This window comes from Triturus cristatus, chromosome 8 (genome assembly GCF_964204655.1).
Source record: "Triturus cristatus chromosome 8, aTriCri1.1, whole genome shotgun sequence".
Taxonomy (NCBI): Eukaryota; Metazoa; Chordata; class Amphibia; order Caudata; family Salamandridae; genus Triturus; species Triturus cristatus.
The window spans coordinates 1,227,540,487-1,227,828,844 of record NC_140591.1 but is presented as its reverse complement, the minus strand read 5'-3'; the positions used below and the strand labels follow the sequence as shown (position 1 = coordinate 1,227,828,844).

General features: G+C 44.4%; 1 long non-coding RNA gene across 1 annotated transcript; it reads left to right on the top strand.

The window, feature by feature from the left end:
• The first annotated feature begins 139,705 nt into the window (after nt 1–139,705).
• Nucleotides 139,706–240,497, top strand: LOC146805635 (uncharacterized). Its single transcript, XR_014967485.1, has 3 exons — nt 139,706–139,860; nt 204,552–204,591; nt 239,935–240,497. It is a non-coding gene; the product is annotated as an uncharacterized LOC146805635 (long non-coding RNA).
• The last annotated feature ends 47,861 nt before the right edge of the window (nt 240,498–288,358 follow it).

The following is a 288,358-nucleotide window of genomic DNA, read 5'->3' as shown; positions in this document are numbered from 1 at the left end:
AAAATGATGAGGCATAGTCTTGCCCTTGCAATGAAATTACAGTAGAAATTAGTGCTTAGTGCAAATAAACAAGCTGCACGTTAATTTTTACACATCTTTTAAAGGCACATTTTCTTACATGTCCAGATCTGCAAAGTAGTTTCACGATAAGGACTAGCTAGCGTTCAGCTTTATTTTTAGGTTTATTTGAGCCAAATTTTCCTGCTCTATCAAACCTCTCAACTGATGGTTATCTTTAACCACCACACAAATTCATTCTGCATGTGAGTTCATGTCAGAGTGCACCTTCATCATCAGTTGTGTCTTGTCATTTCCGTTTTGAATTCTAAATCTAAGTGATTTCCTGTAATCATCATTCATAATGCCATTCAATCCTAAATCTTTCATATAACTTTCTCTGCTTTGTTTCTTCCCTTTTTCATAAAATATATCTACAGCTCATAAACAAGGCATGAAGAAAAATCAAGCAAAGCACCAATATTATTATTGGCATAAGCATCGCCTTCAATATACCCTTTCCTCCTGTTGAAAACCAATTTCCAATTTTATAAACTCCTTTTCCAAAAGTTCCAAAATCACTAGGTGCTTCCAGCTTGTGTAACTCAGGTACCAAGTCTGAAATGTAACTTGCAAATCCTTCTATTTCCTTACTTTCATCAAGTATACGCGATGAGCAGTGAGTTAATTTAAGCACTTTGCAGACTCTGCCTTTATCTGTGAGTAAAATGTCTAGTGAAAGTAGGTCTTGAAGAACCATGGACTGTATAGCAACTAACTCAGTATTAACTACAAGCAAAGCTCAAGATGTGCTCTTTGCCATTTTGTCAGCAACGGTAGCTGACATTTGCATGATCTGCACTGGCTCCTCGTGGCCCAACGAGTCAAATTCAAAGCCGTTCCTCTGGCCCGTGCAGCCCTCCACGGATCTGGCCTGCTCTACCTTAGGAAACGTTTCAGCTTTTACGTGCCACGAAGACAACTGTGGTCAGCTACGCAGTGTCTGGCAATGAGCCCCCGCTTTCGTCTTACAAGAATGGGGGGCAGCTCCCTATCCTTTAAGGCAGCAGAAGCTTGGAATTCCCTTCCATACGAGCTGCATAACACTCAAGACCCTAGGCTGTTTAGGAAATGTCTAAAAACTCTGCTGTTCATCTAATCTGCAGTTTAGTTTATCTCCTTATCATTTGGCTTGCGTGCCGGGACTCTCTTGAGTAGCCATGCACGGTATAAATGTTAATAACCTAAAATAACATAACTTTCTAATATTTTCGTCATTTTATGATGACTCCTATGGGTGGAATGATTGTACCAAATATGTCTCCCACTAATCCATTTCTAGTTTTTGTATTTCGTTTATTTTTATGTGCTGGTGCCATAGTTAATGCAATTAAGCTTTGTACATGGTACATTTTACGAATTAGTACACCTAAATAACAAATTCCTTCCCAGTTAGCAGACAACAAGAAATAAGCATTCTGTCCACAAAAAATGTAATAAACACAAGGAATCATGTTTTCTTCTCCTTGTAAAATTTGCCACATCCCTCCCATCAGTTCAAATGAGTTTTCACAACTACTAATCCCTACATGTCTGTCTCGTTTAGGTGTGCTTCTTCTGTAAACGTAAACCTTCCCTTTGTGTTGGCTGTCTAGTCTTAACTTTGGGTAAACCATTTTATTTCTAAACTCGTCTTCCGTTCTACAAATGTTCTTTGAAATATTACTATCTTTATCCTTGGCTCATGTTATGTTATTGTATCTTTCCTCTAAAGCCATTATGAATACTTTGTCCATTGGTCGCATTAAGCATGTTAAATTGTTCATGTAAGCCTTAACACTATCTATGGGTTTATGTGAAAAGAAGTAGTACCAAGTTATATCCATACCCTATGCTTGCGGATGTAAATTAATATTTTCTACTAAAGGCACTCTTGAAAGTATTAGGTCATAGTTAAAATAGAAAAAATAAAAAATTCCTAATCTGTAAACTAATAAAAGTAAGAAGCTGAATGAAATAGCATATGATAGAAGCATGTTGTGTATGTTACTTCTTCGGAGGCAGACGCTTGTAGATGGGTGCAAATTTAACAGTCTTTTACATCCATAGCATTAGTGTATCCTTGTACTAACCTAGAGTAAACATTAGTAGAAAAATCATCTGTCTTGTAACTAATAAAAGAGTATTTCACTTGATCTTCCTCACTAATGTATGTTTATGGTTTAGGAGAGTTCTTTGTATTCAGTTCTGACTCTGGAGTTAAGTAACACCTTATCAGTACAATGGTAATCATTATTACTGTTATTACAAAATTGAACACATAATATATTTACACGTATTTCTAATGCAACACATTTCTTCTTGAGTCAGACCCAATGCAGCTTGAATCCAACAGTTTGATGACTAGTTTTTGTAGATTGCTTCCTGTAGTGCTAGTCTTTCCTACTAGTTAGAACATCCTTAACCCTATTCTGTGTTCTTCTAAAATGTTATTCCCACACTTCTACAGCTCACTCTGGCCTAGGTTGATCTTCTGTGAGCAAATAACGAAAACAACAAATGTCAAACAGGCTCAGTTCAGATATTTTCTTTCAGTCAGTTCACTTCTTTGGTCAGATTCTTTTAGCTTTTGGATTTTCCAAATTGTTCTCAAGGAGTTTCAAACAGTTCAGGTTTCACATTATACAGATCTTCCAACGTAACATTAGGAGTGCTATTTATGTAGTATGATCATTCAAGTGCTGAGTTTCTTCGGCACGGTACTTTTGCTCTTTTCGATCTTCTCGGAGAGTGCTTTCATCACTGGACTCCGTTTCTTCAGGTATAGTCTCTGGTATGCAAGCTACTTAAAGCTTCTTCTCAAGTTTCTTTGTTCATTACTTTGTGGCCATTCAGCTCTGCGATTTATTCTTCTTGACCCAGTGCTCATTCTTTCCCCTGGATATTCAAGTCACACTAGTACTTTTTTGTCTGAGGATCAGTATCTGCTTCTTTTTTGTTAGAGACTTTGATACCGCTTTGTGTAACTTCAGGCACTTGAATTTGTCTCTCAACTTGCTGATCTTCACCTCTCTCTTCTTGCTGTTGTACTGACAATGGTGCTACTGGTCTCAGTGGTATTTCAGGTGGTGATGCAGTCACCAGTGTTTTTCTTTCTGGATCATAGACTACAATTGCTTCCTCTGCATTTCTCACACTCTATGTAAGATGCATGAATCCAATTCAGATCCCAGCACACTTGACAGCAGTCAGAAGTATATAGAAGGGACCTTTCCACCTTAGTTCTAGACAAGTCTTCTGAACATACTTCTTGATCACGACCCGGTCCCCTGGATTGAGGTCTTGGCACTGTTCTTGATGCAGATATTGTGTTGCAGCTGAAACCTAATGAGAGAGAGAGAACAAACCACATCAGCCAATTATTTGCAGTAATCCAAAATAATGTCATCAGTGATGTTTAAAAGAGCGTTTGCAGGAATAGCAGGCAATCTCATGGCCAGCACAACAGAATTTCATGCGATGATAAACCAGGCTTTGTCTGGAATACTCCGTATGCTCATTAACACCAAAAGTAGTGAATCTGACCATTTCAAGGACTTTGAAGCCCAAACCTTTGCCAATCAGGAGTTTATGGTTCCATTAACCTGTTCTACTATTCATGATGCTTCAGGTCTATATCTGCAATGTAGGTTTTGTTCAATTTGTAGTGCTGTGCAGATCATTTTCAGTACTTTATTGTTGAAATGGGTTCCTGTGTCTGACTCAACTGTAATCAGCTTCCGTACATGGGTATCAACTCTCGCAATAACAGTTTTGCTACAGTGAAACTGGCATTTCTTCTGGTTAGGTGGGCTTCGTCCTTTCTCGAGAAGGCGCACACTATGACCAGGACTTATCTCAAAACCCTTGTAAGCAGGCATCTTGATAAAGTCCATCTACATTCTGTTGAAAGTAACACCTGATCTCCCTATGTGGTGTTAGTGTAGTGTGTGTTCCTTTTCCTGCATTCATTTGTTGACAAGCCACGCATCTATGCCAAATTTCTTCAGCAAGCGTTCAGAATCTGGAATTATACCAACTTTGCCTAAACAGTCTCACCATGGAATCTCTACCTAAGTGTGTGTATCCATGTTAATATCGTGTCATTGGAAACCCAGGTCTCCCATCAGCTGACATCCAAATGTCATTCAAATTTTTCTCACAACCTGCCTTTATCCAACTGTTTGGTTCTGCCCCTGAAACATTCTCTTGCACTCTCTTTAATTCATCCCAAGTGTCTGTGACTTTCATCAACATGGTAAATGAAGTTTTCTCTTTGGACTCAAATGTGAAATTTCCATTAAATGTGCAGGCCAACAAAGCACAATACCGTGAAACTGAATCCACATATCTATTTCCCATGACAATATATCCATTACTACTTCGATTAGCCCCACATTTAACCACTGCAATTTCTGCGGGCATCTGTAAAGCTTCCAGTAAATCTTTGACATACATTCCATTTCTGATTGGAGTACCTGATGAGGTCAAGAACCCTCTTTGTGCCCACAATTACCCATAATCTTGGACAACAAACCGATATTGAGGATCTGTGAAGATGGTGACTTTCATGTATGCAGTTAAACTGCAGACTCTGGTAAGAGTAATCAGTTCGGCAACTTGTGCTGAGACAACTTTTTGAAGCCATGAAGCTTCAACAACATAATTTGTAGTGCACACAACATATGCTGCTCTTAATGTGCCATCATTGCCTCTTAAACATGAGCCATCTACAAAAAGAACATGGTTGGGCTCAATCAGGGGTTCATCCTTAATGTCGGGTCTTGGCTTAGTGCATAAATCTGTAATATCTAAGCAATCATGTTCAATTTCATCACAAATTACAATTTAAAAGCAACAATGTTGAAGGGGGCGTAACCTAACCGTCAATGGTGTAGGACGTGGACTCGAAGCAGGGCTGTGGTCTAACCGTCCATGGTTTAGGCCAGTGTAGGACGTGTGACTCAGAGCTTGCGCCCCCCCTGGAGGCTCTGGAGCCGACTTATCCTGCCATAACTTGCCTGTGGACCTTGTCCTGGAGAGGAGTATGCTCTTGAGCCATTGTTGGGGATGAATGTGGCAAAATACCCCAGTGAGCGGGAGAATGCAGATATCTATAGCCCCGATCCTTGCAACAATGGCTTTCTCAAGAAGGCTCCTGCAGTGTGGCTGATTGAGGCCCACGCATGAACTTGGGTCATTGCTAGGGACCTGCATCTGTCAGCCGGTGGTAGCACTGGAGTGGTGCTGATTTGATCCCGGCTCCCTACTCCCTCCTGGATTGAGGTTGGTGTCTGGCAGGGTCTGCGGCGATGAACTGTCAGCAACAGAGTGGAGGTGAGGAGCTGTGTGTGGAACTGCTGTACCTGGGACCTAATTGTCAGTGGTCAAGCGACAGAGGTAGCGCTTGGCTCATGGCCACTACTGCTAAGAGAGTTCCCCTTCAAGGACTCCACCGCAAACTGCTGTACTGAAGTGGGCCAGCCTTGGGGAATTTAGCCTGCCGGAAGGAGGCTGCTATCAGGTATCGGAATGGCAGAAGTATATTGGACTGGAGACTCCTGAGACTGCTTTTGGACTGGTGACTGCATGCAGGAAATGGCGGGCTTGTTTCATTTCCCTTGTGGGGGAAGACCCCGAGCGATTGAAGAGCTGTGGCTGCCCAGGTACTTTGGAACCCCTACCCCACTTAGGTAGAAAATAGTGCTGGATGGGCCCGGGCGGGCACCGGTGACCTGAGGTGCGGAGGGCCCTGCAGCGTGGTGCGCTTTCAGGACTTCATGGTTCACCACTGTCAGGAGCTGGGGTGACCCCGGGGGCAGAGTGCCTGGTGGAAGTGGTGGATCAGGGCCCATCTCTATCGTCGAGAGGAGACAGAGGGGGCTGCTTGAACTTCCGGGCTGCGAGCAGTGAACAGGTGGGCCCCTGCGGCGGTTTGGGCAGTGATAGTGTCTGGTGGGAATTAGGCACTGCATCCCGCTGTTTGGCCACACACGCATAGGTGATACAGGGGCTGTGCGGATTAGCCCAACGGGATAATGATTCACCAGTGAAATGCAAAGGGGAGTACCCTGGACAAGGAGGTGGTTGTCGCCGAGGCTGATACACCCGAGAAAGGTGAGGACAATACCTCACTGACTCGGCACACTGTGGCTATTCTGCAAGACCCAAAGATCTCGTTGGAAATCCAAATGGCTGTAGTGGCGGGCGAGGTGGGGCTGCTGAGAGGCGATCGGAACTAACTGATATGGTCAAAGAATCAGAGGATAAACTGGGCGTTGCACTGCCACAGATAAAATCCTTACTAGGAGATGCTTGGCCATGGAGAAGGAGGTGAGACAGTTGGCCAGCAGGCAGGAAGACACGGAGGGAAAGTCCCGTCGCCACAATTTTTGGATTGTAGGAGTGCCGGAGAAAGTGGAGGGGATGCACATGGATCTCTTTGTAGAAGAGTGGTTTGCTAGAACTGTTCTGCAGGGTAACCCGTCAAGGTTCTTTTCAGTGGAGCGGGCGCATAGAATTCCATCTTACCTGCTGCAACCTGGGGTGAGTCCGATCATCGCGTGGCTGAGGAACAGAGATGTCATTCTCCAGGCAGCAAGGAAACATGGTCCATGGGCGATTGTAGGCCATGTGGTGCATTTATACCCATATTACACTAATTTGGTTCAGCAACAGAGAGGGGTATTGGTGCCTGTTATGAGGTGTTATGCCAGCTGGAAATCCAGTATGCCCTCCTCTACCCAGCAAAACTGCGGGAGGTACATGAGTGGCGGACTTACTTCTTGGCCACAGTGCTGTAGGCTTGGTCGTGGCTTGAGCAGCGGGGTCTCTGGTCAGGCCCACCACCGGAGACAGAGAATGAGAAAGGTTGGAAGAGGGTGCCGTCAAGACGAAGGAACAATAGGAGTCCCGGTGTGGATGCAATAACCAAAGAACAGGTGAAGGCGGAGCAAGAGCAAACTGTCAAAAAAGTCCAGTGTTGAAGGGATGTTCTCAGCAATAATAGGTGGATACCTCTTGTCTCGGAGATGAAGGGTAGCGGCTCAGAACAACTGAGACTGAACTAGAGACAGATGATGACCACCTGCCCCTGGTGACACCAATGACGTCTGAACACACGTGTTTAGAGTGGCTCTGATCGGTGACAAGGTCTGGTTAGAACAACTACGGCTCTTGGGTGGGGCAGCTTTGGTGGGCGTGGTGGGCTTTTTGCTATAGACTAGAGACTGCCTACAGTGGGACATTGAACAATGGATGGAGCTGCACGAGAGACCTGGAGCTATGCCTCCAAGACAGTAGCATCCGTTTTGATTTAATATAATTTTTGTTTGAGGTTTAAACTTACTGTGAATTGAAGGTGGCGGTTAGTTTTACAATCACTACACGGGGAGGGGGTAGGTCTAGGGTTACTCCACAACACTTTGACGCAGGATGTGTCGGAGGAGGTCTCAGATCAGTCACCTACTGGGGCATTGTCTCTTATGGGGAGGGAAACATGTGCCCACCATGACTCAGATTCAAGCACTGGGAGTGCTGACCTGGAATGTTAATGGGCTGGGTAACAAGGTCAAAAGGAGTTTGACACTCAGGGCTCTTCATAGATATAAACCTGACATTGTGTCTCTGCAGAAGACACACCTTATTGGTGAACAGCGTTGTAGCATGGGGAGGGGGAGGTATAAGCAGATAGGACATGTACAGTTCTCCCTGTGCTCGAGGGGTGTCGATTCTGATTATGAAGAAACTCCAGTTTCATGTGATGGACCCACCAGGGTGTTACACTGTAGTCCTGGCAGAATACAAGGGCGAAGCACTGTTATTGATCAATGTCTATGCCCCCCCGGCCTTCATTCAGCAATATTTCAGCATGTGGGTGCTGTTCTATTAGAAGCTCCCTTGGCACTGGCGGTGGTAGGTAGAGACTTCAGTTTGGTATTTAATATACATTTGGACACGATGAGCTCCAGGGTAGAAGGGGAAGCCACCAAGGGGAAATTAGGATTCACGTGGGACCAGGAATTATGCAATGTTTGGGTGACTCTCCACACTGACAAGAGGAGATATTTGTTTTACTCCGGAACACACAACATGTTCTCGAGACTTGATTATTTTTTCACTGCAAGTGACTCACTCCTTAGATTTAGCGATGCTACATATCTAGCTCCAGGGCCGGACTGGTCATTCCGGGCACTGGTCAATCCCCCGGTAGGCTGGATGGGGTGGGGGCCGGTTTTGCGCCAGGGGGCCGGTTCTGTTGTTGGGGCCAATTTGGACCACAGTGGTCCAAATCGGCCCCAAAAACAGAACACAGTGAGTGACCACGATTGCTGACTTACATTATTTATGCTGTACAAATCAGGCCGCCTGGCTGTCTGACTGGACCTGGTGGTGATGACTGTCAGTGTGAGCACAAAAATGCTTGCTGGTGCTCCGACGTGTGTCCGCCGATTTTCATTGCAGCACAGGCAGGCAGGCTCTATGATCAGGCGGCAGGCCGTCCCCCACCCTACTCATTATAATTTATGAAACGAACAACACCACCTGACCATGATAATCACCCCCCCGCACCACTAACGCGCCCCCGAAGCATGAAAATGAATGCTGCCGATAACCCAGATCAGGGCCCGCGACACAGGGAGCCGCCTTCAAGCTCTCGGCACAGAGGTAAACATGCCAGTGCGCATCAGACGCCTCGGGGCAGAGCTGTAGAAGGACTTCCGGCCGTCCCAGCAGAGCCCCGCTTCCCAGTCTAGAATGTACGACCGAAGCGGTGGGAACGGCAGCGGACACCGAGTCGATGCCCATTGTGTTTACCTAGTCTTTGAAGCTCAATTGTGTAAAGCGCGTGCTGTTTACTTCTGAGGGCAGCGTTCGACTGCAGCTCAAATCTGAATGATCGTGTAATAATATGAACCCCGCTGGTTCCCGCATTTCAAACGCCTACCATATTAAGTGGATGCCTGCAATAAGTTAATGGACTTACTGTGCATTATAGATGTTTACATATAAAAGTTCCTTGCTCGGTGTTCACGTGGCTGTGCTTCCTGCTCCTCGTTTTAACTAACCCGCTATGTTTTCCTGAGATGCGTACCCTACTGTGAGCCCCCTGGCAGATGTTCTACATGATTTTGCCCGTTCTAACCTACTTGCTTAATTTGAGCCAGTGGTTTCAGGTGGGTCCACCGGAACTTACTTTTGGACAGACTTTGACCCGGAACAAGATAGAGAAAAACACAAAATGGGAAAAGAGGGAGGAACAGAAAGACGGAAAGAGAGTGAAAAAGCCAAAGAGAACTAACGCAGGGATGAACAAGAACGTGCAGGAGAGAGTTTGGGGGCAGAGAGTGTCTGGTTACGGATTTAAGCTGCGTGAAGGGGAATCACGACCATGCAGCCTTGGTATTGGGCACCACGGCAGTCTGCAGTGCCGGCAGCAGCCACTGAATAAAAGTTTGGACCAGCCACTTATTATTTTACAAATTAAGCACTGCTTTAGCTCACTAGAGCACCAAGTTGTAATAATGTTTAGACACAACTTTAGGGCATGTCATCAATGATCATCATGGTCAGGTGACAGGTCAGGTGGTGTTGTTTGTTTAATAAATTATAATGAGTAGGGCGCCTCCCGCCTGATCATAGAGCCTGCTTGATGAGGAGGCGCGCCGCTGTTTTTTTTAGGGTGGGGTGAGGGCCTGCTGCTGCCTGCTAGTTGTAACGGTCTAGTTGTTAGACCGAAAGAGAACGATAACCCGGAAGGGCAACCACACAATGTAACACTCTCTGGCCAGGCGTGGCCAGAGAGCTTAAATAAACAGGCGGAGGTCGCACGGGACTTCCGGCCCAACTAGTGATTGTGGTGTGTGCCTCGTAATTATTGAGCAGCTCAGCATTAACATTTATGTCCCCCTCCCCTACCATGAGGACATCGTTACACTCGCGACGAAGGGTGGGCGCCATCTGTGTTGTAATCTCGCAGTGCACCCATCGTGTGCCCCGGTCCTAGCTGCAACCCTCCACGACGTCTCCCCGTGGTGCTGTGTCTCCGGGAGCCGGCGCACTCCTGCCGAATCCTGCGGCCACCAGTCATCAGCGGCTGTAAATCACCGCGTGTGTTGGGATGCCTGAGGCCTGAGGCCTGCAGCGGGGTCATCCTGTCGGTCTTCGTGATCCGGCTGTCTGCCCCGTGAGCCTGAGCCGTCACTGCCTCACCCTTGCTGGAGACGGAGTTTCCCGGCCTGACGAGTCTTCTGTTTGCTCCGTCAGGGAGCCGAGCGACGCCACCTGCTGGGGGAAGGTCAGTACTGCATGCTCCCAACGCTGCAGCTATCGTGTATCCAGCCTTGGCCCTGCAATCTCCCGGCTTATGCACACAAGTGAGCACACATGTCCAGCTGCATTTTGGAGGGGGAGACAGCTGCATGCTAGGAGAACAGGCCCCAGTGCCCCAGCATTCAAGGCAGAAGGAGGAAGTCTGACTGCCAGGGGCAAAGCATATCCAGCCACTTCGCCATACTCAAGTTAGCCTTGCCAACAAGCACCACGTTGCTGACGCCCCTGTGACATCAAACCCGGGGAACGCAGCCGCAGCCAAACAGAATGCGGCCCCCAATCCACAAGTGGCGCAGCCCACATCACAGCACTCCCAGATTGCGGCGCTGCCCCCGTTCAGCGAACTGATTGACCCTGCCACGGCGTCACCCAGATGGACGGTGTGGATCGGCAGACTCAATAACTATTTCATTGCGACTCGCAAAATGGACGGCTAGGTCAAGAGGTCACTACTGCTCCATTTTTGCAGGGAGGAAATATACAAACTGTTTGCCCACCTCCCGAACACAGGCCCTCCCACAGATTATGACGCCGCCGTCAGGGCGCTAAATGTCCACTTCGACCCGCAACTCAACCCCGACTACGAGCGTTTCAAGCTCCGTCAAGCGCGTCAGAGGGAAGGCGAAACAATGGACCCGTTCCACGCTCACCTGTGGGAATTGGCCAGTACATGCATGGATGATGACCAGAATAAAGAGGTGAGAGCACAAGCAATCCAAGGATGCCGCAAGAAACATCTTCGGACTCTCATACTGCGACAGCCAGGAATCACTCTAGAAGATATCCTTATCCTAGCAAGATCGCACGAACTGTCCGATGGTAGAGCCACAGTCATGGATGCGGCGCTTGCCCAACAGGCAGAAAAACATGTAACAATCAAGACGGAGAGAGCAGATGCCTTACGGACATCATCCAGAGGCGCCCGAGGGCGATGGTCAACCATAAGCTCGCGAGGGCCACGCTGTGGCTACTGTGGGAATGAGGAACACCCACCAGAGGAATGCCCCGCACAAGGAAGGACATGCTCAAAATGCGGCATCCCCAATCACTATGCAAGTGTTTGTCGGGGAGGAGCCTGAAGCAGAGGAGCGCGCGGAAGACGACCTCCGTCCAAAGCGGTACGACATCTGTTGCTGGAGGAAGGAGCGAACTCTAAAGCGATGAAAGCAACAGCCAGTCGGAAGCAATATCTCGAAGACTCATCCACTGATGACGAGGCGGAAGCGTACCTGATATCATTTGCAAGTGATCTCAAGAGAAGGCGGAGACCTCAGCAGACATGTGCCATTGAGATCGCAGGGACACTAGTGACAGCGCTCTTTGACACGGGAGCGTCAGTAAACGTCATGGGCTGCCAACAATACAAACAGTTGAAGCCAAGACCAGCACTAACCCCGTCAAACGTGAAGATCCTAACATACGGAAGCCAGAAGCCGTTACTTCTCAAAGGAAAGTTGAAGGTACAGGTCAAGTCCGACACCCACAAAGTCACCACGACGTTCCACGTCATAGACCGAAAGGCAGAAATCCTAGGAAGCAGCCACACGGCCGAAGATTTAGGGCTGGTAGCATTTGCCAACGCAGTCAAGACACTGCGGAATGATGACATCATGGAGCTGTTCCCACAACTCTTGAAAGGCCTTGGGTGCATGAAGAGGCCTCCGGTGAAATTACATATTGACCAAGCCATGAAACCAATTGCCTTACGACACCGTCATATACCGTTTCACCTCCGGCCACTCGTCGAGCAAGAGCTGCTGAGTCTAGAGCAGCAAGGAGTGATTGAAAAGGTCACTGGACCAACGCCATGGATGTTGCCAATGGTCATCGCGGAGAAACCAAAGCAGCCCAGAAAGATCCGCCTCTGCATCGACATGCGCATGCCAAATCAAGCAATCAAGCGTGAACGCCATCTCACCCCAACGGTCGATGATATCCTAGCTGATCTCAACGGCTCTAGGTGGTTTTCAAAACTCAACCTCAACGCCGGCTATCACCAGCTGAAGCTGGCGGAAGAAAGTAGGTTTATCACAACTTTCTCAACTCATTTAGGACTACGACGCTATAAGAGGTTGAACTTTGGCAATTCTTCGGCAGCGGAGATATTCCAAAATGCAGTCAGAGAAATGCTATCAGGACTCCAAGGGGTCCTGAACGTCAGTGATGACATTCTCATACATTCTGCAACACTTGAAGAACATCACCAGCATCTCCAAGCCACCCTACGACGCCTAGTCGACCATGGAGTAACACTCCACCGGGACAAGTGTCAGTTATTCAGCAAGCGCCGGCTCCTACCACAGCATCGGAGGTCTGGAGTTTTATGGGTATGGCCACATACTGTGGTCGATTCATACCCAACCTTGCAACAGTAGCTGAATCGCTGAGAGCCCTGACCAAGAAAGATGTGGAGTAGAAGTGGGGACAACAGGAGGACGAAGCGTTCCAGAAAGTAAAGTCGACTCTGTTGAGCAAGACCACGATGGCTTACTTCGACACTGCGTGACGGACGGAGGTGATAGTGGACGCCAGCCCTGTAGGGTTGGGAGCGCTCCTGGCCCAGGAGACAGAACCCGGAAAATGGGCACCGCTAGCGTTTGCAAGCAAATCGCTTACACCAACTGAAGCTCGCTACTCCCAAATTGAACGGGAAGCACTCGCCATCAAGTGGGCTTGTAACCACTTTCATCTCTACATTAGCGGACACCCGTCAAAATGGTAACCGACCACCAACCATTGCTCCCTCTGTTCAGATGCACCGCTCCGCACCCGCCCCCAAGGATCGAAAGGTGGGCAATCCAACTACAGCATTACCAAATGGAAATAGAGTACCGACCCGGAGCCAAGAATCCGGCTGACTTTCTGTCACGCCACCCACTAGCAGAGTGCGCAGAAGAAAATTAACAAGAACAGTGTACCGAAGAATACGTGCGCATGTTATCACAATGGGCCTGTCCACAAGCCCTCACTGTAGAGGAAATCAAAGCAGAAACAGACAATGACGCAGTGCTACAGAAAGTACTGGAAGCTCTACGCCAGGCATCGTGGGAAGGATTCCTCCAGGGCATCACCGGATGGAATGAAGACGACCGAGCCCGGCTGGGGAGAATGTGGAGAGTCCATGACGAACTAAGCGCGGCTGATGATAATATGGTGCTACGAGGGTCATGGATTGTTATCCCTATAGGCCTCCAGGAACGAGTGACAGTTCTGGCACATGAAGGCCATCAAGGCACCGTGAGGATGAAGTCGCGTATGAGGGGGAAAAGTATGGTTCCCCGGTCTAGAAGCAGCCGTGGACACGGTTGTGAGAAACTGCCGAGCCTGTCAACTCACCAGCAGCCCTGAAGCACCAGCGCCTGTGATAACAGAGGATCCTGCACCTTCCCCATGGTCATGGGTGAGCCTAGACTTCGGGAGTTTCCCTGACGGACGAGTGACTGCTGTCTTAGTAGACAGTTACACAAAGTACCCTCTCGTGGAAGTCATAACATCCACATCCTTCAACTATTTACAGCCTGTACTGGAGAAAGCGTTCGCCCTGTTTGGCCTGCCTCAGGTAGTCAAGACCGACAACGGACCACCGTTTCAGGGAGGGGAGTTCCAGGCACTGCTATCACACCTAGGGGTCAAACATCATCGCATCAAGCCGCAATGGCCGCAAGCAAATGGTGAAGCAGAACGCTTCATGCGAACACTCAATAAAATACTTCGGATAGCAGTAGCAGAACAGTCGGACCCTGAAGTGGCCCTTCGCCGTTTTCTAAGAGAATACTGAAGTACCCCTCACTGCACCACACAACGGTCGCCGTGGGCGCTGATGATGGCCGGGCCCCGGCGAGACACTATTCCAGTAGCAGATGGCTGGGTGCCAGAGCCATACAATCCAGGGGAAGCACAAAGCCGACGGACTGTGACCAACGACAAAGCTAGCCGCCACAGGAGGGCACGATCCCGAGTCATAACACCAGGGTGCACTGTCCTAGTACGTCACCGTCGCAATGGAGGGAAATTTCGCACACTGTACGAGCCAGGCCTGTGGACCGTACGGAACATCAACGGGACGGCCGTCACGGCTACAAAAGGAGGGGAGACCATCACCCGAAATATATCCTGGTTTAAGCAAGTACAGCCAGACAATGTGGTGCCGCAGCATCCCAGTGACCCCTGTGATGACTACCCCACCAATGACAGTTCGCCATCGCGTACAGAAGGTATTCCAAACAGACTCCACAAACCTGCCACTTCATCCGCAGAATGTGGACAAGACAACAGCAGGGAAGCCGCATCAGCAGCCAGCCCAGTGACAAGTCAACGGGACACGCAACACCGATACAACCTGAGACCCAATCCCAGACCGAGTCAGAGACTGGCAGATTTCACATGTTGACATTCTGAAAGAACACTAACTTGGGATGGGATGTAACGGTCTAGTTGTTAGACCGAGAGAGAACGATAGCCCAAAAGGGCAACTACACAATGTAACACTTTCTGGCCAGGCGTGGCCAGAGAGCTTAAATAAACGGGCAGAGGTCGCATGGGACTTCCGGCCCAACTAGTGATTGTGGTGTGTGCCTCGTAATTATTGAGCAGCTCAGCATAAACATTTATGTCCCCCTCCCCTACCTTGAGGCCAACGTTACACTAGTGATGATCAGGGGGCAGGGCTCATCAGGGGCTCATGCGCTTTGGGGAAAAAGTGCGCGTGACCAGACACTGACTCTGAGCCTAGGCGAGGTCGAGGCAGGCTGAGGCATCTCAGAGGCCAGAGGGAGACAGGGACTGGAAAGACAGCGGCTCAGCGGCACCCCATAATTTAATTCCCTCTGTCTGCCAGTGCCACCCACAGGTGAGCGCTATTTGTTCCTTCCTGGCCAGATCTGTTGATTTATGGGTGGCGTGGTGGCACTGTAGTGTCTGGGCAGTGGGCCTGGGGCCGGGGGGGCGGACTCGTGACCGGGCTAGGGCGGGCCAGAAATTTCAAAAGCAAAAGGGGCTAAGGAAGGAAGGTCAAAGGGGTTTACTACTAGGCCCCGGCCCGGTCCTGCAGCGCAGTGGCACTGCACTGGCTTTTGTTTGTAGTTGCTTGCTTAATTTGAATGTGAGCAGCAGGGAGCGAGGTGGTGGCTGGCCTCAGTCTCAGGCCTGGCATGGCACTGCAGCCAGCACAGGTTTATGATTATCGCCTACTGCCTGACACTGAAAGCCGCAGGGCTGAGTGACTGTGCAGCGCTGATTGACAGTCTAGTTCACGGTGCAATGTGCGCACGTCCCCTGTCTCTTTCCTCTCCTTTCTTTTATTTGCTCCCCTGTGAAATGGATCCAAAAAAGAAAAACACTTTTTCTGGAAATGTCATATTTTTCTGTTATTTTAATTCCAAGGTGCAGCATCGGGAATAAAAGGTTAAAAATATGATAAAATAACGAAATAAAGTAAGACAGAGTGGTAGCAAACGGCCAGATTGATTTTATTTACACCCAAACACATTCGCGTCTCTTTTACAGAGTTTGCCAGTGAAGCACTATTTTTGTTTTCTTGTCTTGTGTGGATCGGAAAACAAAATGTGTGCTGCGACTCTGCGTCCAGGGATGTGGTCTTTTTTGCCATACTGCTTACATTTTGTAAGGATATAAGCACTAGACATTAAAATGGGTCCATTCAGGGCCCTGTAGTCATGTCCTCAACCTATCAGGCAAAAGCACTCACTGATTTCTGAATAGTGAGTATAAAAGCGCAAAGCTAACCATGTTGTTCCTGCTTACATTTCACATGGTTCATTAATTTTGCATTCCCTTTGAGTGTTTGGTTTTCCTGGATGTTGTTACTTTTTTTTTGTAGGCCACATATTGCTCTTGTCTAGTGCGTCATTTAAATTGAGCCGCATCCAGGTGTTTATAGCCAGCAACAATTGGGTTGTAATTGAAGGCAGTGTGAGTTTTTCTCAGTGGGGAAGTATGGTGTTCAGTGGGGGAGAGGATGTGGCACTATGGTCAGAACTGCTGAATTTGGAACTGGGGAACCAGGTTCAGCCTTAATAACCAGTCCATCAGACCACTCTCCTGAGAGAGCACAATTCCATGCTAGACCTTAGAAGGCTTTGCAAGACCTTAGAAGCCCTGGTGTGTTAGCACCAGCAGGTGGACGCTAGCAGTGGCAAGTGTGGTTTAACCTTCAAGGCTTGTCCACCACAATCCATACTGAAGTTCACCTCCAGTCTTGCGGGCAGGCCTATGAAGTAGCACACCCTAGAACAACAGTGACTCTGTCACTGAGGTCACAGGACCCTTGAGAAGGGCCAGCTCTAGGGCAGTGCAACCGGTGTGACCGCACCGGGTGCTGACTTTGGGTGGAGGCACTAGAGACTGAACTAGAGACAGATGATCACCACCTGCCCCTGGTGACACCAATGACGTCTGACCACACGTGTTTAGAGTGGCTCTGATCGGTGACAAGGTCTGGTTAGAACAACTACGGCTCTTGGGTGGGGCAGCTTTGGTGGGCGTGGTGGGCTTCTTGCTATAGACTAGAGACTGCCTACAGTGGGACATTGAACAATGGATGGAGCTGCATGAGAGACCTGGAGCTATGCCTCCAAGACAGTAGCATCAGTTTTGATTTAAAATAATTTTTGTTTGAGGTTTAAACTTACTGTGAATTGAAGGTGGCGGTTAGTTTTACAATCACTACACGGGGAGGGGGTAGGTCTAGGGTTACTCCACAACACTTTGACGCAGGATGTGTCGGAGGAGGTCTCAGATCAGTCACCTACTGGGGCATTGTCTCTTATGGGGAGGGAAACATGTGCCCACCATGACTCAGATTCAAGCACTGGGAGTGCTGACCTGGAATGTTAATGGGCTGGGTAACAAGGTCAAAAGGAGTTTGACACTCAGGGCTCTTCATAGATATAAACCTGACATTGTGTCTCTGCAGAAGACACACCTTATTGGTGAACAGCGTTGTAGCATGGGGAGGGGGAGGTATAAGCAGATAGGACATGTACAGTTCTCCCTGTGCTCGAGGGGTGTTGATTCTGATTATGAAGAAACTCCAGTTTCATGTGATGGACCCACCAGGGTGTTACACTGTAGTCCTGGCAGAATACAAGGGCGAAGCACTGTTATTGATCAATGTCTATGCCCCCCCGGCCTTCATTCAGCAATATTTCAGCATGTGGGTGCTGTTCTATTAGAAGCTCCCTTGGCACTGGTGGTGGGAGGTAGAGACTTCAGTTTGGTATTTAATATACATTTGGACACGATGAGCTCCAGGGTAGAAGGGGAAGCCACCAAGGGGAAATTAGGATTCACGTGGGACCAGGAATTATGCAATGTTTGGGTGACTCTCCACACTGACAAGAGGAGATATTTGTTTTACTCCGGAACACACAACATGTTCTCGAGACTTGATTATTTTTTCACTGCAAGTGACTCACTCCTTAGATTTAGCGATGCTACATATCTAGCTCCAGGGCCGGACTGGTCATTCCGGGCACTGGTCAATCCCCCGGTAGGCTGGATGGGGTGGGGGCCGGTTTTGCACCAGGGGGCCGGTTCTGTTGTTGGGGCCAATTTGGACCACAGTTGTCCAAATCGGCCCCAAAAACAGAACACAGTGAGTGACCACGATTGCTGACTTACATTATTTATGCTGTACAAATCAGGCCGCCTGGCTGTCTGACTGGACCTGGTGGTGATGACTGTCAGTGTGAGCACAAAAATGCTTGCTGGTGCTCCGACGTGTGTCCGCCGATTTTCATTGCAGCACAGGCAGGCAGGCTCTATGATCAGGCGGCAGGCCGTCCCCCACCCTACTCATTATAATTTATTAAACGAACAACACCACCTGACCATGATAATCACCCCCCCGCACCACTAACGCGCCCCCCGAAGCATGAAAATGAATGCTGCCGATAACCCAGATCAGGGCCCGCGACACAGGGAGCCGCCTCCAAGCTCTCGGCACAGAGGTAAACATGCCAGTGCGCATCAGACGCCTCGGGGCAGAGCTGTAGAAGGACTTCCGGCCGTCCCAGCAGAGCCCCGCTTCCCAGTCTAGAATGTACGACCGAAGCGGTGGGAACGGCAGCGGACACCGAGTCGATGCCCATTGTGTTTACCTAGTCTTTGAAGCTCAATTGTGTAAAGCGCGTGCTGTTTACTTCTGAGGGCAGCGTTCGACTGCAGCTCAAATCTGAATGATCGTGTAATAATATGAACCCCGCTGGTTCCCGCATTTCAAACGCCTACCATATTAAGTGGATGCCTGCAATAAGTTAATGGACTTACTGTGCATTATAGATGTTTACATATAAAAGTTCCTTGCTCGGTGTTCACGTGGCTGTGCTTCCTGCTCCTCGTTTTAACTAACCCGCTATGTTTTCCTGAGATGCGTACCCTACTGTGAGCCCCCTGGCAGATGTTCTACATGATTTTGCCCGTTCTAACCTACTTGCTTAATTTGAGCCAGTGGTTTCAGGTGGGTCCACCGGAACTTACTTTTGGACAGACTTTGACCCAGAACAAGATAGAGAAAAACACAAAATGGGAAAAGAGGGAGGAACAGAAAGACGGAAAGAGAGTGAAAAAGCCAAAGAGAACTAACGCAGGGATGAACAAGAACGTGCAGGAGAGAGTTTGGGGGCAGAGAGTGTCTGGTCACGGATTTAAGCTGCGTGAAGGGGAACCACGACCACGCAGCCTTGGTATTGGGCACCACGGCAGTCTGCAGTGCCGGCAGCAGCCACTGAATAAAAGTTTGGACCAGCCACTTATTATTTTACAAATTAAGCACTGCTTTAGCTCACTAGAGCACCAAGTTGTAATAATGTTTAGACACAACTTTAGGGCATGTCATCAATGATCATCATGGTCAGGTGACAGGTCAGGTGGTGTTGTTTGTTTAATAAATTATAATGAGTAGGGCGCCTCCCGCCTGATCATAGAGCCTGCTTGATGAGGAGGCGCGCCGCTGTTTTTTTTAGGGTGGGGTGAGGGCCTGCTGCTGCCTGCTAGTTGTAACGGTCTAGTTGTTAGACCGAAAGAGAATGATAACCCGGAAGGGCAACCACACAATGTAACACTCTCTGGCCAGGCGTGGCCAGAGAGCTTAAATAAACAGGCGGAGGTCGCACGGGACTTCCGGCCCAACTAGCGATTGTGGTGTGTGCCTCGTAATTATTGAGCAGCTCAGCATTAACATTTATGTCCCCCTCCCCTACCTTGAGGACATCGTTACACTGGCGACGAAGGGTGGGCGCCATCTGTGTTGTAATCTCGCAGTGCACCCATCGTGTGCCCCGGTCCTAGCTGCAACCCTCCACGACGTCTCCCCGTGGTGCTGTGTCTCCGGGAGTCGGCGCGCTCCTGCCGAATCCTGCGGCCGCCAGTCATCAGCGGCTGTAAATCACCGCGTGTGTTGGGATGCCTGAGGCCTGCAGCGGGGTCATCCTGTCGGTCTTCGTGTTCCGGCTGCCTGCCCCGTGAGCCTGACAAAGGCAAAAAAATGGTTCTGTTGGGAATCATGTAAGCTTAGTTAAGTATGCAGTAAATGCTAATGATCAATATGTCAATATTCATTCACAGAACGAAAAAATTATACACACATGAACTGAAGGATTCAGAGATTAAATTAATTTTTACTCTGTAATCAGTATCCGAAATTTTTTCTCTCAAAAAGGTATGTATTTACAGGTCTGACCAACCATGATACACATACAACATAAAACAATCAGTGATTGAACATACTTGTTGACATAAAATCACGTATAACATATATACACGAATAATAAAAATACAATAATGCAGACAAAGTCCAAACTCAAGAGCATTAACCACAATTGGACATAATTTTGCTAATTCTGATTGTGGAAGTGCGTGGACAGTTTAGACAAAGAACGTTGACGTTTCGACCCTATATAGTAGTGCTGGATTGTATGCATCTAGAGCGGGTCTTCTTCAGGACAAAAAGTTGGGCTGGCTGCCTGGAATCAGAATTTTATAGGAATTGATTTCCTGATCTCACATTAGAAGAGATGTCAGCCGACATCTGAATTAATCATGAATTCTTTACAGTGATTTATTCAACTGGAAAAGAGTGGTGCCGTCAAAACGATCGCCACTTAATAATGTTCCAGATCAAGACGTCTGTGTTCGTCTAGAGCTCCGCAACTAATGACCATGAGCCTGAGCCGTCACTGCCTCACGCTTGCTGGAGACGGAGTTTCCCGGCCTGACGAGTGTTCTGTTTGCTCCGTCAGGGAGCCGAGCGGCGCCACCTGCTGGGGGAAGGTCAGTACTGCATGCTCCCAACGCTGCAGCTATCGTGTATCCAGTCTTGGCCCTGCAATCTCCCGGCTTATGCACACAAGTGAGCACACATGTCCAGCTGCATTTTGGAGGGGGAGACAGCTGCATGCTAGGAGAACAGGCCCCAGTGCCCCAGCATTCAAGGCAGAAGGAGGAAGTCTGACTGCCAGGGGCAAAGCATATCCAGCCACTTCGCCATACTCAAGTTAGCCTTGCCAACAAGCACCACGTTGCTGACGCCCCTGTGACATCAAACCCGGGGAACGCAGCCGCAGCCAAACAGTATGCGGCCCCCAATCCACAAGTGGCGCAGCCCACATCACAGCACTCCCAGATTGCGGCGCTGCCCCCGTTCAGCGAACTGATTGACCCTGCCACGGCGTCACCCAGATGGACGGTGTGGATCGGCAGACTCAATAACTATTTCATTGCGACTCGCAAAATGGACGGCTAGGTCAAGAGGTCACTACTGCTCCATTTTTGCAGGGAGGAAATATACAAACTGTTTGCCCACCTCCCGAACACAGGCCCTCCCACAGATTATGACGCCGCCGTCAGAGCGCTAAATGTCCACTTCGACCCGCAACTCAACCCCGACTACGAGCGTTTCAAGCTCCGTCAAGCGCGTCAGAGGGAAGGCGAAACAATGGACCCGTTCCACGCTCACCTGTGGGAATTGGCCAGTACATGCACGGATGATGACCAGAATAAAGAGGTGAGAGCACAAGCAATCCAAGGATGCCGCAAGAAACATCTTCGGACTCTCATACTGCGACAGCCAGGAATCACTCTAGAAGATATCCTTATCCTAGCAAGATCGCACGAACTGTCCGATGGTAGAGCCACAGTCATGGATGCGGCGCTTGCCCAACAGGCAGAAAAACATGTAACAATCAAGACGGAGAGAGCAGATGCCTTACGGACATCATCCAGAGGCGCCCAAGGGCGATGGTCAACCATAAGCTCGCGAGGGCCACGCTGTGGCTACTGTGGGAATGAGGAACACCCACCAGAGGAATGCCCCGCACAAGGAAGGACATGCTCAAAATGCGGCATCCCCAATCACTATGCAAGTGTTTGTCGGGGAGGAGCCTGAAGCAGAGGAGCGCGCGGAAGACGACCTCCGTCCAAAGCGGTACGACATCTGTTGCTGGAGGAAGGAGCGAACTCTAAAGCGATGAAAGCAACAGCCAGTCGGAAGCAATATCTCGAAGACTCATCCACTGATGACGAGGCGGAAGCGTACCTGATATCATTTGCAAGTGATCTCAAGAGAAGGCGGAGACCTCAGCAGACATGTGCCATTGAGATCGCAGGGACACTAGTGACAGCGCTCTTTGACACGGGAGCGTCAGTAAACGTCATGGGCTGCCAACAATACAAACAGTTGAAGCCAAGACCAGCACTAACCCCGTCAAACGTGAAGATCCTAACATACGGAAGCCAGAAGCCGTTACTTCTCAAAGGAAAGTTGAAGGTACAGGTCAAGTCCGACACCCACAAAGTCACCACGACGTTCCACGTCATAGACCGAAAGGCGGAAATCCTAGGAAGCAGCCACACGGCCGAAGATTTAGGGCTGGTAGCATTTGCCAACGCAGTCAAGACACTGCGGAATGATGACATCATGGAGCTGTTCCCACAACTCTTGAAAGGCCTTGGGTGCATGAAGAGGCCTCCGGTGAAATTACATATTGACCAAGCCATGAAACCAATTGCCTTACGACACCGTCATATACCGTTTCACCTCCGGCCACTCGTCGAGCAAGAGCTGCTGAGTCTAGAGCAGCAAGGAGTGATTGAAAAGGTCACTGGACCAACGCCATGGATGTCGCCAATGGTCATCGCGGAGAAACCAAAGCAGCCCAGAAAGATCCGCCTCTGCATCGACATGCGCATGCCAAATCAAGCAATCAAGCGTGAACGCCATCTCACCCCAACGGTCGATGATATCCTAGCTGATCTCAACGCTCTAGGTGGTTTTCAAAACTCAACCTCAACGCCGGCTATCACCAGCTGAAGCTGGCGGAAGAAAGTAGGTTCATCACAACTTTCTCAACTCATTTAGGACTACGACGCTATAAGAGGTTGAACTTTGGCAATTCTTCGGCAGCGGAGATATTCCAAAATGCAGTCAGAGAAATGCTATCAGGACTCCAAGGGGTCCTCAACGTCAGTGATGACATTCTCATACATTCTGCAACACTTGAAGAACATCACCAGCATCTCCAAGCCACCCTACGACGCCTAGTCGACCATGGAGTAACACTCCACCGGGACAAGTGTCAGTTATTCAGCAAGCGCCGGCTCCTACCACAGCATCGGAGGTCTGGAGTTTTATGGGTATGGCCACATACTGTGGTCGATTCATACCCAACCTTGCAACAGTAGCTGAATCGCTGAGAGCCCTGACCAAGAAAGATGTGGAGTGGAAGTGGGGACAACAGGAGGACGAAGCGTTCCAGAAAGTAAAGTCGACTCTGTTGAGCAAGACCACGATGGCTTACTTCGACACTGCGCGACGGACGGAGGTGATAGTGGACGCCAGCCCTGTAGGGTTGGGAGCGCTCCTGGCCCAGGAGACAGAACCCGGAAAATGGGCACCGCTAGCGTTTGCAAGCAAATCGCTTACACCAACTGAAGCTCGCTACTCCCAAATTGAACGGGAAGCACTCGCCATCAAGTGGGCTTGTAACCACTTTCATCTCTACATTAGCGGACACCCGTCAAAATGGTAACCGACCACCAACCATTGCTCCCTCTGTTCAGATGCACCGCTCCGCACCCGCCCCCAAGGATCGAAAGGTGGGCAATCCAACTACAGCATTACCAAATGGAAATAGAGTACCGACCCGGAGCCAAGAATCCGGCTGACTTTCTGTCACGCCACCCACTAGCAGAGTGCGCAGAAGAAAATTAACAAGAACAGTGTACCGAAGAATACGTGCGCATGTTATCACAATGGGCCTGTCCACAAGCCCTCACTGTAGAGGAAATCAAAGCAGAAACAGACAATGACGCAGTGCTACAGAAAGTACTGGAAGCTCTACGCCAGGCATCGTGGGAAGGATTCCTCCAGGGCATCACCGGATGGAATGAAGACGACCGAGCCCGGCTGGGGAGAATGTGGAGAGTCCATGACGAACTAAGCGCGGCTGATGATAATATGGTGCTACGAGGGTCATGGATTGTTATCCCTATAGGCCTCCAGGAACGAGTGACAGTTCTGGCACATGAAGGCCATCAAGGCACCGTGAGGATGAAGTCGCGTATGAGGGGGAAAAGTATGGTTCCCCGGTCTAGAAGCAGCCGTGGACACGGTTGTGAGAAACTGCCGAGCCTGTCAACTCACCAGCAGCCCTGAAGCACCAGCGCCTGTGATAACAGAGGATCCTGCACCTTCCCCATGGTCATGGGTGAGCCTAGACTTCGGGAGTTTCCCTGACGGACGAGTGACTGCTGTCTTAGTAGACAGTTACACAAAGTACCCTCTCGTGGAAGTCATAACATCCACATCCTTCAACTATTTACAGCCTGTACTGGAGAAAGCGTTCGCCCTGTTTGGCCTGCCTCAGGTAGTCAAGACCGACAACGGACCACCGTTTCAGGGAGGGGAGTTCCAGGCACTGCTATCACACCTAGGGGTCAAACATCATCGCATCAAGCCGCAGTGGCCGCAAGCAAATGGTGAAGCAGAACGCTTCATGCGAACACTCAATAAAATACTTCGGATAGCAGTAGCAGAACAGTCGGACCCTGAAGTGGCCCTTCGCCGTTTTCTAAGAGAATACTGAAGTGCACCACACAACGGTCGCCGTGGGCGCTGATGCTGGCCGGGCCCCGGCGAGACACTATTCCAGTAGCAGATGGCTGGGTGCCAGAGCCATACAATCCAGGGGAAGCACAAAGCCGACGGACTGTGACCAACGACAAAGCTAGCCGCCACAGGAGGGCACGATCCCGAGTCATAACACCAGGGTGCACTGTCCTAGTGCGTCACCGTCGCAATGGAGGGAAATTTCGCACACTGTACGAGCCAGGCCTGTGGACCGTACGGAACATCAACGGGACGGCCGTCACGGCTACAAAAGGAGGGGAGACCATCACCCGAAATATATCCTGGTTTAAGCAAGTACAGCCAGACAATGTGGTGCCGCAGCATCCCAGTGACCCCTGTGATGACTACCCCACCAATGACAGTTCGCCATCGCGTACAGAAGGTATTCCAAACAGACTCCACAAACCTGCCACTTCATCCGCAGAATGTGGACAAGACAACAGCAGGGAAGCCGCATCAGCAGCCAGCCCAGTGACAAGTCAACGGGACACGCAACACCGATACAACCTGAGACCCAATCCCAGACCGAGTCAGAGACTGGCAGATTTCACATGTTGACATTCTGAAAGAACACTAACTTGGGATGGGATGTAACGGTCTAGTTGTTAGACCGAGAGAGAACGATAGCCCAAAAGGGCAACTACACAATGTAACACTTTCTGGCCAGGCGTGGCCAGAGAGCTTAAATAAACGGGCAGAGGTCGCATGGGACTTCCGGCCCAACTAGTGATTGTGGTGTGTGCCTCGTAATTATTGAGCAGCTCAGCATAAACATTTATGTCCCCCTCCCCTACCTTGAGGCCAACGTTACACTAGTGATGATCAGGGGGCAGGGCTCATCAGGGGCTCATGCGCTTTGGGGAAAAAGTGCGCGTGACCAGACACTGACTCTGAGCCTAGGCGAGGTCGAGGCAGGCTGAGGCATCTCAGAGGCCAGAGGGAGACAGGGACTGGAAAGACAGCGGCTCAGCGGCACCCCATAATTTAATTCCCTCTGTCTGCCAGTGCCACCCACAGGTGAGTGCTATTTGTTCCTTCCTGGCCAGATCTGTTGATTTATGGGTGGCGTGGTGGCACTGTAGTGTCTGGGCAGTGGGCCTGGGGTCGGGGGGGCGCGACTCGTGACCGGGCTAGGGCGGGCCAGAAATTTCAAAAGCAAAAGGGGCTAAGGAAGGAAGGTCAAAGGGGGCTACTACTAGGCCCCGGCCCGGTCCTGCAGCGCAGTGGCACTGCACTGGCTTTTGTTTGTTGTTGCTTGCTTAATTTGAATGTGAGCAGCAGGGAGCGAGGTGGTGGCTGGCCTCAGTCTCAGGCCTGGCATGGCACTGCAGCCAGCACGGGTTTATGATTATCGCCTACTGCCTGACACTGAAAGCCGCAGGGCTGAGTGACTGTGCAGCGCTGATTGACAGTCTAGTTCACGGTGCAATGTGCGCACGTCCCCTGTCTCTTTCCTCTCCTTTCTTTTATTTGCTCCCCTGTGAAATGGATCCAAAAAAGAAAAACACTTTTTCTGGAAATGTCATATTTTTCTGGTATTTTAATTCCAAGGTGCAGCATCGGGAATAAAAGGTTAAAAATATGATAAAATAACGAAATAAAGTAAGACAGAGTGGTAGCAAACGGCCAGATTGATTTTATTTACACCCAAACACATTCGCGTCACTTTTACAGAGTTTGCCAGTGAAGCACTATTTTTGTTTTCTTGTCTTGTGTGGATCGGAAAACAAAATGTGTGCTGCGACTCTGCGTCCAGGGATGTGGTCTTTTTTGCCATACTGCTTACATTTTGTAAGGATATAAGCACTAGACATTAAAATGGGTCCATTCAGGGCCCTGTAGTCATGTCCTCAACCTATCAGGCAAAAGCACTCACTGATTTCTGAATAGTGAGTATAAAAGCGCCAAGCTAACCATGTTGTTCCTGCTTACATTTCACATGGTTCATTAATTTTGCATTCCCTTTGAGTGTTTGGTTTTCCAGGATGTTGTTACTTTTTTTTTGTAGGCCACATATTGCTCTTGTCTAGTGCGTCATTTAAATTGAGCCGCATCCAGGTGTTTATAGCCAGCAACAATTGGGTTGTAATTGAAGGCAGTGTGAGTTTTTCTCAGTGGGGCAGTATGGTGTTCAGTGGGGGAGAGGATGTGGCACTATGGTCAGAACTGCTGAATTTGGAACTGGGGAACCAGGTTCAGCCTTAATAACCAGTCCATCAGACCACTCTCCTGAGAGAGCACAATTCCATGCTAGACCTTAGAAGGCTTTGCAAGACCTTAGAAGCCCTGGTGTGTTAGCACCAGCAGGTGGACGCTAGCAGTGGCAAGTGTGGTTTAACCTTCAAGGCTTGTCCACCACAATCCATACTGAAGTTCACCTCCAGTCTTGCGGGCAGGCCTATGAAGCAGCACACCCTAGAACAACAGTGACTCTGTCACTGAGGTCACAGGACCCTTGAGAAGGGCCAGCTCTAGGGCAGTGCAACCGGTGTGACCGCACCGGGTGCTGACTTTGGGTGGAGGCATTATGTTTGCAAGTATATTTAGGTTTTAAAAGCACTTGCTGCCTCCGTCCTGGCCTCCAGCAATTTTCGGCATCAATAAAAATGTCATGATGACTCTGGTGTTTAATGTTCTTCCTAGAGAGAGATCGGAATTTTGTCTTGTGGAAGTTTTGACTCATGGAAAGGTAGCTCAGAGGGTTAATGTGCTTGCTGCAAAGAACATGTACCATGCAGATCACAAAGTGCACATAATGTATATAGGTCAGTGGGCTACTGCTTTTGTCAGAGAGACCCTATTGTTACTTGCAGTTAATAAGTTAAAATCCTAACATAGAACAGTGAGCTATTAACTGTCATATAAGAGCTGCATATAAACTGCAAGGTATAAATTAGAGCATTATGTTTTTTCCCCCAGTCTTTGATTATCCTAAATGCATCTGAGAGAGAGTATGGTTATGGTGACTTGAGGGGCACTGTTAAAGGGTGGTAGTGGGAGAATCCATGGCGGAAGTGGTCATGGGGGGGCAAAAACAAACATTAATGCACAGGGCACCACCAGTGCTAAGGCCGGCCCGCCCTTGAAGGCAGTCTGCCTCATCCATAAGTACCTCCATTGGCCTTGTTTTCAGAAGTAGTTACTGCAACTCATCAGGGATCGGCAATGCAGGATTTGTACGCACAACAGACTAAGTTAGCAAACTTCACAGTCTCTCTGCTTCATGCAAAAGTACTTTTAACTAAGCCTGGGCAAATCACTACGCTACGCTCGTGTAGTTTGCGAAGTTTGCGCTACTTCGCACTACGCAAATTGCATGTAGCACAGTGCAAACACGTGTAGCGTAGTGCAGCGGTCCTCAACGTCAAGTTGGCGACTGCGAGCAAGCAAAATGACATCCCGTCGAGACTTTTTCCTCGTTCGCAATCAGCAACATCAAGTTGCCGATCGTGAGCGTGGAAAATAAACCTCCCGGTGAGCTTCTCAACGTGGGGAGGTCAGGTTTCTCATTGCGAGTGGTCGCGTATGCTCGCGACCGCTCGCGATGAGAAACTACCAGTCCGTGTTGAGAAAGCTGCCGCTTGAGTAGAAATCTACTCGAGCGGCAGAAAACGACTGCTTGCACTGTGCAAGATGCAGTTTGCACTGATTGCACAGTGCGGACAAGCATCCGGCACTGTGCAATCAGTGCGAACAGCATCTTGCACAGTGCACTACGCAGTTTACGAAGCTACGCGTAGCTCGCGTGGTGCGGAGTGCACTTTGCGTAGCTACGCGTAGCGCTACTTCGCAAAGTACGCCCAGGGTTACTTTTAACATGTGCTGCCTGCTTTGGGGCCACAGGAATCTTGCAGCAAAGGAGGACAAAATGATGCCGCAGTGTTGACTAAATTATGCATTAAAAAAAGGCTGCAGCGTAATGCAGTATGTTTTCTGATATTTTATTCTTTTTGACATTTGTACTCATGCTAACAGTCTCTGGAAAGATTTTGCCTCATTAGTACCAGTGGAACATACAAATGCAGCAGGGAGAAAGGTGACCAGTCAACCTTTGCAATAAGCCATCCACTCCGCAGCTACAAAAGTCACATTTTTTATTAACTTTTGATACGTTTGAGCTTTAAACAATTTATTAGTTTAAATGGTTTGATCATGCAGCAGATCTTGCATTATGAGGCAAATACGGCAGAGCCATAATTATATAGAAAACATTAGCAAACTAGGATATTTTGCCATTCATGTTTGAACTGCTGTTGTGGAAAAAGGGAGAAGTGTTGATGACAGAAACTCCATGGCTCGGCGACAAATGGCTTGTGCTTCCACATTTTATCGTATTTGGGACATTCTGTGATTAGAAGCATATCCCCCTTTGTGAATGTATTTTAATGTCAATAACTCATTATATCCTTAAATAATCATGTGTATCCATTGGTTGATTAAACTGGGCAGTGAAATGCCAAACAAATACAAAAAATTGGGATGTTTGCGCATTCTTGCCACACCTCTGGCTCTGCCCACTGATCCAATCTTTGGGTTATTCCCGCCCTCTGATTCTCCGCCCACAGTTCCCCTACTTTTTTTCCCCCACTTGGTAACCTGGTGCTCTTTAAGGTCATCATCTACTATTTACTGTGCTTTGAAAGTTGATACAATTGAATATGTAATGAAAAATGTGCTGTAAAATTCACAATTTTGGTCTGTTGTTTTCCAAAATTTTGATGGGGGGAGAACCTCCCCAAACCCCCTATTAGCGGTCGGTCTCGCTCGCTGCGCTCGCTCACTACGCGCCAGACGGGGGCTGGTCTGGGAAAATTTCCCAGGGCTGCTTTCAGTTCACGGTCCGGTCCTGTCTAGCTCATGGAGTGAATGATCACTCGCTGCTACGGGTGACGCTCTCCACTAACATTCAAAGACCCAGGGGGATATGGAGAATGGAGACATGGCGCCTATCCAATGTATAGGAGCTCAAATGTTTAGACAAGTCATCTAAACATTATTTATATATATTATTTATATTATTATAAAATAAAGCATCTGTGAGTAGCCTAGTCACGTTGTGGGAGGCTTACAAGGCCATGATCAGGGGAGTCATGCTCACCGGGTAAATAGTGGATCGGTGGGAAAGAAGGGCTAGATTGACTACCTTGGAGGGAGATGGATTATGCGGAGGCCCCATCTCCCCCGGCAAGGAGGCCATGGATCTAAAGTGAGCCGAGCTTCAGGTAGGGGCTAACTCTGAGGCCAAAACGTTATACCTCACAAACCAAAACAGGATATATGAATGGAGAACAAGGCAGGCAAATTGTTAGCAAGGATTCGAGGTAAGGAAAGGGAAAGTAATGCTGTTCGAGCGTTATGCATGGACTTCGGGGACACAGTGAGAGGCAGTAGGGAGATAGTTGATGAATTTTCTAGATATTATGAGTCCTTTTACAATACCCACTTGCGGGCCCCTGAACAGGAAGTGTTGAACTTTATTAATGACTGTCCTTTGAGACAATTGGACAGGGAGCAGGCAAGAGATCTCGAGGCAGACATTATGGTGCAGGAAGTTTCCTCTGCCATGGGCCAACTGCAGTATGGGAAAGCACCGGGACTGAACGGGTTCCCGGTTGAACTGTTTCGAAAATGGTCTTGTTGCATGCGGCCTTTGTAAAGGCGTTCCAAGAGGGAGAGCTACCAGACCAGCCACGGCCCGTATAGGGCGTGTTACCGGGGCGGTGACGTGGGGCGGAGGAGGGGCAGGGTGGGGGATTGTAAACTGCGGCATTCGGCCGATTTCAGCTAAGTTACGAAAAAAATAAAAAAACGAATTTCATTGTGCGCGCTGCATCGCTAAATTTGTGCATTACGTTGTTGACCTCTTTCAATGTACTTTTAAAATTGCACTTGGCACTTTAATGAACTTGATTGTCTAAATAAAGTATTTTTCATTCAAACTTTGCATATCTCAAGATTAAGTATAATAATCTATTCTACCAGCAGATCACGCTTTGAGTTATATGTGAACAGATCTCTGGTTTCAACCCTAAGACAAATTGTGACACAAAAATCCCCATATCCTTCTTCTCTATATATTCTCGTCCACTGTGCTGCTGAAACACCTGTAACGATCTTTCATAGTACTCATAAACTGTTTCTTTCAACTCTTGGGTAGTTCTTTTAATTTTAACCCAATCTATATCTTTCGGTGAAACTCTACCTTTCAGGAAGGTAATCACAGCCTCATATTTCTCCATGACCACAGAAGATGGTGCATTTGTTCTAACATTCCTTACTGGTTCCTTTTTCGGCCATTGAGTGGCAGTTTTATATTCAGCCCATAAATCAGCAGGTACCACAATTTCGAAAAATGTATTCAAATCTGTCCATAACACGTTTGAAATCTTTATAAACCTTTCCACTTGTGCATACCACTGCAGTGGCTTGTCTCTTAATTTTGGAAAATTATTTGTAAATGCTGCCACATCACCTCGACTCCATGTAACCTGTACATACATTCCTCCTGCAATTTCTCTGAATGGGTATGCTGACTTGTCTTTCTCATTCTCCCCATCTTCCTTTCCTGCTATAGCTGCTTCTCCCTTTTCTTTTCATGTTTCTTTCTCAATTTGATTTCTAATTTCTCAGTCTCACTCCATCTTCGAATGCATTTAACTAGCTCCATACTGTGTAAATGCATTCCTAAAATTCGCATGTTCTCTATTGCTGGATCATCTATTTGTAAGTGACATTTTTGTTAAGTTCAACTCTGTATTTGTGGGCTAATTTGGGCAATTTATCATGCACTAAGGTGTCACGTGGCTAGGCTAGGCCCGGGAAGAAATGCTGCCATTTTTACATATACACGTTTCTTAAATCGCCTTCATTTTGACACAATGGCTTTTGACACAAATTTGCTTGTGTTACAGTGCAGTATTAGTTTCTCTGAAACAACATTGCTTATAATTTCACTTCGTAAGTACACTATCACATCACCTTGAACATTTTTTACAAGACTTAGACACACATTATGCAAATGTTGTTTGCTATTCTTCCATGAAAATGTCTTCACCCTATGATATCAAAACTCTTAACTGTGCCCTTCTGAAAACTCAACAATGGTTAACTCCCAATCACCTTATGCTAAATACACTCAAGACAGAATTCTCCTGATTGCCCACCAAAATCTCCCTGCCCCCATCCAAAAATGGCTCAAACAACTAATGGCTCTCAACTGCACTCCACATGTTTTTGACTCCACTAGATCATTAGGCATAACACTTGACAAATACCTGAATATGCAAGGCCACATCAGTGCAACCACTAGAGGAGTCAATCACCAGCTCAACAAATTAAGGAAAATCAAACCGTTCCTGCCTTCCAATGATACGCAGGTAACAGTCCAATACCTAGTTATCTCCTGTTTAGATTATGGGAGTGTGACCCTGGCAGGGCTACCCAAAACTGGCCCTTTAGGGGCTACACTGAACTCTGCTGCCAAACTCATCACGGGATCAAGAAAACGTGATCACATCCCCTCAGATCTAATACAACTCAATTGGCTCTCTCTCAAAGCAAAGATTCAGTTCAAGATAGCTTGCTTGACTCAAAAAGTGCTTCATTATAACACTCCTGCTTACCTGGCAAAAAAACTCCAATTATTTGGTGTGAATCGTCCCTAAGAAGTTCTAACACTCTACTGTTAAAACCACAAAAATTAAAAAAGAAGAGTACTTCTCCGGTCTAGCCCTGAGAATATGGAACTCCCTTCCTCTGGAAACCAGATTTAATCCTTCAACCTCCTCATTCAAAAAAGAAGTCAAACGGTTACAACATCAACAATAGACTTGAAGCCACTCAAACTGACTATTTCTTGTTTACAGCCCTGGTCTCCCATTCTACTATGCAATGTTGTTACTTTATATCTACTATGTTGCTTGTTTTTCTTTTTTGCATTTTTGTATGTTTAACCTCTTATATTACAACTTTACTTGTTTAACTTATCTTCTCCTCTATACAGTGCTCAGATACCCTGATGGGTCATTTCGCGCTATATAAAAGTTCTAAAAGAAATAAACTTGCTGTTATAAAGACCATAAACAATTCTCAGCCTTGCTGAAGCTTCAACACAGACGCATGGATGATGTTATAAATAAACATGCATTTCCATGCGCAAATTAGAGGAGCACTCTGCTGTCATTGCGAAGTCGTTGCTGTGTCGGAGTCTCAGCCCAGCTGATTTCTGTTTACCCTCTGCGAGGAGGGATGTCCAACTTGTGACCAAGACAGAGACCTACATACCTTGCCTCCAGGTAATGGGAACTAAGATCATCCAGTAGGGGATTCTTGGCAGAACACCCATCCTAGGCAACTAAGTTAGCGAGCACATAGTAGGAGTACAGTATACTCAGTATTTATGTTAATATATATAAAATGTTTTCGCACGATGGTGGATTCGTTCATACTTTTCGCTGCACTTATATTGCTAATGACTTTTATCTGCTTCTGTCTATTGATTATTTCAATGCATATATGTTATACAAGAATCACATTGGTTCAATATATATTGAAAACACCCCTTTGTGTGTTTCTTATGTATCTCTCTGAGCGAGCGCGAGTGACTGAGCAAAAGGGTTCTAGATCTGTTACCACACATCCTTGGGGAGTCAGGGATGTCATGTTCTGAGGTTGCCCAAACCATTTGTCACCTTGCCAGGTTTAAGGGTACTTATGGTATCACTGTGAGCGAGCAGGTCTATATGCCAACATATCCTGAGGGGGTGCATGGAATCAGTCTGGCAGCATCCCACTGTTTATGTTGTCCAACAAACGAACATTTCCTACTGATAAAATAGAAACCATACGACAAAGGCTGATCTTTGCATAACCTCCTTACACAGGTAAATGATCTCCTTCCACTAATATTGTTCAATGTATTCAAATTCCAAACGTCCCCTTAATATTTCTTCCAACTCCACTTTTAATGTAGAAATGTTTAAAGACTTTTCTTTTTTAGTATCTGTCCTTTCTTGTACCTCTGGGCTTTCTACTTTCCTTATTTCTGCTGCTTCTTCCAACCAAGCTGGAAGATATCCTTCTTCAGTTGAGCCTATATCACTAGGGGCCATAGGGGTTGTAAAAACAAACGTTCACCCAATGCTTGCACCGTTTGCGGAGGCTTCCACACAACAATTTGAGAAGTCTACAAAGTCGGAGAAAACCCTGTGGTAGGTACACCTCTAGCGGCTATTTGAATTTCGGGCCTTAAATCCATATTTGAAGGAGCAATTGCAATGACTCTAGGCACTGCTTTGGCATTTACAGGAGTTATTTGGGCTGTGCTACGAACTGTAAATGAATTAGTCACAGTCTGGACTGTACCTTATGGCCGAGCCACAACTGGTGGAATAATTTGAAGTATCTGTACGGGTAGTTTAGTCTCGGCTACACCTGGATCTTCATGAGCAGTTGCCACTGTACCGCTTGTACTGGCACTTGATCCTCTGGTAACAGTAGGGGTAGCATATGGTGGAGGTCTCGAGGATAACATCTGCTCTAAAATCTCATCTCCTGAGTCAGTATCTGTCTCTTCCTCTTCGTTCTCCTTGAGATCCTTCTTTTGTCCTGTCTTATTTGCTTCTTTAGTAATAGCTGGATACAATCTAGCTCTCTCTATTACAGACTTTCTTCATCTATGCTGTTCTTTGGCCCATTGTGCATCTGCAGTTACACACTGCTCTCTTTGACCTTCTCTGTTATTTTTACCTTTTTTTGCCCCTTGATATTCTCTCACATACACTCAAAGCTTCATATTGGGTACGTCTAGGTGTTAGCTTCATTTCGTACAATTTTCCTTTCAGAGTGTCAAGAATTCTGGTATTAAATGTTCCATATCTAGGGAAGCTCAATGCACCTTCTTTTCTCAGCGATCTTACTCCATTTGCGACGCCAAAACAAGTGCTTAACACATGCTCAGTTGCCATAATGTAAGCAGGTGTTCCTTCAGAAGCTGCCTCTTCACCTTTTGGTACTGGAGGTGTAACATAGCCCTTTACAAAATTCTTTATTTCTTTAAAACATTTCTTTTTCTTAATTCAATGAGAACAAGGCAATTTTCAACCTAATGTTACTATTCTATTCAATATATGTCAAATTTCAATAAACCTATCCAATTACTGCTGTCAATTTCTTGAATTTTAACAAATCCAAATATGTGGTTCTTCTTTCTATTGTCCAATTCCAGTGCAAAACTTTGACATCACCAACCAATCCCAGCGTGAAAGTACACCAACAAACCAACCAATCCCAGCATGAAGTAATATGACGTATAACCTCACTCTTTACAGCGGTTCAACTTCCTTTACAATTTCCTCTCACAGTCACACAATTTCAACAATATTCTTCAATAACACAAAAAAACATATTCTTGTTTACTTTTCATTTACATTTCTTGTACTAAAGAAAGAAAAGTATTACAATCACTAAGGAATATTTCCGAAAACCTCAAGTGACATCTCGGCCACCTTGAAATCACCCGAATCATTGCAGCTTCCCCTGTTTGTGCAATTAGGTTACACTAACATCGACCAATGTTAATCAATCACAACAATGCTTAGTATCTCTATGTCAATGGTATAGGTGATAGTACCTCACACTCTGTACCTCAATTCCTGCAAACAAGTCTTCAATTTATTGTATGTATCTGAGGATATTTAGACTACAGCAAGTCTGAAATCTTCATCCTCTTTTCTTCAACGATTTAACAATACTATTTTTCATTCATTTTTCATTCATCCATTCAACCTCAAAACACTCCCATGTAAATCCAAGCACAATTACCACAAGCAACACTGTTGCAGGGATTCTGCTCATGCACAGAACTATGCGCAGGAAACCAGGACCTCAGAGAATTGTGGTGTACCAAAAACTCACCTCAGTACCCAGAACCCCTATCTGACCAGCATCAGTGTCCCATTCGTTATCCGTATTTTCTCGGAGGTCCCATGTATAGACAACCCAGAACAAGCGACTTAGAGTATCCTCAGGAATGGTGGGAATCAGAAATACCTGTTCGCTATTATTCTCATATCAGTCCACAACATGAGTGAACAGAGACACGGTAAAGTTTATTTTATAAACTACGTGTCCTAAGACGCAGTACTTTGGCTAACATAAGCAGACAAATGATTATAATTAAAACTATCAGCATTGTTACAATACCATAGAAAATGAAGGGAGAAATCATATTACGATGACAGTGGAATACAGCCACCTTCCCTTCCCTAGCAGGCTAGTATTATTTTACTAGGAGAAGGTCGCGGCGCATGGGATATTGGGGTTGTGGTTGAGGCATAGACAGCAATGGAATCTCATGTCTGGGAGACAATTTATCCCAGCCCACCTGAGTACGATACAAAGCTGGTGCAAGCACCTGAGCCCACTCTTCTGAAAACCTTTCAGCGTGCTCCCTTGGCACTGTGTGCGCAAAGGAAGGGAGGATTACCTCCTCCTCTCTAGGAGCATCTAAAATGAAAGCCGGGGCCAGTCTGCCTCTGCCAAGAGAATGTCATAGGAAGAGGTCAGATTATCCCAAAAAATCCCTTGTATTGTGCGTTGCATGTCACCTTCAATTAGGAGTACTATGTCATATAGTCTGTCAGGGGGAGCCACTCTAGTGTCAGCAGTTTCTACAGTAATGAACGTGTCAGTTGCTGTCGCCTCCAGAAATGGACGCAGTGCTTGCCGCACTACTGTACCCTCCGCTGCGCTGTCGAGCAGCGTTAGTGCCCATGTCAGGTTCCGAAGCTGTGTCCGCACTATCTGTGGCATACCTCGCTGTTAGCGCAGCAACCTTCTTCTTCTGAAACGGGGGACGTTGACGTGCAAACTCGTCTTGCTTGCCTTTACCGTCAGCCTGACGGGCTTGCTCACGTCCTTGTTGGGCACCCTGACCCTTGCCACGTTCTCCGCCACCGGATTGTGAGGCCGATGTTTCCTGTGAAGAACGAGGAGAGCATTGTTCAGTAACCTGAAATCTATCAGGTGACCTAATCCTAGTGCGATCGTGCAAATCGTATGTGCATTCACTAGTCGGCTGTACGGGAGATGCAGGACGAGACCCCTGTTTCTGTTGCTGCTTTCCCTGTTTCTCTGTTCGCCAATTTTGCTTTGGAAAATTTGGACGATCGTCTTTAACAGACGAACTCACCTTAGTGTGTTGTATTAAGTCAGGAATGACTATACTTGGTTTAACCCCTAAACTACTGCGGCCAATAGTTCTATATGCTTCCGCAATAATTTTAGGCAACTCTTTGGGCTTATCGAGCTCATCGACGCGGGCTAAGCCATTAGCCACTTGGAACTGTACGGCATCTCCCTTGAGGACGAGGGAGGCAACTACGTCGAACACCCCGACAAGCCGCATTCCCAACTCAACAGCCGCCTCCGGACCGTAGTTATCTTGAACACGTTTAATGATGGAGGGAAGCACAGCCATAGACGGAGTGCCAAAGCACTTCGAGTACACCGCGGCAAAAACCTTACCCCAGTTGTCACAATCGGACACCTCTGGGACCAAATCTTTCGGCAAACTAATGGTGAGGATCCTGTGTTTCTCAACAGGAGTAGAGTGCGGAAATACTGCTTCCAGTTGGTCAAATTTCTCGGCAAGCCAATAAGGCAAATCGTCCTTATTCTGGGGGCGCTTGCCCATCACCAAATTAACTATGACGGGGCTAATAACAACAGCAGAGTGACCAGCCGGAAGTCCTGCAACAGCAGGTGCACCCACCTGCACGTTGCGTGAAACGTATTGCACTAAAGCCCTATATACTGCAATAAGGGCTGTATGGAGTTTATGCAATTCATCCACCGCAATAGTCAAATAGCGGGGGTGAGGCGTAAATCTGGCCAGCACCGGCCATGTGGCCCCTGGAATCGAAAAAAGGGCCCATTCTAGCCGGTGCAACCGCATGGGGAAGGGCGCCATTAAACCAAATGCTATGCTGCCAGGCTGAAAGGGGAATCTCTTGCGTCCTATATGGTGTATAATTTGCTGGGACCCGCGTGTGAGTATACGAGTGAAACGTTTTATCATCCGCATTCACAGCTGGCAGCGTCTCCCAAGAGTAAAACAACTCATAGGGGTGTGACGCATCGGCACTCACCACAAAAATAACGGCCATCCCATCGTCCGGTACCCCATACTGCGTCAAATGACGCTGCAAAGGCGTATGGCTATGCGCTGCAATTTCGATCGCCATAAGGACACAGAGAAGAACAACAATGGATTTTACAGTAGCACAAGGGTTCAGAAATAAAAAACCTTTTTATTTAACAAGCTTGAGGGAACCTATCCTCCTAACAGGTAGGTTAAAACCGTCACTCCCGCTATCCGGAAACAAGAGTGAGGGTGTCGTGGACTAATATAAGCACTACTAAGGCGTTTCAAATCAAAAGACCAAACGTTAGGTGCGCCATGTTGCAGGGATTCTGCTCATGCACAGAACTATGCGCAGGAAACCAGGACCTCAGTGAATTGTGGTGTACCAAAAACTCACCTCAGTACCCAGAACCCCTATCCGACCAGCATCAGTGTCCCATTCGTTATCCGTATTTTCTCGGAGGTCCCAATGTATAGACAACCCAGAACAAGCAACTTAGAGTACTCTCAGGAATGGTGGGAATCAGAAATACCTGTTCGCTATTATTATCATATCAGTCCACAGCATGAGTAATCAGAGACACGGTAAAGTTTAAAAGGTTTATTTTATAAACTACGTGTCCTAAGATGCAGTACTTTGGCTAACATAAGCAGTCAAATGATTATAATTAAAACCATCAGCATTGTTACAATACCATAGAAAATGAAGGGAGAAATCATATTACAAATGACAGTGGAATACAGCCACCTTCCCTTCGCTAGTAGACTAGTATTATTATACTAAGAGAAGGTCTCTAGGCTTGAATGGGGAACCCCATACCGTAAAGATCAGCTTAGGTGAATCACATCACAGGATCAGCTTTGCTCTGCGCCTGGAAATGTTCTTGTCCAGAATGTGTTTCTAACGCATGCAAACTGTAATATTAAAGGCTCTCGACATTCAGGTATTTGCAGCTGTGTGCGTATTATGGCTAGAGAGTGGGCCGATCAACCTGAACTCAAAAACATACATTGTCTGGTGGCTCAGAGTGTTTTGCACACAATGTTCAGACCAAGGTCGCAGTGCACGTCTAGGGATGTGAACAACAGACAGTTCTCATGTGAAGAAAAGGCAAGCAAGCAGTTCTCAAATAATAACATGTCTCTGCAGTGTTGTGTGCAAAAGCAGCAAAAGTGGCAAGATGGCTTTTCTAACATCTAACGTGCGTATGCTAACATAGCAATGTATGTATCTAAATCGCTGCCTTCACTACAACACATCACCTTATTGATATTCACACCTTCAAACAGCAACCGCCTTCTAATATCGCCTCAACAGATCTTCAAGTTCTGGACACTGGATTCAGGAATCAGGATTATATTCTACTATGGGATTAAAATATAGCTCCAGTCTGTGTGTGAATGGTACTCTGCTACCTGAAACTGCTGGCGCGCAAGTTGATTTTAAATTTATCAGTTCAACCCATAAATTACAAGAGTGGTCTTCCACTCCGCACACTTGTTCTTCTTCAGGTGAATGGATCTTTGCCACTGTTTTAGAATGGAACATAAATCAAACACATCTCAATTTGTGTTATCATTACACTTATTTAGTTCAGTCAATGATGAAGGTTTAAGTTAGGTTTGAAAATCTTTATTATTCATTAAGAGCTTAGTAGATTGTTTTTTGTCTTTTTAATCAATCAGTAAGTCAAATAAATCCGTTTACAGAAATATCAAGAAATTAATGGTTTAAAATCAATAAAAGGCATAAAATAGACATGCGTGTTCCATAAAAGAATTAGTCCCTATTCTATATTAAATTAAAATCAGGTTGGAATTGAACCCATGAAGAGTTCTTGGAAAGAGCGAAATCAGTGGAGCATTTGAAAAGTCAAACTCATCATAAAGAGCAGTTCAGCTAAACTCAGCTGAGTCTCCCTATGTGAATAGCAGGCGAGGCAGTAGCTACACCTGAAAAATCATAAATACCACAAGAGTTATTGACTTCTATGAGTGGCTCCAAAGGAAGAGATTAAAGAGAATCACAGAAAGGACAATGGTGAAAGCTCTCTGTATGTCTCTGAGTGTTTTAACTAGGAACCACACACTAATATAAAACTCTAAAACATGTATCAATACATTTCGATGTTAGATCATCTTCAGCCAATAAGAAGCAATCGTCCGATGGTCTGCAACTTCTTTCTTCGTTCCCATGGCAAACTCATGATGTTGACAAAGCACAACTTAAAAGTATCAGTTAGTTGCTAGACATCTATGCATTTTCTACTATTGGTCTGAATTCTCATGAGAACTCCGGCACGTCTAAACTATCAGCTATTCAGTATTCCCCTGTATAACAATGAACTTCTCTACAGCATCCTGTTTACGTCATGAGATTCACGTTTCCATATAAGCATTAAACGTTTGAATATACTAGTCTCTATTCAGTATTGTATATATGGTAAATAAACACTATGAGAACATATAGCTTAAGAAAATAAGACACATTTTAATAAAGTCAGCACATTCTACAGCAATGACAAAGTTTTAGCAACTCAAGTTGAGGTTGTCAAACAAGTACATTTGTGCATAGTTCAGCATTTCTAAAAAAGCATTGAATTACTGAAGAAAAGAAAATAGGAAAAATAGAAAAAGGATAAGACCGAGTCCTGCCCTTGAAATAAAATGACGGTAGAAATTAATGCTTTGTGCAAATAAACAAGCTGCATGTTCATTTTTGCACATCTTTTAAAGGCACATTTTCTTATATGTCAGTTCTACAAAGTGGTTTCATGTTAATGACTAGCTAGCGTTCAGCTTTATTTTTAGATTTATTTAAGCCAAATTTTCCTGGTCTATCACTACTGTAACTAACCATTTTGTATTTCTTAAGGCTAGGTGCGGACTAGTCCTTCAATGTTTTTGTTTTTAATTCACTGTTAAACTATGGCAATAGATAATATGAAATGTACGTCGTCCCGCATGAATATATTTTGTTCGTCCCTCTAGAGACAGCAGTTTTTGATTTCCCATAAGTATGGGTAACAATGGATAGTTTGATGCTTGTTTGGAAGTTATGTTGTGTTCGTGTGTTTAGATGTTGAAAGTTATTTTTTGAAACTGTTATTTATTTACAAATATGTTGTTAAAATAAAGTTAAATCAATATGTTACTCAACAGCTAGACTCAAACTTTGTGTAAAATATGTCTCTATACCTGTTTTACACTTTTTCATTTGTATTCATGACTAATAATGCCATTGCGACCTCCGGTGTTGCTGTGAAGAAGGAAAATGCACTTTTGATGTAGTTATTTCGACAAATGAATACAAAGGAGAAAGTTATATTAGTATCTTACTAAATAGCTACACTGAAACTGTATGTCAAATATGTCTATATATGTGTTTTATACTTTCTCAGAAACACACGGCATTCGCTGTCTATCCTTGGCAATGGCACTCATTGAATCATACAGGCACTACCTGTGCAATCATCAAGGACATCCTTTCTTCATTACTGTGCAAGCGTGCCTCCTGGCATAGTACTAGCTGGGGAATGAAGTCCCCTTGGCTATTAAGTATCCCTCTTGTTACCTCCAGCAAGTTCTATACAGTCAGTTTGCTAAGAGGTGTCCTGAGCCACACCCCCTTTCTGCACCTTTCTGCAAACATGTCTCCTGGCACATTACTGGTTGGGCAATAAAGTTGTCTTGGATACTAAAGGACCGTGGGGACCAAGAAGCCCTCCTGGTTCTTTCTATAAGTCCTACTCAGCGGGATTCCAGAGAGCTGGTCAGATGCCCCGCCCCCTTTTCACACCATTCATCATTAACTTTATTCTGTCATTACAACCATTAAAGCGCAAATGCTTGCAATACATTGATCCAACATTACACATAAGATAAGACATCATTAAACAGTACACATATATTAAAAGGGTATTAAATCACTGCTGATGTAAGAAAACATATTTTAAAAGAATAAAATCTAATAGTATTTTAAAACATGTGCCACATTTTAAAAAGAGATCCAGAGACTGCAAAGCATAACTCTTATATGGTAATTGCAGAAAGCAGACTATCGGTCTTACGTCCAAACCTTTGAATAATCCACATTTTACCCAAAAACTTTGCAACACTACATGCTACAAAAGGCCAACAATCTGATTTAAGGATGCGTAATGCTTCCTGGTGACAATGGGTTCCTAGTAACCTTCAAACTGGGGATAGCCACTGGCGTCTTGGATAATTGTAAAGAAAACAAGCAAAAACAAAGGGATCATCCCCGAAACGCGTAGAGTGTGTCAGAGCCACCTCTGTAAATAAATCACCTTTTGCAAAGCATTTATGGTCCACAGCATGCTGTTTTTGTGACTGTATGCAAGAGCATTTCCAAAACGTTCTCACTTGCTCAAATCAGAGCACACTGTTTTCTCTGGCAGGGTGGGAGCAGTGCTCCCTCCATGCCACAGCAAATGGCAGTGTCCCGGGGGTGGGCACCCCGGGACTTTGCTGGAGTCGGCCCTGAGGGTTGGTGGTCCCCAGAGTCATCTAGGGCTCCTGGAGGAGGCAGTGCGGTCCCCCTCCTTTGCTCAGATTTGCCCCAGGGAGGTGGTGGTCCCTAGGGCTGGGGGTCCGCAACAGACCCTCTTAATTAATGCATTTGTGCCCCAGGGAGAGGTGGTGCCCGGGGCAGTGGGGGAGGCCCTATGGCCTCCCTCGCATTATTTAAAAAAAACAAAGTGTGTGCCTCGGGTCAGTGGTGGTCCCCAGAGCAGGGGGGTCTACAAGGCTCCCCATAATTGGAAATAGCCCCTGAGAGGTGGCTGTCCCCGGGGCTGAGGGCAAGTCCAGTGGGCTCACCTGCATTCACAATTAAAAGTGCCCCAGGGAGGTGGCAGTCCTTGAGTCTATGATGAGTCCTAGGAGGGGGGGGGGGCCCGGGCACCTTTTTCATAAATTTGCCATATGCCTCCAGGATCTAGCCCACCGAGGGGTTATTTTAAAACAAGCGCAGGAGTCTTCAATTGCTTTTTTTAAAATTTTGCCACAGATTTGTGGATCCGCGGCAAAATACAAATATTAAAATGCTTTCTACCCCTGGCGGGGTCCCTCAGAGATCCCTCTACCATATTTGGTGGGGTCAAGGTATTCTTACCTAGCCCCTTTTAAAGAAAAAAAACTTTAATTTGAGTCCCAAGATGGCTACCAACACTTCCTTGTTGAAGTGTTGGCAGCCAATAAAATTTTAGTAGGATTCACAAGTCCCCAGATATCTATATTTTTTAAAAATAGATATTTCAAAAACGGATTTACAGCAAATCACAAAAACCCCACTTTCTGGACCAAGATCTAGATTTCTGCCAAATTTGGTGTAATTCCATTCAGCAGTTCGGGCTGTAGTCGTGTTAAAAAAATGGCAAATCCACATAGACTTAACATGGAAAAACTCGTTTTGGGACCTCCCTTTTCTCTGAGACTCGTCAAGCGGCGCCAGAGATATTGTCAAAAACAAAAATGCTTTTCCTATGGAAATCTATGTCCTAACTATAGCTACCTACTTTATATATATATATATATTGTTAGACCTGGCACCTTGACGTTGGTCTCCCTTCCATTTTTCGCTGTTGCCTCATGTATTTTTGCTGGTGTTAGTTGCTCAGAGCACTGTGCCACTGCTGTCCAGTGCCACAGTGCAAGTGCTCCCTATTGTAAATTGATGTATGATTTGTGATTCCATGATTGGTTGGTTTGGTTTACTTGTCAGACCCTAGTACAGTGCACCAGGAGTGCCCAGGGCTTGTAAATCCAAATACTGCTGGTGGGCAGCCTGTAAACATGTGTCTAAGGTCTGCCTTTGCAGAGCCTGCGTGCAGTCTGGTACTGTCATGCTGACTGGGCAAGTGCACCCACTTGCCAGTCCCTAAACCTTCCCTTTTCTTCATATCAGACACCCCTATGGTAGGCCCAAGGGCAGGGTGCATTGTAAGGATAAGGTAGGACATTCCCTGGTGTGTGTGGCATGTTCTAATAGTGAATTACAGCCATTTTCGTTTTTCACTATTGCAAGGCTACCTGTTCTCCATAGGCCAGAATGGGCAGTTTGGTTATTACATTTTATAATCTTAACTGACTCAGAGAACATGGTAGAAACTCGAATTTAGTATGCCTGAACTCAGAATGATAAAATACACCTTTTAGTGAAGTTGGTTTTAACATTCTGTGTTTGAAAATGCCACTTTTAGAAAGTAGGCATTTTCTTGTCTAACCATTCAAACCTGCCTCTGCTAGGCTGTGTATTCCTTTGTCTGGAGTTTGAGTGACAGGGCTGGGGAATTCCAGGAGACAGGGTGAGGTGTCCCAGTGGTGAATAGAGAGATATGCATCTAGGGGGAGTTGCACCTGGGACATGAATAGGGCTGTGCCTGCCTTCCACAATGCTGGCTCCACCTCCTGGGGAGCGGCTGATGTCTTTGCCCTGCACAGTGAATGAAGAGAAGGAATCCTGTAAACAAAGTGCTTCAGGGCTGTACTTTCCCTCCACAATGCTGGCTCCACCTTCTGTGGGGCGTCTAATGTTTCTGCCCTACACTGTGAAAGGAAAGGAGAAGTCTGGTAAATAGAGTGCTCAGGAACTGGTTTGGACTGGGCAAAGGCCCCTCTGCCCTCAGAGGACAGAGGATTTGGGGGTTTAAGTATTGGGACCCTGATCCCAAAGATTTAGATCACTTTGGGAAACAAGAAGAACCTCTGCTGAGGGAGGAACCAGAAGAAGCTGAGGAGGAAAATATCCCTGAACCTGGGGGATTGGCATGCAGTGGTTGCCTTACTGCCTAAGAGGAGAGAGGAACTTTGTGTGTACTTTTGCTCAACTTGTGAAGGATCTCCAAGGGCTTGGAAGGCCTGCTGAAGTCTCAGGAACAACAGACTTCCCCTCCCAGCTCCCCAGAGTTCTTTGGAAGTGCCTGCTGCTGTTGTTGGGCCTTCTGAGGGACTGCATGTCGCAAGGAGCTGGAAGCGCGACTCAAGAAGGAGAAGCGTGCTGCTGTCGGAGCTGTTGTCGTTGCATCTCGTAAAGTGTGTCACCACTACAGCATCGCATCGAGCGGAAGCGTCTCGCATCATCCTGGAAGTGTCTCGCAACGCCGAAGAAGCGTGTTGCCATCGCAGCCATCGTAGCTGACGCATTACACCGCATCAAGAGAAGAGTCTCGCATCGAGGAAGAAGCGTGTCGCCATCGCAGCCATCGTAGTTGTCGCATTGCACCGCATCAAGAAAAGTGCCTCGCATCCACGGAGAAGTGTGCCGCCGTCGGAGCTGCTGTCGTCACATCGCATAAAGGGGTGTCGCCGCTGCAACATCGCATCGTGCGGAAGCGTCTTGCAAACGTCGGAGAAAAGTGTCGCTGCGAAGGCCGCAGTCGTCGCATCGCGTAAAGGGTGTCACCGCTACAGCTGAAGCATCGAGTCGAGTCTTCTCGCAACATCGGAGAAGCGTACCACATCTGGAAGATCTTCACGTCTTTATTTCTTTGCACCAAAAACTTAATCGCATCAACATCGTTGCAACACTTTTGTTGCCCTGCGTGTTGCATCTAAAAGGTACATTGACTTAAAGTGTTGCATTGAAGAACTTAAAAGAACTAAGCAAACTTCTACCATCTAAAGTAACAGTATTCTGTGTTTTTGTCGTTTAATGGTCTTGTGGTAAATCTATATAAAGAATACCTATTTTTGATATAAAACCTGTGTGGTGTCCATCTGTAGTGTTGTCACTTGGTTACTGTATGTGTTCACAAATGCTTTACACACTGCCTCTGAGACAAGCCTGTCTGCTCGTGCCAAGCTACCAAGGGGGTGAGCAGGGGTTATTTTAGGAGTGTACCCCCTTACCCTGACTGGAGGAGAAGGTCCCTATTTGTCACAAGTGCATACCTGTGCCATCTAGAGACCCCCAAGTATAACATATATACACACACACACATATACATACTGCCGCTGCTGGGTAATATATATTACCTACTGGCGGTCACCATATATATTACCCAGCAGTGGCAGTTGCCAATTTGTAGTTATAGTTAGGACAATGTTTCATAGGAAGAGCATTTCTGGTTTGCCTATAACTTGGGCGCCATCTGACAAAACTTCAGAAAACTTTCTAAGAAGAAAAGTGTCATCCATCTTAGCTCTATCCTGCTGAAAAGTTCTGGGGTCAGGTGGGGGGTCCTTAAATGTGTTTTCCCCATTCATTTTTCCATAGGAAAACTGAACAGTGATACTGAAAAAACTGCTGAACAGAATTACACCAAATTTGGCAGTAAGCTATGTCTTGGTCCAGAAAGTATGAAGTTTGTGATTTGGTTTAAATCACTTCAGTAGTTTTGGAGAAATTAAGGTTTAAAAAATATTGATAGTTCACTCCACAGAGGATCTATGGAGCCGACGGATCTCAAGATAACGTCTGACTTACCACGACAAATGTTCTTGTGAAGGAGAAGGAGCATATTGCAATGTTACCCTTCTGCGAGCTAAGCTTATAGAAGTTGCAAACTGTAGAAGACAGCTTTTTTATTATGCCAAAGCCTGAAGAACTGGAGGTTAAGTTACTGTTTGTGTCCTTGTTTACCTTTCTGTAGGGCGTATTGCAATTGTGGTAGGGTTAATGGTGGCGGCAGGTTTCTGGGGTCTTGCAAATATGGAAGCTGGCAGTGTTGGTGGAACCATATGCCTCTGAACAGGTTGAAAAGAGGTGATCTGTAACTCCTTTGAGCCACTCTCCACACTGATGATCACTGGCTCATCATCACCACCTTCCTCACTGGCAAGGCTTCTCTGGACCATTCCTTTTCCCTTGTCTCTTAGACTCAGCTGGGCTCTAATCCATGTCCATGGTGATCTGGACATGGATTAGAGCCTGGGACCTTGTAGAAGGAGTAGAGATTGTGAAGCTGATGGAGAGAGAGCAGTTTTACTAACAATATCTTCCTCAGAAAGAATCTCAGCCTTCTGTTCTGCTCATACATCTGGAAGATCTTTTGCCGAGTTTGGCTCCTGCTGTACACTTTGTGCAATTATTTGGTTTATGGAATAGACAATTCCATTTTAGATTCACTGCTCACCATGACTGAAGTCACTGGAGTGCTGAGAGACATGGCCTTAGGTTTTGGTGGGGGTGGTGCAGTTGATGCAGAAGTATCAGCCTATTTCTACCCAGAGGAGGGTGCAGCAGGTATGTCACGGTTCATGAAAAAAATTAAGGGCCTGATGTCAGTGGTGGCAACCAGCTTTTTTTTCCTCTCCACTGGCCACTTTCTTGGTAGGAACCTCCTCCTTTTGAACCATCTTTTTAGCACTAGTAGTTAACTCATAGCTTTAGGAGCAGAAGCACTTAGAAGTTGAGGAGTTGATCACTGTCAGCTGATTCCTTCACAGGCTTCTATCCCTATCAGTATTGGGTGTGACATCTTCTGAAGCACTTGCCAGCAAAGCAACAAAAAGGTCAGTGAAACTTGGGCAATCAGAAGAATCTAGCCACTATAACACAAGTGAAGTCATCATCATCCTCATCCCAAAAGCTTAATGAAAGTTTACCCAAAACATGCATAAACTACTTTTTGGACATGACAACATTACACAGAAAAGGTTATTTTGTGGTACTCCAGAGCCAACGGACCTGTGTAGGAGGCAGGGGTTGCAGAGAAAACATATAATAAATACATTAAATATGCTGGTGCCCATTTTGACTTTATGGGGGGCAGGGTCAACATTGAAAAAAAAATATATATTAGATAGTTTTGTGCCATGCCAGGGCCCAGGGGGCTCTATGCGAGGCAGGCAAAAATAAAACACATTAAATAATTGCTGTACCCCACCAGGGCCTACAGAGATTCTATGGGAGGCAGGCAAAAAAATTTAAAGAAAAATGTATTAAATAATTGTTGGTACCCTACCAGGGCCCTAGTGGACTCTATGGGAGACAGGCAGGCAAACATCCCAAAAAATAAACAAACACAACACTGTCCTACAAGCAGCTACAAGAACAAATATATGCAGCAGAAAAAAAGAAAAAAAGAACAAATGACACATATGACTCTTCTATCAGTGGTCCTAGAAAATGCCTTTTATAAATTGGAGTAGATGGATTGAAGCACACTGTGGCTGCATAAAATGTTGAGAGCTAGCTCATCCACTACATGGCCACTGAAGAACGAGGCATGGAAAACAAAGACAAAATGGCCATTAAACACATGTAATAACTGGCTCTATAAAATGGTGGTTGCCCGCACACACACTCACACACACTACAAAAAATGGCCACATTCCCAGCAAAAAAGAGGCATGGACAACAAAGAACACATGCCAGCCTATGGCACACACACACACCACCTACACGAATTGGACACAGGACCAGCAAAGACAAAGGCAAGGAGAACAAAGGAGACAGTTGCCATATCCTGCCCAGAGCACCTCCCCCACACAAAACATAGCTTTTAGCATTGCAAGGAAAGCATTGCAAAGATAATATTTACCCGATGTGTCTGGGCCCACAAATGCAATTGCCTTTTATCCACCAGCATGAAATCAGCAATGGCAAAAACGAAAATTATATTCATAAAAAAAAAATCCCATCCACAATATCAACAATGTCACACATACACAAACCCACACAAAATGGTGGCGTGGACAAGAAGAAGGTAGGTGCGAAAAAGGAAGATGTCTGACTACATGGACATGGACTTCAGGAGCCACCCTCACCCTAGCCAGCAACAGGAACATGCAGACAAAAAATAAAATAACCTACTTTGAGCATATAGTCAAAGCCACTCACAATCCTCTCAATGGGTTTTAAAAGATTATAGCACAGCAGCCGTGAGAATGTAAATAATACAACAAAAATACCCCTGAGGCCTACTGCAGGGAAAAGTTGGCACCAGATAGTAAAACAACATCAAAGTAAAATGGTAAACAAATCAGTATACAATTCATAAAACACACACAAGAAAATGGAGAAAAAGTATATTCAGCCCTAGCCCTCAACCATCAGAAAAGTGCAAGCATTTCCCCTTAAAAAACTCAATCTCACATTGGCCCCCTCCTCCAGCTCAAACACCAGGCCACCTACTAACAAAGTTACAAAAAATAAAATAAAAAATAAACAAAAAGGAACGAAAAATACTGGTGCATGCCCTCCCTCAAACAACAAACATTTTCCAAAGTGCTGCATTGAACTTACTTTATTTTTCACCAAAATTAAGATTCAGATTGTGTGGCTACAGCAGTGATTGTAGACAAAGAGGGAGAGTGACGCTTTCCCTCCAAAAACTGAATCCAAAGTGACCAAGCGCAGGATAAAGCAGAAGGAGAAGTCTTCAGGACAGGAAGAGAAAGTTGCTACTGTATGTATGCATGTAGCTATGCTGTAATGCAGCCTGCATGGAGAAGAGGGAAAGTGCGCATGACTGTTTTGGGCGGCCTGAGAGGGCTGACCAAACTGTCATTGCGCACTTAGGCATGTTCTACCACTCTTCCCCTGCTCTGTAGCCCCGCCCCACCCCCTCACGCACGCTGCCACAACAGGAGGACAAAATAAAATGATAATAACGTTACGTTATTATCATTGGATTTTTTCCTTTCTTTTGCTGCTTCCTGGCAGTGGGGCAACTCTCTTCCGCCACTGTCTGTTAATCCATAATAGATGTTGTAATAACTGATTTGCCCCTAAAACCTGATACATTTTTGTGAACACACACCTGAATGATGATATGCTTTGCACAGTTATGCATTTATATGTTCTTCACACTACTTCTAGGTTTCAACAGGTTTGTACATTTTTTATCAATTTATAAGATGCATGACTCATTTCTGATTGGCCACTTATACCCAACCGCTTTCGTATATTGCATTCCTTACCTTTGCATTGTTAAGCCTTTTTATGCTATTTGTCCTTCATATATAGCAAGGAAATGTACATGTTTTTACATTGTTATTGCATTTTCTCTAAAGATCTGGACTCCTTGGGTGGAAATTAGTGGTTTAACTACAAGTAGAAAATGAAATGACAGATACATAAGATTGAGACATTCAACTAACTTTGATATAAATAAAGGTCAAAAGGTAAATATTTTTTTTACCAGAGATATTGGTCTAGACCAAACGGCCATTATGTGCGGAGATTTTGGGATGTCAGAATAGGAATAACTTACAAGACTGCCTACAAGCAAGGGTGGAAAATACACGGGGATGTCTTTCAATATGATGTGTAGAAGTGGAACCAGCAACACCTTAAAAGACATTTGGGACTAGCAAAGAGGAGCAGTAGTAGTCTGATGACAAATACATATGATGTTGATGGTGGTCTGCAGACCTTGTCATGCCAATATTTGAGTAGTTTAGTGACGTTTTTGTGGGAGTTATTTAATAGGTACTATTTATTTTGTTTTTTTTTCTACACAATGCATATCATTTTTCATTAGTCTTACTTTCAACAAGTCAATCTACAACCAAAAACATTGACTACCACTGCAAATAACAACTCGGTGTGAAGGCACTCTTGTTCTAAATAGACTACTTTGGTTTCAACACGTGAGTGTGAAAACCTCAACGAATAGGGTTCATGTTTGATGGATAAACACAGTTTGCACTTAACAGACAAGTTAAAGCAAATTTAGCTTGTCTTAATTAACATTCCAAAAATGTTCTTCGTATCATGTTTTCCAAAGGTTGCAGCTAAACTCAACATAAACTGCAGAACTATGGGCTAGTAACGTAGTTTTAGCATGTGACACTGCTGTGTTTCATGGAACAAGGTGTCATTTTCAGGGTGTTGTCATTTTCTGTTTCACTTCCCTTACATACAGATTAAAGTGGTTTATGTACAAACATCCCTTGATATAATGGATTCTGGGCAATATAGTTCAGGAAATATTGTAACGATTAATGTGGATTTTTCCAGTGAAACATGCCTCCCTTTTAGTATTATGTTATGAATACAACTTTCAAATTCATATGCTTGAAACTATTCTTTCATGCTATCTTCTACTTGTTGGGCTCCTCCTTTCTCATTTATTAGGTCTGACTACATAGGGCAGCTGTGTGCTGACATAATGTTGCCTTCTCTTTAAAATATGCACAATAAAAGGCTATGACTCCCCCCATAGGAGTATAATCCTCTCAATTACTTACTGTTTGCTATTTGGGGTTTCATTTCACCTCCCGGAAAGTACTTGTAATGAAATGTATTTCAGACTATATTACATCAGAAAACTACACTTAATTATCACAGTTAATCGCCATTATTTATTTCCTATATGTATTCCATATAGAAAGTGATACCTTTTGCTACGTTTTCCTAGCATTTTGCAAAAGCCAATAGCATGACCTTTAATGTAATAAACATGCTTAGTGCATGCAACCGGTGTAAACATCATTTATGAAAGCCTGTGTTTTCAAGTTTTGGTAGCATTAAAGCCAGGCCTATTGACCTTGTTAATGCTTTTTTCCTGCCTCACTACCTAAAGGAGACCTATTGGCTATTTGAGTTATCATTCCAACCCCCAAGCAGTAATTCCATTAAAATGCATTAGAGACTATTTTACATCAGAAAATGACACTCAATCAGCACACTGTTAATCACCATTATTTATTTCCTGTATGTATTCCATATAGAAAGTAGCACTTTTTAGGTCTCGCCTACGCAGCGCGCTTGCGCTGCTTAGGCAAAAATACCTTTTGCAATCGCTTCGGCTTTTCAGCCGAAAATGTGCACGCGTTCCATTGCCTTCAATGGCAACACGTGCATGTGTGGTGATTGCCTTGCGGGAGCAAGCTTGACACCATATGTTTGTAATTAACTTACAAACACATGGTGCCCCTGGCTCGCTCCCGCAAGGGAAACGCTTTGTGTGTTGGCGCACTCCCCCCACCCCTCCCAATTTTAGCATGAGGCGCTCGCGCGCTTGTTATTATTTTATATTGCACCTCCATTTTTTAAAAACTTGACACTATTCAGAGCGGCACCAATTTCACGGGCGCCGTGCTTTGAACTTTAAAGCTCCATCTCCGTAGGGTGCCCTCCCTCCTTGTAAATGCTTATCTAGATTTGAAAACCTTATTTGGGGAATGTAATGCTAGACACCTATAAAAATGTATTGTATTTATGATTATGACGTATGACGTACCCGTAATCTATATCTGGACCTATCTACCTTTCATAAATTAGGAGCCCTTCGCACCCTTTTCAGTGTACAGTCAGAGCACATATGTTAATCATCAGGTTTGTTGTGTATTTTGTTTAGAGCGGTCACTGGGTTGTGTAACTGTTTCTACTTTGATGGGTGAATGCAGAAATTAAAATCCTTGGGATATTACATCACGTCCTGTTTGATCCAAAATGGATCGTGCAGTTGGGGGGCCCTTATCAGCTGCCCCCACACCACCAGGTGTCTCTTGTGCTCATGACAGCTTGTTCAGGTGAACGGTGGCAGAGAGGTTTGTGACCTGAGCCAGGCAGTCTTTACAGTGCGTCCAGCACAGTTAGAGACAATACCCCGAGCCCAGCCTCTGTAGGATCAAGATGATGACAGAGCAACGTGGCGGCGGGCCCCAGGGGCGTAGTTTGAAATACCGGTGACCCCCGTGGACACTATGTGAAGCAAGGTGAGGGTCAGGCTGTGTTTACAGAGTAACAAAAAGCAGAACACCAACTCGCCCTGGGCCTTTCTCTTGGAGATCCCAATCTCTCCGCATTTTAACTCATTTCCAAAAACCACATACGAGGTACATTGTTTGAGTAGCGCCTAAAACACTTAAACACACTCAAAGCACTAAGTGGCATCAGCACTCCTTTCCTACCCCATTGGACAGAAGGGAGAGTGCTCTAGCGTGACACAGATGAGCCATCGCCTTGATACATTTAGCGACACCTCGCCATTTCTTTTTAAGATCCATTTTTCGTTAACTGTCTGATAAAATGCGGAGCATTTTCTAATGTGTCACACAATATGACCCACTTCCAGCATTGAAACAACAGCTTTCAGTGACTTTAAACTCTGCATGGCTAGGAGGTGATAATTACTGCTATGCCATACAATGATGACATATAGTGCACTTCTCATGCCACTCTTAAAAGTCCTGCCATTTTCTCTGCTTCACTTTGCAGTTTATGTGTTTGTTCTTTGAAAGTGGGAGAGGAAGTCAGGTCAGCAGCTGAGGGGACTGATGTCTCTTATGTAAGATTCTGTGTTTACCTTCATAGTCACAGGCTTGAATCCTGGCGGGCCTTTCATCCCTGAAAGGTTGATAAAATGAGTACCACTGAGTTGGGTAACAACAAGCATCTTTTATTTCAGGGGCAAGAGACCCTTGGATGACTGTGTGCTTTACAAATATACGTTATATGTCTTGTGCCCACAACATATATATTTATGGTGGTCGCCAAAGTGCAGTTTGTTTTTAGGTTGAGCTTACTGGCCCCTATGTAAGGCACAGTGTAGTTAAATGTATGCTGTCACTTTCTGTTAGAAGACGTGCTGAATGTCTTTTGCTGAAGCGTGACATTCACTGTAGCAGAAACACAGGTACTCCATGACATGGCGAGTGTAGGGACACAGAGAAACAGGAGTACTGGATGTCTGGACTTCCTGGTTGACTTGCACCTGCTCCTCATCTCTTCTCTACTCTACTTAGTACGCCCTTTCATTCTGCCAGGTTTTATAGGTCCTGAAATACGACTAATGCCACATTATGTAACGTAAACACTGCTCGTGGACATGTGCAGGGAGATCCTTGTCGAGTCTCCAAGGGCTAGGATCTGTTTAGCACTGTCGCTGTGTTTGTTTCTGTCGTGGGGACTTGCTGTGCCATGTGGATCCTGCTGAGATGCGATGGTTTTCATCAGGTGTCTACTGCCTGTTATTATGTCTGTGTCCAACACAAACAACACAGGGAGCCCAGAGGTCGCATCTATCCTGGGCCCTCATCCGAGATGCAGAACACGCTACTATGGCCTTAGCTCGAGTTACTGGGCAGGCTGTGAGATGTAACAGTGAAGAGATGACTTCCTCTCAGCTGGAATGCGCATGGCAGCCTGGTGCCAGCGGGCCAAGCCTGGAAGTGCACGTGCGCGCCCGCTACACATCATGGCCCACTGTGGACGAGACCACAGACCTCAGTACTGGAGGAATCAATAGCAGCATCAGCACTGGCTCCCCCTCACAGCTCTGCCCCTTGGCCCTGCTCTGCTAGTACATCCCAATTCTGATAATGCACCTAAGCACTGACGCGCACTCCAGTGGCATCCCTGAAACAAAACACATCTCTCCCAAAACACACCACAAAACACCCTTCTCAACTAACATGGACACCTTCTCCCAGGTTGGTAGGCTGCATTAGTTTATCTCAATACTGCATCACGCTTCAGTACTCAAATTTCGGGGAAGGGAGGTGTTAGAACTGGGGGTCTCTAGTTGGCAGAGGTAGGTACCTTTGACCAAATAGGGATCCTTGCTTCTAGTCAGGGTAAGGGGGTACACTCCTAAAATAACCCCTGCTCACCCCCTTGGTAGCTTGGCACTAGCAGACAGGCTTATCTCAGAGGCAGTGTGTAAAGCATTTGTGAACACATACAGTAACCCAGTGACAACACTACAGATGGACACCACACAGGTTTTATATCAAAAATAAGTATTCTTTATATAGACTTATCACATGACCACAAATGACAAAAATCCACAATACTGCACTTAAAAAATGAAAGAAAATAGCTTAGTTCTCTTAAGATGTAAAATGCGACACTTTGAGTTCAATGTACCGTACGATGCGTAACGCTATACAAGGAAAGTGTTGCAGGGAAGTTGATGCGTCGGTTCCTTACATGCAAGAACGGTGATGCGTCGGGTCCCTACTGATGCATAGGGCATGCGTCGGTTCTTCTCTGCGAGGGAAGGTGATGCGTCGGTTTCTTACTGCGCTTTCGTGGCGATGCGATCCGCAACGCTGTGATGCGATGAAGATCCGGTGCGATGAAACAAAGATGGCATCTTCTTCTTGATGCGACACGATGCGTGCACGCCTGACGGCTGTGTGGTGACACAACGATTCTTCTGAGCCGCGACAGGCCCTGCGACACACTTCCCGGTGATGCAGCGGCATCTGATGCGACGTCGTTCCTCTTCTCCAGTGATGCGAGGTGCTTCAGGCAACGGTGCGACAACTGCAGCGGCGACACGCTTTCCCAGCGATGCGACGACAGCAGCTGCGGCTGCAACACAGTTCTCCGATGATGCAGCGGTGTCTGGTGCAACGTCGATCCTCTTCTCCGGCGATGTGATGCGCTTTTGCGTTGTGAAGCGACAGCGGTAGTTCAGCGACACGCTTCTTCTTCGTGCAACGCGCTTCCAGATCATTGCGACACGCAGTCCCTCAGAAATCCCAACACAACTGCAGGCAATTCCAAAGAACTCTTGGGGAGCCGGTGGGTGAAGTCTGTTGTCCCTGAGACTTCAGCAGGAGGCAAGCTCTATCTCAAGTTGAATAAAGTACTCACAAAGTTATTTTCTCCTCTCTTTGGCAGTCAGGCAACCACTGCAGGCCAATCCCTCATGCTTAGGGATAGTCTCTCCTCAGTCTCTCTGGTTCCTCTCCTCAGCAAAGGTTTCTTCTTGTTTCCCAAAAGTGATCTATAGTTCTGGGGTCTGGGTCCCCCCTTTTATACTCATTTTCTCTTTGTTCTCTGAAGGCAGAGAGGCCTTTGCCTAGTCCAAACCAGTTCTGGTCAGTCCTGGAGCACTTTGTTGATAAGACTCCTTCTTTCCTTTCACAGTGCAGGCCAGAGACATCAGACGCACCACAGGAGGTGGAGCCAACATTGTGGAGGGAAGGCACAGCTCTATTCAGGTCCCAGGTGCAACTCCTCCCACCCATCTACATGTAGATCTCTCTATTCATCCCTGTGCTGACTTACCCTGTTTCCTGGAATCCCTCACCCCTGTCACTCAAACTCCAGACATGGAATACACAACCTAGCAGAGGCAGGCTTGGATAGTTAGGCAAGAAAATACCTACTTTCTAAAAGTGGTATTTTCAAACACAGAATTTTAAAAACAACTTCACTAAAATATGCATTTTATCATTATGAGTTCAGGCATACTAAACTCGAATTTCTATGTAGTTCCCTGAGTTAGTTAGGATTATAAGGTGTAATAATCAAACTGCCCATTCTGGCCTATGGGGAGCATGTAGCCTTGCAATAGTGAAAAACGAAAATGGCTGTAATTCACTATTAGGACATGCCACACACATCAGTGCATGTCCTACCTTTTACCTAAAATGCACCCTGCTCTTGGGCCTACCATAGGGGTGACTAATATGCAGAACAGGGAAGGTTTAGGGACTGGCAAGTGGGTGCACTTGCCCAGTCAACATGGCAGTACCAGTCTGCACACAGGCTCTGCAATGGCAGACCTGAGACAAACTTTACAAGCTGCTTCTGTGGGTTTCACAACCAGTGCTGCAAGCCCACTAGCAGCATTTGATTTACAAGCCCTGGGCACACTCAACGCACTGTACTAGGGTCTGACAAGTAAACCAAATCAGCCATTCATGGAGCCACTAATCCATACATCCATTTACAATAGGGAGAGCATATGCACTTTAGCACTGATCAGCAGTGGTAAAGTGCGCAGAGTCATAAAACCAACAAAAACAGGTCAGAAAAAATACAGGAGGAAGGTAAAAAGTTCAGGGATGACACTGCAAAAAGAGCCACGTCCAACAGGAGCCATAGGCAAAATAGTGACAAATAGGGTCGGACAGGGACAGGAAATAGGCCCGGCGGGAACCAAAATAAAAGTGGCTCCTATCAGTGTATTATACACCTGCAAAAGTGGCCCTGTTTGGAAATTAGGGCAGTTTTGACATTGCAGAATATACGCTGTATTGGTGTTTCGCACGGTATGGAAGACTACATGAACTTGAGCTTGCTACCGGCTATGTTTGTTTTAATATAAGGGAAATCAACAGTGAAAATCGGCCCAGCAGACCTTAAAACAGGCCCACAACCAGCTAAAACAAGCATTTGCAATGCAATAGGTCTCGCATTTGCGAGAGTGTGAGCTATTGGCATTGTAAATGACAATGCCTTTTATTTATGTATTGGTTGTTAAAACATAAATAAAAGGCATTGTCATTTACAATGCCAATAGCTTAAACTCTCGCAAATGCGAGACCTATTGCATTGCAAATGCTTGTTGCTATTTGTTCCTAGCATTTGGCAAATCCCAACAGCATGCACTTTAATGTGATAAACAGCCTCTGTGCATGCAACCCATGTAGAGAGATTAAGTGAATGCCTGAATTATATGTGTTGATACATTAAAGTCAGTCCTGTTGGTTTTGTTAATGCTTTTTCCTTCCCTAGTGCCTTAAAAAGAATCAGCATGACAGCCTTAGCAGGTCATTCCAAGTACAAAGGAATACCGTTACCACATAATGTTTTTTTGCCGGTTTAATATTATCACCCATTCAGTTTTTTTCCCTCTAGGAATGCAGGATAACCTGCCGTATTAAAAACTGCGAATCCGAGTAAGGTATGTTTTCCCCATTTCTGACCAGTTTAATCCATGCTAACATCTCCAGTTCTTCCTATCAATATCTGTTGAAAAGTTCTTGTATGTGCGTTAATTTCGCACTTCACGCCTAACTATGGGGCATATTTACAAGCAGGCGATAAAAAATTATCGCCGCTTTTGCGGTCGTTTTCGTCCGAAAAGCGGCGATAATTTTATTGCCTAATTAGCAAGGCCACGCTAACGCGTGAAACCTTGCTTTAGCGTGGGGATTCTTTACGCCCAGCTTTGCATTTCTAATGAGATGCAAAGTGGGCGTTCCTGACCTAACATGACAGGAGAAATGTCGCTAAGCGACATTTCTCCTATCATCAAGCCCCACGCTATGAAGCATAGCATCAGGAAAAGTAGCGATAACCCCTGTTATCGCTACTTTCCTTACTCCTCATTCAGGACTGATTTAGCCATGATATCCTATGGAGGGTGGATATCATGGCTAAGTTTGTGAGTCCCTATCAGCAAGCTAACGCCACATTGCGTGAGATTATTGCTGGGTTTCCAGCGATAATCTCACGTTAGGCAGTTAGCGTGAGGATTTTTATCGCTGAGGAGATAAGCGTTGCTAATAGCACGCTATCTCAGCGATAAAAATCCTCATTACCCGGCGATAATTAGCCTCACGCTAAGAGCACTGAGCAATAATTATCGCCGGGTGTTTCTGATATGCCCCTAGATTAGGTGCAAACCCTATTTGAGTGCAAATCTGTATTGTCTACATCTGACAATGACCATCTAAATCTGAATACGAAACAATGACTGAAAAATATAGAAACGCTCTCTGTGAACTCATTTATTTTTTGGAAACTGTCAGCATTAGTCATTTGTAGCACATAGTTTCAAAAGGAAACAATCCATTCTTAGAGCAAACTATGACTCTCTAACAGTCTCTGTGACCCCCACACAGTCCTTCATCACAAATCAGTACCCCAGAGGAAGGCCTCAGGTCATATTAAAGTTAAAAGGTGAAGCTGAAGTGTTTATGAATATTCTGAAATTGTAACAAACAGAAAGAAAAGTCTTAACGTGTGCAGCTGGCACTTGTTAAAAGTATCCATTAATTGAGAATTCTATTTTGCTTGGGTGGACAAGTTAGGCTAATTAAACTCTGCTAAAATGCATGATCTATAAACGACCTAATGCGAGGTGCCTGAAATTGTATGGTAAGGACCTGGTCTCCATGACGTCATTAATCACAGTTTGTTCCAGGTCGCATGTCCTCAGACTGCCTTTGCAGAAGCACACTTGCTTCGCCTCTCAGTACCACATGGCCCCTGTGGTCAGGGTATGTTCACACTTTCCTTTTATAGCTTTTTTTGTTTACTTTTTGCAAAACAGCTCTAGGAGTCCTGCATCATGTAATGGCAAGCACAACAAAAATGTTCATTATACAGCCTCTCAAGCAGAGCACTGGAGACTTGGCCCATGATCCTGCAGTGGACAACTGGGGAAAATCACCCCTAATCCAATGGGATTAGGTTAGTTTTCAAATATTGCGCCAGATATGTCAACAGTTAACCTTTGCAATCAAGAACACCAAACCAAGAAAAAGTGCTGCTCTCAGTAAAGTTCTGGTTTCATAACAATTTTCCTGTAACTCTGTTCAGCGGTTTTTCTGTAGTGGAGAGACCAACGTTTGCAGTTGGAGTTAAAATGGAAAGAACACATTTGTGGCCCCATTTTTTAGTTTTCATTTGTGGCAGAATTTCACAAATCTTGAGTGCTGGAGCTCAGCCACAGAAGGTATTTGATTGGAAAGTTATTTGCAGATTCATCAAATGGTTCTAGTGATATAAGAAAATCAATAAATGGCTTTATTATGGGATCTGAGACCTGATCATACCCAGAGAGTTGCTATCACTGACTGTGGAACACATAGGGAGTTTACAAAATCAATTCTCTAGTTATTTTAACATCACACTCCCATAGGAACTACATTTATTTAACTTTTTACACCTTCTACACAAAAGTGACTAAACCATGCCTAGTTTCATTAAGCCACTTTGACCCAGCCTTGTGATTTTCACAAAGATCCGTTAAGGGTGCCAAAAGATGTAAGGAGTCTCAAAGTGATAAATCCCATGTTAATTCTCTTAAGGAACAATTGTTGCCTTACAGCAACAAGTGCAATGTGGATTTTCACAAAATGTGGATGAGGGTAAGTGGCCTGCCTCAACCAATTATTCTTTTAACTTTTGTGAAATCTATTTAGTGTTTTTGAAAAGAGACAAAATACTGTAATTCAAATGAGGCAAAAAATTAGAGACATCTTGATAGTTGGAAATAAAATCTTGGATCTGCAAAATCTTTTCATCACATTTGAAAAATAAAAAAAATCAGATTGAACAAAGAAACAATTTTAATTTTGCAGTTTGATTGGTTGGATGAAGCTTAACATTTTTATTGGAATCTCCATTCTTGGGTCCAAAAAATACCCACAAATTCCTCATTGTAGGAAAAACTGTGAGGCCCCTAAATGCCAGGTGGAGCATTCTCAGACTTCAGGAAGGATGTGGGTGGTATTCACGGTGGTTATATACTGTCTCCACCCAAAATTAAAAAAATGCTGAGGGATGTGCCATATTGTATGTACCTCATATTACATTTGGATTCCCAGAGTTTAATGAGCTGGCCACAACTGCATATCTGCTGTTTCATTTTAGATCCTCAGATTTGTTGAGCTTAAAAAAAAATCCACAGTTGCACCTGGTCCTAGCCAAATGCTATGTTATTTGAGCTCTGTGGTGATGTGAGTCATACACAAAGCCTGGCCATATGCAGAGAATCTGAGGATAATAAAAAAAATTTAAAAATACACCTGAATAGATAAGGGAGCATTTTTCTCTTTCCCAAGGTGGGATGCAAGGATCCTCGAACGAACCACAGATTTTCACAATTGTTTGCCATGAGTGAAAATGTTTATTGTGCTTACCATTACACAATGCGAGGTATCTGTTAATGCCATCGGATCCTGCCATGCAGTGAAAAATATGTGTTAGGGAGCAGGAGATGGGGGACTATCAGAAACTGTTTGGGGCCATAGTTCAAGCAGAACCCTGGGAGTTGGGCAGGTTTACCAAAGATATCCCAGGGCCTGACTTACTACAGTACTGCAACTGGCTGCCAAATGCACCCTTTCTGCCCTTGACTCTCAGGGTAGCCAAGGCGAGCAGTCTAAGGCTTCTCAGGGAGGTAGTGTGGAGTTAGAGAACCAGAACATAAACAGGTCAAACAACAGACACAAAAAGTACTGCCTAGTCCTGTGCATTTCCTTGTAAAAAGAAATGTACTTTAATAATACAACAAACCAAAATACTACCCCTAAGAAATAATAACCAGTTACATAATTATAGAAACGGTGCAATGGGCTTCTAAACACCCTGCACAGTTGTATGTTCTGTGTAATATGGTGTAAGCAACTTCCCTGGATCGGTGACCCATAAGCCAGTCCGTAAATGTCTCACTACAAAGATTGTTTATGGTGATTCAGTTCCACTAGGTAAAATTACCAGCTGGAAGATTAGCAGTGGGTGTCACTGTCTGCTCAAGTTCATGTTGCTAATCTTACCTGGTGAATCAGGCACTTATAACACACAAGAGAGGAAGAGCTGGTAGCTCTAACTTGGGTAAGGAGTCTTGCTTGCAGCTCCCAATAGTATGAGCTGATGGCCGTGCCTCCTCGGACTCTTGGCTTTGGTGCTTGAGTATGGTGGCTCTGGGTAGGAGCAGCACAAACCCGATAGCACCACAATGTCCTTCGTCGACAGAAATCCTCGCACTGGGGCAGTCTCAGTTTTTCAGTCTCAAGGATCAAAGTCATGACGGAGTCAGTACAGTTGTCCAACCCCTGCAATGTGGAAATCATTTAAGTCTCACTGCAACCCTTGGTGCTCTATTTGTAACCCCGTGGCATTTTCTTGTGACCCATGTCTCAGAGGCCACAAGAAAGTGCCATGATCACAAGGCGAACAGGGTTCCATCGGAGAGTGGCCTGCCCAAGACAAAAATTATTTTAAATGCAGGACTGAAAAGTTTTCAATTTGTGGTCTGTGTGAAAATGTGTTAAAAGAGGTTCAACAAACCTAAAAAGCTCGTTACCTTTTTTTCAAAAATTTATGTTGCCTACAATGGTTTATAATATTGCCCTAGCTGAGAGATTTCTGCTGTGATGCAGAATGACATCCATGCTGAAGTCTTAAGATTCTTACAAGCCTACACTTCTAATATGATTCATAGCAGTTTGAGTGTGGCCAGGAGGGAGTGGGGGGAATGGGTAATCGAGGGTCTCTCTACACTGTACCCAATTTATAACAGAGTAAGTTCTGGGAGCCATAGTATGTGCCAGTGCTATAGAGGGTTGGGTGCCCAATACCAAGAATGTGTGGTCTATATTCCACTTTATGTTACTTTAATTGACCACCACACCCTCACTTTTTCTTTATCTGGCTCTTGCAGGTTCCTTTTCATCCTTGCTTTCTCCCTTTGTCACTGTTTATTCTGGTTTTTCTCTTACATCTTATTCCCCATTTGTGTTTTTCTCTCTTTTGCTCTGGATCAAAATGTGTTGAGTTTTTCTCAGCTGGTCCCCCAAAATGAGTGCCGCTGGGCCCCACCTACAACCACTGGCTCAAATAAAGCCCTGTTTCTACACCTCGATTATGGCAGTACAGCACTAGCTAACCTGTGACTTGGGAGTCCATTTTTCTTGTTCTTGCTTGCATAGGATACAAGGTACCGTGGCTATGTTACTGTAACAAAGTAACCTGTTGCAGGTTATTGAGTGTAGAAAGAAATAATTCCTTTTCTAAAATATTTAAAACTATAATTTTACCTAACACTTGCACCATAATCAAATATGGACTAGGCCAATGAAATACATACACATACTCTTTTCAGACTCTACATTGAATAAACGCATTACAGATTTACCAAGGTGCTATAAAGGATAATTGAATAAAAATGTTTGTATTGAAAGAGGACAGGGGCATTGCCATGCTCAGATCTTATAATAATGTTGTGGCTGTTATGTTTTACTTCTTCCTTCTCCTACACTGTATCTCCCATATGCCTCACATGCTCTGTAGCCCCACCTGGTCGCTGGTGTAGTGAAAGCTCACCATGACCAGCAAGTCTACATCCACAAAGCGACTCTGGTTCAAGTATCGATAGGCTGTGGCACATTGCTTCCATTCCCTGCCCCCCTTTCAATAGAAGAAAGAGAAAGTTTGCAAATCAGCAGGCCATTCAGCACTGCCAGTAAATACCTGGTAAAACGACCTTATTTCCATCTACTCTCAGTAATGGAATGATCCTATTCCATTTAAATGTTGCGCTGGTTGGCAGCTTTTGTATAATTTCAGGTCTAAGGGGATGTTCTCAAGAACGTGTGATATCCATCGCAAAATTAGCTTAACGCAACTCTTCACATCGCAGTCCATCGTGAGAAATGAACACCGTGGTAACGTGGTATACACAAGCCGGCGGTACCATGCGATAGGGTCACGAGAACGCATCAAATGTCCGCGATAAAGTCAACGCGATGTCGCAAAAATGCGAAACACGAACGCAAAAAATGTTGCGATGAGGCCAAGTGCGATACAAAAATTAGCGAAAAGCAGCAAGAGGCCTGCAATTCCCACGTGTCATGCGGGAAAATGCACTATAAAAGCAGAGAAAAAATAGGGAGAAAAAAAGAAACTACGTAGCACCATGGATGCACCCAGACCGAGTGCAGAGGCCAACGCTAACCCCACAAGCCCCACAGACCACCAGCAAGGAACTTCGTGGTTGGGGAAGGCCAAGGAGAAGAGAAAGAGGCAGACGGGGTGCAGTCCGCAAGAAATCCAGATCAGCATCACGGAGGTGACAGAACACTACCACCCTCTGAACGTTAAAATGACAAACGTGAATGCAGTCGGAGTGTCGAGGAGGTCTATGGAGGAGGACAAGAGGCGCTGGCATGATGTGAAAAGCCAAACCAAGCACAAACCCGCTGCCAACAGGAAGGCAGCAATGGCAACAGGAGGTGGGAGTCCTGCGCTACAGGAGGAGCTGGATGAAACGGAGGCCACAGTCATCAGGGTGGAGACGACGCAAGGAGTTGGGAGTCCGGACACAGCTCGATAGGACCTGACACAACATCAACAGGGTGAGTAACGACCAGGGCCTGGGGGGACGGGGGAGATGGGCATAATGTCACACATACAATAAGATGTGTAGCACACTGCATACCCACAATGACCCTGGATCATGTCCCTGATCCCCGTGGCACACTGCAGCACACACACATAGCAATAACAGCACATCCGATGACAATGCGGCACAAAGTGCAACACCGACACTGCAGAACAGAGGACACAACTGGGTCCGCTCATGCGCAGAAACAGGCCAATCACATCTAACATAGCAGGAGACTGTGAGACGGAAATGGACGTGTACAACCACACATCCGTCATGTAGTCCAAATGTCCACTGTCCCGCATCAAATATACAGCACCTCCCAAACAGTCACAATGTACACAGTCATACAGTCTGCATGTAAACTAGAACAATGTGCCAACATACATTTCAACACAATGTCAACATGCATCTCCCCTTCACATTGCAGATGGACAAACAACACCTCCAGCAGAGCAGACCAGACCACTCATCAGTGATGCTGGAGAGGACCACCACACCTTCGACACCGACGCCCTACAACAGCCCATGGACATCTTAGGCAACCCACCCCCAGGAGCAGGGCAGCCAAGCCACACAGAGGAGACCCCAGCCCCTGCACAAACCAAACAGCAGGAAGCGCCCGACACCACGGCTGGCTCCCAACACTTCACCTAGGCACACATCGCATTCCCATGCCAGGTGTCAAAATGCCAAAAGGAGGTGGCCGAACAGGTGCGGGTGGGGCCAGAGCTCATGGAAGCCGAAGTAGATCACATACATGGCTGTTCAAGTCCCATCAGGGACCACCTACACCCCACAAAGAAGACCCACACCATGACAGATACACATGCATGTGCACATTTCCTTCGATGAACCATGCCCAGAGCCACGGAATCATCATTCACACTCCCACGCCGGACCTCCGTACGACAGCCCAGTCCACTCTTCTTACGCATTGAGTGGCTGATGACAAAGCTATATGTCCAAGGTCTTACCTGCTGCCAGTGGGGACATGGTTACGTCCGCTGTACACAGCACAATATGATGTTGGAGGCCCCGGGGCCCTCATGCATACATCATGACCACACAGACACACGCAGATAGTTCGTGAAACTGGCTACGGGCTTGTGCGCCCGGCCCCTTTATTGGCAGGGTCACATGTACAGTGACGCCTGTGCTGCATGGGTGTGGAGTGAGTGTAAGCCAGCCCGCACGGACTGGTTGGTGCTGGCAACAACTTGAACAGTGAACACCATTAAAACGGAAACAGAAAACACCAGCATTACAGAGACAACGGCGGAGCATCATGGTGGTAGCCGGAGCAAGTACAGCGGTCACCCAATATTCCAACAGAAGTGTCCGTGAGTTGCAGTGCACTGAGGTTGAGGCACTAGAAGTGAGCGTGCTCATGTGAAAAAACACGTTGAGGATTGTGTCCCTTCGGGTTATTCATGATGTAGCTGCTGTGGTGTGTGTTACACATGCATCATCTTCCTTATCATTGTCCCAGATCTCCCACACTGCCTGAGGTGACATTGCTTTGTGAGGTCACCACAGCACACAACTCATTCAGAAATGGTCCATGAGTCGTGGTGCACTGAGTCAGTCGCACCTGGAGTGCTGAGCAGGGTATCAGGCACATGATGGCATCCACGACAGGTGTGAGCAACTCCGTTAGTCTGCCAGTACGGCGGTTTTGACTCTGACAGTTGGCGTTTGGAGGTGGTCTTGGCAGTGGTGGCGTGTGCCTCCTGCGGGATGAGACGTCTGGGCAGGTCAGAACTCGAGTTGATGTGTGAGCCCTGGTGGACCGCATTTGAGTCTGGAGGCAGCAGACAGTGCAGGGCCACAGACACATGGCATTGAGGACCCCAAGGCCATCGTCTCAGAGGCCATCCAATATCTCACCGGAAAGGGTCCCTGACTTGAGCTGCACAGAGTTAGTGGCCCTGGATGCACTGCGCCGGCACATGCACACGGCCACGGGACGGTGACTTGCGGTGCAGTGAGATGGGCCACGCAACCTGAGCGGGTCCTCATCGATGTCCGAGGTGAATGTGGCGGAGGGTTGCAGGTGACAGTGGAAGGTGTCCTTCAGGGCATGATGCAGAGGGTAGAAGCCATCCAGAAGTGGCAAATTGAGGAGTGCAATGCTACAGCCTCGTTTACGCCAAAAAATCAGTATCACCGACATGATGATGAAGACAACCCCAAGTCCATAGACTCATTAGCCACCAAAGTTCAACCAGTAAGGGTCCATGGCTGTCAGGGAACAGACTTAGTGGCACCTGAGCAGTAGGGGGTATGCAGTCTGCGATGAGGCCAGTACAATGATATCAAAACTGACATAAATGAATCAACTCAGTTCCAACTGTGTGACCTACTCGACCACAGTGTAGGCCAAAGGGGGAACAACCTTTACAACGCAACTTTTACAACGCACTACCATTACAACGCATTTTTTACAACGCATAATCCATTACAACGCATGACATTACAACGCATGACACTACAACGCATTTTTAAAAACTACCTTTACAACGCATTCCATTACAACGCATACTACCATTACAACGCATACCATTACAACGCATAATATTACACTATACTATCCAACACTTACCCTACTGATGCACCCCCTGGAGTTAGAATAGTAATTTTTACCCCTACACTATCCAACACTTACCCTACTGTTGCACCCCCTGGAGTTAGAATAGTAATTGTTACCCCTACACTATCCAACACTTACCCTACTGTTGCACCCCCTGGAGTTAGAATAGTAATTTTTACCCCTACACTATCCAACACTTACCCTACTGTTGCACCCCCTGGAGTTAGAATAGTAATTTTTACCCCTACACTATCCAACACTTACCCTACTGTTGCACCCCCTGGAGTTAGAATAGTAATTTTTACCCCTATACTATCCAACACTTACCCTACTGATGCACCCCCTGGAGTTAGAATAGTAATTTTTACCCCTATACTATCCAACACTTACCCTACTGATGCACCCCCTGGAGTTAGAATAGTAATTTTTACCCCTATACTATCCAACACTTACCCTACTGATGCACCCCCTGGAGTTAGAATAGTAATTTTTACCCCTATACTATCCAACACTTACCCTACTGATGCACCCCCTGGAGTTAGAATAGTAATTTTTACCCCTATACTATCCAACACTTACCCTACTGATGCACCCCCTGGAGTTAGAATAGTAATTTTTACCCCTATACTATCCAACACTTACCCTACTGATGCACCCCCTGGAGTTAGAATAGTAATTTTTACCCCTACACTATCCAACACTTACCCTACTGTTGCACCCCCTGGAGTTAGAATAGTAATTTGTACCCCTACACTATCCAACACTTACCCTACTGTTGCACCCCCTGGAGTTAGAATAGTAATTTTTACCCCTACACTATCCAACACTTACCCTACTGTTGCACCCCCTGGAGTTAGAATAGTAATTTTTACCCCTATACTATCCAACACTTACCCTACTGATGCACCCCCTGGAGTTAGAATAGTAATTTTTACCCCTATACTATCCAACACTTACCCTACTGATGCACCCCCTGGAGTTAGAATAGTAATTTTTACCCCTACACTATCCAACACTTACCCTACTGTTGCACCCCCTGGAGTTAGAATAGTAATTTGTACCCCTACACTATCCAACACTTACCCTACTGTTGCACCCCCTGGAGTTAGAATAGTAATTTTTACCCCTACACTATCCAACACTTACCCTACTGTTGCACCCCCTGGAGTTAGAATAGTAATTTTTACCCCTATACTATCTAATACTTACCTTAAATGTAATTTAATATTATGCGTTGTAATGGTATGCGTTGTAAAGGTAGTATGCGTTGTAATGGTAATGCGTTGTAAAGGTATTTTTTAAAAATGCGTTGTAGTGTCCTGCGTTGTAATGTCATGCGTTGTAATGGATTATGCGTTGTAAAAAATGCGTTGTAAGTGCATGCGTTGTAAAAGTGTGCGTTGTAACGTCATACATCCAGGCCAAAGGCAGTAGTCAGAAAGGGACCACAGACAGGTGTCGTGTAGGATGCTATGCACAGAGTTGGTGGCACCACATTGAAGGGAGTATAGTGACATAAACGCAGCCATAAAGTGTGTACTCTGCCATTGCGTAATCAAGACTCAGTTCCAAATGTGTGACCGACCTGACAGCTGTGTAGGCCGGTTGAGTATGTAAACGAGAAAGGAGTACAGCGGGCCTGTGTCGTGGAGGCCGTGATGGTCTGAGGAGGCTGCTAAGCTCGCGGGCCTCGGGCTTGGGGCTTCCGCCGGCACGTGGTGGGCCCTCCTTGACACACACCGGTGTCGGCAGGTGAGCAGTGAGGCCTGTCTGCGTGGAGGCAGGCATGACGGGTCAGGGACAAGCAGGCTGGGGTGCAGCAGGCGCACAGGATTGCAGGCAACACCGCTCATGGCGACAGCATCGGCCTCATGGCGGGCTGGGAGGCGCAGCCCTGGCAGAGACGTTGGGCATTCTGGAAGAGAACCACGCCCAGAGCTGCGTGCTTTTTATTCACACCCCTACGCTGGCCTGGCGTACGTCAGGCCAGCCTACTCTGCACAAGTCTACAGGGAGGTATGTCACAAGCTACATTTCCTCGATCTTCCCCACTGGCTGGGGTGACATGGTTACGTTCACTGTCCACTACACTCCATACACCAGCAGTGCGTGTAGACATGGATATGTCTGTGGTCTGCATACTGCAGTCTGTCTAACACATCTCCGCCACACTTGGCATTGTGTACCTTCTCATTCATGGGTCACTTGCCTCCGTCACACATACCTGGTTCCCACCTCTCCCCACATTCCGCAAATTGTGTGGCTGAGGTGCCATGCCGTTGATGGCTCATGTACATGGCAAGTCCAGGTTGCCGCAGTAAGTTGTGCTGTCGTGTCTGGTGGGTGGGCATGTTGTTTGGCATGTTGAACGTGAGTCTGTGATGTGTGCATTCCCAGAGTTTGTGATTTGCATGATTGTGGAGTTGGGGGGTGTGGTGTGTTTATTTGGTACTTGCCAACGAGCAGTGCATTTCCATTGGTGCCATCCTGTTAGCGCTGGTTGATGATGGACTGTGGGTAGGGGTAGGAATCATGCACACTGCCTGGGTAGTTGGCGACGATGTTGGTGGTGATTCCCAGGTGGTCCACTGTTGCCTGCACATTAATGGAATACGTGTGCTTTAGGTTGCGGTTATTGTGTGTAGTATCACAAGGGGGCACAAGTAGGACATGTGTGCAGTCAATTGCTCCCTGACACGTGCGTGAAGCCAGCTATGAAGTAGATGCCTTGCTTGGTCTCCAGCTGTTCATGCGCAGTGTGGGAGGAGAATGGGTACTGGGGTACCAAGCTGATGATGGCATCCGAAACAGTTGTCATGAACTTGGATTGTGCTGGCTGTGAGACTCCTCCGACTCCTTCGACTCATCTGAGTTGTTGGTTTGAAGGTCCCAGAGGCCAACAGGTGCAGCACAGCCAGCAGCTTTGTCTGCGGAGGGATGTTGGTTGTCCACTGTGTTGATGCCATCAGCCTGTGGGCAATGGTGGTCAGGATGCGTAGGAAGGTTGTCCTTTTGAGCCTGTAGTGGGCAATGACATTCTCTGGTGTTGGATCTGTGAGGTTGGTGGTTTTCTGGAGGTCCGCTGTCTTGGTCTGCCCTGCGTCTGAGGTGGTCCGGGGGGAGGGCAGGGTGGGGTACGGGGGTGGGGTCTTGGTGGTGGTGAGTGTTGTGGCCCTGTTGGGGCTCCGAGCTGCATGATCAGTGGCTCCATGGCATCTGTTGGTGTTCAGGTGTGGCTGTGGGCTGGGCTCCCTTGTCAGGTGCCGGTTGTCGTCCAAGTTTCCACCAGGTCAGAGCAGTTGTTAATTTCCTGCAGCTAACTAGCCTTATCGCAAGTTTTGTGTTCTTATAGCAGATCTGGCTGGCCTTTGAGGATGTTGAGGTGTGATGTTTTCGCGGCTTTTTGCTTGGGAACGCCTACTCTGCATCTCATTAGCGATAGTTGCCAGGGACATCCGTGGCGATGTTTTTTGAGGATGCTATCGCCTGAAAACTGGTGATATCAGCTGTAAGCACCAGCTTGTGAATGGGGCCATAAATTTATCACGACTTTGGCTGCGATAAGATGCCGATAACTCTGCAATAACTCCTTGAGAATATGCCCCTAAGTTTGTTATTTAACCGTGAAAAAGCAAGGTCTGTGTGTTTGCACAGGGACCCCCCGATAATGACAGAAATGCCAGGGACCCTGGCTGTGTGCATATATTCTCGTTCATAGCTAAAAACAGATTTTGAAAGAAGAAATGAAATGATAGACTTTTTTTCACCATTTTTTTCCAGAAAGCACTTATAGTGTATAATACTTTCCATAAACGGAATTGTCCATTAGTATGATTGGAGTAAGAACGTGTCTTATATAGAAAGATGTAATGAGGAAATTTGATCCCAGATGTAGGCACTGGTGCCACCTTATATTGAAATTGACATCCACATTTTAGGCATCTTTATTTTTTGGAGATATGTTCCATAGATTGTGAGGCTACTGGGCCCGATTCACAAAAGTAATCTGACATAAACTCCTAACTTTGTGACTTTCGGTATTCACAAAAGGCATTTAGGAGTAGTAAAGTTAGGATTCCTAACTTTACTACTCCTAAACGGAGAAAAATCGTAACTTTACAACTTTCGGTATTCACAAAAGGCATTTAAGAGTAGTAAAGTTAGGCTTCCTTTTGTGAATAAGGCACGCTGGGAGCAACTGAGGCTGTAGTTGCACTTTGAGAGCGCATTAGGGGTTTTATTACATAAAGTGTCCCGGGGGCGCAATGGGCATTTGTGCCCACTTTGCGCGCCCTCAGGGCACTTTGGTATTATAGAAGGGGGCGCAGACGCCTGTGCGTCCCCTTCTATAATACCGATAGCACTTAATACGCCAGTGCTACCTTCATAGGGTATTCCCTCATTTGCATAGGGGCATGCCCTATGCAAATGAGGGAATTCCTTTGACTCTTCGCCTGACCATATTACAGACGCGGGCGCAGAGTCAAAGAAGCCCTTAGGAGTCGCACTGACAGTGCACCATTTAAAAGTTGGAGCACTGTCAGTGCGCCCCCTGAGACCAGCCATTTGCAGGGGGTAAAGGGGGTCCCATGGACCCCCAGACGTCTCCTTGCAAGCGGGTGCAGTCACTGAGTGCACCCGCCTGCAAGGGGATCTTTAATCCCCTTTGAAAGTGCAGGCGGGTGCCGCCTGCACTGTGAAAACACGGAGCAGCTGATCTGTATTTTCACACAAATGCGCTGCCTCCAGGGCAGCACGAGTTTGCGGCTTTCCCCAGGGCAGCATATTCACCATAATGGGGCGCATTGGCATTGTTTGCGCTTGGCGCACCTTATCAAAGCTGCGCTGGGCGCAAACAATGCCAATACGTAATACGGCCCCAGGTATTTCAGGCTGTTTCTGTAAACTGTGAGGCTGGCCTGGGCATTTAAGGCCATTCTTGAATACAGACACACGCCTCTGACTATTTGAGACTAAACCTCTAAATACTGTTGCATGTGCTGGTTGTGCCTAGGTATATATGGCCTCATTTACAAGCCCATTGCACCTCCAGTGCATCACTTTTTTTAACGCACCAGCAGCGCAATGGGCTTGCCCACATTTACAAGGCTGTGTGAAGTTAACCTGGTAACCTGGTGACTTTTCATGGCCTTGTAAATATGGGCCTCTTTCATGCATTACTCTTTACATCCATGGAACCTGACACATTTCCAGATTTACAACGTTTTGCAAAGCTAGGAATGCGTCAGAATCCTGCGCCTCCCCAGGGAAAGTGTAGGAGTAGCGCAATGAGGAGAAATACTTTTATTTCTCCTTATTTTTCCTGCAGCATGCAAAGAAAGAGGAAAATGCCATTAATTATTGTTTTATGCAGGAAGGTGTCCCTATGATTGGCTACAATAATTGAGATAGTGGCCTGCAAGTGACAGCAGTCCACCACCACTGTGATTGTATTCCAAAACTGAAAAGCTTCAATGAGAGCTGATAGTGGTCTCCTGGACCACTGCTTACTGTCTCTGAAGCTGCCACCTGGACTTTCAAAGGGGAGGGGTTCAAAATTGGACCCATTCCTCTATGTGAATCAGTTACCACCACAACTTGAGAATCTGTAACATATTAGTGGTTTGCAACCAGAATTACACCGACAAACTATTGACATAGGGTTCCAATTCGGTATTTGGAAGGGATACCCAAAACAAGCTCCTTCCAAATACCAATTCGGCAACCATTTTGAAACCAATTTTGTAATTTAGAAACCTTTTTTGAATTTTGAAAAGTGTTTAATATATTAGAAAAAGGTTTTTATCTGCCGCATATTCTCTGATTCATAGAATCATAGGGTTAGCTACTGTAGAATTGTTCGTGCATATTGATCTTAGAAAGTCTTTATCTGCTTTAGTTACTCTTTAAGTTGTTGCAATAATCTTGCATGGCTATGCTTTTCTTAACTTCAGGTATGACACTTTTGATATCATAGAGGTTAAAGTCAAATAACTTCCCCTAATGTCATTGAGGCTGAAGGTCATGTGATGTCACTTCCTGTTATGTCACTGTAAGGGTGCCAAATGTTTAATGATGTCACTTATACTACTTTCAACATTTTGCTGAGCTGATGTGCATGTTCTAGTAGATGACAGATATCCTGCGGTTACCCAGGGCATATTTCAGGCTGAAAGGCACGTTGTGGTGCAGTTGGTGGAGTCATCGGATGATTCATCTCACCTGGCTTATTATGGAAAATTTTAGGGTGGTTGGGAGATCCTCTCCAGACATGGATCAGTACCCATTAAACTCCCCATTTTAGTCTGTTTCTTCTGGGTTGCCCCTTACACCGGGAACAAGGGCTTGGCTTCTCCTCCTTGGTCACTTTCTTCCAGCAAGGTCACGCACACATTCCCCTCTCTTAGGAGGCCAGGCTACAGCCAGAACCACAGCTCTCCTGCAAGATATGCAAACTTTAGGCGATATTCACTCACCTCTAGGAGACTAGCTGTCATAGATACCAGCCCTGGATGTCAGTAGTCCTTCAAGTACTCTGCAGAGGACTCACTCACCTGGTCAGTTAACAACGTGGAACTTGAATCAAGTGAGATATATTGAGTCTCAGTTTTATGGATTTTTCCATACAGGGGATGTTAATCCCACTGTCAATCCTCAGAAACCATTTTGGAGTGGTTCATTTTCATTGCTCATTTTTCCTTCTTCAGAGCAGATACATTCTTTCTCAATGGTGTTGGCTGTCACAAAAGGTATTGACAAGGCTGGTCCCAACTGAAGCACTTGAGACACAAGCACATTTAAGTCTTAAGATTTCACTTGGTTGCCATCTACCTGGCTTCTGGAGTAACACCAAGGAAGGAGGACAAAAGAGAATACAGGCAAGCCTAGAAGATTACTTCTTCTTAACAGCTGACTGATGTCCACTTTGTCACTTTCACCTCAAATGGCAGTGCTTAGACAGAGATAATCATCAAACTCTTGCTAATAGGTTACATATGAATGGCTAAGGCAGACCTGTCTTCAACCTTCTACACTTCATATCTGACATTATACCCTTTAGCTCTGGAATGCAAGAAATCAAATTGCACTGTCTGGGGAGGCTGCACTTCAGCCTCCATTTAGAGCTATATTTTACCAGGGTATCAAAAATGAATTGCACCGGTCTCTGCAGCCACACAATCACAAACAATTTGGAGTCCTGCTACCAGTCACCAGTCACACAATACGCACACAACACGTGTAATACACTGGGATGTCAGTGCATTGTCTGGGCATTATATTCAAGCAGAACTTTACACATATGGGGGCCTACAGACACTACACTTATCCATGAACAGAAAAATAGGTCTGTTCGGTCTGTTCAACTTTATTAGTCAGAAAAATGGTACGCTGCCACCATCACTTATTGTATATGGAAAGTTGTTGTGAGATTCCCAAAGGGATTGGATACTGCCCCCAAAAATAAATGTGCACAGTTTTCCTCATGTGAATCATGACTACACCTCAGAATTGCGAATCCCCAAAGCTGTATTTTGTATGTATGTGGATTGTGGATCCAAGTCTGAAGGGTATGTGCTACTCTTAAAACATGAAAACTCATATTTGCCAATGCAGAATTAGTAAAGATGCATCTGGATTTGTGTACCTGTTAGAAGGTGGTTCTGACACTATGGGCCGCCCAGATTTTTTGATTTTTGAGCACCTAATTGTTGAGCTTTGCTGTGGGGGAGCCTCATAAGTTGGGACTCACCCACAGTGAACTCAGGATGTAAGAGACTGCATGGGGATTTTACTGGTGTTCCCCTGGCTTGACCAGGCCACTGCGCAGCAGCTGGAGTAAGGGACACCGGGCTGATTACATGCAGACACATGTGTACATGCGTGTGCACATGTGTACGGGCAGCTCAGGGGAGATTCCTAGCGTGTGCAGTCCAGGAGCGGCTACAAAGTGAATGGTGTGGCAGGACTTATGCAGTATTGGGTGGAATAGGCTTTATACACTGGAAACATGCCAGGGAAAGTCAGTGTGTCTTACTGTGTTTTCACTTCATTATTTCCCTAAGGGATTGTGGGGCCCATGGCTAAATTAACTTCCACAAGGCCTACAGTTTCCAGACATGCACTAAAGTCCATTGTATTGGAGGTGAAAAGAAGTATTCTGCAGAGTCCAAAGTCATATTTGTACTGCTTTTGGGTCATCCAGAACTGTCATATTTCTGTGAGCCAGCCAGGACCAGACCCAGGCTGAGGGCTGACCTCAGCTGGATGGATTGATAACCTTTCTTCCACAAGCTAGGGGCCTCCTCTCCACTAAGAGAAGATGGGAGGGGATACAGGTTCATCAATTAGCAGCTGTCACTGGGTGCCAGGCACAAAGGCTGCACCAAGGAGGGAAGGCAGCGTGGGGGATGAGGCTTCAGACATGTGGCCAGAAACCCTGGACGACACAATTTTGAACAAGCTCAGAGGCTGGACAAGAAGGAGGGAGCAGGGGCTGCGACGTGATGTGTCGCTGTTTGATAGGACCAACAGAGACTTTATGCCAGCCCCCTACTCAACTTTTAAAAAGTGCTTGCACAGGAAGAGAAGCTCTCTGGGGTGTGCTCGGCTGAGGCTGAAGGTGCTGGAGCCTGGCGCAATGGGCAGTTGGAAGGAGAGACCCCCTGACTGCCCCCAGGACCCTATCAGCACCAGAAGAAGAGCCCAGGACTGGTGCACAGAAGCAGAGGCCTCTGCGCAGGGAGAAGAAGTCCCAGAAGGAGAGCCTGGCGAGAGGCTGGCGCAGGGACCCAGTGAAGACAGCACCCTGCTGAGTCAGAGACCCTAAGGGCGGAGGAGAGTGTACCCAGTGGCGGGGGCTGGTGGAGAGGAGCATGAAGCGCCCCATGGTGCCTCGCCGGGCATTTGGAAATCTGCTGTTTTGGTGCTTTGTGGCCCCCAGAGGAGAGGGGTCACCCTCACTTGTGAAAAGGTGCTGGGGGAGCCGCTGGAGAGGCCCAGTCTTCCCCCCCACAGCACGAAGAAGTCTGCCATTTTGGTGCCCAGAGGAGGGGGTTACCCTCACGTGTGAAAAGGGGTGCAGGGGGGCTGCAGGAGCCCCGCAGTCTCCCCCAGCATAAAGAAGAACATTCCACCCCTAAGTTTCACGGGGCATCTGAAAGAATAACCCCTTCAGGACTCAGCCAGCCTTTAACACCTTCTAGGCTGGAACTTATGTTCTACAGCTGAGGGTGTATTATGAAGTGCATCACGGATTGAAGGGCTGAGTTGGGGGATGTCTGGAGAAGGGCATCCCCTGGAGGTGAAGTGGTGTAATTGCACCGAAATGCATTTACTATTGGTTATTTCTTTTTAGGTGGACTGAAAGTCACATGTGTAAAGTGAAGTACCTGTGTAAGGTGATGTTAAGCTAAATGGAGTTATGTTGCTGGACCTTCCTGCTAGGGGGTCGGGCTGTATTTACGTAATCTCATGCCTTTACCTGGGATTCCTTTTAAAGTGAAGAGGCCCACTGCAGAAGAAGTGTAGTTGCCAGGAGTACTTCTTTTGAAGGGACTGTAAGTCAAATGTGTAAGGAGATGTCATAAGCCAAGTGGGGTTATGTTGCCAGACAGTCCTGCTAGGGTGTCTGGCTGTATATGCGTAATTCTGTGATTTCATCTGTGATGCCCTTAGGGGCTGTAATTGCAATGCATTCAAATGATCAACCAAGGTGATGAGTACTGTCATTCTAAAGTGTGCGTAAACATGGATTCTTGCTGCTGCGCTTAGGTGAAGACCCCAGACTGCTAGCCCCTAAGATATAGAGGTGCATACTTTATGGTCAGTAGGAGATGCTCAGTCAGGGTCATGTGTCACCAAGGCAGGTTTACCCCTTTTTAATGCTTGTTGAGGTAATGGGGTGGGTCGCCACTGGGATGGTGCCAGTGCGCAGGGCCCTCGCTCCAGGTTATGTTCAACTAACTACATTGGGGGGCAAGTTGATGTGCATACATGGGAGTGGTGGTACTAGACCCCACCCCCCCTGCGGGAGGGGTGGAGATGTTATGCAATGTCACAAAGTAATTCCAACAGCTTATGTATATTTGTAAATTGGTGCATAGTATTGAGTGGTGTGTGTGTTTAATAAATGTACTCTTACTTTTATAAAGCAAAGTACAGACTGGACAATCAATTATTGAGTGTTATTTTTGTGCACCTGCAAATGGCGATTACTAGCCCACACCACCTCCCTTGAGTAAGCCTCAGACTGCTCTGCAACGCTACCCTCTGAGAGTCAGGCGCTACAATTGGGTGTTTGGTTCCCAGTGAAGGACAAATGTAGTCATGTTATTTGTGCAGGCCTCACAGATGCTGCCTCGTTTTCCAACATTGGTGGCAGCGGTGGGATACATAGTATCCCATTCTGGTGTGCATTTATAGCATTTGATAAGTCCAGTTTTGCCACACATTACCTATGCAGCAATGAGCAAATGGAAGAGCGCAAGGCTCTGAGAAAGGTTCAACGTTTTGGTTATGTGAACTAAAGGTATGGGAAAGGAAAGCCCCGCGCCCATATGTGTCATGTGAAGTTATTATGGTTTAAATGTAAGCTGTATTGATATGACCGCACTATGTTGATTATAATGTGCTAGCGGGATGGTGCTTTCCAGGAAATGATTGCATACAAATGTTCTGAGCCATATTGTACACCTTTGAACCCTAACACTACATACACTACACCTGCATGAGGAGGGTGTCTCCTCAAGAGATAGGGACATCAACTGATACCTACATCACAGGTGGGGGTGTAGGAGTGGATTGACCTTCAAGGGGGACAGGAGAAGTAGGGGTCCTGGGAGGTTCCCGCGCTTTTTAAGGGCAGGGAGAGTTTCCACAGGAGGGGTCCCAGATATCCTTCCCCCACTGGAAGTTTCTTGCTAATGGCGCAGGCCAAAACCACTGGAAGGGTGGGGCAGGAGGTTTCTTTACCCCAGGTAGTAGCGCCCCAGGGGTTCCCATGGTGGGGGACCCCAAGAACCTTTTCCCACTGTGGGAGGAGGGTGTGGTAGAGTTGAGTGTCCGGCAGGTCCCCCCAGGTTAACTGGTGGGGAGGTGAGCAACCCAGGGGTGGTCCCTGGTAGTGGGTGGCCCCCAAGGAGGGTAGTTCTTGAGTGATGGTGTGTAGTGGTAGCCCCTAGGTACCCTAGGTGGGCTAAGTAACTGACCCAGTGAAGATCTGAGTGGGGGCGATGTGCTCCCTAGTTCAACGTGGAGGGTTAGTGGTGGACCCTGAGGTGTCAGGGTCGGGTGGCTGGTGACCAGTCAGGTAGGCCCTGTGGGTCTTGAACCCCAGGACCAGGAGCATGGGGGTGTTCCTTAGCTCGAGGCAGGAGGTGGACTTCTGCAAGGTAGTACCACCCTGGACACAGGTGGGGCCCAGCTTAAGTGAAGGGACCCTGTGTTTCCCCAAAGGGGTGGTGCAGGCCTAGCCGGGATCTTTAGGGTCCCTGGCTGATGGAGGTAGTACCGCCCTGAAGCCAGGTGGGGCCTATCTTAAGTGAAGGGACCCTGTGTTTCGTGAAGGGGTGGTGCAGGCCTAGCCGGGATCTTTAGGGTCCCTGGCTGAGAGTGGTAGTACTACCCTGAAGGCAGGTGGGGCCTATCTTAAGTGAAGGGACCCTGCTCTTCATAAGGGTTGGTGCAGGCCATCCAGGGACCATGTAGGTCCCTGGGCGGTCTCCCAAGGCGCTGCAGGGAGACCAGGGAGAGCCATGAGAGGTGGGCCTGGGTCTAGCTAACTCGGGGCCCACAGGCTCTCTAAGGGTACTCCGGGAGGAGAGCGCACCTCTCGGAGGGAAGGGTACATAGGCCCTGTTCTCGCAGCGGAGAACAAGGAAGGGGTCTAGGTTCCCGGGGTAGTTTCCGGGTGGAGCTACTGACGGGGGGAATGAGCTATAGGATGTCTGATGAGGCACCCTCAGTGTTCCTCCCTGGCACTGCCAGTGTGGTGGTGAGGCCGGTCTGAGGTCCTATCAGGGAGCCCGGCCAGTGGCCAAAGGGTGCTTTTCTGTGTGGGGAAGTACAAGTGGCTGTGCTTTCTTTAGGGAAGACAGTCATCCCGAAAGGGTGGTGGCAGCAGAATGACCTCAGCGGCAGGCTGAGGGTGAGGGTCCAGAGAGATTGCATCTTTGGGGTGCAAGGACCAAACGGAGAGAGGGTACTGGTTGGAACAAACTCTGGAAGGGAGACCAGCTAGTGACCCAGGGGATGGGATTTAGACCTATCCCAGAAGACCGCATCGGTGCTGAGGCACTGGACCCTTGTCCAGAGAAGTGGTAGGCATAGTGTTGCATGCCCAAGGGCAAAGGTGAGCATAGTTAGGCTGAGTCCATGTAGACCATGAGTGACCTAGAGGTATCTAACCTAGAGCCCGGAGGGTTCTTAGGGTAGTCTGGGATCCCTGTCATGGGTGGAGATTTCATGGATGGGAGGAGTAGGTGGTCTAAGCGGATAACTGGTCAGTAAGGGGGGTCTGGTCAGAACCCCTTATAACTAGTTATCGCTGACTACAGGAAGTGTACCCATGTAGAGTGGCTACTTCTTCCCTGTAGGAATCAGCTGGGCGCGGCGTGTGTTAGAAGGTGGTTCTGACACTATGGGCCGCCCAGATTTTTTGATTTTTGAGCACCTAATTGTTGAGCTTTTACTGTGGGGGAGCCTCATAAGTTGGGACTCACCCACAGTGAACTCAGGATGTAAGAGACTGCATGGGGATTTTACTGGTGTTCCCCTGGCTTGACCAGGCCACTGCGCAGCAGCTGGAGTAAGGGACACCGGGCTGATTACATGCAGACACATGTGTACATGCGTGTGCACATGTGTACGGGCAGCTCAGGGGAGATTCCTAGCGTGTGCAGTCCAGGAGCGGCTACAAAGTGAATGGTGTGGCAGGACTTATGCAGTATTGGGTGGAATAGGCTTTATACACTGGAAACATGCCAGGGAAAGTCAGTGTGTCTTACTGTGTTTTCACTTCATTATTTCCCTAAGGGATTGTGGGGCCCATGGCTAAATTAACTTCCACAAGGCCTACAGTTTCCAGACATGCACTAAAGTCCATTGTATTGGAGGTGAAAAGAAGTATTCTGCAGAGTCCAAAGTCATATTTGTACTGCTTTTGGGTCATCCAGAACTGTCATATTTCTGTGAGCCAGCCAGGACCAGACCCAGGCTGAGGGCTGACCTCAGCTGGATGGATTGATAACCTTTCTTCCACAAGCTAGGGGCCTCCTCTCCACTAAGAGAAGATGGGAGGGGATACAGGTTCATCAATTAGCAGCTGTCACTGGGTGCCAGGCACAAAGGCTGCACCAAGGAGGGAAGGCAGCGTGGGGGATGAGGCTTCAGACATGTGGCCAGAAACCCTGGACGACACAATTTTGAACAAGCTCAGAGGCTGGACAAGAAGGAGGGAGCAGGGGCTGCGACGTGATGTGTCGCTGTTTGATAGGACCAACAGAGACTTTATGCCAGCCCCCTACTCAACTTTTAAAAAGTGCTTGCACAGGAAGAGAAGCTCTCTGGGGTGTGCTCGGCTGAGGCTGAAGGTGCTGGAGCCTGGCGCAATGGGCAGTTGGAAGGAGAGACCCCCTGACTGCCCCCAGGACCCTATCAGCACCAGAAGAAGAGCCCAGGACTGGTGCACAGAAGCAGAGGCCTCTGCGCAGGGAGAAGAAGTCCCAGAAGGAGAGCCTGGCGAGAGGCTGGCGCAGGGACCCAGTGAAGACAGCACCCTGCTGAGTCAGAGACCCTAAGGGCGGAGGAGAGTGTACCCAGTGGCGGGGGCTGGTGGAGAGGAGCATGAAGCGCCCCATGGTGCCTCGCCGGGCATTTGGAAATCTGCTGTTTTGGTGCTTTGTGGCCCCCAGAGGAGAGGGGTCACCCTCACTTGTGAAAAGGTGCTGGGGGAGCCGCTGGAGAGGCCCAGTCTTCCCCCCCACAGCACGAAGAAGTCTGCCATTTTGGTGCCCAGAGGAGGGGGTTACCCTCACGTGTGAAAAGGGGTGCAGGGGGGCTGCAGGAGCCCCGCAGTCTCCCCCAGCATAAAGAAGAACATTCCACCCCTAAGTTTCACGGGGCATCTGAAAGAATAACCCCTTCAGGACTCAGCCAGCCTTTAACACCTTCTAGGCTGGAACTTATGTTCTACAGCTGAGGGTGTATTATGAAGTGCATCACGGATTGAAGGGCTGAGTTGGGGGATGTCTGGAGAAGGGCATCCCCTGGAGGTGAAGTGGTGTAATTGCACCGAAATGCATTTACTATTGGTTATTTCTTTTTAGGTGGACTGAAAGTCACATGTGTAAAGTGAAGTACCTGTGTAAGGTGATGTTAAGCTAAATGGAGTTATGTTGCTGGACCTTCCTGCTAGGGGGTCGGGCTGTATTTACGTAATCTCATGCCTTTACCTGGGATTCCTTTTAAAGTGAAGAGGCCCACTGCAGAAGAAGTGTAGTTGCCAGGAGTACTTCTTTTGAAGGGACTGTAAGTCAAATGTGTAAGGAGATGTCATAAGCCAAGTGGGGTTATGTTGCCAGACAGTCCTGCTAGGGTGTCTGGCTGTATATGCGTAATTCTGTGATTTCATCTGTGATGCCCTTAGGGGCTGTAATTGCAATGCATTCAAATGATCAACCAAGGTGATGAGTACTGTCATTCTAAAGTGTGCGTAAACATGGATTCTTGCTGCTGCGCTTAGGTGAAGACCCCAGACTGCTAGCCCCTAAGATATAGAGGTGCATACTTTATGGTCAGTAGGAGATGCTCAGTCAGGGTCATGTGTCACCAAGGCAGGTTTACCCCTTTTTAATGCTTGTTGAGGTAATGGGGTGGGTCGCCACTGGGATGGTGCCAGTGCGCAGGGCCCTCGCTCCAGGTTATGTTCAACTAACTACATTGGGGGGCAAGTTGATGTGCATACATGGGAGTGGTGGTACTAGACCCCACCCCCCCTGCGGGAGGGGTGGAGATGTTATGCAATGTCACAAAGTAATTCCAACAGCTTATGTATATTTGTAAATTGGTGCATAGTATTGAGTGGTGTGTGTGTTTAATAAATGTACTCTTACTTTTATAAAGCAAAGTACAGACTGGACAATCAATTATTGAGTGTTATTTTTGTGCACCTGCAAATGGCGATTACTAGCCCACACCACCTCCCTTGAGTAAGCCTCAGACTGCTCTGCAACGCTACCCTCTGAGAGTCAGGCGCTACAATTGGGTGTTTGGTTCCCAGTGAAGGACAAATGTAGTCATGTTATTTGTGCAGGCCTCACAGATGCTGCCTCGTTTTCCAACAGTACCTTTGCAGCATCGGTTGTGTGATTATGCCCCCATCTAATCTGCCACAGATCTGCAGTATGTAGCCCTCTGTGTAGTTTTGTACTTGTGGTACGATTTCAGAAACATAGATTAAAAATAGGGTAAACCAAAGTATTTTGTCAGACCCTGCAGCCCACCTCTGCTGGGCTAGACTGACCATAGCGGGCACCGGGTGTTTCCCCGGTGGGCTGCTAGGGTGGGGGCCGGTTTTGACCCCCTGGGGGCTGTTTTTGTTACTGGGGGTCGGCAATATCGTCTCCCTGTAAAAAAATCGGCCGAAACCGGCCCTAGCAAACCGCTCAGCTGCACCCCTCCCTAGGCCCCCAGGGGGGGCTGGCCGAGCAGTTTGCCAGGGACGGTTTCAGTTCCCTGTCCGGCCCTGCACCTCTGTAGGCCTTTAACAGCAGGTTATGCCCATGCAGGGGCTTGGCAAAGAGCCTTGCAAAAGGACAGGTCCTGCACCAACCCCAAGGACATGGGGTTAGGTCTGAAGCCTCGGGAAATACTAGCCTCTCACTCAAGTCTCTGGGGTATGTCTACACAGGCCACAAGACCTGGTCAAAAGCTGGTTCGAGTGGCATAAAGTCTGAACACAGCACCAACCCAGAGGATGCAGCAAATGACCAGAGGCCCTGCACAGATGGCTTGTGTGGGACTGGGTACTACACCAGAGAAAGCTATGCATGACTGAAGACAGCTCTCATTGCACCTCCACATAGAGGCACACTGATAATCTCAATTAATACATTCTCTGCGGCAAATGTCCATACCCTGACAAAAGGAGATTCCCAATAGCGATATATTGAGACCTACAATGAGTGGGACACCCCCATTTATTCCTTAGTCCGTGCTGCAAGCATGCTCGTACTCCTCAGAGATTCCTCAGGAACGTGGTGCCTGTGAAAGATGACAGCCCTGCCAGGCGGCCCTGTGCTTCTCCAAAAGGAAGGATATCAGCATTGTGATTCTTGCACTACCATGCCGATGTCTGCCACTGTCGTCGATCCTCTAGCCAGTGTCTGGCCAGCCTTGTAATCAAGTGCAAATTCCACCGGCTGCCATGGGTGAGGTTATTGATGTGGTGGTGGTATTAAGGTCTTGGCAGTGGTTGTGCCTCCCCCATGTCTAATGAGGGTTTGTAGACCTGATTCACAAAGTTATTTGCATGTGTTCATCTAATTTACAAGTGGAAACATACTTTTTACATCCATATTTGGAATTCACAAAAGTTTGTTTCACACTACAAAATGTATTTACTTGTTATGGAGTTTCCGGATAAATAGATCTCCCCCTTTAGGGGGGAAGTGGGAGTTGCAGGGCACAATTCTATAAAAGATCGTGAACACCCACATGTTTGCTCAATTTCCACTCAGTGTCTTTCACACTCAGAAAATGTTTGGAAATGTACTCTTGTCAAAGACAAGAGTTAATCATTTTTCAGGGTGAGAGGAGGAAAATAAAACCTTCCAAAATTGGTAGCAATTTAAGGGAGATGTTTCTTCAAGGGGAAATATATTCTAAGTTCTAAAATTTCAAATGTTAGCAAGTGTGTTTGCACTTGCTCTATTTTAATTTAAACATATATACATGAATATTTTCACATGAGAAATCAATTTCCACAAATCTTGCAGGATTATGCCTGGAAAGCTGCAGGTAGCACAGATAACCAGATGTAATCAAGAAAATGTTTGAAAATTCCAAGCAGTTATAAGCCTGCACCTATATGAGAAAGTACGCCTTTGGGTACAGATTTAAGACTGTCTTTTAGAATGAGGCTCTCCCTCTATTTTAATCATTGCGTTTCAACAATCCATTATGAAATCGCTGACAGCAACACCTTTGAATGCTCATATTGTAGGCATTTTACTTTGAGAATTCCTCTCATAAGATATTCTTCAGTTAAAACATGCTGGGCAATTCATAATGTAATTCTTTTATGGCAGTCTTTCTTAAGACCTTTCAAATAACTTGGCCACCACCATGTCCATTAGAGCATTTGCATGTCTAAATGCCCAACTAAAATATGAGGAGTGCTAGGTAGGTATAGAGAATACATTCATATCCCATTAATGGTCTCTCTAGATGGAAGCTTTAGGTGAATGATCATGAAGCATGGAGACACATTTTATATCACAAGGCTATGGAGAATATTTGTTTATGCAACAAGATCAGAGATTCTGCCCACAGAGTTCCAAATACTTTCATGGTTGGGATTCTGTCATCTCTGTTAAACATTATCTCCACAGAAAGTTATAAAACATGTCTAATTGTCAAGGTCTGGCCTCGGGAACATCTCGGGTAGCTTTATGACTTCCAGTAAACACTATGTCCTTACACAAATTGAAGTGTGAAAGGATCATTCACCTCATATCATATCAAGGGTGTCAGAATTCAGGAGGGAAATGCTTCCCAGTGTAAAAAACCCTGAAGAGTCCAATCTAATCAAGAGAATGAGGGTACAGGTAGATGAAATAGGCGCAAGAATGATTTGGCACAATAGACCTGAAGCTAGCTGTGCTAATCTACAGGAACAGAATGAATCAAGGGATAAATATCCCAGAAGACGATCCTGGCAAATGCTCTCTGACTACCTTAGGGGCAGTGCAGGAATGTGCCATCTATACCCTAAAAAAAGGAAGTGAACAGTTTATTTTGAAGTAACAAATTGAGCCATGATGGGTAGGTAATAATTCACAACTTAAAGAGACCATATTGAATTGTTATAATGGAAAATAAGTAATTGCTGGTCTGGAATATAGCTCACATTAAAGACAGCCGGGAGTTCTGCAGCATAGAGCCAGAACTTGGACAGTTACTGCTTAGCACCTCCAAGAAAGCCTACCCAGAAGTGCACCATCATAAAGTATATAAAAAAGTGATTGGTGCAATGCTTGAATTAATCTAAGCCACTAGTAATTACTTGGACTGAATCCCAGTCCATCGCTTTCGTACACCATGCCAGCTCAGTTTGGACTCAGCCATATGCAACAGAACAGACCAGCCTGAACTACCAGGCCAGGATCCCTGGGACAATACTGCCATTAGGCTAAGAGGTGAGTCCCCTGCACACTGTGTCACTGGAACCAAGCTACACCTGGCTGATGAGCCCTAACTATGACAACTGGTCATGGGTTGCTTGTGCTCTGGTTCAGGGAGGACTTGGCCTGGCAGTTCAGGCTAGAATGGAGCAGGGTCAAGACTGATTTGAGTATGGCTGGCTCCAAACTGAGGTGGCATGGTGTGCAAAATAATGATGGACTGTGATGCGGCACTGAGTGATTAGTGGCTGAGATTAATTCAAGCATTCCATCCATCACTTTTTTGTATACTATTGTTTGTTGCCCTATTTGGGATGGGTATGCCCGGACATGGTTCCCCTACAAGTTGGGTCACTGGAACCAAGCTATACCTGGCTAATGAGCCCTAACTGGTCCTGGGTTGCTTGTATTGCAGTTCAGGGAGGACCTCACCTGGCAGTTCGAGCTGGGTTGCTCCCATAGGAGCAGGGTTACGACTGATTTACATATGGCAGTGTCCAAACTGAGGTAGCATGGTGTGTAACAAAATGATGGACAGGGATGCGGCCCAAGTGATTACCAGTGATTCAAGCATTCCGTCCATCACCTTTTTTGTATATAAAGAGGTGCACCACCAGCATAAGCTAGATGTGGCTACAGAGGTGACATGGCGCACCACAGTCTCACATGCTCAAGAGACCAGGCATCCAGAACAGAAAAGACAGAACAAATATACCCTAGGAATGCTAAGAGACCAGGAGCCCAAGTGGATCAGGGCTCTGCACAACAAGCAAGTTATACGTGCCCTGGCAGGTGGCATGCCAGCAATGCAGTTTTAAGTGCTTTCTTTGAGCAAGTGGTTGCAGGTGGGGCCAACTAGCACTCTTTGTTGGGAACTGGGACTTATCTTTGATCATCAACCTTTGATCCAGTACAAGAGAGAGAAAAAAGCAGCAAAAGGGAAAGAGGAAGTGAAAAATGGGGAACACAGACAAAGGGAGAAAGCACGGATGAAAAGGGATCTGCAAAAGTGAGAAACAAAGGCAGGGATTTTATGGTTGTGGATGAAAGTGGCATGAGGTGAAATCAAGTCTAGACAACCTTATTTGGGCACACCAACATTCAGCAATGGTGTGGCTTGCTTCTGAGGAACACTCTGGGTCCCGTTACTTATTATTTTACAAGGTAGGCACTGTGGATATAATATCAAGTGTGAAGATGTATGGTACAGGTTCTGTTAGTTTACAGTTATAAGCAAAAACATAGGGAAAGGCCCAGGATGGAATTGGCATTGCTCTCATTCTTCTCCCTTCAATGATTGCTGCAGTGAAAAGCCAAAATGTTATCCGCATTGGGAGCTACTTGCCTGTTTTATGGCATATGCTTTAAATATACTGAAACTGGAGGGACTGTTTCACTAGCGAAGCCAAATAAAACCTTATAATGAGGAACTTAGTTGTATTCATTGTTACGGTTGCTGTAATCCAGTTATTTGCTGTTATTATGTCATTGCACTGGTAAAAAGAGATTTGTTTTCCAGTGTGGTGATATCACTCGGAAAAGCAGATGTTTCCCTGGTCTGCCATGACCACGTGTGGGTCTTCATAGTCCCAAGCAAAGTTGTGGAGTATCTGGCAGTGATCGACCACTCAATGTGTGTTTATAGCATGTTATTGGCTTAGTATATGACAGTATGACGTGCAATGAAGGTGTTACCTAAAAACGTGGATAAACAAAAAAAAATTGCAACATACAATACATATATATTACCATAACTCACTTCTAGTCATGCAGGAACGTGCTCTAAAAGTACCTTGAAACTTCATTCAAGCCACTGAAAGAACAATAAAACCATTCTAAGAATGCTTGTTTTGTAGCTTTAATTTCCAGAGCTCAACTTTTATCTCCTTCATGGACTGCCAGTTAAAAAGCAAAGATTAATTTCCAACTACTAATCTCGAGTTCCGGAGTAGCGTGCTACTCACCAAAAGAAGCACGTCGGTGCCTCGGCGGGGTCATAAGCGCTTTATAAATGCACTTACAATTACAATTCAAGTACAAAATATTAATAATGCTTGAATCACCAGTTTTATCTAATGCCTTACACATATCAGAAATATACGAGCAAGAGAAAGGACAAAGATATGATCAATTTATCTTCAAACAAATGAACCAAGTTCAACTCTTTACAACAAAATATTTTTGCAAAAAGGTTGAATTGAGTTAACTTTAATAGCTATCCAATGTGTGCAAAATCATTTTTGTTGGATGTGTCTATGGCTCTATCTTTTTTTGATAGAGCAGGACATTCCAGTGTAGTCAATCAATACACATGGAGAAGATAGACCTAAAACAGCTGAGGTTGATATTTGTAGTAACATACACACAAAGTAAGGCTTTAGCTTCAGTAAAAGGGTAAATACAATACTTATAGTAATAATGGCATGCCAGTAAACAGTGGAAGGGGGTCTACAGCAAGGAACAATTGTAGAGCAGAGGAATGTAAGAAGGCAAAAGTGTGATTTGTAGAATGTTTAGTAGTACTATAATAGTACTACTAAAGTACTACAAAATACTATTCACAAACAACTGTAAATATCCACCATCACCTATGCTATCTTTTCTATGGGGAGATCCTGGACACGTAATTTTATTACTTAGTAGTAAATGTGGGAGAGACCAGAGGGAGTGGCTGGGAAAAAATGTCATATTTTCTATTAAATGGGAGGGGTTTAGGGAGAAGTAAGTAGGGGATGAGGGAGGGTTAATGAGAGTTTTAGAGAAAGATATACAGCTATCCACAAAGAAGAAGTCCATTGATATTCACATGCTTTACGTCTAAAGTTAATAGAGCCAAAAAGGATCCAAAATATTAGTAAATGTACTCCTGCTCAGAGCTGGAGTAAGTCCAGCATCACACAAAGCCAACAACTGGCGCTAAACAACATCCTATAGAAAATATTTGAGGTCAGTATTTAAAATACAACCCCATAGAAAATAATATTAAATGAAATAATTAAAATAGTTACTAATATAAATCCCACTTGTGCTTAAAAAGTCAGAAAATAAAACTTTTTTTATTTTATTTTAGCATATTTTAAAACCCTTTTTCAGTAAAAAAAAATCAATGTAGTATTAATTTGTTTTAAAATATAAATAAATCAACTGTAATTAAACTGATACATCACTTGTAATAATTGTTAATACATAATTAACAAATAAACAGTTTTACTTCAGGTGGATGTTTTTTTAAATGTAAACTTCAGTAAAAATAATCTTAATGTAATTTAGTATATTTAAATAATTGTATTTTAAATGTAGATGAAGGTATTAATGCAGTAGCATTTTTACCCTATGTTTACAATAAACATATAATATTGATTTGTAATATTATTGAACATAAAAATATTTTATTAATTTTTTCAAGTTTAATACACTTTTATGCTTGCTCCTATACTTTACCATATGGAGATATCCGCCACCTGGGTGCAGAATTACCTGTGATGAAGTATGGGAAACATTTAGAAAGTTTATTGGGAATCACTTTTGATTTTAGAAAAGAGGTAACCCACTGCAGCGTACTGGAGCCTTCAAGACCTTTGGGAACCCCCACTATGCGAAGATTTGATCGACGATTATAATTCTCCAAATCATCTAGTTTAGATTCTAGTAAGCGTGAGGCAAGGGAAAACTGATTTGTGTCTTTTTTTACCTTAAGCATTTGATCCTCCAGAGTAGAGATTCGGATTTCAGCTTCTTGAAGACGAGCAGGGAATGTGGAAAAGAGATCCTCCATTTTGTCCAGACGCTGATTGATCAAAACGAGTTCAGATTTTTGAAACCTCTTCAGCTCTCGAACCTCGTCGAGAATTAGGTTTAACATATCTTTAACTGACATCTGGATCTCTCCGACAGTCTCAGTATCCAAATATAACAACGGACTGAACGGACTGTCATTAGAACCAGAGGCTGCCGGAGTAGTTAAAGGCTTGTCGAGACGAAGCACAGTTGTTGCCGTATTTTCCAGAGTCAGAGCCTCTTTCTGAGTATCATCCGTGATTTTCATAGAGTGTACCAAAAAGTTATCTTTGAATGAATATATCGAAATTGTAGAAGGTACAGAGGGTGCCACGTGGTTGGGCTTATGCAAGAAATTTGGGGGTTGAATAATTGAGAGAGAGGAGGAAGAGGAGGAAGAGCAGGCTTTAGTAGAGATACTTTGGCAAAGTACAGCATTTTTCTTGTCAAAAAGAGGAGAAGGTTTTGCGCCCTTAGACACCTCCGTTAAACCATCTTGTTCGGTAGTGGAATCCCGAGGAGGTGAAGAACGTGCTACCTCTACGCTGTGAAATACCTCTAAATCCAGGGACGGAGTCTCCCCGAAAGACTCCTCTAGCTCTGCGGAACTTTCCGCGCTGTCACTTTTATCCTTCACATCACCTTTACCGCCTGAAGTATTAAGTAATTTGGCTGCGTTCCTCGCTTCTTTGACCTGAATGCGCAGAGCTTTTGCTTTGCGAGTATTTATTAATTTCCCCATACTGAGAGCAAGAATATGATAATAGTTGCCCCCTGAAATTCAGTCCCGGCACCTTTAACTCTCTATAGTCCAAAAAATACAAAGTCAAAAAAACCTACCGAAACATAGAATAGGATTGAAAGTCCAAATCCAAAATCTGAGTGGCCGGGTGCAGTTGCAGTTAATCCGAATAGCAGGACTACAGAAACTAACAGCCACTTCGGCGCCGCAGACGAGACTGAAGATAGGAAAGTATGAAGAATCACTTCACTCCGGTAAGCCAAAGCACTCCGCTCCTATGAAATTCATTTTTTTTCTTCAGTTTTCTTCAGTTGCTTAATGTAGCTTTCATAACAAAGCACTCCGCTCCGATTAAACTGAAAAGCGAGCTGCGAAACGCCCCCTGCCAGTCACCATCAATCTCCACCTCAGCTGCAGCTGCAAGCAAAAAACGGCAGAGGCATGAAATTATGGATGCCTGAAGACAAAAGATATAAGGAGCCGCTCCACTCTGATGAAAAGAACCGCTGCGGTCCGGTCGGTTTCAGGCTGCAGAGATTTACACGATCCGGAAAACGCCGCCGGCCGCCATCAGCCTCCGCACAGTCACACAACCTCGAGAGAGAAGGGAGGAGTCAGAAGCCGGGAATCCTCAGGTGTGCATGGAGGCGTGGATCTCCAGTGCACCGGCCCCACCAGTGATTCCCAATTATGAGGGTGACCTAACTATCACGCGCGCTCATCGAGTCCCCGCCCAACCCTTTCCAAATTCCTCCCTTCCTCGTACAATTTTATTAAACTTTTCTGATATACGGATTAAAGAGACTATTCTCTCGACGCCAATTCAGAAAACACAATTTTTTGTTAATGAAACGGTGAAATGTCACATTTTTTCAGACATGTCCGCTTCTGCTGCTCGGAGAAGAAAAGAGTTTGTCCAAATGCTACAGCTATTTAAAGCTAAAGGGGCCCAAGCCTCGATAGCACAACAGTCTAAACTCAAAGTTTTAGTGAAAGGCAAATTCTTTATGCTATCCGATATTGCAGCAGCAAGGGACTTGCTCAAGGAGATTTCGAATTCTTAATTAAGTCTCAACTTGGAGGAATCTGTGTATAGCTCTTTCTGTGTTCTTAAATGTCACAAGTCCTGATTTTTTTTTTTTTTTTTGGGGGGTGTGGACTGATTGGTAGGATTGGGGGAGGGGTCAGTAAAGCATAAGGGAGTGTGGAATCCAGGGGGCCCAGGGGGTGCGACAGGTCACCCCAATGCAGTGGGGTAGGTTCCGATGGTCAGCGTGGGAAGGGGGAATTGGGCCATTGGTGGGTGGGGTTCTGGGGGGTGAGGATGGGGATGGTGATGGGGGGGATGGGGGGGATGGGGGGTAATGGTGATGGGGTGATTGTGGGGCTATATCAAAAAATGAAGTTAATGGTGCAAGGTTCCCTTTTTTTTTATTATTACGTATGTGCCAACTTAAAGTATGGGCAAGATGAGGCCCGATGACGATTCTTTACAATTAGATAATTTAAGATGTTAATGCCAAATAAGGAGAGTTTGAAATTGTTTTCTCTTAATGTCAATGGTTTAAATAATATTAAGAAAAGGCGAGCGGTTGAAATCTGGATTAAGGCAAAAAATCCCTCTGTAGTCCTATTACAGGAGACTCATATTTCCTCTCTTAAGATAGATCAGTTTTCAAATGTTTAAATCATGGGCTTCGTATCGGTGTTTCGCATCATGCTATGAATCTAAAAGAGGGGTGGCGATATTTTTAAATAAGAACATACATGCGGAAATCATTCACTCAGAAGCTGGGGGCTTAGGGCATTGGTGCTGGGTTTCGTGCAGAGTCAAAAATAGACAGAGACCTTTTACTTTTCTCAGTTGTTATTGCCCATTAAATGATGATTCTAATATTTTTGAAGAGATGTTCCAATCCCTATTGACGGTGTCAGGGGATATTGTGATGGCTGGCGACTTCAATTTCTTAATGAATCCCAAACTGGATTCATCGTCTCAACCAAAAAAACAACTTAAACCAAAAATCTTCCAGACCATCTTTAACTATAAAAGACTACTGGATCTCTCTGATCATTGGCGTCTAGACAATCCCTCTAAAAAAGAATATACTTGCTGGTCGAGTAAATTTAAGGCTTCATCCCGTATTGATTTTGTTCTTGCTTCACGTAATCTCAGGTTAGGTTATTCTAATACGGTGCATAATGTATTTTCTGACCATGCTATGATTATCAGGGAATTTATTTTAGGGGATACCAGAAGGTCTTCTAAAAGATGGGTCTTTAATAAATTATATATTAACGATGAAATATGGGTCTCTGAATTTAAAGATATGATTAGAGAATTTATAATTCGCAATACTGTCACCGTCCCTCTCAGTATCATTTGGGACGCCCTAAAGGCTTTTATTCATGGAATTATAATTGGGAAAGATGCCGCCACATTCATCGCCGCTAGGGCTATAAAAAACTCTTTTGAACATCCTATACAGGTTCTCAGTGCTTTAAGACAACAAAATCCCTCTAGGAATATCAAAGATCAACTAGATGAAGCTAAACGTGAATTTAGTACTTATTTATTTGAGCAAGGAGAGGCGTTTTTTTGTAGTCAATACCAGAAAGTCTACGAAGAAAGTAATTTTACGGGTAGATTTCTGGCCTGGCAGGCCAAAGAACAAGCTGCCTCCAATCCAATTCGGGGTTTAATTTGTCCCGTCACTAATCAATATGTGACTGATTCGGATGGGATAGGTAAGATAATGCATTCTCACTACCAAAAAATATATAGCCATGCGCATGAAGTAGATCAGTTAAAATTAAACGCTTTTCTGAGAAAGGATGTGATCCCTTCCCTTTCTGAATCGGAGCAATTAAATATGGTTAGTGAATTTTCCTTTTTAGAGGTGCAATCGGTAGTGAAAGATCTTCCATCAGAAAAAGCTCCCGGCCCAGACGGATTACCCGCGGAATTTTTTGAATTTTTTTTTCCTGCTTTTTCTGAAATTTTTCTACAACTCCTCAATTCCATGCTTGCTGGAGCTTCTATCCCAGATTCGTTTCGCTAGGGCACTGTGGTCAGCTTTCTGAAGAAGGGGAAGGACGCTAAGGATCCTAATTCATATCGTCCCATTACCTTGTTAAATTCGGATTATAAGATCGTTACTAAATTACTCGCTATTCGATTTAACAATATTGCCCCGGATTTGATTCATGAAGATCAAAATGGGTTTATCGCTGGCAGACAATTGATGACTAATACCCATTATCTTTCGGAAGCCCTGGATTACTTTCAGACACAGAGGATTCCAGCTTTAATTATGTTATTTGATGCGGAAAAAGCTTTTGATTTGGTGGTCTGGGAGACTCTTTTTATTATTTTGCAATACTTTCACATCCCATTAATTATTATTAATTTTATTCGTAATCTTTACACGGGTGCCAACGCAAATATTATCATTAATTCATCGACAGTAGGATCTGTGTCAGTTAATCGGGGTACATGCCAGGGTTGTCCTTTATCACCAATTCTTTTTGCTTTTTTTATCGAACCTCTTGCCATTGCAATTTGGCAGTGTGTAGAGATTTTCCCTCCGATTCCATCAATGTCAAAAATAAAACTTTACGCTGGTGATATCATGCTTCTCATCAAATCCGATTTGCAGTCACAAGTTCGTGTATTTCAGCTCTTTGAGGAATTTGAGACTTTTGGGGGTTATCGTATTAATAAAAAAAAGACAGAAATATTGGTCTGTGGCAATCATAAACCTGAATTATATCCGGATTTAAGGGGCTGTATTAATAATAAACCCAAAAGATATCTTGGGGTTTTCTTTACAGCCTCAGTTAAAGATCTCTATAGTCTTAATTTTGAACCCCTCTTTCAGAAAGTTGGCTCAATGCTTACCCGTTGGAATAAATTACCACTATCAATTTTGGGCCGAGTCGCCTTGATTAAAATGTCAATTTTACCGTTGTTTAATTTTTTGTTTTCAACGATTCCCTGCTTTCTTCCGGGTAGTTTTTTTACTAAAATCGAATCTATATTATTGCGTTTTGTGTGGGCACACAAAACGCCTCGTATTGCGCTGAACACTCTCTATGAGGATTTAGACAACGGAGGCCTCGCATTACCGAATATTAGAGATTATTATAACGCTTACTTTGCTCAGTATTTGATTCAATTTAAATCTCCAATATCTAACTCTAACGTATTTATTAGTTTTTTCTTTGACTTAATTTTCTCGGAAAGTCAGATTTTCCCCCCCCTCCAAGTTCCTAAATCTCCCAAATTGGTCAGGTACAAAATAATTGCCTGGTTTTTTAGGAAGCGTACGGCTATGCTCAAAAGATATTCTCTTTCCCTGTTTAATTCTTCATCTTCATTGATTAATCTACTCTCATTTTATGGACAGGTGGTCGGCTCTGATTTAATGGGTCATTGGACAAATGCTGGATTTAGCAAAGTGGGTGATTTCCTGCAATATACAAGGTGGATAACTCCGCCGGAGATGCGATTACTAATTCCAAGAAGTTTTTGGTAACCGGGTCTTACACTCACATTTATCAATCCCTTCAGCAACTTGCCCCCACATCGTTTACTCAGATCTCTTCTTTAAACAATGATCTCTTTTTTAATAATAATTTGATAAAGAAACCTGGAGAGTGGAAGCGTTGTCTTGCTAAATCAAGACAAAGAGATCCGGGAGCCAAAGCTGTAAAAAAATGGTGGGAACAAGAAAACCATGTTTTGACATTGTCTACGTGGAGAACTATTAATAAGCTTAATTTTTCCACATTAAGGGGAGCTAACTGGCGCAGAATGTTATTTTTGGGAAAATGGCTTTTGTATCGTACTCCGGCGGCAATAGCTAAAATGTACAGTAATTACCTTCCGAATTGTTTTCGTTGCTTAAACTTCGCCCCGGCAAATTGGACTCATGTAATCGCTGATTGCTGCATGGTTAAAGCATTTTGGGATGACATCTTTGTTTTTCTCAGCTTTAATTGTCATATTCAGATATCTCCAAATGTAAAACTGATGCTCTACGGTTTCGATTCGTACCTTAATTTATCTGTATCATTTGCTAAATTAGTTTATATTTGTATGGCAGTTGCTAGATCGTTGTTACTTCAAAACTGGCGTACAAAACAAACTCCATCCATGCACCGATGGCTTTCCAAAATGCGAAGAGTAAAGATGAGTGAGCGAAGCTACGCTTTGAGGATTGGGGGGGGAAGGAAATTTGAAAAAACCTGGGGGACATTTTTTGATTAATTTGTACAAATATCTTGTCTGCCTGTTGAGTATGGGAAATTTGCAAATTAACTATTGGTCCATATCCGTTGTTGAAAGCGGGGTATGATTTATGAGAAAGTTTTGGGCTCCATTCTTTCTTTGTTTATATTTTGCATTTTGAATATGTATGACACCATTCAACTTCAATAAAAAACTCATAAAAAAAAAAAAAAAAGAAAGTTTATTAAACCTGAAAAATTACAAAAAATAATTATTTATGAAATATTGTTGTAAATTGTTATTACATATTTATTTTCAATGTAGAACAAAATATAAAAAATGCTGGATCATTTAGGAATCCATTAATTTTATTATAATAAATTATATTGACAATATTTTAAGATTTATTAATAAAAAATTCCCGCAGCGAGTTAAATATTTGTATTTATTCATTATCTATTAATAAATTACAAAAAGTGATGCATAGCATCAAATTAAACTAATGTATTTTTTCTAAAATTAAAGTTACATTAATTTTTGCAGAGTAAAGGCCTTATTACGAGTTTGGTGGTCCCACGGGCTGCCGTATCAGCGGTAGGGGTCCAAGCGCGATGAGCGCAGCGGTCCAACTACCATATTATGAATTGGATAGCTCAGCATTGCAAAGGCCGGTGCTGGACTGCCGAGACTGCCGAGACCACCGACCGCCAAGTTCAAGGTCGGGGAAAGGCAGCCGCCATAGGGCGGTACAGGGGAGCTGCACCGTCGTTCATATTATGAGTTGCCTGTTTCACGAGCGGAACACGGCGATCTGATCGCCTGCGATAAGGTGCAGCGACTAAGGATTTGGGGTGCATTCTCACCCCTCTCTTCTTCTTCCAGGCAGATTCTGATGTGGTCCCCTTCACAGCAGGAGTTTCACTCCGAGGATTATGACCCTGTTTGCAGCGCTCTCCAGGTGAGTCCTTTTCATGCCACATACCCATTGCCAGGACTTACTGCTTATGGGCTGAACCTCGGTAATGGGTATATGGTATCTTTTTATGTATGTCATGCATATGTGTGCATTTGACACATCTGTAGTCAAAATGCACACACAGGCATAGATATATTTGTGAAAAGTACTCACCACTGCAGCAAGATCTCCACCTCCACACTGCCAGCCACATGGTCAACTTGGAATATGGCAGTCTTTAGACCGTGGGCTGCTGGCAGGGACAGACATGGTCCAATGGCGGTCGGACCACCAAACTTGTGATAAGGCCCTAAGTTTCCACTTGTTGGTTACCTCATTAATATACGTGAGGTAGGTCAGATTGTGACCCTCTCCGAATGGGGAATTTGAAAACCAACCTAATAATACATAAGTCAGTTCGAAAAATCTCATGTATTCTCAATATTCGGTGTGCAATTTGCTACCACTTTTTATGCAAATAAAATATTAGTCCATTTGGCCCTCAGTGCTTTGCATTGTTTGGTAGATGGACATGAATGCATATATACATAAATATAAACCTGTATTGAAATCACATATACACTGCACCGCTAAATTTCATTGTAAAGTGAGAACCCCAGCTATGAGACCAAAGGAGGGCACAGTAAGGTATGATAGCTCTAAATATGATGGGCCTGAATCACAAAGGTAAACTTACCTTTTGGTGTAAGTTTACAATTGTTTGCTATTCACAAAGGTAGTTTACTAGCAGTATCGTTACAACTCCACATATAAAAAGATATGACAGTCCTGTCTTTAAATGAAGGCACCATGCTTCTATAGTACTTGTTAGTTGGTGCAATCAAAAGGAATAAACGAGTGATTTATTCCTGTAGTGTGAAGCATGCACTCACCATGGGTCTTCTTCACCCGGTATAGCATGCTGTTGGCCACGTTTCTCGTTTCACCTGGATGCAGCTATTCATATGCCCTTGTGCTCACAATCATGTTATTTATACATTTATTTATTTTTTGGGAACAATGTGAAGAACTGTACATCATGTTGATTTTCTTGTGTTTTAGTAAATCATTTTATTTCCACGTTTTGTGCCTCGAGCTGTCTTAAAGTAGAATTCTTATCTTAAGCATTGCAAATACAAGCCCCCTCCATAACAAGTTCTCCAGGACTTTTTTCTTGAGATGTTTAAAACTCATAGGGAAGAGATTATTTTCGTGAAAGATTCGAGCACATGGCAGCCTGGAGCTGCCATTATAATACCCCTAAAAGAACTTTAATTATTCACTATTTAATTATTCTCGTCGGCAATGACCATGCAAACCCTGGCAGTCTCGATAAACCAGTTGTGTAATGGAAGCAGGGTCAGTCTATCAGTGAAAGCGCCTTGAACACTCCGCACCTCTTGTTGCAACGATTTTCCGTCAAGGGATTTCATTTGTGGGCAACTGGGCATGGTTAGCGCGTTAGTGCACCGAAGGATCATTGGGGCATATTATCAAGGACGGCGTTAAAAATTATCGCCGGTTTAGCGGCAGAAAACTGCCGCTAAAGCGCCGATAATGGGCTTGATAATATGTTGCAGAGAATTCCAATAGAAGCCCATTTTCTGGTGTCAACATGGACTTCTATTGGAAATCTCTGCGGCATATTATCAAGCCCATTATCGGCGCTTTAGCGGCAGTTTTCTGCCGCTAATCAGGCGATAATTTTAACGCCCTCCTTGATAATATGCCCCATTGGACGGCAGTCTGGAGTAAAACAAAAAGAGGAGAAATGGCCGCTTCCAGCTGGCTTTTGACGCCAATATTTAAAGAAATTGTTTTTCTTTTCAGTACCGCGAAATAAGGTGACTGCTGTATGTGGATTATTAAATCGAGAAATATAATTGAGCTGGAAAAGTTTTTAAGAGATTCACATTTAATAGCAACATTTGGCCCCAGCTTTGTTCAGAGTCCCACAAATCGTGCATAGCCAATGAAAGCTGCGATCCAAAGCTTGTGTGAGAAAACAAAATAATGACCCTTTTACAAGCAATTGGATAGTGGACTCAAAGTCTCAAATAGAATTTATCATGCTAAAGTTTCCACCTATAAAGTGTAAGTTTCCAGTAATAAACTCCTGGACGCGTGCTTACAACACATTGGTTTCGAGATGACGGAAAAGTACCTGGTAGTAAAGTCGCACTAATACATAACATTGTAAAACTGTTTTTTTAAATTCCTAATGTGCAGCAGAACTCGGAATAAACAAATAAAAAAGTTTTTCTTTAGAAGGTCAGGTTTTTATTTTTTTTACCTGTACACAAAATTCATTCATTAGCCTAAGACTTCCTATAAATTATAATGAAAGTGATTTTATTTGTGATTCAAGAAGGGCTATGATTGATTACCTAGCATGTCTAATATTTAACTAACACGTATGGATGATAATTCCTGGCATACATTCCAAGAATTCGGGATTTCCATTTTAGCTAAATATCTATTGTTATATAAGAAATAAAAAATTTGTGATGGAAAATGAATTAAATATAATTTAATATTCCACTGAATCATAAGAGCCTGATAACAAAATGAGTGTAGAATGTTGCTGACGCTAAAAAGTAAACCAAAGCCCTTTCCAAAAACCTCTGGTGAGCACAAGTGAGGTAACATTGTGAGCATAACTAGGCGGGATTCCAACAGCCTGCTGATACACTATGTTACTTCCCTTCAGGAAATGAGCCAACGTTATTGTTTAAAGAACTTTCACTGCCCTGATAGAATCAGGATTCAACAATAATTCACTAAGAGGAAAAGCACAGAGTGTTATTGCTTCCGTATTGCCTGAAATGACATGCTTTTCACATGCTGCCAACAACACATGGGAATATAGAGCTAGTCAAAGCGCCAGCCTACTGGTACTTAACCCTGGGTCAGCACATTGCTGGGGTACCAGATGTCTACTCAGGGGGTCTGCAACTATTTAGTAAATTTAATAACATTAGCATATTAATTAAGTATAAAAAAGCAAAACTGAAAATTAAAAAAATGCTCTGTAAATGTGAAGCAATATGAGATTGGAGGCTACAAATTAAACTGGCATCAATAGCTCAATTTGTGGATGAAGCGCAAGTATAGCAAGTGGTATCCAGGGCCTTATTGTGAGTTTGGCGGTCCGTGAACCACCGTACACACAGTCGCAGTCCAACCACTACAAGCTCGGCGGTCTGACCGTCGTATTACAAGACGGGTGGATTGCTATTGCAAAGACTGCAGCTGAACCGCCCGTACCGCCAGTACACCACAGATTGCCGGGGTCGTGAATGGGGAAAAGCAGCTGCGTTAGGGCAGTTCTGAGGAGTTTCAACGCCGTCCGTATTACAAGTTGGTTTTCGAATGAGCGGACCGCAGCGGTGGGACTCATGGCTTCAAGTCAGTGTAAACAAAGGATTTGTGGTACATGCTCACCCCTCTCCTGTTCTACCCATCAGAGTTCAATGTGGATCTCATTCTCTAGTACCCCCTTCACAGCAGCATCTTCACCCTGAAAAATACGACCCTGCTTGCAGCAAAATACAGGTAAGTCCATTTTGTGAATGGTTGCAGCTCAGTGCTGTTGTGGGGGTTTTGTAACTGGAAGTGGAGAGAAAAACTGTTGTTGGAGCAGTGGAACCAGGAGCAGGCTAAGAGAGGAGCAATGTGAGGACTAAGAGAGGACCAGGAAATCAGGGGTATGTTTTGAACAATTGTTTTCAAGAATCAGGGCATGAAAGAAGATATTAGGGTACAAAAGCGCACAACTCTGAGTGCTCAGCTACTGTGAGCATTTTAATGGGGTTTGTGGAGATGTTCAACTTGCTCTGAATAACGGATTTTTTTTTTAGAGTTTTATACAGCGTGAACTAGATCCGAGACATCGGGTATCAGAGCACTTTACATGAGCACCAGTTTTGTTACAGATGAACACATTCATTTTTGTTAGGCATGGGGAGATTAACCCCTTCCCCGCTCATGACGGAACCACTCCGTCATGAGCCACGGCTGCCTTGTGCTCATGACGGAGTGGTTCCGTCATGCCACGGCAGTTGGCGGCTGCACCTCCCACGCGGTGCTAATTCCCCGCCTGTGCGGGCAATTAGCGCCGTGGGCGGAGTCATGACGGAACCACTCCGTCATGAGCACAGCTCAACCGTGACTCATGACGGAGTGGCTCCGTCATGAGCACAGCCCCACCGCGCTGCCCCCAAACCCCCCCCAGCACTGCGGCGGAATTCCTGCCGCAGCCAAGGATGTTGAGTGTCGTTGCCGAGACTCGAACCTGGTTCCCCAGGTCCAAGGTCGACCGCTCTAGCTGTAAGGCTACATCTTCTCCCCACATTAGGATTTCTGTGACTAAGATCTGGTGACAGTGGTCTCAAAATGTGCAGAGAGATCCATCGGTACCAGTGCAGCAGCATTGACTACATCCGATTGGTAGTTGAGTCCACCCAAAGCAGCTACAACTACTGACTCGAATGCCACTCTTTATCACAATATCATCACACTCTTGGTCATTTAAAGGCTTGAAATGCAGCAGCAGTGAAAAGGCAGAGATAACCACTCAAGGCAAGGCTAACGTGTTACTATATTAACTGTGAGGATTTATTTTCATAAAACAAAATGCACAACTAGATTACATGTTTCAGTGGATCCAAACAGTTTACTGGTTTGCTCACATAATTTTAATTGTGCTAAGGTGGAAAAATAGCCACTGGCAGATTAAGGTGAACAAATATTTTCTGTGTATAATAAGTTCTTTTGGCAGATCTTTTGCTGGGTTTATGTATTCAGTTTTGTTGTTGTCACTGTATTTTAATCGACATGTGTACCTGTGGCGGCTCCTCGAGAGAATGCTGTGGGGTGGTGGGCGGGGCGGGGGAGGGGCAGGGTGGAGGGTAGTAAACTCCAGCCTACAGCCGAACGTTAAGTAAAGAAAGAAATAAAACGAATTACATTGCGCACGCTGCAACGCCAAATCCCCGAGCTCAGAATTATCGAGACATGAGAAAGGCAGCTTTGGGACATATATTTCAGCTATTTCTGTCGAAAAAGAGTACCAACAAGCATAAACTGCTGCAAAATTGTGAAACAGCATTTGCATAAAGACAGTCAGTGTGCAACAAATACACCAATTGCATTTTTCACCATCCACAGACACAAGTGGAAGCATGTAATGGGTCCAGATACTTTCTGCTGTTAACTTCATTTCTAAAACTACACCACTCCCACAGCTTTACTCCATGGTGTGGTATTCTTCGGAAAAGGATGACCAGGAACACGAGCATGGGTGACACAGGTAGGTTTATTCACCTCATCCACCAACTGTCAACCTTCAACTGTCTAGTCATGAATTCCTCACACGCAATGTTCTCTTGTTCCAGAACAGAACGGAACATAGCAGGTAGACTATTCTGTATTCCAATTGTGAAGGGAATGGTACCAATGAAGGAAAATGTACCACATTCCACATCTTCCCCTTCAACAACAACACATAATAAGTTCACCACAAGTAAGAAAAGGGATAAATAAACATACATTATAAGTGTAATGAAGCATTATACATGGACATCACTATACAATGAAGGAAAATGTACCACATTACACATGGGTGCTATGCCACCCGGCCAAAGTATACATATAATATTTTCACAGATGCTGAAATTCCTAACATAACTGATTTCATTTTATATTTTTGTAAGTCAGTGTCTTTAAATAAATAGTGAAGAGGCAGGTTTGCAATACCTGGCATTGTTATCAGACTCATTGTGTATGATGCGCGTTTCGCAAAGATTGTCTTTGACATTCACAAACATCTCCACGTCACAATTTAATACATCCATACCATTTGAATGATTTGCAGACGTATTAGAAGTAATATTTAGCCAGATGGTAGACGATATTTTTGCAGAATGAGTTTCTTTGATGGGTTTAGTGATATAAACTTGAGGGATCAGAAGGCCTGGTGATTGACTCTAAATTTAACAGAACCTATCCAGAAAGCAAACGTTAAGTGCATCAAACTAAAGAACTCTAAACGCATTACTGCTTCAAGAGGCCTGGTACAGTTTAGCACAATGAATTAAACTTTACTCTGGCAGGCTAATGTGTCACCAATAAGTTGATGCAGCTTGAATCTCACACAGTACAGTTTGTTATTCTCCTGTATCTAAAGGTTGTTCTGGGTCAAAGAGGCAAATTGCCAGTTCAGCTGGAAATCTAACCCACTCGAAGACAAGAGCCACGATCAGCGAGGGTACGTTTGTAAAGCAGTAGGGAAACAGCTCACACACCTTGAACTGCCAAAGGGTGCAGGGCAGCAGCCCTTCTAGGCCATTGACAGATTCTCTCCATCCCCACTGTAGGGTACGTCTGAACATGCTTACCTCGGGTTAGGGTTCCCAGTGGTCTATAGCACACTCTCCTTAGACAGTGGCTGCATTACAGTGGAAGTTGACTTGGAGCCATGTTGGTTCTTGGGTAATACCCTTTGGGCCTTATGTAGGTGGGCTTGCATTTACCACTTCATAAATACCGAATCATACCGATTCGATATTTATGAAGTGGTAAATGCAATGTAGGTAATGAGTCGGTAAATATTACCGATTCGGAAAAATTCGGTAATTACCGAATCGGTATTTACCGATTCGGTAATTTTACCGATTCGGTAAATTACCGAATACAGAAATGAGCCCCCTACATGTCAAAAGCCTAAATACCGGTCGGTAACGGTATAATTACCGAAAATCGGCCGTTACCGACCGGTATTCGGCTACGTACATGAGGCCCTTAGAGGGCCTCATGTAGGTAAATTACATTTACCACTTCATAAATACCGAATCATACCGATTCGGTATTTATGAAGTGGTAAATGCAATGTAGGTAAAAAGTCGGTAAATATTACCGATTCGGAAAAATTCGGTAATTACCGAATCGGTATTTACCGATTCGGTAATGAGGCATACCTTCCCATTGATGGGAAGGTATGCCTCATTACCGAATCGGTAAATACCGATTCGGTAATGGGGGAGCACATGCAAGGGTGGCAGGGTGTCACATTGACACCCTGTTGCACCCCTGATTCGGCCATGTGTGAACATGTGGCGCACATACATGCCCTAAGGGCATGTATGTCAGCCACATTGCACACTTCTAAGCGCTATAAAATGCTTTTACACATCCATTCTTTATTTACCACCAACTATTAGTTGGTGGTAAATACCGACTCCAGACAACACCCACACACTCCCCCTACACCTCATTTCTGTATTCGGAATTTACCGAATCGGTAAAATTACCGATTCGGTAATTTTACCGATTCGGTAAATTACCGAATACAGAAATGAGCCCCCTACATGTCAAAAGCCTAAATACCGGTCGGTAACGGTATAATTACCGAAAATCGGCCGTTACCGACCGGTATTCGGCTACGTACATGAGGCCCTTAGTGCGGTAAATGATCCTATAGTGGATAGGCACATCTGATCAAGTGAAATATTTATGCTTTACAACCTGAGGGGAATAAAAGGCATAACTAAGACTAGTCAAAATACTGCTATACCTGCTCTTGATAGGTATGAGCAGAAACTCGCTTTTCATTTTAGCAGTGACCTGCTTGCTGCAGGACACATTATAATACTGTTATAATACTGGTAAACACATCAATAGTATGGGTCCTGAATGGTATTGGTTTTTGCCTGCCATACGGAGTGAAAGGATCTCTGACAAAAAGATGCACCCTAATCCCAAGGAAAAAAGACAAACTGAGTGAATAGGAAGGGCATTCTGTTGGAAGGAAACACTTATTTCAAGAACCAATATTGACTTTCAGAGCGGGTCTAAAAGGGAAAAGTCCCTTCTCCGAATCAATCGGCATCAATTGCGACTGCTAGGTCATGGTTAAGTTTCACTTATGAATCTGCATTAAAGATTGCAGAAAATTAGCAGATTCAGCTATGTTTTGGTATGCAAAGTTTCAGGCGGATTCATCAAGGTGGCAAAATGCTAAATGTGGAAAGGACGGTCAATATTAAGTTCTCCATTTTAGCTCCTAGAAGGGGTTTTGCTCTCCACCACAGTGACAGCACTGAACGGAATCCCACTAAACTTAACATGAACTAGAACATTACACCGAATTGGCCCTTTTTTTGGTTTGGTGTCAATCTGCTGAGGATTCATTATGCACTCTACATCACAGGCAGTAGCTCCGATATATTCGGTGGGTTTAAAGACCTACCACGTGCCTAAGCATGCATCCGGCAACAATAGTTGTCATGACTCCATTGCTCATGCTTCAGTTAGCACTCAGCCTTTTGTCTCATCATTTTTGTTGATCTCTTCCTTCTTGGTTCCCTCAGTCTCTAGCCCTCCAGTGAGTTTTTACACTTACCTGGTTCTGCTACTCTCATCACTTGCCAAGTCGCTGTGCTACGAGCTTGGGTTCCACTTCCAACATAAAAGACAATGGTCCCTATAAAGAGATGAGATATCCAGTCATTAAAGAAATCTTGTTTTTGACTAAATAATCCTTTATCAACACAAAAGAATATCAACAAACAATAAATAGCATGTTACAATTAGGTGAAGAGGTCGTGCTCAATGTTCAAAGGTGATACTGGTGAAATGTACAGATTCTTATGAGTATCATAGAAGTATGGTCCGCAAAACATAAATTGCCAATAATCGATCGGCCCACCATATTAGTTGATGGCATTTTGATCTCTAAGGAGACTAGGATCATCATGAGGGCTCCATTCAAACATGAGCCTGAGAAATAACTACCGAAGTGTAGGGGGCAGGGTGGCGGGTGAAAGACAGAAAGGGGCACATGAGTAAAGTATTCCAGCATGTACAACAGACACAATATATATATATAACCAATTCAGGCACTTGGCCAACACTCCTTGTTTCCTCCTCCCCTCACTTCCCTGCCCATTGCTGAAACATATTGTTGCTGATTATGCCCTGATTTCAGAGAGTCCCTGGACCTCAAACTGCTATCTCCTCATACAGCAGTCCATCCCACATTCGGTCACCATTCCCAAGTAAGTTCTCCCATTGTGTATATAATATTTCCCTGTGTATAATTTCATGCAAGAGCTGGCTTGGGTGGGATGGGGGCTAGACACAGAGCCTGCAGCCAAACACTGCACAAAGGCACAGGCTTTGCATGGCTGCTTTGGGTGAAATAAGGAATTTGCTGTGCATTTGTCAGGGCCTTGCCTAGCTAGTTCATTTGGGATAGGGGCTGAGCAGAGAACCTGAATTTAGGCAAGGCACTCTGCACAGAGATTATTGGGTTCAGTCGAGGCCTGCTGTATAAAAATGAAATAGGGGTTGGACATAGGACATAGCCGCAGGCCAGATTCTGCTCCAACAGCCAACAGTGGTGTAGCTAGGCCTCTTGCTGCCCGTGATGGTCCCTACGTTTGCCGCTTGCGTTGGACGAATGTAAGAGCGAAGGGTACTAGCGATTTCTGCGCTTGCTGCGACTTCCCCAAGTAAGAGTGGGGTGAGGCCGCCGCACCAATTCTCGTGCCGCCCGGTGTGGAATGCCCACCCTCATCTTCCCAAATGTCCTTGTCACCGAAGATCTGCTCAAACAATGTTAAACTTTCTTTTCTTTTGTAAATTTTAAATAAAATACAGCAAACAATTTTAAATCCCATTTATCAGATCACGTAATTTCAGGCAGCGTAGACCAGCTATGTGCTTTCTATAGCAACTAGTGGAGGTTCACTGCTGTCTTTATGTAGGATCTTTCCTGAGATCTGCCGTACAGTGTCGTAGCACCATGCACTTTAAGTGATCCATCAATTTCCCTTATCGCATTCTTTTTTATTTTATATATTCCACATAAATTTACTGTATCTTTATGTGAATTAACATGTTTTCATATGTACTGTGATTTGTATGATATTTTAATTATGGTTTTAATTAGAATAATGTACTTTTATTATTGGTATTTGCACCCAAATAAATTAATCTGAATTTGAATCATAACTGGACTTACAGAAAAGCAAAAGAAGAAGAGTTTGAATTCTGCATGATGGCATTCTTACCTTCTTTCCAGAAACACCAATGCTGTCACAAGGACTTAATGGACAAGAATTGGTTCTTTCATATAGAACCAGGAGACTTGTGTGAACTGGGACCTGTGTTGGATCACTGGCTCAAGAGAGTGATTGAGATTGGCTCCCACTGCAATTTTTGACCTGATATCTGGAAAACTGTACCTTGCAGTTTGCAGGCTTTAGGAATGTCCAGGATGAAGAAATTCAGCAAGATGGGATATTTAGGAGCAATTGCATGTACCAGCCTGCCAGGTAGCTGCCACTGCTCCTGCCCTCACTGCTTGTCTGAGGCAGCACTATTTGCTGTTATTTGTGTTCTTTCTCTTTATGGTGAAATACAATAATAGTCACTTTTGGTGATACATGTGGATTAATATCGACTTTTACATACTGATTGTTTCTTTTAAGCATTTTAAAACTCTTTCTTAAAAAAAATTATATCTCCTTGTACTATTTTTGTTGTTGCAGTTTCGTTGTATTCACTACATTGTATTTCATTTTAGTCATTTCGTTTCAACACTTTAATGATTAAATATTCAATTTAATGTTATTATCGGGCTGTGTTGTGCTGAGGTTTCTGGGTTATGGTCAGTTTTGAGTGGAGAAGTGTAGCTCACTGGTTAGAGGAGGCATACCCTGAAGCAGAGGTCAGACCCGGGACCAGGGTTCAATTCCCGACGCGGCAGGGTCCGCAGCCCAATTGTCCACGGACTCGATAATTCTCGCTTCGGTGCCCACTCTAAGCACGAGTTCACACTATGCAGCTCTGGGCAACAAGCTTGCTTAATCTCCACAACGGCCCCCCCGCGGCGGGATGCCTGGCTTTCACCTTGGGGATGCCCAGTATGGGTTATCTCACAGGGAAAAACCAGGACGGGTTCCCAATGCAAGCGCCAAGATGCCCAAGGGTGAGTTGAGCGCTATATAAGAACAGATAATAATAATTTTCTCTTTGAAATTGTAAATTCCTAAGTAGGCACTAGATTTCTATATGTAGGTGATTTCAGCCCTATCTCTATTCACAGTTACTCAGAAAATTACTGACGTTTTCCAGTTATGATACGCTGCACAAATCAAAAATTACATCTTCAAGATGTAGATCAGCCTATAATGCAGTCGTTACTAATAGGAAGCTTCAGCCCAAGAACGAGTTGTGGGTAGAGCTGATAGCAGGTAGCACATTAAAGGACAGCACCAAGTTTTGGGGGTTAGATTCACCCCATTTTTAAGGATGATCTGTTGGCAGATCAGGCAGCTTCTGTCCCGACTCAGGCTTGGGTAAAATATTTTTCAGCCCTCTACGACAGTGAGGGATCTGAATCTCTGCCCCACTCTATCCACAACACTAACACACTGATCAGAAGTCAAAGAGGCAATTTCATCTTTACCCCGGTGCCAACAGGGTCTCGGGCGAAATGTTAAAATTGCTAGTGGATCTCTTAGCTCCTGTTTTAAGCTTCACATAAATGCAGTCATTAGAGAGCCGCACCCAAAGGCTTGGAAGCAGTCAGTAATGGTTCCTATATTCAAAAAAGGAGACAGATCGGACCCTGCATGCTATAGGCCAATTTTCCATGATCAACGTTGAAACAAAGATTATAGGGAAAGTGATGTTGAAGAGACTTACTACCTGGGCCAACGAGAAGGGAATCTTCTCCGACCTGCAATATGGGTTTATACCCGAGCCAGATACATTCGAGCAGAACTTAAATTTGCCCCTCTTGACATCTAAATACACCAGGGACAGAGGGACTCTTTCCACTTGCCCTTTATGGACCTCAGCTCAGCTTTTGACTGTGTTAACAGAGATAAGCTCTGAACTGACCTGGGGTCCTTGGGGGTGGATCAGGCACTTGTTTCTTTTGTGAGAGACCTACATAGTGGCCTTACAGGAGTGGTTAGATATGGACCTGACAGGGAATGCTCTCAGTCCCTTGAACATAAAAAGACACCCGCCAGGGCTGCATTCTTGCCCCTGTTTTATTTATCATGCACATAAATTGCCTAGAGGAGGTGCTCATCAACATTTGTTTTGATGTCCCCTAAGTTGATAGAAGAGCTATTTCAGTACTCATATGCAGATGATGCAGTTTTAATTGCTCGTACATCTAGGAGCCTCCAATTACTTTTAGACACATTTATTGATTTTATGAATAGCTTGGACTTATTCACAAATTTTAAGAAATCACATTTTATGGTGCTGGCCCCAAGAATACAACATCTTGTAATCGCTCAGGACCGGGTCAGTGGCAAATTTCTCTTAACTAGTTCAAATCATCAAATCAAATCAAAAATAACTTTATTCGGTTCAATGGACCATAAAAGTTTGACATGCATACATAATACTTTAAAGAGAATTTTCATATCCAGTTTATACAGTAATTTGAATAAAATCACTAAAACCCCAGATTACAAAGATTTTAGGCAGTTGGCAATTTACTAATCCCACATGCTCAATACCCTGGACTACAGGCTTTATTATCAATAGTCAAATTTCATCACTATCAATTATTATTATATATAAAAATGTTAAAATTTGGGGCGTGGCTAGCAGCCAAAGAGAATGGCGGCTGGTTAGAAAGGCTCCTGCATCCCCGCCGTCTATCCTGAATAATCCTGTGCCATAAAAAGCTGCAAACCCGTTCTACGGGTGTCCTACCAGTTCTGCGATCCGCCGCTGCCAGTGCTGTGGTGAAGCGATTCCTCAGAGGCGAGGGAAAATAGAAAATCTGACAGCCGACGGAGCAGTGACCAACATGGCGGCGTGGGGTCTCCCGATCATGAAACCACGATCAGTGTAACTGCCACACGCCTAGGGCTCAATAGGTGATATACCCCTGCATGAGACGCGGCCACTAGCTGCTTCGGTTGGGGAGTCGAGTGAGGTTCGTGGAGCTATGGCGGCTGATCGGAGGTGGCGGGGCGGACGCCTCGGAGCGGAGGCCACTAATTGAGGTCCCGGCTTTGGAGGCCTGCAGGGCCCAGGCTGGGCCCGGCCTGGTGCGAACTACCTGAAAACGGAGGGACAGAGGCAAGGTGAGCTGAGAGTTGACCTGGAAGCAGGATATAACATCGGTTGCTAACGACGAGACAGTCTCATCTCGGTGTCTCCCCCTCCCAGTCCCGACATTGAAGACCCGGCCTCCGATACAAGTGCGGCCTGCACCGATAGCCTTACTGGGGCCCAGACGAGCGCACAGGACACCAGTGGTGTGTGCCCTCCCCTCCGTGTACCTGCTCGTTACCTGCGGGTGCTGGATTGGGAGGTTGTGGAGCGTGACTGGACCTGTGGTGGCTGAGCGGGACTGCTCGCTGTGGTGCTGGTGCCCAAACTGTAGACGGTGGTGGTGTCCCCCGGGGCTGGGGGAGACCCAGTGACAGACGGAGTGGGCAAGTAAGACGGACGGCCTGAGACCTGCCGGATGGAGCCCGAGACTGCGACTATCCGAGGTGATTTGTAATAAAGATAGTGCTTGTGGACCTTGCCCTACACCTGAAGTGGCAGTAGACACCAGAGCAGAGAGACGGACTCCCAGGGAATACCTCGTTCCCCGTGAAAATTGTATTAGTGCTGAGACGGAATACAACACAACTTCACCCGGCCAGAAGTCCCGTGGCAGGCCAGGCTACAGGTACGCAGTCTGTAGTGCCCTAATCAATGGGGTGTTCTCAGACTTTGTTGGAGCACTTGGTTGGAGAGGTCACTCGGACACTTTGGGCTAGCGAAGAGAGGTCCTAGGGAAACCCAACAGGCCAACGGCGAGACTGTCTTACTCGCTGGGTACGCGGCGGGGATTACCAAGGTTATTCCTGATTTCAATGCCCTCTCGCAAAACCGACGGCGCAAATATGGCGACAGGCAGAGATCCGAAGGCTAACGCACAAAACAAGCTGGCCAAATTCGCCTGGAACAAGTCGGGAGAAGACCGAGAAGGGCAACACACGGAGGCACCAGAAGCGCAAAGTGCTCCAAAATCGTTGTCGGAGCCAACGCTTCATGACGTCATGGAAGCCATAGGCAGAGTGCGCACTTCCCTCGATTCAGTCAACGTAGAGGTGTCTCTCATCAGGGCCGATTTTCACAAAATGGATGAAAGGGTGAAGGAACTCAAAATTGTTGTGACAGCGCTGCACACAGATACGTCTCAGCTTCAGATGCAGGTGGCTGAACTTCAAAGTCGACAAGAACGGATGGCGCAACAACTTGATGAGTATGAAGGATGGACCCGACGGAATAACATACGTATACTAAGTGTTCCGGAGCGGGCTGAGGGGCCGGCAGCAGACCTTTACGTGGAGGATTTAGTAATGACCCACCTGCAACCCAAGAGTCTGTCACGATACTTCTCGATTGAAAGAGCACATCGGTTACCAGGGGGCCAGCCGAAGCCCTGGGCCCCCCGAGGCCCCTCATTGCCCGTGTTTTCAACTACAGAGATAGAGACATCATATTGCAGACAGCACGGTCCAACCCTCCACTTAAGATTGACAACAGCGATGTCACGTTCTTCCCAGACTTCACGGCCAAGGTCCAGGCCCAACGACGAAGCTTTTAGTCGGTGAAAAAAGAGCCCCGAGACCGCTAAGTAAAATATGCTATGCTCTTTCCAGCGAAGCTTAGATTGGAGTCTGATGTCAAGACATGGTTCTTCACTTCTCCAGAGGAAGCATGGGAGTGGTTGGAGGGGTGGCGTAGGGTGGGGGGCCAGCGTCCAGACCGTAATGGAGGACTCAGGCCGCACAGAGAGAACAACAGGATTCCGTCTGTGGATGATTCCGCTGCTACAAAAGGGAAAGAGATGTCTCACAGATAGAACTTCTACTTGAGGACTAGATCGTATGCAGTTCGACACAACTGCAAGTACCGCAGCGGTGGTGAGACTGTTCTTAAGACCTAATTAAGCTGTGGGTTGTCGGGGGCCTCGCTTGTAAGATTGCTTGTCCTGAACACGCCATGTTGAGTGAGGTGCTCCCTAGCCATTCTACGTGTAAGACTATAGATAGACTGCTATAGGCAAGACACACAGGGAAGTCAGCGGTGATGGGGACATATGTAGCCCACACCTTTAAGTATTTTTGGGAGGGAGAGAGGCCCTCTGCCTAGTTGGGGAGTGGGTAGTTTTAAATCCATGGGCAGGGGGCCAGGGAGGGGGTTGATGGGGGGAGGAGGGATGGATGTTTGCCTTTTCAAGGTTTGGTTAATGTACAAGGTAACAATTGTATACTGACATATACCGGTTTCTATGCTAGATTCATTCATAGGGGAGACAAGCAGAGTCGAGTTTCACCAGTTAAGCATATTGCAAATGCACTCTACACACCATTATAAACCATCAGTAAAATAGTTCTTGTTAGACCTGACATCCTTGGCGTGAGTTTTTCCCCTATCTTTTGCCTCTGCTACCTCAATTTTCGATGCTGTGATGGATTTCGTTTTTGCTGGTTTAGATGCTTTGGACACTCTGCCACTGCTAATCAGTGCCAGAGTGTAAGTGCTCCCTGTGTAAAATATCATATTGATTGGATATACCTGATTGGCATATCTGTATCACCATGAAGTCCCTAGTAAAGTGCACTGTGTGTGCCAGGGCTGGTGATGACAGATGCTACTAGTGAGTCTGCAGCGCTGATTGCGCCACCCACCTGTGTAGCCCTAAAACGGTGTCTCAGGCCTGCCACCGCAGGCCTGCCTGCAGTCCCCGGACTGCCATGTCCTCCTGGCCAGTGTCCACACTGACCAGGCCTAACCCTTCCCTTTTTATACACGTCAGTCATCCCTATGGAAGGCCCAAGGTACCCCCCTGGGCAGGGTGCAGTGTATGTAAAAGGTAGAGCATGTACTAGTGCAGGTAACATGTTCTGGCAGTGAACAACGGCCATTTTGTGTGTTCACTGCTGCAAGGTTATCTTGCTCCATAGGCTAACATGGGGGAGGCTGGTGCCGATGGCTATCCGCCTATCTTCTCATAGGAACAAGATAAGACATGAGTGTTTGATATCCCTGAGCTCAGCATTTAATAACACATCTTTTAGGGGAGGTTGTTTTTAAATCCTGAGTTGGAGAATAGTACTTTTTAGAGAGTAGCTGTTCTCTTGTCTGACCCTTCTGTGTGCCTGGGCATGCTTGTGGATTGACTGTCTGGCTTGAGAGTGACAGGGGCTGGGGATCCCCCGGGAGGTTGGCTGAGTCAGCCCTCTGCTGAATGGTGACATTTGCAAGGAGAGTGGAGGGAGGAGATAGCACCTGGGAGTGAATAGGGCTGTGCCTGCCTGCCACGGTGCTGGCTCCACCTCCTGCTGGGCGGCTGACGACTCTGCCCCTCACTCTGAAAAGAAAGTAGAAGCCAGGAAAACAAAGTGCTCCAGCAACACCCAGAACTGGATCAGACCGGGCTCAGGACCCACTTGCACAAAGACTTCAAAGACTTTTAGGGGTATAAGTAAAGGACCCCTGACAACAAATTTTTAGATTCTACCATCAAGAGGAACCTCTGCTGAAAGACGGACCGCTGAAGAACTAAAAGGAAGATTGCCTTGCTGTGTGCTCTAGGGGCTGACCTGTTCTGCTGTACAACTGAAGCTGAGGAGGAGAAGGGGTCTTGCTGTGTGCTGACCTTACCCACTTGACCAAACAAGACTTTGCTGTGTGCTGTGTCTTAAACCGAATCTCCAAGGGCCTGAGAAGAGCTGGCCTCCTGTTTCGCAACCCAGGGATAGAAAGGTTGCCAAGAACTCAAGACTCTGCTGTGTCCCCCCTGCACTGCTGTGTGCTGCAGGGACCGGGGGCTGTTCTACCAAGCTTCTCAACATCTGCCTGTGAAGTGGGCTGGCTACTCTCTGTCTTGCTGGAGAGTGCCGCACTGACCCGAGCCTGACACCGGTTGCCGCATCAAGAAGACCAACGTGCTCATCGGCACGTGCCTTGCCGCGACCCGGAGGCCTGAAGCAGATCGAGAGTCGTACTTCCCTGCCCTACGAAGCCGCACTGTGAGTGGCTGACTCCGGTGACGCCGACATCGTCACTGGGGGCTCGTCGAGGGAGTTGTGGAAACCTTGCACCGAACAGCCAGAGGAGCGCTTTTACAACGAGCGCAGCGACACCGCCGGAGCAACGTTGCTGCCTAAACATCAAGAGCCTACAAACTGATTCATTCTCAGTGAGTATCGAATCACGCAAGAGACTAGAGACTATCGTCTTACCGATCCCGACCAACCAAGAGAGCGAATATAGTGGAAACCTGTGATACTTGATTTCAACTGCGGAAACTAGATAAAGATATATTATTTTTGATATAACTCACCTGTGTGGTCTAAGTTTGTGGTGTGCAGAGGGGGGATCATTGTGGTGTCTACGTGCAAATACCTTACACATTGCCTTGGGGATAAGCCTGTCTGCTCGAGCCAAGCTACCTAGAGGGTGAGCAGGGGTTATCTACCGTGTGTGTCCCTGTACCATGACTAGAAGCAAGGGTCCCTATTTGGTCTAAGGTGTATACCTCTGCCAACTAGAGACCCCCAGATCTAACATTGGTGGTCAGCGGTGCGGATTAGAACCAGTATTTGCACTTGACCTGCAGTGATTCTTCGTACATCACTAACCTAGTAAGCAGTTGCATTGCACGAAGTTTTTGCGAAGACTATTCTTGGAGGATCGACGAAGCATCATGTCTCTGAATGGAGTAGGTGAGGAGTCGGAATTGCAATTCGAAGTGAAAAAGTTGCTCGAATATAAGAAGGAGCAACTAAAGCAATTCTGCAAGCAGCTTGGATGCCCAGTGAAGGGCAGCGCCAACAAGACGGAGCTACAGAAAGCTCTAAGGGCCTGGTGGGAGGCCAAGAATGGCGCAACCGAGGAAACTACTGAAGGGGATGGCACACCGGAGCACGGATTTGGATCCGATGATCTGCCAGTGAATAGGCCAGCGTCTAGGGCTGGCAGCACCCATTCCAGTAGGAGCCTTTCTCCAGAGGAGCTGGAGGAGAATCAGAGGATTAGGGCCCATGAGATTGAACTTTTTAAGCTCAAAGCTCAAGCGGAAGAAAGGAAACTGCGCCTTGACAGCGAGAAAGAGGCGGAGGAGAGGAGGAATGCTCTCGCTTTGGAAGAGAGAAAACTCCAGTTGGCTCATGAGTTGAGCATGAGGGAGCTGGACATTAAAGCCAAACAAGTGGAGTCCAGTACAAATGGTGGCAGCGCACAGCCAGTACAGGCGGGTAAAGTATACATACCGAAAGATTTGGTGCAGAATTATCAGAGGGGTGAGGATATCTATGCATGGTTTAGATCCTATGAGCTTGCCTTGAAGATGAATGAAGTGCCTGAGAAGAGTTGGGGAGCAGGGTTGTGGAAGCATTTTGAGGCCTCTGGGAGGGATGTCTTAGCACCCTTAGAAGCAGCAGGGACCTTAACCTACCCCACGATGAAGGAGGCCTTATGCCTCAGGTATGGGCTTACACCAGAACAGTACCGCCAGAAGTTCAGGAACTTCAAGAAACTTGATTTGAGTACTTGGGTGGAGTGTGTGAGTATGTACACGCGTGCACTGGAAGGTTGGATAAAGGGCAGCAAAGTTATTGATTATGTGGGATTGTGTCACTTGATTAGTTGGGAGCACTTGAGTAGTCTATGTGTTCCAGAGCTGCGCCAGCATCTTTTAGACAGCAAGTTAACTGATCCCAGTGAGCTTGCTAAAGAGGCAGACCGCTGGACTAGCACCAGGGTCAACAAAGGGGTGGTAAGTATGCCAGCCAAGGGTGGACAGGGTCCCCAGCAGAAAGGTGGGGAGGACAAGGGTAACAGTAAGGAGTTCTCTAAAGGGCCCCAAAACGGTTCCCAGGAGAAGGAGTCCCAAGCCCCCAAGCCTAAGAGGTCTTGGCCCCCTAAGGGCAACAGACCACCGCCTACTTGCTATGCTTGTAGGGAAGTGGGCCACATAGCCCCTAACTGTCCCAAGAAACCCCCAGCACCAGCTGCTGCTCCCGTCCCAGGGTTAGCTAGTGTAGCTTTGGGAGGGGATTTGATTTCCAGTGGGGAGGAGGGATTAGCTATGATGACCCTTGTCTCTTTAGGAGACCAAGAGATGGTCCAGGATACCTTGATACCCGCTAACACTAAGAAATACGGGCAAAAGGTGACCATAAATGGGAGGGAGATAGAGGCTCTGAGAGACACCGGGGCTAGTGTGACATCTGTCAGGTGTCAGTGGGTGTCTGAAGAGCAAGTCATTCCCAATGTGCTCCGCCCAGTAGTGGCAGCTGACACTTCAGTGCGCCTCTGCAAGATGGCGCGTGTTCCCTTTACATGGGGGGGAGTCTCTGGTACCTTGGAAGTCTGTGTCAGTGATGCCTTGCCAGTAGATTGTCTGTTGGGTAACGACCTGGAGAGTTCTCCATGGAAGGACGTAGGGCACAGAACTCACTTGGAGATGTTAGGACTGCCAGCGTGGATCTGTGTATCCACACGTGCCATGACAGCCAGTAAGGGTGGATTAGTAGAACCGGAGCCTGGAACAATGGCCCAGGGACCTGTCAAGAGAGGAAGGGGCAGAGGGCGCGGAAAACCGGCCCCCACTGTTCCCACGGTCCAGGAGGAAGCAGAACCTGAGGGGGATGCCCTGGAACCTACAGGGGAACAGGTGGCCGAACTGAGGGAATTGCCTGAGCTGACCCATTGGCAGCAAGAGGGTGGTCCCTCCAGGGAGGAATTCTGCCAGGCTCAGAAGGAGTGCCCTTCTCTCCTTGGTGTTCGGCAGTAGGCTGCAGACCAGGCAGCGGGCCTAGGGTCCAAGGAACATTTGATTTACTGGGAGGATGACTTACTTTATAGTGAGCCTAAGTTTGCTGAGCCCGGTGCAGCCCGTGTGCTGGTGGTACCCGAGCGCTTCAGGAACTTCTTACTGGGTCTGGCTCATGACGTGCCTCTCGCAGGACATCTGGGGCAAGACAAGACCTATCACAGGCTTGTCACCCATTTCTACTGGCCCCAGATGAAGAAACACGTCGGTACCTTTTGTAAGTCTTGCCAAACCTGTCAAGCCAGTGGTAAGAGCGGAGGGAAGTGCGTGGCGCCCCTCCAGCCGTTTCCTGTAGTGAGCACCCCTTTAGAGCGGGTGGGCATTGATATCGTAGGGCCCCTGGATCCCCAGACCGCCTTAGGCAACAGGTTTATCCTGGTCTTGGTGGATCACGCCACTCGGTACCCGGAAGCAGTCCCTCTCAGGACAATCACAGCACCCGTGGTGGGCCGTGCATTGATGGGGATCTTTTCCCGTGTGGGGTTCCCCCGAGAGGTGGTCTCCGACCGGGGTACCAACTTCATCTCTAGGTATATGAAGTCTCTGTGGGAGGAGTGTGGGGTAACTTATAAGTTCACCACTCCTTACCACCCTCAAGGAAATGGGTTGGTTGAAAGGTTCAACCGCACCCTGAAAGGTATGATTATGGGCCTAGCGGAGCCCATGAGACGGAAGTGGGACGTCTTGTTACCATGCCTGTTGTTTGCCTACAGGGAGGTGCCTCAGAAGTCCTTAGGGTTCAGCCCCTTTGAACTGCTGTATGGCCACCCTGTTAGAGGACCTCTCACACTGGTGAAGGAGGGGTGGGAAAAGTCCCGTGGGAAAACCCCCCAGGATGTGTTCAGCTATGTGCTGGCCATCCGCAACCAAACGCAGCGCTTCAGGAAGCTCGCTCAGGAGAACCTAGAAGCCAGCCAGGAGGAGATGAAAAGATGGTACGACCAGAACACCACTCTGGTTGAATTTCATCCTGGGCAGAAAGTGTGGGTAATGGCGCCGGTGGAGCCTTGTGCGCTCCTTGACAAGTGGACCGGGCCATATGAGGTGGTAGAGCGCAAGAGTGAGGTGACCTACCTGATCAACATGAAGACTCCTAGGCAGCCCCTTAGAGTCTTACATGTGAACCGCCTCAAACCCCACTTCGAGAGGTCTGAAGTGACGATGCTCATGGCTACAGATGACGGTGGGGAGGAGGATAGTGATCCTCTCCCTGACCTCCTGGCAACCAAGGAGCAAGACGGGTCAGTGGATGGTGTGGTCCTCTCGCCCACCCTGACCCCAGAGCAGCAGAGAGACTGTCGCCAGGTGTTGGGTCAGTTTGCCTCCCTGTTCTCCCTGACACCAGGTGTCACCAATTGGTGCGTCCATGATGTGGACACTGGAGATAGCCTGCCTGTGAAACAGAAGTTTTACAGAGTAGCTGACAAGGTCAGGGCCAGCATCAAGGAAGAAGTTTCCAAGATGTTGGCGTTAGGGGTAATTGAGCCCTCTAGCAGTCCCTGGGCTAGCCCAGTGGTCCTCGTTCCCAAGAAATCTGCTACACCCGGTGGCCCGTCAGAACTTCTGTTTTGCGTGGACTACCGTGGGCTCAATGCGGTCACCAAGACTGACGCGCACCCCATCCCCAGAGCTGATGAGCTCGTGGATCGGTTGGGAGCTGGCAGGTACCTCAGCACCTTCGATTTGACTTCGGGGTACTGGCAGATTGCCTTAACTGAAGGGGCAAAGGAGAGGTCGGCATTTTCCACACCAGAGGGGCACTTCCAGTTTCGCGTCATGCCCTTTGGATTGAAAAATGCCCCTGCCACCTTCCAGAGACTGGTCAACCGGGTACTGACCGGGCTGGAGCAATTCAGCGCCGCGTACCTGGATGACATTGCTGTGTTCAGCTCCACTTGGGAGGAACACTTGCAACACCTCTGTGAAGTGTTGAGGGCGCTGCAGAAGGCAGGCCTCACTATCAAGGCCAGTAAGTGCCAGATAGGGCAGGGATCGGTGGTGTATTTGGGACACCAGGTAGGGAGCGGCCAGGTGGCGCCCCTACAGGCGAAGATTGATACCATTCTGGCTTGGGAACCCCCCAAGACGCAGACAGAGGTGAGAGCCTTTCTAGGACTCACCGGGTATTACAGACGGTTCATCAAGGGATACGGCACCATTGTTGCCCCATTGACAGAACTAACCTCTAGAAATCAGCCCAGGAAAGTGAATTGGTCCGAGGCCTGTCAAACTGCTTTTGATGCCCTGAAAACTGCAATGTGCACAGCACCGGTGCTTAAGGCGCCTGACTTTTCGAGTGAGTTCGTAGTGCAAACAGACGCTTCAGAGCAAGGTGTGGGAGCAGTACTCTCACAGATGGACGACGAGGGCGGGGACCAACCTGTAGCTTTCATTAGTAGGAGGCTACTCCCCAGGGAACAGAGGTGGAGCGCTACTGAAAGGGAAGCATTTGCTGTGGTCTGGGCCCTGAAGAAGCTGAGGCCCTACCTGTTTGGGACTCACTTCCGTGTTCAGACCGACCACAGGCCCCTCAGATGGTTAATGCAGATGAGGGGTGAGAATCCAAAACTGTTGAGGTGGTCCATCTCCCTACAGGGAATGGACTTTACGGTGGAACAACGTCCCGGTACAGAGCACGCCAATGCTGATGGTCTGTCCAGGTTTTTCCGCCTTAGCGATGAGAACTCCCAAGAGGGTGGGTAGTTCTCCCCACTTTCAGCTGGAGGGGACACGTGTTAGACCTGACATCCTTGGCGTGAGTTTTTCCCCCATCTTTTGCCTCTGCTACCTGGATTTTCGATGCTGTGATGGATTTCGTTTTTGCTGGTTTAGATGCTTTGGACACTCTGCCACTGCTAATCAGTGCCAGAGTGTAAGTGCTCCCTGTGTAAAATGTCATATTGATTGGATATACCTGATTGGCATATCTGTATCACCATGAAGTCCCTAGTAAAGTGCACTGTGTGTGCCAGGGCTGGTGATGACAGATGCTACTAGTGGGTCTGCAGCGCTGATTGCGCCACCCACCTGTGTAGCCCTAAAACGGTGTCTCAGGCCTGCCACCGCAGGCCTGCCTGCAGTCCCCGGACTGCCATGTCCTCCTGGCCAGTGTCCACACTGACCGGGCCTAAACCTTCCCTTTTTATACACGTCAGTCATCCCTATGGAAGGCCCAAGGTACCCCCCTGGGCAGGGTGCAGTGTATGCAAAAGGTAGAGCATGTACTAGTGCAGGCAACATGTTCTGGCAGTGAACAACGGCCATTTTGTGTGTTCACTGCTGCAAGGTTATCTTGCTCCATAGGCTAACATGGGGGAGGCTGGTGCCGATGGCTATCCGCCTATCTTCTCATAGGAACAAGATAAGACATGAGTGTTTGATATCCCTGAGCTCAGCATTTAATAACACATCTTTTAGGAGAGGTTGTTCTTAAATCCTGAGTTGGAGAATAGTACTTTTTAGAGAGTAGCTGTTCTCTTGTCTGACCCTTCTGTGTGCCTGGGCATGCTTGTGGATTGACTGTCTGGCTTGAGAGTGACAGGGGCTGGGGATCCCCCGGGAGGTTGGCTGAGTCAGCCCTCTGCTGAATGGTGACATTTGCAAGGAGAGTGGAGGGAGGAGATAGCACCTGGGAGTGAATAGGGCTGTGCCTGCCTGCCACGGTGCTGGCTCCACCTCCTGCTGGGCGGCTGACGACTCTGCCCCTCACTCTGAAAAGAAAGTAGAAGCCAGGAAAACAAAGTGCTCCAGCAACACCCAGAACTGGATCAGACCGGGCTCAGGACCCACTTGCACAAAGACTTCAAAGACTTTTAGGGGTATAAGTAAAGGACCCCTGACAACAGATTTTTAGATTCTACCATCAAGAGGAACCTCTGCTGAAAGACGGACCGCTGAAGAACTAAAAGGAAGATTGCCTTGCTGTGTGCTCTAAGGGCTGACCTGTTCTGCTGTACAACTGAAGCTGAGGAGGAGAAGGGGTCTTGCTGTGTGCTGACCTTACCCACTTGACCAAACAAGACTTTGCTGTGTGCTGTGTCTTAAACCGAATCTCCAAGGGCCTGAGAAGAGCTGGCCTCCTGTTTCGCAACCCAGGGATAGAAAGGTTGCCAAGAACTCAAGACTCTGCTGTGTCCCCCCTGCGCTGCTGTGTGCTGCAGGGACCGGGGGCTGTTCTACCAAGCTTCTCAACATCTGCCTGTGAAGTGGGCTGGCTACTCTCTGTCTTGCTGGAGAGTGCCGCACTGACCCGAGCCTGACACCGGTTGCCGCATCAAGAAGACCGACGTGCTCATCGGCACGTGCCTTGCCGCGACCCGGAGGCCTGAAGCAGATCGAGAGTCGTACTTCCCTGCTCTACGAAGCCGCACTGTGAGTGGCTGACTCCGGTGACGTCGACATCGTCACTGGGGGCTCGTCGAGGGAGTTGTGGAAACCTTGCACCGAACAGCCAGAGGAGCGCTTTTACAACGAGCGCAGCGACACCGCCGGAGCAACGTAGCTGCCTAAACATCAAGTGCCTACAAACTGATTCATTCTCAGTGAGTATCGAATCACGCAAGAGACTAGAGACTATCGTCTTACCGATCCCGACCAACCAAGAAAGCGAATATAGTGGAAACCTGTGATACTTGATTTCAACTGCGGAAACTAGATAAAGATATATTATTTTTGATATAACTCACCTGTGTGGTCTAAGTTTGTGGTGTGCGGAGGGGGGATCATTGTGGTGTCTACGTGCAAATACCTTACACATTGCCTTGGGGATAAGCCTGTCTGCTCGAGCCAAGCTACCTAGAGGGTGAGCAGGGGTTATCTACCGTGTGTGTCCCTGTACCCTGACTAGAAGCAAGGGTCCCTATTTGGTCGAAGGTGTATACCTCTGCCAACTAGAGACCCCCAGATCTAACAGTTCTCGTCAATCGAGATGATGGGGGATGAAATAGACTTGTCACTCTCTGTCCTTACCTGGAATGTGAACGGGATGGGGGATAAAATCAAACGTGGAATTGTTCAGCAGTATTTAAAAAGGCAGCCTCCAGACGTGGTACTACTACAGGAGACTCACCTGGTTGGGAACAAAAGTAAAGCTCTTACACGATGGGGATACAAACTCCTAGTGCACGCTGACTACACCACGGGCTCTTGGGGAACGGGTATTCTAGTTAAAAAGAACCTGACTCTTATTGTGCACCGCACCTGGGTGGACCATGGGGGAAGATTTGCTGTTTTTGAGGCCCAATGGGAGGGTAGAGTGCTTAATGTGATCTCATTGTATCTGCCGCCAGCATTAGGTAGGGAAGCTCTGGCAGACCTAGGCAAAATATTGACTGATCTTCCTGTGGGCACCCTAAACCTAGGAGGGGATTAAAATATGACTATGGATGATACTGTTGACAGGCTCCCACAGCGGCCGGGGGCGAGGCCAAATATACTAATGGCAGAATTTGCCACAGCTATGGGTCTAACAGATGTATGGCGTGCACTACGACTGACTGAAACACAATACACCTATTTCTTCAGTACACACAAGAGTTCATTCCGTATTGACTACTTCCTGACATATGCTGCCTTAATAGGTGACTTTAGGCACCCCCAGGCATTGCCGAGAGGTATTTCGGATCATTCCCCAGTTAGGGTCGAATTTGCACATTGGGAGCGGCAACCGCGTACTACTATAGTCTTCAACCCATGGTTGCTGAAAATTTCGGACATCAGAGATGAATTGTGTACGCAAACCGGCAACAACTTCAATGAAAACTTGGGATCGGTTAACTCGGCACTAACTATATGGGAGGCATTCAAAGTGGTTTTGAAGGGACAGGCCCTGTCCTTAAAAATAGGCTACATCCAGAATAAATAAACGTTGCCTACTAGTTCAGTTGGAAGATGAGCTCCAACCACTGGAACTAGACCACACAAATAGGCCATCTGAAGACACGCAACATCGCCTCGCACTTAAGCAAGAAAAATACAAAATCAAAGCTAAAGAACATATGATGGCCAAACACCTCAATACCCAACACAGAATGTATGAATTAGGTGATAGGGCCTGCAAAACTTTGGCATGGTTAGAGAGAAGAGAACAAGGGGATAGATGGGTGCCGAGGTTAACACTGCCAACTGGCGAGATGCTTACTCATCCTAAGGACATTGCAGAGGCATTCGCAGACCACTTAGAGAAGGTATACTCCCCCTCTATTACTTACACAGCGGATGACTCCCACCAACTCCTCTCCAATAGTATCTTACCAACACTCTCTGAGTCAGATAGAGACACCCTTGATGGTGACTTGACAGATGGGGAGATTCAGAAAGCCATTAGTCAAATCCGCTCAGGGAAAGCGATGGGGCCCAACGGCACCCCGTCGAATTCTTGAAAGTAACGGCCTCCCAAGTAGCCCCGCACTTACGAGCTATGTTTAATGAAAGTATGAGACGGGAAAACTGCCCAAAGACCAGCGTCTTGCCACCATAGTGGATATCCGTAAACCGGGGAAGCCTGGGGACAGCAGCGGCTCCTACAGACCGATTTTGTTAATCAACGTAGAAGCTAACATCTTGGCTAACGTTCTTGCCACTAGACTAGTCACAGTTATGTCCTCCTTAATTCACCCTGGCCAGTCTGGATTTATGCCGGGGAGTAATACAGCACCTTAATATCTGTCATCTCCATAACGTACTTGCACGCAGAGAATACATGGAGGATGACACTGTGGTTCTGTCACTAGATGCCTCTATGGCGTTCGACTCCATAGAATGGCCATATCTATTCGAAGTTCTGGCGAGGTTTGGATTTGGTCCTAAGTTTCTGGACTGGGTGAAACTACTTTAAACAGGTATACAAGGGCAAGTAAGAGTCAATTACACGTCCCGTGCATTCACATTGCGGATAGGTACCCGACGGGGCTGTCCTTTATCTCCACTGATATTTTTCCTTATGCTAGATGTCGAGATGTAATGGTTAGAGGTCTGAAATGGGCAGAAGATCAGGATGATCGAATATCCTTATACGCTGATGATATACTGTTATATCTTGCCTCCCCCTATAAATCCATACATGCTGTCTTGAACATCTTTCCGAACTTTGGAAAGTAATCAGGCTTTGCGATCAATTGGAGCAAGTCCGTATTGTTCGTGCTCCGGGGACAGGTTCCTCGTCTCCCAGTGAATTGTATGTTAGAAGTGGTTGGGGACAGCTTCCGGTACTTGGGAATCTTTGTGACATCAGATCCGGCCCTTTTTCATAACCGCAACTTAGCCCCTCTACTAGCCCTGTTGCGAGCGGATGTAAAGCACTGGAGGTCCCTGCCTCTGTCCCTCGTGGGCCGCGCTGCCCTCTTTAAGATGCTGGCTCTTCCGCGCTTTTTATACATTCTCCAGAACTGTTCGAACCGTGTCCCAGATATGTATTTCAAATCGGTGGAAAGTGAAATCCGTACATTGCTGTGGGGTGGCAAGGCCCCTAGTGTGGCAATGAAAAAGTTAACAAAAGGATGGTACGATGGGGGCATAGACCTCCCAGACCTTAAACTCTATTATTGGGCTTCGCAATTGGTGGTGGAGAACCACTGGATGTACCACCTCTCTAATGATCCGGCATATGTCCCAGACAGATATCAAACTGGTCGTTCTGGTTACTTAGGAGCACTGTATTCTAAAGTCAAGAAACGTAGATTTTTTGGGCCCACCTCTTACACTATAGAAATTTGGCACCAGGTGAATTCTCGTCTGGGCTGGGCCAACATCCTCACAATAGTGACACCATTGTGGCATGCCCAGAGACTAGGCACTCTATGTCACCAAACTGGGTTCGACAAGTGGGACATGATCGGGATCTCAGTGGTTGGAGACTTGATTAAAAAAGGAACTATTCTTAGTTTTGAGGAACTCCTGGGACAGTACCAAATGGCTCAGGGGGAACTGTTTCGATACTTACAAATTAGGCAGGCCCTAATGGCGGCTTTCCCAGATCTTAAGGACATACGAGAATCGTCGCCGTTAGAAGATTGACTGCTGGATGGGCCATTGCACTCGAAAGCCATATCCTTAACCTATAAAAAGTGTGTAATAACCTGCCCGATACATTTTCTAAACTTAGGGAGCAGTGGTAAAGTGACCTGGGGCCTGTTGATGATGAAGACTGGCAAACGGCCTTGATGTCCCCTAGAGAGGCGGTAATCACCCTCCGCTTCCGACTGATACAACTTAGGATCTTACATCGGTCCTATCTGACAGGGGTCATTCTGGCAAAAATAGGCGCAAGGACGGATGTGCTCTGTCTTAGGGGGTGCAAACAAATAGCTACCTTTTATTATATGATATGGGAATGCCCTGTTATACAGCATATATGGGAGGGAGCCACGACTCACATTCAGACTGCACGGGGGAAGGAGTTAGCTCTCACACCGCAACTAGGCCTACTCAATATTTCAACAGCCACGGACCTCACAGAAGTTGAGCAGCAGCTGGTAACATTAGGATATACATTGGTTAAGCGAGAGCTAGCACGACATTGGGGGGCGGCGGACCCACCATCCATCAACGTATGGGCGAAAGAACTCGACAAGTGTATAGTAGTGGAAAAGGAGGTATTTATAACGCGTGGATGCCCTAAAAAGTAGGACAAGAAATTGAACAATTGGAATGTTTACCGTGGAAATATATGCCTACCCCAAAGGTGGAACTGGAAATGTGTAGAGGTGGGAACAGAGATATAATCACGTTGTAATTGTGAATTGCTAACCCCTTGATTACTGTATGATGTGTTGGATAATTGCAATGAACGATGAACGGTACTGTGTATATGATTACTATTGAACTTAATCAACAGATATTTTTAAAAAAATGTTTTAATTAAAACACCAGTTTATCTATTGTGACTAATAACATTTTCTTATTGACATAGCCATTCTAATGTAGTTAGAGACAGCAGTACAAATAGGAACAGTAGACAAAAAGTGTGAAAGATGAAAACCATCCATGTAGGTACGGGGCAGATTTCTCTCAAAAGTGGGATTAAGAATTGTGCCCTCGGCTCTTTGTAAAGGAGGCAAAACAGCATAAAGTGCAAAGTGCTCCGCATTGCTAAATTGTCACATGGGCAAGGGGTGAGTTTATCAACCCATCCTGACTGTGTGGGAATGCCACTAAAAAGTGCAAAGTGCGTAGGTGAAGTCTGGTCATGAAAAATCGAGTCTGTGCATTAATAGTAAAAGATAAATAAAATTGCTGTTGTGTGCCTGGGACAGACCTGGGTGGCATTGCGCTGCCAAATGCCGGCGGCGCAAAATTGCCTCAGAGTAGTGTGCTTCTTTTATGATTGTTTTCGAATTTGTATGGATGCTAGTAGGATTATCATAATGGTGCCCCAGACCAATCACATTGAATTTTTCTCTCACAAATCGTAGCCATGGGATCACCAAAGCATTATCAAGGTTGATACAATTCTTGATGACTTCCTTTGAGAATATTAAGTCCTAAGACGTCCAGATTTTAGCCCAGAGAAGGAATGGGGCAATATTAATTCGGTCCTCTCTGTAATCCAACCCTACCTCAGAGTGACAAAAACTAGTTCTTTTGCTCAATTCAGGAAACCTCTACTAGCGAAAAACGGAGGCACTCTACATAGAGTCATCTCAAGGTAATACGATTTTGCCAGATGCATTGAGAATAAGCCCCTCAAGCTCCTATTAGATATATACAACGTGAAATGCTTCCTGATTGCCACCTTTGGCTGTGAAATCTCGGGCACGCTAATATCGACCGTGCCCAAATAAGGTTGTAAGAAACTTGCTGGCCATCAGCCAGGGAATTCCCACTGAAATTGTTCTTGAAGAACTGGGCATGTCCTTCATTGCAGATTTTATTCACGTTTACTGTGATGTTCTATACGGAATAAGGAGGATTTACATTTTAATAGGCTCACACTCCAGGGTTGTTTGCTTTTAGATAATGCAGCCCAAATCCCATGGCTACACTATGTTAAGAAATCTTTTTGTGAATTAGGGCGTTCAGGTCTATTTACCAATCCTAGGTACATAGTGAAAAATGACCTTGCCTGGGTCAAACTGGCCAAAGGGTGGCAGTTGAATGGGAGAATTCTGCCTCAACAAAGCAGACCATGCACAAATATGTCTTGGTCAAATCTGTCAGTGAGATAGAGCCCTTTTTCCTTTTGAACATGCCTAATAGGCAACGTCGTTTCCTGTAACATGTGAGGTTAGACATTTTTCACCAGCTCTTGTTTCTGAAGAGGGTTTGGTATAAGCCATCCAACTTCCCTGTTTGCAACTGTGACAACATCTCAATTTGTGACACCATGCATGTATTTATTGTTTACCCGAAATTCTCTAATCTTTGACATAAGTATATCAAGCCTCTTCTTCCTTCTGAACATTAAAGGCAAATTAGACCTGCATATCTCTTCTTACAGCTGCTAGCGACACCTAAATTGTGTTTTTTTGTTTCTCATTTTCTTTCTGCTGTCCTATCTGTAAGTTATTAAGTATTGGAATTTTAGGATCTAGCTCTTCTAGGATAATGGTGTCAATTTGAGTATTTATTTCACAATTAAGTTTTTGTTTTTACGATTTATTGTAAGTTTTTTCCTAGATTTTATTGGATATATTTTTAACTGATGCATGTTTATTGTGATTTTTTGCTGCTGCTTAATGAGATATACACTTTTATGATGTTATCAAACATTGATTACATTTTAATGAACTGAATATCTCCACCCTGTGATGCTCATGGCCACATGCATTGTAGCTACAAAGTGCCTTAGAGCAATACCACAATCTACCTTTTTTGAGGTGCTTGATTCCAAGAATGTTGAATTTCAGTTTGACCTATGTGGGAAGTGCTATATTTTCATGTATGATGACTAGAGTATTTCTCTCATGCTGACATAAACCACTGTGCTTTGGCGTATGTTGAGTTGAAAATTAATGGAGATAGAATGCATGAGCTTTACATGACTGTGTATGACTTAATTGATTAAATCATTGGGTGTTGATTGTGCACTTCAGTCACATCTTAGACAGCAATGTACATGGACGAAGAATATGCATAATTGGTTCTGTGCGATTTCATATTTGGCGATTAATTAAAAACAAATGGGACAGCTACATATGCCGCAAGCAGTACGCAGTTGAGTCTAACATTCATTATCGCAAACCAGCTAAATATGTTCAAAGTCAATACGCAAGAATTTTGCAAGTGTTGCAGCGTAAAGCGTGGTAAAATATTTATTACATGCTTACTCTCCTTGTTACTCTTTCAGGTCTTTGTTTAAGTCAGTAATGTTTTTGATGGGCGTGGCTTCGGTGCCACCTAGGATGGCTGCTTGACCGGGAGGCTCCGATACACCGGGAAGTTTCCTGAACCGCTGATGCGATTCACGCATCATTTTGAGCTCGGAAACCAGCTTCTCTGCCGCGTCGCGCTTCCTTATCTTTTCACCACGGACACGGTCACCTCAGCAGGCGCGAAATTTTGGCTATCCTGCATTTCTCCGATATGGAAAACGAGCAGAGCAGCATGTTTGGTGCCGTTTTCTGTTACTCTTCATGCTAAAGGATCTTCTATGCTCCTATTCCACAGCTGCACCTATACTTCATCCTATATGCCATAATTTTGAATATATGTTTTATTTTCACTGCATTTTTTGTGGCATCTCCATTTAGAGGACTATTTTTGCTGCCTTTTTCTGCTTCTCTACCATATAAAGGATTTTTCACGCTCCTACTCTACGGCTACACCTGCTACCAGTCTTATATGCCATAATTCTGACTGTTTAATTTAATTTCACTGCATTTCCTATGGCATTTTCAATTAGAGGAACTTTTGCTTTTCCTCACCAGTCACCAAATGCCTCCTTCTACATGAATGGAATTTATCTGTTTTATTAATCAATCCTTTCCTTATCAGTTGTCACTATTTTATGACATATGACCTGGTTTCACTGACTGTTCACTAAGGGGTGTCTTGCAAATGAACCTTTAATATAGTTCAATTTTCATTGGACATCATATCTTATGCCTCTTGAGGAAATCTTACTACCACGATTGCCTTCTCTTCTGCATTTGGCTCTCTCCGCATACAACGGACATTTTTCTATTTGTTTGGCTCCCTTTTATGGGTAGACTACGCAAGCCACAATTTGTATTTGTTCCTAAAGGTCACACCCCAACGACAACTACACCTCCTCTACCAGTAGCAACTTCATCCCCTGCTGGAGAAATGGCTGGAGTGGCTTCTACTCGCACTCCCTCCTTGCAATCTACACCCCATAAATCTTCTCCACCTACTTCAGCTTCTAAACGACTGAAGCAAGATCCTCCCTCTCCAGACAAGGCGCCATCTCCCATCTCCTTGGAACTGCTGTTGGAGGAAATCTGTGCCTTGTGTCCGTTTGTGGAAGAAACAAACAGTAAAATGCAACTCCTGGAGGAAAAGTGGTCTTCAATGGAGGATAGAGTTTCTACAATGGAGCAACAACTTTCGGTTGTCCAAGGTGACTCTCAAAGGCTTTCTTTTCTGGAGATGGAGGTCCGCAGACTTCAACAGCATACTGAAGATTTGGAAAACCGAAACAGGAGGAATAATTTACATATTTATCGACTGCCTGAAGCTTTAGAAGGTGACGATCCTGTCTCCTTTTTCTCCTCCTTCTTGCCGAAACTATTAGACATGTCTCCTTCAACGTCCCTGAATATTCAGAGAGCTCACAGACTTGGTCCTCGTCCTCTGCTTTCTACACCTTCGGTCAGACCCAGGGGAGTCATCATTCTCTTCTCGAAATTTACTGACTTGCTTTCAGTCCTTTCTGCAGCTAGAGTCGAACGACAAATCTCTTGGCTTGGTCAGAGGGTCTTCCTATCTCAATATGTCTCCAATGTTACAGCTGCCAGGCGGAAAGAGTTTCTTAACCTTCGAGCACCGCTTCGCTCTCTTGGAGCTCGTTATGGCCTTTTTCATCCCTGTATCTTTAAGGTGACTTTCCAAAACCGGACTCTGTCCTTTGAAGATCCTGCGGAACATAAGAAATGTATTCATTCTCACACTACAAGCGACATGGACACTGCTGGTCCTACTAATGGTTGACAAGTTATACACCTATTTGAATTTCTTTCCATCTTTCAATACTGTTAATGTATGATTCAATTGCGTAGTTTATATTTGTTTTTCCTTTTTCTTATTCCCATTTCTTACTTTTGTTAGAATAGTAACTTGAGTTTTCTCTAATACGCAATATAGACTTTACTAATCCTTCTCATGGTTAATTAGTTGTGCACCTCCTGTTATTTCTCTACAATTTTCATTATTGTTATTTCTTTAAATTTGTCATTATTGTTGATTTATGATTCAATTGTGCAGTTCATACTCGTTCGTCTTTTTACATTTCTTAGGTTTGTCAGGCGTGTAATTTTTCTAGTATTTATGATATTTGCTTTATTTCCTTCTCATATCCTCACAGGTTTCGTCCGTCTCCGTATTCCTACTTGTTCTGGTGTGGTCCGGACTTCCCGGGTTCAGGCGTCTCATCTTTTCTTGTATCGTCATTGCCCCAGTGTTATCTCGTTTTTGTCCCCCTCAGGTATGTTTCTTCAGTCGTCCTATTTGGATATGTACTGTCTCTCCTTGTCCTTTTTTTCTTCTATTTGACTTCCCTTTTTCCTTCCCCTGTTTTCTTTCCCCTTTTCCCATTTGTTTCTTGTTACACTTTCTTACTTTTGCATATTTTGTTCTGTATGTATCTTTAATGGTTTTACATTCAGAGTTATCTCCTGGAATGTGAAAGGTTTTATTAGCCCAATTAAAAGACAGAGAATTCTTTCCCATCTTGCCTCTTATAACCCTGATTTGGTTCTCCTACGAGAGACCCACCTTACAGAAATTGAGGCGTTAAAATTAAAAATAGGTTGGGTGGGTACAGTTTTATTCTCTCCTTTTACCAATAAGAAAAATGGTGTTATAATTTTATGCCACAAGAAATTAAATTGTAAAATTATATCGCAAGAAATTGACACAGAAGGAAGATGGTTGTTAGCTAAGTTGTTAATTAATAATGTTTATTTAACTGTTTTTAATATTTATGGACCTACACATCCTGATTGTTCCTTTTAGCCTCTGATTACGCAGAAATGTTTTCAATTTAGAGATGAACTCTTCATATTAGGAGGCAATTGCAATCAAGATGTAGACCCATTTCTTGACCGACAATCTCAAGTTCGCTTCGTTCCTCACAAGACTCATAAACAGTTTCTCAACACTATCTCTCAAACACACCTTGTAGACTCTTGGTGACTGTCCCACCCAACACTCTTGACTTTTCTTTCTTCTCTCCTCCTCACGCCTCCCTTTCCCGCCTAGATTATATCTTTCTCTTTCAATCTTTATCTCACAATCTACTATCCTCCTCTTTTGAACTTCTAGTCATCTCTGACCATGCCCCAATTGTAACAGATCTTAATTTGCTCCCTCCGCATCCCAGGTCCTCTCGTTGGCGCTTCAATAATTCCCTTCTTCTGGACCCTCTTTTCTCTTCTTCTTTTCACACTTTTGCGAATGATTTTTTTTACCTTAACAGTGACCCCAATTCCTCCCCCCATGTTATATGAGATTCTTTTAAAGCTACTGCAAGAGGCTTTATTATAGACTTTGTCTCAAAAAAGAAGAAACGTTTTCTTCAACAACGAAAAGCTGCCTTGGCACATATTAAGCCCTTAGAACATAAATTGTACACTTCTTCGATGGATTTGGTCTCACTAGAATTAATACATGCTAAACTAGCCTTTAACATAACTACTACTGATAATGCGTCCTCAATACTCCTTCGTAGTAGCGCTCGCTACTATGGTGGTCGCAATAAAGCAGGTAAGCTCTTGGCGAATTATCTTAAAACACTTAAAGACCGTACTCTAATTGATTCTATTTATTCTCCAAATGGCTCTCTCTTGCATAAAGGTCAAGAACTACTCAATTAATTTAAACTTTTTTAGAAGGATCTTTGTAACCCAGAATCTCCTCCTTCCCCTTCTCTCATTCAAGCATATCTAAATAAACTTCCACCTCCTTCTAACTCTCACCTTAATCTTTCTATCTTGAAACAGATTCATCCCTTAATGAATTATCCACAGCCTTAAATACCTTAACTAAAGGAAAGACTCCCAGCCCAGATGGTTTTACCGTTAAATTTTATTTGCATTTTTCTAATTTACTACTCCCTAAACTCTTAATACTTTTCCATTCATTTTTTCTAGCTGGAAAGACAGAAGGTATTGTTCAGGAAGCCACAATTTGCCTCATACATAAAGGTGGTCAAGATCCCATGTTTTGTACGAATTATCGTCCGATCTCCCTGATCATTGTTGATTATAAACTATATACTAAAACACTTGCTTTACGCCTAGACCCTCTTAGGCCTCACTTGATTCGTAAGGAGCAATGTGGTTTTGTCAAGGGTAGGCTTACTTCAGATAATTCTCGTCTTTTTCTTAATGTTCTAAGTAAAATTCCCTCCCTTTCCTCATCTTTAGTGGCCATTTTTGTTGATGATGAAAAAGCTTTTGACAGAGTTGATTGGTCCTTCTTATTTGCTTCATTAAAGTCGCATGGTTTTGGTCCCAAATTGATTTCACTTATCTCTTTACTGTACTCTGCTCCCAGATCCTCGGTATTAGTTAATGGCTGCATTTCATCTTATTTTCCTCTTCAACGTGGAGTTCGCCAAGGTTGCCCTCTTTTCCCACTAGTCTTCATTTTAGCTCTTGAACCCTTTCCATCATCCATTCGCAATAATGATTCCATTTATGCGTTTTCTTTTCTTATGGTGACCAACAGTTAAAACTATCCGCTTATGCGGATGATATCCTACTCTTTATTTCTGCACCCGAAACGTCTATTCATCCTTTATTACATGAATTTGCTTCCTTTTCCCTTGTTGTCGGTTATAAAATCAATTCAGACAAAACAGAAATTCTCCCCCTCACAAAATGTTGTCTTCCCCACTCCTTTTCTTGCACTGGCTTTGCCTGGAATAGTTCAAAAATTAAATATTTAGGTATGTGGCTTTTCAATTCCATCGGTTCTTCTATTAAATTAAATATGTCTGCAGTCTTATCCCGAATTGATAAACTAATTTCCTCTTGGAACCCCCTCTTCCTTTCGTGGTGGGGCCGGTTAGACTCAATCAAAATGATGATTACCCCTATTTTGATTTATACATACTCCATGCTCCCCATTCATATTCCTGCCTTTTACTTTAAGCGTATTGATTCTTGTCTCTCTAAATTTCTTTGGAAGAATAAGAAAGCTAGGATCTCCTTATCTTCTCTTCTCAAGATAAAGTCTAATGGAGGTGTGAATTTTCCTGACTTTCATCTCTATCATAAGTCATTTTCCCTTCAACAGGCCTCAAAATGGCTCCTTTCTGAACCTTCCCCCTTTACTCCCCTTTGGCTATCAACTGAACAAACCTTATTATTGCCCTTCTCTTTAAAGGAAGTTATGGCTTTCTCTGCCAAAACCCCGTATACCTCTCTTCCCTTATTTAAACACACTTGTTCCCTTTTGAAACCTTCGGTACAACCTTATCCCATTTCTAGGAAATCCTTTTTAGAATCTCCAATTTGGCATAATTCCCTTATTCTCATTAACAATAGACCCTTCTTTTGGACAGCTTGGAGGTTAAAGGGCATAATTTGGGTCAAAAATCATTTTGATGGACTATCTCCATGTTCATTTCCCCACTTTCAAGCCTTATTCTATTGTCCCCGGTCCTTTTTACAGAAATTCACTACTCTCATGGTGGTTATTCTCGATACTTACTATTCTCTTCCCCCTTCGCCTCTTCCTGTTGTCCAAACTCTCTTCTTAAGATACTTCTTTCTTTATCCAAAGCTTTCCTCATTTACAAATACTTCTCAGCCCCCAATCCAGAACGTGCAAAATCCAAATTGGAACTCTCTTGGGAATCTGACCTGGGTTGCGAATGGACTATCATCTTCTGGGATAAACTTTGGTCCCGATCTCTAAAAATTTCTCGCTCTGCTTCTCTTACCCAATCTATGTTTTTTCTTTACCAAAAACTTTATATCACCCCTGCTTCAATAGCTCGCTTTTCCCACTCTACTGACTCTAATTGTTGTACCTGCGGTTCTTCTAATGCTAATCTTATGCATGTTCTCTTCCTTTGCCCTTCGGTTTCTAACTTTTGGAGGGAAGTCTGGTCCTATATTTTTCGCCTGTTTAATATTTCCATTTCTTACTCTGTTCCTCTTCTTTTCTCTGGAAGTCTTTCTGTTTCCTCAGATCTACCCTCCCATAGCCATGGTCTCTTCAACCTTGTGCTTGCTTTAGCTTTCCAACATATCTCTCTCAACTGGAAAACTCTTACAAAACTTTCTATACAACACTGGTGGAAAAGTCTTTGCCATTTTCATCTACTTGACATTGTTTTTGCCTCCTTCTGTAAGCCAATGGTTAATAGAGATCTTTTTTGGTTACCCCTTACTAATCATTTAGATCAGGTTGTCTTAACAAATAAATCTCGTTTAAATTCTGAAAACTTTAAACCCCCTTGAATACTTGCTATCTCTGTTCTCCACTTTTTTATCCTTGTTGGCTTATTGTACGTAATTAATTAATTAAGAAATTCACTCACATTCCTCTGTAATATGCATTACTCTATTATACCAATGTGTAAGAATTTTTCCCTTTCACCTCCCCTTCTCTCCCTTCCCTCCCCATCTTCCTTCCGCATTCCCTATAAAATTTAAAATAGCTTTCATTGTTCTTAAATTGTACTAGCCAAGTCTTCCGTTATACTTCTATTTTGTTACATTAATTCTGTATTGCTGGTCTTTTGTATATCTTGTTAATTTTCAAATAAAGCTTTATAAACTAAAAAAAAAAAAAAATCAATATTTGTTTTTAATTAAGGCTCCCTGTTTTCCGTTTTTTCTGATTTTTGAATATACAGACAGAAAACCATTTATTTTCTTGCCTGTATTTTTAAATGTGGATAAAAACGGAATTTGGGAGCTTTTTGAGTGATTCTAAATACACTTTCCCATGACTGCCAGGCCAATACATCTGGGTGTATTGATCCGTAAGGGAGTTAAAAAAGAAAGGAATTTTAGTAAAGAGGCTTAAACAACAATAGATATGCACAAGGCTGATACTGAAATGTGCATATTTTCATATTAGTGCATTCGATTTATCTTCTGCGGGTGTTCATATCACTGAAACCTGGCAGGCATTCAAACATGACTGCATATGTATTGGTTAAATAAATGTGGAAATATACCAGTTTTAGCTTTATTTTATTTTCACAAAACCCATTATAAATATGGTTAAATACAGATAAAGTAGACAAAAAATAAATATGGATAAATACAGACAGAAGTGTAAAAAAAATCAATATCTTAAAACCGGGAGCCCTATTTTTAATATATCCATTGCTCCTGTCAGGTATGTACGTGTAACAGTGTTGGACTTTCAATATTCAGCAGACTCCTCCCGCTTTTGCGAGAAGATTATCAAAGGCAAGTCTATTTGAATCACCATCAATCTTATCAATATAATTTCTTCATTTACAACAGAAAAACCTCAATTTTTACTGGTGGCAAGTTTATCAACAATAGTAGCAAAACAAAATGGACAAGTTTTTGATGATTCGAAGCAAACGTTTTTTGCTATCACCTTATGGAAATCTTGAAAGGAGAGAGCACAACTGCTGTGGAAAAAAAAACAACAAAAAAAAAAACCCCTCACCCACCTACCTAGTAGGTGGCATGCTTCATCATTGGGGCCCAACTGGATTGCCTAGTACAATCCAGCTGTGCTACGACGCCTGGATTACAGCGGAGCAGGATATTGAAGTTGAGCAGAGAGTGACGTGCTATGTGAGATGTAACTATAGGGTAAAAAAGTCTCTGAGAAATGTTAAAAGGTTAAGCGGGATATATAGTTAGGAATATTATTTTCCTGATATCCCTTGTAAATAAGGTCAACTAGTTTCAGCCTTCTGGATGGTTCTAATCTAGAGGCTTTCGTCAGGACCAGAAAAAGGTGAATGGCCATAAAAACAAGGTGTAGGCCAAGTGTAAATATCAGCACACACCCTAAAGTGTGCTGTGAGTGTAGTGGTAATGTACTCACAGTATCTCCGTTTGAGAGTACTTGGGTATAGAGGTAGTTATGCCTCTGGTAACCGATCGACGTAAAAATCCCCTCTTGACCATTTGTCAGGGAAAGTAAGGTCCGAGGTACCTAGGACGCCAATAGAAGACAGCTTTCTAATTCCTGAGAGTTTAGTGCTACTCCTACTGAAGGTATCAGGACTCCAAATATATCACCTACTATTCCACTTGCACTTCTCTTCATTCTCTCATTTGTTTCCACTAGCTCTTCCTTAATCTGTTTAACATGATAAATGTTTGGAAAAACTATTCCCATGTTACACCTTCCATACCATCCTTTCGGCAACCTATAATAGGCACTCTTCCGACAAATATAATATACCCCATGGAAAATAGGATCTACTTCTTCTTAATATCGTCCCCAGTTTTCATACAATTCAAATGTATGTTCACATTCACTAAATCATACAAAAACAGTGGTAATGTTAAGCTCCAAAGAGTTAATTTAGGGAGTGCACTAATATTATTTATTCATGGTTTCATCTACTTTTCACTAAGCGTATTAAAGCCTTTTTAGTTCTCACTAATTTACATGTCAGGTTATTTCTAAGTGCATAAGCCATGTTCAAAGATTGAGTTGGTCTAAATATGTAACCCATAGTTTCACTTGTTGAAACTTCAGGATGCAGATTTAAATGCCTATGCACAAAAATTCCAGAAAAGATCTGAACTTGATTAAAGTAATAAGTTAGCATTTGATCAGATGTGTTAAAAAAAGTTGCTAATACACTACAATAAATTCTAGGGGCCCGATTAACAGTACTAACATAAGACAAAATCCTAAACTTACTACCATTTTGGTATTCACAGAAGGCACTTACTCATTTCGGTATTCACAGAAGTTAGGACTCCTACCTTTAGGACTCCTACATGTTTTCTGTGAATACCGAAAGTCTTAAAGTTAGGATTTTTCTCAGTTTAGGAGTAGTAAAGTTAGGACTCCTAACTTTACTACTCCTAAACTGAGAAAAATACTAACTTTAAGACTTTCAGTATTCACAGAAGGCATTTAGTAGTCCTAAAGTTAGGACTCCTAACTTCTGTGAATACCGAAATGAGTAAGTGCCTTCTGTGAATACCAAAATGGTAGTAAGTTTAGGATTTTGTCTTAAGTTAGTTCTGTGAATCGGGCCCTATATGTTAGAGGTAAGCTATGGTAGGTTACGTTCTCAGCAACTGAAGGTATTTGCCTACACACCTAGCAGTCACCAACATCCATTGTATTTACATACTCATTGAGTAAAATAGCTTTAACATTTGAGCTAAAATCTATTTTCAAAGTATTATTGTGTAAAGTTTTATCATTCATGTCAATAGAATTTGAAACATTTCTTATTGTGGCTCCAGAAAGAAAAATACGTTTAGAATCTTTCACAGATTTAGGGGAATAAGCATTGCAATTAATATCAAAACAGTAATTGAAAGAATCACATATTTGCATTTGTAATAGAATAGATTCCAGCATCGAACTGCATGGTTACTCAGACCATTTCACTAATGGAAAATCAAAAATAGCAGCAGTGGTTTGAGCAATTCAACAAAGTCTTGGCACAAAAATGTATGGCAAAGCACAAAATCTCCTCATTTAAGGAAAGTCTTTCATATCAGCTTCGTTGATGAGTAAATTCTGAAAAATCTGTGTCAGTCCATTAGTTGGTACATCCAGATTAAAATTCACATCGATAACATAGTTTGGTTCAGGGAGGTTCAGGTGGACAAGTATTGTTAGCACAAAACTCTTAGAATTGCCCTTCCCACTAATTAGCAGACAAATAAGTCAATTCAGAAGCTGCGTACCTTTGACTTAGTACTTTTGCTCTTTTTGTTCTCCTCCAGCTGTTTACACATCATCTGTGTTACTCTAATCTGATGGTTCAGAGCTTTCAGGAATAGTTGGTGGCACTCATCCAGCGGTCAGGCAGCTTCTCAGAATCTCACCTCTTCTGGGGCAATGGTCTCCGGGCACAACTCACCTATTTACTGCACTATGCCCTTTGTTGGGGTTTGTATCTCTCGTAGTCTACTCTCTTGGCTGTGAACCTTCGGAACCTACAGTTGAATCTCGTGGCCCCCCTCATGCCAAACGAGTTCTGTCCCAGTAGCTTTCTGGTCCCCAACAGCTTGGCTAACCTGATCCCTTTGTCTCACTGTTACCACGTGTACATCACAAACAGGCGTTGTTGTATCATTAAGGGGACTTGGGACCACCCGCACTTTACTGTGGTGTTGGTGACTAGGATCACCTGGAAAGGCCCCTTCCAACAAGGTTTCAGACATGTTTTTTGCACACATTTCATCACCATTACCCAGTCAACCCGGAATGAAGTCATGGCACTGCTCCAGTTGGACCTAAGAGCATCTTCTCCAACCTGGTGAGAGACAGAACGTACTATGTCAACAAAGTCCTTGCAGTAGTCCAATATAAGATCATCTGTAATATTGACTAATACATTAGTAGGAACAGTTGGCAGCCTTATCACACGTCGCATGATCACTTCATGGGGTGACAATCCTTTCCTCCTATCTGGAGTAGTCCTCAAAATCATCAACACAAGAGGCAATGCATCTGACCATTTGAAAGATGTAGAAGCACATACTTTTGCCAATCTAGATTTCAGTGAGCCATTGATCTGCTCCACGAACCCAGAAGCCTCTGGTCGGTAACTAAAATGAAGCTTCTGCTCAACCTGTAGGGCTGCATATAACATTTTTAGGACCTCATTGTTTAAATGAGTCCAACGGTCTGACTAAAGAGAAGCGGGAAATCCCAATCTCAGGATCATCTCCTGTACAGCAACTTTGTTACAGTTAAACTATCATTCCTATAAGTAGAATAGGTTTCTACCCATTTTGACAAAATGCACACAAACACCAAAACATATCTTAAACCATTGCAAAGGGGCATCTCTATGAAGTCCATTTGCATCCGTTCGAAAGGACCAGCAGATTTTATAACGTGACTCATGACATCCTATGTTTTTCATCCTGTATTTTGTTGCTGACATATTACACAACAGTGGCACAGCAATTCTTCAGTTACTCTAAATCTGGGATTGCACCATACCTACTGGAAAGGGCAAATCATTGCATCTCTACCAACATGTGCAGGTCCATGGTAGTGCCTTGCCACTTGTGACAATAAGCTGATAGGCAATACCAGTCTGCCATCAATGTAAATCATCACATCATCTCCCTCTTGGTATAGCTTGCTTGCACCCAACCCTGCTGTTCTGCTTCTTTCGCCTCACATTGCAGTTTCCTAACCTCCTCCCAAGTGTCTAAGGCTGACAACATCAAAGTAATATCTGTGACATCGGATGTGTTTTTCAAGATCTCTTCATTAAATGTGTGCACACTCACAGCACAATATCTTGCCATCTCATTTGCATAACGGTTGCCAACTGTGACATAGTCTGTACCTTGTCAATGAGCAACATATTCTGCACAGCTATTTGGGTAAGCAATTGCATGGACTGCAAAAGGTTCCTCACGCACTCCCCATTTCTAATGTGCAACCCAGAGGATGTCATGCACCCACACTGTGACCACAATTGCCCAAAGTTATGTACGACTCCAAAGACATACTGACTATCAGTGTAAATTGTAACTCGGAGCTGTTATGAAGCAGTGCACACTCGTGTCAGAGCTATAAGCTCTGCAACTTGCTTGGAGAACACTCCTTACAACCATGAAGCTTCACAACACCTCCAACTGTACACACAGCTTATGCAAAATTCAGATTTCCTTCATTGTCACGCAAACAGGAACCATCCACAAACAATACGCGATCAGATTCAGGCAGCAGCTCATCAGAGATATCAGGACGTGGTTTTGTACACAGCTCAGTCACATCTAAACAAACCTGGGCAGCTTCATCAATCACATTCTCATTTCCAGGCAATGGCAACAAAGTAGCCGGGTTCTACACTGTACATCTCTTCAGAGTCACATTCTCTGCACCCAACAAACTCTGCTCGTATTTAATCAGATGACTATTGGTCAGATACTGTGTTCGAGATCGATCCAGCAGTATCTCCACTGAATGGGGCACAAATATTGTCAGTGGGTGACCCATGACAATAATTTAACACTATTCAAGACTCACACATGTAGATGCAACTGCTTTCAGACATCCATGCAAAGCAGCCGCAATGGCATCAACGGTCGCTGAGAAGGAGGCGATAGGCCGACGATTGCTTCCATGCATTTGTGTTAATACTGAGAGAACTAAGCCTTCTCTCTCAGTGCAGAATAACACAAAACATTTATTATAATCCGGAATTCCCAAAGCTGGTGCCCTACAAAGGCATTCTCGCAGCTCTGTGAAGACAGTCATACAATTGTCATCCAAGTTTACTGTAGTAGGGTACACGACCCTGCAACACAGTACTAGTGTACATAACCCTACAACACAGCACTAGGGTACACAACCCAACAACACGGTACTAGGGCACACGACCCTTCAACGCAGCCCTGGGGTACACAACCATTCAACGCAGCACTAGGGTACACAACCCTTCAACACAGTACTAAGGTACATGACCCTTCAATGCAGGACTAGGGTACATGACCCTACAACACAGTACTAAGGTACATGACCCTTCAATGCAGGACTAGGGTACATGACCCTACAACACAGTACTAAGGAACACAACCCTACAACAATTTGTCTGCACACCTGACAGGACCATATGTCTCAGTCAAAGCATACTAGGGCACCTGGCCCCATGGCAGAGTATACAACACTACAATCATTCTGTATAACACATGCTGCACAGCTTACATTAACAGGGTAAACACTCAGCATGACAAAATACACAGATTCCGGAAATCAATGTAAGCATCAATAAACAAGTACTCTGCATGCAATACGACATGCACCATATCTCATAAATTCAGCTAATTCTTCAACCTCTGCAAAAGCCTGAAACACAAGAACTCAAACATACATGAATCAACATAAGCATAAGCTGAATATGGCATCAAATAAACATGGCAGTAGAATAACAAGATAGTTTGAAACATATGCACTAGAGCATTACTCACAAGCGTAAGATGGAAAGTATAAAGGATCACAAAATTCTTCCTAGTTCCCCTTCGTGAGAGATTTCTCACCCAAACATATATTCAACCCTCTGTACAACCAATCCAGCAGGAGCACCTAAGTATTGTGCAGGACCGTCAATGTCCCCTTCTCTCCTGTTCCACGCTCACGTCTGTACCTCATCAGGTGTTAGTCCACTGTCGAGTTAACGTACATGCTCAAGCTTCCAAATCATTATCTCCAAATAGCAGATATAATGAAGGCCAAAGAACACCAGAAATTCGCTCCCCTCATGCTTCCGATCCATACCGCACACCACTTCCTGTTTGCATAGTGGCAGCAGTGCGCCGACCGATACGCGGTCTAGTTGTTGGGCTCCCAGCTGTCATCTCGGAAATCATGTTCTTCCTTCCCTATCCCGCAACTCCACAACTCTAAGGGTGAAGCACGAAGGCCTGCCACCAAGTGACGCTTGTTGCTGTCTCCTGCAGGGTGTGTCACAGTGCTCGCAGCATACACTCGGGATGGCAGCAGGAGGGAACACAGTCATGATGCAGGGACGCGTGGGTATTTTCAAACTTCACATCACCTCCTGGTAAGTGAACATGAGCCATGTATCCATGACAGTCATGCGGCCCATTTACATCCTGCGGAAACCCAACGGCACAAGGTCATGCACTCTGCACTACCAAAAACATGGCAAAGTGTAAGTCAAAATGCCACCACAGCGTTGCAGAACTCACCTGTATTATTTAATTTTCAATGTACCTTCATGGTTGGTGGCACCGCAATCGTGCAGCCGGTTCTTCAAACAAAATGCCATATATTCACAACGCTGCCAGTTTCTTTAAAATAAACTCTGCCTATTGCCCCCAAATACATGCAGCTGCTTCAAAGAAATCCTGCCCATTCCTTTGAAAGTAAATACTGTCGGTTGCTCTTGCTGACTCAGTAAACAGGTTCTGTCTACACTTGTAGCAACTCCAGGGGCTTCCACCACTTGTTGAAATCTCTTGCAGTATGTCAGGGCAGACTGGCAAGTTGGCATCAGTACATAAAGTTAATTGAGTTCAAGAAAGTCAAAAGCCTCAGACTGCAGGCTGTCTAGAGGATGAGGGACACTTGTGGTGCTAACCAGGACGTTTCTTTTCCTTCAAACTTAAGGTTCCTTAGTTCCAGTTTCTTCAGCAGGTTAACATACAATCTATCATCCACAACACGCAGGTTCTTACTTCAAATCGCCACCATTGTTCCAATCCAAAAGAAGTCCAAAGGTAGCTGTAGAGTAAGTTACGCGAGTAGGTTTATTAAGCTTATTTACAGGATACTCAGATGGCAAATAGAAGATGGGAAGTTCAGCCCCACCAGGTGCAGCCTCCTTCCTGCTCAGCCCACGCGCTGCAACTGACACTCTCAACCACACCAGGCATTCCAGCATCTCTTTACCTCACCTGGTACTCCAGCGTTCCAAAACATCACATCCACACTGGCTGAGCAGAAAGGAGCAGATAACTAAGGGAAAGGATGCATGATGAGAATTCAAGTCACAACTGAAAACTTGCATGTGAACACAGATAAAAGTAAGCACAAACAACAATTTATAGAACCCAGGAGTAAGTCTGCACAAGTCCCGGCGTACTCCTGGCTTTCTTGTACAATTCAGTATTCAAGTGAAGTCACAGCAAAAGTCTTGCGAATGAGGCTCTCAAGTCAAAATAATGATTTTATTTGTGTGTTTATCATGCTCAATATCTGATCTGCTTGTAAGCTACTTTTTAAACTTCACATTTTCAGGTTTGTGGCATTGTGTTTAACTAAATGTACGAAGTTAGCACACTGCATTCATTGTTTCTTATCTCTGTTCAACTTAGTCTCGATTGCCCGTTCTTTTGTCCCAAATCCTGTTACTAATATACTTGAAAATGAGCGACACTTTAAGCTGTTCAGCTTCTGTTAGAAGATTTCACTTTGCGGGGTCGTTTTGACCTGTTTCTGCTGCATTTAGGCTTTGAATAGTTTTGTCTGAAAGAAAGGAACTGCAGAACTGACCCGAAGCACAATGCAGTTTTGTTAGAAAGTGCTCGTTAAGTGAACGTGTATGAACTTACCTTTCAAATTTGATCTAAAGAAGTTATTAGCAATACAAAAAACAGTTATAATGTTCCTTGTAATATTAAAACCTAAACCCAATCCAACACGTCTCTGTCTTGGAATAAAACAATGCCAAGCAACGTTTCTGGAACAAACCAGTCTCATTGTTGAATTTATTATTTCAATTATCTTTTGATGTGTCTTCTGTGCTTTAAACCCATTAGTTGCATTGGAATCTCAGTTAATTATTTTTCCTCAAGAACTGGTTTTCAGAAGACACTTCCATGTTGCCTTTATGTTTTTTTTCAATTCTTTATTTGTAAAGCGTGAACGTACACCTAAAAGGCATCTTGGCGCTGTTATAGAGCAGGCCCTGCTATCACAGTTAATACATATAACCAGATGTAGCGAGATAGGGGGCATATTAACAAGGGCCGGCGATAAATATCGCAAAGCGCGCTTAGCGCTTGCATATTTATTGCCTGCTATCTCTGGAATTTATCGCCCGGTTAGCGCGTTATTAACAACGCGCATCGCCGAGGCGATAAAAATTCCAGAGAGAGTGTGGATATCGCCGTTTTCCATGGTGGAAAACGGCGATATCCTAGATGATAGGGCTTGTGGTCTTAGCCACAGAATCCACCCCCCAGGTTAAGTATGCCTTAGTCAGGAATTTAACAGACGTTAAATTCCTGCGTTAAGGCATACTTAACGCGATTTTAAAAATCGCTACCCTTCCTTGTTAATATCGCGAAGCTGCCTTCGCGATATTTTCCCTGGTTGGTTTCACAGCCACGCCTACTTTGCATCTCATTAGCGATGCAGTTACGCATGCTGGAAACGGGCGCTAAGAAGGCGATGAAATTATCGCCTCTTTTCGCCCGAAAACGGACGCAAAAGCGGCGATAATTTCATATTGCAGCGTTGTTAATATGCCCATAAGTGTGTTATTGAAACTTTCTTATAACCAACATAAGAAAAAATGGGTTTTAATTTAATTGAAAGACCGAAAGACAGCTGAGCACCACATATTTTAAATAATTTTCCGTCAATCCGAGCATTCACTTTTGGAAAAGAGAATAGATAATTTTTTTTAAAAAAATCCACTTTGTATGGCCACCAACATTTGCGTGAACAATGATCTAGATTTTCTTTAGAGTAAGTGGAAAACCAGATATCACGAGCCTGAAATTGTTTAGATGCGTGGTTATAGTCGGTCGTTTACGAAGCAGTACATTTTTTGCGCAACACTTTGCCAAATGTTTTTGAACTGAGCTTTGCACACAAGAAAACGTGTTGCCGAATACTGCAGCAAAAGCATTCATTATATAAGAGTTGCCTCCAGGCTTGGCCTTCACCGATTGTACCAACTTCACGTAAACACACGTTGATCTTCACAGCCACTTCGCCCAAAGAGCTCTCGGAATGCATCGACTGTTTGTTTTAGGTTGCACCAATTTAAACAATCCTCTGTAATAGTGTTTGACACAAAACATCAGACTCACTCACGTGTTTATTTTCTCCAGCATTGTAATCTCCCCACCTATGAGGCAGGAGAAGAATCAGTGGTTTAGTGAGGGTGCCATGGGCCTTACTGCAATAATGAAACAAGCATTAGCAAAGCCAATAGGTCTCATCTATAAAATAGCTCTTTGCTTTGCCAATGTGTTTTAGCCATGTTGTACACTGGCGTGGCTGATGTTCAGCAGGCTTAAAATTAGTAGCATGAAGTGGAGTGGCACAGAGTGGAGTATAGTGACGTAGAGTGAAAGGGTGCAGAGTGTTGTGGAGTGGCGTGGAGTGGAGTGGTGAAGAGTGGAGTGGCGTTGAGTGGCAAAGAGTGTCGTGAAGTGGAGTGGAGTGTCATGAAGTGTCATAGACTGGAGTGTTGTGGAGTACTGTGGAGTGTCATGAAGTATACTAGAGTGGAGTAGGGTGGAGTAGATTAGAGTAGAGTAGGCTAGAGTGGAATCGAGTTGTGCACAGTGGAGCGATGTAGAGTGGTGCATAGCGACATAGAGTGGAGGGGCATAGAATGGAGAGGCATAGAGTGGAGGGGCATAGAGTGGAGTAGAGTTGAGTGATATAGAGTGGAGTAGATTGGAGTGGCAGAGTGTGAAGTAGAGCATTGTAGAGTGGAGTAGAGTGTCATAAACAGGAGTAGCATGGAGTGCCATAGAGAGGAGTAGAATGGCATAGAGTGTAGTGTGTAGAGTGGTGTGCCGTAGAGTGGAATGTCATAGAGTACAGCATTGTAGATTGGAGTGGAGTGTCGTAAAGTGGAAGATCGTAGAGTGGAGTGTCATAGAGTGAAGTGTCATGGAACGGCATAGCGTGTAATAGTGACACAGAGTGGAGTACATTTGCATAGAGTGTAGTGGAGTGGCGTTAAGTGTCATAGAGGGTAGTGGCATAGAGTGTCATAGAGTGGAGTTGCATAGAGTGGTGTGAAGTGGAGTGGCGAGGAGTGGAGTAGAGTGATGTAGAGTGGAGTGTTTAGAGTGGCATTAGAGTAGAGTACAGTTAAGTAAAGTAGAGTGGAGTAGAGTAGAGTAGAGAGGAATAGAGTAGAGTAAAGTGGAATGGTGCAGAGTGGAGTGATGTAGAGTGGCTTAGAATGCAGAGACATTGAGTGGAGTAGAGTGTCTTGGCATAGAGTGTAATATAGTGTTGTAGAGAGGAGGGGCGTAGATTGGAGGGGCGTCGAGTGGATGGGCGTAGAGTGGAGTAGAGTGTCATGTAGTGAAGTGGCACAGAGTAGAGTGGAGTGGCATTGAGTGGAGTAGAGTGTTGTAGACTGGAGTAGATTGTCATAGAGTGGAGTCGCGTAGAGTGACATAGAGTGGAGTAGAATGGCATTGAATGGAGTGTGTAGAGTGGCTTAAAGTGGTGTGGTGTAGAGTGGAATGCCATAGAGTAATGGGCCGTAGCGTCATAGAGTGTAGCGTCATAGAGTGTAGCGTCATAGAGTGTAGCATCATAGAGTGGATGGTCATAGAGTGGAGTGTCATAGAGTGGAGGGTCGTGGAGTATCATGGAATGGAATAGGGTGGCATCGTGTGGAGTAAAGTGGCGTATATTGGAGTAGAGTGTCATAGAGTGGAGTGGTATAGAGTGTTGTACAGATTTGCATAGGGTGACATAAAGTGGAGTGACGCAGAGTGGAGTAGAGTGGCATAGAGGGGAGTGTGTAGAGTGGTGCAGAGAAGTGTAGCATAGAGTGGAATTTCATAGAGTAAAGTGTCGTAGAGTGGAGTGGAGCGTCATACAGTGTGGAGTCAGAGAGTGGAGGGCCATAGAATGGAGGGGACTGGAGTGGCATAGAAAGGAACAAAGTGGTGTAGAGGGTTGTGGCATAGAATGGAGTGTTGTAGAGTAAAGTGTCATAGAGTGGAATAGAGTGGTATAGAGAGGAATGTTGCAGAGTGCCATAGAGTGGAGTGGTACAGTGTGGAGTGTCATAGAGTAAAGTGTTGTAGAGTGGAGTGGTGAGCAGTAGCATGTTGCAGAGGGTGGTACAGTGGAAGGTCGTAGAGTGGACTGTTGTAGAGTGGAGTGTCATTGAGTGGAGTGTCGTGGAGTGGTATGGAGTGGCGTAGACTGGCGTGGGTTAATGTGGCATAGATTGAAGTAGAGTGTTGTAAAGTGGAGTGGTATTGAGTGTCATAGAGTGTAGCGGTATAGAGTGGCGTTGAGTGGCTCGGAGGGGCATAGAGTTGGGGGGCACAGAGTGATGAGGAGTGGAGTGGTGTAAGGTGGCAGGGAGTGGAGTAGAGTGGAGTGCTGTATAGTGGAGTGGTGTAGAGTTGTACAGAGTGGAGTAGAGTGCCAGAGAATGGAGTGGGATAGTGTGGAGTAAAGAAGAGTGTCCTAGAATGGAGTGCAGTAGTGTGGAGGGGCATAGAGTGAAGTGGCATTGAGTATCATAATGAGAGTGGAATAAAGTGTCATAAAGTGGAGTAAAGTGTCATAGAGTGGAGTATGAGTGGATTGCCGTGGAGTGGAGTAGAGTGGAGTGGTGTAGCATAGAGTGGAGTAAGTGTCATAGAGTGGAGTGGCATAGCGTGGAGTGGTGTGGTGTGGCATAGCATAGAGTGGAGTAAGTGTCATAGAGTGGAGTGGCATAGCGTGGAGTGGTGTGGCATGGAGTGGCATAGATTGGAATAAAGTGGCATAGAGTGTCCTAGAGTGGAGTGGTGTAGAGTTTCATAATTTGTCATAGAGTGGCATAGAGGGAGTATTGTAGAGAGGACTGGCTCAGTGATGTGAGTGCCGAGTGATGTCAAGTGGAGTAGAGTAGTCTAGGGTGAAGTTGTGTAGAGTGGCATAGAAAGGAGTAGAATGTGGTAGAGTGGAGCAGAGTGGCGTAGAGTGGAGTGGCATAAAGTAAGTGAAGTGGTGTTGCGTGGAGTATCATCAAATGAAGTGTCATGGATTGTAGTGTAGTGGCCCAGAGTGAAGTATAATAGAGTGGAGTGGGGTAGGGTGGAATAGCTTAGAGCGGAGTAGAGTGGCCTAGAGTGAAGTATCATAGAGTGGAATAAAGTGGCATAGAGTCGAGTGGCATAAAGTAGTGTAGAGTGTCATAGATTTAAGTGGAGGAGAGTGGCATAGAGTGGGGTGGCAGAGAGTGAAGTGGAGTATAGCAGAGTGGTGTAGAATGGAATGGAGTGGAGTAGAGTGGGGTATAGTGGAGAAGAGTGTAGTAGAGTGGGGTACTGTGGAGTAGAGTGGAGTGGCATAGAGTGGAGTAGAGTAGAGTGGAAACGAGTGTTGTAGAGCAGAGTAGCGGGGAGTGGTGTGAGGTGTTGTGGAGTGGAGTGGCGTAGAGTGGAGTGGTGTAGAGCTGAATGGCATAGTGTAGAGGCTGTGGTAGCACACTGATATTACAGATAACACATTTTCAGTTGAAATAACCATTATATTTGCACAGACATGCAGTTTACTGATAAAACTATATGGGGCACAAATGATAATGTGTGGAAATGTCATCATTTAGTGTAGTGATTTGTTTTGGTGGTATTATAATATTTGTTTCCTCCACAATTCTCAATCATAAAAAAATAGCTTCATGAGATATTTCCTGATTCTGATATATTCAGAACTATTTGCATGGTTCTTTACAGACATTTACATTTTGTGGTGTGCTTGAAAAATAACACCAACAAGCCTTCCGGAAGCACTACCCCAGTACCCAGCATGATTGTCACATAAATCCTCTCAATTTGTAGTCAGAGAAAGAAAAGTAATTACCAAGATCCCAGTGGAGATAGAGCATGACATTTGACCTCTGTCTTTGAATGACATGATAAGAAAAAAATCATAGGTCTGTTTACAGAAAGTGAGCACTCATGGAGAATACAGTAAACAGGCTAGGATCCATGGGAAGGACAAAGACATACTGGACAGCCTAAAAAGTAAACCTAGCAAATAGGAAAGCAAGCAACTGTGAGTTAACAATCATAAAGCCAATGGTAAGCAGTGGGTGGCATGCATTCCCAGGGAAGCTTTTTGAATATACCCAGGAAGTCTTTGCAAACCAGGCAGCTGCACTGTCTGGTAGGCTTTGACCTCACACACATTGGAAAAGCTAATAGATCAGGTGTAGGCTGTCTGCCTTTTGGCTTTGTAAATGCTTAATTTGTTTTGTCCTGGTTTTTGTAAAATAATGTGTTGGAGGGGCTGCTGGGCTCTCTACAATATAAAAAAGATAACGTTAGCTAGAAACAAACATGCTTTTTGGTCTCAAAAAGAGCACATTGCTATAGTAGTTCCTTGCACTGAAGCAAATTCATCTGTGTGCTGATGTGCTCCTTGTGGGAGTGCAAAATCAGTCGCTTACTATAAAGTTAGCCAGTGGCTGAATTTGGCTGAGCCACTGCCTGATGCTGTACACTGTAGTGGGCGGAGAAAAAATATGATTTGCACACCAACAAAACAATAGAGGAAGATTATATATATAATTTTAGTAACATCAAAGGTCTTGTCCTAACACCAGGCATAGAAATGGGCTCTCAATGTGCTGGCTGGGTAATGAAATAAAGGAATAATTGAGGGCGGCTGGCTAATATCTCTTAGTACCTAGATAAGGTAACATAAATGAGCAGAACAGTGGTCCCTTCAGTGCCATTTATACCACATTAATATTTATCAGGACAAAATAAATTGTGCTTTAAAAACTGAGCATAAAGGAAACAGAATAAGGTTAAACAGATAACTAACAAGAGTAATCAACACACAATTGAAATATTATTTTAAACAAAAAGTAGTAAATAACAAGGTGCTGCTGATAAGAAAGAATGGGTGATAGTGTGGTATCCATGTGTATCAAATGTGTGGAAGAGTGGGTGCAGCATGAGAAACAGATAAAGACAATTGTCTACCAACTATTTTGTATCTCAGGACACTGCAGGATAGTTTAAGAATTGAGTCCCAAGCAAATCTCTAAATGGTGACCATGTGGGAGGTCGACTGGTGGAGTGCCGGATATTTTGACCCAGGTAGTCATTTATTGTTGGTGATCATCACAACAGTGTCAATATACATTTGGAAAATAGCAACCCTTCATGAAAGCATGTTGCAAACAAGTATTGGCATAGCCAGTAGGTCTCACTTTTGGGACCTTATAAGTGTTTAGCCACAGCTATTGGCTTTGCCAATGTCTTCAAGCTATGTTGTAGAGCATTGTGGCTGCTGTGCAGCTTGTTGAAAAGTTATATAAACAAGTGTTATAAGCATTGTTGTTACCTTATATATAAACAAGAAGACATTATGTACAGCTGAACAACCCTATTAAATAAAGAATTGACATACAAAATGTATTCCAGTTTTTTTGTCCTTGTAATGCTGGCAACTTCTCCCTGCCTGTTCTGGGAGGAGGAGGTTGAAAATAGTGTTTGAATTACAGCAGAAGCAGCGGACGGACACTAGGGGAGAAACAACAGCTGCCAGATTCCGAGGGCAGACTGAGGTGGTGCTAAGGGATGCCGATGTGGTGCTGAGGTGGTGGTGTGCTGTTGCGGAGGTGATGCTCAGGTGATGTTGAATGATATTCATGTGGTGCTGAGTGATGCTAAGTGGTGGTGTGCTGGTGCGCAGGTAATGTTCAGGTGAGGCTGAGTGATACTGAGGTGGTGCTGAGGTGGTGCTGAGTGATGCTGTAGTACTGAGTCATGTTGAGTTGGTGGTGCTGCACGGTGTTCAGGTGGTGCTGAGTGATGCTGAGTTGGTGCTCTGCTGAGGTGAATCTGTGCTGAGGTGGTGCTGCACTGATGCTGAAGTGGTGCTGCATTAGTGCTGAATTGCTGCTGAGGTGGGGCTGTGCTGATGCTGAGGTGGGGCTGCGCTGGTGCTGAGGTGTGGAAAAAAGTCACTAGCTTAACCTGTGCTCAACCCTCTGGTAGCTTGGCACAAATGTAGTCAGGCTTAGCTTGGGCTTGGCACAACTGTAGTTAGGCTTAACTTAGAGGCAATGAAGTATTTATGCAGCATTCAAACAGCAATAACGTGCAAACACAACACAAGAAATATACCACACCAATTTTGAAAAATAGAGTAAAATGTGATAAATTATTTGACACCAAAACCACAAAAAGCCAATCAGTAGAACTGGAGGAATGCGATTCTATCGATGTAGGTAAAAGAAGTGCTTAAAAGCACAAAGTGCCTACTATGGTTATCTGATCGCGCCAATTAGGCTGAATACAGGGACCAGGTTAGGTCATCTGTGAATTGTACCATATGTCCTTGATATGGGGCGTTGCACCACACAGGGGTGGTTCCCAGGAGCAATGTGAGGTCCAGAAGTGATCTGAAGAGTAAGTCTGAGGGTCCTAGGTTTATACCCAGTGCCCACTTTGAAGTGGGAGAAGCTTCTGGAGTTTCTCCCTACAGAGCTGTCTGGAATGTCCTGCCTCCTTTCCCTGGTCACAGTCTGTCTGAGGTCACAATAGGACTGTGTGAAGTCCTTTGTGTGTGAGCTTAGCCAGTACCTTTGAAGTGCAAGTGTGGTTGGTGACAGCTCCACCCCCCATCAAGTCAGAGATGGCCCATCCTGCCAACACCCAGAATCTCTATTGTGATGCTGCCTGGGAGAAATACTCAAAGACCAACTGCCAGCTACACCTTGTCATGTGACCCATAACAGGCTACAGCACCAAATGTTTAGGACAAGAAAATGCCAACATTCTAAAAGGGGCATTTTCAGAGCTGTGACTTAAAATCTGAATTTACCATTAATGAATATTTTAAATAACAATACCTTAGTAAACCACAGAACCCTGCATTATTTGGCACTTGCTAGCCTTGATAGACCTGCCTGTTGCACATCCTTAAGTACTTCCTGGAGGTGAAGCAGGTGGTTCTCCCAGCAACTATTGTAGACACCTATGCCATCCAAGTAAGCTGCACTGGAGAGCTCAGTCCAACCTAAGACTTGGTTCACCAACTTCTGGAAGGTGACAGGGGCATTCCTGAGCACAAAGAGCATTACCCTATACTAGAAGTAGCCAATATCCTGAAGTGAGGTCCAAAGTGCTCTGGAACTTGGTAGTCGCCAATCTGTCTTTAAATTCTTCAGCATGGGGGGGGTAGGGTGTGCCCCAGTTATGGTGACTGTCATGGTGACTGTGAGTTGAGCCCCTTGTAGTCCACATAGAAACCGAGTTCTGGGACGGTGCGCAGTGAGGCGACTTTGTTGGCCGGCACCACTGGGCTGAACAGGGGCTACTGGAGTGCTCAATCACTTCCAACTCCTGCATTTTGGATACTTCCTCCTTAATACTGGACCTCACCTTTATCTGACAGCCTGTAAATTCTGGTTTTGACAGGCAGGCTCTCCCCTATGTCTATATCATGGGTACACAGGTGTATATGTCCAGGAGTGAGGGCTAACAGAGAGGCAAACTGTCCCAACAACTGGCAAACGTCCTTATACAGGTCTGGGGTCAGGGTAAGAGAAAGATTGACACCATCCACTGACCCATCTTTTTCTTAGGAAGATTGGACGTCAGGGAGATGTTCATTCTCGTCCTCCATGCCATCATCTGTCACCAGGAGTATGGTGAAATCAGACATCTCATGGAGGGGTTTGAGTTGATTAATATGAAGTATCCTTAAGGGGTTCCTGGGGGTTTTGAGGTCCACCAAGGTGGTGGTCCCCTTCCTCTCCTTCAAAGGGAGTGCCCATGACAGGTAATTGGTTCGCTGGAACCTTAATCTTTTTCCCTGTTTTGCCACTGGCCTGGCTGTTGGACCATGTCCTGCAGGATGTCTTCTTCCAGGGCCAATAAAAGTCGGAGACACGACTGGCAACGTTTTTGCCCTATTTCAGATGTCCTGCCAGGGGTATCTCATGAGCCAGTCCCAGTAGGAAGGCCCTGTAGCAATGGGAAACCCCCAACACACGTATTTCTCCATGCATAGGTACCTTATGCTCACTATACAGGAAGTCATGTTCCCAATAAATGAGCTGAACTCCAGAGGTTCCACCCGCTGCCTGGGCTTCAGCTTGCAGCCTCATGCTCTTTAAGGTTGAGCACTCATTATTTCCCTTGCAGAACTCATACTTTGTGAGCCCATTCCTCAACTTGCCATCCAGCAGGTTCAGGCATGTCCTCTAGGGAGGTAATATCTTCCCCAGTAGGCTTTGGGGCATCCTCCTCTAGCACCCCATCCACATGAATAGTGGGAGTCTCAGGGGCTGGTTTCACATGCCCTTCCCTTTCTTGGCAGCTTCCTTGACTCCCCTCCTGGGCAGCCATGGATCATATGGTCATGCAGTCCTACTCAGGTACCCCCAACATCTCCAGGTGTGACCTGTGATCCATTTCGTTCCAGGGAGTGTGCTCTAATTAATTTCCTAATAAACAATCCACAGTTATGGCAGGATTCACAGCTACCTTAAGGGAAGCAGAGACCCCCCTCACTTAAAGGAAACCTGAACCACTGGGTAGCAGCTCTCAGAGTTGTCTGCTACTAAAATCTAGTGGACTATATTGGGTATCACCTGCTATGAGGACACCATTTGATTCCGTCCTGTAGTCATGCTGGCTCTTGTGTCCCTCAGAGCCTCCACTCTCTGTCCATCGATAGTGACCCACTGCCTATAATTTAAAGTATTGGAAGACGTGGGGTTTGGGCACCATCTCTCTGTCACCCAGGGACACTAGGGCAACCTCAGCTAATCCATCCACTATAACTGTTCTTATCTATAATCCCATTTCTTGTGGCCTGATTGGGCTTGAGTCCCTTTCCCTTGTGAATTGTTTTGAGGGCCTTGAGAGAACTTTTTTTTATTTTTAACTCCCCCCTCTTTCTTTTGGTGGGAACCCTGACCGCCATCTACTTGTTGATCTTAGGGCTGAGCAGCAGTCTGCCTTCTTAGCAACCTCCCTTAGGTCAGAGAGCCTACTATCAACTCACTGTTGGCAGAGCTCTGGAAAACAGTCTCTGAACATGTGCTCCCTTGCAAATAAATTGTACAGCTCCCTGTAAGCACTTACATCATTGCCAACCTTGCAAATGTGATCCACAAAATCCACCCCGAACTGTTGGAGCAACTTCTGTCAGTCTCTAAACTGGGGAAGCACCAAATCATTACGCCTCCTGAGGGAAGGGGTAACAAGTAGAAATGTCTTTATTTCTCCTTGTTTCTTTCTCTTTCTATGTGTCCTGCATTCTGCAGCACACATAGCAAGAGGAAAACGCTTCTTAGGGTTGTTTTTGTGCAGGAAGCCCCTTCCTGCACAAATCAATCCTACCTACAATACAGGCACCCTTGCACCATGGTGCAAGGGAGCCTGCTTAAGCTGCCGAAACAACAGCAGTACAGGGGAAAAGTATAGGAATGCACTGTATTGCATAAATATTGTGCATTCCTGCCCTGTCACTTTGGCATAGGGCAGCGCAGCAACATGACTTTCTGCTCTGCCCTACATCAAATCCCTGTAAATAATGGCCTTAGTACCTTTAGATTGTGTTTTTTTCTAAACTTCTGTTTATTGGTATTTTTAAACTTGTAAATTACAGCATTGTATCATAAATCAACAGAACATCTAAATAGCAATAAAGAGTCACCTCTAGTATTAAACAATGTACTCCAATCTTATCAGGTGTAACAGTAAATCCACACAATAGCTGTTAACATGAGGTATCCCCTTGCTTTTACGAAGGGGTGGTCAATAATCATTGCTCTGCTAGGAGAAATATTGAGATCAAAGTGATAGCCAATGATATAACAAAGAGCAGAAAGAAAAAACAAAGGTACACATGAACAAATCTACAAGCACAAAGGATTGACCTAATTGGCCCCGCGCTGCCAGTGAATAGTATAGGTGAGTAGTAAATACTAACTATCAGATGGGCAAGGGGGGTGAAATTGGCAGCCCACCCTCGGTTGTTAGGACAGCTGACCGCAACAATCAGGGCCTTACAATCATTATTGTCGGAGAGGCGGAGGGATCAGCAGTACCCTATTCACAGCCCCGGGACAGGGAACCAGGGCAAAGGCCACCAGAGTACCTCCTAGTTCAATGTTTAACCGTCTCCCCCACATAATCTCTTGGTATGTCCACTTCGCAGTACCTTTAAAATGGCTAGACTTTTGCTGAAAGGCAAGTGCCTGATGTCAAGAGTAATTTATAGAGTTTAGTGTCCACTAATCTTGCCTCTAATTGTTGCTCTATGTGCAACTAAAGATCCGGAAGGTGGCCCAAGGGCAGAAATCTGGAAGAAAATCAGAATCCAGAACAGACAGAAAATGCAGCAAAAAAGTTAAGTGACAGAAATCTTCAATTGAAAATGTTGTGGTCATAATCCAGAGGAAATAATTGAAGCCAAGAGGAGGCTGCAGTCTTGGGTGCAGCTTAAAGACAACCATGCCAGAAATGGCCACCAATATTAGACACAACTCCTGTAAGATGTAATACTCTCTGCATTTGTGCATTGTAGAACCTTAGGAGTCTTAAGGAGTATCAGGCCCAGAGGAGCTCTCTAAGGACTGCAGCAAAATCACTGGTAACACCAATGGGACTGGGGACAGGTCATAAAGCCTAAGGTCATAAGAAGTCATAAAGGTGGCCACAGCAGCAGTTGAACTGAGGGACACCACATTGGTGATGGAGCACACAGACAAAATAGCCCTGATTGGGATAGTAAGATTAAGTCTGGTCACAGGAGAAGTGGCAGAGGCAAAGGCCAATGCTGGAGCTAGGGCCAAGTGGTGGACTGAGCACAGGACACAGTTTCTAATGTGGGAACAGTGTTAAGAATATATGTGAAATAGGCAAATAACCATACTTGTATCCTCTTCCTTAGGGGGCCTTCGTATTTCAGACTCCAGCTGGCCCATAACAAAAGCTGAATTCAAGGGGCCATCAGGCCTCCTTTTGTTCCACTATCCTGGCTGTGAGTTATCTGAGTGGTCACACCTAGATGCAAGGGAGGGGGGCAAAGGCTCGCAGCTTGTTATCTCTTCACAAATACTTGAGAGGAGACCTTTTTACTTTCTTCAATCCCTGTATATAAGGGATATATGTATGCACTGTAAGAATGAAAAATTTGCTGGTCGGTCCCAGTATCTACATAAATAACATTTTAAATACAATTATTTTATTTCTTTATAGCCTTGAGATATTTCAAAATATGGACTTTGCAACCAATTAAGCAGAACAGATTTACTGCCACGTTTCTCTTAGTTGCCAATTTCTTTGTGGCAGAGTTTTTACAAAATAAATGTATACGTTGAGGCTCACATTGTGCGTTTTGGGTGCATCACTTTTTTGGCACAACCCCAACGCAAAATCTAATTTGTTAAATCTCGTAATGAGCTCAAATGTACTCCTGATAGATAGATAGACCTGCAAAAGATGTGTGAGGTGTCATGATCTGATGTCACTTCCTGTGAGGTCAAGGGTTGTAATGCCACTTCCTGTGCAGCCGTGCCATGATGTTGCGCTGTGATGTCATGCGCCATGATGTCATTTGCATACTGCCTAACTTGGTTAGTCCCCCTACTTCTATTTTTAGGACTTGTGCCCTGCCCCATATAATTAAAATAATTCACCCAACTCAAAGTTTGTCTCTTGACACTTAAGGTAGCCATATTTTTCTTCCCTAGTCCACACACCATTATGAGCGATTTCCCAACATTTTTGCACAAATCCAGGTCACTCATAAAGGATAGAAAAGACTCCATTAACAGACAAAGAGCCCCTGGAATTCGTGACATAAGCACCACGTGGTCTGCATAAAGCAGCGCTGGTACAAATCCTTGGGAGATCTTTGGAATATCACTAGAGACTTTTACCAAGACGGGACCTACATTGTTAATAAAAATAATTAAGAGCAGTGTAGCAAAAATACAACGTTGACACACCCTGCGGGCTAGGGTAAAACAGCGTGACAATTCTCCCAACAGGCCATACCGAACACTAGCTACCAAGATCTCTTTTAGCACAAAATCTTTAATGAGGAGCCCTGTTCACTTTGATGACCGTAAATTTATAGTTTTGTTATAAATTGAAAATAGCACGACATCAAGTATGAAAAACACCATTTTCAAATGTACTTTAACAAACTAATATACAATTAGCACAGCTTGGAAGATGCAAAACCTCTGTGGTTGGTAAGTGGCAGGTTTAGTTCAGCTCACTTTCCCTCTGCGGAGGTGTGGAGCAGATTAATTAATAATCTGCTGGTGCAGGGTCACCACTTAGCCACAGGTTCTTAACAAGTAAGGAGGAATCGACACTGGAGCGAAGTCAAACCATAGGTCATTTATTAAGCATTCATGGTCCGTTTGTATCTATTTAAAGAAATGTCATTAAACAATTTCAGGTCTTTGTGATAAGAGGCAGGTGCAGAACACAGGAGGAAGCACAAAGGAAACATAGCAGATACCAGACCAACTGACTGGTAGATGATCGTAACCCTTATTTCCACAAATGAAGTAAGTGTTATGGGAAGATAGAAAGGTGCTATTGTTCGTTCCAGTAATATTAAAAAGAATGGTACAGTCACTTTTACCCACAGGAATACTGCCAAAACTGCTTACACAAAGTTCTGCTCGGGCTCCGGTTACAGCGATAACAGGAGGTCCATTACCCTTGGTTGTTCAGGTGTTAGGGAAAACATATCTGGCGGAGAAATTCCCTCTGCAATATTCCTCCATTTCCCATACAGTTCCTTTGGCTTGGGGATTTCCTTCATCGGGGTAACAGACCTTGTTGAGCTGGGCATTAAGTCTACCCACATCAGTAAAAACCTTGTGACTTATTTCAGTGGCCCACAACAATGCACACCAGGCTCTACAGGAGCCATTATCTGAGAATGGCAAGGGGATAAAAGGCGTTCCTCCCTTCTTCTGGTGAGCTGGCATCATTCCACAGACCCAGAAGTTGGTAATGTTCGTAGCATTGTGGGTGTGATGTAGCATTTGTATGAAAGTGTTATTGAGGTAAGACATCCGGTGCTGCTATTCATGGTAGGGAAGAGTATAGTACACGTGTTCTGTGGGGACAGGAGTAGTAGCGGGCAATAGGGTTCAAGCCGGAATCATTTTCTCCATTGTCCAAAAAACTGCTGCCAAGATTATCAAGAGTATGATCAGAGTCACCATACACAGAGGCTTGTCTTTGTTACGCAACTGCAACTTAGATCCCAATTTCTGCATTTCTCCTTCTTGGTATCGATACAACCACAGGTCGGAGAGAGATCCAGGTAACACTGAACACGTATCACAACCCCACTCTGAACCTAGTTCAGCCGATTCTGTGATCCCACTGTGTCACAGCCGAACCGTTCCACTAATTGAAATCGGTCCTCCCGTATCTCTATCTGCTCCTTCCCTTCCTTGGTCGTAAATCGTACCTTGTTACTGAAGGCGTAGTTTGATCAGGAAACAAAGTATCTTCATTCAGAGGAGCAACACTTTTCTGGGTCTGTAAGATATCCTTCAGATCATTTCTGCCTTCTGGCTGGAGAACAGTTGCTGGGATTCGTTTGCAGTGGTTCCCAAGTATCCAGTGGCGTCTGTTGGTGACACGGACAGCAGCTCGGGTTGCCAGCAGCACTTGCTCGATGTTCTTCCAACGAGGTTCCAGATTCTTAGAACGTTGGAAATTCCTGAGAATCACAAAGTCTCCGGGTTGGAGACCATGGGCCGGACCCTCTGATTTATCTGGAATAACTTCACGCACCTGCTGATGAATCAGAAACAGTTTTTCAGTCAAGTTTCTAAAATAATCACTCAAAACAGGGTACTGTATTTCTTTAATCATCTTTGGTCTTGGTGCTCCCCATACATTCATAGGCCTACCAAAGACGATCTCATAGTGAGAAAGTCCAATCTTACTGTGTGGGATGGAACAAACAGATAGTAAGGCGAGTGGCAGGGCATCTGGCCATTTAAGGCTTGTTGTTGCTTGAATTTTTGCTAATTTGAGTTTCAGGTTGGCATTGTATCTTTCTACCAAACCCGCTGCTCGGGGATAATTAGCTGCATGAAACTTCTGCTTTACCCCTAAACCTTTAATTAGATACTCTATTATTTGGCCTGTAAAGTGGGAGCCGTTGTCGCTCTATAGGGAGTCTACAAACCCCAAAACGGGGGAAAAACTATTTTAACAGAACCTTAGCTATTGTCAAGGCTGTGTTGTCTTTAGTGGGATAAGCTTCAAACCACTTACTAAAGCAACAAACCACAACTAATACATATTTTAAATTATTACAGTGCTCCAATTGGATGTAGTCCATCTGGAGTGCTTCAAAGGGCACTTGAGGCGGTGAAAATCAACCAGTAGGGGTTGATACTCTCTTCCCAGGATTGTGCTGTAAGCAAATCATACAATTTTTAACCACATGCTCAGCTGTTTTCCGAATGAGCAGACTATACCAGACTGGATTCAATTGGGAAATGATGTTTTTGGCACAAAGGGGAGCAGGTCCATGAGCCATAGTCACAAAAGGTAATACATAAGCATAGGACAATTTCCATTTTGATATATCTTTTGATCTCCAACATCCCTCATCATCTAATTTGCCTTCCTTTTGCCATTCTGCCCTTTCCTGTTCAGTGGCTGACTGCTGTATGTCCTTAATCTCTGTATACATGTTTTCCCACCTTTCAGCTTGGGATCGTAACACATACATTTTACTTTATTTTATTTTGAGAGTTTTGTAGAGCGCGAACCAGACCATTGCGGGTATCAGAGCGCTTTACAGGGTAGAGTCTTAGTTACATAGACAGAGGTAATTCACATAGAGATTACAGAAACAAATTGTGCAAGTATACTCATTCTATCATTGACACATGATATAAGATACATAACAAGAACAAAAACATTCGGTGAGATTCAAGCATAATATAGATAATTATCTAGGGTCTCTTGCGAGTGCACTTGCAGATTCTCGTGCAACTTCGTCAACGAAAGCATTTCCTTTTCCCATCTTGTCTGTTACTTTTTTGTGGGCATTATATTTGATAATGGCTACACTCTTTGGAAATGACAAGGCAGTAAGAAGACTGTTTACCAATTTACCATGTTGTATTTTAGAGCCATGGGAGGTTAGGAATCCCCATTCCTTCCAGAGCTTGCCAAAATTGTGTGCCACACCAAATGCATACTGACTGTCTGTATAAATATTCACTCTTAATCCTTCACTAAATTCACATGCCCTCAAGAGCGCAATGAGTTCGGCTGCTTGGGCAGATTTTTGTGGGATACGGGCTGTTTCTACCACAGTCTGTAAGGTAGTAATGGCATAGGAGGTGCCATCAGTTAGTCTTAAACAAGAGCCGTCCGCCCATAGTTCTCCCTCAGGGTCTAACAAAGGTGTATCCTTTAGACCTATTATTCCCTTAGTCTGTTCTTCTGTTAGGAAAATGTAGTCATGCAAATCATAAGCTTGTTCAGCTGGCAAAGGTAACAATGTAGCTGGGTTCAATGTCAAACATCTCTTAAGTGTGATATGGGGTGCCAAAAGCATAAGTTTGTATCCTGTGAGTCTAGCGCTAGTCAAGTGTTGTGTCTTAGTCTGATTCAGGAGTGCATCCACAGAATGTGGTACCATGACGAGAAGTTTGATACTCAACACTACTCCTTAATTTTGCTGTACAGAAATCGCTGTGGCAGCAACCGCTTTGAGACAACCTGGAAGTCCTCTGGCCACTGGGTCTAATACAGCTGAAAAATAAGCACATGGACGATCCTTATTACCACATGGTTGTGTCAAAACTGATAATGCACCTCCTTCTCTCTTGTGTACATATAGTATGAAAGGCTTCGTATAGTCTGGAGTGCCTAACACTGGAGCAGAACAAAGTGATGCACGGAGCTGCTGATATGCTTCCTGACATTCAGATGTCCATGGTAGAGGAGAGGGAGTGTCTTCAGTAACAAGGGACAAATGAGGTTTGATAATAAGGGAGAAATTTGGGATCCACTGTCTACAGTAGGAAGTAATTCCAATAAGTGCCCTGGCTTCTTTCTGGGTACTTGGAACAGAAATTTTTAGGATACTTTGAATCCAGTCTTTAGTCAGAGTGCGAGCTTCCTTAGACAAGAGGTGACCTAAATTAGTGACCTCAGACTGACAATATTGTAGCTTATTCTTAGTGACTTTATGTCCCTTAACAGCAAGGTGCTGCAAGAGCGAGAGAGTGGTCTCTTTACAATGCTCAACTGTGTCTGCGGCTAGCAAAATATCATCGACATATTGCACAAGTGTGACTCCTGGTGGTAAAAGAAGTTCATCCAACTGTCGCTTAAGTGACTGGCTAGAAATTCTAGGGATTTCTGTATAGCCTTGTGGAGCACTACAAAATCTAAATGAGCGACCTCGTAATGAAAACCCAAAAAGATATCTACTGTTTTAATGCATAGGAATAGAGAAAAAGGCATTTTTTAGGTCTATAACAGAGAATACAGTAATTAATGTCAACAAAGTCGTAATATCAGAGACGACTGGATATTGAGGAATCACTATTTTATTAACTTCTCTCAAATCAATCAAGAATCTGTAAATCTTATCCCCTGGTCCATCGCCCCGTTTTAGAATGGGGAGAATGGGGCTATTGCATAAATTAGAGGAAACTTCCTCAACAACTCCTGGACGTATCATGTTGTCAATGACAGAAATCAATGCATCCTCGCCTTCTTTTGATATTTTATATTGCGGGACCCTTGGTAAGGAAGCATCCTCCCGAACCTGTATATGTACTGGGGAAATGTCAATTTTCCCCACATCTGTATCAGCAGTAGCCCAAACACATGCAGGGACAGAGTCAAGATCCGAACATAAAGAAAAGTTGTATTGTTTAGGCAATGTCTTTTTCCCAAAAATGACACGTACTCCAGATGGGGAACAATGTATAGTAGCATGGAAATATTTCAAAAGATCAAGTCCCATCAGATTATTTGGAGCATGTGGGGAAAGTAAAAAGGGGGCTGTAGTGATGAAATTCTCAACCTGCAAGGGTAGTTTTTGGGACACAGGGCTAGGAGTTGGTGTTCCATCAAACCCTATCGATGTGATCACTTGGCCAGACAAGGGTGTCCCAGGGACCAGTTTCTGAGATATCGCACTACGAGTTGCCCCTGTATCCACTAAACACTTCTGTTCCTGCCCAAGTGTGGTTGCTGTTACATAGGGCCCTGACTGATCTACAGGTATCTCAACTGGTCCTCCTTGTCCTACGCTGTCCTAGGCAAAATGTGCTCCACAGTTTCCTCTGATTCCCAATCCTCCATAGAATATTGATTATTTCACTGATTAAAATACTGTCCTGACCTATTCCTCTTTGGAGCTTGAACCTGCTGTGGCTGTTGTCGGGGAGCTGAAGTCCCTCGATTACTATTCGCTTGTCCCCTTCCTCTCCCACCAACAGCTAAAACAGGACACTCAAAACGCCAATGTCCTTTCTCCTTGCAATAAGCACATTGATCCAACCCTAGTGGAGTTTGTCTACGCGGTTGCCCTACTGGATGTGCTTGTCTATAATTCTGACCATAATTTTGACCACGGCCTCAACCTTGGGGCCCATAGACCTGAACCATCAGCACCCTAGTTTTCAATTCTTTTAGTTTTTCTTCTTTTGGTCTTGCTCAGTGGTAACCTGATTCTGGTAATACTGAGCCATATATAATATAGCTTTCAGATTCAGTGAAGCCCATGTGCTCTCCGAGTTCTTTAAGCGAACTGATATCTCAGGAAGCAAATTTCCCACAAATCTATCTGCAAATAAATGTGCACCCGTAGGTGTAGATGTATCTTGTCCACTAAAATCATGGAACACTTCCTCAAAGCGAGTTAAGAAATCAGGGACGGCCTCTCCCTGTTTTTGATTACAAGCAGTAAGGAGTGCCCAGTCTATTTTCCTAGCTAGAACTATCGTTTTTATATAAGTAAGTATGTTACCAGGAAGATCCAGTATAAGTTGACTAGGTTTCTGACCAGGTTTCGTATCCCTATCAGCTGCTATTATGGCAGTCCAATCTCCTCCCAAATCAACAGCATGATCCTGTTTCCGGGTAAGTCGCCACATGTACATCGTCATAAAATCATCTAGGATTTTTCAGTATGTCTGGTAGGGAGGCTTTTAAGGTGAGTACATCCGTCCTTTTCCAGGGCGGATATATCCAATTATACAAAAAATGGTCTCTAGCATCAGCAGTATTTGGGTCATCATTGCCTGCATTCCGTCTTTCGGGAATGAACTGTGGCACAGCTTCCCTCATAGGTCTTATTCGGGGAGAGGGGGAGATAGTTTATTACGGTATCCAATTATCGTTGCTATGGCAGTATTAATTCTATTTTACAGGGAAGGCCCCTATCTGACACTGTCGATTAATAGCTCTAACATCATCTGGGCCATTCAGTCCTCTAGTCATCTCCCATTGAACCATAAGTTGATGAGAAAGCTGATTTATGAGACAAAGAAGCTCGCCTTCAGAAAAACCCTGTATCTGATCTATAATTTCTTCTACTTCTATTTTTAGATCACTTAACCAATTTAATACTATCAACCTTATCACATCCTGACGTGATTGAGATACAGTAGAGCGAAGAACTCAAGGGGTCAGGACAGATGCAGGAAGTACAGAATCATTAGTCAATTCAAATGCAGTGTCCTGAGGTGGAGGCGCAGAGGCTTGGGGTGGGGGTGCTGTGGCCTGGGTTGGAGGGGGTAAGGAATGTACCGGTACTGCTTGGAAAATAGGGAGCTGGACAACCGCGGGCAAAAAAAGGGGAGCCGGAAGTGTCGGAGGTACAGGGGGGATAACATTTAGTGGTCCAGGAGGAAGAGGTGTTAAGGGTACATATGGGGGCGGGGGTCGTTCTATCAACAACCCATCAATATCTGAGTCCACATCTTCTTGGTGGACCTGAACTGCTACTGTTGGTCTAACAATATATTTTTTAAATGTTAATAATCTATGCTCTCTATCTAAACATTCCTTTTTCTCCTGGACTTCCTTATCCTTCAATTCCTTATACTTCTGATACTCTTTTTTCCTTTCCTGTTTCCTTTGTACCTTCACTGCCTTGAGCTGCCGCTCCTTCACTTCTTTCCTCCACATACGCGAACTGTCAAACATAACCAACTTTCTTTAAAAACAATCATTTCTCTAAATACTCGAGTTTGTGAGGGTCCATGGTTCCCTCTAATGGCCATTGCAACTGGGTATCCCCTTTTGTATATTCATTCCACAATGCATTATACATGATGGGACGAATACCATATTTGATGTACATCTCAAAATTCGGCATACCTTCTGGTGGCGCCGGCTGACTTGCTTCCAAAATGCTCTGCTTATCGCAGCAGCAACAACAAAACTTCCAAAGTGTGGTAAACACAGGCATGCTATATAAGATTGAAAAAAAACTTATAAACAGAGAGAAAAAAAAAATATTCTCACATTTACTGGTAAGAAAAAATGTTAGTCGAAACAAATAGCAAGTTCCAATGCAGATTCTAAGTACCAATTCCGAACGGATACCAAACAAATACCAAGCCAAGCAAATGCTAAACAAATCCCAACCAAATGAACTAGTTCAATACAGATTTACCTTATATGCAGTCTTCGACTCCCAGCTGTCGATCCTCCATGATCCAAAAATGACCGTCCGAAGGCCCCAGTCAAAGCTAGCAGCCACCAGGAAGATCAGAGTCGGAGACTTGAGAAATCACCTTGGACCATGAGCAACACTAATCTCTTCAGTTGGTGCGCCCCTCAGCAAAGTTCGTCTTACCGACCCGATCTCCTCCCCCGGTCCGACTGCAAGCCCTTGATGGGGTCCCACATTGGGCGCCAATTTGTGTAGCAGATTAATTAATAATCTGCTGGTGCAGGGTCACCACTTCGCCACGGGTTCTTAACAAGTAGGGAGGAATCGACACTGGAGCAAAGTCAAACCATAGGTCATTTATTAAGCATTCATGAAGGGGTCTCCATCCAACAAGTACCATCAAGATACCCAAGGAGAGAGCACACTGAACAATGGTTACATGGGTTTTTATAGTAAAGATCACAGACAAGGAATGCCCAGAGGTAAATAGAGCTCTGGTAAAAACACACAACTGAGACAATCGGTAAGAGTCAACAACCTTGGTGCCTTGTGTAACTGTCGCGTCCTGAAGCTGCACAACAAGATAGGCTATCTGAGCAAACTTTATCTAAGGCTTTACCATTGTTTAACAAACACATGAAACCCAGTGCAGACATCAGCTGTTTTTTTGTGCTGACTTTGCAAGTTTACGCAGCCTACAATGTTTCAATTTAGATTTGTTTACCTAATGTTTATGCAGGTGTGGTGTCAAGGATAGAGTCAGGCTGAAAGCAGGACAAAGGTGAGCATGGATGAGGCGGAGCTGAATTAGAAAATGAAAGATTCAGATTTTAAGGTTTCACAGTCCTTCTTTTTCAGCTGTGCTGAATACATTCTAGAAGGTACATGTATTAATCGTGTACATTAATATTCATTAGTTCATGAATTTCGGTACGCATAATCATTTCTCTATTTAATTCATGAACATTGACTGGGGAGGGTTTAATACTACTACAGACATTTATACAAGTGGTGCATATCATAGGGGCGCATTGGATGCAGCAGCAGCAAGTGAGAGAGATGGCTCCTATGATTACTATTCCCTTTAATAACTTCCAACCCTAAGTGGAGATGTCTCTGTAACCACTCGGACCAGGACCACGTTCCTTGGTCTTGATGTATTTCTGCAGCTATTTTATGTAATTTGGAAATGGCGTTATAGACAGAAGGGGTGTGGTCAGGTATGAACACGCAACAGCTACTACCGATGATGCGGCATGCTCCACCACGATCGGCAAGCACTACATCAAGCATCATTCTATTTTGAAGAGTTACAATTCTTGTAATCTGGAGCTCTTTGGTAATATTTCCTAGAGCCATTGCTGTCTGATAAGTTACTGCTTCTACTACTCTGGTCAGGCGTCTAATTTTTCGACTGTTTAGGGCTGCACCAACGAAGATAAAATCAACAAATTGCTGTAAAGCTGTATCAGTCTGATCAACTTCATCACTATTTATGGTCCGTTTGCATCTATTTAAAGAAATGTCATTAGACAATTTCAGGTCTTTGTGATAAGAGGCAGGTGCAGAACACAGGAGGAAGCAAAAAGGAAACATAGCAGATACTAGACCAACTGACTGGTAGATGATAGTAACCCTTATTTTCACAAATGAAGTAAGTGTTATGGGAAGATAGAAAGGTGCTATCATTCATTCCAGTAATATTAAAAAGAATGGTTCAGTCACTTTTTCCCACAGGAATACTGCCAAAACTGCTTACACAAAGTTCTGCTCTGGCTCTGGTTACAGCGATAACAGGAGGTCCATTACCCTTGGTTGTTCAGGTGTTGGGGAAAACATATCTGGCGGAGGAATTCCCTCTGCAATATTTCTCCATTTCCCATACATTTCCTTTGGCTTGGGGATTTCCTTCATCGGGGTAACAGACCTTGTTGAGCTGGGCATTGAGTCTACGCACATCAGTAAAAACCTTGTGACTTATTTCAGTGGCCCACAACAATGCAAACCAGGCTCTACAGGAGCCATTATGTGAGAATGGCAAGGGGATAAAAGGGGATAAAAGGTGTTCCTCCCTTCTTCTGGTGAGCTGGCATCATTCCACAGACCCAGCAGTTGGTAATGTTCGTAGCATTGTGGGTGTGATGTAGCATTTGTATGAAAGTGTTATTGAGGTAAGACATCCGGTGCTGCTATTCATGGTAGGGAAGAGTATAGTACACGTGTTCTGTGGGGACAGGAGTAGTAGCGGGCAATAGGGTTCAAGCCGGAATCATTTTCTCCATTGTCCAAAAAACTGCTGCCAAGATTATCAAGAGTATGATCAGAGTCACCATACACAGAGGCTTGTCTTTGTTTCGCAACTGCAACTTAGATCCCAATTTCTGCATTTCTCCTTCTTGGTATCAATACAACCACAGGTCGGAGAGAGATCCAGGTAACACTGAACATGTATCACAACCCCCTCTGAACCTAGTTCAGCCGATTCTGTGATCCCACTGTGTCACAGCCGAACCGTTCCACTAATTGAAATCGGTCCTCACGTATCTCTATCTGCTCCTTCCCTTCCTTGGTCGTAAATCGTACCTTGTTACTGAAGGCGTAGTTTGATCAGGAAACAAAGTATCTTCATTCAGGGGAGCAACACTTTTTTGTGTCTGTAAGATATCCTTCAGATCATTTCTGCCTTCTGGCTGGAGAACAGTTGCTGGGATTCGTTTGAAGTGGTTCCCAAGTATCCAGTGGCGTCTGTTGGTGACACGGACAGCAGTTCGGGTTGCCAGCAGCACTTGCTCGATGTTCTTCTAACGAGGTTCCAGATTCTTGGTACGTTGGAAATTTCTGAGAATCACAAAGTCTCCGGGTTGGAGACCATGGGCCGGACCCTCTGATTTGTCTGGAATAGCTTCACGCACCTGCTGATGAATCAGAAACAGTTTTTCGGTCAAGTGTCTAAGATAATCACTCAAAACAGGGTACTGTATTTCTTTAATCATCTTTGGTCCTGGTGGTTCCCATACATTCATAGGCCTACCGAAAGACGGTCTCATAGGGAGAAAGTCCAATCTTACTGTGTGGGATGGAACAAACAGATAGTAAGGCGAGTGGCAGGGCATCTGGCCATTTAAGGCTCGTTGTTGCTTGAATTTTTGCTAATTTGAGTTTCAGGGTGGCATTGTATCTTTCTACCAAACCCGCTGCTCGGGGGTAATTAGCTGCATGAAACTTCTGCTTTACCCCTAAACCTTTCATTAGATACTCTATTATTTGGCCAGTAAAGTGGGAGCCGTTGTCGCTCTATAGGGACTCTACAAACCCCAAAACGGGGGAACAACTATTTTAACAGAACATTAGCTATTGTCAAGGCTGTGTTGTCTTTAGTGGGATAAGCTTCAAACCACTTACTAAAGGAACAAACCACAACTAATACATATTTTAAATTATTACAGTGCTCCAATTGGATGTAGTCCATCTGGAGTGCTTCAAAGGGCACTTGAGGCGGTGAAAATCAACCAGTAGGGGTTGATACTCTCTTCCCAGGATTGTGCTGTAAGCAAATCATACAATTTTTAACCACATGCTCAGCTGTTTTCCGAATGAGCAGACTATACCAGACTGGATTCAATTGGGAAATGATGTTTTTGGCACAAAGGTGAGCAGGTCCATGAGCCATAGTCACAAAAGGTACTACATAAGCATGGGACAATTTCCATTTTGATATATCTTTTGATCTCCAACATCCCTCATCATCTAATTTGCCTTCCTTTTGCCATTCTGCCCTTTCCTGTTCAGTGGCTGACTGCTGTATGTCCTTAATCTCTGTATATATGTTTTCCCATCTTTCAGCTTGGGATCGTAACACATACATTTTACTTTATTTTATTTTATTTTGAGAGTTTTGTAGAGCGCGAACCAGACCCTTGCGGGTATCAGAGCGCTTTACAGGGTAGAGTCTTAGTTACATAGACAAAGGTAATTCACATAGAGATTACAGAAAAAAATAGTGCAAGTATACTCATTCTAACATTGACACATGATATAAGATACATAACAAGAACAAAAACATTCGGTGAGATTCAAGCATAATATAGATAATTATCTAGGGCCCGATTCACAGAACTAACTTAAGACAAAATCCTAAACTTACTATCATTTTCGTATTCACAGAAGGCACTTACTCATTTTGGTATTCACAGAACGCACTTTCTCATTTTGGTATTCACAGAAGGCACTTACTTATTTCGGTATTCACAGAAGTTAGGAGTCCTAAGTTTAGGACTCCTAAATGCCTTCTGTGAATACCGAAAGTCTTAAAATTAGGATTTTTCTCAGTTTAGGAGTCCTAAAGTTAGGACTCCTAACTTTACTACTACTAAATTGAGAAAAATCCTAATTTTAAGACTTTCGGTATTCACTGAAGGCATTTAGGAGTCCTAAAGTTAGGATCCCTAACTATACTACTACTAAACTGAGAAAAATCCTAATTTTAAGACTTTCAGTATTCACAGAAGGCATTTAGGAGTCCTAAAGTTAGGACTCCTAACTTCTGTGAATACCGAAATGAGTAAGTGCCTTCTGTGAATACCAAAATGAGTAAGTGCCTTCTGTGAATACCAAAATGAGTAAGTGCAACTGCAACTTAGATCCCAATTTGTGCTTTTCTCCTTCTTGGTATCAATACAACCACTGGTCGGAGAGAGATCCAGGTAACACTGAACATGTATCACAACTCCCTCTGAACCTAGTTCAGCCAATTCTGTGATCCCACTGTGTCACAGCCGAACCGTTCCACTAATTGAAATCGGTCCTCCCGTATCTCTATCTGCTCCTTCCCTTCCTTGGTCGTAAATCGTACCTTGTTACTGAAGGCGTAGTTTAATCAGGAAACAAAGTATCTTCATTCAGAGGAGCAACACTTTTTTGTGTCTGTAAGATATCCTTCAGATCATTTCTGCCTTCTGGCTGGAGAACAGTTGCTGGGATTCGTTTGCAGTGGTTCCCAAGTATCCAGTGGCGTCTGTTGGTGACACGGACAGCAGTTCGGGTTTCCAGCAGCACTTGCTCGATGTTCTTCCAACGAGGTTCCAGATTCTTGGTATGTTGGAAATTTCTGAGAATCACAAAGTCTCCGGGTTGGAGACCATGGGCCGGACCCTCTGATTTGTCTGGAATAGCTTCACGCACCTGCTGATGAATCAGAAACAGTTTTTCGGTCAAGTGTCTATGATAATCACTCAAAACAGGGTACTGTATTTCTTTAATCATCTTTGGTCCTGGTGGTCCCCATACATTCATAGGCCTACCAAAGACGGTCTCATAGGGAGAAAGTCCAATCTTACTGTGTGGGATGGAACAAACAGATAGTAAGGCGAGTGGCAGGGCATCTGGCCATTTAAGGCTCGTTGTTGCTTGAATTTTTGCTAATTGAGTTTCAGGGTGGCATTGTATCTTTCTACCAAACCCGCTGCTCGGGGATAATTAGCTGCATGAAACTTCTGCTTTACCCCTAAACCTTTCATTAGATACTCTATTATTTGGCCAGTAAAGTGGGAGCCGTTGTCGCTCTATAGGGACTCTACAAACCCCAAAACGGGGGAAAAACTATTTTAACAGAACCTTAGCTATTGTCAAGGCTGTGTTGTCTTTAGTGGGATAAGCTTCAAACCACTTACTAAAGGAACAAACCACAACTAATACATATTTTAAATTATTACAGTGCTCCAATTGGATGTAGTCCATCTGGAGTGCTTCAAAGGGCACTTGAGGCGGTGAAAATCAACCAGTAGGGGTTGATACTCTCTTCCCAGGATTGTGCTGTAAGCAAATCATACAATTTTTAACCACATGCTCAGCTGTTTTCCGAATGAGCAGACTATACCAGACTGGATTCAATTGGGAAATGATGTTTTTGGCACAAAGGGGAGCAGGTCCATGAACCATAGTCACAAAAGGTAATACATAAGCATAGGACAATTTCCATTTTGATATATCTTTTGATCTCCAACATCCCTCATCATCTAATTTGCCTTCCTTTTGCCGTTCTGCCCTTTCCTGTTCAGTGGCTGACTGCTGTATGTCCTTAATCTCTGTATACATGTTTTCCCATCTTTCAGCTTGGGATCATAACACATACATTTTACTTTATTTTATTTATTTTATTTTGAGAGTTTTGTAGAGCGCGAAGCAGACCCTTGCGGGTATCAGAGCGCTTTAAAGGGTAGAGTCTTAGTTACATAGACCGAGGTAATTCACATAGAGATTACAGAAAAAAATAGTGCAAGTATACTCATTCTAACATTGACACATGATATAAGATACATAACAAGAACAAAAACATTTGGTGAGATTCAAGCATAATATAGATAATTATCTAGGGCCCGATTCACAGAACTAACTTAAGACAAAATCCTAAACTTACTACCATTTTCGTATTCACAGTAGGCACTTACTCATTTTGGTATTCACAGAACGCACTTTCTCATTTTGGTATTCACAGAAGGCACTTACTCATTTCGGTATTCACAGAAGTTAGGAGTCCTAAGTTTAGGACTCCTAAATGCCTTCTGTGAATACCGAAAGTCTTAAAATTAGGATTTTTCTCAGTTTAGGAGTCCTAAAGTTAGGAGTCCTAACTTTACTACTACTAAACTGAGAAAAATCCTAATTTTAAGGCTTTTGGTATTCACAGAAGGCATTTAGGAGTCCTAAAGTTAGGATCCCTAACTATACTACTACTAAACTGAGAAAAATCCTAATTTTAAGACTTTCGGTATTCACAGAAGGCATTTAGGAGTCCTAAAGTTAGGACTCCTAACTTCTGTGAATACCGAAATGAGTAAGTGCCTTCTGTGAATACCAAAATGAGTAAGTGCCTTCTGGGAATACCAAAATGAGCAAGTGCAACTGCAACTTAGATCCCAATTACTGCATTTCTCCTTCTTGGTATCAATACAACCACTGGTCGGAGAGAGATCCAGGTAACACTGAACATGTATCACAACTCCATCTGAACCTACTTCAGCCGATTCTGTGATCCCACTGTGTCACAGCCGAACCGTTCCACTAATTGAAATCGGTCCTCCCGTATCTCTATCTGCTCCTTCCCTTCCTTGGTCGTAAATCATACCTTGTTACTGAAGGCGTAGTTTAATCAGGAAACAAAGTATCTTCATTCAGAGGAGCAACACTTTTTTGTGTCTGTAAGATATCCTTCAGATCATTTCTGCCTTCTGGCTGGAGAACAGTTGCTGGGATTCGTTTGCAGTGGTTCCCAAGTATCCAGTGGCGTCTGTTGGTGACACGGACAGCAGTTCGGGTTGCCAGCAGCACTTGCTCGATGTTCTTCCAACGAGGTTCCAGATTCTTGGTATGTTGGAAATTTCTGAGAATCACAAAGTCTCCGGGTTGGAGACCATGGGCCGGACCCTCTGATTTGTCTGGAATAGCTTCACGCACCTGCTGATGAATCAGAAACAGTTTTTCGGTCAAGTGTCTATGATAATCACTCAAAACAGGGTACTGTATTTCTTTAATCATCTTTGGTCCTGGTGGTCCCCATACATTCATAGGCCTACCAAAGACGGTCTCATAGGGAGAAAGTCCAATCTTACTGTGTGGGATGGAACAAACAGATAGTAAGGCGAGTGGCAGGGCATCCGGCCATTTAAGGCTCGTTGTTGCTTGAATTTTTGCTAATTTGAGTTTCAGGGTGGCATTGTATCTTTCTACCAAACCCGCTGCTCGGGGATAATTAGCTGCATGAAACTTCTGCTTTACCCCTAAACCTTTCATTAGATACTCTATTATTTGGCCAGTAAAGTGGGAGCCGTTGTCGCTCTATAGGGACTCTACAAACCCCAAAACGGGGGAAAAACTATTTTAACAGAACCTTAGCTATTGTCAAGGCTGTGTTGTCTTTAGTGGGATAAGCTTCAAACCACTTACTAAAGGAACAAACCACAACTAATACATATTTTAAATTATTACAGTGCTCCAATTGGATGTAGTCCATCTGGAGTGCTTCAAAGGGCACTTGAGGCGGTGAAAATCAACCAGTAGGGGTTGATACTCTCTTCCCAGGATTGTGCTGTAAGCAAATCATACAATTTTTAACCACATGCTCAGCTGTTTTCCGAATGAGCAGACTATACCAGGCTGGATTCAATTGGGAAATGATGTTTTTGGCACAAAGGTGAGCAGGTCCATGAGCCATAGTCACAAAAGGTAATACATAAGCATAGGACAATTTCCATTTTGATATATCTTTTGATCTCCAACATCCCTCATCATCTAATTTGCCTTCCTTTTGCCATTCTGCCCTTTCCTGTTCAGTGGCTGACTGCTGTATGTCCTTAATCTCTGTATACATGTTTTCCCATCTTTCAGCTTGGGATCGTAACACATACATTTTACTTTATTTTATTTATTTTATTTTATTTTGAGAGTTTTGTAGAGCGCGAACCAGACCCTTGCGGGTATCAGAGCGCTTTACAGGGTAGAGTCTTAGTTACATAGACAGAGGTAATTCACATAGAGATTACAGAAAAAAATAGTGCAAGTATACTCATTCTAACATTGACACATGATATAAGATACATAACAAGAACAAAAACATTCGGTGAGATTCAAGCATAATATAGATAATTATCTAGGGCCCGATTCACAGAACTAACTTAAGACAAAATCCTAAACTTACTACCATTTTCGTATTCACAGTAGGCACTTACTCATTTTGGTATTCACAGAACGCATTTTCTCATTTTGGTATTCACAGAAGGCACTTACTCATTTCGGTATTCACAGAAGTTAGGAGTCCTAACTTTAGGACTCCTAAATGCCTTCTGTGAATACCGAAAGTCTTAAAATTAGGATTTTTCTCAGTTTAGGAGTCCTAAAGTTAGGAGTCCTAACTTTACTACTACTAAACTGAGAAAAATCCTAATTTTAAGGCTTTCGGTATTCACAGAAGGCATTTAGGAGTCCTAAAGTTAGGAGTCCTAACTTTACTACTACTAAATTGAGAAAAATCCTAATTTTAAGACTTTCGGTATTCACAGAAGGCATTTAGGAGTCCTAAAGTTAGGACCCCTAACTATACTACTACTAAACTGAGAAAAATCCTAATTTTAAGACTTTCGGTATTCACAGAAGGCATTTAGGAGTCCTAAAGTTAGGACTCCTAACTTCTGTGAATACCGAAATGAGTAAGTGCCTTCTGTGAATACCGAAATGAGTAAGTGCCTTCTGTGAATACCAAAATGGTAGTAAGTTTAGGATTTTGTCTTAAGTTAGTTCTGTGAATCGGGCCCATTGGGTCTCTTGCGAGTGCACTTGCAGTTTCTCATGCAACTTCGTCAACGAAAGCATTTCCTTTTCCCATCTTGTCTGTTACTTTCTTGTGGGCATTATATTTGATAATGGCTACACTCTTTGGAATTGACAAAGCAGTAAGAAGACTGTTTACCAATTCACCATGTTGTATTTTAGAGACATGGGAGGTTAGGAATCCCCATTCCTTCCAGAGCTTGCCAAAATTGTGTGCCACACCAAATGCATACTGACTGTCTGTATAAATATTCACTCTTAATCCTTCACTAAGTTCACATGCCCTCAAGAGCGCAATGAGTTCAGCTGCTTGGGAAGATTTTTGTGGGATACGGGCTGTTTCTACCACAGTCTGTAAGGTAGTAATGGCATAGGATGCAAAGGTGGTGCCATCAGTTAGTCTTAAACAAGAGCCGTCCACCCATAGTTCTCCCTCAGGGTCTAACGAAGGTGTATCCTTTAGACCTATTCTTCTCTTAGTCTGTTCTTCTGTTAGGAAAATGCAGTCATGTAAATCATAAGCTTGTTCAGCTGGCAAAGGTAACAATGTAGCTGGGTTCAATGTCAAACATCTCTTAAGTGTGATATGGGGTGCCAAAAGCGTAAGTTTGTATCCTGTGAGTCTAGCGCTAGTCAAGTGTTGTGTCTTAGTCTGATTCAGGAGTGCATCCACAGAATGTGGTACCATGACCAGAAGTTTGATACTCAACACTATTCCTTAATTTTGCTGTATAGAAATCGCTGTGGCAGCAACCGCTCTGAGACAACCTGGAAGTCCTCTGGCCACTGGGTCTAATACAGCTGAAAAATAAGCACATGGACGATCCTTATTAACATATGGTTGTGTCAAAACTGATAATGCACCTCCTTCTCTCTTGTGTACATATAGTATGAAAGGCTTTGTATAGTCTGGAGTGCCTAACACTGGAGCAGAACAAAGGGATGCACGGAGCTGCTGATATGCTTCCTGACATTCAGATGTCCATGGTAGAGGAGAGGGAGTGTCTTTAGTAACAAGGGACAAATGAGGTTTGATAATAAGGGAGAAATTTGGGATCCACTGTCTACAGTAGGAAGTAATTCCAATAAGTGCCCTGACTTATTTCTGGGTACTTGGAACAGAAATTTTTAGGATAGTTTGAATCCTGTCTTTAGTCAGAGTGCGAGCTTCCTTAGACAAGAGGTGACCTTAATAAGTGACCTCAGACTGACAATATTGTAGCTTATTCTTAGAGACTTTATCTCCCTTAACAGCAAGGTGCTGCAAGAGAGAGAGAGTGGCCTCTTTACAATGTACAACTGTGTCTGCAGCTAGAAAAATATCATCGACATATTGCACAAGTGTAACTCCTGGTGGCAAAAGAAGTTCATCCAACTGTCGCTTAAGTGACTGGCTAAAAATGCTAGGGATTTCTGTATAGCCTTGTGGAGCACTACAAAATCTAAATAAGCGACCTCGTAATGAAAACCCAAAAAGATATCTACTGTTTTCATGTATAGGAATAGAGAAAAAGGCATTTTTTAGGTCTATAACAGAGAATACAGTAATTAATGTTAACAAAGTCGTAATATCAGAGACGACTAGATATTGAGGAATCACTATTTTATTAACTTCTCTCAAATCAATCACGAATCTGTAAATCTTATCCCCTGGTCCATCGCCCCATTTTAGAATGGGGAGAATGGGGCTATTGCATAAATTAGAGGGAACTTCCTCAACAACACGTATCATGTTGTCAATGATAGAAATCAATGCATCCTCGCCTTCTTTTGATATTTTATATTGCGGGAAGTATCCTCCCAAACCTGTATATGTACTGGGGAAATGTCCATTTCTTTTGTGCTGACTTTGCATGTTTACGCAGCCTACAATGTCTCAATTTAGAATTGTTTACCTAATGTTTATGCAGGTGTGGTGTCAAGGATAGAGTCTGGCTAAAAACAGGACAAAGGTGAGCATGGATGAGGCACAGCTGAATTAGAACATGAGAGATTCAGATTTTAAGGTTTCACAGTGGTCTGAACCATTCACCATGACAATTTCAGGTACCAGCGATGACCATGGAACAATGGAGGTATTTAGGCAAAGTGGCTGCTCATTATAACCTCTATGCTGCCGTGGCTCACCCAGTGAAGGCTTTGTCAACAGTTCTCATTGGTAGAGATTGGTTGGCAGATTGCTTGATGTAGAAAGGACACCATGCTTTGTGTAGTCTTATTACTTCATTTAAATAATCAGTGCATTCTGGTAGTTGTAGTTTGTGTTAGCTTCAAATTAACCAATTGGACTAGTGTAACTTTCAAAAATAAAATTTGGGGTATAAATATTAAAAAAAAAAAAAATTCAAATAGACTTTATTCGGATTTTAAAAAACATCCATAAAAGCACAAGATCCAAGTTAAAATACACAATTTGATACTACAATTTCGGGCCACAATTTATAATAAATAACAAATTAAATATGACTTACAAAAACGACAAATAAAATACGAATATGCTTTCTTACTAAACTATGCATATACATACAATATATAGAAATATACTGAAATGTAACCTCTGGTTTTATAGGAGAAAGCAAACGCGTTGCATTATGTCTATACAAATTAGGCCTTTAAAGTGCAAAATGCATATGTAAACAGGTATGGTACATTAAGTTTGTGCAAATTAGGCTTTAAAGTGCAAAAATGCATATGTAAACAAATGCAAAGCATTAAGTTTGTGTAAATTAGGCTTTGATGTGCAAAGTACAAAATAAAATTACTCAATTTTCAAGGACCTGCGTGAACGTACAATTGCATTGAGGAAGCCAGTAACTCTAAAAATTAGTTCGTCTGAATCAAGCATTAAAAAGTGTCTAAGAGCATGGTTGTGATCAGTCAGATTGTATTTCCTGCAGTAAGGGATTAGGTAATGCTTTGTATATTTCCTGTAGAACCCACAGCCAAAAATAAAATGGAGCATACTCTGGGTACCACCAAGGTCACAAGGGCAATATAATTTTGCCAGGTTTTTAGTGTAGCCCAGTGGGAAGCAGATAAGATTTACAATGCTCCTGTCCCTGAATCTAAATAATAAAATCCTGTTCCACCTGCCCAATTTTTTACGTAAATAGGGCTGGGGTAACATCAGAGATTCAGTGTGTGGTTCCCGGATCATTAAATAGTTTGTTGTGGATTGTTTCAGTGAGTCCACTCTTTCCCTCTCATTATGGAAATGTTGATAGAGTGCCCTTCTCACTAGATTTTTATGGGAGCAGTCAATCTGGTCGGGGTCTGAAAATAGGTGACCATAATTGACGCTCACAAGGCTCCTTTCTACCGCATTTATCCATGGGATTAAACTCAAATTCTCACTTTGCAAACAATCCATAATGATCTCACGGGAAAGGGAGGCTGCTGGGTTTTGCCAAATCCTTAACCAAAATAATGCAGGTCTGGCTCTTATAAAATCCTCGATATAATGCAATTTTAATTCATTGTGACATACGAAGGTCGATGCACTAATAACTCCCCCCAGGATCTTCCGACAGAATCTATTCTCTTCTCTCTGTAATTCTGAGCAATTCGAGAATCCCCAGACTTCTGCTCCATACGTTCCAGTTGGGAGACATTGGGTCCGATAAACTTGTAATAAACTGGAAACAACATCAGCCTGGCGGGGTTGATGAAGAGAGGTAACCGAGTTAATAGATTTGGAGAGTTTATTTCTCCCCATTGCGACATGGGGTTGCCATGAACCGCTATTAGAAAATAACAGACCCAAGTAGGGGAAAGTGCAAGTGCTTTTTAGAGTGTTTTGACCTATCGTAATCTTTGAAATTTTATAATTCTTAGGACCGCAGGTCATTATAAAAGATTTATTAAAATTAGTGCACAAACCTAAATCGGCCATATAGTTAACAAATCCCGAAATTAAAATACGCAGAGCATTCGGGGTGCCGCCCATAAGGACCGCGTCATCTGCGTAGAGTAACGCCGGGATAGGTTTCTTGTTAATAATGGGAACATCCTTGGTCAGATTGCATAGGGAGTTGGACAGTTCATTAATATATAACATAAAAAGCAAGGGGGCCAAGACGCAGCCCTGTCTCACCCCCTTGCCAATTAAAATATCATTTGAAACCTCGCCTTCATTGTTTATTCGTACACGGGCTTTCAAATTGCGATGGAGGTTGGCCAAAAAGTGGACTAAGGCTTCATCCAAACCATAATTTAAAAGAATGGACCATAAGCGGGAACGGTTTACAAAGTCAAATGCTGAGCTTAAGTCCATAAAACCAAAATATAAAGGGGATTGTTTAGCCCTTGTATATTTGGCCATAAGGAGATTAAGGTTCAGACATTGTTCCACCGTGCCTAGTTTACTCCTAAAATCCAACTGACAACGATGGATAATGGAGTTCTCGTCTGCCCTGGAGCTAATTTTATTTAATAAAACCCTTCCGAGGACCTTCAGGGTGTTATCGATCAATGATATTGGTCGATAACACCCCGGATCCATCCTGTTTCCCTTTTTAAAAATAGGTACAATGGTACTGCTAGACCATGTCGAGGGGTATAAATATGAAAAATGACCTTCTTGGAGGCACCTGGTAATCCAAGTGAGGGAGCATGGCATGTTATGTTATGGCAGTTTAGAAAGCGTAAAGGTTACTCCAATACGGAGTGTCCCTGTGCTGAATTCCATTTGAGGCTGAGATCATAAATGAGCATAAGTAAACAGTAACACTCTAGGGAGCGAGATTTTTTCTAAACAGTCACGTTTTAAGTTGCTTCCTGTAAGCTGCTTCTGATGTCTCCTGTCTAAGGTACATAGGTAGAGAATTCCACCTCTTGGCTGCCAGGTACCTAAAAGAACTACCTCAGAAACATTTCCTATTAAATTTATGAATGCAGACCAGACCAGTTCCAGTGGATCACAGGCAGCGCGTGAGTTGGTAGGAGTGTATCATGGGGCGGAGATATTTCGGGCCCTTGCCCTGCAGTATTCTGTGGACATAGCATAGGGCTTTGAAGGAGATCCTCTCCTCAACAGGGAGCCAGTGTAGAGTCTCCAAAGTGCTACCTGTTGGAGAGAGTCTGGGGATGTTTAAAAGCATCTGAGCTTCCACTTTTTGCACCTGTTGGAGCATATGAATGCTCCTCTTTGGTGCCCCCAGATAGAGGACATTGCAATAGTCCAGTCTGGATGTTACAAGCGCCTGTACCACTGTCTTTCTCGCATCGTCCGGGATGAGTCCTAAGATTTTTTTCGGGATTTTTAAAACCCCGAAACAGGTGCCTCTGAGAGCCGAGATCTGGTCAAAGAAGGATAGGTGGAGTCAAACCAGACTCCAATATTTTTTCTTTCTGACTCGTAGAGGGTGGAGATTCTAACAAGCTGGGCTACCACCTCAAGGACCAAATGGAGGGTTGTTTTCCTACCACTAGAATATCTGTTTTGCTGGCATTACGCCTAAGGCAACTGTGTTTCATCCAGTTTTCCATGTCCTCCAGGCAGAGCTTGAAATCCTCTGCCGCTTTGGTGTTGTCCTGGGCCAAAGTAAGAATCAGCTGCGTGTCATCTGCGTATGACACCGTCTGCACCCCACGTTTGTTCAACAGGTCTGCCAGAGGTCGCATATACAGATTGAAAAGGGTCAGGCTCAAGGCAGAGACTTGAGGCACCACATATTTCAGATGTTGAATAGACGAAACATAGGGTTGCAGAGTGGTTTGAAAGGTGCGACCTTCCAAGAAGCTCGCCAGCCAACCCAGGACCCGACCACCTATACCTGCATGGTGAAGTCTGTCAAGACGTAGACCATGATAGACTGTGTCAAAAGCGGTGCTCAGGGCAAGCATGAATAGGGCCGCTGTTTGACCATCATCAGCAATTTTGCGTAATTAGTCTGAAGCTAGGAGTAACGCTGACTCCGTGCTAAATAAGGGTCTGAAGCCAGATTGTGTCTCATGGAGGAGATCGTGTTCCTCTACAAACTGCATTATTTGTTGGTTGATGAATTTCTCTGCCATGTTTGCAAAGTAAGGAAGTAGTGAGATAGGTCTTAAGTTCTTAGGCTGCAAAGGGTCTAGGGTGGGCTTTTTGAGCAGAGGAATAACCATGGCATGCTTCGACTCTTTCAGGACTAAGCCAGAACAGAATGACAGGTTGAGCAGTTTTGTTAGTACTGGCGCAATAGCAGCACTGCCCTTTTCCAAGATGGCTGGGGATGCAGAGTCAAGAGGGGATCCAGATTTAAATCTCAGCATTAGACTGCGCGTCAACCTCTTAGATGGGTTTGTAGGTCGAGAAGCTTGCCCGAGATGTCTGGTGAAGAACTGGAGAGAGGCGGCTTCATAAAAATCCTAGCGCTCTCCGGGAAAGAGGCATAGATGTTGTTCACTTTATTCACAAAGGATGTTGCAATTTGATTACAGCTCCCAGTAGATGTGGGGATTGTGAGATTGTCATTGAAGTGCGTTCTAGGGATGTAAGGGACTTAATTACCTGAAAGAGCTCTCTGGTGGAATTTTTGGAGTATTCAATTTGTAGGGCGTAGTAATTCGCGTGGGTCTGCCTAAGGTTCTTATGGTACTTCTTTAAGGCTGCAAGGTATGTGGATTTATGATGTTCATTATAGTCTTTGCGCCATACGCGCTCTAACTTTTTGCAAGACTTTCTTGGAGTGCCTCTGAAAACCAGGGTGTGGAGGGTTTGGATCATCTGCTAGTAATTGACTTGAATGGTGCTAGAATGTTTAAGGCTAGATTAGTCCACCCCTTAATCTGTGTATTAGCTACAGATGGGCATTCTTCGAGAGTAGGTCTGTGAGTGTTTAGGACCCTCGTAAATGTGGTAGGAGTAATCCGAGCCCATTTACGTGAGGTGGATTTTAGTGGCGGTGCCATTTCCAGTGAGTCTCCATAATTCCAAAGGGAATCAGGTGGTGGTCTGACCACGCCATCGGAATGGGTTTGGCTACTGTTAAGAAGTGAGAGTTGGTAAAAACGGGGTCCAGGATATGGCCCAGATCATGTGTAGGGGCCTTTACTAATTGGGTAAGTTGACACATGCTTAAATCTTCCATTAGGTTTTTTGTAATCGTCAGTCCTTGTTTTCTAAATGAATTTTGAGGTCCCCTAAAACTGTAAAATTACCACAGCCCACAAAACCCTGGCACCGTTTTGGGCATTACATCTGAGTGGCTCAGAGTTTCAACTTTAGACAATGCCTGAAATTACACAAAGCTTTAGAAAACTAAATCATCAAGGGGCACAGTTGAATATTGGATATGACAAAGTTTTACATCATTTAGTGAGGTCAATTATTGATCTGTCTTCAGTCTCGGCCGGCATGACTCACGGGTAGGGGGGCAGACGGACACGTGGGGAGGGGGTCAGGCGGGGGGAGGTTTAATTTACCAAAAAATAAATGTTAACTTACCTTTGCTGGCCCGGTTCGGTATCGTCCCTGCTTCTCTGCTCCTCTCCTGAACAGGATGCAGGCAGCCTCCCCTCCCCTAAGCCAATCACAATGCTGCAATGGCAGCGTTGTGATTGGTCTGGACGTCGACCAGCCAGGAGTCTATAGGGAGGCCATTTTCTCCATGTATACATGGAGAAAAGGCAAAGTGCGCATGACTGGTTTGGTCGGCCCCAGAGGGTTGACTAAACAGTCAGCGCACTTAGCAGTGGGCAAGCCACTCCTCTCCTGCCCTAAAGCAGAAACGCCCACCCGCCTGTCCCCAGCCAAACACTTTTGCTTTCTCACAGTGAGAGAACCAGAAACATAAAACGGTATTTATAATACTATTTTATGTTTCTGCTTCTCGCACTGTGAGAAACCAGTGGGGCGATGCTCCTCTGCCCACATGGAGGAGCCGCCCCTGTCTGTCTTTTTATGCTCAGGGTGAAGGGAACTGGATTGTTAAAACAACTCTTAGTCTACAACCAACAAAATTAAGCATATTTATTTCGTCAATCCGAGCAGTATTTTGCCTTGAAGGCTGTTCAATGGAAGGGATCCCTTTGAAGGAAGAGCTGTAACCCCTTTTCCTATAATTTGACACAAACTGCTCTGAGGCACAATTAATCAATTTCCATGATGAGATTAAATGGTAACAAAATTACATGAATGGGCGCAATAATGTCTAAACAGATAAAGCACACCACTAGTAACCAGCCTGAGACCTCTCTACTCATTTTACATATTTATATGGACCAATCCCCACTGTACTTTGAACTAAAACCTGTTTTGCTGGAAGTGGAAGTACACATTGCAGACGTGTATTATAACTCTGCATGACCTGGTCTGTCCCTAAAACACACCATAGTAGAATTTGAGGAGCGATTGAAACCATAATATTTTACGATTGAAAGTGCATTGGCAGTCCAGTGGTTGTTCTGGTGCCTTCTACGGTGACTGTGCTCTTAATAATCAGCATCTGCAAAGTTCTTATTGTGCACCTGTGCACTTTATGTTTTAATTTTACTTTACTATTCTAAAATTGTGAGCTGTCATTTTGGAGAAATAAAGTCAAAATGCCAAAAATGGGGGGGACGAGGCTACCACCCGAGAAGATGGCCACTTAGATTCAGAGCTCTGCTGCACCAGCCACTAAAAGAAGCTTCTCCTGTATATATGGCACCAACCAACTGCTTTCTGATCAGCTGCTGCCACAGTGAAGGTGGGGGGGCCCTCCATATTTCTTCTGGTTCCTCATTACATACTCTGGTACGACACCACAACCAAGGCCTGCCTGGGACTGCCTGGCAGCCTGAAACAGTAGTGATACCCCACCTGACTCGAAGATGGCCGCCACCAGGACAAAGCCATCCTGGAACAATTAACGAGTCCTCCCTAAGCTGTGTTTGCTGCCCTCTACAAGCACCTCTTACTCCAATTAGTCTATAGCGGTGGAGATCCATATCTTCTCCGAATTAATGTACCAACATGCCAACGTTGTTCCCAAAGCTCTAACCCGATCCTACTAAGAAAGGTGGTCCCTGCCAGCAAGAACCAACAAGGAATTGTCATTCTCTCAAACAAGGCTCCAGTTCATCCACCCCAACACCGGTGGCCCTCGTGTGTCTACCAACCTCACCATGTGTGCTGCATAATGCTGCGCACATAGGAAAAGGAAAAACGAGTAGAAATAAAGGCATTTCTTCTTGTTGTGCCTCCCTTATGCTTCCCCTGGGGAGGCGTACATTTTTGGCGCTGCCTCAGAGTTACGATTCCTTGTAAATCTGGGGCAGCGTGAAAAAGACATTGGTGTTGCTGGGAACTCCCAGAGTGACACCCATTGCACACCCCTTTAACACAGAAAACGGTGTTAAATGGAACGATATTTTCAAGGCCGCATTAAGCCACGTAACATGGCTCAATGCTGCCTGATAAATATGAAGCAGGCCCCTGCGCCTCTGGAGCGTTGCAAAAAGTGAGGCTTTTGTTGCGACCACTATAACATTGGATGTACATTATATTTTTCTGTATCAACAACTACTTGTTGTTAACGCCATAGACTAGTTGGAAATAAAAGTTACTATTTGTGAATTTGCAATGCTTTAGACAAAATGATTTACCCTCTTCTACTGTTGAAGCTTTCAACATACTATAGAGCCACTCTATTGTGATATTACCGTATTCTACATTTAATTTGTCAGTTATGTGGGATACCTGGACTTCATAGACAGAGTTCACACCATTTATGTCAAACTTAACAACTTTTAAAATGTGTATGTCCCCTCACGAACGCTAGAACATTGGATGTTTATTACACCTACCTGTATAAAAACTTTCTTATTGTTACCACCCTAGTCCAACTGGACCCAATTGTTAATATTGGTGAGGTAGACTTGTTTGAGACCAAAACGCACCACCCTAATCAGGTCACTTGATATGCCCCAACCACTGTTTATGTATTTGAGCTACTGTTGACTCACTCTTTCTAAACATTACTGTATTGCATGTTTATATTGTTCGTTAGGTGAGTTATTTGGATCTCACGTACATTGCCACACCATATAATGATAACATCAGTTTCTGCATACTCCAAAAACACTGTCATCTCACATACAGCTATAGTCACCAATATAAGTCTTCTTTTTTTCTAGCTAATCATATAACCACTGTTAGAAATGGCGATTTCTGGTTGGCTAAGGCTTGCGCCAAAGTCAGGCAGAAACCACCACTCTAGTCAGGGCAAGGAAGTTACACGCCAAAGATAACCCCTGCTCACCCCCTTGGTAGCTTGGCACGAGCAGTCAGGCTTATCTCTGAGGCGATGTGTAAAGCGTTTGCGCGCGCACCCAGCAACAACACCCAAGGCCCACCACAAAAGAAACTCCACACAAGGTATTCTATTAAAATAACCTTTGTATTACCAAAACACATTAGATAAAACACACACTTTACAATGTGCCAACAGGCACGGGCAGAATTTACAAGGGATTATATGTACAGGGGACAGGGCCACATGGACCACTGTCAGGAATTAGCACTTTTTAGAAATAGCACTTAGAACATAGGAATAAAATTACTGTGGCACAAAATAACATATATAGCACACAACCAGTACTTACTGGTATCAGGTAAGTACCACCTACGCAACCCTAACCACCTTAGGAAAATGTCACGCAGGGAACTAGGACCTCACTAGCACCACCTGTACTAGGAGAAAACAAACAACCACCTAAGTATCATAATACCTGTAGGGGTAAACGCACATTACACATGATGCATAAAACATTCAGAGGTGTAGGGAAGGAAAACACATGATGCATAAAATACATTCAGCGGTGTAAAACAAGGCACATGACGCATAAACCCATTCAGAGGTGCCGGGCACGGAAAACACATGATGCATAAAAACACATTCAGAGGTGTAAGGAAGGAAAACACATGATGCATAAAATACATTCAGCGGTGTAAAAACATGGCACATGACGCATAAAAATACATTCAGCGGTGCAGGTAGGAAACCATAGCGAGAACTCACAGTCGCCACCACCTGTGGCAATCCCTAGGCCAACTGGCCTTGTCCAGGCTAGGACGCCCTGTCCCAGTAAGTCTGCGCCAGCTGCGCAAGCCACAAGCGTAAAGATCCCCAACCTAAACGTGGCAGCTGCCCACTAAGTGCTGGGCAGCTGTGGAACAAACTCAGGCACCAGCATGCCTCTGGAGCCCTCTCTGGGCTCTGTCCACACAAAAGGCCCCCTAGAGCCTTCGTGGCTCTGAACAAATATTTGCTCCGTCGTTGGGGCCTGTCAGGGCTCTAAGAAAAAGAACAATGCGGGCCTCGCTGGAGCCTCTCGGGGCTCGGGAACACCAGAAATGCGCCCCCTCGCTGGAGCCTCAACCGGCTCTGAAATATACAATGGGGGCCAACGTTGGAGCCTCGGGGCTCAAGAAACAATGCCCCCAAACGTTTAGAGTCCCACTCGGGGGCTCTCTTACAACACCGGCTGTCCCCACTCACCGGGCTCTTCGTTGTCGGAGCGCACTAGCGCTTTCAGCATGCACGCACACGGAGTCCCCCCCCCCCAGCCCTTCCGCACTCACCGGGCTGTTGCTCGGGGGACTCCCGCGTCGCTTCCTCTCTCTCTGCTCCGGGAAGCGCGGGGTAGGCTCCCGTCCGCTTCCCTCAACCAGTGCACAGCTTCGATGTCCCGCCCACCACCAGGCGTGACTTCTTTTCGCTTCCGGGTCGCCGCAGGCAGCGCGGCGGCCCTGTCTTCTTGGCGGCAGTACGGGGTAGGCTCCCGCAACTTAAACAAGCAATAAGCGGGGTGGGCACCCGCCAACAAGCGCCGAAATGCGGGGTGGGCACCCGCCTCAAATCGGCACTACAAGGGGGAATCCCTACGCCGGGGATTCCCTCGTTCAGGTAGCAGTTCAGTGCAGCAGAGGCTACACCGACGCGCTCTCTCAGCGCTGGGGTCCAAAGGAAAAGCGCTCCTAGCGCTAGCAATGATAAAAGCGCTCCCAGGCGCTGCCAGTAAAAGTCCAGCAATCACAAAGTCTGCAAAAGCAGGGGGGGGCAAAGACTGTGCCCAGGGGCCAGCTCACAGGGCCCTCCAGCAGGGAGGCAGTCCCCAGTGGCGGTCTCTCCTGGTGCCCAGCAGCGGCAGGCCCCCCTCAAGTTGGATCAGCAAGAGAACAGTTTCTGTGGGGACACAGCCCCATTTTTATACAGTAAAAACCCTTTGTCTGAAGGTGCAGGGAAGGGGCGAACCAGTTACAACAGGTTCCTGAGCACTTTGTTTTGCTCAGCCCCTCTCCCTATTCACTGGACAGGCCAGGGTCATCAGACGCACCACAGGGGCCGGAGCCAGCATTGTGTGGGGAAAGCCCTGCCCTATTCAGGACCCAGGTGTACTCCTCCCCAGCCATCAGTATGCTAAACTCCCAATTCACCACTGGGTGACTCCTCCTGACCATGGGGATTTCCCTAGCCCGTCACATGACCTCAACCAGCCAATCGTCAGACAAGGCACACATTTCATACTGCACACCGAAGTACCCACTTCTAGAAGTGGCACTTCCACACTAGGTACATGCACGCCGCACACATCATCGCGCAGCATTCAATCACACGAGTCCGTACATACCAAACTCGAGCCTGCACACCCCACGCATCCGGAACTACCAGGACACATACATTCCCCCATGCATTCCTATGGGAGGGCAGGCCAACCTCACCAAATGCACTCAGAGTGCACACGCACTTTACCCTGGGACACAGGGAAAGTGCGCAGAAACCAAAAAGCAATATCACCAAGTCATCAATAAAAAGCAAAAAGTTTCGGGGGTGAACCTGCCAGAAGGGCCAAGTCCAACACAACCCCCTTCCAGCCAAAACGCAGGGTAGACCAATCACCACCGTGATGGTCTTCCCTGCTTTGGGCGATAAAACACGGACGCAGGCCCGCAACGGCAGGGACACTCTCCGGTTTTACGCCACTCTGAACCCACGTGGTTCCCTCTGGAAAGACTCGGCGGACCAACTGGGCTACCCCACTGGTACTCCTCAGCTGTCTGCGGCCAGGACCAGGCCCTAGGCCATCTAGGCGCCACTGGTCCTTGCCTAACCACAGAGTGGGGGGTAGTAACCCCTGGCACATAGTGACCATTTTCCACTCTTCCCTTCATCAGGGCGGTTCTAAACATCCACTGATCTTCCAGCCCAGGATCCGTACCCTCAAGCCGACCAACAGTCACAGGTGAGGCTCTCCTCCCCCTACCTCTTCTTCTAGGGTTCCGTCCTCTCTTCCTCTGAGAGGCACCCTCAGAAATCAACTTTCCCACCAGCTCAGGACCTCTCCCTGAGAACTGGTCTCCCAACCTAGGGTTTAACCCCTCAGGTTGCACCAGGGTCAGAGTTGGGCTCTCCCACCCTCTGCACCCCCTTCCAGAGTCCTGCTCCCCACCAACTGGGGCGGTACCTCTGGAAGAAGAACCGGTCAGGACACTGGTTACAGTCGTCCTACCCTTCAGGTCAGGCTGACCCTGAACCTGGCCTCCCAACCTCTGGTCTAGAACCTTTGGTGGAATAGTTGCCTGGCACTCCAGGACTTCTGGGGACTCACACATTATCCCCCCGAGGGTAACATATGCCTCATATGTTGCGTGACAGTCTGCCTGGCGCAGATCTCCCGCCCCCTGTCCACCTGACAGTGCGCGAAGATCCCCCAGGACAGACGTGTAGTCACCATGGTCACCTCTAGTAGACCCAGCCCTCCCGGCTGGTCCCTGACCCACTGGCTCCTCCACCGGGGAACACAGCCCCATGCCACCCCTCTCGCTGGACTTCCGTACCCTCCCTACTGGAGCGGTACTGCCTGACACCAGAACCACTGGAGCTCTAGTTACAGAGACTCCAGGTTCTCTATACCCTAGGTGAGCCTCCTCAAATGGCCTAACAGGACAGCCTAGGCCCCCAACCTGGTGTTCCCTGAAGAAACCATCCAGGCTCTGAGACTGGGTTTCGGGCCTCTGGGAACTCGCAGTCACCCACTCACTCCTACTCCACTGAGATAGGCCGTGAGCCCCTACACCCCTCTCACTACGCTGGGACCTAGCTGGGCTACTCTGAGCCTCCACCCCCATCCAGGACGGGAAGATACCTGAGCCACTGCTGTTGGAAGTACTCTCCCATACCTCATCAGGACCTTGGGCACTCTCCCAACGGTCTGCTTCCTCTGCCAGCTCCCATGGGCAAAAAGAGCCATACCTCAACAGGTGCTGGCGCAACCCGGGATAACAACTACCGAGCAGCTGCTCTTTGATAACCAGAGCATACAGTCCGTCAAAATCCCGTTTCGTGTTTACCCTTAACCAATCATCCAGTGCATCCTCACATTCACCCACAAACGTGTCCCAAGACTGGTGAGGCAGTTTCTTACTGCCCCTGAATTTCAACCTACATTCCTCCTCTTGGAAAACAGGTACCATACTCTGGGAATGGGGAATGGGACTCTCTGCACTGGGCTCTCTATTGCTGCCACCACTGGACTCAACCCTCCCTGGGGAGCCCAGAAAATTAAAACTGCGCTCAGGGGACAACTTACCCTCCAGAGCTAATCTCTCCCTGGCGAAGGCCCTCTCAGCCTCCGCCATCCTCTCCTCCACACCCAGCTGCGCCATCTCCTTGGCATGCTCTAACCTGAGCTTCTCCATGGCCAGCTAATGCTCCCTTTCTTCCCTCCTATCTATCCACTCCTCTGGGGACAGGTAAAGGGATGGGGTGCTGCTCCTGACACTGGACCCAGCAAGGGACTCCCTATCTATGGGGTCTTCACTCTCTACTGGCGTCCCTGTCAGGTAATCTTCCTCCTCTTCAGATTCCTCAGGGCTCCCCTCAGACCCACCACCCTCTCGGCGTGCGGCCCGGGCCCTATCTTTCTCACTGCGCTCACGTTCCCATTCATCCTTCTGCCAATTGATCAAGTTTTCCCTGAGTTTTGACTGGGAGTCTGACACACTCACTGCTATGTCTCTCTCCTCACAAAACTCAACCAACTCCCCCATACTGTATCTAAACAGACCACAGAATTTCAAAGCAGACTCCATTTTGGCAAGACGCTCAGGGACACGTGCAACACAAGGGACCTAGGTATCTGAGCTAACACAGGAGTACACAATCCACAAAGGACACCTTTAGGAGAGGAAATAATGGAACTCCAAAACAATAATCCCTAAAATGTGATTATCTAATGCAGAGTTTTGTAGTGCAGCCAGTTGCTGCTGCGGTACAGCGCAAACACAAGTCCAAATCCCACCGCTGATCACCAATGTTAGAAATGGCGATTTCTGGTTGGCTAAGGCTTGCGCCAAAGTCAGGCAGAAACCACCACTCTAGTCAGGGCAAGGAAGTTACACGCCAAAGATAACCCCTGCTCACTCCCTTGGTAGCTTGGCACGAGTAGTCAGGCTTATCTCTGAGGCGATGTGTAAAGCGTTTGCGCGCGCACCCAGCAACAACACCCAAGGCCCACCACAAAAGAAACTCCACACAAGGTATTCTATAAAAATAACCTTTGTATTACCAAAACACATTAGATAAAACACACACTTTACAATGTGCCAACAGGCACGGGCAGAATTTACAAGGGATTATATGTACAGGGGAAAGGGCCACATGGACCACTGTCAGGAATTAACACTTTTTAGAAATAGCACTTAGAACATAGGAATAAAATTACTGTGGCACAAAATAACATATATATCACACAACCAGTACTTACTGGTATCAGGTAAGTACCACCTACGCAACCCTAACCACCTTAGGAAAATGTCACGCAGGGAACTAGGACCTCACTAGCACCACCTGTACTAGGAGAAAACAAACAACCACCTAAGTATCATAATACCTGTAGGGGTAAACGCACATTACACATGATGCATAAAACATTCAGAGGTGTAGGGAAGGAAAACACATGATGCATAAAATACATTCAGCGGTGTAAAACAAGGCACATGACGCATAAACCCATTCAGAGGTGCCGGGCACGGAAAACACATGATGCATAAAAACACATTCAGAGGTGTAAGGAAGGAAAACACATGATGCATAAAATACATTCAGCGGTGTAAAAACATGGCACATGACGCATAAAAATACATTCAGCGGTGCAGGTAGGAAACCATAGCGAGAACTCACAGTCGCCACCACCTGTGGCAATCCCTAGGCCAACTGGCCTTGTCCAGGCTAGGACGCCCTGTCCCAGTAAGTCTGCGCCAGCTGCGCAAGCCACAAGCGTAAAGATCCCCAAAGATCCCCAACCTAAACGTGGCAGCTGCCCACTAAGTGCTGGGCAGCTGTGGAACAAACTCAGGCACCAGCGTGCCTCTGGAGCCCTCTCTGGGCTCTGTCCACACAAAAGGCCCCCTAGAGCCTTCGTGGCTCTGAACAAATATTTGCTCCGTCGTTGGGGCCTGTCAGGGCTCTAAGAAAAAGAACAATGCGGGCCTCGCTGGAGCCTCTCGGGGCTCGGGAACACCAGAAATGCGCCCCCTCGCTGGAGCCTCAACCGGTTCTGAAATATACAATGGGGGCCAACGTTGGAGCCTCGGGGCTCAAGAAACAATGCCCCCAAACGTTTAGAGTCCCACTCGGGGGCTCTCTTACAACACCAGCTGTCCCCACTCACCGGGCTCTTCGTCGTCGGAGCGCACTAGCGCTTTCAGCATGCACGCACACAGAGTCCCCCCCCAGCCCTTCCGCACTCACCGGGCTGTTGCTCGGGGGACTCCCGCGTCGCTTCCTCTCTCTCTGCTCCGGGAAGCGCGGGGTAGGCTCCCGTCCGCTTCCCTCAACCAGTGCACAGCTTCGATGTCCCGCCCACCACCAGGCGTGACTTCTTTTCGCTTCCGGGTCGCCGCAGGCAGCGCGGCGGCCCTGTCTTCTTGGCGGCAGTACGGGGCAGGCTCCCGCAACTTAAACAAGCAATAAGCGGGGTGGGCACCCGCCAACGAGCGCCGCAATGCGGGGTGGGCACCCGCCTCAAATCGGCACTACAAGGGGGAATCCCTACGCCGGGGATTCCCTCGTTCAGGTAGCAGTTCAGTGCAGCAGAGGCTACACCGACGCGCTCTCTCAGCGCTGGGGTCCAAAGGAAAAGCGCTCCTAGCGCTAGCAATGATAAAAGCGCTCCCAGGCGCTGCCAGTAAAAGTCCAGCAATCACAAAGTCTGCAAAAGCAGGGGGGGCAAAGACTGTGCCCAGGGGCCAGCTCACAGGGCCCTCCAGCAGGGAGGCAGTCCCCAGTGGCGGTCTCTTCTGGTGCCCAGCAGCGGCAGGCCCCCCTCAAGTTGGATCAGCAAAAGAACAGTTTCTGTGGGGACACAGCCCCATTTTTATACAGTAAAAACCCTTTGTCTGAAGGTGCAGGGAAGGGGCGAACCAGTTACAACAGGTTCCTGAGCACTTTGTTTTGCTCAGCCCCTCTCCCTATTCACTGGACAGGCCAGGGTCATCAGACGCACCACAGGGGCCAGAGCCAGCATTGTGTGGGGAAAGCCCTGCCCTATTCAGGACCCAGGTGTACTCCTCCCCAGCCATCAGTATGCTAAACTCCCAATTCACCACTGGGTGACTCCTCCTGACCATGGGGATTTCCCTAGCCCGTCACATGACCTCAACCAGCCAATCGTCAGACAAGGCACACATTTCATACTGCACACCGAAGTACCCACTTCTAGAAGTGGCACTTCCACACTAGGTACATGCACGCCGCACACATCATCGCGCAGCATTCAATCACACGAGTCCGTACATACCAAACTCGAGCCTGCACACCCCACGCATCCGGAACTACCAGGACACATACATTCCCCCATGCATTCCTATGGGAGGGCAGGCCAACCTCACCAAATGCACTCAGAGTGCACACGCACTTTACCCTGGGACACAGGGAAAGTGCGCAGAAACCAAAAAGCACTATCACCAAGTCATCAATAAAAAGCAAAAAGTTTCTGGGGTGAACCTGCCAGAAGGGCCAAGTCCAACAACCACATTAGATCAACTACAGTACAATACATCCGGTTGCCCCCCATGCTCACCCCACTAACACACTAACCCTCACCCCACAGTCTCCACTCCTTCATATTGCCTGCACCGCCTTCAACCTATCTACCATTCATTAGTATAAATACACCCATAGGGCAAGCCCAGTTCTTCGACACATCAATTCAATACCATTCTAGGGCGTGGTGCTTCACCTCTACCCCTTAGCCCAACTTCTTGTGGCCTCCATCACCTTTTCTCTTGCGCAACTAGCACTCCACCTGAGTTCCTCTTTAGACACATAGACTTCTATTCTTACTGTCAATTTTCTCTTTACTTTTCACACTCCATCTTTCTCCTTTTCTCTTCTCCCTTCCACCCACCTTCCCAACACAAATTTGCTTCCTACTGCCATCTCCTATGCCCCTTGCCCCCCCTTCCTCCACCCACCCACTCCCTACCTACCTCCCCATCCCTCATCGTCCTCACTCACCCCCCCGACACCTGGGCAGCATCTAAATTCTTAATGTCTCCAGTCAGAACGTCAAAGCTACAGACTAGTACTACGAATTACACAATTCCAAAAAAGGATTATATAAAGTTATTATCCCTCAAAGTGAAAACACTAAACCATCCCACAAAATGCCAGAAAATACTAGACTGTCTTCATAAACTTAGGGGTGACCTAGTCCACCTACAGGAAACCAAATTTGCCTTGAAGGAATCCACTCACCTACGTAAACTGTGGGTCAGTGACTTGTTCTGTGCCCCAGCTAGCAAAACGAAAAATTGCCTCATTACCCTTTATTTCAAAAGCCTCTGGATTGCACATCACAGCCTCTGAAGCAGATCCGTAAGGCAGATGGCCAATACCTTACCTCCAAAAGAATGATAATGAGCTTATTAGGGTAAACATTAATGCTGCCAGTAACGATTTACCTTCCTTCAGGCTACAACTACACAAAAAGTTAGCACACATCCCACCAAAAAGCAGACTAATTTTGGGCAGTGACTTTAATCTCCCATGGGACGTGAACCTTGACAGAAATTCCTACGGACAATTTAGACCTAGTAAATGCCCAATACATCAAATCCTACCATCAAATCAATCCTGGTTTCAAATCATGCATGCATCTCCCTCCTATACATTATTGCCCCACCCTCAAACAAACCAAAAACATGGAGGATGAATATTCTTCTCACGGAGGACCCCAACATTAGGAAAAAGATTAAGACAGAAATTACAAATATTTTGCAAATAAACATAATGTCAGTCCCTAACCTCAAACTGTCTGGGATGCACTGAAAGCTGTGGTAACAACAAGAAACAGAAAATGGAGGGTCCAAGGGACAAGATTTTAAAGACCTACAAGGAGAAAGTCCCCTACTCATGAATATTTATAACACTATGAATCCTCGGGTCTGTAGTAATGATGTGTGATCCTTGTAACAGATTACGTTTAGATATCAACTCTCCATAGGGGAGAGATCCCTTTAAGGACGAATACCCTCACTCACCATAGGTGACATGCTACATCATTTGGGTATCTCCTCCCAGTGGAAATACTAGTTCCACTGAGGGCTACAACTTCCTCACTGTGAGGAAGGAGCTCAGGGATGTTTTTATGTAGAGGCCGCTACACTCTAGGGGATCCTAAAGTCCCATGGTGATTTGGATTGGGTGCAAAAAACGCAGCACAAAACAGGAAAAAAGTGATTTAAAACTACCTAGTGAAAGCAAAATGATCCAACTTTATTTGCTTGCTATCCCTGGTATAGTTAAAAAGCAGTGCAAACAGCAGTATGGAAATAGACTGCTGGATTATGACACACGGTCAACATGATCTAATTCAGTATCCGGGCTTTCGTCAGGACCATAAAAAAACTACAAAGCTGCTGATCAAAGTGAAAAAACACAAATGTGCAAGAACAGAAATTTAAGGATACTAGACCAGTGATCCAGTGTATTCTTCAGTAATACTGGATATACCCAACTTTGTGGATATATACCTTCACCTCAACCTGGTGGCAGTTCAGGGAAGGGGGCACCACTCTATCCGTCGGTACCCCATCGCGGTACTGAAGCTGCGACCTCCAGTACCGTGACGAGGTACCGATAAATAGAGAGTTCAGTACATTTATTTAGTGTTATAAATAAATGCACTGAAAGCCTACATAGATGGTCATGTGATCAAACTAATGTCCTGGAAGAAAAACAGGACATCTCAACAAATTAGAACAAGAAATAGAATCAATAGAAAATGACCATGAGCTAACTCGAGGCACATCTAAACTAAACAATTTACAAAAATGAAATAGAAATTCAATAAAATCCTGAGCAACAAAGCACACATCATTTTGAAAAAGAACAAAGGTATATCCTTCTGTGGGCATAATAAGGCAGGATGAATTCCAGCCTCATACCTTAAACAAAACTATGACAGTTCCAAAGATATCCTCTCTAGCATCAAGGAAGATGGCTCGAGGAGGAGCCAAGATGGCGGACGGACAGGACGTCTGAGCTCCCGGCTCCGCAGCCCGTCTGCTGTTTATATGACATCCTGATCTTTAATCCTGCCTACGGTGCGAGCAAATGTAACCACGAATGCGCTGATACTTTCCGCATTCCTCCGATGTCCCCGCCGGCTTTTTTGGTCGAGGATTCATAGAGTTTGCCGACTTCGGACCTTGCCCACGCACCCTGGCCCGACCACCGTCACCGGACACCGCTTATCACGTACGGTGAGACGACCTGGGGCTGGACCGGCGCCTGGGGAAATGTGACCGGATGTGGAGTGGGCGGCTTGGCGGAGCCTTCTTCGCGACGGAGAGAATTCCTGTAGGATTGGGCCCGGGCTGGCGAACCTTCCTTTGTCCTGCTACCAGCGGTCAGAGCGGTATCCGTTTTAGAGCGCCCACCACCCGCATTGCAATACAGCCGAGGGCTCTCCCATCGAGTGAGCCCCGTATAGCGAGCAGTAACTTTTCTTGCCTTAACTACTATTCCTCCGCCCTATGGAGTCGCCCTCACCCCTCCGCTGTGGGCTAACTGCCAAAATGGTGGCGGTGCCGGTCTACCTCGCCGGAAAGACGGAGGCCTCCATACCCCTGACGCAAGCTTCCCTGCCTACTGTCGAGCTGGAGGGTGTCCTGGTGGCGCCTTTACATACTGCCGACATGCGGAAGCGAGGAGCAGACCTGACCTATGGTGATATCCTTCTAGCCCTGGAAGACTTGAGGGCGACATGGTGCCAACACACTCGAGAACTGGAGCGGAAGATCGATGCTGCTATGCCATCCAGGGAACTACTGCGGTTGTCTGACCCCCCAATGCCTCTCATTCCCTTCGAGGTGGATACAATGTGGCGACAGGGGGATACTGTGGAACGTCCTCTCCCTGGCTACAGTGTCGAGTGTTCTTTTAATGACAAAGTTGCAGATACAAAGCTCCCTTCCACTTTACAAGCTGAGACTCTGCCTCTGCAAGTGTTGCCACGGCTTCCTCAACATCGCCGGAGTGTGTGCCGTTCTGTGGGGAAAACTGTGTTGGTTACTATCGCTGTGGTGATGGTTTATGATTGGGAACTCTCGCTTCCTCTCCCTCTGCGTCTTCTATGCCGGGAGCGGCCATCTTGCTCCTTTGTTCTGCCTGAGGTACACTCCCAGCGGTGGCCATGCTTGGTGGGGTCTCCGCGTTCTGGCCAGGGCTGATGTTGTCTCCCTTGATGATCCTGCCTGACCGCCTGGCATGACCCGGACTAGAATATTTGTCCATGTATTTGCTGTGCCGCATGTGTGTAATTTGCTATTGTTGATTGCGGGGGTGGATCTGTGGGGCCACTTAGGATCGGGCCAGGGCTGGGCGATTCCCTTTAGTTTGCTGTACGTATTGGCGGGCGGGTACTAGGACGGGACTGCTAATTATCTGATTTATTTGCACATTTGGAATGGAGTCTCCCCACCTGCTGCTTTGCTTGCTACTTCAGTTGTGCTGATGATATTCAGGGTGGGGGATGCTTATGGGGCTGTGGTGACCGGGAGTATGTAAACTTTCCTCCTCCTGCCTTCTCTGGGAGTCGGAGACTGGGATGTTCTTTCCCACTCTCCGGACTCTCTTCCTACTTGGGGTTCATTTGGGGCGACAGGCATGCCTATTGGGGGGGGGTGGGCCGTGGCCTTCCGCTGGTATGCAGGGTGGGGGGATGGGATGTGTTCTATGTCTTTTCTTTGTCTCTATGGCCCTCTTTCTCTTTCTTTCTCTCTTCTTCTTCGGTTTCTTTTTCTTTTATGTTTCCTTGTTTCTTCGGGGTCGGGGTTCAGTGTTAGTTGGGAGTTTATTGTGTTCTATCATTCTGTGGTATAGTGTTTGCTCTTACTTCCCGGATGGTGGCCACCTGTTTCCTTGCAAATGCTTTCCTATATAACGCCTCCTTCTGGGAGCTCCGTGAACGGTTATGTCTCTCCTGGTCAATGTTAGCTTCGACTCCTTTCGTAGTTCACTACATTGTACTCGACAAAATCATAAAATTAAACCTTTTCTTATCCTGACATTATTGTTCTATGTTCTACAATGTCATAGCGGCCGGCCCTGAGGGGTTGTAGGCAGACGCTGTGTATTGTGCATTTACCGAAATAAAGGTTTTAAAAAAAAAAAAAAAAAAAAAAAAGGAAGATGGCTCACTATCCACCAAAGAAGAATATATTCTTGACGCTTTCAAATCCTTCTACCATAACCTGTACTCTAAAAGTAATCATACTCCCTAAGAAACTTGCATACAGTATCTAAATATGATCCACATTACAAAAATAGACAATGAAACCAAAGCTCAACTAGAGAATCCCATCACCAAACATGAGATCACAAGGACAATCAAATTACTTAAGCCAGGTAAAGCACCAGGGCCCGATGGTCTCCCCACGTCCTTCTATCAAACCAAGGTAAAGTCCCTTATTACTCTATTGGAAGACCTCTTCTATCACTTCTCCAAAACAGGAACAGTCTTAGGGACTGCTACAGAAGCAAAAATTATTGTAATACCCAAAGAAGTTAAAGATCCCTCTATTCCCAAAAACTACTGCCCAATCTCCCTAATAAACAGAGACTTCAAAGTGTATGCAAGAATGTTGCCACTTTTCCACTCTTACAAACATTAATAAACCCCTCACAAATGGGATTCATTAAGGGCAGATTTAGTGCAGACAACATTAGACTCTTTAGTCATTTCATTGAGAAAGCACACTCTCTCAATCATCCTGCATGTGCAAGAATAAAGTTTGTTCAATAAATATATTGAAGAATGTCCTATTCTGTATTCTTTGTATACCTCTCTGAGAACAAGAGTGCACGAGTGACTGACTGAAAGGGTTCTAGATCTGTGACCACCATCCCTGAGGGGCCAGTGTTGTAATGTTCAGTGGTTGCTAGAAACCATTCTCTCCTTGTTTAGGTTGCGGGCTTTTGGTGGCACTGTGAGCTAGCTGGTCTCTAGGCCGTATATGTACTACGGGGGAGCATGGAATCAGTCTAGGCACCTCATCCAAAGTTTATGTTGTCCACAAACGTGCAGATCCTATGGATTAGTGGGAACTACATGACACACATGAAGGACCTTTGACAAGGTCTTGTGGTCTTTTCTACAAGCAAACCTTGCTGCATTTAACCTCTGCCCCAGCCTATCTAAAATGATTGTATCATTATAAAAGAATCCCAAAGCCAGAATTAACATGAATGGTAACTTGTAAAATAACTTTAACCTGCATCAAGGCACCAGACAAGCCTGCACCCATCCTCTCTTATTATTAAAAAAAAACTTATAAAGCTCATGGCTACTCCATCAGGGTCTCTGTACGCATTAACATCAGGAGGGGTCTATTCCGATATTATTACTTTAGAACAACCAGGTCTTGAGCTGCTTATGGAATATCATTAATGACCGACAGTTTCTCATCACTTCTGGAAGCCCATTCCATAGTTTTTCACCTTGGAACTCAACAGACCAACCTCCCATATGCATAGGCAGTGTTCACTAGAGTGCAGTGTCATAGAAAGTTGAGAGGACTTCACCAGTTGTTGAAGGTAGCTTCGACCTTTACCGGCTTTGGCTTTGTGCATATAGCACAATGTCTGAATTGAATCTCTTTTTCTATTGTTAGCCAGTGTACATGCTGTAGGAGCCGTGAGACAGAGGCATTTCTTGGCTGCCGAATTTGGGCTACCTTCAGTCGTTTAATAGTCATTTTATCCTCTTGTAAATAAAGAATGTTGCCATAATCCAGCTCCAGCCTCAATATTACTAGTGCTTGGAATACCGTTCTTTGAGCAGACAGTGGCAGCCGCCAAATAATTTTTTGCAGCCATTTTATGACGGCGAAGCATGTGGCCTCTAACTTTGTCACTAGTGGTTTCATTGACAACTTGTTGTCCACTATTAAGCCCAGATTCTTTGCCTTCACTACCGGCATTGGAAGGGGCCGAGACTTTCTGGTCAATGTGAGCCCCACTGCGCTGGGTTGTTTCCCAATACCAAAACTTCTGTCTTCTATTCATTGAGTTTGAGTGACTGAGTAGCCATCCATTTTGCTATCTGCCTCAAACCATAGTTGAGGGTCTCTGCGTTATATCTCTCAGCAAATGACAATGACAAAATAATTCGAGTGTCATCTGCATATGAGAACAATGTGAGACCATAACTTTCCACTAAGTCCGCTAGTAAGAGTACATAGATGTTAAATAGTACCGGACTTAGGGATGATCCATGAGGAACTCCAGAGGTCAGTGGACGTCTCTCAGAAGAAACTGTTACTGAAAACACCTGGAATGACGGTCTCTTAGAAACAAGGCCATCCAGGCAAGGGCCGTTCCCTCCAATCCCAGCTCAGTGAGTCTTTCCAGTAGAGTCGTATGGGATACAGTAACAAATGCTGCACAGAGATCCAATAGTATCAGTGCTGCAGTCTCTCTCAAGGATCTTTCTAAGATGTTCTGTAGCTCCTAGTAGGGCTGACTCGGTATTGTGTCCTTTCCTGAATCCTGACTGAGAGGGGTGAAGGCTGTCTTGCATCTCCAAAAAAAGCTGCAAAGTTGTCCATTACATGCTTCCCAATTATCTTTGCCATAATTGGTAGCAGGGAAACTGATCTACAATTAACCCAGTTTTCTGAATCCAGATTAGGACTTTTCAGGAGGGGACGAACCATTGCAGGTTTCCATGCTTTTGGAATCGCTCCTTGTTCAAATGAGGAGTTGATAAGCTCCACTAGGGGTTGCATGTTAACAATAATAGGGAAACTTAACTTTTTAGCTGGAATAGGGTCTTCAGGTGATCCTGACTTGATTGCGGTAAGTAGTGACACAAATTCTTCCGTATCTAATGTGCTGCAAGAAGTCAGTACCCCCTCTTGTCAAGGGATCTTGGTTCAAACGATCTTTCATACCTGAATTCCCCAGTTTAGATTTTTACCATGGAATGATCTTCCTTTCCTAGATTTATTGTAATTTGTATGTTCTCCAACTTTTTTTTTTTAAGCAAAAATCTGCAATTTCGGTACACTGTATTTCTGACAATACTGGTGCAGGGAAGAGCTTATAAGGATCAGATAGCTCACTCACTAGCTTAAACAGAGTTTTTAAAAGGTGGGCAGACATGGAACGCAGCAAAAAGCTCAATGCTTGGGCTATAGCCACGGTCAAATGGTTACAAAGTTCAGGCACGCTTTGCGGACTTAGCATGAATGCTGGCTAAAAGACTCATCACAAGGAGGTGGAAAGCTGCTTCACCACCAAACATAGAGGCATGGAAAGGTGAAGAAGTGGAGTCTAGGCGAGAGTGCAGCAATAGGTAAGGAAGAACAGCGAGAGCTGCGAAAAATACCCATTGCCATGACCTGAGACATGCTGCGGGAGGCCTTTGAATCATGGAATGGGACTACACAAACGATAGACGACCCTGTAGGCATTGTGACATAGATAGAGGCAATGGTCACTCCTGTAGCTAACACACCACAGTGCAGCTATTGCGCGGCCTAAGCATGTAAGAGTTAGATGAACCAATAGAATGAGCACACTGACCTGGGAATTAAAAGTGCAAAAAAGAAAATATTGATTGTATATGTTTCCTGTCAATGTAAGTTACAACAGTTCATTCCTCTCAAACCTAGTGTGGATGCCAATTGCGATGCCCAGTTAGTTAACTTTTGAGGGGGAAGGAGGGTTTTAGGGTTGTTTTATTGGGTGTGATTACCATACTGTCCTCCTGTTACAATGCTATGTATAGGATAGGCTAATGGCGTGTGAAGACGCATCATGAGAAGGACACATCACGAAAATGAATGATCACGCCAGGAAATGGCATCTGTGTAACAATATTGTAACTGTGTTGCTTGCATTGTGATAATTATATATGTAGGCTCATACATCGAAACTGGTGCGAAATGTTCAAGCAAATGGCCCCTATAAAACTCAATAAAGCTTGTTTAAAAAAAACATCAGTTTTTATAATTTTTTCGCTGCGTTAATCTGATCCAGATAGTGAGATGTTTGGGCTATTTTTCAAAGCCCATGATATTTCTTGAGAACAGATTTAGATCTTAATTTGCTCTCTTCATTGTGTACTCTCTCCAGCTCTTTACAACTAGATTTCTCAATTTGCAGCGCTTCTGTGAACCAGGGGGCAGGAGGATGAACTCTCCCTTGATGACTGATTTTTTTTTTGGCAGCACTGAATTTAAGGCCTACCGCATCCAGGTATCTGTTAAAGGTTCTACTCCTTTACCTACTTTAGATCTTGCCTCTTTTAATTGGCTATTAAGCTTAGGGATATCTAACCAAGACTGAGTTTGAAATGGACTCTTCCCTCTGTCCCCTGACTTTGCCTGTTCATTCCTCATTCTAATTGAGAAAGGGGATGCGTGATGGTCTGACCATATTAACTGTATAGCTGGGCTGATCTTAAGTGTTTGCAAACATTGGGTCTAACAAATGTCCTGCTTTGTGGGTGGGTCCCTCATTCATCAATTTTCATGTTGATCCCTCTAAGAACTTCAATCATGGTTTGTCCTACTGTGGAAATGTGCCTTTTTAGGGGCACACTGGTGCAGGGTTCACCCTTAAGTTTGTCCACGGGTCCTTAGACTAACAAAGAAGAGATTGGCACTGAAGCTGGAATTCAAAAAACAAGTTTATTAATCTCTCATGAGTGGGACTACATCAATACAACACCCTCAGGTGCTGTAGGAGGTAGTACATGGAATACAGAAACCATGGGCATTTTATACACAGTTTGTTGCAGAGTAAGCATGTAGTTACAAATAGAAGGTACAGGCCTCACAGGAGTAGATACTGACAAGCATGGGCAGATGAATATCACTTAGTCTGCAAAGTGGGAGGGGAAACAGAACTGCTTACATCAGTAGGATATGATAGACAGTTACATTCTCAAACAAGTGCATTCTAGCAGCTACAGGCCTTTCTGAGCTCATACGTTGCTCTGTACAGAAGGAGTTAACTAAGGTTGATGACTCAAGCAGAATAGAAAAGCAGGCAACAGTAAAGACAGCAGAATCACAAGGCTAACAAAATGGATGCTGCAAACAAGATGGCTTCAGCTCATGCTAACAGCAATTATTTTCGATTTCCACACTATGCTACACAGACATCTCTCCAGATGAACATTTAGATCTCCCAGTAGCATGACATGTGTGGTTCTGTGAATGGCAACTATATCTGGGAGTGGTGTCCACCAATTTCCAACATAACCCGACGGCCGATAAATGAATACTCCTGTTAGTGTGAAGCTCCGAGTAAGTTCCAAAGAGAACATCAGAGCTTCACATGCTGGGATGTCCATCTCTTTAATCTTACGCTTATAGCTTTTTAAAACTACAATGGCCACCACTCTTCCAGGCTTCTTCACTCAACCCTCCCCACTATAGAATATTTTGCTTGTAGGGTCGTGATTACATCTGGGGTTGATGCCTCGTGCAGCCAGGTCTCTGTTAGAAACACTGCATCTGCAGATGGTCAACCAAGAACTCAAAAAAGGGATGTTGATGATTTGGTGACAAATGCACATTTATACAAAAGAAGTCAAACTTACTTTCTTGACTTTTCCGAGGACTGGGAACACTCCACTCTCTTGTTTTTTTTGGCATACTCTCTCCCCTTTCACACCCTGGGTGAGTGTGTTATGCTCATTCAATGAAAATTTACAGGAGCCACATTTTAGCACCTTTTTTCTTAGATGCAAAAATGGTTGAAACAAGGGCCTAGTTATTTCGGGCATAGATTTATTAGCTGCTCCAAGTAGACTTTTCTTTTCCATCTGCCACTGCCAAGGTTCCTGGCCCTTGGACCTGGTCGGGCGCAGACGGGCTTGCCATAGGCACGCCTTCGCCTGTGTCCTCATTAAACAGGGGCATGTACCAAAACCGCTCTGGAACTGGCCACTAAGTGAGGCACGTTACAGTCACCATAATGGCTGCCAACAAACTACTAGAGCGGAGCAGTTGACTAGTACTACCTCACTCTTTTCTAATCCTAACCAAAACACAACTTCCCCTCAACACAAACCAGTAAAAAATATGCTACAGTTTTTTTTATTCCAATGAGGATTAACTTGTCAAACATTTTAGATTTTTGTGGCTTGTATGTAGTGGTGCTCTAAAGTACACCCTACCTGATATTGCGCATCCACAACTGTGTTCTCATTAAATAGGGGTGAATACCAAAACCATGCTGCGACTGGCCCACTAACTGAGTCCAGTTACAATCACCCTAATGGCCACCAACAAACTACTAGAGCGGGGCAGTTGACCAGTACTCTCTCGCTCCAAGGCTGCTCGGCTCTTTTCTAACCTAAACACAAATTCCTCCCAACACAAAAACAAGTAAAAATATCCTGCAGTGTTTTTGTAATTCAAAAACGGATTAGCTTGTCAAAAATACTAGATATTTAATTGCTTGTATGTACCAGTGCTTTAAGAAAACACCCTACCTGGTGCTGCGTGTCCACGCTTGTGTTCTCATTAAATAGGGGCATGTACATATTAATCTATGTATTCAAATTTTATGGTCCATTTTGGGAGATTAGAGAGCGAATATACGGCCGCCGAGTATACCCTCAATCATATGTGATCTGGGATTAAAAACCGTAAAAAAACTACGACCTACGAAAAAATACGGTCAATGTGGCAATTTTTAATGAATCTGAAGAACTCCCATTACCTGCTAAAGGGAGTCATATTGGCGCAAACCGCTGGGCATGGTACAGAAGACAATACATTCTGATATGAAAAGGTTCATTCATAGATTAATATTCTGATTGGAGATGATTATATCCCTATCACCAAAATAAGCAGTTAAAGAGAAGACGGATTGAATTTATAATAAAGAAACAATTGTTTTTATACATAATGTTTTTATTAAATATGAATTTTTCCTGAGAAAGGCGGAGGACTGGCTGCAAGAACCATGGAACGCCACGTCAACAGAATTTTTATAAAAAGGACAGAATTTTTATAAAAAGGATTTTTAAGTGATATAAATCTGATATATAGTGATTGTCTGTTTTTAACAATTTGTGTATGTTTATAGTGTGTGATTTACAAAGGGTGTCTACAAGAAACAAAGGGTCTGTTTTAGATATATTTCAATATTTGTTGATATTATGTAAAGAAGATGTTTTATATCTATTAAGATGCTTTATGGTTTTAGATTTTTTATTGTATATTGACTGATTTGCATATTGTGGCTACAATCAAATGTACTTCGATACATTACATAAACATACATTTTCTTTATTCAAGGAGGCAGTCATAATGATGACATAGATTAATAATTTATATGCAGTATTTTATTCAGTGCATTCTAATTGATTTGAGATATAATTGATAAATGGATGCATAGTGTGAGCATAGAAGGGAAATGGTTTTTTTGTGGTTTTATTTACCCTTTCTGTTTTGGTCTTAAAGGGTGGCTCTTTTGAATTTCGATATATCACACATAGGTGACACAAGGTCTCTGCAGTTGCTCTAGACCTAGGACTGTACCATACCTGTTGATAGAGTCGCATCATTGCATCTCTCCCAACATGTGCAGGACCATGGTAATGTCTTGCCATTGGTGACAATAAACTATCAGGTATAAAAATTCAAATGGAAAGGTGTACTCGGAAAAGTGTTATCCCCAAAACTTTTTTCAAACAATATTTATAAACAGACTCTTTTTTTTCCCTCCTCTTCACATGAAATCCATAAATGTACATAAATCACTAGGGGTAGGCGGCAAATTCCGCTCTGCTCGCGGAACTGGCGAAATTTCGTAGTTTCCGTGTTCCGCGCAGAAGGCGAAAATGTTGAAACTTCCGCCATCCGCGGCAAAACGGAATTCGGGGCATGCATGAGGTAATAAACCTCACCAGGAAGTGACCAGGAGGCTGCTTTCTCCTCATGAGTTTCTCAAGCGCCATCCTTGTGTAGTTCTTGTGACCAGGAGGCTGTTTTCTCCTCATCTGCTGCTCTGATCGGCCTCTGACCTTTTATAAACAAGAGGCTGCCCTGCCGTAACATAAGAGCGCCACGAACAAACCAGGGGGAACCCCAAAACACAACACAGAGGGATTCAGGGCAACTTCAAAAAGTAAAGAGGCTGGTCCGTAAGCACTGCCTGATTGTTAATTCTGTGTCGGACTGTATGAAAGTCCACCTCTGGACTCCCGAGGGAATTAGACTTTAATTATATTTTAGCACAGAGTAAACACGAGTTAATAGACAGCTCGGCGATGGAGGTTTAACAGTGTGTGGGTGCAGTAAGAGAGTGTGTGTCTAACTGCCTGTGTGAGGGGGTGTTCGTAACACTTCCTCAAGTAGTGACATAAAGGACAAGAAAGACAGCAGAACATAAAACACAAACACAACATCAACACCAAAACATAAAACAGCAGAACTTGTCACAAAACAAAAACCAGTATAAAACACAACATATAACTAAATATACAGATTGCAATCTATAAAGCTATAACATTCTGGGCAATTACAGACTATGGTGAAATCGTGCAGGATTTCTCAAAATGCTTCAGAGTTGTAACAAAACGTAGAGGGCTGTCAAGGTGCATATGCTAAACTAAATGCCCTTTTAAGAACATGCATTTTAGCCGCGCTATCACGAGGTGCTTTTGAATAACAAGAAGCCTTATAGTGTGAAATACCTGCTAGACGTCCTACGTTTGTGGCAGACCCTACATTGTGAACTCGCATTGAAGCCCCAACTGTGCGGCCATGTCCCACACACACTATCGGTATGCACCCTCTTCCCGCCAATTCCCCACTGACAGCTCACTCAAAGGACCTCGGCGCCATTTGGTGCGGTGGAAAACATACACACATACATGGTCACTGGAGACAGCTCTTCTGGCCCTTTATGCAGCTGTGGTGTAGGGAAAAAGCACTATACATCTACCCAACGAGGTAGCACTTACTGATTAGCCAGTAGATTAGCCTGCATGGTTTACAACAACAGGCGCAGCAAAATCTCCGCGAGCACGCGCAATCCCGCATGTTCGCGTAGATTTCGTGCCGTTTCATGGAAGTTTGCGGAAGGCACTTCCGCAAATTCCGCCCGCCCCTATAAATCATTCCTCAAACACGTTTCGTTCAAAACATCTCTTTTGAACTACATCAGGGCTCATATATATCATATTAGGGATTATTCTCATCTCATATTGAAAGGACTCATATGTTCTTCCTTAACAAAAGAGACGGTACTCGAATAAATTCCTTCTAGAAATGGGTCATGTTGGTTCCAAAAGTATTTCCCAACACCTTTGTCCATCAGCACGGAAATGAGAATTATTCACCCATCATTTATACTGATTGAATAATTAAGAGGGAAGCTCACATTTTCTGGGGAGAAATCCTCTCAATGCAAAGAAGAATACATTTCTTGTTAGGTGAATACCGCAGCATCCATAACACGGTCGTGAATAAAGGTATCAGATAATCCCGGCCTACTATCTATGAAAATCCAAACATCATCCTTTCTTTTGGTACAACCTGCTTGCTCCCAACCTTGTCGGTCTGCTTCGGTCACCTCATCCTGCAGCTTCCTAACCTCCCTCCATGTGTCTAATGCTGATAAGATCAAGGTACAATCGGTAACGTCAGATGTGTTTTTCAAAATCTCTTAATTGAATGTGTGTCTATTCAACGCACAATATCTCACCATTTTATCTGCATACCAGTTACCAACTGTAACATAGTTTGTAACTTGATGATGAGCAGCACATTTCACAATATGTCAGAGTCTTACTTGAAGTTTTTCCCAGATACTTCACAGGAGTAGAGCTACGCTTCTTCCCAATGCCTCTCCGGAACCCCTCCACGCCCCCAAGGTATAAGTTGGAGGGTATGAAGGAACTCCCGGGGGGAAAGGGGATAGGGACAGAGAAGAGACAGTCTCGTCTTCTAGGTGTTGATGTCTTCTTTTCTACTGCTACTAATGAACTTCCTTCACAAAACAAATTAACAATTGCAAATGTTCAAAACTAAACTCTTTGTGTCTCTCTCTAATATTACTCTTAACAGTTCTATTATATACCCTTTAAGACTAGGTTCTTGCCTCTCTCCTATTTGTTAATTCTCTGGCAAAGTCTCTCTATGTTTAATGAAGTAATTATTCAGATAATTGTGTATTAACCTATGGAAAAAAAAGAAGAGGTATGGTGTATCTTTTCTGTGTCCAAATCCTATTGTCACTTATAAGGCTTTATAAACATATAACACTGTGACTCACTATTTCTTTGTTTCTCTATTTCTTCCTAAAGGTGCTGAACAACTAACTTCCTTTTCAAAGTCTTTTGGCAGGTAAGTATTGTTAAAAATAACTATGTACATTTGTCTAAACAGTTTTCCTGATACAGGTACTTGCATGAACTTACGACTTTTCTTGAAAGCTGTGAAGGTTTCTGTGAGGTAAATTCTTGTCAGGTATCTTGTTGACAATTCTTCTCCAAACTCCTCCTTAGACGTAAAACGCACCCGATGAGTAGCGGAACACTATTCTACCGCCGGGCATGTGCAACAAAACTAAGCTACCCTTACTAAACTCTAGTGCGCAGGAGCTCTGAGGTGCTGCTTCACTCCGGAAGACACGCAGTGAAGTGTGCAGAGCTGAGAGCGCGTGCGAGCTTCACACTGCTCCTCACGCCCTCAGCAGAAAGACTGGAACGCCAACCTCTAGTTTGCCGCCATCTTGGAAAACCGCAATTTCACTAACGCGGTCCAAGATAGATTTCATGTTCCTTTTTGAGTGTCAGCGGAGATTAAACTCAGTTTTCTTCCGACCATTGAGGTGGCACCTGCTCCTTGACTAGTAACATTGCCTTCTCGCCCAAGATTCCTGACACAATAGCAATTTAGGTAGACAATTTTAGGCTACTCACACATTCTCTACTCCTTACAGGCGAACCAGAAGATGTCATGAACCCACCCTGTGACCACAATTGCCCAAAATCATGTACCACTCCGAAGCCATACTGACTATCAGTGTAAATTGTAGTTTAGAGCTGTTCAGAAATGGTGTAAGCTCATGTCAAAGCTATAAGCTCTGCAACTTGCACACAAAACACTCCTTTAAGCCATGATGCTTCCAGCACACTTCCAACTGTACACATAGCACTCGCCGCATTCAGATTTCCTTCATTGTCTCTCAAACAAGAACCATCAACAAACAATACATGATCAGATTCAGTCAATGGTTCATCAGAAATATCCGGATAGGATTTCGTACACAACTGAGTCATGTCTAAACAATCATGTTCAGCTTCCTCCAGCACAATCTCATTTCCAGGCAAAGGCATCAAGGTAGCTGGAATCAACACCATAATCTTTTCAGAGTCACATTCTCTGCACCCAACAAGACGTGTTCGTACTTTGTCAGACGATTATTGGTCAAATATTGTGTCTGTGTGTTAGTCAACAGTATCTCCACTGAATGGGGCACAAATACTGTCTGTGGGTCACCCATCACAATACTTTCACACTGCTCAAGACTCATGCATGTAGATGCATCTGCTTTCAGACATCCAGGAAAAGCAGCCGCTACAGGATCAAGGGTTTCCAAAAAGTAGGCAATATGCCTGCACTTTTTTTCATGCATCTGTGTCAACACTGAAAGAGTGCAACCTTCCCTTTTCGTTGCAGAATAACACAAAGCACTTATTGTAATCAGGCATTCCCAAAGTTGGTGCTCTGCAAAGGCTTTTTCGCAGCTCTGTGAAAGCAGTCATACAATTGTCATCCCAGGGTACCGGATCTGATACGTCTTTGTGTGTCAACCTCTGAAGAGGCTTTGTTGTCAATGAAAAACTTAGAATCCACTGTCTGCAATAGCCCACTATTCCTAAGAACATGCGGGCTTCCTTTAGGGTAGTTGGATTCATGTTAAGAACTGCTGATATTCTTTCTTACAAAAGCTTCCTCACTCCCTTCTCAATGTGATGTCCTAAGTACAGAACTTCAGTTTTGCAAAACTGTATCTTAGTCAAAGATACTTTATGTCCATTTCATGCCAAATGATTCAGTAAAGCAAAAGTATCAGTCTTGCATGCTTCTCTCGTAGTTGACGCTACCAGTAGGTTGTCAATATATTGAACTAACACAGAAAGATTAGGCATTCTGAGGGTTTCAAGATTATATTTAAGTATCTGATTAAATATTGAAAAGCTTTCTGTATACCCTTGTGGAATTCGGCACCATGCCAAAACACGACTGCCAAACTGGAAAGTGAATAAAAATTGAATGTTTCCATGCAATGGAATCGAAAAGAAGGCAAGATGGCTGCCGCTAGGCCATAGGGAGTAGTCGCAATCAACCTCTCCCCCCTGCTGCAGTAAAATACGGGCCATAAAATACGGGAATGAAAATGCGACTCTGCTTTTACCTGCTGGATCGCTGGATTAACCGGTTGATTCTCCGTAGCCGTAATCCTCATCAACGGCATCGCGATCTGGTGGCATTCAAGAGGACCGGGGCACTGGAGATATTGTAGATCAGCCGCTCAATCCAGGCACTGTGCCATTGCTTGGCTGCTGGCAGCGGGATGGCACCACAGACGAACAAACCTCTGAAGGAGCCCAAAGACGCTCAGAAAGAGCCAGCCACTGCCGCACCTTCAACTGGAAGAGGCTCAGTGCAGCCCCTGCGAGTCCCACTGAAGAAAACTGAGGGAGTCAGCAGTGATGGCAGCAATTGCAGGAAGCAGAAAGAGGGACATGATCGGAAGGGTAAGGCTCGGGAGAGCACCTTCCAACAACCCACGCTCACTGAGACTTTCCTGGCAGTAGCATCGGTGGCAGCAAATACAGCAGGATCCGGAGACCAGACTGGAGCAGATACTGCTACCGGGAATCCTCGCGGTGGTGATACAATGTTGCAGCAGCATCCCGTGCCGGCTGGCTGACAGACAAGTGGAATCGAGTGTGGAAAGGGCGGATGGAACAAACAAGCAAGAACTACCAGGACAACAGGAGCTGCCAGCTTGTGCACCAAACAATAGCTTCAATGGTGAGTCACCAGTAATAAATCCGAGCTCAAAAGTGGCAAATAAAGCGGGATTAGAGAACAAGGATAAGGTGCCCCATAGTGTGAGCGCGCTGGAAGGGAAAGTAGCAGAGCATGCACCAGGACCCAAATGTTTTAGAACAGTGACTGGCTCCCCAGAGGGGAATGCTTCTTCTCATTAAATGATGATACTGACCTGTCACTTTCTAGTGATGGGAGTCTTTCATATGGGTCAGATTCCGCCGAGATCTCCTCAGCTACAGGGGCCACCCTGCATAAGTACAGGCCCAAATCCAAATCTAAAACTAGAGGGAGTCCATCCACAACAGATGGAGCAGCAGCATCAGCTACAGTTCGGAAACTCACATGGGACTATTCCGTCACTACCCTGCTCTGTCAGGAGGATGGGGCCTTACCTGAATACACTGGCTCAACCGAAGCGCCCCCAACCCCCTCAATGGATTTAGTGTATGCCACACTAAAACAGATGCAGGGGGGGCTAGGTTAGAAAGACAAACGGGCACAACAAGCGACTAAAAAACTGCAGGGCTCATTACGAAAGGTCAACAAACTGTATGAGGATATGGCAGACAGGGTCACCTATGTGGAAGAAGGAACCGGCAAACTGGAAGATGAGGTTAAAAAATGGCAGGCCTTTAAGGATACACAGGAAAAGCTAACTGAGGATTTACAGTGGAAACTCGAAGACTTCGAGAATAGGCAAAGAAGGAATAACATGAGACTCTTGGACCTGGCAGAGAACATAGAGGAAGGAGATGCAAGGACATTTGTAGTATCCCTTCTGAAAGGTGCATTCCCCGAACTGGCTTCATGGAACTGGGATGCTGAGATCCAGCGGGCACACCGGTTTCCACTGACTCAAAGGAAGGGGTACGCCGGTGGCTCACGAGACCGGCCCAGGGCTATTTTGGAGTATGTTGGCAACTTTCTTTTAAGGCAGGCTATTATGGACAAAGCAAAACCAGATGCCAAGCGAGCATTCAAGGGCAATACATTTTTTGCTCGCCCTGATTTTTGCTATGCCGCCATTGAAAGGAGATGGAGGCTTAGGCAGCTCATAACCCCTTTTCAGGGGATTGGCTGCGAGGCCTACCTATTGTACCCTGTCCAACTCAGTCATTCACACTGGTCAAGTCCGAATGTTTTTCTCTGAGATAAAGGCATAAGTTTTTCTGACTGAGCTGCTGGACAAGAGGGGGAAAGCTGGAGGGATCTAACGACTCAGTAGATGGGCACAACAAGGAATATTACTTGGGCAAATATGGCAAATACAGTTTGATGAAGGGTGCTCTTCAGTGGTCTGAAGTGATTTTGGGAAAATCAAAATGTTTGCATGATTACATGTATAGCTAAGTGACATAGAGCACGGTCGCACAATATGGGGAGCGGGGGGGCACTGTGGCTTAAACTGCAGGCTTTGGCTGCCTCACATAGGTCTTGGTTGACCTATTTGCCCGTGAGGGGGTGGTCCTTGGGGGGGAGGAGGGGAGGGGGGAAGGGAGGATCGGGGCACATGGTAGCACAATGAGGAATCTGAGATGCACAGTAAGACACAAGGTGAGCAGCAAAGTAATGGAATGTAAGGAAAGAGAGAGGGCAGGAATAAAGACATCAGAGGTGGAAACAATTATAAAGGATAACTGGGTTGGACAGAAATTTGATGTTCATTAATGAACTTATGAATCGCATCAGTTAATGTCTGTGGCTTAAACGAACAGGGTAAAAGACAGCGAGCAGCGGTGATTTTAAGAGCAATGCGCTTAGATCGATTGTGTCTCCAAGAGACTCACATAGAGGGTACAAGAAGTAGTTTAATGGAGCAGCTGGGGTTCCGCCTTATTGCGCATTCTAGGCTGGGGACCAAAACCAGAGGGTTTGCTATACTCTCTAGGCGACCCGACATAATAGTTAAGAGAGAATTGAAGGATAAGTGGGGCATATGGGTCATGGTGGAATGTATGCTATATGGTGAATCTTTCACTATATGCTCAGTGTATGGTTCAACAGAGGATGACCCGGATATCTTTGAGATCTTAGATTTGGAGCTTCCCTCCTGGCCTATGCCAGTTATCTTATGTGTAGATCTTAATATAAATGGGCTAGGTGGGCTCTGGTCGGAGACGGGAAATAGATATGCGGGACAGAAGAAGAAGGTTTTTCGAGCAATCTCTAGCCTTGTTCAGAATAATAATTTTTCGGATGCCTGGGCTCGATTAAATCCGGATGATCCTGGCAGCCCTTATTTTTCAGCTCCGCACAAGCTGGTTGTAAGACTCTATTATTTTTTAGTTTCAAATTCATTAGTTACCAGCTGCCGGATTGAGAAACACCCCCGGATCATATCAGATCACAACCCTTTAGTGCTAACAGCGGCCATAGGAAGAGGGGGAAGACCAGAATATATATGGACATTTGAAAGAGGACTGCTGAAGGATATAGGTTATGTACAACATCTGAAGGCCTGGATAGAGAGTTTCTGGGATATTAATAGAAGAAGCACCAGCCTGGGGGTAGTCTGGGATGCATTTAAAGCGGGGGTGCGTGGGGAGACGCTAAGCTATAGTTTGCATAAGCAGAAGCAAGAGAGGCTGCTAGAGAAACAGCTTGGTAAAACAATAATGGGAATAGAGGAGGAGTTGAGCGTGGCGATTGCCACAGGGGTTGCACTTGATGATACACTGCTCAGATTCCCCTTAGTTAAATCAGAAGCTCAAGACATCATAGCTTCCAAGGCAGCAGTAATGTTTCTCACAAAAAGGGAACAATGTCACCAGTTTAGTGAGCGGGTCGGGCATACTCTAGCGGTGCGCTTAAGACAAACAAATGCGGCTGGGGAGATTAGTGTGATATTGGATGGTAATGGAAATATAGTTGGCTATCCAAGAGGGATTTGAGAGATTTTTAGGCAATTCTACGGTAGACTATATAATGAAGAACAGGTAAGGGAATGTTCCTGAAATGCAGAGATGTTTGGGGAAATTCTGATACAGCCTATTAATTATGAAGATAGGGATGCACTGGAAGACCCATTGACAGCGGAAGAGATATACGCTGCCATAAGCAGCCTTCTCTCTGGTAAAGCAGTAGGGCCTGACCAGATACCTAATAGAATTTTATAAAACCTTCTTGGAGGTAATCGGACCTGATTTAGTTGATGTAGCACTTCAAGCTCAAGCAGGTAGCCCAGTCCCAGAGTCATGGGCAGGGGCAAATATAGTAATCTTCTTGAAGAAAGGGAAGCCTCCAAGAGAGCCGGGATCATACAGGCCGATAACTCTTATGAATTGTGATGCTAAGATTTTCTCTAAAACCCTGGCGACTCGGTTGAGTAAAATAATTGGCAAAATGGTTAACTCCACTCAGCATGGCTTTATCCCAGGGAGGGGAACAACGCAGCACATCCGTCAGGTTATAACCCTTCTTGACGCTGCTGAAGTCTCAGGGGACCCTATGGCGGTCATGCTAATGGATGTGGAAAAAGCATTTGACCGAGTCTCCTGGGACTATCTCTGGACAGTGATGAAGCAATATGGTATTGGGGCCAGTAATGTTAGAGCAATCCAGGCTTTATATAAAGGTCAAACTGCACGACTTAGAGTAAATGGGGATATGCAGCACCCTTAGCAATCAAGCATGGTAGACGACAGGGCTGCCCATTCTCGCCGCTACTCTTCGCATTATATATTGATCCCCTAATCCGAAAGCTGGAAGTAAATAAAGATATTGCACCTATGCGATATCATGGCCAAGAGTATAAAACCCTTGCACATGCAGACGTTATCGCTTTGGTCACCCCTAAACCGGTAGAAGCCTTAGCTGCAATAGAGGCAGAAGCTCAATCATTTGGTTCTATTTCAAGGTACGCTTTAAATAAATCTAAGACGCAGATAATTAAGAACACGGCGGTTGTGTGTAATGACCCACGGGTGCTCGACTCAGCTGTGTACATGGGGATAACCATATCACCAGATTTGGGGAAGACCGTAGAAAGAAACATCAAGCCAATACTTAGTAAAGCAAAAAAAGATTTTGATAGAACGCATAATTTACATCTGTCGTTAGTGGGGCGGTGCAACGTGGTGTAAATGATCTTCCTCCCAAAAATTCTGTATCTCTTCAGGGCTATCCCGTTTGAGTTTGAGAAAAAGTGGTTTACCGCATTGGAGCACATGGTCAACAGATTTATCTGGGCACACGGGAAAACTAGGAGGGCATTGCGCTTTATGTTGTTGACAACTAGGTGTCCATGGTGCGATAGCACGGATGCGGAAATAGTACACATGTTTACGACGTGCCCACGACTACAATCTTTGAGGAATATGATTGAACTGTTTATGGATAAAACATTAGAAATTAAAGTCTCCCTTACTCCAATGGTAATTCTGTTAGGGATACACAACAAGAGTCGGCAAGATTCGTCACAATATTTTCTCTTTTTGGCTATGACAGTATTGCGTATATGCATTGCCACAGCCTGGTTGGATAAAGTAGCCCCAACGTTTCAGCAATGGCTTGCCAGATTATGGTCTATATATAATCTCGAGAAAAATATCTATGAGAGAAAGGAAAAAAAAAGGGGAGAATACTAGGAAAGCGTATCTGGGGGCCCATCTATAGATGGAAGGAGAACCAGTAGTAATAACATTTTATTTATGGAAATAATTATTCCCTCTCACTCTTAAGCTTTGATCCCTATGTAAATGTCTGTGCATGTAACAAATCATCTGTATTAAGTTCTTTTCTTTTGGTCTGTATTATAGATGCCATTCCTCCCTTGTTCTAGGATTGGTATACTGCTCACTTTACATGGTATTAAGAAGAATGTGTATGTCTCAGTAAAAAAAAAAAAAAAAAGATAAGCGAATCCACCCCTAAGTCATTCTCTGAATTATGTATTATTAATACATGCAACATCTTTGCAGATTTCTTCATTGATAAGATTATCTCTATCCAGGATACTCTATCTAACAGAGCTGGCAGCCGGGCTGCAGTAGAGTGGCCACTGCAGTTCTCAATAGTCTATGGATCTGTGTGGATCATGATGGTCAGCTTCTCTGGTTCTTTTTGGCCTCCTAGGCGCTTTTGACAAGACTAAGCACCAGATTTTGCACCAGCGTTTGGCTTCTTTTAGCATAAGTGGTACAGTGTTTTTAGTTTAATCAATGTGTGACTGCACTCTAGTTGGACCTCTTTCTACCTGAGCCCATAAATGTAACATGTGGAGTGCTCCAGGGATCAGTACTTTCCTTGTTCATTTTCAATCTTTATATGTTCCTTGTAGCGCACCTGGTTCACTCATTTGGCGTTTTGGTGTACATTTACACTAGCAACTCTAATATTGTCCTAATGATTGAAGGTGTTCTGAGCTCCACATCCTCTACTTTCTGCTAGTGCATAAAGATGATCGATGACTTGATGTCCTCTAGCCAGCTCAAGTTAAAGGGTGGGGAAATGGAGAACCCAGCACCGTTCCACCAGTCAACTATCTAGAATTTGCTATTTTTGCAAGACGTCATTGGACAGAAGCTCACACCCGGTGATATTGTTAGGAATGTGGGTGTTAAATTTGATTGATCCTTGCCTTTGGAAGCTCAGATCATTGCAGTGTTTCTATTATCTAAGTGTCTTGGAGCATATTATTTTTTTTTTACAGCAAAGAGGGCAGATTATGAATGCCTTCACCTCTATTTGACTTGACTATTGCAATGCCTTGTAGCTTGCTCTTCCTGTCAAAAACATAAACAGGTTACAACTGATACAAAAAAACTTTGAGTTTGAGTAGGCTTGATTCAGCCTCGCAGCTGTGGTCAAGCTGCATTGCTTGACTGTGTCTCATAGGGTCGAATTTAAGTCTCTGTGCTTGGTCTATAAATCATTGCATGATCAGCACTCAAGTGCTCATTCAGGCAGATATACCTGCTAAAAGCTCAATTGAGCTCTAAGATCTTCACCTCACTTTTTGATGAATGTTCTCAGATTGAAGCGTTCTCAATAGACGGCTGGACATTTTGCATCGCTACTAGTCTTTAGAATGAACTCCTTTCACAGTTAAGAAGCGAGTCTTCTCTTGTCAAGTTTAGAAAGGCATTAAAAACGTGGCTATATCCCTCATTATAAATTATGTGCGTAATTTCTGGAATCCACTGAACTTTTTTTCTCCTTTTCTTTAGGCCCCTTTAACTTCGAGGTACTCTGTGGGGTGTTTGTTTTACACATTAAAAATACAAAAACAAGTACAGGTCATTATTTCTATTTCAACACCAATGGTCTTAGAAACATTGACTGCAGTAATCAAATTCTGCTTCTGTTCATACACATTTTGCTCACTAATCCACCTGTGCAGCTCTATAATGTTCCATCATAGATCCTGTAATCCTAAAGTCATTAACTAGAGCAGACACAACATTCAGCCGCCCTCAGAAGCATGGCCTTTATAGTGTACTTTACAGAATGTCCAGGCTCCATCTTATTCAATTTTGAGTTTTGTGAAAAAAATTATGTTAACTTTTTGCCACGGATATACAGGCTTAGAGCTGTGAGTTGCCTGGCCCTGAGTGAATTCAAATTTAATTTGTGCTAGAATTTGTGTACAGATTTCCTTGCTGTATTTTCCTTTGTATGTTTTGATGCTATCCAAGAAAAGTGAGCCTATTAGCATCTGACCTTTGACCCTGGCACTGCGTTTCTTCATTTATGATAGCTATGCTCAAATGTTTTGCCTTTTACTGCTTGCATGCATTACCTATAACCGTTTGATTATATTGCCTCTTTCTTAGAGTCTTCTATGATAGCCTTCTTGGGACTTACTCTTATTAGTGCTTCCTGCTTCTGTTGTAACCCCATTGTGGTAACAATGGGGTAACCCAGTATCCCTCAGAACCTGGGTAATCATATACAAAAGTAACAATTGGTTCTGTCGGGTATAGATTATTTCTTTAACCATTAAATCATTGGTTTATTCACAGGAAAGACAATTTACGATAAGTAACACACATAGAGACCATAAAAAGTATTCAAAAGTTTTATAAATTACGTCATTTATAAATACCCACATTAAATTGCATGGCTGTCATTGCATGATTGGATATCCCCGATGAGGAAAAACGTTGCACAGGTGACCTTTGCCCCTGTTTGAGCTTTGACTACACCAAACGAAGAGATTTAACACGCCTCTTGAGCCACATTGGGCTCTTTTAGGCTGTCACCCTAATACTCCCGTCCTGATGAAGACCCGCATTGACTAAGATAGTAGTGCCCCCCTGGGTTGAAACGTCGACATATATCCCCTGGACCAGTTGAAAGACTCTACACAAAGACCTACTCATTCAGTCTGCAGACCGATTCAAATATCTGTTTTGTTGTGACCCCTGCAGGAAATATCTCTCACTTTTAAAGCAAGAGGTAACCACATTTGTATTATTTGGTTGTTAGTTTCATTATTGAATGTGTTCTTTAAGTCCTCAGTCTTTTCCAAAGTCTTTCTAATTGTGATCGAGGCGAATGCTGTGATTGCCACGCAACTGCGACAATTAAAGCATGCGCAAGTCAATGACTGAAAACCATTCACATGGAATCTGAAATAAAATCACAGCTGGATTCGGAATAACACGATAAGAGGGAACAATAATAGCATTCACCTTGCATAAATCCTGCACAATGCAATACTTGCCATTCGGCCTCTGCAAGCCAATGATAGGTGCATTACATGGACTACCTCTAATTTCCCTCAAAATATCTTGCTCAAGCTTTGAATCAATCACTGGTGTAATTCCAGCAATTGTATCTGGAGACAAATTGTATGGTCATGTTCTTGGAAAATCTGCAGTTGAGTTTACCATAATGTGGACTGCATCCAACACCTTTAATGAGTCCAATATCTTTACTTGTAAAGTCTCAGACTTCAGGTAGAGCAGTCTCTCTCAGATCTTCAGGCAAAGCCTCACACGTCAGGAGAGGATACATCCAGACACCTGTTTTCTGTTGAACAAGTTAAAAAATAACATCTTCATCATTCGTATCGAATTCAATTCCTCTGATTGTGAAATAAATTGAACAATTTAGTTTGCAAAGTAAATCACGTCCAAGTAAGTTCACTGGACTTGTGTCACACGCCACAAACTGATGACATTCCTCAAAGAACCCAATTTTAAGAGTCACTAGCTCTGAAATTGGAGTTGACGTCTTTCTGTTAGTAACTCCTACAACTTGGATACTTTCTTCCGAGAGGGGTAGTTTTGGAACCTCTGCTTTTCTTACCGTAGAGCATGTAGCACCAGTATCAACAGGGAACAATCTAGCACTCCCAATCACTTCTCCGTCCACATAGGGAACACTCTGGTCTACCTCTAAGGCTGCGCCAAGCATTCAGTCCTCCTCCCCTCAGGCACCTTCATGCAAATGGGTCTTGATCACTGTCATCCAGTTCAATCAGATACTGTTGAGATAAATTCTGATTCTGGTAAGCATTTTAATTTGCTTGGTATCTTTGTACCTGAACATTCTTTTGGGGAATAGGAGCTCGTGCCATTTGCATTAGCTGTGTTACGTTAGAATTTTGCATTCTCTGTCCTTGCATCAGTTGAGTCTGCCCCATGTAATTCCCTTGACACTGTACATAATCCACATTCTGCATCTGAGTTCTCAATTTCTTCTAAACACACTTGCACTTGCATTGCCAATGTCCGATCTCACTGCATGCATGAGATCGATTTGTCTTTTTAAAAAACGACACCTCCATACCTATTTTAGTATCCACCGGACCTCCAAGATTTCTACCTTTCCACAGGAAATTCTGCTGTTGAAAACCATTAACACCCTGCATCATCGGACCCTGATTAAAACTTCTCTGTGTCTGCTTGTATTTTCGAAACCCATCGGATTCTGCCCTTTCTGCATTGCCTTTATCTGTGTAATCATTCATTTCTCCTTCAATTTCTTGTGCCTCAGATCAATATCATCCACACAATATTTTGCAAAATGCAATATTTCGTCCACAAATTTATTTTGCCAGCAGAGTATTTGTTGTCTAATCCTTTCAGGAATGTCAGATCTCAAACCCACGACAAATTTACAAACAAATTGTCCTACATCCCTTTCTGCAATAGTGTTCAATCCACTATACTGTTTAAAAATCTGTACAAATCTCTCATGAAAGGCATGTATTCATTCTTTCAGCTCTTGAATTGTTTAGTCAATCTGCATCCAATCAATCTCTTTAACAGAGACCTTAGTCTCCAGATGAGTTATCACCCGATGATATTTCCTCATTACCTCTGGAGTTGGTGCATCCGTTCTAGTATCTCTTTGAGGTTCTCCCTCTGGCTAATCCACATCAATCTTACAATCAGCACACAAATCTACTGGAACCACAATTTCAAATAGAGTATTCAAATCAATCCACAAAACTTTCAAGATTTTCACAAAGCGTTTGAGTTGCCTATACCATTCTGTTGTCTTTTCTCACAACCTAGGGAAATTGTTTGTAAATGACAAAATATCTGGTCTATTCCATGGTGTGTGAACATACCCTCCTCCAAGTACTTCTCTCATAGAGAGCAATTGTGTATCTCCTATTCTACCACCAGAAAAGTCTTGTGGTGACTGCGCTCAAACTTGCTTCACTTGCTTCTTCTTTTACCATCTACCTTCCCATTTTTCTCTGTATTCCCATTTTCTAATTATTGGCACCGACTCTTTTATCTGGAGTTTATTTCCTGGAGTTCCCATGCTTTCAATGTCCTTATCAGAAAAATTTATCCTGTAAATTTTCTGTAAAATCTCTGATGCTCTAATGTCTACACCATATTTTTGAGGCAATTCAAATAACCATTCATAAGCTGTATTTGCTCATCTTGTGACACTTTTACAGAGGAACAATAGTTCATCTTCTTGATTAGTCTTTAATCTTGAAGAGTTAAGTGACACTTAAATCATTTCTTCTAATTTATCTTTTAATCTGCTCATATCCATGAGCAGTTTATTAATCCAACTTGAATTGTGGGTTGAATTTGGACCTGCAACTGAATCTAAAATGCCAGCAGGACTAGTGATCAAAGGCTGAAATGGGACTGCATTTGTAGGGGAAACTAGTACTGAAACCACTGCAGAATACTGGTCTTTTGGGGTTTTATATTCTTTAATTCATTCTTCAAATTCCAGAGGAGTGAACTCTGATTGTTCTTCTGTATTATTTAAATTTAGACTTCCATTCGTAAAATCTGTGCTCGTTCCTGAGTGTACATTTGGTATGGAATTATCTGTTACTGGAATACCAATTGGCACAGTCACATCAGGAGCATAAAAATTCACATGTGGAATTCCTCTTGGTTTAGGACAATAAAAAGTTGGAAGCCTGTGTTCCATTCTCTGCATTGAATCAGCTTGTCTCTGATTAGGGACGAAATTTGCACTGACAGCATTTTTCGTCAGATTCGAAACCATGGGCGTGTGAATCAGTTGTTTTTCCATCAAATCTGCAGATCCTCCATATACTGTATTTAATCCAGTAGGCACAGTCAAGTTGTGAATCATATTTACATGTGACCCCAACTTGTAAAAGGGTACAACGGGTCCCAACTGTAACGGGAACAGTTAAGCCATCTGGAGTCTTTGAATCAATCAGATTTGTAGGAGCCTAACATTTCTGTTCTCGCACCTTCAGAAGAAATTTTTATTGTCCCTTTTGGTACATCAGACATTAAGGGAGCATTTGGTCCCCCATATGTATTTATTTGCATCAGGTCTCTATTTGACAACTCATTATAAGATGCTGGACGATTTAAAAATAAGTCATTTAAGAGTTTGTCAACAATGCCACTCTCTTCTCCCTTATTTCCTACTTCTCTTTTATCTGCTTCTAAATGCTTCTTTTTCTCTTTTCACTTACCCTAGCATCTTCCTCAACCTCTCACACTGGATACAATCTTGTTGCATGTATTACATCTGCTCTCCACATTTTCTGTTGTGCATCCCATCCAGCTTCTTTGTAATGATCAATGGTCCTCCTATACCTCCCTTGATATGTCTCCTTGTCCTTTTGATGAGGAATATCCTCCCAGGTATTTAAAGCCTCAATTACAGTGGTTCTAACAGGATCTTTCATTTCATATAGTCTTCATCTTAGATTTTCACAAATTCTCAAATTAAATGTCCCATAACGAGGGAACTGTAAATCCTCATCTTTCTCAGTAAGTGTGTCCCAGAACTCAAGCCACAGATATAGGTTTAATCCTTTGTACATCATGACAATATTTCCAGGTGTACCCTCGGACAGTACCTCTACCTTCATTTTGGCAAATGAAGTCTCATCTTTCTTTACTAATTTATGCAAAGATTGATAAAATCTCATTTATATTAAATTTTGTATTCACAATTGATATCCGTAAATTCAAGAAATGTCATCCTCTCACAATCCACCTGTTCTGTAATTCTCAACCTTTTACATTGCTGGTCTTATGACATAGTCAACAAATCTTAGTGTGACTTTACACCAACTGACCAATCACAGTGCGACCCTCTGTGACATAAAAATCACTCTCTGGAGCAGCTCACCATCCTTCACATTTTCTCCTGCACGTTTTCTCAAAAATGACAATACAGTGCTATAATTAAACTGTCTGCTCTGCTAAAGGATATCCGTACTCACAAGGTAACTACATTTTCTAAACTCTTTAACCAGGATGAAACCTCGACCAGCAGGATTCCACCCTTAATTGATATAATTAGTCTCTGTTCACTTGAGACCAATCACATCAATCTTTTACCACTAACACACAAGAAAGCCCTCACCAAAGTGTTCTCAACGATGTCTCACAATCAGCACCATAACCCAGTGGACAATTTTCTCAATGTCTTCTGCATTGAGACAACCCGTAGGTAAATATTACAAGATCTTAGGCCATGGCGGACCCGTGTACAACTTTAATTGCGCAACAAAGCACCACACTCATACATGGACTTTAACCATGTCGACTTTAACCACTTCACTCTGCTCAACAACACTCTGCCATTAAAAATAAAAAAAATTGCAATCTGAAGCAAAGCAAATAGCAACGTGCATCCCTATTGATACTCACACTCCTTTGCTGTTGCACGATGACTCTATCCATAGCGATACTCCATCCGTATTCAGTAATTCCTTCTTCTTGCTGAAACCAAAATTATGCACTATTTGGGATTGAACTAAGAACTACTTTAGGCACCCTAAAATCTCACTTCACTAGGCAAAACCATACTCTGCTACCAGATGTGATCCAGCAGAAACCTACTTATAAAACAGTCTTTTAAAATATATTTCTCTTTTCTTCATCTACTCTTATATTACTCCTCTAACCGTGCTGGGCCCTTTACAACAAGACAACCAAATCAACGTCAGATACCACAGAGGCAATGATGCTCTGATGAATCTTTCTCCACCAATAGGAGGGGTGGAAGTTAGGATGTCTGAAAACGCTTTGTTAGCTGTCCAATGAGGACCATTGTTGTCAGCCAACTCACAGGTTAGAAATCAGATTTAGATACACTATTCATAAGAACGTACTGTCACTACGCAAAATAAGCATTTAAACAGGTGTTCAAATCAGTAATAGCCACAGAGTTATAGAGTCAAACCATCAAATAGGCAAAAGGATAGATGTAGACTAACAGCTCAGATTCTAAGGGGATGGAAAGATTCTATTAGAGTCCATTTAGGGTGAGTCCATTTGCATGATCAGAATAAAAAAGAAAGTTCAGCATAAAGGATAAGTCCGTATACCACCGACTGTAGCATAGATCAGGCAGTCCGAAGTTAGTAAGAGTTCAAAAATCAAATAGCATCCATGTCCACTATGCAATGTAATGCTCTTCAAAGGGCATACGGAAACAATTGTCTCTGCTGTATGCATTGAGAGAGATGAGTAAAATGGGCAAAAATAGGGTGGGAGATGCCCCTCCTTTGGGGTTTCTTTCTTTTATAAGTTCTTTGGTAAAGTGGCATAACATAACACCACCATCAAAAGACTATCACATGGCTATGGTCAAAGCATGTCATCTAGAATGATTGAAATGTGCTGGTTTCCCATGCTTGTCATGAGAAACACAGGCCTAATGTTGCTAAAAAGGAAATACAAAGTTGCAGTTTACGGTCATAGCTAAAATCTATTCCCACAGGAATATTTCACAGTGAATATTCGAAAAAAGAAATAAAAAAATGTCAGGGGATAGAAGTGTACAGAACAAACAAGCTACATTACTCTTGCAAAGAACTATCCATTGTATTAAATCTGGGGAAAGGTCAACATTAGAGAAAAATGCATCTCGAACAGAAGGCCTTTAAGTTAGCATCACACAGTAAAATGAAATAAGCTTTTCAACTCAAATATAATGAAATTAATCAATTCACATAGAAATGTATAAACTTCACAAATATTACATGAAAATAGCTAACGTTAGAAACATCCTACTACTGCAATTTTTTTCATATTATTCATATAATTGAATGTTTTTCAAGAAACATTTTTTAAACATCGTTTGAAGGTTTTCATGAACTATATTGTCTCTAATATTCTATGAAATGTCAGGTTTTATACTTCATTGCTAACACATTTTTGAACCATTTTTAACTAGTGTGTATTAGTAAAAAGCACCAAGACACTAGGCGACTTCATTTAGCATAAACTCCATTAATAAGCATAAGTATTATTGGTGCAAATTCATTTATATGTATTAATATTAATCTACGTATGTATTCTTTATGTCACATTTTAAAGCACACTTTTATGGCGGTTGTAGTACACTTGTTTCAATTTCATGTATCACTGTATCTATCGTGTGCATGCAATGTATAATTTCAACATTTCTTGTTCTCTACGTATAAATGTGTAGTGTATTATAATTAAGGCTCCCTGTCTTCCGTTTTTACGGATTTTAACAGATAAATAGAGACAGAAAACAATGTGTTTTCTGTCTGCATTTGTTTTTAAAAGTGGATAAATACTGAAAATTGTGCTGCTTTTAAGTGACACTCCATGCTGTCTTTGATGAATTATAGGCCAGCAGCTGAACATATGGACAGCATGGGAAAATTAAAAAACAGAATGAAATGTATTTAAAAAACAGCATATGTCAACATACATTTAGGGTACAATGCTAGTATTTACCAGTGAATGTATTGTTATGTTTTATTTGCCAGCTGAAATAGCGTAAACACGACAGTCATAAAAGTATGAGTGCACATCTATTAGTCAAGTAAAAATGGAAATGTACAGTTTTTCAACTTCATTTATATGAAAAACATTAAATAAATATGGATAAATACAGACAAAATAGCCAAAAATAAATATGGATAAATACAGACAGAAATGTTTTAAAAAAAATATACCATAAAACCGGGAGCCCTAATTATAATTTTAAAAATCTCACTGGATCAAGTGCTAGAGCAGTCTACAGTGTCTTCAAGAGAAGAGTGTTACAGGGAACAAAACAGGGAACAAATCAAAAAGGTTAAATAGCTGAAACAATGGTTACATTAAATGTAAAAATTCTCTGAAGTCTGGATTATCAGCTGGGGGCAAGCCAGACAGCCCACTATAAGAGATGTGTATGGAATTTTAAAAAAAATCACACACACAGAGGCATAAAGGAAGATATTTCCAGAGAGAAGAGTCATGGGCATGAATTGATCTCTTATCAAAATGTTTGCATCTTGCTGAAAGTATGGTACATTTTGTGAGGCAGACCTTGGGATTCTGGTTGACTGACATGGCAGCAGCAAATTAAATTAATGAGGGGGGGTGTACTTAACAATAAAAGGTTGTGTGTGCAGCACAGAAGGTCATGACCTCTATCCATCAATTGACCCGAAGCCAATCAAGATGCATATATGCAGGAGTTCAGTGTTCAGTGCACTTCAGGACAAGGATAAAGCTGTTCAATATAGCTTTGTGATACCAGTTCAGCATGTCCCCACTGAAAACACAAATCCAGTACTTTTAGGAAGCAGTAGTAAGGGCAGTATTGGTCGAAGAACCCATATGTGGTGGGTGGAATGTGCCAAGACTTGTGACACTCTTCACCTATAGAATGATTTATATGTTGACATCAAGAACATCACCAAAGCTGGGATGCATTGAGAGGGTGCCTGGGTGGGTCTAAGGAATTATTCCAGTTAAAAGGCTGTAAGAATTGGTCACCTCGTCGGGATCACCCACCTTTTTGTCAAGCTTACACAGCTCTTGGCCATTATAGCATAAAACTGGGTCCATCCCACGAAGATTTGGTTGAAAAAACAACACTAAGAAAAGATTCACTACATTGGGCTACCATCAGACAGAGCTGGGCCAAAATCACACACTGCTGACTATTATGATGTTGCACTAGAAAAAGCACACATAGGATATGGCTAAGATCTCATCACTGGGTCAGGGTCACAGGGACAAGACCTCACTACACTAGGCTGATATCATACAGCAGTGGGCCAGAATTACATACTTTGAACCAAATATCAGACATTGGTTGAGCAAAACCTCTCAGTGCTTGGCCAGTTTATTCAGAACTATCTGAAGATCATCATGGTCTGGATTAAGATCAGATACTGTGATCCAATTACACACTGTAGGTGATTTGATAGATCTGAAAATGGAGAGGCAGAAACAGGTGATAATTGTCTGTCCAGTCTGTCCAGTGACTTACCATCTGCTGCTCTGGTGCATCAGAGGTGGTAATGTTGCTGTTGATTTCAGTAAGTAGATGGGACTGAGAAGCAGGGTGGGAGGAGCCCTTTCCCTGTCCCTGCATCTGCTAGCCAGCAATGTCAGTCATGTCTTGTGCAAGGCAAGACTTAATATTATTGGTAACCACAGAACAACTCTTCCTGCTACCTTATGCATATATATTTTATATCTTATGTTAGATGACAGTTCCTTTGCCACTGGTGTGACCTCTTAGCCCTGTAGTCTTTGCAGAAAGGGTATTATTGTCTGGCCTTTCCCTATGGAACTGGAACTGCTGGTGCACACCTCTAGACTGTCTGTAATATGATACTCTCCTCTCAGAAGGTGATCTAAGCAACTAACAATAGACGAGGAATTGGTGTATTTATAGTTATTAAACTGGCCGCAAAAGCTAGATCTCTTAGTCATCACACCTAGAAAAAGCAGACCAATGACCATCGACAATGCCCCTCTCTCGATTCACTTTGAGAATTCATAAGCAGAGTTCATTTGTTTTATTGTCGAATTGGCAAATCAAGAATACAATACCCTCCGAGAGAAGGCTCTCTCTGAATCACAGAATAATAATGCAACTTTTCGATCCCATTAAGAAGAAAATGAAAAAGGAAAAGAAACGAAACTCCCCCAACCTACCCTTGTACCTCCCCCCACCCAACCCCGGTACCTCTTGCTACGTCTGCTATGATGTCAGGGTAGTTGCTTCTAAGTCAGCCAGGCGCAGTAGCCGCAGATAACGGGGGCAGGTCAGTTCTCTGAATTCCTTAGTTAACAAAGCAAGAAAGGGGTGCTAAATGGTTCTAAATGTCTCGCCTGTGATGTCAGGGTGAGTTTTTCCATCCCCAGTATGTCCCATAGGCATCTGAGCCAAGCCACATGGGTCGGCGCAGTAGGTGTGCTCCAAAGGTCCAGGATAGGCTGATGGGCGGTCCCCAGGGCTATGCTAATCTAGCGCCCCCTGCGGGATGAGAGAGGATAAGTAAGCTGATTAGGAAGGCCTAGTAGTGTGTATGATGGAAATCAGAGGAACTGAGTAGAGAAGTGTGTGTCAATATCATCCAGGACAGAGGCCCAGATGCTGTGGGTCCCGGGCAATTCCAAAGTAAGTGAGTGAGCGTGCCTTTTGCCCCACATTGACGGCAGCATGTGTCACAACGGGCTGGGTTTCCCCTGTGATTGCACACCGGAGTTAAATACCAATAAGAGGTAAGTGTGACAGCCGTTTCGGTTCTCGCCATGTTGTAGGTGGTGTGTCTGGCTCGGTAGTAAATGTCGCACCATTCCTTAGGAGAGAGTGGGCAGCCTAGTTCAGATTCCGGGAAGGGGGATTTATCGTCGGTCTGAGTGGGCTGGAACAGAATGTATGGTTCCGATATGAGGCGTTTGTCTGTGTATTTACCCAAGAGCCATTTCTTGGTACTGGGCCAGCAACCTCTCTGCCCCCGACGGATTGACGGGTGTGCTACCCAGTGTCTGATTTGGAAGTATTGGTAGCGTTCAGATTCGGGGATAGCATATTCCGATTTTAGGGTCTCAAATGGAACCAGCCCTTCCTGATTGAAAAAGTGTCCTAGCGCCCTGCAGGGCGACTCCTGCCATACCTGGAATGATGCTCCTAGTCCCAGTGTAAAGTCCGGATTGTCGGCTATTGGGGTCAAGGGAATCTCCCCTTGCGTACTCATCCATCCCAAACCTGTAGCAGTGGATGTGTTATCGGAGAGTTGTAGAGGCTTGGAGCTCGTCGAACTCGGGGCAGAAACGGAACCTTTGCCAACCCTATCCATAAACAGCCAGCGCTTTTCTAATTCGGCCCTGGACCATTCCACTAAATAACGAAGCTGGGCGGCCTGGTAGTATCTAATGAGGCAGCCAGCTCTGCTCCTCGCTAATTCCAGGCCGTTTGCCAGCCCATATGGAGTGACTCAATTTTGCCTGAAGGGTCATAATCATGCCAGCCAGGGGGGGCAGTGGTAGGGCCTGAAATAAAAACAGGATCCTGCGCAAAAGGCTCCATATAAAGAGCAAATAAGGGAGGGGAAAGCGGGCAGCCCTGTCTCGTGACTCTGCGTATAGGAAAGCTCTTTGAGCCCACCCCATTGACCCTCACAGAAGCCGACGGGGCCCCATATCCACTAAAAACCCCAAATCGGAATCTCTCTCCAAATCCAAAATGAGCCAGTGTCGTCTGAAGGAAGGGCCAGTGGACCCGATCGAAGGCTTTCTCGGCATCCACTGAGAGTAACATGCTGGAGCTCTGCCTACAATGCACCTTGTCCATAATACACAGGAGCCTTTTGGTGTTGTCTGCGCAGTGCCTCTGTGGTACTAATCCTGCTTGGTTGGGGTAAATAAGCCACTGCATCAAGGGGGTTAAGATAAGCTGCGAGAATACATGTGAAGAGCTTCGAGTCCGCATTTAGGAGCGATATGGGGCAATAGTTTGCGCAGTACCGCTTGTCCTTTCCAGACTTGGGGATGACTGCGATGGTCGCTTCAAGCATGGAAGCTGGGAGAGAGCCAGAGTCCGCAATAGTGTTAAAGAGCTGGGTGAGAACTGGGGCAAGCTCAGAGCAGAAGGCCTTGTAGAACCCAGAGGAAAAGCCATCTGGGCCCAGGGACTTCAATGGCTTCTGCCTCGAAATGGGGGAGATGACTTCTTCCACTCGTATTGGCTCGTTCAGAGAGGACACTTGGGAGTCAGTCAATTTGGTAACGGGAGAACCATGGAGATAGCCTGCTATGTCCTCAGGGGGAACAGGTTGTTCCGAGTAGAGCGTCATGTAGAAGTCCCTAAACTGGGCTACTCTGGAGGTGTCACTCACCAATTCCTCTCCATTCTCTGTCAGGAGGGAATGGACTGTGTTGGCTTGTCGTTGGGCTCTGAGCTTGGTGGCCAAGAGTCTGCCGCTCTTGTTCCCATTCAGGTAGAATGAGTGATTGAGGCGTAACAGGGCAAATTCCGCCCCTGTCAATGTCCAGGCTGGCCAAATGTGTCCATGGGGCCTCCAGCTGGCACCAGACCCTGGGGGCACCGGTATGGTGGTGAATAAACTCCTTCTCCCTAACCTTTTCCTGCCGCTCAGCCTGCTTAAGCTTCCCCTGTCTGTTCTTAGCTGCCGAAAGGGATATCAACTGCCCTTTAACCACCACCTTTAGTGTGTCCCAAATAACCAGGAGCGGCACTTCCGAGTTGAGATTGCTAATGGCCTTCCTAAACCGTGCCGTGACCTCTGGTTTCTGCAACAGGGACTCCTAGAGCAGCCATTGTCATCACACGTATTTCTATTGGGGATTGCGTATCTCGAGTACTAACACTGAGTGATCGGAGAGGGCTCTTGGCTCTATCTTGACCCTGTGGAGAACTTGATGTAAGACTTGGGTGCCCAGAAAGTAATCTAAGCGGGTGTAAGATTTGTGAGCGTGTGAATAAAATATAAAGTCCCGAGTGCCAGTGTGGGATGCTCTCCATAAATCTATAAGCCCAGCCTCCTTTAGCCAGACGAGGCCATCCATTGACAGAGACCCTATGTACGGAGTGGTCCATATTCTTGTCAAGAACTATATTAAGTTCGCCCCCTTTCAGGACCAATCTGTCCTGCGATATCAATGTCCCCACTAGTGCCTCCCGGATAAAGTGCTCCTGTCCTTCATTAGGTGCGTAGAGGGTGCCCAGTGTTAGCCACTATGAACCCAGCTGTATTTGGTAAACCAGGAGATGGCCTTTAAGTTCCATCAGTTTGGGGCCAATTGCACCTCTGAATGTGCGTGAGAGTAAGATAGCCACCCCCCGCCTTGCGCCCTGATGAGGAGAACAGCTGTTGTGGAAAGGATCTAGATTTAAGCTGCTGAGAATCCCCAGCCAGGAGATGGGTTTCCTGCAGGAGGCAGATATCTGCCTCGGTGTGCTCTAGATAAGAGAGCATAGCCTTGCATTTCACTGGGTTATTCAGCCTTTTGACGTTCAGGGAGACCACCTTCAAGGTGTTGCCTATGGTCATTGCGGTTTTGTGAGATCTTGATGAGAGGAACTGGTCTGTCCCATCGCCCCCGTGTCAGTGTTGTAGCGCGGTGCACGAGCCTAAAATGTGAAAAGTGATACAGTAATGCCCCCCGATGGTGCAGCGTGGTGGTGCGTTTCAAACAATCATTCAATAACAGAGAACAAGAAAATAGAACTTCCCGGGATACTGAACAAAGTCTCTGGAAGGAAGAAGGCCATTGAAGTGGTATCCGCCCTTCAACGCAAGAACGACAGGATGGGATTCTTCGTGACCTGAAATCTTCATGGGGATCACCCCTCTCATGGCCCTGGAAACCATTCAATATGTGCCCGAGCGGTAGGCAGGGCATGCTGTGCAGAGTCGATCCACTCCCCTGGATGCTTGATCCCCTGCAAGACTCTCCAGGACCGCTTTCTCTCCTGTGTCATTTCCTCAGGATCAGGTTTTAGGGGCCTCCTGCTCCTCGGCCTTCGTCGCTTCCAGCGGCCGGCCCTATTCTCTGCTCCCGCAACCCGCCCCGATGATGCCTCTGGCTGCTCGATCTGAAGGAGGGTACAAGTCGCACTGAAGGAGCTTAACTGGCCAATTTTCCACTCCCATGTAAAAATCAGGCAGAAGGGGTGACCCCAGGTGTCCAAGATGTTATGGTCCCTGAGAAAGGAGGTCACTGGGCAGAATTCTTGTCTCTTCTTGAGCGTGATTGCTGACAGATCCTGGTACAATTGGAGTGGATGATCCCGAAAATGCATCGATTCGTGACCTCTAACGGCCTCTAGGATACGTTCCTTCAAGGGGAATCTGTACACAGGCTAGGATATCCTAGGGTGGCATATCTGGAGCTCTGGGGGGCCAAGCCCGGTGGACCCTGTCCAAGCGAATATCCGACTCAGGTGTGTCACCTAGGATCTGGGCAAAGAGGGCCTTCATGTATTCCTCCTGTTAGCTTTGGGGGTCTCTAGTTGGCACAGGTAGGTACTTGTGACAAATAGGGACCCTTGCCTCTAGTCAGGGTAAGGGGGTACACTCCTACAATAAACCCTGCTCACCCCCTTGGTAGCTTGGCACGAGCAGACAGGCTTATCTCAGAGGCAGTGTGTAAAGCATTTGTGACCACATACAGTAATCCAGTGACAACACTACAAATGGACACCACACGGGTTTTATATAAAAAATAAGTATACTTTATATAGATTTACCACAAGACCATAAACGACACAAATACACAATACATTTACTTTAAGATGGTAGTTTTTAGCTTAGTTCAGTTCAGTTCTTAAGATGCGACAATTTGCGTCAATGTACCTTACGATGCGTTGCGCTTCCACGACAAGCAATGTCGCAGCGATGGAAATGTGGCAAAGTTCTGGTGCAAAGAAATCCAGATGCAGCACGCTTCTCCGGGGATGCTCTTGGTTCGATGCGTGGACTGCAGCGGCGACACCCTTGTTCAGAAGTGCGACGGCAACAGCTTCAGCTGCGGCACTCTTCTCCCAGTTTGTGTGAAGTTTCCGTCCAATGCGACAACTACAGCGGCGACATCCTTGTTCAGGAATGCGACGGTAGCAGCTCTGACGGCGGCGTGCTTCTCGTGGGATGCGAGGCGGTTTCCTCGATGCAGTGCAATGCGACAGTTCCAGCGGCGACACCCTTGTTCAGAAGTGCGACAGCAGCAACAGCGACGGCGACATGCTTCCTCTTCGTTGCGAGACGCTTCTCTCGATGCGGTGCAGTGCGACAACACCAGCGACGACACCCTTGTTCAGAAGTGCGACGGCAGCAGCAGCGACGGCGACATGCTTTGGCTTCGTTGAGTCGCGCTTCCAGCTCCTTGCGACACGCACTCCCTCAGAAGGCCCAAAACAGCAGCAGGCACTTCCAAAGAACTCTGGGGAGCTGGGGGTTGAAGTCTGTTGTCCCCGAGACTTCAGCAGGAGGCAAGCTCTGTTCCAAGCTCTTGGAGATCCTTACAAGTTGAAATAAGCACATCAAGTCTCTTCTCCTTCCTTTGGCAGTCAGGCAAACCACTGCAGGCCAATCCCCCAAGCAGCACTTCAGCTTAGGGATAGTCTCTCCTCAGTTTCTTCAGGTTCCGCTCCTCAGTAAAGGTTTCTTCTTGTTCCAAAAGTGATATAATTTCTTGGGATCAGGGTCCCAATATTTATACCCCAAAATCCTTTGTCCTCTGAGGGCAGAGGGGCCTTTGCCCAGTCCAAACCAGTTCTGGAGCACTCTATTTACATGACTCCTTCTTTCCTTTCACAGTGCAGGGCAGAAACATCAAACACCCCACAGGAGGTGGAGCCAGAATTGTGGAGGGAAAGCACAGCCCTGGAGCACTTTGTTGACATGATTCCTTCTCTCCTTTCACAGTGCAGGGCAGAGACATCAGACACACCACAGGGGGTGGAGCCAGCACTGTGGGGGGCAGGCACTGTCCTATTCAGTTCCCAGGTGCAACTCCTCCCTCCCATCTAGATGCAGATCTCTCTATTCCCCACTGGGCGGACTCACCCTGTCTCATGGAATCCCCCAGCCCTGTCACTCAAACTCCAGACAAGTAATGCACAACCTAGCAGAGGCAGGTTTGAATGGTTAGACAAGAAAATACCTACTTTCTAAAAGTGGTATTTTCAAACACAGAATGTTAAAACCATCTACACGAAAAGATGTATTTTTATCATTCTGAGTTCAGACATAATAAATTCGAATTTCTACCATGTTCTCTGGGTCAGTTAAGATTATAAACATGTAATAATCTAACAGTCCATTCTGGCCTATGGAGAACAGGTAGCCTGGCAATAGTGAAAAACAGAAATGGCTGTAATTCACCATTAGGACATGCCACACACATCAGGGTATGTCCTACCTTATACTTACAATGCACCTTGCCCTTGGGCCTACCATAGGGGTGTCTGATATGAAGAAAAGGGAAGGTTTAGGGACTGGCAAGTGGGTGCACTTGCCCAGTCAGCATGACAGTACCAGACTGCACACAGGCTCTGCAATGGCAGACCTTAGACATATTTTACAGGGCTGCTTCTGTGGGTGGAACAACCAGTGCTGCAAGCCCACCAGCAGCATTTGGATTTAAAAGCCCTGGGCACACTCAATGCACTATACTAGGGTCTTACAAGTAAACCAAATCAGTCAATCATGGAATCACGAATCAATACATTAATTTACAATAGGGAGAGCATATGCACTTTAGCACTGATCAGCAGTGGTAAAGTGCCCAGAGTCATAAAACAGCCAACAACAGGTCAGAAAAAATACAGGAGGAAGGCAAAAAGTTCAGGGATGGCCCTGCAAAAAGGGCCAAGTCCAACACCTCCACATACCCTGCTTCCGCGGAGGTGGGCGCATTCCGGATCCTGATATAAGTTTTCCGTGACCTGTTCTCAAGGTCCTCGGCATGGGCCTGAAGATCAATCTGTCTGTCTGAGAGGCGGATTATTTCTTGTCGAAGTTGCTCCAGTTCCTCTTCTCTGTAGGTCTCATTCGATTCCAGTGTGTCCACTCTGTCGCCTATGTCTGAGATCTCCTTCCTGACTCCCTGCAACTCTCAAGCAAAGTCTCCTTTGATCGATTGCAGATCCTCTTTAAGCGATGTGAATAGGGACTCGAGGTAGGAGTGAGTAATGGGGCCTCTCTGTCGTCCGCTCCCTCTGGGGGTATAGAAGCTGTCTGCGAGTCCGAGCGGTCCTGGGCCGGGGCTTTGACTAGCATGTCTTTTAACGTGCAGTCTCTTATAACTCGAGCCGTCGCCATCCTCATCCGCGGAATGGGGGTCGCTCAGGAAAAGTGGGGAGTGTTCACTCTTCACCCCCTAACCGCCCAGTCCAGCATACGTGCCTATCCCAAAGGCGAGGGGACCAAAGCCCAAAAATATGCATCCTTCCGTGAGGGGGATCCGGGGCAGGGTTCCCTGAGCTGTGGCTGTACGATGGGGAGGCCCCGACGGTGTGTATCCGGAGCGGGTCACCAGGATTTACGGTCTGTCTTGCCCTGATATTCAATTGGTGCACATTTTGGGGGAGATGGGCCGGGCTGCTCTCCGGTCAATCTCCTCTGCTGTTCCCCTCCCCCAGGGCCCTCGTGCCCATTGGCTGTATTATACTATGGAGTGGGGCCTGCTCCTCTCTGCCAGTCGATGCCTCCTCATGTGGCGACACCCGCCCCAGGATCAGGCCTTGCCTCCCTGATCTATGCCTCGTTCGGGGGCCCGATGCCTGCGGGGCTCCGGTACCTCTTCCGTCCTCCAAGCACAGCCTGTCCCGCTCCCTCGTCCTGCAGGCAAGCGGTTGGGGTGAGAAGGGCTCTCCTGTCTCCTCAGGGCCAAGGGACGTCGTGCTGTTCCTGTCTTCGGGGACTCTCCCCCTCCGGCTCCTTCTACCTGAAGCTCCATCGCTTCTGCGGCACTCCCTTCAGGCACTCTTCCGGGATTCTCTGACTCAGGCCCGCACTGCTCCTGGGGGTCGGGGGGTCACTGAAGGTGCCCTCAGGGTCAGCCCAGCTACATCGGGGGCTAGCCAGGCCCAGGAATCAGTTGGTTAGGCCGCAAATGCTCGCTGTGCTCTTTCCTGCATGGGGGAGGGCCAGCCTCGTGGTATCTCCGGCCCGGGCTCAGTCTCTCCGTGTCTGCAGGTTGTGGACAGATCTAGACTTTCAGATGGATGCAGACTCTTAACAGGTACAGTGCCCTGCAGGCAGGCTAAGCGGGACGCCGCGACTGTCCCAGCAGACTATCCCCGCGGCGCTGGCATCCGTCTCTGCTTGCCACACTTGGGCGTGGTGGTTAGGACCCAGCCGGGGTCCTGGGGGTCAGGCCCATGCTACCCCCGGAGGCCGGGGGATCGCTGAAGGTGCTCTTGGGGTCAGACCAACTACATCGTGGGCCAGCCAGGCCCAGGCAACACTTGGCTGGGCTGCAAATGCTCACCGCACTCTTGCGTGCTTGGGGGAGGGCCGGCCTTGTGGTGTCCCCGGACCGGGCTCAGTTTCTCCGTGTCTGCAAGTTGTGGCCAGGAATCAAGACATCCAGATGGGTACAGTGCCCTCCAGGCAGGCTACTCGTGGGCCGTGAATGTCCCAGCAGACCACCCCGGCGGCGCTGGAGTCTGTCTCTGTTTTCTGGTCTCGAGCGGGCAATTAGGACTCAGCCGAACCGGAGGTCCGCTCTTCACAACAGGGCCACTGGATCATCCACCATGACTGGACTCAGGTGTCGCTGGCAGGGCTTCACTGGTAGGGCTCCGTATTTCAGGCCCCCCACTTGCAGAAGTTGCCCCCACTCGACCGTAGGGCACCACAATATTCGAGCTTTGGTCCGGTGCCAGAGAGGAGAGTTCGCCAAGCACGTCAGCTCACTCAGCCATCTTGGCCACGCCAGCAGAGTTCATTTTACAGTCCGTGCATTAAATTTATAGAGAGAACACAAGCTATGTGAAGCTAGACCTAGAAATGTGGAAGAGTGGGAGAAACATATCCAACTGTTGCGGGAGCCTGACGGTTTAGCCAAGAATGGTATTTAAAACTAAACACCCAACTTACAGATTTCGTCCTTTGGGAAATCCTGATGGCTCTTCGTAAGGTCAATGGACCTTTGCCACCATGTAAGAAAGGAGCTAGAATGAAGACTTAAACTTTGCATACATCTACAACGGTCAGATTAATGTTCAGTCAATAATGAGAAGTTGATGACGTTTTCAACACATTTATTTATCTTGAACAATTAGTATTGTTTTGTCATCTTTATTCAGATTAGTCGATTTACAGAAATATCAATACAAAGGTTTATTAGTGACAGCATAAATCAATACAAAGTGTTCCATGAGGGAAAATTGTCACTAAACTATCTAAGGAGCCTAATCTACCCTAAATAGAACCCATGAAGATTTCTTTTCAGAAAATAGCAAGATTTTGAATGCAAGAAGCACTACCTAGAGAGGGTCGTTCTGGAAACTCAGCCGAGCTCTCTGCAGCTGCAGTAGCAACTGGCAATAATAGAATGATATTTGCAGTAGCATTGATCAGGGAAAGGGTCTTTGGATAAAGAAGAATAAAGCCACCTTTAGCAGTATCTGTTGGAAACAGAACCAAAGGACCAACTCTCAGGCAGGCGAGGCAGGAAAAGGGGACCTGGATCAGAGTCTGAGAGAATCTTCTTCCTAACTAGCTAGGAACACTCATTAATATAAAATCACACAATAATGTATCAAAACTTGTTAGATGTTATTTCCTTTCATCCAATGGAAACCACTCATTCAATGGTGTCGTCATCTTCCTATGCCTCTTTTCCCGATTCCCACAGTAAGCATTCACACTGATATAGTGTAAAACATTGTTTCAGGACTTTATTACATGGAGAAACGTTCTCATGAGAACCTTCTTACCTAAGCTAGGATATGCGCTCCATGTCCATTGTGAATACAAAGCAAGCCAGATATGATGGAGTAAACTAGCAAAAATATTCTGTAAAACATTCATAAAATAAATCTAAATCATTATTTGTTCAAATAGTCACAGTAGCTCTTTGTAATAAAGCAGATGATCTAATAAAATGTAATGAAACTAAAGAAACTTAGATTTGAAGTCAGCGCATTCTTAGGCAAATTGCTGGTGCTAGGCTAATATTCTAAATAAATGTCTAGCAAGCCATGAGCTAGAGTCAAAAGAAAAGGCTTGAAGAGGGATGAAAGCGGCGTAATCAAACTGCAGGTCCCAGCATGCATCGGTGAAACGGCACACCAGAGGCCAATTAGAAATTGAAGCATTTGAAGAAATAGCGTGCGAGGACAGTGCAGATGAACGCGATATTGACTGCTTGTGTGTCTGGCATCTGAGGAAGAGGTCGGAAGCCTCGAAACGTGTCATGCCAGGGGGGCACCATTACGGGGTGAGAATCAGTCTGTTTTCATTAAAGTGATGACACTTACCTGCTCTGGAGTGCGGCCTCATATCTGGGGGACCTTTTGGAAACAAGTATTCACAGCGCTGCCAGGCCGTGGAGGCGACGCACCGCCATTGGACTGGGCTGGTCTGTGCAGGGAACCAATTCCTCTGTGATCGGCAGAGCAGGATACAAAATTAAACAGTCTGCGTCTCACTCGGGGGCTCAATGGAGAGCTGAGGATTGGCCCCTTCATTTTGCACAAGCACTCGACTCACCAGAGGGATGAAAGCGGCGTAATCAAACTGCAGGTCCCAGCATGCATCGGTGAAACGGCACACCAGAGGCCAATTAGAAATTGAAGCATTTGAAGAAATAGCGTGCGAGGACAGTGCAGATGAACGCGATATTGACTGCTTGTGTGTCTGGCATCTGAGGAAGAGGTCGGAAGCCTCGAAACGTGTCATGCCAGGGGGGCACCATTACGGGGTGAGAATCAGTCTGTTTTCATTAAAGTGGTGACACTTACCTGCTCTGGAGTGCGGCCTCATATCTGGGGGACCTTTTGGAAACATATATACATATATATTAGTTTGCATATCTTTGAGTACAAAATATTATCCCTAAATATGATTAATTGGACTTATTTGAGATATTAATAATACAGTTGATATGATTCTTTCATGTTATAAAACATGTAAATTTTTCCTAAGTGTTATTTTCTATATTAAAACATTTCTGCAGCAGTTTAAAATTAATCTAAGGTGCAATTCTAACATAATCTGTAAATCAAATTTTCATTTTTGAAATAATCTTCTCAACTGTGATGTGCAGTTGTTTTCCTTTCCGTGACTGCAGCCACGCCACACCACTAAGTTACAAACCTGTTGAAACTTGCCCCGGGGTGGTTGGCTGTCACTCTCACTGCTCCATTGACGTATATGCACACATTAACATTCTTTTGCAACCTCCTTCCGGTTGTGCCCTTTAATGACCGCGCTTTCCTTCTTTTTACTACAAAGGAGACTTTGAAAGTTTCGCAACATGTTTCTATTTATCTAAGGGATTTGAATCACACATTGTGTCGCTTCTGACTACCTGATCTTTTATTATTTTAGTTTATGGTTGTTGTTAGCTCGAATATTCTTCTAAATAGAAAGCCTCTACAGTATGAACAAACTCACAAATTACTCCCCTGCAGCTTGGCGTAAAAACACTAGTTATTGTTTACAATAAAGAAATGTTTCCGAAATTTGGCAAAGGAAAGTCAGGTTGTGCTCACTTGTTTGCAAGGAAGAGGAAACCCTCGCCTGTAATACCGTGTGGACACAAAATCACATTTTCTCCAAATCACATATAGATCCAAAATCTTAATTCGAAACGTTTTTTTAATTTAAACATATTTTAATTACAGTAAAAAAGTCCAATCTCCACAAACATCTGCAGTAATTTTAACAAGTACAGATAGGCTTAACATATGCGTTAATAACCATTACAAGAGCAAAACATGGACAATTTGTCGAATACCAGGCGTCATGCCTGGTTGGTCTTCGAAGCACAGTGTGACCATGAAGCCCTTCACGAGGCCCATGAAGCTCTTCACGAGGCCCTGCAGCAGATGACAGCGACCCACGGTGGGGGTGAAGCAGCCACCATCAACTGCAGTGCATGATTCTAAGCAAGGCCACTGGAATTATGCTGCAGGGTTGAGCAAATTATGCAGGAAGAAAAGACAGATTACGTGGTATTATGCTGTACCTTTTGTGATAGCATTACTTCATTATTTTGTAATTTTTAAACTTGGTAACACTGTCTGAGCTTATTTGCACCTCATCAGCACTAGTTTAACACCCAGTTATAGCGATAAGCTTCAGCAAGGTGACCAGTCAAACTTTGCCAATGACCTTCGCTCGTTTTTACCAACTTTTGAACCAGTTGAGCTAGAAACATTTTGTTTGTGACACTGTAGATTATGTGGCAGATGATGGATTATGTGACAGAAGAGGCAAATCTACAATTATGTGAAAATCGCAGCGGCCGCACAATCGCATAATTCCAGTGGCCCTGATTATAATCCATTCAAGGGTCACTCCCCTGCAGGTAATCGCACCCCGGTTCCTCACTCTCTTCAAACATATCCAACAGTTCCCTCCATGTCCGCAGATCTTCTCTCTTAGACCTATTTTTATGCAGTTCCATTAAGGCAGTGGACTCTTATTTATTTTTAAAGTGATTACATTTTATGTGAATGTAAGAAAATATGGAAAATAAGAAGGTAACCTACTTCACACTAATGACATATCTGTTTAAAAATAAACATTAAGGGGCAGATTTACAAGCCCCTTGCACCGCCGGTGCATCACGTTGCAAGACGCACCGGCAGCACAACCAGATGGGTGATATTTACAAGCACATGCAAAGCCACCCTGCGTGGCTCTACATGTGCTTGTAAATATTGCCCCTTTTCACACAACACTTTGCGTGTTAGGGGCGTGACATGGGTGTTGCTGTGGGTGTTCCCACATAACACCCATGTCCACTGATGCATTTCCAGATTTACGAGCAATTGTTAATCTAGAAATGAGTCAGAATGCTACGCCACCCTATGGGTGGCGTAGCATGGTGCAAAGAGGAGAAATGTTTTCATTTCTTTCCTTTTTTTTCCTCTTTCAATGCGTGCTGCATTCTACATCACGCATTCAAAGAGGAAATCACCTCAATTGATTTGAAGATGCTCCTTCCTGCACAAAAACAATCTCCCTATGACTCAGGCATCCTTGCACCATGGTACAAGGGTGCCTGCACCGGTGCATGGCAGCAGTTTGTGCGCCAGTGCAGGAGGAAGCACAGAGGTGCGACATGTTGTTGTAAATATGTTGCATTCCTGTGCTTCGAAATTTACGCAGCACAGCACATAAAAATTATTTGCGGCACCGCGCTGCATTACTTTCTTGTAAATCTGCACCAAAGTTGTTTTGTTTTTACTCCTAAACATCAGTAACATGAACAGAACTTGAATATTTGTTATGTGCAAGTTCACCTCTTGGGTAACCTTGGTGCTTAATTAGAATGTTATTGTTAGCCAACTCAATGGTATTCCTTTTTTGACCTTGGACTGATGAAATGCTGAGCAGACCCACTTTTCCATGCTCTGCTGAAACGAACATCTACCCTTTGTCTCAACGCATCTTTCAGTTTTAGGAAATTAATGCAAATTGTACCCAGAGGTCAAAGTGGGCAGCAGTGAAACGTGGATCAGCGATCCCAAGCTTTATTAATTTGATCAAAACTATTCCCATACTTTTTATTGAAACAACACCAGATCCTGAAATTGTTGAGTTCCCGTGAAGTGAAAATGGAGAGCAAGCATCTCATTTTCTATGAAGTGAGAGAAGGTTGGGGGAGGTGCGTCTGGCACGGCTCGCGGGTGAGGGGGCGGTCATGCAGGGGGCAGGGAAGAGGGGAGGCAGCGGGCTGAATTTTAAAAAAACAACTCTTACTTTGCCACCGCCGGGTCCCGCGTCTTCTCTCCTGCTCGCCTGTGTCCGACTCCAGGTCAGAACAGGAAGCAGGCAGCCAGGCTCCTACCCCTAAGCCAAGCACAACGCTGCAATGCAGCGTTGTGATTGGTCTGAGCACCGTGACACGATGCTCAGCCAGGGGCTGTAGGGGTGGGCATGTTCTCGATGCATCTACCGCAGCCTGCATGGAGAAGGGGGAAAGTGCGCATGACTGTTTTGGGTGGCCCGAGAGGGCCGACCAAACAGTCATTGCTCACAGGAGTGTAATACCACTCCTCCCCTGCAGCTCCGCCCCGCCCCCTCATGCACTGCCGCAGCAGGAGGACAAAAGAAAATGATAATAACATTCCGTTATTATAATGTTATTTTTTCCTTTCTTTTGCTGCTTTCTGGCAGTGGGGCGACGCTCCTCCCCCTTGGGAGCCGCTACTGTGTAGGGGCAGCTGAAGAAGAAACAAGCCTTCCTCCCAAGGTGCGTGCTAAACTGCCAGAAATGTAAATGTGTGTATGTGGTTAATTAGCAAAACCAAAGACTGCTTGGGAGCCAGTGCAGGCTCTAAATGATGAAATCTGTAATGTTTCCTTTTAATTAATGGAAACCTATAAAAAAAGGTTTACACTAGGTACCCTCAGCGCCTTACTAAAAAATACCATCTGAAAGAACTGTAAACATTTAAACCATTTTTGTTGCATATTTCGTGACGCCTAATTATTGTTTTCAATTTTATACTGTGTGTAATATATTTTTTAAACTAATGACACATATTCACAGTGCTTCATATCGCTGGCTTGGACCTCAAAGCATTATAAATACATGCCACTTTTTTTCTTCAGTGCACCTACCAGAATTCAGATAAATTACACTGACAGACATACGAAGAGAATGCTTCAGCCAGCCGAGCTTTCCTACCAGAAACATGTATTTTCCACAGATACATTTAAGAAGCCTTTTTTTTTGTTTAAGGTTTGTGCATTATATCTTATATGCTAGGTGAAAGGCCAACAACACAGGGACTATTTTGTTTGGTTTAGCCACACCTCTGAAACAACACACACACACGCCCCCCCCCACACACACACACACACACTCTCTCTCTCTCTATCTCTATCTCTCTATCCCTGCCCCCACTATACTCAGGATCACATTTCCGTGACTGTTTTATGCAGTGCGACCACTGATTGTACCCCATGTGTGGATGGGTAACAACAATATATATCAGCTGCAGTAAAATGCCTATTTGTTTAAGATAGGGCATCAAAGCCATAACAACATTAACAGGATGCTAAAGTCTGCTGCATACACGATAATAACTAAATGAAACAGCAATGTTGCATGACTCACAATTGCAGAAATCAGTGACATCTTTATGGATGTTATATTCAAGATGTTCCCACTGGAACAAGAAATGACGTGTTGAAAAATAGAACGTTCTTTGGTGATGAAACTGACCATGGGAAATGTGCACAGGCCAGGCCTGAATCTCAGTTTTCAGGCCCGATGAGGATTCGAGTGCAACAACAAGTATTTGCATACCTTGGGAAAACAAGGCTGACATGGCGCACAGGCACATCAAAGGGCAACCTGTAGCTACCTGCAGAGTGAGTCAGACAGGATGGGAGGGATGCTAAGCCAGGTGGTAAGCGGATTGCAGCTCTGATAGTACTACCATTAATTGTTTGTAAAGAATGAGTTTCCACGAACCAAGGGGCGTGGCTGGTGATGAGCTGTTCTTTCATTCACAGCCATCAGAGGAGCACTGTTTTAAAACATTGTTTTCCATTGCTTTTGAGATTCATTAAAGATGTATGACTTAAGGTATCAGAATTGGTTGTCCTGCCATTAGAAGGTTCTATGCCAGATTTAGGTCAGCGTTGCAGGGCGAAACTGCATAGATGCTTATTGCTATTAATTGGCAAACATAGGAAGAATGAGTGGAAGAGGAAAATAGAAAGGACAAGCGATGAAGAGGGAATAAGAGTGAAAAGGGAGAGAAAATAGATTAAAACAGAGATGAGGTGCAGATAATGAATAAGTAAAGGAAAAAAGTGAGAAAGTGTGAAAGAAAGAGAGAGAGTATGCGAGGGATGGGAGAGGTCTGAGGGAGAGAGGTATTCATGTATGGATAGAAAGGGGGAGGAAAGGGAAAGAAGAGATTCCCATGTGCGTGCACACACTTGCATACACACACAGAAACGCTACCAATGTATATTTTAAAGACAGCATCGATAAGTGGGTGAGCATTTTTCGGATTTTAAATGTAAAATCAGAGATCCAAAGATTATTTGGTTCTTAATTAATTTCGAGACAGAAAGAGAAAGAAAAAAAGGCTTACTGCTCAATACACCGAGAGATGGCTTAAAAAATCACCACAACTTAAATAGTCACTAATTGATACACGCTCACAACCTTCTCTCTGACCAGAGACGCAGAAGTTGTAACATCTTTACTTGACACCCGTTAACCTCCTTCTGAACACTCCTCTGACTGTTTTTTTCTGTTTTCACAGGCCTCAGAGGCATTGAACTTCCATCTGACTGTCTCCAACTAAGGCCATCCGGTCGTCCAGAAGCAGCAAATCATAACTGTGATGCCTGTACCTTAGCTTTATGCTACCAGAAGCCAGAGGCACTGGGTTGACATGTGATCAGTAGCGGCTGCTACCAAATGGGGAGGATGGGGCAGGGGGGAAGCGGAGAGGGAATAAAAAATAAACAAAACCACTTACCCTGAATTCCACCAGTAGCCTCCTTTCCTCCGTGCTCTTCTCCGCAGCAGGAAGCCTTCCAGAATCCCCTAGCCAATCACAATGCTGCCTTACAGCAACGTCCTGATTGGTCTGAGCGCCATGGTTCGGTGTTCAGATGGGGACTGGGAGGCTGTGCATGTTCTCCACCCAGGCCGTACAATATAGCCTGTGAAGAACATGCAAAGTGCGCTTGAAGATTTGGCCGGCCAAAGACGGCCAGCCAAACCGTCATGCGCACTTAAAGTGCAGCCCCCACTCCTCCCTCCCTCGACGTCAGGGAGCCCGGTCCAGCCCCACCCGAACATAACCTGGCTTCAACTGCGAGCTCAATACAAAAAATAAAATGATAATAACATTCCGTTATTATCATTTTATTTTTTGTATTGAGTTTGCAGTTGAAGCAGTGGGGCGACGCTCCTCCGCCTTAGTGGAGGAGCAGCTGCTGCATGTGATTAACTCTGCATGAACCCTTTGGGTCTTACTTATAGTTTGGTGAACAGAATACTACGCTTAAATGTGTTGGATATCCTGTCTGCCATATACATGTGTCATAGGCTATAATGCTAATGGAATACAGGGGAACCGGTTTTGATTCATGACATCAGCTCATCATCCTGTGACCCAGGGCACATCACTTAATCTCACTCTCCCTAAAACATTACTCTGACCTTGTGTAATGTAACTGGCACTCATGTAAAGCCCTCCAATACCTTTGGGTGCAGTTTGCACTATTTAAAACTGCAAAATACAGCACACGGAGCGTCTGTCACTTTTGGCAAAGAGTATCGCAAACACCAAATTCTAAATAATGCCAGTTGATCCTTCTAGATCATGGATTTTCAACATTATGTATGACCCCCAATGCAGGAGATTCAACATTATGCGGGACCCCCAATGCAGGAGATTCAGCATTATATGTGACCCCCAATGCAGGAGATTCTGCATTATGTATGACCCCCAATGCAGGAGATTAAACATTATGCGTGACCCCAATGCAGGAGATTCTGCATTATGTATGACCCCCAATGCAGGAGATTCAACATTATGCGGGACCCCCAATGCAGGAGATTCTGCATTATGTATGACCCCCTATGCAGGAGATTCAACATTATGCGTGACCCCCAATGCAGGAGATTCAGCATTATGTGTGACCCCCAATGCAGGAGATTCTGCATTATGTATGACCCCCAATACAGGAGATTAAACATTATGCGTGACCCCCAATGCAGGAGATTCTGCATTATGTATGACCCCCAATGCAGGAGATTCTGCATTATGTATGACTCCCAATGCAGGAGATTCAGCATTATGTGTGAACCCTAAAATCAGATGATGTTCTCTTTTCAATCTGTAAACTCTTGGGCATCTCCAAGTCGTTCGTCACCACTGACCTCTATGGACTGGATCAGGGTGTGCATTTGCCCTTGCAGAGACCGCTTCCAACAGGTCTGGCCCACCTCAAGTTTACTGGCCTTTCAAAGTCAGGGCGCATGACTGACTATGCCGCTCTTTTGCACGCATCAAACTCATCTATTCTGCCCAGTTGTGCAGACTTAGAGATGTAATAACTTATACTATCACAGCCCACTAGACATCCCGAAAGGGGCTTAACATTGTCTCACTTTTGTCTCATTTTCTCCATAAACCTCATCTCATGCAGCAGAGTATGTCATCCATAGTTCTTTAATGTGAAGCCTCAAAATTCAAAACGTGTGCCAAGTGACTGTTTGTAGGGAAGAAATTGATGCAGAGACATATGTTTTAGCACCCATCCGAAGGGAATAGACAATATGTAGGTTTTTCTTTAACCTCACTAGGCCTTTGTTAAAGTATTACTCATCAGCGTTTGCAGCAACTTTTTAAAACATGCCTCACAAAGACGAGTGCTAGCCCGTACAAATCAATGAGAAGTAGATAATTCGAAGATAAAATAGAATCTCCCTATTTACTTGTTTTGTAAGTTTAACAAATGCTTCGTGTATGCGAAAGTGATGAGTTGGCAACAAAACTTGGAATCAAATGTTTTTGTTAGCCCAGCTGAGGTATGAACCTTGCTTTTTTGATTCAATTGTATTCCTATTGTTTTAGTTAGCATGGTACAAAGAAAAAAATCTGAAATTCGTATATAATACATTTACGATGAAATTAATTATTATTGAACCCTAACATCTCTTGGTACATTTATTCATTTGTGTTTGGTATTTTTATACATCTTGCAATATCGTCTCTGATTTACAACCTAATAAATTGTTTAACAACTGATAAAATGGCAACAGAAATTTGGACCAATTCTTATAGGAATTCAGAATTTTTTTATACATTGAGTGAGTGGGATTTAAGGCATTACTTCAACTCTTTATGTTAGTTTGTGTCAATACTTTATACATTGGTATACGCAATACTGATGAAAAAACCCAAAAGAAACTTTTCTATTTTTTGTTTAGTCAGAATAATTTAAATGCCTCTCTTCTCTCCTCTCTAGAAAATCACATACGGCATAAAATGTTGGCATGAACCAGGGTCTGACTGGGACTAACAATAGCCCAGAAGACCAATACAAATGTGGCCCCGATTAGCGAACCACATATTTAAAAAAGTGGCAGCATTTACAAATCAGCCCATCTTTGAACTTGTGAAGGCACGAGGTATGGATATTTCGCAAGGTATGGGAGACTGCATGCATTTATATGTATTTAAGACAATGCTTGTGGCAATATCAGGGAAATCAACAGTAACAACGGGCCCACCAGACCATATCACGTGCCTAAAAACTGCCAAATAAAATGGGCCTCACATGGATCTGTAACACCAGCCAATCTGGCACGGCCTGATTGCCCAATAGGCCAGTCTGACCTTAGAATAAAGGTGGGTCATCTTAGATGAAATAAGTATTGGCAAAGCCAAAAAGTGTGGTGGTGTCTGTAAGCCTATCAGCCCTGTCAAAGCTTGCTTTTTGTTATGGTTTTAGCAAAACTTTATTGCTGGGGAAGTTGTTAGTTGACTGTCAATCTAAAAACACATTGGCCGAAAGCAAAGATATTGTTTCTTTCAAAAAGCACACATTGCCATAGTTGTCCCTGGCACTGATTGGAATTACTTTGTATCTGGATATACTCCTTGTGAAAAGGAAGAATGCCATAATTCACAGTGAAGTTATCCAATGATTAAAGTGGGCTGACTCACTGTCACATGCTGTGTGCTGTAGTGTGCAGACATAAAATCAGAATGACACAATAGCATACCAGTGGATGAAAAGGACTGGCTAGATCAGTGGTCCCCAAACTTTTTAAAACCTACGAACCACATTGCAGATTAACAACATTTGTGACCCACCCACCTTTAATGGACATGAGGCGGGGCATTTTTTTAATGTAACTATAGCATTGTGTTGCAGCGCATTGTCATTTACAAACAGCACATTTTCCATTGGAATGGCCACTAAATTGGCACAGACATACAGTTTTACTGACAAAACTATATAGCACCCAAATGATAATGTGTAAATATTGGGTTTCTGTAATTATTTATCACTTGTACATCACCAAGTAAGTGTCTTCGTTTGTATTGATCCTATTAAAAACTTTGTTTGCAGCAAACATCAGAATTACAAAAAATACTTCATTTTTGCTTTCCTAGCTGCTGGATGCATACAGTTCATTTACAAATATATACAATGTGTTATGTATTGCAAAAACATTGTACATTGTCACACAATTCACTTTAAAAACTCCTCTCACTTTGCAGTCAGAGAAAGAAACATAAATACCAATCTACATGCTAAAAGAATAAAGCAGCCTGACATTTGACCTCTGTCATTGAATCAATGGCAAGTGTGACAAGTTAAACACAGCATTTAAAGGCTTCTTCAGTTACTGCTCTGACATTCGCTCAGTTTGTGACCCACTCCTACAGTTTAGTATACATTTAATTTTAGTACAATCAAATGGCCTTGGCTAATGCCTGACCAGGAAACAGAAAAGAAGCAAAGGGTGTGTACTGACCTCTCTTGATTTGCATATGGCTGGGTCTAATCTGAGGTGGTATAGTGGGTGAAAGAACAATGGGTTGGAATACTACCCTGAGCGATTGCCAGTGCTTAAATTTATTGCAAGCATCCTATCACCTTTTGTGTATTTACTGCACCCTTTTACTCATTCAAGTACCATCAAAGCTGAGAGAGATGTCCTTTGTTTTCATGGAAGAGAAAATCCCACATAAGGCCCTTTGATTCTTAACACAGGTCATAAGAGTGCTTAGATCAATCATTTACCCTCTTTTGAAATGTACCTTCAAGCAGTGATATAAGATGCTATAAATGATCTGTGACTGTTTGCATTGCCTCAATATATTGCATCATTAGCTGCGAGATTTCAACCACTATCAATGAATGGGAAAACACATAACTATATTTCTGAAACACATTTGGAGTCTAGGCATGTATGCAGAGAGAGAGAGAGCCTGCCATAGTGATTTTGAAAAATGTAAAAAAAAATGGATAAGCACTATATATCACAGTAACATGTATGGTACCATGTTTTTAAAAGCAATTTTTTTTGCACTTGATTTTATCTATGTGTATTTTCTGTGTTTTTGGAGCCCTGGAGAAGTCTATTGTATACAGACAAAACATGTTGGCTCCATTGTAAATGTCAGTTTTAAGAAGATTTGAATAAAGGAATTCCTCTGAAAAAAATAAATACACGTGAATGAAGTTTTTTACATCCTGTGACTCAATTGGTATACATTGTATAGTTACAAAGGATAAATTGTGTGTGCTGATCATTATTAAGCAATGATTTTGTATCATATTTACCCATTAACGTACATAGTACATAGTTTTTTAATCTCTCCAGCTTTATCTCCTTCAGTCTTACTTCATTAATCCTAATACATCCCTTTCCTAAGTATTTGTCAATAATAACTTTTTTAATTCAAGTTGAAAATTATTCCACTGTAAAATAAACCCATCTCCAACTTTGACTGACATGATGGTCCAGCTACAACAAGTTCTGCGCTTTCTTGGGGCAAGCTGCATAACCATGATACAGTTGCCCATGCTGCCTAACCGTGCGATGATGGTCCATCACTGACATGTATATGGGCATTCTTGGTAACATGTTAGTTGTCCCTGTCTTTATACCAACCCATGTTTGACATATTGTAGGCATTCCTGGCATAATTCTGACTGCCTCTAGGATATTAGTGGCACACTGGTGATAACACTTTGGCTATGCTTTGCATAACAACGGCCAATCCATGACTTCTTGTTTCTATTTGTGATATACTTCTGGCCATCACTGGCATAATGGTGGTGCATATCTTTGACATGCCTGTACCTTTGCTACCAATAGCACGCACTATAAAACTGCATTCAATGACAATGAGATAGCCATTCTAGGACATTTAACCTGTCGCACTGAATATGCTATTTATAAATTAAAAAGCACTTGCAATCTGGAATATATTGGAAGCACCAAACTTCCTGTGCACAAACGAGTGTTGCAGCATATTAGGGCAATTGTTAATTCTGACCCCAACTATCCAGTTGCTGGACACTTCAAAGCAATTCATAATAACAAATTAAAGGATTTGGAGTACACTGTCATAGGGTCAGTTGCCAACCCCGGACAGGGTGGTAATCATGATAAATTATTGAGACAACAGGAGTCTCATTGTATCTTAGCCCTAGACACTAGAGTCCCCAATGGTTTGAACATTAATGAAGATCTGCATAATTTCCTATGAGTATCTTATTATCCTGATGTTATAAATGTATTTTACTATATGTTTTTTAACATCTTTTTTAACTCTGGTTGATGTACAATGAACAATTTTTTGAAATTCAGCTCTGTATTTATCGTGTTTTCTACTTATACATCCTGTGCTGAGGTTATTTTTAGCTAATTACTATTCTGATTTTCTTCTATTAACTCTATTGCTGTTTTAGAGCAACTTTGTTTGCACAGTTTTTATGGCACCTTAATATTATCTTTTATCATCAGACTGTTTCCCATCAGCTATCGCCTGTATAGAGTTCTAGTTAATCCTTGGTTGACAGAAAATATTATTTTTTTAAAAAAAGTTAATTTTATATATCTATTTATGACTTTTAGCATATTTAACGTTGTATTAATATTGGTCTTATTCATACATGCTGCTAATTGATCATTCTTCTATATATAATTATTTTTTCTTTTACGCATTCATTTTAGGGTCATAATTCCTGGGTTCCCATTTTTTGGACACTTGTCCTCTACATGTTCAGACAGCCTTTTTTATGGTAATATAGGCAATATAGGTTACTGTAGAGGCGGATTATATGCACTATGTATTTATTTGTTTACCGCATTTTATGTCTCCTATTTATATATTTATATATTTATATATTCATGCTACTATTTGTCTGGATTTTGTTATTATGGTGAGCCCCATCACTTTATGCGTATTTTGCACATGTTATTCGTAACATTTATCGTTACCATTTGGATTCCAATGCAGTGATTGATTGTTATTTTTCAGTCTGTCTTTTATGTCCTTTACCTGGCTGGTGCCCAGTGTCTCTCTCTATATATTTTGTCATCACACGGAGACGCATCATCTGTTCAAGCTCCCTGCGTGGAGCGAAACGCGTCATGGAGGACACTGGTCCTGCTATTTTCCTGTTTTAGCTTGGGTAATAAATCACCTGCTTCACCCACTTTTCTATGTTGTGGAACTGTTGATTTGATTTGAATTTTGGAGGCGAGAGGTCCGTGCCTGTATTCCGCTGAGAAGAGAGCGGAAAGGACTGTTTCTATATCTTTGACATATGATGAACATTCCTGGTGTAAAATGATAATAAATGTTTATGTAAGTAAGAGCATCTCCACATGGGACAGTATGGTAAAAATAACAAACTAATATTGGGCCACTAAAAATGTATCTAAAGAATGAATGTCTGTACTTGGTATGCACATACAATTTGTTATCATGTAAGCTTCTGTTTGTGTGAATTAATATTATTTGTCCAAAACTGTTTTCAGAATCAGACATGCTAATGTTTCAATCAAAATAACTATTTGGGGAATATTTAAAATTGATAAATTGGTAAAGACTCATTCTGAGATTAGGAGATTTATTGCAGATTTGTGCTCCTATGTATCACTGCATTTCATGCAGTTGTTACTATTCCATACCCATGCAGAGTCATTCTATCATCTATACTATTAATGCTTTCATCATATTGTCACTACTACTGTCTGAATGAATGAATGAATGAATGAAATGAAACTTTATTCGGTTATTTACAACCATAAAAGTATACACTTAGCAGCATAACATTCCATAGATAAGCAAGTCAGAATCATACAATATACAATACATTTCTTAAACCTATAATTCACAACCATACTACTGTCTGAGTTCTGTGAGTTTAATATTGGTACTCTGTGTACTGTCTCACCTGATGTCTAGATATCTTGGAAGCATTCAGATATGAACCTGAAAAATGTATCTGGCTTGCTGTCCATTGCCTGTGATTGTGAAATTCGTATAATTTTGATTTTATAGAGTCTTGTTCACATTAAAAGATTGAGACATTTCTTGCAGGGTGCTTGATGAGAAAATGAAGTGAAGAAATTTGCTGTATAGATTTTGGAAAACAATAGTCCATGTCACTTTTTCTAACCAGGTTTATGTACCTCTCTGTAATACATGTAGCCCTGTTGCCAACTTTTAATGGCTATTCTTTTGAAAACTCCAGTGTTTGTCATCATATTTTATGGTTTTAATGTGAGGGATAAAAGCCCACACACCTGGGGAAGGCAAGGCTGGTCATACACAAAGATTTAGACTTTGTTATTAGTACTTCTTCTGAGTTACTGGATTTTTTCACAATTTATGTGCAAACTGTGCTGTAAAATGCACAACTTGGGCAGCCTTGATTTTCAAACTATTTTCAGTGGGAGTACTCCCAACAACGTGTAAGGAATTTGAGCTAGTTTGCTTGTCTTGTTTGGCCAAATTCAATGAAATCAATTATACTCTACCACATTCAAAGTTCATTAGCTGCCACTTGTACCAATGAATTATTTTCAGAGAGCTGTATTTTCATGGGAAACATAAAGCTATGTTATAACATGCCTATATAATCAAATACAATTCTGCTCATCCTGGCGCTTTTGCAGGGGAATTGCCTTTCCGAACTTTGTGGAAAGAGACAGAAGCAATTAGAAATGTCTTGTTTAAATATGAAGCTGAATTAATTAGAAAAATCAGTGGAAGGACCCTCTCAGGTAAAAAATAAGAAGAGGCAGGATGTGATCACATTTTTAATAAATGCTAGTGACAATAAGTCATGCCTTATTGTAAACTGATTTAAGCAGACAATTCAAACATTTTAAAGCTTACAGATTTGTTTTAGCATGATTATTTATTTATGTTGTAGGCTCTACAAAAAGAGAGAAATTTTCACTTGCAGGCTAACCCGTCTGTGTTACTAGGCAGTTCCCCACCTACTTTTCACAACTTTTTGGGGGGAACAGCCTCTAGTAATTGAAAGAAAGTTTTATTGTTCCTTATTTGATCAACAGCTCAAACATAAATGTTGTACTAATGTTACATTGAATTTCAAATTTTAACCTGAAGTGGATAGTATAGAACGCATTATATTGGAAAGAGTGTGGTGACTGATTCATTACAAATCAAAAACAACAAACTACAATAGCCACAATAAACCAGAGTCCAGAAAGTGATCAGGGTGTTGGCTGTGCTCTGTGCTCCAATATTGACTTAAGGCAGGCTTGAGTTTTGGAGATGCGAGGAGCTATCCAATTTGAAGATTTGAAGGTGATAGTTCATGAGAGTGATTTTGAGGGAGCTTATATCATGAAGAATTATTCTACTCATTTACTATCATGAAGGCAAATTGCCTGAATCTTAATGGGGGCTCGGTGCAGACTTTTTGTGTTGAGGCGGTGTGTGATTTGTGGCTGAAGGCTCAACACGTAAGGAAAATAGAAGTTGCAAAGTAGAATGCTGCATGCCCATCGAGGGATTCTGACAAAGAAGGAGGAAAATGCAGGAGGAACATATTGCAAATTGTCAGTCTGTCTATTTTTTATGAGTAGGAGGAAATGGTTCTTCTGATAATGAGTGGGAGGGCTAGTCAGTGCTTAATTTGTAAAACAATAAGTGCCTGGACCATTCTCAGGAGGCCACTGCAACCTGCACCACTCACTTCCCCTGTCCGTGCCTTCAATGACAGTGCCAACACAACTACTAAACCTCACACTTCCACAAGTGTGACAATACAGGCTATTTCAGGCCATCTCTGTCTGGCAATTTGATATACTCACAAATTTGTTAGCATGGATGATTTTTAATGTTGCCTAATTCACTGATTTGATTGACCATTGGTGCATTTATTACACAAAATTTGATTTTGCTTCAATGCTTGAAAATTCGGACTTTGACTGGTCAACTTATCTTACATGTGTAAATTAAATCACACATAAACCATATAGCATAGACTACATTCCTTCTGTCACAGTTTGCCATTTCTTATGTCTTATATATATGTGTGTGTATGTATTGTGAACAAATGTTTTGGTATTACAAGTCAGTTTACTAGCAATGCAGTGGCCAAATTTATAGTGTCTATCAGCGCCAGTAAAATCCTAGACACTAGTGACTTTGGATACCTGTATAACAGGTGGACATGCCTGTACCAAATAATGTTTAATATTTCTGGCCTTCCTGAAAGCTAACAGGATTTTGTCTAAGTAAGTATAGTTTTCAGGCAAAATGTGCAAAGGTTTCCTCACCTTTTTATAAGTATATTGCTGTGTGGAGAGAATGTTGTGGTCAGGGCCACTTGAATTATGTGGCAGGAGAAGACCAAGTTGTGTGGCAGAGTTGACATAATTATGCAGCAAAAACCTGCAAATTATGCAGCATAATGCGGCACATTGTGCAACAGTATTACTTCATTATTTTGCAATTTTTACCCATGCTAGCACTGCCATAACAAAGGTTTCCCCACGAGTCAAGCATTCACACATTTGGAGAGTAACCCTTCAAAGGGATAGGGTTAATTAACCTATTACCAAAAAGTGCTCCCTTCAAGCAACACATTGAGATTAGCAGGTATTCCCTATGGTACCTTTAGTTCTGAGAGGAATTTCAATAGTAATATGTACTACACTTGCACACCTGTGGTTATTTCAAAAGTATTATCACATTTATTAAAACCCTTTCACACATTTTGTGAAATAGTGTTGAACAGGTCTGCCACGTTCTAAGTCTGCCAGGTGAGCCAAATTAAAAGGGCCAGTGTGTAGGTTCTGTTTTTCTGGGAGTAAGCAATTTGACTGTCTATCCGATTTAGAGTGGGCAATCGGATGTGTTTTTTTCACTGTTCATCCCCACCAGCATATTCTGCTAATTGGAGGCACAAAACATTTTTACCTGCAGAAAACTTCTAAAGGGCTTGCAGACATTTGGCGGGTGGAGTGAAGGAAGGGTGACTGCCTTTATTACATCTGCGAAACCCTAAATCCAGCCCTAATTGTGGAATTGAACAGACCTTTATGAAATTAGTGTGTGCTGATGCAAGGAATTGTCAAGGCATTCTAAGCCCTGTGACATCCATGTTGCTCTGGTATGGATGATTTTGGGAGAAAAAAGTATAATCTTTTTATCTGTGAAGAACTTAAAAAGTTCAGTTTTGATCTTAAAATATCTGCTTTCTCTGTTAGGATAAAAGATAGACCCTTAGATAGAAAAGAAATCTCATTGGTGCTTAAGTTATGAATTGAGAGGTTAGGATATTACTGGTTAGCACTAGTAATATTGGCATATGGTTTGTCATTCTCCTGGTGGATGAGGTTGCCTGTCTCTCCCTTGCCTCTTCTTCCCGCCTTTCATTCCTCATCTTAAAAAAAGGGGGAGAAGGTTTTTCTGGCTTTGCAGTGCTGTGTCCTCATTAACAACATCAGCTGAGGATTTTGAAAAGTTGACTGCCCTATGGTTTCTGTTCCTGATCTACTTCCTTCTGTACTGTCCCTATTGGTGAGGGCGTTTGTTTCTGTGATTGTTGATTGTACTAGTCATCTCTTACATTACTTTGTTCTGTTGAGCACTTTTTGATGTCTTAATGTACTTTGTATATTATGTTATGTATGTTAACTGTAATTAATTCAATTGTTCTTTTGTTTAGGTTGTCAAAGACAGTGTTTGCATCTGTCAATGTGCTCTCTACTAGAATTCTCTTTTCTAGGTCAGTTATTACTTTCTTAATCTTTGGAATCTGTGGAAGTGGTTTTTTCAATATCTAGAACCATAGAGCACCTATGGCTAGAAACAAGCACTCACAAGTTCCTCTAACTTTACCCGAATCATATGAATAGTTCACTTTGCACCTGTGAATCTCCCTAATCTACTGTGCACTGAAAAAGTTAAAGTTTTTGTGGTGTGTTGCATTTGAAACATCCAAATAAATCTATGCATTCTCTTCAATGCCATATTCCCAAACTTGGCCCACTCCACCCCTTGTGTTATGTGGTCTATAAATGGAGAACTGTCCTAGTCTACTCAGATCATAAACCCCCCTCACCAATCTCACATCTGAAATCCCAAATTCACTTACTTCAAGCAGATCCTCTCCAGTTATCACCAGATAAGCCTACTTGGGTCTTTCGAAACATTGCAATGACAACAGAGTCTCTCATTTTGTTGCATGAATACATTTTCAAAGGTTGCAACTCTTACGAAAATGGTAATGCCCATGGAGATGTTTACTTCAAGGTTGCGAAAAGCCAATCCTTTTCCAGATAATGCGCCAGCTATACATTTTTAGGTCGAGCCTGGGCAGTGCATGCGCTGCTTTGCGAGGCATGCTGTATTCAGGTATGGACTTGAAGCTCCGCCTATTTCCCACCCATCTTTTCAATTAGCTCTTGTTACTGTCCTTTCTAAATCGTTGCTTTTCACTCATGAAGAGACTTAGTAGTCCCTCCTCGGTACCGCCTTGTGGGAATTTGTAACCTCTCATGAGGACTGGACTTTTTACTTATGTTGTTACACTGTCTGCTTTATCTAGTCTGTGAGCACTATTTCCTTCAATGACTTGCACCCATTCCACCCACTACATGCTTCCCTACAAGCAGCACACGTCCGCTTTTATTTTAATTAGGAATGGCGGTCTGCCTTAACTATAGCGGGCGCTTTTCTTTATTTGTTTACTTTGGCAGCGCAGTCTGCTTTAACTTTACCGGGCGCGCTATGAAACTTTTTTTGTTGTTGCTGTGAATGCCCCCATGCCATTCTTTCACATGCATAGTGGGCGTGCCCCTTTCTTTAGACGCTGCTGCCATATTCAGATTACAGCGAGCTGCGTCTAAAGAAAGGGGCGTGGCCACCTTTAAAGTGAAGGCACTACATATGGTGGAAACGCCTCTTTATTTAGACGCAGCTCGCTGTAACCTGACTACAGCGAGCAGCGTCTAAAGAAAGGGGCGCTGTCACATAGAAAGTGGTCTCGCATTTGCGAGAGTTTGAGCTATTGGCATTAGAAATGATAATGCCTTTAATATATGTGTTGGTTTTGAAAACACATACATAAAAGGAATTGTCATTTACAATGTCAATAGCTTAAACTCTCACAAATGTGAGTCCTATAGCATTGCAAATGCGTGTTGTTATAAAGGTGACCCACCTAAAACCATTAACTTTTCAGCAGTAATAAACACTGGAAGGACATTAGTATTAACGCTTTGTACAAGCCTCCTTTCTTGCTTGATTTTGGGTGAAGTCTGCTACTGGTGTAGACAAAACACGCCTGTAAATAAGATAATTATATGGTAGAGGAGTGTGTGGCTGACTGGTTCTGTGTGAAACTAAATTATGTACTTCCACAGCAAAGACAAAACAAAAACAGAACACTAAGCAGCATTGTGCAAGTAGGATATCATAAAGTCCCTATTACACCACAGTATTACCTGGGGAAGTGTGATGGTTCCTTGTGATAAATGTTTTTAATGTTATCACACAAGTGTATTCATACATGTGAAAGACTGTTGCAAACAACAGGGAAGTACAGTGCTCTTTCAAGCAATCATGCTCGCTTTAGACATTTCCAATTTCACAATGGCATTTCAATTCCTATGGAAAATGTCAGGAGAAGATGTAGGCCTACTCTGCAGCTACATCCATGTTCTTAGCATTTAAAGTAAAGCAACACTTGAGATGTTGTTATTCAAAAACATAAGCGAGATGTTGATTGTGTGAACCCTGCTCAGTATTGCAAATGCATATCAAACTGTGCAGATTTCTTCCTATTAAGGAGTAATTGTGAACATGTACATGCTTATTTTATAATGCACCCAATTAAAGCACACTTGGTTCAGAGCTTAAAGTGTATAGGACCGATCTTAAATACAGACAATTTAAAGTGGTAAAATATGAAATTCCATTTGATGTAGCGCCTCTGTTTGATGTAATCAAAATATAAGTAGTTTGTTACATATTTTACATTAGTAGAAAAGATTGAGAGGCAGATTTACAAGAAAGTGACGCATCTGTAGAGATGCCTCACTTTCCCTACGCCACCCTGAGAAACCCTTGCACCACCATGGATGTGGCGCATTTACAATACAAAAACAACAATTGATGGAAAGAATGCAGAACAATGTCTACATTCAATTCACCCCAGTACAGGGATCTGGGCCTCAATCCATCGTTTTTTTGGTCACCATGCCATTCCAGTTTGGACCCAGCCATATGCAAATCAGTCTTGACCCTGCGCCCAATGGGAACAGTCCAGCCCGAACTTCCAGGCCAGGTCCTCCCTGGACTGGAAACAAGCATTCTAGGACCGGTTTCGGGCTTTCAGCCCTCATCAGCCAGGATAGATTGACTCCAGTGGCATGGAGAGCACGGGACCGACGTCTGGGCATACCCGTCCTACTCAGGGTGACAAATGCAAAAACAACAATTGATGGACAGAATGCAGAACAATGTCGTACATTCACCCCCAGTACAGAGATCTGGGCCTAAATCCATTGTTTTTTGGCTCACCATGCCATTTCAGTTTGCACCCACCCATATGCAAATCAGTCTTGACCTTGCACCCAATGGGAACAGTCCAGCCCGAACTGCCAGGCCAGGTCCTCCCTGGACTGGAAACAAGCATCCTAGGACCGGTTTCGGGCTTTCAGCCCTCATCAGCCAGGATAGCGTGACTCCATTGGCATGGAGAGCAGGGGACCCACGTCTGGGCATACCCGTCCCACTAGGGGTGACAAATGTAAAAACAATTGATGGGCGGAATGCAGAACAATGTCATACATTCACCCCAGTACAGAGATCTGGGCCTAAATCCATTGTTTTTTGCTCACCATGAGATTCCACTTTGAACCCAGCCATATGCAAATCAGTCTTGACCCTGCGCCCAATGGGAACAGTCCAGCCCGAACTGCCAGGCCAGGTTCTCCCTGGACTGGAAACAAGCATCCTAGGACCGGTTTCGTGCTTTCAGCCCTCATCAGCCAGGATAGCTTGACAACAGTGGCATAGAGAGCACGGGACCCACATCTGGGCATACCCGTCCCACTCGGGGTGACAAATGCAAAAACAATTGATGGAAAGAATGCAGAACAATGTCATACATTCACCCCAGTACCGAGATTTGGGCCTAAATCCATCGTTTTTTTTGCACACCATGCCATTCCAGTTTGGACCCAGCCATATGCAAATCAGTCTTGACCCTGCGCCCAATGGGAACAGTCCAGCCCGAACTGCCAGGCCAGGTCCTCCCTGGACTGGAAACAAGCATCCTAATACCGGTTTTGGGCTTTCAGCCCTCATCAGCCAGGATAGCTTAACGACAGTGGCATAGAAAGCACGGGACCCACGTCTGGGCATACCCATCCCACTCGGGGTGACAAATGCAAAAACAACAGTTGATGGACAGAATGCAGAACAATGTCGTACATACACCCCAGTACAGAGATCTTGGCCTAAATCCATTGTTTTTTTGCTCACCATGCCATTCCAGTTTGGACCCAGCCATATGCAAATCAGTCTTGACCCTGCGCCCAATTGGAACAGTCCAGCCCCAACTGCCAGGCCAGGTCCTCCCTGGACTGGAAACAAGCATCCTAGGACCGGTTTCGGCCTTTCATCCCCTATCAGCCAGGATAGCTTAACTCCAGTGGCATGGAGAGCACGGGACCCACGTTTGGTCATACCCGTCCCACTCGGGGTGACAAATGCAAAAACAACAACTGATGGACAGAATGCAGAACAATGTCGTACATTCACCCCAGTACAGAGATCTGGGCCTAAATCCATAGTTTTTTTGCTCACCATGCAATTCCAGTTTGGACCCAGCCATATGCAAGTCAGTCTGGACCTGGCACAAAATGGGAACAGTCCAGCCCAAACTGCCAGGCCAGGTCCCCCCATGCCCTGAAACCGGTCCCAGGATGCTTGTTTCCGGGCCAGGGAGTACCTGGCTTGGCAGTTTGGGCCGGACTGTTCCCACAGGAACAGGGTCAAGACTGATTTGCAATTGTCTGGGTCCAAACTGGGGTGGTGTGGTGAGCAAAAGAATGATGGATTTAACCCAGATCCATGTGACTGGGGGTGAATGTTTGCATTGTCCAGCATTCCGTCCATCAGTTGTTTCATCAATTGTTTCTTTTGCATATGTCGCCCTATGTGGGAAGGGTATGCCCAGATGTGGGTCCCTTGCTCACTACAACACTGGATTCAAGCTAGCCTGGCTGATGAAGGGTGATGCCCTGAAACCGGTCCCAGGATGCTTGTTTCCGGTCCAAGGAGGACCTGACTTGGCAGTTCGGACTGGACTGTTCCCACAAGGAACAGGGTCAAGACTGATTTACATATGGCTGGGTCCAAACTGGGGTGGTGTGGTGAGCAAAAGAATGATGGATTTAACCCAGATCCTCGTGACTGGGGGTGAATGTTTGCATTGTCCAACATTCCATCCATCAATTGTTTCTTTTGCATATGTTGCCCTATGTGGGAAGGGTATGCCCAGACGTGGGTCCCTTGCTCACTACACCAATCTATTCAAGCTAGCCTGGCTGATGAAGGGTGATGCCCTGAAACCGGTCCCAGGATGCTTGTTTACGGTCCATGGAGGACCTGGATTGGCAGTTTGGGCTGGTCTGTTCCCACAAGGAACAGGGTCAAGACTGATTTGCATGTGGCTGGGTCCAAACTGGGGTGGTGTGGTGAGCAACAGAATGATGGATTTAACCCAGATCCTTGTGACTGGGGGTGAATGTTTGCATTGTCCAGCATTTCATCCATCAATTGTTTCTTTTGCATTTACAATACAGCGCTCCATGGCGCAAGGATTAACAGATGCGTAAAAAATTCTGACGCATCTGTTGGGGCAAAAGTTATGCATTGCTGGAGTTGTGTTGAAAGCACGATGTAACTCCAGCAATGCATTTCGAGGCCTATTCCCACTACACTGCATCTCACTCCTTACGCCGGCTTCAAGCAGGCCACAGGTTTTGACGCAATGGCGTTCTGGAAGTGATGCAGTAAAATGTTGTATATTTCACTGTGTCACTTTTACAAGGCTTTTCTGCGTGGGAACGCCCACCCTGCACACATTATACCTAATATGTGACGCAGGGCTTTACAACGTGACACATCTCCCACGTTGTAAATTGGCCGCATTTTCTACGTCGCCACTCCGTCACAAATGTGACGTAATGGCGGCGCAAAAGTGATGCAAGAGGCTTGTAAATCCGCCCCTAAATATTTGTAGCTGGGTGGACATACAGCCAATAGCACTCATATGCAAATAACTCCAACAATTCATAATGAGCAAAGGCTAAAACAACGCAGAGCGAATTTTTGTCAAATTCACCAGTTTAGATGCTATTCAAAGGGAAGCTTGTTTATTAGTTTATTGGAAGTGGGAAAAAAGGGGGCTCTACTGATATTGACAGGAGGGGCATTAAGAAGCGACTTCCTATAAACCTGATTCTTTTTTTCTGGATAGTTTGAAGTATTTAATTTAGGGACTTTACACTTTAAGCGCACAGATTTGAGCAGGCAAGGGGAAAGTTGCTGCCTTAAATTTTCCTTTTGCAAATAAAAGTACACTCAAATAGAAAAGTGCAATTGTCTATGTTAAATAGCACATATAGTTTGAATGCAATTTGTAGTAGGCAATCCTACTTAGACAATATAAGGATACATACAAAATAATAATGTACTGATTTATGTTAGCTTAACAGCTATGCCATTTTTATTTTATAGAAACTTTATTTTATTGATTTTGAATATCAAAAAACACAATAGTAACAGGCAGTGCATGGCTCTAAACACATATGAGAACAATTATCATTGTCACATAATAGGACAATACAAGCAAAGTGAGCAGTGCACAATGCTAAGCAGAAGTATCAGACATACAATCAGAAAGGGAGCAAACATTTACCGAAACCAAGTAAACTAGCGAGGTATTCATTAGGAAACACAGGAATGTCACACTTGGCAGTCACATCTATTATCCATCAACAGAGAGTACACAGAGGTCATACCTCCACGTCCAACCCATCCTCCAAGCTAGAATAATTCTCAGCAGTAAAATTATTGAGAAAAAAAAACACAACATGATTGCATCCAATACGCTCTCATCAGTGCTGGTAAGGCGCATATGTGCCTCCTCTCCCACCCCCGATTCATGAAGATCCCACAGCCACAAGGACTATAGTGACACCCAGGTGCCCATCTAACCAATATCCACATTCTGTTTGGCCAAAAGTAGTGCAAGCTGGGCAAGCTTATATGGAATCTTCTTCCCCTTGAAAATCTTCTTCCCCACCACTCCCAAAAGACTTGCCGGAGGAGTCAGAGGGATTTCAATATCAATTACCCTCATAATCATACCACGTCCCACCAGAATCCCTCAATCCCAGCACGGGCCCAAGCCAGATGCAAGAAGGTGGCTTCCAAATACCACATTGTTCACATCATGCCTCTTTTGAGCGGTCCATCCTATTCAACTGCCTTGGGGTTACATAAGGGCGATGTAGAAAATTGAAGTGGAGCAACTTAAAACTATGGTTGAAGGACACCTTTCGTACTAACCCACATGCACACATCCAACAGCCCCCCCAATGGGCACCTCCAACTCCCTCTCCCAGGCTCCATGTGCAGCACAAGGAATGCACACCATGTTTCCCCAGGTCGCCCTATAGAATCATGTAATAAGGTGCCTCTCCTCACCCTACTGAAGCAGGTCGCCAAGTACCCAAGAGGGCTGCGGCGCAGCAGGAAAACCAGCCCACAACTCCTGCGCAAAACCTTCTAATTTAGCATGATGAAGAAAGTGACTCGCTCTCAACTCAAAAATCTCCTGAATCTCCTGAAAACTGATGAGGGTACAGGTCCCCCTTCACCTGGCAGCCTCTCACCCTCCATTGGTCCATGGACATTTCCCCATCAATTGCCCAAGATAGAGAAAGGTCCCAGAGACAGAGCTCCCTAGCAAAGGGGGCTCTGCACAGTACCTTACCAGCCACAGCCTCCTAAAGCTTTGCTGTCTGCCTCACCATGTATGGGACCGGGCGATCAGACCAAAACCTCTGCATCAACATGCATGCCAGTGGGTCATCCCCCAGCATGTCAAGAAATAATCTCTTTTCTCAATTATCCGGTGCAGCCAGCCACCTGGCAGCATGCTGCAAATTAGCCGCATAATCATAGTGTTGTATATCCGGTAGAGCAACGCTCCCATCCTCCGTGTCACACTTGAGAACTGACAATGCCACACTACTGCACCACCCTGCCCAAACCAGTGAAATGAATAAGCTATTCAGTTTATGAAAGAAGTGCAGTCCGAGTGGGAACATCACATTTTGGATGAGGTATACGAAGCAAGGGAGGAAAACCGTCTTGGCCATATTGGCCCTACCTATCACCAAAGGGAAAGTCTATTCCAGAATGCTATGGAGCCTTGAAGTCCACTAATGGCTTTATCCTCATTCAGGAGCCGATACACTTACTCAGTATGGGCAACCAATATACCCAATTATCTAAATCCCTCCATCTCCAAATGGAGGCCCAGTTCGGGCAGTCAGGCAGTGGGTATTCCAATTAGACTCCCAAATGAAAGCAAGAGAGATTTCCGGATATTGATCGAGAGACACCCTGCCGAAATCATTCAGCAACCCCAACAATTTCAGCTCAGCCCTGCAGGGGGAGTGAACATACACCAGCATGTCATCCGCATACAGGGAGTTGACATGAATAGAGCCCCCACTCAAATCCCCCGTGGTTCCAACTTTCTACGCAGCAGAAGGGCCAGTGGTCTAATGGCAATAGCAAATAGAAGTGGCAAGAGGGGACAACCCTGCCTGGTGCCCCTCCTAACCACTCACTGCTCTGAAAAAATCACCCCTATCTTGACGCAACCCATGGCACCCAGCTTTAGAAGATGAGCTCAAGCCCTATTCATCTCAACACCTCCATGAGATAAGCGCACTCCAAAGTATCAAATTATTTTTCCAAGTCTAGGGAGACCAGGGCCAGCTCTCAGTTGTCCCACAGGGTCTCATGCAGGACGTGCATGAGCGTCTGCAAATAGAAGGTAGTGCTACGGGCCGGCATAAGGCGGCATTGGTCTTCATGCACCAAGTTATGAATCACTCTCCAACTGTGTCATCAACAATTTACACAATATTTTGAAATCAGTATTGAGCATCATGAGGGGTCTGTATGAGGAAGGGTTGGCAGCATCACCCCTGGCGTCAAGAAAAGGGAGACAAACCCCTCCCTCATGGAGTGCGGGAGAATCCCATATGCTTGCACCTCCTAAAGGACCTCTAACAACTTCTCTTTAAAGGCAACTGAGTAAGTCTGGTAAGTTTCTGCATGGAAGCGGTCCTCGCCCAGAGTCTATGGATCTATTGAGGGGCCGAATGGCTGCACCCAGCTCCTCCAAAGAGATCTCAATCTCCACTTCCTGCACAAGATCCAGGGTAGACAACCCCATGCCCATCAAGAAATCCTGAATTATCCCCGGGGGGGCCCACTTCTCCAGTGCTATATACCCACCTGAGGTGCTCCACAAATTCATCCAGGATATCTTGGTGACTAATTGCCAAATCTCCACTAGGGGCATAGATATGAAAAATAGGGGGGACCTCCTGTTTCTGCCTCAGAATCCAAGCCAGCAGCCTGACGGATGTGTCCCCCTCCCTGTGTAAGCGATGGCTGCATGCACAGAGGGTGCACCTATCCAAGGAGTCCCAGATCGTCAGCACCTCCCGGTGAGCCTAGAGGACCCCACCCGCACCTCCGATGAGGATACCTGGAGGTCCACCAAACAACACTCATGCACTCCAAGCTCAGCCTCCAACTGTCGCTGTATGCCGCAGGTGGTCCCTATACAGGTCACCTTCATGACTGCCTTAAGAGCCTCCCTATCCATAGCTCTGGAGGCTGCAGTTACCCAATTAGTTTCTGTTAGAAATGGTGGTCTCTAGTTGGCAATGGCTGGCCACTGTCCAAGTAGGGACCCTTCTTCCTAAGTCAGAGTAAGCGGGCTACACCCTTTGATAACCCCTGCTCAACCCTGTGGTAACGTAGCACGAGCAGCTAGGCTTATCTCAGAGACAGTGTGTGAAGCATTTATGACTATACACAGTAATACAGTGAAGAACACTACAAAGGGACACCACACAAGTAATTATAGAAAAATAAGTATTTTTATATATAGACTTAACACAAGACCAATAACGGTAAAAAGCCACAATACTGTAAAATAGGGTTATTCTTGAAATGCTGCAAAAATAGTTCAAAGTGTGCAAAGAGGAGTTCAGTTCAAAGCAGTGGTCTCTGCGACCCTTTTACTTACAAAGTACCTGGATTCTGTAGCAAAACAACCAAAATGTTGCAAAGGAGCTGTAGCGATGATTTTCCTCACACGAGACCAGCGATGCGTTGAATCCTTGCCGCAAGGGAGGATGATGCGCTGATCTGCAGAAGCGTGCGGGACAAGTGACAAACTTCTCCACGCTATGCCGGCGATGCGTTGAAATCCTTTCCGCGAGGGAGGATGATGCGCCGAGCCTGTTGCGTGTGCGATCTTGTTGCGATGAAAAGAAATGGCGCTCCGCGAGGGAGCGACAATCCTGATGCAATGCGATGAAAATGGCGGACGCCTGGCGGACGCCTGGCGTCCGCGCTGCGATGTCGTGAAGCGATGAACTCGTTGCGATGACTTTGGTTAGCGAGCACTTGGAGGCCCTCAAACGTGCGATGCGATGATCTTCGGGTTAGCGAGCCTTTGGCAGCCTGCGAACGTGCGATGCGATGATTTCTGGTAGCAAGCCCTCAGTGGCAGCAGCGCGATGATTTTTCTTACGCTCTTCAACTGCGGTGGCTCGCAAACGGGCGTTAGCGACGATTCTCAGCACTCTCTTCTCTGTAGTAGAACTAGAGGCCCTGGAACTCACAGGCGCCTCACCTGCAGATAGAAATCCTCGCTGGGAGGAATCAGGAAGCTGGTGGTGGAGTCTGATGTGCCTGAGACTCCAGCCGGAGGCTAGCTCTCTTCTAGCCCTTGGGTGATTGCTGTAGCAAGATAAAATAAAAGTTCCTTCAAAGTCCTTTTCCTCTTCTTCCAAGTCCAGTAGTAACCACTGCAGGCCAATCCAAGAAACAGCACACAAGCACAAGGATAGTCGCCTCTTGCAGATTCCTTCAGTTACACGGACAGAGGTTCTTCTTGTTGTCCAGGAGCAATACAAATTGTAGGGGTTTCAGCACAGATATTTATACCCCAAAAGTCTTTGTTCTCAGAAGCTACAAGTCACTGAACCCAGCCAGAACCAGTTCTGCCCAGTCCTGGAGCACTTTTTTTTACGAGGCTGCATCCTTCCTTTCAGAAAGAGGGGGGTCTGCCATCAGACACACAGTTGAAGGTGGAGCCAGCATTGTGGAGGGAAGGCACAGCCCTATTCAGGTCCCAGGTGCAACTCCTCCCACCCATCTAGATGCAGATCTCTCTATTCACCACTGGGACACCTCACCCTGTCTCCTGGAATTCCCCAGCCCTGTCACTCCAAAACCAGACAGCCAATACACATAACAGCAGAGCACACTGGAAGGCTTAGGCAAGAAAATACCTACTTTCGAAAAGTGGTATTTTCAAACACAGAATATAAAAATAAACTTCACTAAAAGATGTATTTTAATATTCTGAGCTCAAGCATACTAAATTCGTTTTTCTACCATGTTCCCGGGATCAGTTAGGACTATAGAATGAAATAGTCAAACTGCCCATTCTGGCCTATGGAGAACAGGTAGTCTTTCAGTTGTGAAAAACAAAATTGGGTGTAATTCACTACCAGGACATGCTACACACATCAGGGCATGTCCTGCCTTACACATACAATGCACCCTACCATAGGGGTGACTTACATGCTGCCAAGGGAAGGTTCAGGGGCTGGGAAGTGGGTGCACTTCACAGCCAAGATGGCAGTTCTGGACTGCACACAGACTCTGCAATGGCAGGTCTGAGACACACTTTACAAGCTGCTTCTGTGGGTGGCGCAAACCAGTGCTGCAGGCCCACCAGCAGCATTTGGCTTACCAGCCCTGGGCACACACAGACCACGCTACTAGGGACTAACAGGCAAACCAAATAAGCCTATCATGGATATACCAATTCACATGTCATATTTACACAGGGAGAGCATATGCACTTTAGCACTTATCAGCAGTGGTAAAGTGTCCAGAGTCATAAAGCCAACAAAAACATGTTAGAACAAATCCAGGAGGAAGGCAAAAAGCTTAGGGATGACCCTGCAAAAAGGGCCATTTCCAACAGTTTCCAAATAGTCACCAGCGCATCCCAACACCAGTGTCTTTGAGGAGCTAGGATGGCATACACCAGTTGCACGCTTGGTGCATGTCAGCGACCAACTGTAGCCAGAGCAACACTGGTGCATGATCAGAGAGAAACCTCCCTAAGAGAGGCACTCCCGGCAATCTCAGAAGGCCGATCCCCATGATCAACATGCTATCCAATCGCCTATAGGTGTTGTGGGTTAGGGAATAACATGTATACTCATGACCTCCAGGATGCAGGACATGCTAACTGTCGCGAAACCCCAAGTTGCACATGACCGCTGCTAGAGAGGCTGTCATCAGGGGCTTGGTGCCCTGCTTGGGCAGATAGCAATCTCTGCCCCATCCAGTACACAATTATAATCTCTCCCCCAGATCACCAGAGGCTCAATACAGTCTTCCCATAGGACCTGAATGTAGGCAAATAAATTTTAATCATCAACATTAGGCGCATAGATATTCAGGAGTGTAACGACCTTACCATCCAGGGTCCCCTTGAGTAGGATATAACAACCCCCTACATCTGCCACATTATAAATGTGTGTCGTAAGGGAAGCCCAGGTGCAATCCAAATGGTTATCCCTCGGGCATAGGAGGAGTACGCAGCTGAAAACACTTGTCCCCTCCATTTATTTCCCAACATCTGAGATTCATCCCCAGTCATGCAGGCTGTCTGCACCTTGTTATACCGGAGGAATGAATGGATCCTATGCCTTTTAGAGTAACGCTTCAAGCCCCTCACATTCCACGTTAAGATATTCGTACTTTCAGACATGCAACTCCACAATTTGTCCTCTGGGGACAAACCCCAGTCCTCTCCTGAACCAGCTGCCCTTGTGAAACATCCCAATTGATGAGCAGCAAGAACTCAACTCCCCACAAGCACGGTAACCAACAACTTGCACTCCATAAATATTAAGAGCACCGGACAATGCAGCACCCTCAACTCCCCCCACCCTGGAAAGACAGAATAACTACAGCCATGCATCCTACACATCCATCATGATCCATGCCGTCAGGACCGACAGCCTAAACCCAAGAACCACAAACATGTCCTACCACTAAGCGTTAAACAGAAAAGCACCTCCAACCCCGGAGATAGCGTAATACCATACCAAAAACAAAACAAACACATCAGCTCAGCTCCTGGGGAACCCATAAGATGTCACAGCCACACCAGCTTCCCTGGAACCATGCCCGCAGCCCCCAAGGAGGATGAAGGAAGAGATAAATAAAACATGAGAGAAGCTGCCGGAAATACACAAAAAAAAGGATAATAACATAAAAAGCAGATTCCCCCATGTTCAGGTCCGGCTCCAAATTGGGCACAGCCCTACCAGCAACAGGCTCAGCATCCTGGGGCACCAAGACTTTGGTGCCATCACCCTGGATCACAACTCTCATTGGACTCTCCTCCCTGAGTGACGATGAGCCACCTAAACGCAGCATCCTCCCTGGATCTCCAGTTTGGGTTGTGAGCATTGCAGGCACTCGCGCAGCCATCCCACCAGGAGCCCACCCTCTTCCTGGGCACCTGGTCCCGCACTTCCAAACATCTCCACACATCTTCAGGGCTGTGAAAGAAGTGGGACTTGCCCCCGGAGTGGTCCCTCACTTGAGCCGGATGCAGGAACATGTAGGGGATGCCATCAAACACACCTTGGCCGTAACCTCCAGGAAACCTTTCTAAGACCCTTGAACCTTGTTGGTATAGTCCAGATAGATGGAGATCCTGTGATTTTCAAAGTGGGCTGTTTTGGTCTCTCGGGCCGCACGAAGAATGCAATCCATGTTCTGGGCAATGATCGCATGTGGCAGCGCCCCCAGCCTAAAGGGAGCCGCCAGAGTTCGGTGCGCCCTTTCGATCAGAAACAGCAGGGACTCCCCAGACAGTTTCAGAACATCGAAGATCCAGCTCTCCACAAACATCCAAGGAAATAGACATTGTTATGGCAGGACCTGCCTGTTGCATCTTTCAATCGTGCCTCAAGTGTCCCAGCTTTGGAGGTGACATCAGCCATCTGATTTCGCTGCCCGGCCTCTTCAGATTGAAGTTTGGAGCTAGAGCCCTTTGCGATCTGCATCTTGTCTGACACCTTCCGATGGTTTACCCAGAGCAGGTTGACCTCAATCACCACCGTCTCTTGATCCGTTTATCGCAGCAAGTAACCCCACCCAAGAGGGCTCCACAGCTGATGAACCAGCTCAGGATCCTTCTTGTGACCAACCTGTTGTGTCTGCCATTGCTAATGGGGGGCAGGGACGGAGTAGTATATTGCTCCATAGTGTTCCCCTGCGAGGGGACTGGCTACTCATTCCTTCCCATGAGAAGAAACCAGTGGTATCCCACAGCCCCACCGCATCAGTACTCAGGGTGTCAGATTCACTACCCAAGGGCTCGCAGAGGGTCCCCACTGCACAACTCAGGCATCGACAGAAGTCCGACCAGGCCTACTATATTGCACCGGCCGCAGGGAGGCATTCAACACATCAGCAAGAGCGCCCAATGCTCACTGTCCCAGGGGGTGGCGGAGAAGAGGGGGAGTACAAATGTGCCCATGAGGGCTCAGAGCACTTAATCCCAGCCAAACAACAAGGCCCACTCCAATACACCCTCCTCCTCAGTCACAGTCCAGGCAAATAGGCCAATCACTGCTCCAGCTCTGGGCCAATGGCCCCAGGGCCTCACGAGCAATAAAGTCACCAGGGGTAAGGCCTCCGGGGCCCGACCTCATAACATCCTTGCAGGTCCCCTGAGCACCAGCAGTGCCCGCCCCGATGCCAGAGTTGGCCTCCAACATGGCACTTGCACAAGTGCAGGGAAACAGTACACAGAGCCCAGGGCACACATCACCACAGCTATCCTGGTCTAGACTCACAGTGGCTGCCCATGCAGGCCCTCACAAGGGACGGCCCACCGTGAGACCACCAGTTGGAGAGGGGTCGGCTTGGGCGGCTGTCACCCCCCTCCATCAACCATGCACACCAAGTTCCGAAGGAGTGGATAGCAGCCCCAGTGGCCAGGCCCACCTTGCAACACCAGGTCGGGCCCAGACAGCAGGGGAGCCCCAGGGCCCAAGACAGTCCACATGACTACAGGTCCAAGGAGGGGAGGGGCAGGCTTGCACATTCCCACACGCAAACCCTCAGACCATCACTGGTCCACTCCAATCATCGCTGAGCTGTGCGATGTACTGCAACACTGCCCTGCAGGCTCAGCTCCCCAAGGCAATAAACCCCACGACTCTGACTGCCGTCGCAGTCCGCAGCCACCGCTCCAGCTCGACTGCCCCTCTCTGCTGCAATCACCTACCATCAAGTGCCCCCATGTCGCCGACACAATGCGGGGCAAACGGCTGCCAATAATCAGGGTCAGTGGGCAGTAGGTGCTGCAGGATTTTGAAGGATGCAGCCAGGGCGCAAGGAGTTCCTAGGAACGCGTCCTGCAGACGATCTTGCGTGGCCACACCCCGTTGATGCTAAATTAACTAGGCATGGGCAGTAAATTCCATTCCGCTAGCGGAATTTGCAGAAATTGGGTAATTTCGCATTCCGCGGAGAACTCGGAATTGCCCAAAATTCTGCGTTACGTGGCTTCGCGGAATTTGCGAACAGGAAACAAGCATTGCGAACAAGCAACTCCGCGTGTTCGTGGGATTTCTGTGTGCTTACAGAGATTTTTTACCGTTTCGCGGTGCTTTGTGTAGCGCGACTACGCAAGTTACGCCCATAATATTAACTGCAAATAATTCACTAGCATTGACTTGCCTGTCTTCCTCTTTGAGCTGTTGTTCTGCACAGGATGTTTTTTCTCTTTTGCTGCAGATACTGTAACTTTCCAGAAGTCTTTTGTTAGTTAGTGAAAAGGCATTTGTTTTGTATTAGACAAGTGATAGTGAGGTTTTCACCAGAAGGAGAGGCAACAACAGGAAGGATAATTCATGGGAAGAATTGTCTGAAAGCGCAAAATGTGAATGAAGTATCTTTTCATGGACTTGAGTCTGTGGCCCATTGTGAAGACGTGAGAAACTGGGAAGTTTACCTACTTCCAAAGTTTTACTGAAGTCATATTGGATTTTGTGAAAGAAGAATGTAATACATGTTTCCAATTGGAATATTGTGTGTTTGTTTAAGTGCGTGTTTCTAGAGTAGAGGGGGCTTCTCTCATTCACAGTTGCTGGAGGTTCATCTGAGTTTCTTGAGACGACATTTCGATGTGCAAAGGCTTTATGCATATGCATTTATTCTCTCATCAGAACTCTTAATTGGGTTTCTGAACAGACACCAAGTTCTATTCTATTCTAATTTAATTTGGATTAGAACATTTTCTTTATGGAACACGCTTGCTGTATTATTACAATATGAGCTGTTATTCTTACGAACATACATTTTTTCCTTATATTGAAATATCGATTACTGGATTATATTAACTTCTCATGCTGATGCATAAAAGACTAATACTTATTGAATACATAATTAAATCTTAAAAAATGGATAAATAAAACCTTTTTACTTACACAAATTCTCTTTATTGACTGTACTAATGTTTTTAATGATTTTATTGCATATATGGCTTCATGTAGATGATTGCTCCTTGCTGTTGAACAAAGGTCCATACATCTATGGCAGGGGATACTTAGTAGTTACACCTGAAGAATGTATAGAAAACCCTGCTTTGTCAACATTTTTTAGTAGAAACGGTAGGGGGGTGTATTCTGTATTTTGTTCTTGTTTGTCAGCAGATGGCTGCTGCATAAAAAATCATATTCAGTGGAGAAGACAATCCTTTGGAGCCAAGTAAGAGAGTACCCACATAGCATAACTATGGTCTCACTCTCAACATCTATTTTGAGATCATGTCAAGAGAGTATGTGTTGAAGGTTTCTATCTTTATCTAATCTGTAATCTCCCCTATTGTGTCTTGTCATAAATGTGATCATGAAGATGAATGCTTTCATCCAATTAGAACCCCAGAAATTTGGCTGAGGTGGATGATTTGGGAGTAATATCTGTTTAATTTAAGATTTTCACAAGGGCTTATTTAGTGGACTTGTTTTGCTTAAAGGTCAGACGGTGAAATGCCTTTTTGAGTGAGTTAAACTGCAAATGTCTTTATTTCATCCCCTTTATAATGTGATCGAGATATGATTCACCGTAAACAGATTATGACACCAATTGTTGCACGTTATTCTTTAAAGGCAACCAAACCTGTGCTATGCGAAGTTTCTGTGAATCGTAAGTTGTATTTGTGGTATACGATATATATACCATCCCGTTTTCAAGGTAGCTCACGAGGTGCTATAATTACTTGCATGAATGATGAATGCATGAGGACACATTTAAGGCCAGCCGGGCACGTTTTTACTTACCGGGCTCTAGTTTAGATAAAACTCTGAATAATAAATGACGTTCCAAAGATCTCTCAAGAGCACGTTTTTATCAGTCAAAACATTTTTAGGATAGACTATCATGAGCACGCCTTTACCACTTATCACATTTATGATCTTTATAAATCGCCGATTACTAACACACACCAGCCATCACTTTTTTCATAATCTGGTTGAGATTTGGGAATATAATATGTATTGCATCAAATTGAGTTAGGTTTTTTCTATTTTCACAGGATTTAGCCCCTCACGGAGGGCATAGCATGGAAATACATTGGGCAAATTTAACTTATGGATACATGAGTTAGGAAGAAAAATAAAATGAGTAGTACCATGTAAACAAGGATATAATCATTGGAAATAAAAAAAATTAAAATAACTTTACTAATTATATCAATACAACTCAAACAATTCATTTTTGATATTGAAACATTTGAGTGCAGTTTGGAGAAGCTCCCCAGGCTCAAGGGGTCAGCGCATTTTCTGTTGATTAATTAAACCTCATACTCAGGAGGATCTACCAACCGGCACCATTAAAAAGGTTCACTAACCACCAAGTTTACCAGGGTGTGCGTGAGTCTCACCACTAGTTGGATTACGTACATTATTTGGAGATCATATCAGAAGGTACATGTTTTGGATGAGTAAAGGGCGGAGAGTCAGAGGGAAGGGTTTAGAAAGGCTTGTTTGGGAGATCTGAATAGTAAAAGAGGTTTGAGATGATGCTAGGCAGGAGTCGAGGAGGGACGAGTCTAGAAAGGGTAATTTCAGAGATCAAAGTAAGGATAGAGTAGGGAAGAGTCTAGAAAATGTTATTTTGGGGATCATAGTAGTCTGAGAGTGGAGGTAGAGGATATGTTGAGAGACGTATAGGGTGAGAAATAGGGTAGTGCCTTGGAGAGGGTAGTAGATTGAGGTTTGGGACGAGTCAGAGAGTTCAGGTAAAGTATATATTGAGAGAGGTATGGTGTGGGATATAGGGTATTGCGTTGGAGAATCTAAATTAAGCGTAAAGTAATAAATATAAAGATACATAAGTACATGGAAGGAATACATCTATAAGTAAGGAAATATATCTAAATGTAAGTGGTATTAAATACACTTAGACTTTCAAGTGTTGCTGTACTCTAAGTTAATTTATTCGTATATATATATATATATATATATATATATATATATATATATATATATATATATATATATATATATTATCTACTGGCGGTCGCCAGTAGATAGTTATAGTTAGGGCCCTGTTTCCATAGGAAAACCGCAACATTATATTTTGAATAACTTTGGCGCCGGTCGACGAATCCTCGCGAAATTTTCAAAACTAATGGGGCGCTACGGTCCGCTCCTACCCTGAAAGTCTCGGGGGGATTCGTCAAGCGGGGGCTGAGAAAAAAGGGGGGTCCCAAAACGCGTTTTCCCCATGCATTTTTCCATAGGACCTTTAGACACAGCTACAACCCGAACGGCTGAACAGAGTTACTTGAAATTTGGCAGAGAGGTAGTCTACAGGTCAAGGAAGTGCCTTTTGTAGGTCTGGTGTAAATCTGTTCAGTAGTTCCAGAGAAAATAGCATTTAAATCAATATATATATCTGTGGCAGCTTACGGTGCGCTTACCGTGCGCTTACGGTAAGCTTACCATACGCGTACGGTGACGTGCGCGAGCGCGATTCTGATTGGCTGTTAGATCTTAGTAAACATTCGAATCGGTCGAAACCAGGAAGTGTCGGCCGCCATTTTCTCTCTCGCACTCTGAGGGGGGGAGGAAAAACAAAGCTGGATAACACGAAAAGGGGCAGGCTAGACAGCTCCTAACCACATAGTCATCGTTAGGGTGTCCCAAGAGAACCCCCAAGGCCAAAAAATAATTTTTTTCTTTTTTTTAAAAAACGCCGATTATGCTTAACGTACGTGTACGCTAAAAAATAAATTAAAAAAAAAAAACAATATCCACAATTGCCCCACCCCGTGTGCACATAGTGCCCGAAGGGCACCTTTTGTGCATGGCATATCTATTTTAGAACAAATAATAGATAACCTTTCACAACGAAGCGCATAATATGTCAGTGTGCGGACGGTGCGCGAAGCGCATCGTGCGTACATGGCCCATCCAGAGTAACGTGGGCACGCGGTGCGCGTAACACACCGTGTGCCCACCGTGCGTGCACGGCACTAACTGCGTAAAGTGGGCGCGAAGTGGGCGCGCACGCCACGAACGGCGTAAAGTAACTTACCATTTAAAAAACCGTACAAATTCACTGAAAAAACCATAGGTTTCACACACGTTATAGTTAGGAATTAGCATTTAAAAAACCTTGCAAATTCAATGAAAAAACCATAGGTTTCACACATGTTACAGTTAGCTGGACATTTCACTCGTAAAAAACCATTGAAATTCCCCCGTTATAGTTAGTGCAGGCAACTATAACTCACGCGACCGCAATCCTCTGCTGATGACATATGTGTCTTTATGAAAAAAAAATATTTGTAATATATGTATAGCTAAAATTTAATGGAAGAAGACATGGGCAAATAAGTGTCTAAATACAGTATTAGCATCAGCAGAGGATTGCGGTCGCGTGAGTTATAGTTGCCTGCACTAACTATAACGGGGGAATTTCAATGGTTTTTTACCAGTGAAATGTCCAGCTAACTGTAACATGTGTGAAACCTATGGTTTTTTCATTGAATTTGCAAGGTTTTTTAAATGCTAATTCCTAACTATAACATGTGTGAAACCTATGGTTTTTTCAGTGAATATATATATATATATATACATATATATGTGTGTTTGTGTGTGTGCAATTTACACACTTTGTAATTCATATGCTGAAATCTCAACCTGTAAAAGTCGTCTCCTTGGGCCCTTCTTTGGTAAATGATGATCATGCAGCTTGTGACCTAACTTTATAAATGATCCCGGATAAAATATAGATTTAATTGTTAGACAAAATGCCCTAGACCGCCTCTGGCAAATTGGAATTATTTTTTTCCCCGGGAAAAAAAGAAAGAGAGGCTACTTACAGCATGTTGTTAATACATGGTACAGTCTCTGATTCCTAATAAAGCCATGTAACTGGGAATATCTGGCAGAGAAAGCTGTCCAATAATAGCATTTAAAACAATGAAGAACGCATCCACCACAAGAAAGGTATCACCCTTCAGGGGTTTTTATTGTTTGCTTTGTTTGCCCTCAGTTTGCAGGGTATGCCAAGACGTGGGCCTCTTGCCCACTTTGCCCCTGTATTCCAGCTAGCCTGGCTGATGAGGGGTGTTACCTTGAAACCGCTCCCAGGATGGAATTGTTCCCATGAGGAACAGGGTCAAGACTGATTTGCATATGGCTGGGTCTGAACTGGGGTGGTGAAGTGAGCTAAAGAACAAGTCTAGCTGGCAAGATTCCATACATCTCAACTGAACTGTCGAGAAATGTTATTCTATGGGTATTTAAACCTAAAACTGTGCACATCCTGCCATAGAAAAGGCCAGGAGACCCTATCAAAGGTCTTAATGGTGTCAAGCATTACTATTACAGTTGACCTTGCCTTAACTAAAGTAAAATCAAGAATTGCAGTAGTCAAATCCTAATGGTCATTAATGTCTAGTGAAAGAATAAATCCATGTTGCATAGGTCAACCTATCCTTCAATCTGAGGTGAGAATCTAATAGGCAACATTTTCTTTAACATTTGTGAATTAGAATTATAAGAGAGACTAGCCAACATGAACCATAGAGTTTGAAATCTTTATCTCTTTTCAAGATTATAGCTATTATATAGTGATTAGAGCAATCCTAGTTTCTTTTCAAGAGGGGGGTTAACGGTCACTGTATCAAGAGATTAAACGTTAGAACAAAAAAAGGTGCAAGGATATTAGTAACATTTTTATAGAGATCTGAAGGGACCAGAAGCCTTACCATCAGGTGAGCTATTAATAGCTCCATTCATTTCTTATATAGTAATGGGGGGGGGGGGTTCAGCATCTTTTGATGAGTCTCAGTTAATTTAAGGTTGTTGCAGGGATTCTGCTTATGCACAGAACTATGCGCAGGAAACCAGGACCTCAGAGAATTGTGGTGTACCAGAAACTCCCCTCAGAACCAAGAACCCCATATCCGACTAGCTTAGTGTCCCATTCGTTAGCCTAGATCTAGCTAGGCGGTCCCAATGTATAGACAACCCAGAACATGCGACTTAGATATTTCTCAGGAGTGGTGGGAATCCGAAATACCTGTTTGTACTTATTTAGCAGTCCACAACAGAATAATACAGACACGGTAAAGTTTAAAGAGTTTATTTTATAAACCTCGTGTCCTAATATGCAGTACTTTGGCTAACACTAGCAGACAAATGGTTAAGATCAGAACCATCAGCATTGTTACAATACCATACACAATGAAAGGAGCAATCATAATAATAATGACAGTGGTAAACAGCCACACTCCTTTCTCTAGTAACTAATAGGTTTATTATACTAATAGAAGGTCTCTTAGGCTAACAGGGGGAACCCCATACCGTATAGATCAGCTTAGTAGAATCACATCACAGGATCAGCTTGGCTCTCTCATGCATCAGCTCTTCTGTTCGAATGAATCTAAAACATTCTGTCCTGTAATATTAAAGGCACTTGTCCTTCAGATATTGGCAGCTGCATGTATGATATGTCTAAAAAGTGGTACGATCAATCTGAACACAACACTCTGCACCGTCTAGTGTCCTAGACTTTTTCTTTACATGATGTACAGACGAAGGTCGCAGCACACTGTTAAGAATGTTAAACAACAAACTGTTATCCTGTAAGGCAAAGTCGAGTAAGCATTTCTAAAATGAATAACATATAACAACAGTGTCGCGTGCAAAGCAGCAGAAACGGCATGCTGGCTTTCTAACAGTTGGCTCGGTTATGCTAACTTAGTGTTGTAAATAGGGAGTGGCTAACCCATCTTACAAGGTGATTGTGATGAACTGAATACGATGGAACCTGATCATGTGTTATCATGATACAGTTCTGTAAAATATTCTCTGAAAGCGTCAATAGTATGATTTTGATTGTGGAGTTCTTAAGTCTGCAAGTCTAAAATAGCCTCAATGGTGTACTTAGAGGCATTTTCTTTAATTTTGAGAATTTTCCCCATATTTTCATTATTCTCAAAACATTTAGTTCAACTTTCAAACATTTTGCATACCATTTAATCCAATGTATTTTTTCTTAAAGGATTTTTATTATAATGAGTTTATCATACATTTTCTGCAAGTTGCAACTAGTAGCTAATTTTAAAATGCTAGAGCATGTTCTTCTTCTAAATGTAGAAGCGTTGTTCTTAATTGTTCTCATTCAAAATTAATTTTTCTATCATTGGCAATGGTAAATGATAATGTACCCCCCTGCATAACTGATTTAGGCAGTCCCAGATCAAGTTAATTGTAGTTGAGTTTCTCAGATGCCAGTAATTGTTTTAGAACTCTCTTGCAATATTTCATATCTACAAGCATCTTCCTATCAAAAATCTATTTCTGTAAAGTATTTAGGATTTGAAGAAAGTTATAGGTATTGTTAATACTAAAGAAGTGTGATTCAATATTACCCAGAGATACATCTGAATAGAGGCATGTGAGCAACGATACTTTGTATTTACAAAAGCATCAACTTGAGAGTATGTATTATGTAATGGGTAGTAAAATGTAAAAACTGGTTCATTTGGGTTATGGCAGTGCCAAATATATACCAGTTCTAGTTGATCAAGATATGTTGTAGTGCTGCACATGAAAGACACATGCAAGAGGATTTGTAGAATATATGCACCGTCAAATTGTTAGATTAATATCCTCGCAAACAATAAAAAACCCTCCCAAAGAGAAGGTTCAAGAAAAAGCTTAAGAAAGAACTCATCATCATTTGGGGTATAAATTTGCATGCATGTCATGTATATGAAATTAACCATTTCTACCGTAGACCTACAGGACTACTTAATGTACTTCGTTACTTCTTTGCACACTTTTTGGGTACATCGAAAATGCTCAGCTCATTCAAGTTCTTACAAAATTGTTCTTAGACAAGTCTGAGCTTAATGATGCCAACTAAGGGTGTCGTGTAGTTCCTATAAATCTATATAGGATCTGCATGTTTAGACAACATAAATTGTGGGATTAGTGTCCCGAATGATTCCAGACACCCCACCAGATATGTTCGCCAGTATACAAGCTAGCTCATAGTGCCACTATGAACTCCTCTTAACAAAGAGAGAATAGTTTCTGGCAGCTATCGAACATGACAACCCTGACCCCTTGGGGATCGTGGAAACAGTACAGTACTTTTCGCTCAGTGACTCATGCTCACTTTATCTCACAGAGATACATAGAATAAACAATGGGGCATTTTCAATAAGCATTGATTCAACCAGCGTCATTCTAGTATAAAATATGTATGCTGCAACAACCATAAGACAGAAACAGATATAAACGGTTATAAGCACCAACAGAGTAAATAGATGGTAAAATTCTACCATAGTGCTAAAACAATAGGTCTATGTAGGTATATATGCATGGCAGTAATAATGCATACTCCTACAATGCTAACCCTAACTAGATGTACCTAGCATGTATGTAGCTGTATAGCCAAGAATCCCCCTAGGATAAAGCCAACACCATTACCAGGAGTGAGAAAATGAAGGACTCCATCTTGGTCTCGAGTTGGACACCCCGCGGGGGATGTCAGACCACTGCATGCTTGAGTATCTGTGTGCAGGGACCTCAGCGACTCGTGTCAGCATGTCAGCATAAAAGTCTTTGTTCTCTGCCTGCCCCAGCAAAGGGTTCTACCTTGCTGTGTCATGTCGGCAGAGAATGATGATAGGGATGGCCCTTATACATAATTATTATGCAGAAGATGTAGAAGATGGTAGTCCTGCAGTGATTCTGAGAATCTTCATGCATAATAAATTAGACTAGTTTTCTGAGAAAATCACACAACATTTATTCAGCACCTAACTAGGTAAAAGGTCAGCACAAAACCCATTATGCAGTAAAATGGCAGGGTAAATGTAGGTGAAAGGTTAGGTGAATACCCAGGCCTATATTGGGGTACATTGCAAATCATAACAAGGGCTGGTTCACAATCTAAAGTAGCATTACAAAACATACTACAAAGTGTTATTCACAAAGTGCTCTTTTGTAGTAACGTACACTTTTGTATTAATTTGCACGTATAGAATACACTTTTGCAGTCATTTATATGTACAGTTTTGTCGTAACTAACAAATGTAACATACACTTTTGCAGCAATTTACACTTTTGTAGTAAGTCCATCACTACATATGGCGAACTACTAGTATGAATTCACCATACCATGGAAAATAATGGAGCTAGGTACTTAAAAGAAACCCCTTAGGAAATAATGTTGAATTAAAGTAAACTCCTTAAAACAGTTAAAGATATACATAAATATTAGTTAATGTTAAACATATCTAACAATAGTACATATTTGTTATTTAAAAATAGAATATCTAGTAACCTAGTTTTAAATGAAAACATTATGTAACAATAAATTGTTTTAAGAATATTTACATATATTTAAATTAACCATATACATTAAATTCAATTAAATTAATGTAATAATGGTGTGGCATTTTTTCTACTTTGTTCTACATTTAAAGTAATGATATAAAATTAATTTGCATTACTATTTAATATACACATATATTTAATATTTATTTTCCAGTAAAATATTTTCCTAAAATTATCCACATACTCTACCTTTTGCAGAGATCTCTGCCCAGACTACAGAGACTCCCTTTGGTAAAGTATAGGGAACAGTATGTAGTTCAGTATAGGGAACAGTCCACAACAGTTTGAAAATCATCTACCTCTCTAATCATTTGTATCAACTTGTCTTTGACCCTGTACAGTGCTCTGCTGCCTTTTGACTAGGTTTGAGCTATACAAATACCACATATATATGTGCACGCATACATCTTGTGCATCTCTACTGGGCTTGGGAAGAGATATTGTGAGGGCTCATCTCTTCATGGAGGAAAGAATAACTTTTAGGTTTTCAGTTAAGGATGTCTCCCTAGTTTTGGAGCTAGTATGTATATCTAAATAATTGAAGTAAAATTCCAATGGTACTCCATCTGGGAGAGAGGAGTCTATTTCTTTCCTCTCCATGTAACTCCCAACTCTCTATGCAGCACCACCCTTCACTATGTGCAGAGTTCAGAATACTTTTTGAGAAATGCCTGATTAATACACTATTTGTGTGTTATCTGTTCCCCATGTCACCTCTGATGCTCTTAATGGGTCCTCATTTTGTGTTAAGTTTAATTACCCAAGTAAGTAATTGGCTTGTGTTGTCCCACCCAGTGAGCTTTGTGGTCATGTGAGCCTTATTGTCTAGACTTCTAATGCGTTCCAATGTACATGCACACTTTTCATTCAGCTTATTTGACTCTCCAAAGGTTTTGTGAGGGGGCTCCAAAACTACCTCTTTGAACTGTTCTAGTGAGTTCATTTCCTCATTGGGTCCCGAGCAATGATCAGATATTTTTCTGCCAAAGATTCTGTTGAAAAAAAATATATGCAATCATGAGGAGCAATGTTTTTGTGTAAAATTAGAATACCCTGGCAGAAGTATTACATGTGTACCAGGAACCAGCCAAGCCCCAATTAGCTAAACATATTCTCAAAGCCCCAGCCTTCCAAACTACTGGTGATATCAGTATAGAGAGTAGGAACTGTTGTTAGTTACATCACCCACATAAATGTAGTTTCCACCCTTTATCATGGGTTGCTGTGTGGATCTTGCAACTTGACTTTACCACAAATTAATGAACAGGGACTGGTCAGCACTGGGCACATGCACACTATTGTAGTCTAACCTTTTATCCAAATTGTTAATCTGTGTCTGAGCTGAAATGTTTTGTGTTGTTGAAATCACTATTAACTAGTGCGAGTGATATTGATATTGATATTGCGCATGACAGGTCCAGACAGGTCGTGGTGACTCAATGACCTCTTCCTGACTCAATCTTGGACTGAAATCCTCACCCTGGATGAAATCAAGAGGACAGCCTAATCTTGAATTAAATTAAATATGTTGTATTCCCATGTCAGACTCACCATTAGCTAACCCCAACTGAACCCTCTCCTCCACCTAAGCAGCTTTCTACTCCCAAAAAATACATTTCCCTTCTGTGGATATAGGTATGTGAGGGTGTGTAGTTTTTAGGCATCAGCAGTTGAGTCCGGCCGCATCTTAGTGCAACTCATCATGCGAATTGCACATGTAGGAAAATAGTGTGTAGTCCAGCTGTCATCCAAGATGCTGTGCTAGAGTAAGTGTGCTTCGTGAAGATTCAAAATCAGGTCATCTGCAGATTGTTGGGTAATTTTAAGAAGGTCACTATCATCGTTCATGATATCGCCCATTACTGATTTGGAATCCTCTGATTTGAGTCTGGAGCCGGTGATGTCCCCTGCCTACCTCCTGTCTAGACTCTCACTCAGTGCCATCACCACTGTGTCTTGTTCCTCATAAGTCTCTGTGTTTGTGATGGCAGCTGCCCACTGTGGGACTCAGATATTTTGCATTTCTTTCACATCAGAGTCTGGGGTTGAAGGGAGGGACCCAATCTGCTTAATTTTTTTACTTCTCTGCCCGGTCCTGAGTTTCTCCAGGAACTGTGAACAAATGAGTTTTGTTGTATGCCACCACTTTCCATTCAGCCAGAAACAGGAACATGCACCTTACCCCTATATCGCTCAGCCTATATTTTTTACTCAAGGTGGGAGGAGTATTTGTTAATCTGTGTCTGAGCTGAAATGTTTTGTGTTGTTGAAATCACTATTAACTAGTGCGAGTGATATTGATACTGATATTGCGCATGACAGGTCCAGACAGGTCGTGGTGACTCAATGACCTCTTCCTGACTCAATCTTGGACTGAAATCCTCACCCTGGATGAAATCAAGAGGACAGCCTAATCTTGAATTAAATTAAATATGTTGTATTCCCATGTCAGACTCACCATTAGCTAACCCCAACTGAACCCTCTCCTCCACCTAAGCAGCTTTCTACTCCCAAAAAATACATTTCCCTTCTGTGGATATAGGTATGTGAGGGTGTGTAGTTTTTAGGCATCAGCAGTTGAGTCCGGCCGCATCTTAGTGCAACTCATCATGCGAATTGCACATGTAGGAAAATAGTGTGTAGTCCAGCTGTCATCCAAGATGCTGTGCTAGAGTAAGTGTGCTTCGTGAAGATTCAAAATCAGGTCATCTGCAGATTGTTGGGTAATTTTAAGAAGGTCACTATCATCGTTCATGATATCGCCCATTACTGATTTGGAATCCTCTGATTTGAGTCTGGAGCCGGTGATGTCCCCTGCCTACCTCCTGTCTAGACTCTCACTCAGTGCCATCACCACTGTGTCTTGTTCCTCATAAGTTTCTGTGTTTGTGATGGCAGCTGCCCTCTGTGGGACTCAGATATTTTGCATTTCTTTCACATCAGAGTCTGGGGTTGAAGGGAGGGACCCAATCTGCTTAATTTTTTTACTTCTCTGCCCGGTCCTGAGTTTCTCCAGGAACTGTGAACAAATGAGTTTTGTTGTATGCCACCACTTTCCATTCAGCCAGAAACAGGAACATGCACCTTACCCCTATATCGCTCAGCCTATATTTTTTACTCAAGGTGGGAGGAGTATTGATTACTTATTACAATTGTGTAATCCGTGAATAGCATTACTTCACCATTGTTGACTGTTAAGCAGCCATGTTTAAGTATGCTTTCTAGTATAAAGTATGTGTTTCCGTAGTTTTCAAGTCTCACTACCACAAGTCTAAGGGGTGACTCAGAAGGTGGTAGGAGTGGCAGGACACTCTGTTCCTTTTCTATTGCATAGAAGCTTGGCAGGTCTAGGGGTGCAGCCTGCCACTCAATACGTTTTTTTCCAAGACTCCCACCATGTCCATTACATCTGGGCAATCAGGCAGTGCCACTAATACATTGTATTTCACCAGGGACAGCCCTCTAAATCCTTCACCCTGCATTCCTGAAAGCACACCCTTTTGGCAAGGTCTTTCACTTGCTTTGTAGATTTTTGTTGGTCCAGCATAGTTTGCAGAGCAGGCCTTCCTTCTTCTTGATTCACTCAGCAAACTATTGTTGGACAACCTTCAACAGATTCACATTGATCACCGCTGGTTCTATTTTACTTCCAAGGAAGTTTCTGGTTGCAGCTATGTCTTTTAATATTCTATCTAACTTGTCTGATAGACAACTTTGCTCTGCCTCAAAGAATGCCCCAGGCTCACTCCTCCTAGTTACAAGAGTTATGTCAGGATTGGGCCCTGTCCTCTGGCAGCTTCGGATCTTACTTTGTGATACCATGCAATAGTCTAGGTCAAAAACTCAGGGCCTGGTCTCTGAATTAGAAGGCTTGGTGTAATTGCTGCAAGATAGCAGAGTTCTCTAGCCATCTAACTGTAGGACATATGCCAAGCAATGAGCCTTCCTCATTAGCAACTAAGAGGCATATCTACAACGCAGCGATAGAAAATTATCGCCGCTTTTGCGGCTGTTTTCGGCCGAAAAGCGGCGATAATTTTATCGCCTAATTAGCAAGGTCACGCTAACCCGTGAAACCTTGCTTTAGCGCACAAAATCTTAACGCCCAGCTTTGCATCTCTAATGAGATGCAAAGTGGGCGTTCCTGACCTAACATGACAGGAGAAATGTCTCTAAGCGACATTTCTCCTATCATCAAGCCCCACGCTATGAAGCATAGCGGCAAGAAAAGTAGCGATAACCCCTGTTATCGCTACTTTCCTTACGCCTACTTCAGGACTGTCTTAGCCATGATATCCTGTGGAAGGAGGATATCATGGCTAAGTTTGTGAGGCCCTATCAACAAGCTAACGCCACATTTTGTGATATTATCGCTGGGTTTCCAGCGATAATCTCACGTTAGGCAGTTAGCGCTAGGATTTTTATCGCTTTTGAGATAAGTGTTGCTAATAGCACGCTATCTCAGCGATAAAAATCCACGTTAGCCGGCGATAATTATCCTAGCGCTAAGTGTGCTCAGCGATAATTATCGCCGGTTGTTGCTGATATGCCCCAAAGTCAGTAGCAAGTCACCATTATCACCCCTAGTGTGGCGATTAACATGTGGACTCAAGTCTTTGAAGAAATTGTTGTGCCCTTTGGCCCTGTTGGCTTTTAACAGGGTAACAGCCCCTCTAAGGCAGTGCTACCCAGACGTTTTAGAACCACAACCTAATTTTTAGAAGGACACAAATTTGCAACTGAACTAACTTTACTAGACACAAGGCAGCGATTTCTAAATGTAACAAACGCATTGTGTAGTAGAGCACTGCCATTTACAGACAGCATTGAACTGGACAATAAATGTGCACAGGCATACGGTTTTACTGATAAAACTATATGACGCACAAATGATAATGGGTGTAAATCGGGTTTCAGTGAACATTTATCATTTGAGCATTACCAAGTAAAGTGTTTTGATTTGTTTTGATCCTATTAAAATCTTTCTTTCCTTCACACTTCATTTATATGGAAGAGGATGTAGCCTGAAGGCTAGATCAGTTGGCCTCAAAGCTGGGGGACCGGGTTTGAGTCTCGGCAACGACGCTCAACCCCTGTGATTCTGGGCAGATCAATTAATCTCCCAGTGCCTAACAAAAATGAATGATCATCTGTAACGAAACTGGTGCTCATGTAAAGTGCTCTGATACCCGACTTCTCGAGTCTAGTTCGCGATATTTAAAACTCTAAAGAAAAAAAATATATGGAGCTAAAAATCGTGCACCTGCTTATCCATATTTAAAACACAGCATACTGAGTAACACCCCAAAACATACAAGTGAATGTCGGAAGTGGAATGCACATGTAATGTAAAAGCGGTTTGTTACCGAGATGATTTTTTTTTTCTGTACAATAATTATACCGGCATTAGTTTGTTCATGATGGGTAATGTCTTAACTCTTCATTTTTTTGATTCTCTGTCTGTCTACCTAATCTAGCCATCCTTCAAGAATAATAATAAATGTTGGTTGAAGCCTGTTGGAAGCACATAATCATTATAGCCTGCATAGTCCTAAAGTAATCAGCTAATGACATCATCCTTTGTACTTAGGGGTATCAAGGCATTGTACTGCTCCGCCACGTTTTATTCCCACTGTTGTTTATGTTTGTTGTTTTGGTGGTTTCCGGCCTCATCTTTGCTCCAGATCCTTTACATAAGTGACATTTTGTATATCTAAGGGACAAAAATGAGTAATTCATCAAGTACCAGTCCTGTATGGGATTTGTGCATTGGCGTTGCTGGAAAGAGATGCTGTTTGATTTGCTGCTGGGATGCTTGTTTCTTACATGGCATGGTTTAAACACCATCTTATTCTGTGCATAGGAGGAATACAAAAGAGCCCCTAGACACAACTGGAAATGAGGGTCATGCGATCTTTTTCGAAGGGCAGTGTCCGCAGTACAACCAGGGGCATGTAAGATAGTGACGTCACGTTGGCCGCCTTTTCAAATAGTAGTTAAGGACCCCAAAGACTTCTACACACTGCACATGTACAAAGGAACCTGGTCTTATGTGGGGGTGGGGGGGTCGTCTAAAGTGTTTCACACCGCACAAGAGGGTCTTCAAGGGCCTAGAGAAGAGCCATGAAAATATTCAACTACCGAGTCCACTAGTGAAATAGGCTTGTGTGAAATTTTCTGTTACAGGACAAGATAGATCTTTATGAGGCACATTATACCCGAATGCGTCTTGGCCGTGGGAAAAAATGCCAAACCTGGTCTGGTGTAGAAAGGGCTCTCCCACCCCGTCCAAGAATAGAGTGACCAACTGGCATGGGTGCAAATTCAGGATGGTGAGTGTGAAAATTCAGGACAAAGGGTCAAAACTCAGGACAAAAATTCAGAACAGAAGGTCAAAATTCAGGACACAAATTCGGGACAAAAGGTACATTTTACAGACATATCAGAGGAGGTCATTCAATAGTATAAGAGTACGTAAATAGACAACCAACATAAGTACAAGTCAAATTACATTTATATTAGGTTGCGACAATCGTTGACCGCGTTTATTTGGTATGCATGCAGATTTGAGCTACTGTGCAGGCATTTTTGTGGTATTTCACATCATAATTAATTTATTTGGTTACTGCACTGGGTTGTCCCATCTCACAGATGAGAGCAAAGCAGGGCAAACACTGTCTGTGATTATTGAACATTGATTTGAGAGGTCACTCTCTGACTCACAATCAGAAATTGACTCCTTTAAAATATTCTGATTGTTGTGGAGAGAAAATCAAACACCAAATACTTCCTGCATGCTGGAGTCCGCACATGGCATCATGTGAAACTTACTAGTGAAAAGAGGTCATCCTGTCACTGTACAGAGAGGCCCATTATCATTCTGTTTGTGATAATTAGGCCAATATACAGAATGATAATTGGCTGATAGCAGTCTGCGCCAGGTCGGGGAGGGCCCGCTGCAGGCCTTTGAGAACAGCAGGAGCGTGAGCTGGCCCCTGCAGTGAGAGTTACAGATCTCTCAGGCTGCTTGCAGGGGGACAACTCACTACACCATGCAGAATTAAGGACAAAAGGCGACCGTGAAAGAAATTCTTATGGACAACGGACATGAGGCCCAAATAACAGGCGGTCTGTGAAATTTACAGATGGTTGGTCACCCTATCAAAGAGAAGAGCAAGGTCCTGATGCACTTTTTAAAAAGAGAGTGACTCTCAATGGATTTGATATCCGTTGGTAATGACTTCCAGAACTTCACCGCAACAAAAAAGTTTACCTCACCATCTCTGCTCGTTTGATTCTTGGCACCATGACATCCCTCCTATTAGAAGATCTCATTTATCTTCCAGGAACATAAAAGGCAAACTTTGCAGCAATGAATCCTGGACCACTGCAATAAAGAGCTTTATGGGCCATGCAAAGAATTTTTGAACATAGACTATTTCTGGGCTGGTAGCTAATGCCACTTTTTCATGGCATCAGAAATGGAATGATGTTCAGGTATGCAGAGAGTAAGGTGAAGTGTTGCATTCTGAACCACCTGCAGTCTAGCGTACCACGTCTGGTCAATACCCAGATAAAGGACAAAACAATGGCCTAGAGGAGAGGCTATCAGTGCTTCAATTACTATCCTGCGAGAGGAAACCACAATTAAAGGATTTTTTTTACATAATATACGTAAGATATAAAAACAGGTGGCCGAGACTTGGTAAATATGTGGGTAAAGGAGAGGGTGTTACCAAATATTGCTCCCAAATTTTTCGCAGATTTCGCTGGCATGGTTAGCGTTCTGAGTTCTGCCACCCCTCAAGAGCTAAACCTCAAAGTTGGTTTACTTACATATTTCGTCAATTTGTGTAATTTTGCATTGGACAAACTACATGAATTGACAAAAATTATGCCACCTCGAAATTGTATTCAATTTATTGCTGCAGATGACTAGTTTGAACAGAAAAAGTCTTGTGGGAAAAAGCTTCAAGTAAAAACTGTTACAGGAATAATTTTCTCCACAAACAATGCCTCTTACCGGGATTTTGAGTGACTTTGATTGTGAGGTGTTCCCTCATCTTACATTTTCACTCCAGATACCGCAAAGGGCAATTTGCATAACGTACAAGTAATCCATCATTCACATCATTTTGGGTGAAATTAATACCCCATTTCTCAACAACCATATTAGCATCTGGCTTCATCAAAGCAAGCAAAATAACTTTTCATTATAATTTGTATTGAGAAGTGGCAGAAAACTTTCAGTTAATATATAGTGACAAAAATCCAGCCCTACCAACCAATCCTTATTTTTCTGTGACCACATGTAAAGACCTACCTATTCACATAGTGCCACTGTATGTCACACAATATTGTCTCCCTTCACACAGTCACCCAGTGAGGAGCTGATATCTCACGGTGGCAGGGAAGACAAGCTGGAAAACACTACATAGAGTGAGTTTCTAGCTCCTCCTTGGAGGTCTATGAAAAGCCAGTTTCTATTAAGGGGTGTGAAAATATTCCAGGAAATCTGCGCAAGGCTCAGCAAGTTTTTTTAGTTTTTTTTTTTTATGGGCATTGGTGTAGGAGGGGACAGAATTGTCTCATTGGTAATTCTAGGCACAAGGCCATGCCCCTTGAAGGCCATGCTCCCCATAAATGTTAGAATATCGTTTTCAGTTTTTACGTTTGAATGTACAGTATTCCTGTCTTCTCTGTATGCATGTTTGCTTCACTCATATATGTAAAGGAAAATTCAAGAACCAGATTGGGAACAACAATATATTCTCCCATAAAAGAAGAAAGCACAATTAGTTTCAAGATGACACCCTAGATATGCTCCCCAAAGAACAACTTATTTAAAAAAAATCATACAGTGATTGTGGTAAAATTCACAGCTAATTGCAGTTTGGCGTTGCTACCTTTTGCAAAAACTGCACTGGTTTGGGCTCATCTACCCCTGGAAGATCAGTCCTACACCAGGATTTTTCAGCGGAGGTCCACGGTGCTGGGTTCCATGGCAAATTTCCAGGATAAAGAGTTCCATTGATAGTCACTGTATATAAGTATATCTTAAGGATTATTTTAGGGATCTGGCATGGATCAGCCCTTTCGACCTACACTGGACATCCCTCACCCAGTGGCGACTGGCATCAACAGGGGGGGTGGGGGGGGGGGACGGACGCAAGCATTCAAATTAAATTGAAAAATATAAAAATAAATGGGCGCGCATGCACAAATAAACTTAAAATATCTTAAAAGTAATCATACCTTACAACAGGACCTCCTTCTATGGACCACTCGTGACTGCAGCCCAGCCACCAGGAAACTCCCTAGACCAATCCTGGCACTGCTCTCATGCTGTGAGAGCAGCACCCTGATTGGAAGGAGCAGCCTCACTCTGCGCTCCTCAGGGCTTTGGAGGCCTGCACTTGATCTAACCTTTAAGACAGCTTGGTTAGAGGTTTCAAAGTGCGCATGTCTGGCTGGCCGTCTCAAGACGGCCAAAGGTACATGCACACTTTGAAAAGTGCATATACAGCCCACACTCCTCCCAGTCCCTGTTGCTGTCATCCAGCAGCGCCCCCGCCACCGTCCTGCTCGTTCAGAACGGGAGGATTACAAATAACATGGTAATGAATTACCATTTTATTTTTCATCTCGGGGGAATTTAAGTAGGGCGATGCTCCTCCGCTCCAACGGAGGAGCCGCCCCTGCAGGCCTCGCCTATTCAGTAGGCGCCAAAACTGCATTTAAAGGAACATCTGTCCCTTAAAGCCTGCAGCTCAGCCTCAATGAAGGCTTCTTAGTATATCATGGTTTCGGTGTGGCTTGAGCAGGCGTTGAGAATCCAACTGCAACTGCTCAAGAGGGACAAACAAGGCTCGGGCAGTTTCTTTGTAAAGGATCTTAAAGTCTCATTTTGGGTATGAAAAATGAACTTGCAAGAAAGAAAATGATTCGCTGATGGCTTCCATCCAGAATCCAGATGCAGCGTGTTGGGGGCCACTTGCAGATTTTGCCCTCAGGGTTTGTTTCCTAGCAGTTGCTTTACATATTCGTTCTCATTTTTTGAAATATTAAGCACAATCTGTAAAGCGAGGAGGGATACTGGCAATATTCATTGACATATTTAATTGCGACACATTTAAGGACCAAACAAAATACAGAATTATGAAAAGCATATCAAAATCGACTGCACGTGGCAAAGGTTAACACATACGAGGCTTCTCGAAACACTTTACAGCCTCCCTAGTGCAGACATTGCTACCAACCAAAGTCTATTTATCATCCTCTGCAACTGAACAGAGGCTGTTCTCCCTCTAGTTTGTTTTGAAATAAAAATATTGTCACTGCAGACTGTGGTCCTATGAAATCATTTACGGTTTCGCTGACGTGACCAACCATGCAAGGAAATGTCGAGAGGGGCCAACAGAACTTTGAGCACGTGGCAATAGGCAGAAAGATTTGTCTTTTAAGTTCCTCTTTAATTCATTGAGAAGTAGTTTTGTCTCGATCACTATCGCTCCCTCACTTCTTTCCCACTCCCTCTCGCCCCTCTAAATCAAATTTTCCCTAAAACCGAATTGGTCATTTTCCAGATCAAAAAAACCCTCAATGCTAATATTTGTGTGTCTCTGAGGCAAACAACAATTTTGTTTGAAAGATGCTAACCAAACTCGATCCCATGCTTTCAGGGGTTAAAGGTCAGGGCACTGAATTAATTGACCTTGCTCTTGGTCTTAACTCCCTCTGGGAGAGCTCATGCAGTTGTGAATATAATTAATTATTTAGCCTACTTCAGATTATATGCCACGATATCTTCTGTTTGGTTGAAACTTAAAACAGATGAAAAGTCCTGAGAATTGACCTCTGACCCGTGCCTGTCCTTCATCAACTAGCAGCAAAGACTGAATAATAAGGCAGTTTCCTAACTCAATCTGACACGACCAACAATGGCAGAACGGCACCACCCGGTGCACTTCAGTCCTTTCTACGTGCGTTGGCTGTCTTTAAGCCCAGATTAAATTGTGGCAGTAATTTGTTACGAAATAACCATTTTGAGGTGTGAAACTGAAATCAAGTGGATATATCTGCAAATGCAGAAAAAGTGAAAATTGGGAATCGAGTGAAAGGTTCTGACTGGAGAATTGGAAAAGGAATTAAAATGGGGGAAACAGAAGAAAAACAAAACACAAGTAAGCAAGGGAGATTGGAAGAGGGGGTCTAGAATGAGAAAATGAAAGGGAAAGGACTGAGAAAGAGAGAGAGATAATTCATAAAAAGCAACAAAGATGTTAGATGCGTAGCATACATTTTAATTATTCAGCAGTTTAAGTAAATAATCGAATGAGAAGACCATGGGCTTTTAAAGGAATCCAGATTTTCAATGATATTTAAACATCGCAAAAGAAAAAAACAGATTGAAGAAAACGTTTTTCCCAGTTAAAAATCTGTAAAATTGATTAAACTGCATCCTTTCCAACCACATTATGATTTAAAAATGCACTATTGGTATTTTGCTTATGAAATCTTAACTACAAGCACCCTAGATTATACCTTTACTTGTATTTGTTAGACATTTTGCTGTTTGTTATTTATGAAAACTATGGATCAAGTTTTCTCATGCAAATATTTATACACTAGGAATCAAGGAGAACCTGGCATGGAGATGAAGAAAAATGACATCTAAATAATTTTTCACAATATTTACTGTGAATTCTTCACACAAAAATCCTAAAAAAGGCTGCTATTTCTCAACTCTCTGAATACTTAGAAGGCAATTGTGTCCTTGATGCCAATCAACCAGGATGCAGGCCCAATCATAGAATGGACTAACCGAAGAGCTCGGAGAGATCCCAGACCAAGGAGGCTCTGCTGCCTTAGTCCTCTTGGATCTCTCTGCAGCATTTGGTAAAGGCTCACATTCGGTGATTCAACGAAGGCAGACTGATTTTGGTATCAATAACCAAGCACTTGAATGGCTTGAGTCATTCCTCTCAAAAAGAATCCAACTGGTTTCATGTCCAACATGTCAATCTTTTCTGTCTTCCCTCTGTTGCGGTGTACTTCAGGGGTCATCCCTCAGCCCTACACTCTTCAACATTTACATGTCTCAACTGGCTAAGATAGTGAAATCTTTTGGACTAAGTATAGCTTCATATGCTGAGGTTACAAATATCATAGTGTCAATTTCACAAATTCAGGAAATGTATGATTGAGCTAGCCAGGAATAGTAGGATTGATATAGTCAAACTGATGAATTCTAATTTCCTGAAGTTGTATGGCAAAGCAACAGAGGTGCTTCTCTTTGGCAAACAATTCTCAACATGGTCACCTTCTTGGTCGGCTGAAGAATT